The sequence below is a fragment of the Copadichromis virginalis genome, linkage group LG5, assembly GCF_057382275.1.
Source record: "Copadichromis virginalis isolate Kocher_CV1m ecotype Utaka linkage group LG5, C_Virginalis_male_GT1.1, whole genome shotgun sequence".
Taxonomy (NCBI): Eukaryota; Metazoa; Chordata; class Actinopteri; order Cichliformes; family Cichlidae; genus Copadichromis; species Copadichromis virginalis.
Window position 1 is genome coordinate 27,629,380 of NC_140622.1, and position 260,410 is coordinate 27,889,789.

A 260,410-nucleotide genomic window follows, 5' to 3' on the forward strand; every position below is an offset into this window, starting at 1 on the left:
TCACCAAGTGTTTGCTCATACAGCCTCATTTGATTGTCAGGATCCTCTCACTAATGTCTTTAGCTTATAACAAAACGCACTTTGAGATGACCATTCCTGTGAAACAGCTCTACATAAATAAAACTCAACTGACCCGGACATGTAACATTAATAAGGAGTGGTTCGCTTGCTCCAACTCCTTCTGCCTCATCTCAGCATCCTTGGCACTCTGCTGATCCTTCTGCAGTTTCCTGATGTAGTCTACAGAAGCCTTGAGAATGGTGCCTTTATTCCAGCGCATCTCTCTGTCATTGTTGCGATGTCAGTAAAGATAAGAAGGACAACAGAGGCAGAGGACAAGATCATGATTTATACGCCTAATGCGTGGCCCCCTGGCATTTAAAATTCAAACAGTGTAACTTTATGTGAGCAGTGGAAAATGAAAGCGCCAGTACGACCTACAGGTCTGATGACTCGGGTATCAAAGTGCCCAACTCCTTTATGCGGTCACTGATGTTGAACCAATGCCTCCACTCAACTGCTACCAACAAAGCAAAGGCACACAAGGTTACCTCCAGCAATCAGCTGGTATTAAGCAGAAGTGCACAAACAACTAAATAGGATGTTGTGATTCTGAATCTGAAATGTTAGCGTTCATGTTACGAAAAACTAAACTGTTTATTAAAAACTAAATAAATAAATGAAACAAGACACATGTTTATAAAAGAAGAAGTATAACAAGTACACTTATTGTAATGTGATTTTATTCAAAATCACTTTGTTCACTTTGTAACTGTGTGCTTTAAAAACTGCTACACAAATAAACTTCTTCTTTTTCTTATGTTGATTGTGTTTTCTTGTATCTCTTGTATATATTTTCTCAGTCCTGTTTTGTCCTTTGGGTTGGGGTCGTGTTGTTGTTGCAGCTCTTTGTTTCCTCGCTCTGTGCGTCCTGTATTTGTATCCCTTGTGATTTCTGGTGTTTGGACTCTGATATTATTCCTGTGTTTTGGGCATTTTGGACTTTGTTTGGTTCCTGGACTATCAGCAAACACACCTCAACCTGTCTGCAAGTTCAACACAGAGGTCATGACTGCTGTGCGGTATGAATACAGTCCATAAAGGCTGATTCCAGTCTATTTAGACTAAAGTAACACTAAAAGATTGAGTAGCTCTGCTCACCACAACAGCTTTTCCACATCATTTAACAAGAGGTAAAGCTGACACAAGAACCAATACTATATGGAAATTCTTAAGTTACTTTAGCTTTTATTAAATCTGTATGTGAGCTTTTACTTCCTCTACTCAAACCAGTGCTGAACTTTATCTCATATTAACAGCTTGCTGTGTCTGTAAATTTCATCTTTCACTTCCTTAAACTTGTCGCCCAAACTTTCATGCAGAGCTCCAGAAATAATTAAAGCTAGGCACACTAGAGTAAGGGAGTGACAGTCAACTTTACTGGAAGCAAAGAAATAGTTATACTGCAAGCAAATTAAGTACTGCAAGTAATTTTAAGTAATGTGTAAATCATTTTTGATAATAATTTTTTCACAATTTACAATATAATTTTCATTTTCTTACACAGTGAAAACAGCATTTTTTAAAAATTCATAGATAGATAGATATTTAAGTCATAAAGTAAATTATTTCTTCATTTCCTTTACAGGGTAAGCCCAGTAAGTCTTGCTGACAGGTTTCTCTGACTACAGCAGAATTCCTTTATAAATTTGAGCTGCATTGTTGTTTTTTCTTATGGTGTTTCATATTTTAAAAGTAAAACTTCCAAGTAAAATAAGAGATTAAATATTCACAGTCGGGACTTTTGCCAGTGCATTAAATTTTAATTTTTCATATGGCAACTCCCGTAGCTTCAAAAAGACTGTCCTTTAGAAATCAAAGGGAAAATTAACCTCAGCCTTCACCTCTGTGAAAACTTCCGCCGACATTTCAGATTTCAAGTGATTATGATCGAAAAAACAAACAAAAACAAAAAAGGCTGATGAAACAAAAGATAAAAGATAATGGATTACACTGTACAGCTGCATGAAGTGAACTCTGATATATACATTAATACAAAAGAAGAAGGGGAAGAAGGGGACCACCCTCCAGTTTTTAGCCACTGGGAAAAGAGACATCTCAGCTTCACAGGACAGTTTCATCTTCTGTCATTAAAGCAGCAGCTTGTTTTCCTCCACACTGAAGAATCTCATCTTCTTTTCCTTCCGTCTACTCTCTTGCTCAACTTTTGCTCGCATGTCAAAGTTGTCCTCCAAGACTGCCCTTCCTCTGTTATCGTATCTGATGTAGGACCAGGAGATGACAGAGCCGCTGTAAGACCTAAAACCACAACAAAACACACGCTTTTAACAAGCTTTTAAAACAAAGCTTAAACATTAAAAAGCAAATTTAAGACAAGGCCTGTTTTAAATGAATTTTTTACTTTATTTATATCTTTATATCTTGTCATTTATACTGTGGTTATGATTAAACGGTCGGTGTGTGAGTTCAGCATAGAGATCTTACCCGTAATAACTTCTGCTCATGTAGTAGAAGATGTCTTTATATCGCAGAGGATAGTCCCACACCTGGACGTCTGTCAGCTGACCATCAAAACCTGGGAAACTAATCACAGGCTCGCCTGACCACACATACTGAACACACAGAAAAAAGAGAAGATCAAAATTAAAGATGATTAAGTGATTTTGAGAATAATATTGTCTACTTTTTAAAGCCTTTCAGAAATCTGGATTACAATGAAGGAGTCATTTGAGTGTTTTCTTCACTTAGATATAAACAAAACAAAACAAAAATAGATTCTATGTTGTCATTATTATGTCTTCTGTTGAAGTCTCAGGCACAAAAAGGGTGGAAAGGAGTTACTGTTCCAGCTGGTGGAGTCCAGCTATCTCAGGGTCTTGTTTCTTGAGAGACAGACTGTAATGTGACTAAGAGATGGCTGAATATTAAGGTAAAGCTCTAAGTTTACCAGTGGATCTATTTTTCCCTGTGACCACGAGCTGTGAGAAAATCATGGATACAAGTGAGGAAAATGAACTTCCTCTGAAAGGTGTCTGGGTTCCGCTCATTGGAGAGACATTTCAATTAAAAATACTCAAATAAATAAATACCTGAGGTGGTTCATTAATCTGACCAGAATGCTTCCTGCACACCTGGACTCGCACACTACTTTGCTCTGTTTAGTGAATTTGTCTTTCTGTCTGTGCATCCACACAGTTTTTAACATGCTGATTCTAACTTTGTCGACATTCTCACCTGATAAGGCATCACCTTCCTGGGGCTCATATACCCGCCACTGAACATCTGGACCACACTCTTACTGGTGTCCACAGTGAGGCAGACACTGGTCCAGATGTCCTGCTTAATGTCTGGCCATAAGTGCACAATGGGCTGCAGGTCCACACTGAAGGAATCATAATAGGACAGCATGAACGTGTCAAAGCTACGCTGCAGACTCAGAGAGGATGTGTCTGGACTGAGAGTGAAGAGTGGGAAGGTTGGCTGCACAGCGTCAGTCATGTAACGCAGACACACTGACACACCTGCAAGAGATGTAACAAAAACAGGTTGGACAACACATTTCCTTAAAATGATTGCATCGGGCTTTGACGAATGTTTTCTTTCCTTTAGTTGGTTTGCAAGATATTTTACCTGCTCAGGATCAATGTGAATATAAACTGTACCAATTTCAGCGGATCAATTTCATTGATCTGCAGTGCACACAGTCATTCAGCTGCACAGGCTGGACTTCTGGATAATAAGGTAATGCTACACTACTGTTTGTTTGTGTTTTTTATTTTTATTTTATTAGTTTAATGGAATTACAGTCTATAAGATTATACACTTACAGAGTCAGCACTTTTGCCAATTTTGTTGTCTGGCTTCAAACAGACTAAACCAAGGGGTGTCAAGCATAAGGCCCGGGTGCTGGAATTGGCCTGCAAAAGACTACAATCTGGCAGTCTGTACAGTGTAGAGGAGGACGTAAATTTCATGCTTTTCACTGTGTTTCCATGAGTTTTACAGCTTTTCCTACTGATAAAGACCTCCTCTATGGCCATTTACACTTCACCAACATAAATAAGCAAAAGAAAAACTATTAACAGAAAGTTCCTGTTTTTTCACCATCTATTATGAAAATATGAATGAAAATATTATATGAAAATATTATATTTTAACTATATTATTAGAGACTTAGACTTAGAGACTTAGAGCTTTTTATTGTCATTGTGCAGTTTCTTGCACAGCGAAATTGGGTAGCTGAACCACAAAGGTGCTAAAGTAAGAAGAAGAGAAACCAATATACAACGAAGGCGGAAAATAAATAAATAATTAAATAAATAGAATAAAAATAAAATAAAAAACAGTGTATATGTATACATATGTGAGTGGAACTATATACATGGTGTATGTGTAGGAAACATTGAAACAGACTGGGACCAAAATAATTGCACATGAGCCAAAAATATTGCACAGAACATGGAAAGATTACAGTGGGTTTGCATTAAAAATATTCTGTCAATTAACAAAATTTTTCATGTTATAATTAGCTCGCCGAGCTAACAGAAATATTTCATGTAATTTTTCAAATTTATTTCTCGCAATTCAAGCCCCAAGCAGCAATTTTTTTATCATGCCGAAAACCTGAGATGAATTCTTGAAACTTTTTTTTCATGGTCTAAGGAGCTTGGAAAGAAAAGCGTCTGGATGTTTCCCCTCTCATCTGAGAAGCTTCTTTAGTTCTAGGGTCAAATGGTGGAGAGTCCCAGATTTAAGCCCTGTGGGAGTGTCACCCCAAGAGGGACAAAAGGACCCTGAAGAAGCTTCTCGGATGAGAGGTGAAACGTCTTCAAGCACCTTAAAGAAGTCCAGACGCTTTTCTTTCAAAGCTCCTTAGACTACAATGACCTGGATGACTGAGAACCTTCACAGACACTTCTTTTTCATATATTCAAATATCTCTGGGATTAACCGTGTAGTTAAACGGGCAAAAAAGAGGACTTTTCCAGTCCTGCTTCAGATCAAAGTAGCTGTTTAATCCTTCTCTGTACAACCAGTAAATCTAATGCCAGTAGAATAAACCGCTGACTGCGTCCACACCACCTCTTTGAATGTACATACTCACTTCTGGTTGGACTCTGTGTGGTTGTAGCTTTGGTGGTGGTGGTCTTTGGAGATTTGGTGGTGGTGGTGGTGGTGTTTGGAGATTTGGTGGTGGTGGTGGTGGTGGTGGTGGTGTTTGGATGTTTGGTGGTGTTTGGAGCTCCGACTTTGTAGCTTCTGGTTGGGTAGGGAGTTTGGAAATGATAATTGGGGTGATAGAAGATTACTCCTCCATAATTACGAGACAAAGTGAACATCCTCCCGTCTAGATTTATTTCAGAACTTCCTGCAGACAAAAAGACAACAAAAAAGCCGTTATAACGTTTTCCTTCCTTCCTTCTTCCTTCATTATATGTGTTTTTATGTTGACTTCCGGGGTTTTGCTCCCAAAAGCAGGTTTAGTAAAAACTAAACAGCACACACCCCAATCCTCTGCAAAAGTTTACACCTTTAAAAACACTAAAATCCAGCTCCTTTATTTCCTTTCTGGTGACAGAAGAATATCTGTAATGTTTCATCCTCACATTGGAATCAAATTAGTTCTTTGTTCTTTTTATAACTCTTTGCGTCTGTAGAATGCAATTAAATTTCTAAATGGGATGGCTGCAGGATGGCTACCACAGCATCCTGCAGTGACATGCCATCCCACCAGTTTTAGTTAGGCCATCATTTATTTATCAACAGGATAATTACCCCAAACACACCTGCAGGCTGTCTAAGGGCCATCTGACCAAGAACGTGAGTGATGGAGTGCTGTGCCAGATGGCCTGGCCTCCACAGTCACCTTACCATAAACCCAAATGAGATGGTTTGGGATGAGATGGATCGCAAAGTGAAGGCAAAAGGGCCAACAAGTGTTCAGCATTTCTGGGAACTCCTTATAAACTGTTGGAAAACCATTTCAGGTGACGACCTCATCAGGCTAATCGAGAGAATGCCAAGAGTGCGCAAAGCAGTAATCAAAGCATCTAAGGATACGTTCACACTGCAGGTCTTGATGCTCAATTCTGATTTTTTGATCAAATCCGATTTTTTTGCCTGCTTGTTCACACTGCAAATAAAATACGACAGCAAACACGCTCTAGTGTGAATGCTTAAAGCGGCCCGCATGCGCAAAAGAAGACGTCACACACAACGCGCTCAGTTTAGACCCAGAGTAAACAGTATTGTTTGACTGATGGCCCTTAATATAAAGACTTCGGACTTTACGTTTCCCAATTTTTGCTTTAAGTTATTTTGTTATTTACATAATAATGTAGATAAACTAATAATTATCCTTATTGCTGTTTTAGAGGAGCGGTGCTTCAAAGGATAGCTGCAGATTTCTGTCACAATCTGCAGATTATACAGTACAAATAAAATGTTCACGTTTCTCCAGCATTGTCTTCCCAACAGTTTCACTGACATCTACACTGGATGGCCAGGAAGCGTTCGCGATGTCTTCTCGGGTGCTTCTCCGGCGCTGATAATTGGCGTCTGTCTCGACATGACCGTTCAAACAGCAGTCGCTTTTTTTTTTTTATTATTATATTTTTATTGAAGAAAAAAAAGGGATTTGTTACAATAAAGTGCATTGACATTATTTAGTCAAAAAAAGAAAAAAAAATCTTTTTCTTAGTCCTTTTGTTTTACATTCTGATAGCAAAAAAAAATAAAATTAACTCGTTTGCTTGACAGTGTGTTACATAATGCAGCATGTTTAACTTATTTACAAAGACTACATTAGGTACATATTATGAAGTTGATGGTCAACCTGACATTGTACGATACATGGGAGATACACCAATTCAGGGCTGGTCTTACCTAAATTCAGGGTGGATGGGGGACACAAAGCTAATCCATTTATTCCATATTTTGTAGAATTTGTCTTTTCGAATTTTAAAAAAGAATGTCAATTTTTCCATTTTAAATATTTCGAAAACCACATTAAACCAATCCTCAAGTGTTGGCGGAGTTGGATTTAACCACTTTCTGGTTATTGATTTTTTGCTGGCCGCTAATAGCGCTTGTAAGAGTTTTGTGTCCCCTCCCCGGACCGAGCCAGCAACCGAGCCCAAGTACAAATTTACAAAATTGATGTCAAATTTTATCTTAAAAACCTCACACAAAGTTGTATGAATTCCCAGCCAGTAATTTTTTAAGTTAGGGCAGTCCCAAAAGATATGATAATGATGTGCCTCTTCTGATCCACATCTTCTCCAGCATTCTGCTGTCCCATTTTTATATTTAGTTTGATGAGGGGTTTTGAAAAATCTAATAATGTTCTTCCAACAGTGGTCTCTCCAAGATAAAGAACTTGTTGAGTACCAATGAAAATTACAAATCCTCTCCCAGTTCTCGTTTGTTATACCCATCCCCGATTCCAATTCCCATTTAATCTTAACATTTTGAGTAGTATCCTTCCTTGCTTGAAGGAGCACATCATATAGTTTGGAGATTGCCTTTCTCAGAGAACTATCATATGCTAATTTAACTATCTTAAAAATTTCTAACTCAACCATATTTGGGTTTGGGATATTGTAGTGTTTGTTAAAGTAATCCCTCATTTGAAGAAACCTGAAGAAATCTACTTGTCTTAAGCCATTTCTTATTTGTAAAGACTGGAAACTCTGTAGTGTCCCTTTATGTGTGAAGGAATGGAATGTTGTTAGTCCACTCTCTATCCAGGACTGAAATCTATTATCACTTTCATTTGGTTTAAAATCTGTGTCATAAGCACACCATCTAAATACTTTTAGTATTCGTTCACTACCACATATTTTAGTCACTTTATTCCATATTTTTAAAGTGTGGCTTATCCATGGTCCTTTATCTTCTAAACGGTCTGCCAATTTTTTATCCGCAATTGAAGCTTGTAGTTGAAATTTTGGGGTTGTATTGAATTCTATGGATTTCCACTTAGCTTTCAAATTCGGGTTACACCATTGCAGCAGGGGGATGACCTGAGATGCATAATAAGTAGTCGCTTACTAAAACATCGGATATGTATTGGATTCAGTACCACATACGAAAGTGACCCAGATCGGATTTGAAAATATCGGATTTGTCCCGTTCACACTGTCATACCATGATCGGATATGGGTCGCATAGGGTAAAAAAAAATCGGATTTGATGCGCTTTCGCCTGCAGTGTGAACGTAGCCTAAAATATGTTGAGTAATTTCACACTTTTTTGTCATGTATTTGCAATTACTAGAAATGCCTTTAAGATTCTTTTGTACGTTTACCTGTTGTTCTTGGCCACGTGGGTCGCTCTTCAGTAGGAGCTGGTTCAACCATCGTTGGCATGAAAACCATCAGACTGAGAACAAAAAGTAGCTTCATCTTCATCTATAAAACAAACCCTGCAGTTAACTCGATGTGTTTATCTCTCTGCTGTCTCCCTGATTCCGAGCAGGCTGCACTTCAGCTTGTTTGCTTTCAGTTTTCTCATTCAAGCGTCAACTTCCTGCATGTTCCACCTTCCCGTTTTGTTCCCACTAGTCTTTCTACATAGCAACAAGCTACAATTACTATGTAAATACTGAGGAACTAGACTTTAAAAAAAAACCCACAAACTTTTTAAAAATAATTTTTAATACTTTGTTCAGAATCTTTTTAAGGGAAGGATTGCCCAATCCTCAAACTCAAGGATATCAACAAACCTTGGGCAAGACACTTTACCCTACCGCCTACTGGTGTTGGCCAGAGGGGCCAATGGCGCAATATGGCAGCCTCGCTTCTGTCAGTCTGCCCCAGGGCAGCTGTGGCTACAACTGTAGCTTGCCTCCACCAGTGTGTGAATGTGAGAGTGAATGAATAATGGAATTGTAAAGCGCTTTGGGTTCCTTGAAAAGCGCTATATAAATCCAATCCATTATTATTATTATTATAAGCTGTTGATCAAGTAATTTCTTTGTGTGTGACAGAACAAATTCATTTTTAAATAACTCATGACCAAAAATTTGGCATACACAATGAAGTCATTTACTAGACCAGTGGTTCCCAAACTTTTTTTGCTGGGCCCCCCTTTGTTTTACATGAAAAATGCCCCCCGCGTGCACGCACTAACACATCCTCCAACCACATGTAACAGGGTCATAAATCACATTGTTATAATTACACAAAATGTGTTCTAAACCCCCAAACTGCTCCTTTTATACCTGACTTTCAGGACCTCCAAGCCTGTAGTTGTGTTCATTATCAGTTAGAGCCCCTCCTCATTCTTTTCTTCTTCTTCTTTGGTGCAATACTATAAATACAGTGTACCCCTTTTGCCTCTCCCCTTTTTCTACAATTCCCCTGTGGGAGAGGTGGGTGTCATTTCTTCCAACACCTTAAAACACACATAATTCATATTTAGCCACCCTGATGTTTATGATTGCGATGTTAGTTCAGTTATTGTCATTATTGAGCCTGTTTTTTGTAAGATGTTATAAGTGTGTAGTATGTGTGTATCATAAATGTGTTTTAGGCGCCATAAATGAATATATACTCCTTGCTAGCTTGGGAGCTGTGATGGGTTGAGCTAACCCTCTTCCCCACTGTTTGTATTTGGTCTAGGAGCTGGAGTGGGCAAATTATTTACTTGGAGGTCTTTCTTTCTTTTACCTTTTTTATCAGGTATGTCGGATTTCATGTTGTTGTTTTTGTTTTATCTTATGTCAAATATGTTACGTGTAAATGCATATTTTATGTTTAATGTAAAAAATAAATGCCAGCCCCTTTTTCTACAATTCCCCTGTGGGAGAGGAGCTGGAGTGGGCAAATTATTTACTTGGAGGTCTTTCTTTCTTTTACCTTTTTTATCAGACACAACGCAGAATCACACCGGTTACACACACACACCCATATTTTGCTCCATTGCGGTTTATTTCACACCTCAAACAGTTAGTAAACAATTAAGCAAATACAAGTAATCTGCAATAAATTACAGGTAGTATTAAAATAAACTACTAACTCTTTTATGCTACGTCCACACCTACACGGTATTTTTGAAAACGTAGCTGTTTCGTCCACACGTAAAAGGCGTTTCGAATCACTGAAAACAGAGATTTTTTAAAACCCTTTTTTTGCCTTTATATGTGGACGAGGAATACAGAGTTCGTCACACAACGTCAAAGGTATGTGCCTTTTTTCACGTCACGCTGTGCGCCACGTTATTGTTTACCTGAGATGAATTGCCGAATGGCAGATAGAGACGAAATACTGTTACTGTTAATCTGACTATCCTCAGGTTTTACATGCAGTTACAGTCCCTCCATTTAGAAAGGCAGAGGCCTCACAGTGTAATTATTTTACTGTAGTTGTTTTTTTCCCTGTGTAATAATATTCAACATTGCTATCAATACATTTTTCAAAAAATGCCTCTCTGTGCAAAATGGGTTAAAAAACATAAACAGCTGTAGGATACTGTTTGTCTGTGATCTGAACCGGGGAACAAATCGGGGTGGAGATGACAGAAAGTGGCTGTAGCAGGGCCCTGTCAGACTTGCGGGCTGGAGAAGTTTTCTGACAGGTAGGGCATGTATGGCAATATTTTTTTATGTCTGTGTACATTGACGGCCAAAAGAAATGTGAGCTAACTTGGATATAGGTTTTTTGGCAACCCAGATGACCTGCGCAAGGGAAGGGTATGTGCTAGGTGCATAATGAGGGGTCTACAACTAGACGGTATCAGAAGCCATTGTTGGTCAAGTGCATACAACACATATTTTGGTCACAAAGACCATTAAATGTTGGACAAGGCTCTGAAAACGAGGTCACAGTTACTTCCCAAGCAAAAACCTCTGCTTGTGTGCACAGAACCTGAATTGCAACAAATAAGAAAATAATAAGACAAATATATATAATAATAAGACTTGGTACTAGAGCTGGGCCATATTATACCATTCACGGTAATACTGGTACAATGTTACGCAACGATAAGAAAATAAAATATCGCGATAAAATATGGGTCAAACGCGCATGCACAGTGCCTTTGCTTTCATACGCACATGGCTGAAAAAGCATGGTGGCAATGGAAAATGAGAAGGGGGGGGGGAAGTGAATTGTTGAGTGAAACAGATGAACCAGAATTGGTTTGTAAAAATGGTGCAACTTCAGTGATGTAGAACTGGTTTGGTGTTTGTCGGTCAGATACCCACCAAAGCACAGTTTTTTTGTAGAACATGCAAGTGGGCTGTCGTTATTATCAGTGACGGGAATAACAGCGTTACAAGCAACGGCGATACTAACGGTGTTACTTTTTTTCAGTAACGAGTAATCTAACTAATTACTATTCCTATTGTTACAACGCCGTTACAGTTACTAACAAGGAAACGCGGTCCGTTACTATTTTTCAACAAACAAATGCTTACCGCATTTCAACAAATGCGGTAAGCAGTTGCACGGAAGTAGCTGACTACGTAAGTAATCTGGACGCTACAGCTTTAAGCAGCTGCGCACTCCCGCAGACGATAATCACGATCACTGTCTAGCACAACACCTGGAGCTAAGGGGGCAAAACAATCACATGAGTGCTGCTGTTTGACTGAGGAAGAATAAAGTATTCTTGGTAAGCCAATCACATGACCACTTAAAGACAGTTTTTAAATTGTGTTGATAGGCCACGTAAAACCAGAGTCATGATAAACAATATATACGCGGCGTTTTTTCCTCAATTGTTTCATCACGTAAGCACAGCGCTAGCAAGCACTCTGTGCTGGGGGAAGCAAGAAGAATGAGTTGAATAAAGTTTGACTTATCTGACTGCATTGTTTTGCTTAATGTGCCTTATAATCCCGTGTACCTTATGCACCGGTGACACGAGCTGGTGTTCTGAGAAACCATCATACCCTACTCTGACAAAACGTCCTACCCGTTAGAGCAGGGCGATATGGCCAAAAATATTTATCACGATATATATTTGAAAATTTGCGATAACGATATAACTGACGATATAATTGATGCGAGACAAAATACAACTCCACAACATTACTAGCGCAAAAAGACAACCTTCCATTTATTTTCACTTAAACAAGAAGCTGGTTTTTATGTACATTAAAGCTTTATAAAACTGTAACAGTGCAAATGCAAATTCCTTGCTGAAAGTTTAACCAAAAGGCATTTCCAGTAGAAATGGGCTGACATATCCTGAGCATAACCATGTATAATATCCACTGAAGTTAAAAAGAGGTGCTTTGCAACATTAAACTGCAGTGTGCAGTATGTATTTTTCGGACCATAAGGTGCACGGGATTATAAGGCACATTAAGCGAAACAAAGCAGTCAGATAAATCAAACTTTATTAAACTCATTCTTCTTGCTTCCTCCACTTCTGTACCATTGATTCATTAATGTTGAATTCTCTGGCAGCTGCTCTATTCCCATGTTGTTGCAGTATATTAATGACTAACCTCGTATTGTGGATGGATTATCTCAGTTGTTCTTCTGACTGAAGTTTGGTCCGTTTACAGCATCCTGCCATGCGATTGCATTTGTCTCTAACTATCAGAAACCTTAACGTTAACTTTTTTAAGTGGAAAAGTGTTAGTGTTCGTCCTCCAGCTTCACTGTTTATATTATGCTAACATAGCTGTGTCGCTAGCGATCACGTAGGCAAGGCAAGGCAAGGCAAGGCAAATTAATTTGTATAGCACAATTCAACAACAACAAGGTGATTCAAAGTTTGCATAGCGTAGCACATCATTGTTAAATACCAGCTAGCCCAACTTCAGTAACCCTATAAACGTCACTGCTGTTTAGTTTCCTGTCTTCATTTATGTTGGAAGTGATAGCAGAGCTGTACGTTTGATTTTTTTCAGAAATCTCTCAGTCAGAACTAGGGTTGCCAACCGTCCCTTAAAATACGGAATCGTCCCGTATTTCGAAACAAAAGTACACGTCCCGTATTGAGCTAATAAGGGACGCACTTTGTCCCGTAATACAGTGAGAATCAAAAGTAGTCTATAACTTTTAATGGAATTAACGCTTTGTTTGAAAACATAATTCCCAGCCCCTCTCCTGCTTTGTGACCAATGAGCTGACAGCACACTTACGAGTATGACAATTCAGATTACCACTCATCTCATTGGTCGAGGAAAGGTCGCTTACGGAGAAAATACCGGAAGACAACAAATGACCACAACAAGAAGCATGGCCAACAGGGAAACAAACGCAGACACTGCGGTGCAAGTCTCGGACGACAGTAAACCTAAAGCTGGGCAGACACTGTGCAATTTTTTTCAGTCACGTTATTCAGCTCCTGCTCAAACTGCACGATTGACTCGCAGTTGGTAGGTCACGATGCAGGTCTCACACTATACCGCCCGATGCTCTGATGCGACCTGAGTGCTCACACTGTGCCTCCATAAAATGAAGGTTATAACAGAAAATCTGTCGCGCTCTCTCTCTCCGTCTTACACTCACACAGACACACACACCACCACCATCAACTTTGCTAAATTGCTAATGTGGCAGGATGAATGTTATCCTTCGGTCCAACCCACTTTCAGCCTGGCCCATTAGGGGGCGCTGGTATAAATAGTGGCCATTTGAGTGTCTCTGCATCGCTTGCCTGTGATCTCCTTTTTGGTCACCTGACTTCCTCGGTGTGGTAGAGATCGTTTGTGGGTTACTCCTCTAAAGTCTCCATCGCGGCTGGTCGTAGCTATAGAAGCCTCCTCTGAGCTATTCTTCTTACGTTCTGTGACCCGGCTTACTTGGTACGTAATCAACTTTTGTTACGCTCTCTGCCTTCTATTGTTCTTTTATAGTAATTATTTATTATGTTTCGCAGGAAGTGTGGACCTTAGTTTTGCGCCAAGCTACGCGAACTGAAGTGCTGCTGTTTTGCCTTGCTGTGCTTTTACCGTCTGTTCCCGTTGTGAGAATTCTTTCCCTGCTGTTGTCAGCTTTTACAGTGGACGTCGGCGTGGACAACGGCCATATGCATGCCGGTTATCGGAGTCAGCTGGCGTGCATATTGATTGACTGTTAACTTATCGTCGTGTGGACGGCAAGTTGGAGCAGTACGGCGATTCCGTTTGCTCCAGATTTTAGAGTTTTATTCAGATTGTATGTTGTTTTATTGCTTTTTGATTTGTAGTTTGGATTCTCTGTTACACCACTGGTGGGAGGCCCTTTTTCTAGCTGTGGATCACCAGTGTGGTCCTGCAGTTGGGTTGTCCCCCGGTGCTACACATTAGTTTGTTGTAATATATTAACATTTTCTTTGTTTCTTTTATTCAGATGCGGAGTGCCGACGTGGAGGAGACTAGGGTGCCTTGGTGGTGGGATCCCTTGAGTGTACACACCTGCCTTGTCTAGTTTATTAGTGTGAGTGTGTGATAGTGTGTTGCACTTGTGTTTTGGTGTGTTTTCTTTCTTTAGTTGTGTGTGGCATCCCTGCCCCTCCACTGGTAAGCCTCAGCTCTGAATACCTTTTTAAGCATATTTGTATTTGAATATTTATGATTATTTTTTTTATTCGGTGTTTTAAATAATTACCAATAAATTGTCAATTTGTTTATTATTGAACCTCGTCTCTGGATTGAGTATAGCGAACCTAAGTGCCTTTTTGGTGATTTAGTGTCATTTCCAGTATTCTCTGGGTGAAATTCCCAGGGTGGCGTTGTCGTTCTTTAAAACTGAAGAGTATTTACTTTATATCCCAACCTCGTCTCGCCACAAACTTGGCGTTGTCGACAGGATATACTCTTTAAAACAGAGACGTGTGTTCTTCTTTTTTTGTTTGGTGTAACGTAAATTGGTTTTTTTTATATTATTTTGTACAGAATAAAGGCAAAGCAGCAGCTACTTTGGTGTGGGATTTCACAGCTGTGTTACAGAGATGGAGGAAGAGTTACAGGAACTCAGGGACTTGATCGCGCAGCTGAAAGCAGACAACGAGAGGCTGCGTCAGGAGAGGGCTGTTGGGTCAGGTACTAGTGCTACACCTTCTACTTCAACTGCATAATCTGTGAACCCCCCAACGGCTGGTGTCTCTGTAGCAGAGAGACTAGTTTTTGTGCCCCGTGACAGAAAATGCCCTATGTTTAGAGGAAAATCAGGTATAGGGTTGAATGAATGGTTGGAGGAATTAGAAGGTTGTGCTAGAGCACGTCATTTGTCTTTGGCTGATAAAGCATTTTTCCTGTTTGACCACCACGTGAGGAGATTAAATATCGCTCTAGTGCAGAGAGGACTGATCCTGCTAAGATAATTACTATATTGCAAGAACTTTATGGCTGTTCAGAATCCTATGTAGCATTGCAGGAAGCTTTCTTCTCTAGAAAACAGCAGGAAAGTGAGACACTGCAAGAGTTTTCCCTCGCTCTCTTGGGTCTTATGGAAAAAGTTAAATCGAGTGCCCCCAATGGCATGCCCAATGCTGACGTTTTATTAAGAGATCAATTTGTTGAACAGGTCTTAGTACCTTGCGGCGGGAGTTAAAGCAGCTAGTAAGGAGGCAGCCAACACTGACATTGCTGGAGATTAGAGGGGAAGCTATTAGGTGGGAACGTGAAGGGTTGCCTAGTGGCGTTAGGCATAGAAGCAGTTCTGTCCCTTCTGTTTATGGCATTCAGTATGGGGTCCATAGCGGTCCCTCAGGAATAGCTCAGTCTACCCATTTGTCTGAGATGAGCGAGATGAAGGAATTGTTAAAGCGCCAGCAGGAGCAACTTAATCAGCTCACTCAGAGCATTGCTCGATTGCAGGGCCCCCATCGAATGCCTCGCTCAGGACGGGGCGACTCCATTATATGCCGTCGTTGTCAGCAACCTGGACATTTTGCTCGGGAGTGTGATGGGGAACGCGTTCCTCGTTCCCGGCCTCCTTCGCAGGCCCCTCTGCACAATCGCAGGCACTCTCCTTTAAATACGGCTTCGGAAAACTAGCACCCTCCGTATTGCCGAGCCACAGTTCGGGTGGGGTGTCTATTGGCTCAAGGGTTGTTTCTAATGGTCCAGAGGCAGTCTCGAAATTAATTTCATCCTGTCCTCATATCAGAATCAGAATACTTTATTGATCCCTGGGGGAAATTATTTTTTGTTACAGTGCTCCATTTTAAACCAACATTAAGACAAGACAGACAATACGCTAACTAAGAATAGTACAATACATACATACATACATACATACATAAGTCACTTATAAATAAATAAATATTTGGAAAAAAAACATGTGTAGTTGTAGCAGCAAACAGTGTGTTAAGTGGATGCGTTGTACAGGGAGATGGCCACAGGCAGGAATGATTTCCTGTGTCGTTCAGTGGTGCTTTTCGGTAATCTCAGTCTCTCACTGAACGAGCTCCTGTGACTGACCAACATGTCATGGAGTGGGTGGGAGGTGTTATCCAACATTGTCTTTATCTTGGACAGCATCCGCCTCTCTGACACCACCTTGAGGGAGTCCAGCTCCATCCCCACAACATTGCTGGCCTTACGGATCAGTTTATTAAGTCTGTTGGCATCTGCGACCCTCAGCCTGCTCCCCCAGCATGCAACAGCATAGAGGATCGCACTGGCCACCACAGACTCATAGAAAATCCTCAGCATTTTCTGGCAGATGTTGAAGGACCTCAGTCGCCTCAAAAAATAGAGACGACTCTGGCCCTTCCTGTAAAGTGCTGTGGTGTTTTTAGCCCAGTCCAGTTTATTGTCAATGTGTACTCCAAGGTATTTATAGTCCTCCACAATGTCAACACTGACCCCCTGGATTGAAACAGGGGTCAAGTGTTTCCTGGTCTTCCTGAAGTCCACGATCAGTTCCTTGGTCTTTGCCACGTTGAGCTGCAGATGATTCTGCTCACACCACGTGACAAAGGAGTCGACCACAGCCCGGTACTCTGTCTCATCATCCCTGCTGATGCATCCAACCACCGCAGAGTCATCAGAAAACTTCTGAAGATGGCAGGTCTCTGTGCAGTGGCTGAAGTCTGTGGTGTAGAGGGTGAAGAGGAAGGGGGAGAGGACAGTCCCCTGTGGTGCCCCTGTGTTGCTAATCACCTTGTCAGACACACACTGTGGGAGACGTACATATTGTGGTCTTCCTGTCAGGTAATCAACAATCCAGGACACCAGAGAAGCATCCACCTGCATCGCTGCTAACTTATCACCCAGGAGGGTCGGCCTGATGGTGTTGAAAGCACTGGAAAAGTCAAAAAACATGACCCTCACAGTGCTCGCCGGCTGGTCCAGATGGGTGTAGACACGATTGAGCAGGTAGATGATGGTGTCCTCTGTTCCGAGACGAGGCTGATAAGCGAACTGAAGGGGATCCAGATGTGGTCTTACTATGGGTCACAGCTGGTCCAGGATGAGCCTTTCCAGGGTCTTCGTGATGTGGGAGGTCAGTGCCACGGGCCTGTAATCCTGGGGGCCACTGGGACGAGGCGTCTTTGGTACAGGGACGAGGCATGATGTCTTCCACATCACCGGGACCCTCTGCAGACTCAGACTCAGCATAAACAGTTTATGAAAGACTCCACACAGCTGGGGGGCACAGGCCTTGAGGACAAGGGGACTCACTCCGTCTGGTCCAGCAGACTTGCCTGAGTGAAGTCTCCTCATTTGCATCTCAACCTGGTATTGAGTGAAGGTGATGGGTGGGGGAGGGGTGTCAGGAATCTCACAGGAGGCAACATGTGAAGAGAGAGGCTGGCACAGTGGTGTGGCTCTGGATTCCAGGCTGACTGCAGGTGAGGTTGTGGGGGTGGGAGCAGACACTGTGGTGTCGAATCTATTGAAAAACAGATTCAACTCGTCGGCTCTATTCTCACCTCCCTCAGCTCCCCTGCTGTTGGTTGGCCTGAATCCAGTGATGGTCTTCATGCCCCTCCACACCTCTCTCATGCTGTTCTGCTGGAGTTTCCACTCCAGCTTCCTCCTGTAATTGTCCTTAGCCTCTCTGATCTTGTCCTTTAGTAACACCTGGACCTTCCTCACCTCCTCTTTGTTGCCCCCTCTGAAAGCCCTCTTCTTGTTGTTGAGGAGGGCTTTGATGTCCTTAGTCACCCACGGCTTGTTATTTGGGTAACAATGAACAGTCTGAGCTGGAACAATGGAGTCGGTGCAGAAAGTTATGTAGTCTGTGATACACTCAGTAAGCCCATTGATGTCCTCGGCGTGAGGCTCACAGAGTGTTTCCCAGTCGGTCACCTCGAAACAGCCCTGTAGTTCCGCTATTGCCTCCTCTGACCACCTCCTAACAGTCCTGGTGGTCACAGGTTCCCTCCTCACAATTGGCACATAGCGGGGGGTGAGGTGAATCAGGTTATGATCTGACCTACCAAGTGGGGGGAGGGAGGAGGAGCTGTATGCATCCTTGACGTTAGCATACAGTAAGTCTAAAGTTTTCTCTCCCCTGGTGGGACAGTCCACATATTGTTTGAATGTTGGTAGTGTATTGTCCAGTGATACATGGTTGAAGTCACCCGAGATCACAATAAAGGCACTCGGGTGCTGAGTCTGTAGCCGAGCTATGGCAGAGTGGATAGTGTCACATGCAGCTGTGGGGTTAGCAGAGGGGGGAACATAAACAGCCACCAAGATGACGTGAGAGAATTCCCTGGGTAAATAATACGGCCTGAGTCCAACAGCACACAGTTCAGTGTCCGGGCAACAAATCCTTTCTTTGATTGTTATGTTGGCAGGGTTACACCACCGGTTGTTAACTAAAACAGCAAGCCCACCTCCTTTACGCTTACCGCTAGCGATGCTGTCCCTGTCCGCCCGAACAGTGTGGAAGCCTTCCACGGAAGCATTCTCATCGGGAATGACCTGGTGCAGCCATGATTCGGTGAAACACATCAGGCTACACTCTCGGTATTCCCTCTGACTCCGTACCAGTGCTGAGAGCTCGTCGATTTTACTTGCCAACGATCGCACATTTCCCATCACGATAGACGGCAGACACGGTTTAAACCTCCTCCTCGCTTCGAGCCTCCGCTGTCTCACCGTCACCTTTTTTCTTCTCTTCTGTCCTTGACCTCTGCATCCCCGATGTGTTTTCCTCCAAATTTCAGCTGGTACTTCTGCGGGCCTGGCCAGCGAGCCGGCCGGCATCAGGGCAATCAGCTGATCTCTGGAGTAAACAGTCCGTGCGTGTAGGAGATGTGCCGCGGTCCCGTTCCATGATAAAAGTAACAGTTCCACGGCCACCAGAAGAACAAAAACTCTCTCAATCCACATGATTGAGTAAGAGATAGAAAACGGAGGAAAATACAAGTCAGAAAAAAAAAGAATACGTAAGAAAAAAGAGCTAAACTAAGAGAAAAGCAGGAGCGACTGTAACAGGCTGCACGCTGGTTGGCGCATGCGCACTTAACAAACAATACTGTTTGTTCTTGGTCTAAACAGAGCGCGTTGTGTGTGTGACATCTTCTTTTGCGCATGCGGGCCGCTTTGAGCGTTCACACTAGAGCGCGTTTGCTGTCGCATTTTATTTGTAGTGTGGACGAGGAGACAAAAAAATCGGATTTGATCAAAAAATCGGAATTGAGCATTAAGACCTGCAGTGTGAACGTAGCCTAAATGACCTGGAAGCTGTTGCACTGTCTGCACCTGTAAACTCCAGGACACGTTTACAAACAATTTTCGTTGTTATTTGCGCTGCAGCTGCAGGTTAGGGTGGAGTTACTGTGTGTGTGTGTGTGTGTGTGTGTGTGTGTGTGTGTGTGTGTGTGTGTGTGTGTGTGTGTGTGTGTGTGTGTGTGTACAAGTAGTTTTAAACCTTGTGATCCACAAAACAGCATAACAGTAAAAGAAGAATTGACTGCGTTACAGTCAGTGCGGGAGCGGCGGCTTTGCTCGTGCGCGATTCATTTGCAGTTTGGACGCACATGAACATCTCCTGCCCTGATACACAGCAAAATCGCCAGTGTTAAATTGACACTGTGAGTGTTAAATTTAACACTAGAAAAGTGTCTATATGTGTCCACTCTTTTGAGTGTTAAATTAACACTTTTCAAAGTGTTATATTTTTAACAACGAGCTAGTGTTATTTTAACACTGCACAGAGTTAAAAATTAACACTGAGTAACACTGACCAGTGTCAAAAATATTCTACACTGGTGTTAAGTGTTAAAAATTAACACCGAATAGTGTTGGTGGTACTTTACACTAGCCCTGGTGTTAAAAAATTCAACTCTGAATAGTGTTAATTTTCTAACACTAACACTAGTGTCAGTCAAATCATTAATACCACCAGATTACAATAAACTCCCATTAATCTCTGATATCTCTACTGCTACAATTAACCCCCAACATCCACCCATTACAAAGAAATACAAGACATTAACGTTCCAAAATACTTTGTATTCAGATACACCACAAGTAAACAAGTCATACAAAATTACAGTATGGGACAATGTACATTTTGTCATCAGTGCCATTTGAAAATTGCCTATCATAAGGTCTATAGTACACCAGATCATCTACAGAGATCAGTGCAAAGACATCTAATCCATCCTCAATAACAAATGCATTTAAGTGATCATTGAAATATACTGTTGAGACCTTACAAGTTAGAAGATAAGTATTGAAATCGCTAACAATTATACTGACAATCTTACTGAACAAAGGCATCTCATTTTCAACACCAGAACAAACATACATCCCAACTTGATATTCTGTACCATAACTTTTGACCCAGGAAGTTGTAGAAACAATAGAAGAAACATCAAACATTTTATTCAGTGCTTCACTGCCTTTTAAGCTGCTGGCCAAGACTTCATTAATGGGGCCGAACTGTAATCTTTTAAAATAAAAAATTTTCAAAATGAAAGGCTAATTGATTCTGATGTTTGTTTTACTAGTGTTTTTGTGATATTTTTAAAGTTCTTTACAGATCTTTTGAAGAACTTGTGCTTTGCTTCAAATCTCATGCACCACATATGTATGAGTGGCCCAATTTTTCTAATGCAGCGTGGGTAATGGATCATTAGGTGGTGCTTTGGAATCAAATTCCGTTCTGGAAAGAGAGATTTGAAAGCCTTGTGATGATCGGCAATCAGATGTTTCAAATAGCAAGTCATGCCATGAGTTATAATGGGTGAAAAAACAATGTTCACAATTTGAACTAACAAAAGTAGCAAGTTCCAATGTCCATCATTTCTGCAAACGATATCTCCAAAAATCAATGGGCTATTCCGCAAAAGACACCATGACTGCACAGCATTAAGCCCAAGATCTTTCCTGTTGTCATCCAGTTTTAGCCCACCTGGCCTGTTCCTTCTCTGTGCATATCCGTAGTTAAAGCTTATAATTCTCTGTGACAATGAATTCAAGGATATCAAAGAGGTCTTAATCAAGTACTGAAACACAAGCTTTAACTCATACTGCACCACTCCCTCTAGTAGATCATGCATTATGTCTACAGCATAGTTGTCTGAAATATGGAACAGCCGAAGTGAATTGAGTAAACAATTTCTTTTTACACCAAATGTTGAGGCCAAAGCAGGATTTTGTTGAATGGCACCACAGTGTTTGTAATGAAGTTCTTTGGAACGCAGTGTTAAGCCTACATGATCTTCACTAAAAACTGACTGCAACTCTGTCTTATCAGTTAAACAAAATCTACAACAATAGTTTGCACTAAATGATTCAACAAAACCAAAAATGCTATGTAAAGCCAAGTTGTCACCTGTAATCTGAAAAAGCGAACCTCTCACAGGTGTGGCTGAAAAGGGCACTTGCATTCCTTCAGTCTCTAAAATCTTTAGATCATCAACAAGTGGCTTTAGGATAGGATCAAACCCATATTTTTTTTAAGTCTTCTGAATGAAAAAGGGCTACAAGATGAATGTTCATCACCACAGAATTTAACTCTGGTGGCAAATTTCTCAAAACAAAATAAATACAACCAAGTTTGTGCACCCCCTTTTTTGAGCCTAAAGGATTAGCAGTTTCAAAATCGTCATAGTAGAGCTGGATCTGGAGAGCATGTTCTTGTTGTGAGAATAAACTGTGATTTTTGAAGTAGGAGCCGTCATTTAAATCTCTGTACAATCCCTCCATGTTTAGTTTTTTTTTCTGGAAACTGCTACAAAGTTCACTGTTTCGAAACTTAGATGAAAGGGATCCCATGATAGGAACGTACATGAATTTATCATTGACAGGAACTTGCCTGTATGTCCCTGTTGTTCTATCTTTGCGTACATCAAAACGCACACCAAGAACATGCTCTATGGGTTCAACTATTTTCCATTTTTGCTCAAAATATCTTATCCTTTTAGATTCTGTGTTAAGACATGAAAATGGATTTTCAAGCTGATCAAAGCAATCCTCAACTTTTTCTAAGGTTTCTCTTGATGTATCAGTTGACAAACAGTCGACAACAGATTGTTTTGCATGTGCATGGATGTCATTAACCAGTTCCTCCAATGAACCAACTAAACACTGTACAGTACTTTCAGGAACTCCTGATGATTGTACTTGAGCAATAACAGAGCTGCACATGTTCAGTATTTGCCTTTTTTCAACTGGAACCGGTGTAGTTATTGTCATGGGATGAGCCACATTTACAGGCTGTGAAACAGAGGTTCCATCGTTAGGTACAGGCTCAAAATTGTTGATGACCTCAGAGTGAACGCAGTCTCCATGTGCTCGGAATAAGTGCTGCTTGTAACCAGAGTACGTGTGAAAGATAAATGAACATCCAGGCTCTCCACAGGTCAAACGTAAAAACTTTCCTGGGTACAAACCATGCTGGAACTTCAAATGTCTAAATAACACTGAGCAACTTGTGTGGTGTATCTTGCAAATGTAACAGATGAACATTTCCAGTCAAAGTGCTGAATAGTGGATATCTTTAAACCGTACAGTGAAGACTTCCTCTTGTTTCATTGACCCGAGGACTGTCCTTCACGCTGCCAACATCAATGCCATACACTTGATGGTCTGGATGAATGTGTAGAAGTTGTCCAATGCCTTATCAAAGGACACGGCAAATTAAAAAATGTGCCTTGAAAAGTTTTGCCTTGTCAAAACCTGCATCTCCCATCTGTGTCACACAGGGAATGACCTTTTGATCTAGGACAATGTAGAAACTTTGGGTAGAAACTTTGGATGATGTTCTTTCTTTCTCCAACCCACAGGACGAATGGCTGAGTGGGGCCAGCCTTAAGAAAAGCCTCTGTGCTACCTCCCACCTGAGGGAGAGAAAGAAACCAAGTGATTCACATTAAACAAAATTGATAATCTGATGTTGAGGCATTGCTGTTTGAAATTATGACAATATTAAAATGTTTCACTCCGCGCGCACAATTATTTTTGTTTCAATGTGTACATTTAGTTTTAATAGAAACAATGACATGTCAGTCCTGCAACACCAAGCTTGTCTGGGATAGATACATCTGCTGCAGGTTGGATCACCTTGCCATCTTAAAATATCAGCCGTTGATAATTTGCATCTGTTCTCATCAAAAGAGAAATATACAATTCTAAAAAGCATACCTTGATGAATTTCATTAGGTGGTGAGCAGCATCTGATGTGCTAATCTTTGAAGACGTCCTTCCCTTAGATGATGGAGTGAAGTGAAGCAGCAAAAGAGGGCAGCCGCCTCGCAGTCCCAAACTACAGAATAGAAATTAAGATCATCACAATTACTGTCATTTAAAGGACCACAGCAGTCATTTTTCCACGTTATGTAATAGCATGATGACATTTTAGACACCTGATAATTTTTCTAATAAGGCAGTTTTCCAGCGCCTTGGTATAAAAATTCATTTCTAGAGACTTAAAATCTTCTGGCCACCAAGTGAAGTAGATATCGAGTCATAACAATAGTAAGATTATGTAACTTTTTTTGTGTTCAAACTACATTAAATGTCATTTCAGGTTTAACATGTTTGTAAGCTTGTTTTCATACCATACAGAAATGAGTGATATATTGTGTTGTGGGAATTAAGCAAATGCTGTAAAGGCATACAAAATCTACCATTTCCAACTTACACTTACCAGCCTCGTTAGAGTAACGCTGTGCAGAAATGAGCAGCTCATCCAATTCTGTACTCTGGGACAGATTTTTGCAATCTTTGATGATCCTTGGCTTGAAGAATGTTGGCCACTTTGCAAGGAACTTACCAGACACTTCCTCCCCAAAAAACAGCATTGTGAAGTCTTGGTCAATCTTAAACACAAAGTGTAACAACAGAAACAACACATTAACAAGAAAACAAACAAAGGAACCACAAAGCAGTCATTAAATTATTTTATGCCTTACCAAGCCAGGTGTATCCAGAAATCTTGGGAAAAGGTCCAGGACAGTAGAAGCTATGGCAGGTTCTTGAACCACTTTTTGCCTATGTTGAAATGTCACCTTCATGTTGTCTTTGACATGTTTCATGTCAGTTGAGTGCCTCTTCCTTGCATTTATCACCTGACAACGGCCTCACATTTGAACACAAGTTGCGAAGAGTCTTGGGGCTGTCTTGAAAAGCTGACTTTGATTAGTTCATCTCTTCTCGGGAACCAGCATATCACCACCTGCCAAGAGTAAAATAAGGTCCAGCATATAACACCATTTCTTTGCAAAATATCTAGCATGTCTAGTCCCTTTAGACTGAGTTAAAATTAATTTTGTTAAGAAAAACATCCTTGATCCATTTTTTAAGTAGTACAAGCTGTGTAACATGACTGCAATACAGTATTCTCTCAACTATCACAGGGGTTAGTAGGAACCATATTTCTATTTTATTATTTTTTATATATTTTAAGCGATAAAAACCCTCCCCACAAATATTCCTGACAATGTAGCGTTTGGTTTGTTCGTTTTTAAATTTCAAATATTGTATAACAAGACAAAACTGCAAATATGAACGCATCCCCCCCTCTCCCTCTTAACTAACCGATGCCTTTAATTGAACTACCAAATTAACACAATGGTCCTCTCTTTCTGGTCAGACACTTTGCAGCACTTCTGCTGTAATTTTATTCATATTTAACAAAATAAAAATGCAGAAATAAGTGTACACATTAGTTTTTGACTCTCACTGAACTAACAAAGCCAATCCCTCCACATGTTTGTACTCTCTTGTTACCTCGGCCAGGTCCGCGGCTCTGAACCGTGGTAATGACACCTCTGGCCAATACGCTGGGTTGTCGGGCTTGTAGCTTTACTGTCAGCGAACACAGTGTACAGTCGAATCTTAACAGCTTTCTTACAACCAGGCACTCATTTTGGCGGCAGTGGTTATTATTATAATTACATGCGCTCTTCTTCCATTTCTCATCGGTAACAGCTCTTACTTTCTCCCTCTCTCGCGCTCAAACACACAACGGGAGGGGCAGTTCCACACGTTCTCCCCGCAGCACGGACTACACTACCCATGAGGGCCGGTAACACTCTGCCCTCATTGCCTTTATATTAAATCATTTTTGGCTAATGACAAAAAAAAGTCACTTTAAGGGCCAAATTGCATTATACTTCTTCACCTCACCTGACGTGGGCCGCAAGTGGCCTCTGGGCCGCGAGTTTGAGACCACTGACCCTAAGGCTTTGGCAGTTTAATTCGAAAATAAATAAAAAGCATTTAATAAAAACTGTGAAATATATTAACATGTAATATTCATTACAGTCTGCCAATAGCCAGATTATGCTAAATGAATATTAGGAAAGAAACTGGTACTTTGCAGAGTTCTAGCTAGCAGTAGCCCAGCTTAACAAAAACAGTTAAAATTCAAATATGACACTTAAAGATGATGTATTTTGATATAAATACTATTTCTTTTACTAGTTATCATGTTACTTGTTCTAACATCAATCTAAAACTTAATATTTAACCGAATAAAACTTACCGCATCAGCAAGAAAAAATGGCGACCGAAGATTCTGGATTGCGAAGCTCCACAGGAAATGAAGGTGTGGTCTAATTTAACACCCACAGTGTTAAAATGCAGTAACGACTAAAATCTACACTTACACTTTTCAGGAATCAACTCCCGATGTGTTATTTTAACTCGATTAAGTGTTGAACTAACTCGGAACTCTGTTGAAATCTACTAACACTGAAAAATCAACACTGGCATTTTTGCTGTGTAGCGGCTGGAGGAGGACTATCCTCCGCCTGTGAGCGCTTTGGCACGAGCGATGTGCCCACGGCAGCACCCGCTGCTTGTTGATAGTAAGAGCAACAAGCGCTTTCACGTCAAAAGTCGTCATAAATAAGCCTCCAATAACACCAGAAAAAGTCGCCAGATTTGTCGCTAGTCGCTTTTTAGAAAAAAAAAAAAAACGACGCTAAGGGGGGTTTGAAAACTCTCTAAATATAGCGACAAAATCGCTAAGTTGGCAACACTGTTTTCGGGGTATTTAAAAAAATTCAAAACAAAACAAAACCGTGCATCTCAATGTGTATTCTCTGAGCATGCGCAGAATTACGCACAGCTGTCATGTGATCCTGTGATCGAACAAAGGATCAAAGGCTCAAAGAGCGCTGACGTCAAATTCGCAGCCACGAAAGTCTATAAATAGGGATCAGAAGCAGCAATTTTAAAATCAGTTTGTTCACAGCCTTCAAACGTTCGACCAGAGATACATTTGGAAATATTTCTAAGCCTTTTCAGAGTCACTGTGCACAGGCTCCAACATGCCTCCACAAAAACGCAAACAAACACAAAAAGATTATGCTGCCTGTCCTTTGTGTTCTGGCCGGCCAATCTCTCCAGGAGAAATGACCACGGATGGTGTCTTATCAGTCCAAAGAGCATTACATGAAAGTCAGAAGGAAAAATCTGACCTACATTACAAAATTAAACAAATTGAAGAAGAGAAGCTTCAACTAGAGGAAAAGTGCAGACAACTGGAAGCACGAAATAAAGACCTGGAAGAAAAACAGCAACGCCAGCCTGATATAAAAATGATCAATGAGGGCTCGGGAGTGAAGTTTGATGAAGGACGAGAGAAGATCTTTTCTCCTTTTCTTTCATCAGGAACACAGAGTGCTGAATTAAAAGAAACATCTGCCCAGCTTCAACGAAAGAAAGCTAATATTGAGGAGATACAGTGGGATCTCCAAAACATTGAGAAACAGAATCAGGTGCTTCGAGGAAAGCTCAATGAAGCGGAGAAAACAATTGAAAAAATCCACCAACAGAAGACTGAACAGGAAATACAAATGCAGGACGAACTCAAAGCCATGCAGAACTTGTACAACGATCTGATAGTCAGGTTTGGTGAAACAAAGTGCAAAAATGAAGAGCTTCTTGAAGAAAAAAAGCAACAGGAAGAAGAAAAACGTATTATCCAGGACTTTGAGAGAAGGCATCTAGAATTGCAAGAATTTTATAATAAAGAACATGACGAAACACTTAAACTGCAAAGAGAAAAGGAAATACAAATGCAGGACAAACTCAAAGCCACACAGAAATTGTACAAAGATCTGATAGTGTGGTCTGTTAAAACAAAGCTCAAAAATAAAAAGCTTCTTGAAGAAAAAAAGCAACAGGAAGAAGAAAAAAAGCAACAGGAAGAAGAAGAACGTATTCTCCGGGACTTTGAGAGAAGGAATCTAGAATTTTGTAATGAACTGCAAAGAGAAAAGGAAATACTGGAAAAACGATGTTCAAAGATGCAGCGTAGGATTGATGGAATGAAGAGGAAACACTCAGCGGTCATTAAGGAGATGTTGTTGAAGTCCAGTGACTTGAAGAGCCAAATAATTGAAATGCAGGCACAAAAGCAACAACAAGAGAAAATACATGAAGACCTGCAGCGTACGAGTCAAGAAATCCAGAGAAAAAATGAGCTGTTAGAAAATCTAATGGAGGAGGCAGCATACAAAGACCTGACAGAAAAGCTTAGAAAAAAACAAGAAACCTTAAAAGAAATGGAGCAAAGATGCCAGCAACTCGAGCAGCAGAATGCAGAAACAAATGATCAATTGAGAACCCTTATCCTGGAGAACGAGCTCATGGAAAAATACCTGAAAAAGAAGAAAAAAGGCTGGTTCTGCCGCTTATTCAGATGATTTAGCCTCGTCCTCCTCCACCTGTGATCCATCTTACTTTTCACCTCTCCTGTCCCCCCTAACACATATTCTCCACCTTCTTCATCTTTTTTCTTTTTTCACCCTCCCCCCCCAACCAGTCCCAGCAGTTGACTGTCCCCTCCTGAGCCTGGTTCTGCTGGAGGTTTCTGCCCGTCAAAAGGCAGTTTTTCCTCCCCACTGTCGCCTCGTGCTTGCTCAGAGGGGGTTGTTGGGGTTTTCTCCCCTCCTTCTTTCCCCCCTTCATTTACTTATTTGCTTGTTTAACTTTTCTTTTGTTGTTTCTGTAGTTACTTGTTTTCCTTTTTCCAACTTATGTAACAAAATAATAAACCAATTGAATTTATCCTTTGAGTATTTTTCATCTAATCTTTACAGAATTAAGCTCTGTCTTTTATTTGCTTGTTAAAACCCCATCAATGGTGAAGTAAAAACCCTGGGATATGGTTTAAAACGTTGAAATAGAATAACCAGCTAGTCTAAAACTAAGAAACACTTAAATATTACGTTAAATTGAAAACAGTTCAAAAGAAATATCCCCATTCGAAAATGTCATGCGATAATCTCATTGGCTTATGGAGTGATGATCATCACTCCAGCACTTCAATAAGGCTGATAGAAGGGTACAAAGAAAGGGGCAAGGCAAACTGATGCAAAACTAAACTAACTTAAACTGGGTGAACTAAAACGCAACATGAAGAACCCTGACATGAACATGAACAAACCTGGACATGAATACATGAGACCGGAGTGAGAGTAACAGTAACATTAAGTGTCTTGTAGGTAACAGAAATGTAATTTTAGTCTGCAGTAGTAGACATCTACCTCGTGTGGAACTAACAGTGTCAAAAGGTGAAATGAACTATTTCCTGAAACATTGTACAGCTTAAGCTGCTGCACATACTGATCTCACGCATGGAGGTAAAGCACAAGCAACTAGGGCTAATCTTTTAGGATAGTAAGTTACTGGCTTCATTTGTGGAAGAAGTGCTGTTAGTTATTTCACAGTCACCTGGCATTTGTGCTGTTCACAGAACCACAAGTCCATCGCTGGACCCCCGGTACACAGCTGTAATAACCCCCGCTGACTTCTTTTACTGAGGTTATATTTATCAGTGTTTTATTTCCTGATGTTCTTATGTGTCCTACGTGTTTCAGTCGCCAATTCTGAATTATAACTAACATTAAAAACATGTTTAAGGAGGAGAGAGAGCAAATAAATCTGTTTAACATCTGATCTTTGGGTTTTTGTTCAGTAATCAGCGTGACCTGTGTATAAACGCATAAAAGAGATAACGTTGGTGTTTCCGTCATGTAGTAACTGCTGGCTTTAACTGTACAAAGGTTGTTCGACACTATGAAACACATACAGACTTCATGATGTTCGGCTAATATTTTTATTGTGAATATTAATCATGAGGGTAAACGGCCCTGTACACCACGGAGCGAGGTCAGCATATCCACGATATCCTCAGCTCCATGAGTTAACACAGAGTTTCCCAGCTGACTATCTAACTGCCAACTATTCCAGAGACGTGAAAATATATAGCATAAAGAAAAGTGTAAGAGACTCAGCAGCAGATTAGAATAACAGTTATACATTTAATAAATCACCAAATGAATCCAAGAAACGAGCAAACCTGTTCCGACAATTTGAGTTTGTAACTTTAACCTCAGCCAAACCGATTTGCTCAGTTGTAAATAAAACAGCGAAGTAAACGTGACCCAACAGACAGAACCTGAGTGAATGAAGTCATGCGTTTAACCACTGAGAGCTAAAACTAAGGTGAGGTTTCAAAGCTGTGTGCCGGTGATTGGACATCAGCCGCTGATGAAGCTGCTTCGCCTATAAAGTGCTCTGTAAGGAAACAAGCTCCAGCAGCTCTGGGAAAACACTATATTTACTTATCTTGTGCAGAAAAATGCGCTGACATTGCTTTATATCGAGCACCGGCTGCCCAGTTACTATCACTAGGTAACGTAGGCGTGTTTCTTGAATTAGCAGCAGGTGTTAAACAGCTGACTGATGAGGAGGAGGATGCATGCAGGTAAACTGAGGGTCTGTTGAGCTGATCGCTGGTTTCATGAGAAAAATGTCAGCTCGTTCTTTATGCTCCTGAACCTGAGGAGCTTGTTTCTCCAGTCTCAGAACCATCTACTGATGTGGTCCCGACACAGGAGAATCTTGGTCCTCAACCTGAAGAGCTTGATTCTCCTGTCTCAGAACCGCTAGTACTCATCATCAGCGGTGATGCAGTCAGCCTCTCTGACCAGATCATATAGACCAGGGGTAGGCAACTCCAGGCCTCGAGTGCTGGGCCCGTATCCCTAAAGATTCTCTAGCAGATCATTACATGAAGGAACCTTTTAAAAAAAACAAGCGCGTCCATGCACACAGGTGTACACACGGGTGATCGCACCCACAAACTACACCCTTTTTGGCTCCTACCTCAAGGCACACTGTGTTCTGTTGATCTTATGTGCTGCACAATAATGTTTAACATTTAGTATTTACTGTCATATTCCCATATATCATTGTGATGCTGTTTATTCTATTACTCTTGTTCTCTTCTGCTTGTTTTCTTTTTTCTTTCTCAGCAGGTGATCCAGGTGATTGATATATGCATTTTTTTTTCTCTGCCCGTTCTGTTGGTTTTTGTCTTTTGCCCTTCTCCCCCGTCCCTCTTCTCAGCTGTTTCTCTTTCCCTCTTTCTTTCTCCCCTTCTTTCCCCCAGTCAAGTCTGTCCCGTATTCAGTAAGTGAAAATAAAATAAACAATAAAAGGTGAATCAAATGGACCATTACGGCAAGGCTGGGATGGTCAATTTGGTAAAGTAAATCCGTTGGGCATCTTTCTTTGCCTTTAGACAACAATTCTGATGGCAAAAGAGCCAAACGGGACAGGCCAAAAAAAAAAGAAAAGAAAAAAAAAGAAGAAAGTTTATTCATGTAGTGAATCCTATGTATGTAAGCTGAAAATTTAAATAGTTGCTGTTTGTATTATATAATTTAGTTATTAGATTTTATGTGGAGTGAATAAATAAAAGTATATTTATGGTGGCCCCTAGAGACAAAGCACATACAAACTCTGAAGCACGTACAAACTCCAAAACACGTACTTTATATATTATTGTGTTGTGGTTTGCAGTGTTTTGTGTTGTTTCACTTTACATTTGTTTAAAACAAAAAAGGTGAAAATTTAAATAGTTAAAAGTTCAAATGTAAATAGTTGGTTTATGTATTTTATAATTTATTTATTAGATTTTATGTGGAGTGAATAAATAAAAGTATACTTACTGTGGCCCCTAGAGACAAAAAACGTACTTTATATATTACGGTGTTGTGGTTTGCAGTGTTTTGTGTTGTTTCACTTTAAATTTGTTTAAAACAAAAAACTGTATATGTAAATAGTTAAAAGTTCAAATGTAAATAGTTGGTTTATGTATTTTATAATCTATTTATTAGATTTTATGTGGAGTGAATAAATAAAAGTATACTAGATACAAAGCACGTACAAACTCCAAAGCACGTGAAACCTGCAAAACACAACGGAAGTGCTCTAGGATCCTAGTGGCTACACAAGCCAGGAAGTACCAAGGACCAGATTTGGTGTGTGGCAGTAACAGGTAAATGAACTTTTTTTTTTTTTAATTATTTGAATATATATGAGTGTTTGTGTATAAATACACAAACCATACACATATGCTTTCAATTGTGTAATTTAAGTGATCTAGGTAGCTCTGTTTTGGAAGTTCAGTTAATGCTAGCAATGTGTTTTGGAATTTGTACGTGCTTTTTTCTCTAGGGGCCGCCGTAAACATACTTTTATTTATTCACACTACATAAAATGTAATAAATAAATTATAAAATACAAAAACCAACTATTTACAATTCAACTTTTAACTATTTAAATTTTCAACTTTTTCCTTTTAAAGAAATTTAAAGTGAAACAACACAAAACACTGCAAACCACAATACAATAAAATATAAATTGAAATGTGCAAAACAAAAAGAATATGCACATTCTCTGTCATATAGGCCAGGGATGATTTTGGGGTAGAGTGTTTTCTTGCTTGGAATTGCATACATAGGATGGACTGCATGAATAAACTTTCTGAATCCTTTATCATCTGGAACTGAAAATAATTGTGGATGATTACTATGCCTTTCTAATGTGATGATGTTGTCTCTTATTGTTGTCCTTGGCTCTCTTTCACTCTCTGCTTTGTCTCTAGGGGCCACTGTATATGTTTATATATAAAAATATACAAATAAAACCACATTTTTTTACATTAGTAATTCTATAATTTTATATTGTTGGTGATAATAAATTAACTGAAGGCAAGGCAAGTTTATTTATATAGCACAATTCAACAACAAGGTGATTCAAAGGGCTTTACAGAGACATTAGAAACAAAAACAAATAAAAAGCATGATTTAAAATTAAGCAAGAAAACAACCTAAAAAGCCGGTTGGGAGCCAAAAGAGCTGGTTCGGCTCGGCTCACTAAAAAGAGCTGGAATTCCCATCACTAGAACAAAATGCTCAGTTTTGCTGGGAGAATGATTAGAACTTTCATCTCCAAGATGAATTCTTTCAACATGAGCACTGATACCCGTTGCTTCACTGATTCAGAGGAGGACACTAAAACTTTAGATAGTCAAAGTGTCCAAAAGATCAACTGGATCAAGGACATGAAAGACCCATGATAGGCTCCCAGGATAGCTTAAATACTGCAAATTTGAAAACTGTGGAATTTGCCATCAAAAAGGCTGTTGAAGAGTTTTTACCAATTTTGGATCAACCTAAGGATCCTCAGTATAACAAGGTGCAATCAGAAACAACTGAAGAAAGTGAGCTCTTGCAAAGCAGCTCACTCATTCAGTTGAGGCAGAGATTGAAAATGCTGCAGAGAGTGGCAAAGTTATCACTCCTACATCATTTCAAGAGAAATTTTAAGCAGTCGTTAGAAAACAACTCGGGTAAGATCAAAATATTCTTTGTGAAGCAATTTGGAAAAGCAACAATTCTTCGCATTGCCAAAAACACCAGGGCTAAATTTCTGAGAAAGGGTAAAGTTGAAAGCAGTGAATTGCTCGAGCAGCTTGTTAATGATACCCAGGTGCTCACAGACATGCTCAACAAATATGCTTCTCAGGGCATGGCATCTGAAACTCTACCTGATCTTTTCAGAAGAACATACATAAAAAGAAAGACCAAAGTTTTCTTGGCACTCATGAGATGGTGGTTATAAACCCAGGCTGAGAGACATGGTCTGAGCGTAATGCTTGCAATACTTGGCACACAGACAACAACAGAACCACAGACAACAGCATCCCAGTTGCATCTTCCCATTCAAAGCCGGACCCTTTTGCACTAGAAGATCCGGTACGTAAAGCTTACATTCAAATAACCATTCACAAATTATTTAGCCGCATAGCTAAGAAATTAAACATGAAGTGCATTTGTGTATGCTCACAGAACATCCAAAATTGGCTTCTGAAAGAAGTATGAGGCGAACTCCAGGCTAAAAAAAACTTACAGCCCCAAAACCCATAAATAGGACAGGAACTGTGTTTGAAATAGCAAACTTGGAACTTACATTTTTCACGCTTTCAACGTGAAAGTCCATTTAAGACACGTTCAACTCAAAACCTAACAAATAATCATTTAACCCAGCCTAATATACAAATATTATAAATTGAAAAAGAATTCCTAAATACAGAGAACATTAAGGAACTGACAGCAGCTCGTGTTTGTCCTGTCATCAAATCTTTTTTTGAAAACATGACAGCCGAACAGTGGCGTTCCATTAAATCAGGAAACCCCGACATAGCCACTAAGACTCTTCTGCCAGAGGCCATTATAGAGATCATTGAAACTGCGTCGAAACACTTTCAAATGATCGCCCAGAATGCCAACATTGACGTGTCGGAGGAGACTGTTTTGGACAACATGGGTACCATACTTCCAGAGCCTTTGGCAGAAACTTTGAAAACAGATGATCAGGGCCACAAGGATAGCACTGAAAACTCAGAGCAGCTGTTTACTGAGGTTGTGCTGAGTGTTCAATCTGCACAGTCTGCTGACACCAAAACAAGCTTCACTTCAGGAAGTGAGCACATCATTCCTCCAAAACATCTAAACAAAATTATCAGTTTTGGTGGGAGAATAATTAAAGCTTTCATCTCCATGATGAAGTCTGTCGGCATGAGCAGTGACACTGTTGGCTTCACTGATTCACTAATTTACTTTATGACTTAAATAAACAGAAATTATCAGTAAATTAAACAAAATGCCATTTTTACTGTGTAAGAAAATGAAAATGATATTGTAAATTGTGGAAAATATAAACTTTTCGGTTATCAACAGCTTCATGGTAACTTTACAGAAAAACAAACATTTTCCTTTATTTTTCAGGGCATGGGCTGCAGTCTGAAGTGGATTAATCCTGCCTTTTTACATCTCTATTTAATATTCAGTATGTTGATGTGCATGTTGGATATTCTGTTATTGAACTGTGCTTTTATATTGCTATGTAAATGTGATTAGCACTGTTGTCCCTTACCAACTTACAAGAAAAAATCAATATAATCAACGTTTGCAGGCTTATGTGGCCTTATAATGATAGAGCCAAGTCCAACTTAATTGTTTATGTATTTTAAAATTTCACAATCACCGTACAAATATGAGTGTACAGGAAAGCAGTAAAATATCTGGAATTTAGGTGTCACGTCCGGTGTGGCAGACATGTGGAGTTGTAGAAAGGACCCAAAAGGTGGCAGCTCTGGTGCAGGTGAGTATTTATTTACAGGAGTGGGTACAAACAGCAATGGTGGGTGAACATAAAACCGGAAACCTAAACTGGGTAAAACTAACAAAACAAACCAGAAATGAAGATGCAGGGAGGTCCGGGGAAATACATACGGAGAGACGCAGGGAGACCGAGGGGAAACAACACAGACGAACCAGCAACGACTAAGAAGACAAGACTTAAAAACACTCAGAGAGCACAGGGAGATCACACACAGGTGGGGGACACAGCTGGGAGTGGTTAACTAGGGAGGCAAACTGAAAACACTCACATAAGATGCAGACCTTCAAAATAAAACAGGAAACACATACACGCAATGACACAACACAAAAACTTCACGCAGACTGGGGAACACATAGGAACATGAAAACAAAACCCAGAATAATAATAACTACTAAAACATAAACACGGAGTCACAAACTCCGGATCATGACATTAGGCAAGGTTAAACCATTGAAAAGCTCAGTATACTCCTACTATACACAGTTTATGTAAGATGGTGAAATATTGTTTTTTTCCCCAAAATTACCAAGAAATACCTAAATTTACTTACAATGTAATAATTTCTTCATTCGCATATAAAACATGAATTTATGCATAACTTAAAATCACTTACACAGTACTTCACATGACTTCCAGAATAGTCTCTCCTTACCTGTAAAACATCTGAAGTCATGTACTTACTAAAATTACTTATTCACTACCGAAGATGACTTACACATTACATACTTGAGTGCATACTAAGTTAAGTACTTGTGCAGTACATAATTTGCTTACAGTATAACTATTTCTAGTGTGCCTAGCTTTAATTATTTGTAGGTATTTAATTGTAACTGTAAATAACATACATGGAAATTACATTTAATTATGTTCTTAGTCACGTGTATTATAATGTATTACTAAAAAGTGCTTATTTTAAGCAAATTTCCCACTTGTGGGACTAATAAAGGTTTATCTTATAAACTTAGCCACAAACTGTCTTGTGTTCCAGCCTAACCTCAGCCGACCTGTCTCACTGTTGGATTTCTCTTTCTAACATAGCCATGTTATTTATTTTCCAAGTAAGTAAATAAGTAAAACTTTATTTATAAAGCACCTTTCAAGATATAAAATTACAGAGTGCTTAATAAGTACGTCGTAGGAGCCAACAATGCATAAAAAAACAAAATAAGAGAAATTAATAAAAAGCTGATTTTAAAAGATGTTTTTAACTGGCTTTTAATAAGACCTTACCAGAGGCAGGTGAACCAATGCACTGTAAGACACTTTCGAACAAAGGTGTAGTTAAAATGTCCAGAGAGCAAGAAAAGGCTGTCATTGTACCAAAAAGCTTCGTTACTGTTGCAAAACTGCCTAAGATAACAGGCCGAGCTGATGTGACAACCGTCTGCACAGATGCTGAGGAAGAGATATTATTTCTTACATTTCTGACCTTAAAACAAAAAATGAAAGAAAATATATATACAACATGAAGAGTCTTTAGATAACGTGCAGATAACATCAGTCTACCCAGTGTCATAAAAACATTTTCACAGTTCTGCCCTTTTACTTTATTAGTTTATTCTGTGGCCATAAGGTTTGAAAACAGCCTCTGGAATCTTATATCCTCTTTCCAAAATGCTCCAGTATCAGAGGAAACAAAACAAAAGCTCAAGAACAAAAATGTGGAACTAAAAATTTATTTTGGTTACCGCTCGATCTGTTTTCATGTTTCATGTTAGGTGGGACTTGTGGTCCTCCTACAAAAACTGTGTGTGTCAGAAACAATCAGTTTACCGATCTGTTTGCTGCATTACTGATTTCACAGATGTAAATATACGCACTGAAATATAATGAAATGAGGCTCTCTAGCATTCTGTACTGAGAATCATTATCGTCGCAGCATCAACATACGCGCACACATGCAGGATAAAACTTCACGTTTCCACACATTCAAACCTTCCTGCTCCTGTTTGAAATATGTTGCTTACTTGCGATGATTTTACATCTCAACATTTGTTTTTGAGTGACACAAATAAGAAGATGAGGCAACATTTCCTTAAGTTTATTCAGAGATCTAGCATCAACGCTTGTAAACTTTAAAAAAACTGCAGCAAATAGAAATCTGCCTCTCTCCACTTTGTTTTACCAGATCTCCTACACCTGAATGCCAAACCCAAATGGTGTTAATGTCATGGTCCTGGGCCATGTTGGCCCAGTATTCTTAGTTTTCATGTATTTATGTATTTTGTTCCTTATTAAGGCCATGTTTCCTGAGTTGCCCTGGTGTGTTGTTCCCTAAGTGTTTTCCCTTCGTGACTCTTACCCCCTGTGTGCCCCTCTGTGTAGTCATGAGCCCTCGTCTCTCTTTGTGTTTATTCTATGTTTTCCCCAGCCCGTTATGTCTGTGTTTTCCCCGTACTCTCTCCTCCTGTCTGAACCTCTGTACTTCCTGTTTTACTTTGCCCGTCTCCCGCCAGTGTGTTGTTCACTCCTGCCGTGTCTTGTTATGATTATCAGTGTCACCTGTGTTCCCCGTGTGCTCCCACTTCCCTCGTTAACCCTCTGTGTATTTATGTCTGCGTCTCCCTCAGTTCTGTGTCGCGTTCTCCCTCATGCTGCGTGGATTTCCCTGTATCTCTCTGCGAGTGTTAGTTTACTTTTCCCAGTTTAGTTTTGTATTTCCTACATCCTGCCGTTCCAGCATTAAAGCTGTGATTTTTTGAGTTCATCCCCGTGTCTGTGAGTTTTGCATTTTGGGTCCTCCTCCTGCCTGCCACACAGCGATCCATGACAGTTAACCTATGGAGTGAAAATGCAGATCCTCATGCATCAACCCAGCACCTCAGCCTACCGAGCAGAATGTGATAGCCAACAGTATCAAAAGCTGAGGCAAGGGCCAACATGAGCAGCACAGAACAGTAACACTTATCACTCTGCATCAAAATGTTTCTTGATACTCTCAGACTTCTTTCTTAAATAAATGTGTCTTGACTAATGTACTCATAGTAAACTGGTATATTCACTCAGAAACGTTTCTGGAGCTCTGTGTGAAAGTTTGGGCGACGAGTTTAAGGAAGTGAAAGATGAAATTTACAGACACAGCAAGCTGTTAATATGAGATAAAGTTCAGCACTGGTTTGAGTAGAGGAAGTAAAAGCTCACATACAGATTTAATGAAAGCTAAAGTAACTTAAGAATTTCCATATAGTATTGGTTCTTGTGTCAGTTTTACCTCTTGTTAAATGATGTGGAAAAGCTGTTGTGGTGAGCAGAGCTACTCAATCTTTTAGTGTTACTTTAGTCTAAATAGACTGGAATCAGCCGTTATGGACTGTATTCATACCGCACAGCAGTCATGACCTCTGTGTTGAACTTGCAGCCATGGTTGAGGTGTGTTTGCGGTTCAGGACAGCACAATGAGACATCACACGCTCCTCTTCATGATAGATTCCTCCATGTAGACAATTACGGCACAGTGAACTGAACCGGATTACTGACACATTATCAATTACTCAAATATTCTAAAAACAGGTCCATTGCCTTTGTATTGGTGTTTTTTTTAAGTATTTGAGCAGTGAGTTTCTGTCACACTGTGCTGTGTGGATTGTTGATTAACTTTAGCAGAGCCAAATATAGGATGCAGGAGAGGCACGAAACTCAAAGGAAGCTTTCAAAGCTGATAGTCTAGGAAGCAAACAAAGTCCAAAATGCCCAAAACACACAGGAATAATATCAGAGTCCAAATACCAGAAGTCGCAAGGGATGCAAATACAGGACGCACAGAGCGAGGAAACTCACAGCTGCAAAAATATCACGACAAAGGAAGACTGAGAAAATATATACAAGAAAAAGACAGTTAATATAAGAAGAAGAAGAAGAAGAAGAAGTTTATTTGTGTAGCAGTTTTGAAAACACACAGTTATAAAATGCTTCACAGTTTGGACAAAAAAACACATTACAATAAGTATTACATATTATACATGCAAACTCAGAGACGTAGGCAGTGTCTAAACTATAGGAACAGCTGCAGATGACTAATTAAATATTAACTAGAGCAAAGATAAACAATAAACCCAACCCACAGATAATTTATCTTTTGTGTGTGTGTGGGGGGGGGGGGGGGTGAATAAGCCTCTGTCATAACCAGGTTCAGGGAGGGGTGAAAATGAAATGTCCCTAAATGCCAGAAACTGCGTTTTTTGTCCCTGGTCAACCCCATTAGATTAAAATGTCCAAATTCACAGCATTAAAAAGCGTGTTTGCAGCCTGCTGTTCACAGTTTTAGACTCCATATATGGTTTTCCACTTCATTACAACTGTACCGATTTTTTTTCAACTCCCTTTGTCCTGGACACACAGAAAATGTGACCTCCCTGTGACTTCACATTTGCTGCTATCTGTCTAATCTTGCAACACTGAAAGGAGGGGAAAGGAGGGGACAGGGACACTCGGGAGAGTTTCTGTTTACAGAAATGAAACTTAAAGCAGCTGCTGACGTCTGAACCAGTAAACTGAAAGTTACAGAGCTGAAGTGGAGCCTGCTCAGACTCAGAGAGGAAGCAGAGAGATAAACACATCCACACAGCGAGGACGCTCACACGCTTCACTGCAGGGACGCTCAGTGTCAGGCATAAAGATGAAGCTGCTTCTTGTTCCCTTTCTGATGGTTATTATGGAGGTGATTGGTGGACCAACTCCATCTGAACAACCAGATTCATGGCCAAGAACAACAGGTACACACACAGAAAAGAATGTGGTTAAATGCAAATATTATTACCAAAATTGCAGCAGTGAAAATATTTCTTAATTAAAATCATGCGCATGCAGTAAAGACAAAGGACTATAACAATGGTCTTTATTAACAATATTTAAAGAGGCCCATGTGATATGCAGTCAGATTTGCTGTTGCTTTTATTTTGTGTAGATTGCAGCTGAAGGGTCTGACTCCTACGCTGCTTTTCCAAACTCTGCAAACCACAAGTATGGCTGCAGCCGGAGAGCCAAGTGCTCTGGTGGAATAATGCTCTGAGCTGTATGTTGGGGCCCAATCATTCAGGACATACAGTAATGTGAAAAAGTGTTGGCTCCCTTCCTGAAAAAGCTGCTCGATATTAAGGATGTTTAAGGATATATCTCTGCAGTTAAAGTGAATTCGTCTTGTCACAGTAGTGAAAATCTGATATCTTTGTGTCACTGAGTTCTCATCAGCGAGGACTGGAGCTCCACACGTACCTCTTTATTTATGCAGCTTCTAAAAACAGAAGATAACCTTTGCTCCACTGTAAAGCCCAGCTGCAGAGCACTGACTGTTTGCTTTGCAGCACAGCTACCTGTTGTGCTCACACACTCTGTCCCCTCCTGCCCTGCACCTCAGGTGAGAGAGGTTAATTAGCAGATGCACACCAGGTGCTCTGCGCCACCTTTCCATCTTACAGTTGCATCTAAAACCGCACATCCGTCCAGTCTCAAACAGGCTGGAGTCACATTCCTGGCTTTAATTATTGCTCTAGTCCACCTTCATCCTGGATGATGGACTGTTCATAAAAGCACTTATATTAATGAGTAAAAAGAAATTTTCATATCATGTTGACCACTTGTTTGTGTTTCTGTCTCCAGGAAGTTCTGCACTAGATCTAAGAGGGAAGATGTTCACTTTGTCTCGTAATTATGGAGGTGTAACCTTCTACCCGCCCTATTATGATTCTGTCTCGCCTTCTACCACTGATTACCCAACCAGAAGACACAAAACCCGTTCCTGGATCCCCACCACACCTCCCACCACCAGTCCCTGGGGCTCCACTCGTTACTCCCCCCTTTCTACTCCTTCCTGGACCACCAACCGTCGCTGGACCTATCCCTGGACAACAGAGAGTCCAACTAGAGGTGAGTACAGTCCAACATAGGTACAAAAATGTGGTAAATCAAGTGTATGTTGTATTTATTACAAATTTGTTATAAATTTGTATGCATGTGTTCAGATGAGATTCAACTATAGAAGCTGTTAAGTTTTTGCTCTTCTTTGGTAAATTTGTGATCCTGCTCTCCTCCTGTAGGTGTGTCCGTGTGTCTGCGTTACATGGCTGACAATTTACAGTCCGGCTTCCCGCTTTTCACCCTCAGTCCAAACAGATCCCCTCTGAGTTTGGTGGCAAACCCTAACTCATATGGCCTGACATTTAGCGGTTACTACAACTATGTGTACCTGCGGCCCCTCATCAAGTTCTGGCCAAACATCGGATTGGACTTCTGGACCAGTGTGTGCCTCACTGTGGACACCAGGAAGGGTGTGGTACAGATGTTCAGCGGCTCAAACATGAGCATCAGGAAGGTGCTGCCGTCTCAGGTGAGAACAGGGTTGAAATCGGCTTATAGGCAGATATAGCAGACTACACTTATGGATTGTTTCCATCCACTTTCTTAAACATTTTGAATGTTTAAGTTATTGCTTCATGTGTTTCTGTTTTATGTGTTTTTCCCTCCTTCTGTAAGAAAAACTGTACATCTGTAAACCGCTTGAGTAGATGTACTGAGTTATGTTTTGTTACTGGGTCTGTTGGAGGTGCTCATTTTAATTTCTGTAGCTTCACACTGTTGCAAATCACCTCAGTGCAAACTGGGAATCATCAAAGATGACAACAGATAGAAAAGAAGAACCAAAGAAAGAACAAATGCAAACAAACAAATTGTTAAAATGATGAGACGATGAATCCTTCATTGCAGATATAAATGCTTAGACTCTAAAAGAATACAGGCACCTTACTTATTTTTATGTAATCATCTTTAATTTCTCTCATTGTCTCTATTATGTCTGTCTCCTGTGTGTGTGTTCAGTATGTGTGGTCAGGTGAGCCTGTGATTGATTTCCCAGGTTTTGATGGTCAGCTGACAGACATCCAGATGTGGGACTATCCACTCCGCTATAAAGAAATCTTCTACTACATGAACAGAGGTTATTATGGGTAAGATCCTGTGTGTGTGTGTGTGTGTGTGCACGCACATCGACTTACGCTGAACTCAGAGAGTACTCTAACAGGGAATCCATTTATAAACATATTCAAACTTAGGGCGTAATGACACTCGATTACCTGTACCTTGCCCAAGCAAGTTTGGTGTCCAAAGTCCAGTTCATTGGTCCAGCATGATTGTTGTGTACCTTTCCCAGGTGTATTGTGTCCCTGGAGAGGTGGGCACAGTGCATTTGTGATAGATAACAAACTGCAAATGGTTTAACAGTAATAAGTCTTTATCAAATCAGCCAATGCTGCAGTGGCTCTTCGTGGTGTGGATTTATACTTGTCTGCTGATGTGTCTTTGAGTGAAACTCGAGCACCATTTATGTTGGACTTCCTTTTATGCTTGTGTAATAACAATAACTAATAATGCTCCTGTGTTTTTTAGGTCTTACAGCGGCTCCGTCCTCTCCTGGTCCTACATCAGATACTCTCTCAGAGGAAGAGTAGTCATGGAGGACTCCTATGGTATGCAGGCCAAAGAGCCAATCAGGAAAGTGGGGCGAAAGCACGGACCAAAGAAAGACAAGCTGAAGTTTTTCAGCGTGGAGAAGGATGGAATGAGTGAGGACCAAAAGACCCAGGTGTTATAAGACGTAACAGGGGCATCAGCACAAAAAGAAAAGCAAAAAGAGTGATTCTTTCCTTCTTTAACACTGATCATATGAAATTAAAAGTATGAGGCTTTTGCTCCATGTCTTTCTGTTCATTCTCCAAAAGCTAAACTTCCTCTAAAGTAACCAACAGCAAAGAGTCCAGCTCAGCGACTTAAATTAGTGGAAGTGAGGCCTCACTCAGCGCACTGAGTTAGCACTGCAGTGTCCACGTGCCACGAGCTACAGGTATTATGAAGGAGTCGTCTATCCATAAAGACCAAATGGTATTCATACAAGACTGTAAACACGTGTTCATCATACTGACTGGAAATTGGCAACCACCAGGGATGAGAAGTATGCAGCTGGTTTGGGTACACTGTCCAAGGAGTTGAACTGCATGTACTCAATACTGTATACAAGCACTCCATTTGAGACACAGATTTAATTAATGCCATCTCAAAGCTAATTCTTTTCATTTGTATCCACTGTGGGGTTTGTTTGTTTTTTACATCTGTGTTTTGTTAAAGAAAATAATTAAAGAGGTGGTAGACAGAATCTGATTTATTGTGAAATTTATCCATTGAGACACTTGGTATTGTGAAGCTTAAGTCTACAAGAAAATACAAAGAAGGAAATTAATTTTAACAAACTTCAAAAAAAGTTTTACTTTGTTTGAGATTATTAGTTGTATTAACATTTTTAGTGGAAAAACAAATTTGGGGCTGAAACCCATCCCAGTGAGTGATGGGAAACTAGCACTTATTAAGTTTAATATGCATGCCTTTGACGTTTGGGTGGAAGTATTCAGAGTATTTAGAGAGTACAAAGTCTTCCGAGAAAGACCCGAGCCAGCAGGGGGGTTTACACCCAGGGTCCAGTTGTTCAGAAGGTGCAATCTAAAAAAAATGATCCAGTTTTGGTAGTCCTTTTTGGCCTTCTACTGATCACGTAATCCAGATCGTAATCAAGAGATGGCAGGAAGACAGTTTTAATATGAAGCAGGGTTTTTTGTTGCAGTTTGATTAGGACAAGCTAACAAAGGTACTTAAATGGGTTTAGTGAAAAAAGACTAAAATAAACTCTTCAGCAACAATTAACCCTTTAGTACAAGGCAGATCTTACTCATCTGCATCTGTGTTGGGCCCCTACAGATCATTAAAGACCAAAACGTGACTCTAAAGAAATCCTTGCCCTCGTACAGCACTGGAGAATCTTTGATAGGAGCTCCTCAGAAAACAAGCAAGAGATCCTTTACATTTTAAGAAGTCAGTTTAATGACACAAAACAAAACACACCAGTTAACGTCAGTGACCCCACTGAACGAGACATGTAGCATGAAAAATCCTCTGACCTCATCCAAACAGCAGCCTTTTCAAACATTTAATCAAACAGCGACATGCTGCATGAGTTTTAGCAGCAGCCGTAGGTCATCTGCATCAACCTTTACAAACATTCAAAAACAGCTGCTGGATGAATTTTGTTTCACTGTAATACTGTTTCAGAAGCAAAAACAATGTTGTGAAAAATGCACCGCAGGAAGGCCACTCAAACAAGTTCAATAATCATTTGCTTATATTAAAAAAGTAGGTCAGCATGACTTTCATCATAACGAGTCTCATCACCACAGCTGCAGTGCTTCAGGCTGTTAGAGCGGTTGAGCGTAGTGGTTATGGCTTCAATTTAAAAAACATAAAATAAAAAGTCAATGGAGCAAAAATGCATATTTAAAAACAATGGCTTTGAGACATTTTGAATTTGTAGTGTCATTTTTCTCTACACTTTATATTAATTTGAGGGGAAAATGCCTCTGAAGGAGACTTTTAAATCTAATTTCTACATGTGTCCCACAGCTGCATAAGACAGTATTTAAAACATAAGCTTAAGTCTAACCTTAACCAGGTGTTTGAGACATCCATCCTCCATCAAACCAGAATTATTTGCCATAAACAGATTTTTATTTTAACCATCTGTCTGTCAGGAACTTGCATTTACCTCATACAGAGAGAAGCAGCAGATTTAGACCTGCTGTAAAAAAGCAGATTATATCTAGGAGTATCTTAAGAATAGGGTGACCAGGTCATTTAAATTTCATCTCCCTTCTTCCACATTTTGAGACACTCTCCACATAGTTTGTTAAAGTTTACTAAAGTAAGCACGTGTTTCAGAGGAAACGTGTCTAAAAACCTTTCTGCTTATCAGACAGAACAGCAGTTTTAACACAAGAAAAAGGAAACACGACACAAGATCACAGAAATAAACATCAGCTTCAATTTATGCTTCTCAAAATCAGGGGAAATGCATTCAAATGACATGTCACATGATCGAAGTCAAACATGTGACCCAAAACTAAACATTTTTATCTTAACGTAGTTTACTGGGATCTGGCCACCCTACACGACACTTAAGTACTGACGATAAACACAATGTTTAAAAATTAAATATCATGTTAATAATGCTAAATGATAATATTGTAAATAATGGTGTAACTGTTTGTAGTTCAGCGTCTCACTGCACTATTTTGATTTTAATCAACTTCTTTCTTATAATTTTTGCAAATTTACAGAATAACTTAAAACTTCATTATTGCTACTTTTTCATATAAATACTCTTAGATTTCATCTCTTTATTTGTACATAATTTGGGTTTTTTGATGGCATGATGTTCCAGTCTCTTATCACACCTCTGTTGGTAAGAGACTTGTATCTTTTGGAGAAAAATCTACAAATTCAAGATGTCCCTGTGCCTCCAGGGCAGTGTAAATATTCTCGTAAAAGCTATTCATCGCTGCAGTGGTGTCACTATAGTTAATAATTAGCAAAGACATCTGTTTGAATAGCAAAATAATTCTCATACATCCTCATATGTGGGCGAACATTTTACTTTACAGCTTTATGTACAAAAAATACTCCTCAGCTGCTACACTGTGGAATAAGAATAGCCCTCCATTAAAACATTGAAAGTTGTAAAATATTACTTTTTTTTAATACAAATATAAATTTTGCATGGTTGCCCAACAACCAGATGTCACAGGTTTATCCAACCAGTACATTTTTTTTGTCTTTACAGTTGTCTGCTCAATAAAAAAGGCAAAATTCAAAGCATTTATAAAACAGCTGTTACATGATGGCAGGAAAACAAATCCACAAGCTTGCAAGTCCATTCAATGTTCCGATGATGTACAACGCAAACATAAAACAACTGTATGTGCCGACGTATGTAATCTCTTTCAGAAAAATTAGAGCGAGGCATATCAATTTGTTTTCTGAAAAATCAAACTGCCAAGTTGTTAAACCATTATTGCTTCTACTTTTTAGAAAATGTACAGAAATCTTTGAAATATCACAGATCATAGTGATGCAATCATAAAATTCAACATTTAGCAGGCTTTCTTCATTTCCATGTTTAATCATCGTGTGCTATGAAGGAGCTCTTGTTGCAGCTTGACTTTTAATATAAATTTTTAGCTTTATATCGATTTCTGCACAAAGCTTTTCATTTTGTAAATATGGGCTCTAAATAATCTGCCAGGTTAACTAAAGGTTACACTGACTCACTGCACCATCTTGTGATACAAAGTGGTATTACATAAAGGGCAGCCAGTTGAGATCTCTTTAGTCAAAGTGTTTTTTGTTCGCAATGTGTTCGATAGCTTTAACTCATTTTGAAAGGTCTGAGGCAAAACAAGCAAACAAACAAAAAGTCTCACAATAATTTAAACCTCCTAAAATTAAATATAATGTGAAGAATCAGCATCTGTGTATTATCCTGGGCAACCGTGTCCACTATTATACATAGAAAGTTCATTGTTTGTTAGTCATTAGAATGAACACATTTTAAAGCACAGCAGTGCCATTTTTGAAAGCTCCACCCCCTCCCCAGCCATCTATCCATTTTCTGCCTCTTTTTTGGAACCAGCTCACAGGGCCAGCAGCCTCAGCAGAGTAATCTAAAACTCCCTGTCACCACCACTTCTGGGGAGACACAAGTGTTCACAAGCCAGCTGAGAGACAATCTCTCCAGCGTGTCCTAGTTTGCACTGAGACCTCCTTCCAGTAGGACATGCCAAAGACGCCTCATCTAGGAGGTGCTCTGGAGGCATCTTACACCGATGAACCACCACAACTGCCTCCTTTCTATGTAGAGAAGAGCTGCTCTACTCTGACCAAGCTTCGCACCCTATAGCAAACTTCAGAGGAAGCTCACAGCTTGTATCTGCAGCCATCACTCAGTACTCACAACAGTGAGGGTAGAAATGTAGATAAGCAGCTTCAGTTTAACACCCAGTACCACAGCTGACTCCACACAAATCTGTTTGCCCAGCTCTGCTTCCACTCCACCCTCACTCCTGAACAAGAACACACAAAAACCCTCCAATTCAGGTAGCAACTTATTCCCAACCCACATGGGGCACTCCACCCTTACTGAGTCTCAGACTTCGTGTCATCCAAACTGCTCTACAATCAAGAATTTTTTTGTCAGGTGAATAAAACAGAACAGCTTCTATTTATCTTTATACAAGTTGATGATAATTTTCAGGAAAAAACTAAACTAAATATAGAAAATAAACCTTTTTAAAATCAAAACAACTGACAGTTTATTTCAGTTCATAGCAAGGACTTGAAAGTGCATTAAAATAATTGCTTAAAAGAGTTGTTTTGGCTTTTAAAAAGTTTATTTTTCTATGAACGATCTCGAGCGGAAACGGATACGGTTTGATCCTGCGATGAGAAACAAACGTTTAAGAATTGCGCTGAATTGAAAGAGTAAACAGCTTTAAAAATGCCAAATCAAACATGTGGCGCCAACTGCTGCGGTGATCCCCCACTTTTATGACCCAGAGCCTTCCTTTCTTTCCAGAAAGAAAGGAAGGCTCAAGCTTCAGTATTTCACAATAAAAGTCCATTCCACCATTTTAAATTTTTTTAAAAATATAAGAAATTAGAATATACTTCAAGTAAAAGTGTTAAAATGGCCAAATAACTTCTAAGAACAATTTGTAAACCCTTTAAAATTGAAGTCAATAAGATACAGGAATTACCTGATTGTGACAGTGACACTAATCAGGAGAAAAGAAGAAAGTTCACAAACAACACGCAGAAAGTCAATCTCTCATTATTACCGATTATCATAAAACAATAATTATCTCTAGAAATCAAACTTTGGGGTCTAGCTCATATTTTTTGGTGTCCTCTCATTCATTCAAATGAAAAACTTTTTTTCCTTTTCATTAAAAAAAAAAAAAAAAAAAAAAAAAAAAAAAACCCCGAACAGATATCTTATAAATTTGCATTTCTGCAAGTATTTTTCAAATGATCTATTTTTCTTTCTTGGTGGATACGGGCCTGTCGGAGGAGATTCTACATGATTTTACACAAGAGTGACACAAAACTTCAGATGTTAAAAGAACAAAGCAAAGCAAACAACAACAGAAAAACAAACAAATATAAAGACCATTCTGAATTTCATTTTGATAGGTCATGTAACGATCATGTGACATGGATAAAAAAAGATGACTGGCTCCTGCAGAGAGTTATTGCAGGGGTCGCTGGTGGTTAGTGCTGTGTGTGTGTGTTTTAGTAACATCACATTATAAAGCACTGCTTGGCTCAGCTTGTTTGCATAAAGGTGTGAGAAGGGCACACTGGTCCAATTATGGATGAAGTGCACTTCTTCGGGAAACTTTTTACATTTCCAGATTTTGTTCAGTTAGACTGCAGCGACCCACCATCAATGTTTAAAAACAAACAAACAAAAAAAAATGTTAAGGAGGTAAAAACGTCCAGGGTCAAAGGTCAGTAAAAGTCATCTTCTTGTTGCTTGCGCACGCAGCCTCAGACTGTTCAGAAAATGCTATCAGGATCGAGCCCTCCAGGCTTTCTTCATGTAGTAATGTAGCAGTGATTAAAAAAAAAAAAAAAAGTAGCACTTTCTAAACACTTCCTGGTCGATCCTGGTTTGACTGGTCATCTTAAAATAAAAAAAAAAATACCCACATGATCACTGACATGCTGTTTAGTCTGACTCATTGAGAGCTGGCACCCAAGTATGTGCTTTCCATCTTAGACCAGAGCAGATTGAAACTGGCACCCAGTCTGAGTGAAAGGGTCCACATCACCCTCACCTTGGAAACCGACTGGGAGGAGAGCCACCAAGCCCCCCCACCCAAAACTTTAAAACAAGCTTTAACTGGGGGTTAGTGTTGCAGCCTGCAGGGTTAGAGGTCAGAGCGTGGTGGGCTTGTGAAGGATGCCCTGCAGGTCCTCTGGTAAGGTCAGGATGACACCCTCGATATGGGCTCTCAGCTTCTCCAAGGTCCCGGGATGCACTGGTAACTTCTCCCTCTCTGCCTGAGTCTGCAGCAAAGAGCACAGTGAGACAAAAATGCTTCATTCAACAGGCTGAAGATGCAGCAGATGCAAGATACCAGGTGCATCAGCAGGGATTACTAACAAGCACAGCCATGTATGCTGTGTCAGTAAAAGTAAAGTAAAAGAAGGAGGAATTCAAGGCAGGGAGAAATTTTTTATTTTTTTTTATTTTTATTTTTTTTTTTAATTTGATGGACCTTGAGTTGAAGGTCATCTGCCCGAGAAAGAAGATGACCTTTAACCTGTCATCCTCCTGGGCGTGTTCAGGCAGCTTCCAGTGCCTGCATCCTGTTCTGACCATTTGCACTGTGTGTTTTGCAATTTCAGACACAGCTCAAACTTTACAGAGAATAAAGATCAATTTCTGCTTCAAGTGAACCTGAATGTCATGTTTTAAATCAGTTTTAAACTGCACAGCTCCCAGACCTGAAAGAAGCTGGGTTCCCACAGCTTAAGCCCGGTTAGATTTAAGACTTTGGCACTCCTCCTAAATTTATTTTAGTTTTTTTAAAAAGGCTTGTAATCATGAATGATGTCAGTTCTTCATTTCTTATGATACATCCATCGACCCATCCATGCAACACATAAAAAAAAGTTCTATGCTACGCACTCACTTCACTGCCTTATAAAACACTAGCACACACTTTAATCCAACAGATAAACCGGTCATGTTGCCTATGGTTCAGATTCAGTGCAGTTTTACAGTAGCTGAAGTTTCTCCCAGATATTCACATGCTTATTTAGCTTACTTAGCACCATGTTAGCATCACTTAACTCCTCCCAATAAATGACACCCCAGCCAGAAGACCTGTAGCCAGTGCAGTAATTATGGTGGATGTGCAGCATGTTGACACTGCACTGAATATCTAATGTAAAACAAAAAACCTAGTTTGGGGTGTATGTCATGTGTGTGCTGACTGAGAATGAACAGATAATGCAGGCACATTTTGGTTTTGATTTTTATTGGTCCGTGCCCAAAACCTTTTGACCTCAACATCTATTAACTTTGCAAGAAAAGAGTAAAGCTACAGGACTATTAGCTGTTGTGCTAGTAGCAGAGCCGTAGTTTAGCAGTAAAAGTACAGGAGGTTTTAGTAGAGGCAGTAATATTAAAGTTATAGACCATGAATCATCTTTACAGACCAGTTTGTCTTTCAGCTTCAGGACCAGATCGACTGTCTCCACCTCTGTGTGCTTCTGGATTCTCTTCTGGAGATCCTGCAGAAGAACAAATGACATGGAGATCGATAAAGGTGTCTGGGACTCAATTCAAGGGTACTCATTACATTTTATGACTCAATTCAACACTGATATTGTTGAATTGAGTCGATGTTGACTGATGGCCATTAACATATACAGAGCTTTAGCCAATGGCATCACTTAACTAACATCCCATCTATGTAAAAACAGAAAATAATAATAATTATGCTCAACTTTATGTTCAGAGAGCCAAAGCCTCAGACCACTCTAAACACAGTTAGTTTAATCTTGAATTTGTATGATGCTTTGGATATTGCCTTTTCATGGTCCCTCAAGTTCCACCCACCTGCTGTTCAAACCTTGAGGAGCCAATCAGAAGTTAACTTAAAAGCATAAAACACTAAAATAATGTTTCAGACAGACTCAGCCCGATCTTTATACACTCCAAGCCTTTCTCCTCCTCACCTCCTCACACAGCGCTTCGAGGTGCAGGGCTTCCAGTTTCTGCGTCATCTCTTTCCTCCTGTTGCGGAACCAGCCGTCAAAGTTGGGAGACTTGAGGAAATGCCTTTAAATTTAAGAAGAGAAAAAAAAAAAAAAGAGAGAGTTCATATGACACTCGGGATAGTCTGCATTCCGACAACATGTCAGTGATTCACTACTGACATCCTTTCAGTCTGTGTTACAATCAAACCATTCATACTTAACCCAGTAAAAACCTCTATGGCTTATGAACTTAAAAATACAGATTTCCATGTGATAAATTAACTTCTGCAGATAGATTTTTTTTAATAAAGGCTTATGCCTGCACCTGTAGAGTCCTATCCAGTCTCCTTTCAGTCTGGACGTAAGCTGAGGTCCAGCTTTCTCCAGTGTCTTCATGAAGTCCTGCTGTATGAACGGTCGTAGCTGAGGAGGACTCTTCCAGGGACTGATGGACTTTTGGAGAGGCATCAGACTGGCCACGTACCGCTCCTGCACCACACGAACAAATCATTTTAGTTGAAGCCTAAAATGCTTATTGTCATTTGTAAAATTAAAATCACATATTTACAGCTTCATAGCCCGATGTATCAGAGTTAAATCCACTTCTGTGAAATCTTTCAAACTCAGATTCAACTCTAAAAAACACAGCATTCATTATAGAGTTCTTGGATCTGATTGGAGGATACCACATACATAAAGTAATTGGTTGTTACCAGTGGAATGATGAAGCTTTGTGTCAGTTCTAAGAAGTAGCGCCGAAGAATTGCATTCTGGGCTGCAGAGGGTCTCTTCTGTTGAACACCCTGCAAAACAAGAAAATACATAAAAATATTTCATATTTTCAATAATGAATAAGGGGATGCTTAAAAATGGGAAATATCTCACCTTCTGAAGCTGTTTGATGATTTCTTCATCTTTGTTGAGATACGGTTTATATGCAGTGTACACACCTACAGAACACACACACACACACACACTTATCAGACTGGTTTTTTAGTTATTGCGGGACCTCTTGCACAATTTGTCGGTGTGTGTGTGTGTGTGTGTGTGTGTGTGTGTGTGTGTGTGTGTGAGTGAGTGAGTGAGAGAGAGAGTGAGAGATTTCATGTAATATTAAAAAAAAGTAAAAAATCTTTATAATACAGGAAAATAAATAGAATAAAAGGGGGATGTGAAATATCTACCGGGTTTAGAGTCCAGAGTTTTGAGGTTTTTCAGTTTCTTGACTTTCATCTGCTTGGCCATCTCTCCTGTGAGTGCCAGGTGGTGAAAAGAGTGATCAGACAGGTTGATATTTCTCCTCCATTTCAATACATCATTACCTACTTCATTAACACACTTTTTGCACAGAGACATCTTTTTGAACAGGTTTGAGACCCTGTATGTCTCAGTTTGCTGAAGCTGTAACGTTTACCTGCTTGTTTCATGTCTCCGATGCGGATGATGTGCGGCCAGTGCTGCAGCGTTTTTGCAAAAAAAGGATTGGTCACTCCTAGAATGACTGACGGCCTGCGGAAACACAGATTAATAACTTTTAACACCAATAAGCAGAAAACAATTTTCAACACTCAACAAATTTCTAACAAAGTAACTTCTGTTCATTGGCTCCCTTTTAAATTAGAATTTCAAACATCCTGAATGACCACGCCCTATCATCACTTTTTTCCAGCTGCTGTATGGAGTGGCAGCCTGTTCCAGCAGCTCCTGTTGCTATATTTAAAATTAATTTAGGGACTTTATTGCATGATTAAATTGATTTATTTTCCTTGCTCATTTTGATTTATTTGAAGGTGAAATAGATACTTTTTGTTTTACAAATCTACTCGTGGCAACAGACTCTTCACCAGCTGATCGCTCCACTGTCCACAAATTTATCCCAGCTACTAATCCCAATGACACAACAGCATGGCGTCATTTTATTTTTACTTACGGAGCCTGCGTCCTGGTGGTGTACTCCTTAAACTCACTGTCATGAATGGTGAAGTACGGCCGGAAATCACTGCAGTAACGCAGAGGAGCAATGCAGCTGCAGAGGGGGAAAAAAAACATTAAAACATTTTCTAACATTTTTAAACTAGAGTGTTTACTGAACCTTCTGACAAATTTAAAAAAAAAAAAAAAAAAAAGAAAGAAGAAGAAAGTAAATGTCAGTCTTAATATTTGAATTTTAATTTTTATAAGTTTTGGTACATCTGGCATTTTTGTGACTTTTTTCAACATAAAACACGTGAAGGCGACAGGATTAAGTTGGGGGGGGGGGTTTATTAATAAAATCACACTTATTTTGTAGACATCTCAAGTATTCACATTTTAAATATAATGCGCTTGGCCTAAACAAATCAGCATTTTACCGACGCATATGACAGTGTGCGTTGGATGAAAAACACCTGTCTGATCACTGTACAAACAGAAACATATGTAGACCGACTCATTTGCTGGACTATAAATTACACTTTATAACACATTTATAACAGGAAGACATGTCTAGGTGTCATACATCAAATTTTCCTGAACATGAAGACACAAAATTATATAAAAATTAGCTTTGGGTTTGTTGTTAAGTACTGGTCTATATATTATCCTGGCACAATAATCGCTGCTAACTTACCTGACCAAAGCTAGCACAGTATCAGATGACTCGGCTGGTGATGGCGCCATGACAACAAGTGCCTCCCCCAGCAACACCAACTCCCAAAGCATCTGGAGATGGAAGAAGACTGGATAGAAACACCTGGGGGGGGGGGACAATGAGTGGAGTAAGTCTCTTTCCCACTGTTTGCAAACCAATTTCAAACAAAGTCAATTTTGGCAACGTCAAAGACACATGGCTGTGTTACATTCTCAGGTTGAACCTTGTTGAACTGCTAGATTTCAATTTTATTAATTTACCTCAGAACCTGAAGGTCTTAAAAGGTTTCAGCAGATTTGGTCAGGAGCACAACCACCAAGCTGGGTGATTAATATTCTTTTTTTACCTGAATACAGAATATGCTGATTTACACAGCAGAGCACCCAAAACAGTAACTCTGACCTTTTAATAATGGGCATGACTATTCATTTTGTCTGCACCTCCCCCACAGAGACACAAGGTAGAAGCAAGTTTTCAGAGACGCCAACTAAACACTGAAATCAACCCTCCTTGCGAAAGGCCTGTCTTCACTTTCTCTCAGTGTTTTTGTTTTTTTTGATAAGCAGTTCTCCTCAGCTGAAGCATTAAGTGATATTGTTCTTGATTCAGTGACAGTACCATGATTAAGCAGCAGGTGGGGACAAAACATGTCCGAAGCAAGAAGAACACTGTGACAGAGGACTTAAATTTCTGTGTTAAGGCTACCCTGTAGGTACACGTTACACCTTAACCTGACGTGTACGTCCCTGGAAATTCACACCGATGCAGTTTGCAGCCGACTGGCTCGTTCAGTGCCACGCACCAGGTTTCAAACAGATCAGTGAGAGCATAACAATTATTACCTCGATGTAAGTTCAGCAATATAATGACACACATTTGTAACAAATGGATGGAGATCGCCTTTCTCGACTTATAAAATAGGGGCCCAAACATCAGATAACATACACCAAATACAATCCCAACATACATTATCATACCAAAGCAAGTCACTAAAAAAAATATCCAAAAATTACCTAAACAATCCTAACATATAAATAACGCTAATCCAATCTAGACATTGTCACACAACAATAATGGTAAAATACATAAAATATGCTGGCAGCACGGTGCAGAAAGAAGGTCCCGAGTTCGACTCCACCATCTGGGAGTACGGTGGAATTTCTGCGTGAAGTTCCTCCCACAGTGCAAAGAGATGCAATTATTGAGGTTAGGTTAACTGATGATTCTATAGGTGTGAATGACAGCTGGGATACACTCTAGCACCCTGATAAGCAGAAGAGAATGGATGGATGCCGGCGACCAAGACTTGCACGAAAAGACAGACTGGGACATGACAACAAGCAACTTAACACCAATCACAAGCTTCAATGTTGCAATGAGACTATTACGTAACATAGGTTGCATCTTAGGCTCTATAAAGATTTAGTCTAAATCAGCCTTGACCTGCAGGACTCACCTGAAGAGGTCCACTTCATGAATTGTTGGGAGCACAATGGACACCATGCTATCACTCTAAAACACAAAAACACACTTTCAGCTTTAATATTCACATAATGCTCAGTGTGTCATCAGACATCATACAAACAGACACTGAGTGTTTGTGCGCACACGAGTGTAAGATCACCTGGGCGGATTGGACCAGCTGTGACGTTCCTGGTTTATCATAAGAGGTTGGGATGCGAACCTGCAGCACATAGCACAGATTTTCATCAGAGAAACAATGATAGACAACGACATTTGTAATTAGTGACGGCCTTTTCTAATTCTGTTTAGGTCCTTCTTACTAGTATTATCCACAGGCATATGGAAGAGTTTGTCCTGAAAAGAGGATCATGCAACTCTTAAATGGCTGAAGTCATGAAAGAGTGCATCTTTAGCAGCAGTTGGGAACATCATCTCAAAGATAGGAGCAAACCTCACTCCACATTATGTTTAGTGCAATCGTAAATTCATGAACTGAATCATCTGTAAACTTTGGAAACTTCTCTTTTTGGACTGGAAAAAATCTTTTTGCTTTGAAGTTTGTTTGAACTTTTACACAGAAACTATTTTTAGTTTCTTGTTTGCAGTTATTTTTTTGTTTAAATACTACTAGCACTTTAATTTGTATTACTTAAATAATATTATTTATTTCATTTTTACTCTGTCATATTGAGAAATGTTAGAAATACATTTGATTATTTTCAAATTCATATGCTTCCTGGGTTTTTATTTTAATTTGCTGTGGGACGAGACAACAGGGTGATGGAGCATAGAACAGAAGGTCTGCCCACAGGAAGCGGAGATAAGAGTTACTGAAATAGTCGTTGTCTAATCGAGTAATTGAAGAAAATAATCTTTAGTTACAACCCTACCCTAGACTTACAACATTCATCCTTACAATAATCAAACTCGTTTCATAGTTTTTCGAGCATGTCTGGAGTCATTGTAGCCACTGCTGTTGTTATGCTCCCTACCAGCAACCACGTAAAATTCAAAGACCCACTCTAATAACACGTTTTGATCATTAACAGTGAACGACTGCTGAATTAAAGCACTTTGAAATCAGATTTTTATTTTTTTTTATTTTTTTTTAAATACAAATGTATTAAAACACTCATTAAAGTGATAAACTTAACTAAACCAAACCTTCAGTCCCAGAACTGTACCAATTTGTACTCTTTAAAACAAAATAAAAGACATGAAGGACACAGAAGTAGTGAACCAACTTCATAACATTGAAAACATTGAAGTTACCTCACTAAGCCCCTAAATGCTGCTTTAAAGTACAGGTTACTGCTGACTGCGAAGCATTCTTGTTCTACCTGAACAAGACTGCCTGATTAAACAAATATTTGCCTATCGTGGGAAATTGAATCGAGCCATCTTTAAAGTTATTAATTAGACCTGTTCTTTACCTGTCACGACATGTCAAAACTAAACATCTGCTGGTTTCAACTTAGTGCGTGAGTGTACCTTGAGGACTACACCCATGATAGGCAGCGTCAGGATTCGTCCAGGATGAGGCGTTGGCCAGCGATCGATGTCATTACAAGCTATCAAACACAACAACAATTTTGAATTAAAAAGGATCTTCTCTGAAAACAGAAAAAGGATTTATTTAAGTATACAGAAATAATTGGCTGCCTCTCTGATATTCTTCATCTTCTGTGGCAAGACAAGTTCACAATCATGGAGACTGGTCAGCAGCTACAGTCACTGCTTTCTGACTTGGCAAACCACTTGTGATTTACAATTCCTTAGTCAATGTGCAATCAAACTTTCAAAATAAGGGGATCATCCCTTACCAAATTAAAGATGGCATCATTGCCTTATACTGGTCGGTATTAATCTATAATCAACTAGAATCTACAATCCCTATAAATAGTTTCCAATTAGACATGGGTAAAACAGTGGGTTGGCCGACCCTCCATGGCTGCACCTGAGAGGTGGGAGTGCCCAACAGGACAACCCCTCTTTTAGTCCACACTGTCTCCACTTATAGTTCATATACTCTGGTCCGAATCAGCTGATGAGTTTGTAAACTTAGTTTAGAACTTTTTTCACATTGTTTGGTTTGGTGTGTTTTTTTCACATAAGGAACTCCAAGCAAGCCAAAATGCATCACTACAAACCATGTGAGTCTATGGGCTCAAATTGTGGTCATAAATATTTTGTACTTGTAAATCAGGATTTGTATGTGTAAAAAGAATTTGTGTGAGTGTAAAACAGATTTGTGTGTGGACTTAAAATAGGTGTGAAACTGCACTCAAGTTTCAAGTTACAAGTACGAATTTTGACCCTGTTTTCCTTTCATCTGATTGTGATTGACACGACATTGGCCAAATTTAACTATCCAAACAGAGAACAGATGGGTTTGGCTGTCGGAGGAGCGCTTTTTTGAACTGCAGGTCCTTGAAGGGTAATACAGTTTGAAGCTGGAGGATCTCTATGTAAATATCCGATAGAAGCTAGGTCCCCTAACTTTCAGTAGCTGTTGAAAGGATAAAGTTGTGGTATATCAGTGGTTAGAAATACCATTATTACTTTAGGATTAGTTTAACACAAAGTCAGGGCTTGCCTGGGACCATGGCTGTGAGTCACAGTGTGCAGCATAAAGGTACTTTCACATCAGACGCAGCATGTGCTGCTAATGCTAACTAAAAGCCAAGGATCCAGAATTTGTTGCACTGGCTGCTGGGCTCTGTGGGTTTTTGCAGCAGCTCTACCTGTACTAGATGCACCTGCTCATTGTCGTTTCTATCTCTGACTTTATGTCCTCTTCAAGAGTTTCTGGTTTTTTTGCTGGTTCTTCAAATATTCAATAAAAACATGTATGCTCATTAATAACGAAGAAAGCTTTGTAACTATCCCCACTAGTGAAGACTGTCATTTCCACAATACTGCCCCCCCCCGGTCCGCAGCGCTGTTGGAAAGGCCCTGGAGGTCCCTGTATTAAGCACATAAACCTGTGACACAAAAATCACCAAACTGAGACCACCACAGACTGTTTTCCTTCGTGTTGATGAAGGAAAACACTGGGCTGGCATGTAAAAAGGCATTTATTCCCTTCAAGGACCTGAAGCTCCATAAAGAACCCCTCCAATAGCCAAACACACGTATTTTTTGGCTAAGTCCACACACAAATCTGTTTTTTTTTTTTTGTTTGTTTTTTTACACACACACACACACACACACACACACACACACACACACACACACACACACACACACACACACACACACACAAATTCTTTTTACACATACAAATCCTGATTTACAAGTACAAAATATTTATGAACACAATTTGAGCCCATATGAATCCACTCACTGGCCAGGAGCAATGAGCGGAGCAACAAAAGTAAATACAGGAAGAAGGTGCTGTATTCTGGACCACTGGAGAACATGGAGAATTTACATTCATTTCACATCTAGCTGCTAGCCCCTACAGACCTTTGCACATCTGCAGTACCTTCCCACATTGAGAATACAAAGCATACGTGGTTATGGGATATTTTTTTAATCTCAAAATTGTAACATACACCTTGCATTTCGTTCGGATGATGGTCACATCACACCATAAACAAACAACTCTGGGGTTTATTCCTTCAAAGGGTCACAGTGCAGCTGTTTTGGTCTATACATAAGTCCAATTACTGTGAACTAAATGGACTAAACACCACAGGTGTGAAAACACACTTATCCACAATCCTCTCTTGGTTTTCTTGGTTATTTTGTTTTTGCAGCCATATCCAACTTTAGATACTTTTTCAATGAGACACCTTAGGTAGTACCGTTTACCATACTCTCACATCTCACTGCACCAATTATTGATTAGGTAATTTGACTGACTAATTAAACCCTATTGTGCGTGGGCTCTCCTTGTTTGTTACTAGCCTGGATGAAATTACTGAAAAGCAGTACTTCCAACACATATTAGATATTAAATACTAGAGACACTGACTTTAGAGGGAAAAACTTGCTCTAAGAGGACATTTCTATTTTGTGGTTTTTGGTTAATGAAAGTAAAGAAAAACAAACAAAAGCCGTTTTAGTCATTTTAAAATTATATTTATCTTTTTTTTACTATTTCTCTGAATTAGACAGTGACAGTTTGGTTTGGCTGTCAACATCTTAAATTGTTCCTTAGTTCTAAGTAAAACATCTTTTTCAAGTCTGACCATATCAATGAAATCTCATTTTGCTGTATTCTTGAAGTCCTCAAAAGCTAAACAGACGAGAGGAAACTCATTCCTGAGAACAGATATAAAATACATGTCTTGTGATTAAATGTGCAACAAACTGGTTTCTCTAAACTTTGTAAGAGGCCAACCAAGCTTACGATGACATCTGATAAACTGAGAAGTCTCAGTACAGCGGACCTGCTGCCAAGCTGATACGTTGTGCCATAAAAATAAAAATGCTGAAACTAGATGTAACTAGGATGTGAAAGCACTGTAAAAGTGTGAACTAAGGACTGTGTAGTTAACTCTTCTGGACCACACGGAGCTGAGACAGGATTACACAAATGATTGCATACAGACAGGTAATCAAACTGACCAGCCTCCAGGCAGGGCTCCTGTTTCTCAAAGTATTCAGGAGCCATAATCTTCAGCAGCGAGTGGAAGAAGGTCACATAGGGCAGCTGACTGATCAAGACGAGAGACTGGAAAGAGACAGGCACAGCAAGAAAGAAAGAAAAAAAAAAAAAAAAAAAAAAGAGGGAATTGTATTTTCAGACATTTCATCAGTATGTAATTTTTTTTAGTGGTTTGATTTTGATTTTGTCTGAAAGATGTCAGAATATAGTGAGCCGACAATCCCTCATTTTGTCTAGTAATAGATTAAACCCCAAAGAGCAAATAAAAACTGCAAATAAAAACTGAGAATCAAACCCAAAGCTTGAACTAGTATATGCTCGACATGGGCCTTTGTTTCTTATTTTAACCCTCTGTATACCTGCGGTCATGATAAAGTATAATGTTACATTTGCACCACATTAAAAAAGCCTTTTGAAATAGCGTCGGGTAAAAATAAATCATTTTAGATAATTATATATATCAAATTTAACATGCATGCAGTTTTTCTATCAAGGAGAGCACTAATACAGTTAATCACAATGTAACCTTGCCTGAAGTGGGAGTACTACTATTGTAAGCCTAAAATCATAACCAAAAGGTGTTGCTGAAACCATTTAATCTCTGAAATATGGAGAGAAAAAAAATCGCTTAAAACCATTATAAGTCCTATTGTGGTAACAGGAAGCATAATCTCTCTCAAATTTTTTAACACAGTGCATTGTGTGCTGGATCCTTGTTCATGCTTAAGTTTTCTATCACCGGCTGTATTTAGTCCTCCTGCAGTTTGACACTGACCTTCTGGAAGTATCCTCTCTTCAAAGATTTGTCTCGCACCTGACGGAAGTACACATAACCATAGTAATGGCCCTGCTCCCTCTGTCACTCACACACACACACACACACACACACACACACACACACACAGCAAATTATCAGTTCACAGATTCTTATTTTACTCTCAGCACACAAAACTCTACACTGTGCAGTTTATGTGCCTACAGAGCTGTGTGTGTGTTAATGAGCGGTGCCTAACCTTCAGACAAGGTGGCGCATCTCTGTCAGTGGTTTCCAAGAAGCAGCCAAGTGACGTCTTCCTGTTGGAACCCTGCCGGAACCGGAAGCAGAACTGTGTGTCACCAAGGCAACCTGGAAAAAGAGGGCAGAGCAATGACCAACACTATGCAGATAAACATGGTGAATACATATAAATATGGATGTATATTCCAGTATTTTCTAAGATCAGACTAGCATATAGAACCAAAATATACATAAGCTGGGGAAAAAATAAAAATCACTTCATAAAGACACATTAGCAAAGGACTGCTACAAAACTTTAGGAACATTCAAAAACTTGTACTAAATTATTCTTTAAACCCAAGTCTCTTGTGTATGAAAATCAAAAAATATACAACTTAATTTGTTCTGAAGAAGAAAAACTGCACTGTCCTCAGCTAACTTTAAACTAAGATTATAAGTGTGATCATAAATAGATTAAAAAAAAAAAATCACCTTTGAGAAACAACAAAAACACTGCAGAATCCACCACAACCTATTTCTGTACACATCTGCATTGTGCACACCTGTAAAAATAAAGAATTAAAAAATGTACGCTGCAGAAAAATGTGACATCGATGAGCACTGGTCAGCTCTTCTAGCCTGCATCCTCTGGTCTTTTAGGCAAACAGGAAGAGGAAAACGAAAGAAAAAAGGAAACAGGAAGTCCTGCATAAGCCATGAACCAGAAGTTAACCTCAGCAGGAGGTCAACACATCTTTAGACAGAGAAAATGAGCTTTAGGACATTCAAAGAAAGACAAACACTTCAGCTCAGGCTGGTAGACTTAAAAGCATTCCACTTCATAAGTCACGCATACATAAGCACACACTACCAGGAGCACCAGAAAAGGACAGCCAAGACTCCATGACATCATTCAGTCGGGTTGCATTCAAGACCACACAGCATGAAAACAGGCCACTGCTGCCGGACCACAGCTCTGAATTAATTTTGAGTTTCTAGTCACTCAAACACAGTCCGAATACTTCTGTGTACTTAAAGAAAGACTTTAAAGCTCTTTGCTTTATTTTCCACAAATCACATCAGTCCCCTTTTAACAACAAGTTGACCAATGCCACATAGAGTTCACAGGACAGGCAGCATCAGAATTAAATACGTTTTTACAAATGACTTGACTTTTTACCCCCCTCCCCCAGTACAGATGAAGAAGAGGCAGGTCTGAGCATCTCCACTTAAATTGCTGCTTGCTCGGCCTGGAAGGAAACGGATGGAGGTAGTCGCACAAATGTAGAGCAACCTTACATCTGATCCGATTACTGGCCTATTCATTTATGCACAATAACTTGTTTTATAAAGCTCTATTGGGTATGAGACGCATGAAGAGTCAGCAGTTTCCAAATAAAGAGCACAAAAAAAATATTCATCTGTCACCATTTATTCTGAATTCCCAAAGTGGATTAATGACAAATTATGCCAAATCTGTTCAGGATGTAAGGCTAAATTATGGACGACACACACACACAGAAAGAGAGCTGCAGTTCCTCAGTTTAATGTCTCTCTCCCCCTTTCTCTCTGACAAACACCTACAGTGAGAGATATATATAGCAGCCCTGTAAGCAGTCTGTCCTAATCCTGTCTTCAAACTGAGGGCAGCAGGCTCCTTTAGCTTCACCCCCCTCTGACTCAGTAAACTAAAACACACACCTGCGGGCAAACACACAAAGCCACAGTGGTGTTTGTACATGGGTGTGTGGTGAGTGCGCTAACCACTATACCGTAATCTATCTTACATTTAATATTTTAGTAATTTAAAAAAAATCTAAGAGTATCAGTGAAAAAGATACTGAAGTTACCAAAAAAAAAAAAAAAGAAGAAGTAAAAAATTTTATGACTTAATGCTGTTCAGCTGATATCCATCCACCTACAGTTACTTCTCCAAATATTTATGGACCTATGCAGTGGATTTCAAACAATCAAGATGTGACTGAAGTGTAGACTCTCAGCTTTAATCCAAAGTGTTTAGAAGGAGTATTGCATTAACTACAGGAATGACTGTTTAGGAATTACAACCATTTTTATACACATCCCACACAGAGTTGGAAAGAGCTGCACCTAGCATTACAGCCAACACCTTGTATAAACTAGGTCTTTTCAAGCAGCACCCAACCAGATGTTAGCAAATTTTTCCATCACTGATGAAAAATCTGAAAGCTGTTAAAACAAAAACAAAAAAAACAATAATGTAACGTGTCTCTCTCATGACTACAGAGGTGCAGAAAGAGTGCCTATTTTGTATAGTATCTAGTTTGCAAATCAAAAAACGTGCAGTGCGTGAGCTCTTCTGATGAGGATGTGCGTGTATTTGTCCGTTTTAGATGACCTAGTTCAGGCCACAGATTTTATCCGCCATGCTTTGGTTCAATAACATGTGACAGTAACGGTACTTAATTATGTCATCAAGCCTGTCAAACTGTAGAATGGTTCTGAAAAAGCAACGAGGCAAAACTGGATCTTGATTTGCATTAGAACCAGCTCCAGCCCCAGTTTGGTGGATGCGAGATAAGAGAAAAAGGCTGAAACACAAACTCACCTGAGTTGGAGTCAGGGAATGAAAGGTAGCAGATGCTTGTTTTCTGAAAGAACAGCAAATATTTAGTTTATGTCCTTACCTCTTTTATTACATCAGCTCAGGTTTACATACCCATACTAGGCTTTGCCTGCCTCAGAATGGGCCTTTGTGAATCAATCCATCAACATGTGATGCTTTTTAACATGTCGATAAATGTTCCAAAAACAAACCTTTCTTTAAAAAAATAAAGAATAAATTCAGTGTAACTCACCTCTTTCTCCGACAGTTTGGAATGATGAGGGTAAATGACCTGAAAGAGAAAAAACAAACAACACTTTACCCAAAGAAGAATCTCACAAACGCACAACTGAAAACTTTGGTCAGCCTCTATTATGTGCTGTGCTTATGTTGTTAAACTGTAAAAAGAACTGGAAAACTGTAATACAATGCAAGGATGTTATAAACTGATTTTAATGTGACTGAGAGACAAAGATAAAAACTAAAACAGAGGTGGGAATCACCAGACACCCCTCAATACAATATTAACAAAATATTTCTCTCAAAATATGATACTGTTGCTATTTTTAACATTTTGTGATGTGCTGCATTTTCACAACATATATTGCGAATTATCACTTTTTTTAAAAACAGCAAATTATCTCCTTAAGTTAAACTTTGTCAATATTTATATTTTATCTAATAAGATAACGTTATCTTCAACTACACCAAAATGGTCATTAGAACCACTCACAAATGTTGCTGTAAGTCAGAGTAAGCCTGCTATCAGTCTGTGATTGAATGAGGTCAAGTTGGCAATTACATGCAATCTGTTTCTGATAATGCACAATTAACTGTTATACACCATCAAAAATCACGTCTGTTAATGTCTACCTAGACAGAAATTAATATTCAACTATTATAATTGCTCTTAACCAGCTAGCAGCTAGTTGAGTTGAGTCCCTTCCAGTTGTGCTCGTTGACAAAGACTCATTCAGAGCAACAGCAGCATCTTCAGAATCAGAATCAGAATACTTTATTCATCCCGAGGGAAATTAGGGGTTACAGCAGGCAGCACGCTAATGGCGCATGCGCACTCACAAAGGAACCTTCTGACCAACTTTACACAAACATTGGCAATCATTCTGCATTTATAAATTAGACAGCAATTATTTACATACCTTCGACAGTCTCTCTGACAGCGATTTTCAGTCAGTCCAAGTCAGACTGCAACTGTCTGCAGAAAGGATGCCTCCTGAACTGCTTAGCTTTGTCAAGCTAAGTGTGTCCAGTGGTTTTGGTTGAACCAGTTTAATGTTAAGTTTGTTCAGCTAATGTTACCTCAGCACGGTGAAGCATGAAATGAGCCATCTTGTTCATAGTACTCCCAGAGTATTTTAAATATTTAATTTAAAAATCAGTATCTGGTATTCCTATATCATTACAGTATCGTGATACTATGCTGTATTGATTTCCCCCCACTACTAATTCAAATCAAGTAAAATTTTGATATACCCATTAAAAAACAAACAAACAAATATGCTGATCCATGTGCTGCACTGCTGATAGTACTGCTGATGAATTTACCGTACTAAGTACTATATCCAATTAGTAAATCAAAATGATGAAATGCTCTGTAGTCTTAGTGTAGCTCAGTCCCCTGGAGAAAGTGAAACAGAAAGACCTGAAGAAGTCTGAATCTGCATAGTTGTTTTTCATTTAAACATTGTTATCAGGTAACTGATTAATGTGTGTTTCTATAACTCCTGTGAGGTCAACAGGTGTTGGGGAATTTTTTAGCCTTTGTGACTTCAGTAGGATTCAAAACATTTGGGTACCGTTTTAAGTTGAATTTTTTTTTTTTTTTTTTTTTTTAAATATGCAACTTTCTGCAAAATACGTCCATTTGAAGTTATAGCCTGAGTGATGCAGTGGCTGCTGGGACGGACTAACTTCAGCTAAGGACACCAAACACGCTTCCCCGTAAGCTCGGCATTGTCATAAAGTGATCCTACAGTAAAATGTTCTGCTAGTTTTGTGAAGCGCGTGTGTACTCGTGTAATCATTGTTAAATCAAAGAGTGGCAAAATGAAAGCAGCTAATGAAAGTGATTTGTTCACTCCCCTCCAAGAATTAGCCCAAGCCTAAAAAACTGCTAACTTAGACATTTGTAGCCTCACTGAGTTTAACATGACCCCGCTGTCCCCGGCGGATACTTTTGTCTCACCTCCACCGCCTGTCCGAGCTCCAGGTCGAAGCCGACCACACAAATGCAGTGCAGCCAGGCGGAGAAACGGTCCCAGGGCAGCAGAAGAGCCTCCTCCGTCTCCTCGTCGCCTCCAGGCCCGGGGGGTAGCGTTATTTCCTCCGCCGGGGAGATGCTGCTAGCGTCCTGGTCGTCCAGATCCTCCGACTCTTCGACCGGCTCCCCCAGCTCCTCCGGGCCTTGCAGAGCCATAGCTACGGCCCGACACCGGACACAGAGATGCTCTGAAGAATGTTAACCGTTTCCTAAATATGTTTAATGGTATTTCAGGCCAACTTGTCCGCAGGTAACAACAGGAGACAAGGAGGGTGCAGAAAGTAGCCACTTAGCTTCCAATTAGCATTTCAGCAGCAACGTATTACGTTCTTTGTGCAACGTCATCACGCACAAACGTCCCTGAGCTGACTTCTACATGCCGTATTAAATAATCCATATAAAATCAATAAACAAATAATTACGTAGTTGTTTTTAATATTTGGTCTAATTTTTTCCAAATGGTTTGCACACAGACATAAAAAGAAATTTTTAAAAAGACATAAAACAGGATAGAAGAGATTTTTCTTTTCAAATCAAAGCTTTTAAAATCAAAATTATGAGATCCAAAGTCAAACATTAGACCTGCTAAGTCACAGCATAACCTAGTTAAGGCAAAAAATTCAAAGCTAGTAAACCTAAATATAAACCTAAACTATATGTAGAAATTAAGAGATGTTTATGAGATTTTAAAAAATTATTTATTTATGTAGCAGTTTTCAAAAATAGAAGTCACAAAGTGCTTTATACAGATAATAATCTAAGTAAGAGGTGTCAAACATGGCCCAGTGGCCAAACCCAGACACAGGCTGACAACAGGTGTAGTTCAACACACTGTAAAGTGCAAGCGATGAAGTCAGTGGTTATCACAGTGTTTCAGTAGCAGAAATTCAATGCTCCTCATTTTGATACCAGATTGGTTTCATCTTTCTTAAGATCTTGGTAGTGGCTCAGCTGGGTGTTTTCAGATTGTACTTGAACTGGCTCAGAAACACTCCTGGTCTAAGATAAGAGATACAGCTGCAAAATTTAAAATACTACGAATACACGAAAGACCTATGACAGTATATGCAATTGATTAAGGGGAACATCTGCACCATATATTAAAATGCAATAATAAAAAAAAAGCTAAACGTCTTTGTTTGTTTGGTGTATTTTTTTTCTAAATAAGCTGTAAGATGTACATTGGCAGGAACCTTGGGTAAAATCCAAAAAGTTCTTTTGTTTGATTGTTGTTTTTGTGCAAATTAACTTTGTATGTTTTGCACATATTGGGCTGAAATAAACAATTTTAGCAAGAGGCAGATGACTGAAGAAAATAAGTGAGAGAGGAGGACAGATAGAGAGAAAGATAATCAGGAAGTGCATAGGACCGGTAAGGAGGAAATGAAGGGAGCGATGAAGAAAATTAAGAGTGAAAAGGCAGTTGGTCCAGTGACATACCTGTAAAGGAATGGTGATGTCTAGGAGAGAGAACAGGGGACTTTTTAACCAGACTGGTTAACACATTCTTGGAGAGTGAGAGGATGCCTGAGGAATAAAGGAAAAACTTTATTTCTTTTCCATTTGACATTAGAATTGACGAGATTAAAGGAACACCTCAGGCTGAGATGGTTTGAGCATGAGCGGAGGGCAGATGTTGGATATACTATGCAAAGGATTTTGAAGAAGGAGCTTCCAGGCAGGAGGAAAAGAGGAACAGCACAGAGAAGGTTCATGGGAGTAGGCACATGCAGGGGTTGGTGTGACAGAGAAGGACACTGCAAACAGGAAGAGATGGAGGCAGTGAAGTGGTAAATTGGGGTTATATATTTATACTCCTTACACTGAGACAAAACATACAAAGCAGGTCCTCTATACCATGGCTCTGAAGAAGTGTTTTTTGTCTGCTATGAATGTAAAGGAATTGTTTTTGGTGAATGACATAATTGCAGAAATTAGCAGTAATAAAAACACTGAAAAATGTCTTGATGCATGCTTAGTCATCCAGGTAAGTAAATCCCAAAAGGTTGATTCTGTTCATCTGCGCGTAGCGTTTTCAGTGGAGAAATGTTTCATCACTCATCCAAGTGACTTCTTCAGTCTCAGCTGACTGCAGGTTTCCCCAACCTAAACAGTACATTTGGACAATGACTGAAACTAGCTCATTCAATGAACAATGGACTGTGAGGCCAGTTCCTTGAGCATTAATATGCAAGTTTCTATGACCATTGATCAACAACCACTGATCAAAGCCCATTGATGAATTGAGTAGGTGGTCAAATGATTCAGTTGTACCACTACAGACCACCTGTAGATAGACATGTTGATGATTAAGATCATTTTCATATTACTATATACGATAATATATTCCTTAGTGACACCTGCTGCTGGCAGCGCTGGCTACAGTTCATTCTTTGTGATCTGAACTCCCCCACTCCACCACCTCCCCCCCACACACATCCACATTGCTAAGTATAACTCCCATCACTGAATGAATCACGTCTTCAATTACAGCCTGACTCTGAAGGCAGTAAATCAGCTTTATCTAAATCCTTTAATAGCTCTATCACTGAGCAAGCAGATGGATGAACCAAACTGCAAACAGAGGGCACAAACACACACACACACACACACACACACACACACACACACGTAGGAAAATATTTAGTATACACATCCAGAAATGCATACACTATTATATATTGTACATATATTTATTAGTTTCAGGTTGGCCATTCTTGTATTTTGCTCGTTTGTGTTGTTGTGTTTGCACATCTCTGTTGCTTGTGGGGCTCGCACACAAGAATTTCACTCGCATGTGCTGTGCCAGTGTGCCTGCACATGTGATGTGACAATAAAAAGTGATTTGATTTGAAATGCAATGAATGAGGTCTGGGAGCACACAAACCCCAACATTTATCAGATCACTAAAGAGTGTTGTAATTAAACTAAGATGTAATGGAGTTCAGCTTCTAAGGCTTTGTATCCCACAAACAGCCTCTGTTAAATGGACATAGTGATGTCAAACTGGGCTAAGAAGCTAAACACAGTAAGATGCTGTTAAATCTCATATAATAGTCAGACTGTTAGCACAGTGACAGCTGGTGCTCTGCTCTCTCTGCAGGAGGGCTAGGCAACGCAGGGACCACGATGGGGTCTATCCCACAAAAAAAAACCTGCACCAGGAACACTTTACAGGAAAACTCCAAAACTTCAAAATGAAAACCTATAACAAGGGTATCAAATATAAGGCAGAGAAGCCAGAATTGGGCCGCTACAGTTTCTGGCCCAATGGACGGCTTTGGAAAATGTTAAGTAAGGCATACATTTTGGACTGCGCTGTATTTTAATAAATTTAACTGTTCCTCTTGCTGATAAACTTCTCCCATGGCCATTCGTATTGCACCAAAGTATTTGCTGTATTTGTGCAAAATCTATTAGTTTATAGTATATGTATAGTATTTGTTACTTAATTATAATCCAAATCCAATTTGGGATCTGGACTTAATTATACTTCAAATTATATTTCAAAACTTACATTTTAACTACTGATTTTATCTACTGTTCCTTTCTTTTTTTCCATTTTAAATCATGCTTTTTTATTTGTTTTTGTTTTTTAATGTCTCTGTAAAGCACTTTGAATTACCTTGCTGTTGAATTGTGCTATATAAATAAACTTGCCATACTATCTGTAATTAAGTAACAGACAAAATTAAATAACAGAAAAGGTCCTGTTTTTTTTTACTATCAGCTATAGAAATTATGATCTTTCCGTAAAGAACAGAACCTTTCTGTTTTACAGCACAGTCTGGGAAATGATCTACCAGAACCTTTTCTGTAATTTTACACATTTATTTCTTACAGTTTAAGCCCAAACAGTCATAGTGACACATTTATTTGATCTATGACTGCAGCTTTTCTTTATCATACAGAAAAACTAAGAAATACTGTTTCACTGGTCCAGCTCACTTCACATCAAAATGGGCTGTATGTTTGTGGCCCACAGTTTAAAATGACTTTAATATCACTGTCCTATAAGGTCTGATGTTTACATCGCAGGAGTCTGTCAGTCACTCAGTTCTTATCTCGTCCTTCACTCTGGTATATTTGGAACAGCCTAATGATCAGTCTGATCCCAAAGTGAATCCTGTTTCAATCCTCTGCCCTCTTAGACCTACTGAGATCTCAAGCAACAGTACAAGGTCTTATGCCCTTTTCTTGTGATGAAGAAATTGACTGGCTTACATAGCTCAACATACTTTTTTCTTGCTGGGATTTTGTTGTGAAGATTGATTTTTAGTAATATGAGGGAAAACTAAGCTAAACAGCCATGCAAGAATTTAAATATTCTGATCTTATCAAACCTACCCAGTCTTGGACATTTAGAGGAAAAGAGGAATTACTTACAGATAACAAAACATTTTTACCACAAAAAAGAAACAAACAAAAAACAAGCAAATATTTATATATTCAGTCTGTGTGAATGGATGGGTGTAGGTTTTATTTGATCACTGGAGAAGGGATGCATTAACTGGAGTGTTATACAGTGTTATTCCTGACACTAAAAGCCACAGGCTGCAATGCTTTACATCTTCAACCTCTTTAGCCCCTTGTTCTTCTCCATACACTTTGGAAGTAGGTGAAACTGGAAAAAATGTGGAATGCACTGAATATTTCTCACTTTCAGAGTGTAAGGAGTTGATAACTCTGTCTGACATCAGGCTGCTTTTTGGGTTTCTTGTTTTGAGGAAGTCATTTGCTTTAATGTGCACGAGGCACTTTTAATGGTTCAGATATGTTTCTGATCATGTTGGAAAGTCTCTGCATGTTTCGTAACAGCTCTGCTGTATTATTGAGGCTGATTGAAAACAAGAAGGACTAGCAACAATGGCTTCAGATTAGTTAGGAAACTGGCAACAACTCAATAAACTCTGAGAAAAAGTTTCAATACAGAAAAAAAGTTCCTTCATTTTAAGGAATATAAAAAAAATGCCTGCGACCTCTTGACTAACTTAATATGAATGAGAACAGCACCAAACCTGTCTGTCTCTTTCAAGAAAAGTGTTTTTCCCCAAAAGCTGATGAAACAACAACATCCCCATTCTTAAAAGTTAGTGTTCAAACTGTTCAACTAAACTTTTAGCCCTTCTTTTCTCAGTGAAGTGTGTAGACTGAAGCCTGGTCACAGTTCAGCTGCTAGAAGCAACAATTATATAATTTTTATATTTCCTTACAGCCAATAAAAAAATTGATGCAGAAAATTCCAAACACTTATGGAGAGTAATTATGAATACTTTAGTCACATGTCCTATAAATTATGGCTGAATCTAAGAAAAAACAGCAAAGCTTTGCTTTATTTTTTTATCTGCTTTACAGTCTCATCCACCATCGATTTGTTCTCAGCTGTCTGTTCACCAGAGCACCACAGGGACATTTCTGGGGCCAGAAGCAGAATATGATCTCCTCTAAAACCACCCCCAACCTGCTGTCCTTTCCCTAAGCTGCATTGCTGGGATGATGTCCGTCTGATGCAAACTCAAATATACTGCTCTGATTAATAAACTGCAGGTGATGAGAATCAAAAAGGTACTTGAAAAGAAACCAGGTGATTTTTTTAAGTAAAGTAGATACAAATCTGTTCTGTTTTTTCTTTCTAGATTATACCATTTATTAGGACTTCCATATTTCTTAAGCAATTAATATATTCAGGCCTGTGTAATGGACAATGAAAAAAACAAAAAACAAGAAGAAAGGTTCTGAAAAAAAGACTGAACAATAATCCATTTTTCATATTTAACACAAATGAGTCCATGTTCTTGAAAGAAAAAAACCCACTCCAGTAAAACAGGGAAACCTGTTTCAATTCCTTTAATTTTAAATATGTTTATATTGTCTATCCTGTAAAATAGTCAGATGTCTATTCATATTAATGTACAGAATTCACCTGCTTGCTGCTACTACTGCACATTCACCCAATGTATATACTACACACACACACACACACACACACACACACACACACACACATATATATATATATATATATATATATATATATATATATATATATATACAGCAATGACATTGGAATGTCGTTCGGACTGGAGAAGTGTAGTCGGATGGTAACAAAGAGAGGGAAGGTAGTCAGAACTGAGGGGATTGAACTACCAGAAGGCAACATTGCAGACATAGAGGACAGTTACAAGTACCTGGGGATCCCGCAGGCAAATGGGAACCATGAAGAGGCCGCAAGAAAAGCTGCAACCACCAAGTACCTGCAGAGGGTCAGGCAAGTCCTGAGGAGTCAGCTGAATGGTAAGAACAAGATCCGGGCCATCAACACGTACGCCCTGCCCGTGATCAGGTACCCTGCTGGGGTAATAGGCTGGCCAAAGGAGGAGATAGAAGCCACTGACATAAAGACAAGAAAGCTCCTTACCATGCATGGAGGGTTTCACCCCAAATCCAGCACCCTGAGGCTGTACGCTAAGCGGAAGGAAGGGGGCCGGGGACTGGTGAGTGTCAGCACCACAGTCCAGGATGAGACAACGAACATCCAAGAATACATTGGGAAGATGGCCCCAACTGACCGAGTGCTCAGTGAATACCTCAGGCAGCAGAAACCCAAGAAAGAGGAGGGAGACGAGGAACCATCATGGAAGGACAGGCCCCTGCACGGTATATATATATATATATATATATATATATATATATATATATATATATATATATATATATATATATATATAATGTTTTTCTCAGGCTACATTTCACTGTGTGTTATACTTGTATAACTATGCATGTGACAAATAAAGAACCTTAACCTTAACCTTTAAACCATAGCAAAGGATAAAAACAAAACAACATAACAGAGAAATTGTGTGGTTTACAAAAAAGCATCTTTTCTCATAGATCCATATTCTAAACAAAATTCAGCCCTTTTGACTTTCATGATACCGTTTCATGGAAGATTTGACATCATTTGTTTTATCTTGTGTTTAACGTTTGGTTTATGAGGGTTTTATTTCACCAAAACAGTGCTTCTAGCTTTTATGTTAGCTTATATATTTGTGTTCTTCTGTATATAAACTAAGTAGAAATAGATTTGGGTCTATAGTAGAATTTCCTCACACGTCCCTTTGAGCTCTGAGGGAGTTAGCCATATTTGTATTTGTGCGTTAATCTGAGGTATTTTCACTGTCTGGGTGGTTTCTAGTCCTGCAATCTTTGTGCAATACGTTTAGATTATTATGTGAACTCTTGCAAAGAGGATGTAAACAGATTATAGGATTTTGGTATAAAGTAATTTTCTTTGTCATTATTATTTGAAGAGGTGTTTGTATGTGAAATATGTTGTGCTTTAATACCAACTTTGTAACACGTTACTCGTATCTACTTTTTTTTACATTTAAAAAAGTGCTTACATTTTTATCGTCAGTGTTAATCACGTTATATATTTTTAATAATTCATAATTCTGTTTGTATCTATGTATTTATCTTTTAAGCTCATTACTTTTTCCGAGTCTGACTTAGCTCAGCGGTGGGTGGTGCTCATGTCAGCTGGTCAGTGAACGCATCCCTCCGGCTGTCTATCGTTCAGTGAACGCACCACCGCTGTCTGCTCTCTAGTTACAGTATGGCGGCTGGGACTTGCGGAGGAGGACAACTTCTTCTAGATTCCTTCCACAAAACTGTTGGAAGGCGACGGCATTAATATAAAACTTATAGCGGCAACCACGAGGTACACTGCAACAGACGACAGCGGCATAACTTGTGTTTCTTACTGGGGCTTTCCCCAGAAAATAATCGGACTGGTGTGTGATGCGTGAGGACCCGCAGTCAAGAAACTCCCCGGATTTTTCCGCGTCGGTTTCTGCTTTGACTGTCAGTTAGCCGGCTAGCTGCTAGGTAGCTCCCTTCAATGCTAACGCTCGCCTGCAGAGCTCTATATTAGCAAAAAGAAGCGCTAGCGTGTTGCTTTTATTTACTCCAGGTGACAGGGATGGTATACCGTATCCATTCGGTAAGCGGACTGGTTGAAAAAGATGGGGAGAAAAAATTTGTGGACCTGGAAGATAACTTTGTCAGTACTCATTAGCCTAGCCTAGCTTAACCTAGCTTTCTAGTACAACGCCAAAAGAGAGTTAGCGCTTCGCCTGTCCACCAGCGAGTTAGCCAATTAGCATTTTAGTTGCACAAGACGACCAGATAATCCTCCCCTGTTCATCCCGGTGGATGGTTTTGAAACGTCTCCGCTGACTAATTCAGACGAAGAGTGGGCATTGAGCTGCTTTAGTTTTATAACTCAGGGGTGTTTTGGCGTTCGGGCTCGCTAGGTGTTCTCTGGTGGAGGGAGTGGTGAAGGTAGGGAGATAGGAAGGTAGCTAAGGTTCCCTGCATCAGGGCAACAAGGTCACTCAGATTATGAAGACCCATACATGTCAACTACACTTATAGATGACACTTTAGTAAATGACAGACGCGTGTGTGTTGTGTGTATGTGTGTATAGGGTGATGAACGCTGGGGTGTGTGCCTGCTGTTAGCTTGCTGCAAGAGAAGACAACACAGCTCAGAAGCGCGCAATAATTGGACCTACTGCTCTTGATATACGTTAAACAGACAGTTTAGTCAGCACAGAAGGAGTTTGATGGACGTGAGGGGCTGTCAGTGCTATACTCACTCATGTATGTCTTGACACATGGCAGCTTGGTCTGTACATAGTGCCTGCTGTCACATATAAGCGTCGTTATGTAGCTTCGGTGGGCAGTCAGTGAGGGGAATGTCCTGTCTTTTTTTATACCTGTTGGTTTGTTTTTTATTTCTCACACACAAGAGAGGACCATGTTTACTAGTTAGTGCCTAGAAGATTAGAGGACTAACATTTCAGCCTACAGATAGGCCGCAGATATCGTAGATTATTCCTATTTTTTTTTGGAGGAGGGACTCCACCAGAAAAACCTGCCACTCTGGATCAAGAAAACTTGCCCCTCGTCACTGGTTGGAGTAATACTCTCAAGCCAAAATCAATGCCTTCAGCGCTGGCAATATTCGCCTGCCGACCCAACTCGCACCCATTCCAGGAGCGGCATGTGTACCTGGATGAGCCCGTCAAGATCGGCAGGTCGGTGGCTCGGTGCCGGCCAGCCCAGAACAACGCCACCTTCGACTGCAAGGTGCTGTCCAGGAATCACGCTCTGGTGTGGTTTGACCACAAGACTGGCAAGGTAAGCGGCAACAGCACTGAAAATTACTTTACTTAAATTGCTTTACTTTGGTTTTTATGTGGGCCTGAAACTACAGTAGATAGTTACTTTACTCCATGTGTCTGTGAAGGTTCTCAGTCATCCAGGTCATCGTAGTCAAAGGAGCTTGCAAAGAAAAGCGTCTGGACTAACTTAAATTTACTCCATGTCTTCTTATGGGTTGGCCAAATAAAGAGAACCACCAGTGAGAAATATCACCTCATTGGTTTGCATCTTTAAATAGACAGGAATAAAAGCCCTATAAAGAGGAATTTTGCAATGTTAGCTGCTCATCTTGTTTACTTATATTTTCCATGAATGAGCCCAATTAGCTCACAACCTTTCTTTTACTGTGTAAATAAGGTTATTACCTAAGAGCTTAAAATGTTGCAGGAGATCCAACTTATTCCAAACTGAATCATGGTAACCCTTACATCAACTTGGGATAATTTAATATGCCTTATAATTCTGACTTGAATATTTATAAATCATTTTTACCTTCATGAATCCAGGTAGCAGATTTTAATACAGCTGTATTAATAATGATAGTGTTGCTGTGGATTTAACAGGCTGCTGTTCAAAGTTTGAAATATATGAGCAGGTTGTGGGATGAAATGAAAAAGCAATGTTAACAACAGTATAATCTGTGACAATAATCTGTGTCACTATCTGTGTCAGTTATGCTGATGGATTAGTTTGTGTCACTATGAATTGTGGGGAGGCATTGTCTCTTTAGTTATAAAGGAAGTGCTGTAGCACATGTTTTTAGTGTTTAGAGCAGGGGTGGGAAATTGATTTTTTCCAAGGTGGCCACATGAGAAACTGACCCTTGTGGAGGGCCACACCAATAAACTGAACTCAGATATGCTCAGTTTTCTCTTCTTTTTCTCACGTGAGCCCTTGGGAAAATGTATTTCTGCCCACAGTTTAGAGAGTTCAACCAGCTCTTCTTATTGCTTCCTCGTCACTTCTGTTAGGAACCTCCATAAGAACAGCTGATGCTGTGACTAGTCGGGGCTTTTTCTGGTTCATAATAAACTTTTAAGCGATTGGGGCACTAAGCAGGATTAGTGAGTGTGTAGTTGAGGTAGGGTAGCTTACTTAACAAATGTGTGCATTTTGCTGATATTGCCCAGCTTTTAATTTTTAAAAAAGGAAGTTTTCAGCAAATTAAATACGGCTTTAAAACCACTTAATTGATAACTCTTTGTTCTGTGGACTGATGTGACTGAACGACTTTGGAGAAAATCTTCACACATATGTTTTTAAATTTAAAGTAGTTGACTTAACCTGCTATCTAAAATTACATAATTGAAAAGGATCAGGATTTAAAGATGCACCAGTTGGAATTTTCTTCAATTTTAACTGATAGCATATACCCACTCTGCTTCAATGCAACGTTTTACTTTCATAATAAAATAAATTGTTAAATTTAAGAATTTTCCCCCAAACTGCAGTACATTACAAGATCTTCTCTCATTGGAAAATTGAAAATAAAGTTTGCCGTCACTGGAAAGAGTTACAAATAATTGAATGAAAATGAGGTGCTGTACACCTACCTTTACCTGTCATATTTTATGTAGGCAAACAATGTCAAGTTCAGCAGATTTATATAACAAACCAAATGTCAGGTACTTGCATCATTTCCTAGTATTTTTATAACTTCACCAGATAACAGGGCATTGACCCTTCTCTCTTTTCCCACTCATCTCCGTAATTTGTCTCGTAATTGCTTTGATCTTTTGCTCACGCTGAGGCTGCTGGCTTGTGTCTGGCTCTAAGATCTGGATAGTTGTAGCTTTAACCACTTTTCCTTTGTTAGGTTCTTTGTCTCAGTGGGATTGTTGTTATGAGCTTTTTCACTCTTGTGTTTTACTTTGGCGAACTGTGTCTTCACTTGCAGTGAGGAGGTTAGATGGTTTTGACATAGTGTGTGGTTGTGCATGTGCATATGATGATTTGTCTGCATTGCTGTGTGCATGTGTTGTGCATACATGAACTAGCCTTTTCTCAGTCAGGGCAGAAAACGCTGGCCAAGTTCCTGATTGGGGAGTTGATCGGTGCATCTCTACTGAGTTGGGACCTTTTTGTAGTTACAAATCCAAATTTTGCAGCAACATATTAATGACTAACCTGGCATTATGGATGCATCAACTCAGACTTGTCTTTCTATCAAATGATGGCATTTATCTCTGCCCATCAGGGACCCTAAAAAGCAAGATTTTCACCAAGAACGATTTACTAAATCTGTAGCCAGGCAGTACATTATTAAATGTCAACTGGCCCAACTTAGGAGCCCTCCAAATGTTGCTGCTATTTAGATGTTAGTTTTCATTTATATCTGCACTTATAAAACAGCTGTACATTTTATTTTTTTTCTTTCGTTCTGTTTTTTTAAATAAATACTTCTGACTAACTTCCAGTGGATTCCTAACTCGGCTAAACTTTGTGAATTCTCTCTTTCATGGATGACTTGGTGTTAAAGTTTATTGTAACAGCCACACTAATCATTTTATTGGAGCTGAAAGAGTTTGGACTGTTTAACTGTCAGTATGGTCCCCGTGTTCGATTTTTGGGAACTGAAGGAGACTTTGGACCTGGACATGTATAACTGCCAATAACTGAAACAGAGGTTGAAATCACAATACAAACTTCTCCCATCTCATAGTGTGGGACCATCATTTCATACCATAATACTCATGTGGAAGTGATAATTTATTCTCACTTATTTTAAGTTTGATCAGGCAATACATGGACTGAAAATCTAAATTGTTGCACTCTTAGCCATTAAGAGTGCTCTTGGTTCTAAACCAAAAAGATAAAATGAAAATTTAGTGTATCTGCCAGGTTTTCTTATAAATGGGATGTATTTATTTATTTATTTATTTAAATAAATAATGTGTCTTTCTTCTGAATTATTTAAGTAATTTCTGTCATTAGAAAGTGGACAGTAAAGCCAAGAATCTGTTAAATGCAGAGAATGAGATAAAAATAGTTGTAGGACTCATTTTTCAGACCAGGGGCTAAACTTAGTCCAGGGCTAACCAAAATTCAAAGCAGATATTCATTGAATGCAGCCCACATTCCAGTCTACGATTAGACTTAATCCCTTTCAGGGGAGCCAAACTGTTGTTTTGTTAAAAGGCACAGGTCTGAATGTAAATTGGGCATATAAAATCTGTGCGTTGTTGCATCTGTAGTTTCTCTGCTGAACAGGTTAAACAGGCTGAGACAGCCACGGGATTACCCAGCACTGTGGTATGCAGGGACTTTGAAATACCCTCTGTATGTCTGTGTGTGTGTGTGTGTGTAAAGGCAGCACAGGCTATTTATAACGACACTGGCAGCGTCATCCTTTCCTCTGTTCAGGAATAAACGCACATGCAGACTCACACTGATCTGTAGGATCTTACCATGCACACATGCTGCTGAATGTATTGAAACAGGGGAGTAATGATTTGAGATTATTGGTTTATCACTTGAGTTTTTATTATTACCAGGGAAGTTTTTTTTTCTTATGGCTCATGAAAAGGTTGTATTTGCTCTCTATATGTGTGATTAATACAGTCAGTTGAATTTTAATGTAATAAATGTAGGACCTAGATAATTCTTTTCCTGTAGAATGAGGTTTTGTTTGTGGCGGTGTCGGGGCAAAGGGCATGTGTCCACACACAAGCATGTCCGTGTCAGGTAATGTTTCGCAGTTTTTCATTAGGTTCTTTATTTTTAACTTTTCACAGTGCTTCACACTGGTTTTACTTGTGAAGCAAACAGGTATACATGCACGCACGCTAATAAGAGTTTTTTTCCCTTACAGTCAGTATTTTCACATCAAAAGACCAATAAATCCTTCATTAAATTGCCTGCATGGAGAGTTTCAATGTGAAGGAAAGTGATGTTTTTTTCTGCTTCCATCCACTGATATAAAAAAATATATATCTGTAGATACTAATTATTCTCGCATATTTGGATTATAAATATAAAAGTTCATATCTCCAAAAAAACAGTATTACTATAGATTAAGCTTCCCAGTAGTATATGAAGTCGAATGACCACTACCTTGCGTTCTAGTATTATTACCTGTTTTGCAATTAACTCGCATAGATTGCATGGGACTAAGGCAGCAGAAATATGTATTAGGATAATGCTACACACACACACACTCACTCACTCACTCACTCTAAAAGTGGCTTGCCTAACCTGTACCTCATAACCGTAGTTTCCTCTTGCAGAAACAATGTTTGTGTGTCACATGACTCTGCAGTTTTAGTTCTTGTAAAAATCAGTCTAATGTGAAAGGGTTTGAGGAGTGATTGCTGTTTGGTTATTCACTATACATATATATATCTCCCAGCCATATATACGTGTGTATACATGTATATGTATATACGTGTGTATACATGTATATGTATATACGTGTGTATACATGTATATGTATATACGTGTGTATACATGTATATGTATATACGTGTGTATACATGTATATGTATATACGTGTGTATACATGTATATGTATATACGTGTGTATACATGTATATGTATATACGTGTGTATACATGTATATGTATATACGTGTGTATACATGTATATGTATATACGTGTGTATACATGTATATGTATATACGTGTGTACACGTGTGTACACAGGCTATCAACACCTACACCCTGCCCGTGATCAGGTACCCAGCTGGTATAATAAGTTGGCCAAAGGAGGAGATAGAAGCCACTGACATCAAGACAAGGAAGCTCCTTGTTTCACCCCAAGTCCAGCACCCTGAGGCTGTACGCTAAGCGGATGGAAGGAGGCCGGGGACTGGTGAGTGTCAGCACCACAGTCCAGGATGAGACGACGAACATCCACGAATACATCACGAAGATGGCCCCAACTGACAGCGTGCTCAGTGAATACCTCAGGCAGCAGAAACCCAAGAAAGAGAAGGATGGCGAGGAACCATCATGGAAGGACAGGCCCCTGCACAGTATGTACCACCGGCAGATAGAGGAGGTGGCTGATATCCAGAAATCCTACCAGTGGCTGGACAAAGCTGGACTGAAAGACAGCACAGAGACACTAATCATGGCAGCACAGGAACAAGCTCTGAGCACAAGACCCACAGAGGCTGGGGTCTATCACACCAGGCAAGACCCCAGGTGCAGGCTGTGTAAAGATGCCCCTGAGACAATCCAGCACATAACAGCATGGTGCAAGATGCTAGCAGGCAAGGCATACATGGAACGCCATAACAAAGTGGGCGGCATAGTGTATAGCAGGGGTGTCAAACTCAAATACACAGTGGGCCAAAATTCAAAACTGGAACAAAGTCGCGGGCTAACATTAATATTTATTTTAAAAAAAACTTCCTCCAGATATAAAAATGAATCTTTTCTTATGGACTCAAACAAGTTTAGCTGGAAAACTGAATTTGGAACAAGCATAGCTTAATACTAAACAATATATATATATTAGCTGTATAATACCAGTAGGCCAGCTCTAATAGTAATTTGGTATGGCTTCGCGGGCCAAATGTAATTAGGCTGCGGGCCAAATTTGGCCCGCGGGCCAGAGTTTGACACCTATGGTGTATAGGAACATCTGTGCCGAGTATAACCTGGAAGTTCCGAGGTCAAAACGGGAGATGCCCCCAAGGGTGGTGGAGAATGACTGAGCTGAGATCCTGTGGGACTTCCAGATGCAGACAGACAAAATGGTGGTGGCAAACTAACCGGACATAGTGGTGGTAGACAAACGGCCATAGTGATAGATATAGCGGTTCTGTATGACAGCAACATCAGGAAGATGGAACACGAGAAGCTGGAGAAGTACCAAAGGCTCAGAGAAGAGCTCGAGAAGATGTGGAGGATGAAGGTAACAGTGGTCCCAGTGGTAATCGGAGCACTAGGTGCAGTGACTCCTGAGAGAGATGGGGGTATTTATGCACTTCAAAACTGGAACTACTAGTGACCTTAACTACTGGTTGTTATATTGTTCTTACCTCAGGTTTTTTGTTTTGTTCTCTTTCAGCTATAACATTTCTGTCAATTCTGCTCTCTTTGTTTGTGTTTTATTGCTTTTCTTTTCTCTTTTTTCCATATGGTAAATGGCCTGTATTTGTACAGCGCTTTACTAGTCCCTAAGGACCCCAAAGCGCTTCACACATCCAGTCATCCACCCATTCACGCACACATTCACACACTGGTGATGGCAAGCTACATTGTAGCCACAGCCACCCTGGGGCGCACTGACAGATGCGAGGCTGCCAGACACTGGCGCCACCGGGCCCTCTGACCACCACCAGTAGGCAACGGGTGAAGTGTCTTGCCCAAGGATACAACAACCGAGACTGTCCAAGCCGGGGCTCGAACCGGCAACCTTCCGATTACAAGGCGAACTCCCAACTCTTGAGCCACGATCATTTCCATATTCTATTCTTTCCCACCTCAGACTTGTCTTTGGGCTGTTTCTTCACATTAATGAAGGTAATCTTAACTGCTTGAAGAAGCTCTTTCTTTTTTTTCTTTTTCCTTTTTTTTTTGGCCTGTCCCGTTTGGCTCTTTTGCCATCAGAATTGTTGTCTAAAGGCAAAGAAAGATGCCCAACGGATTTACTTTACCAAACTGACCATCCCAGCCTTGCCGTAATGGTCCATTTGATTCACCTTTTATTGTTTATTTTATTTTCACTTACTGAATACGGGACAGACTTGACTGGGGGAAAGAAGGGGAGAAAGAAAGAGGGAAAGAGAAACAGCTGAGAAGAGGGACAGGGGAGAAGGGCAAAAGACAAAAACCAACAGAACGGGCAGAGAAAAAAAAATGCATATATCAATCACCTGGATCACCTGCTGAGAAAGAAAAAAGAAAACAAGCAGAAGAGAACAAGAGTAATAGAATAAACAACATCACAATGATATATGGGAATATGACAGTAAATACTAAATGTTAAACATTATTGTGCAGCACATAAGATCAACAGAACACAGTGTGCTTTGAGGTAGGAGCCAAAAAGGGTGTAGTTTGTGGGTGTGATCACCCGTGTGTACACCTGTGAGCATGGACACGCTTGTTTTTTGTTTTTTAAAAGGTTCCTTCATGTAATAATCTGCTAGAGGGTGTGGTGGGGGGGGGGCACAGCCCCGTCCTCCAGGGCATGAAGCAGGTGTGGAGGAGATCAAAACTCCAGACATCCAGAGGCCCCCAGAACACAAGAGACCAAGGAAGACCAACAGAGGGGCAGCTAGAAGAAGAAGTTCTTTCTGAGGTGGTTTCTAATCACTTCATGTGTATTTATACACTTTGAACTTGCAGCCCATGTTTAATTACCTCTAACGTCTCTGAAACTTGACTGTGAGAAGCTCATAGTCTGGCAGAAAGAGCACACCAGGTCAGACATAGTCCTGAACATTATTAGTGTGGATTTGCACCTGTTAAACAATTTTTTTTTTTTAAATCTATAATAGCAGTTGCCTATTGACTCAAAGATGTTTCAACATCTCCCATAGTAGTCAGGACGGCAATGCCTTTATCACTTTCTGTCTGAGATCTGTGAGTGTGAGGGACATATTTCATATGTAACAAAAAGAGGCAATGATTGCCCACTATGTCAGAATAAACTGACATAAACATGTCTAACCATATTCTGCACATGTATATGGATCTAGCCTGCAAGAAATGAGGGTTGCTGATTTTAGCTCTGCTAGCCACAATCACCAAAGCTCTCAAGTACACATGCAGTATTTTTATGGCCAATGTTTAACGTCATCTACCTGACTGTGGTCAGTTTACTAATGTTTGTGAGTGTTTGCTGGTTTTTCTACTTAGTTGATTCGTCTGACACCCTAGACTTCAAGCAGACAGGGAGCACTGACCTTTTACATTTGGTCAGGTTATAGTGTCTCAGTCAGACTGAGAGACTAACTCTATGCTTGCACGCTATGCCGTGGACTCCTGGTGCCGCTAACTACTGCAGAGGAAGGATGAGCTAATTGACATGAACGCAGCTGGTGAGATGAATATCTGAAGGGCTCTGAGAGAAAATAATGAAGTGTTTATTTAGGTAGTAGCCATCATGGGAAGGTCAGACTCGACCCAGCTGCTTCTCTCTTAACCCTGGAGGTCCTGGGACTTCAGTTTAGGAACGGTATGGCTTCAAGAGCTCCAGACAGTCAGACAGATTGATTTGTAGCAAGAGGATATGTCAGTCAGTCATGTTTTCTACTTTCCTCAAAGCGCTTTAAAAATTCCTGATAAATGTGACTAATTGATAACACTCTGTCTGTGCACATATCCCATTAAATTTCCCGCTGTTTGTCATTACTCACTACTCTTACACCTGATCTTTGTTTACATGTCATAAAAAATGTGGGTAGTGCACCAAAATGTTATAAATGAATGAATAGGGTTATTATAATGTTATAAGTTAATCTAGAAACGACAAATGTAAATAATTTTCCTTCAAAGTGGCCCCAGAGAACCACATGTCCTACCTAATTAGAAATGGTTCTTAGCAGACTTGTCTTGGATCAGAATGGCTGCTTATAGGGCGGTGTAAAGAGCTGTGACTGAATATTAAAAATCTGATTTATATATAATTGAATATTAACAGTTTTCCTTGTTTCATGGATGGATGTTAAAGGAGTGAATATATACATAAGCAGACTTGGTTCTTGCACAGTTTTGTCTGAACCAATTTTTGCCAGTTTGAAAACCATAAATGTAATTTTAGCTTTAATAAATGAAAAATAAAATTATTTTCCATTTTCCCCATTGGCAGGACTGTATGACTGTCATAATATTTCAAACCTACCCAGCCTTTTTAAGTAGATGGTAGTCAAAAAAATAGGGTGGACTTTATATAATATAATATAAATAAAGGAAGCTTTACGTCAGATTATATCAGGTTTACGTCCCACCTCACTGACATGAATCATAGGAACAGTTTTCCCAGTTGGGTTGGGCAGTGTGTTTAAAATTTTCCGCCAGACAATTGCTGATATATTGGTAAAAGTAAAAGCCTAACCTCACCCATTACCACCGACACCACCACATGAAGAGTTGGTCATAATAGTGAAGAGAGCCAATATATTTGTCCATTTTCCTAACTCTTTTTACAGGTCAGTGTCTGTAGCCACTGACCAGTTTGTCAGTCGGATGGACTCGCAGGCAGATACTTGTCAGATTAAATCCGATTTAGACTTAGTGAGGTGATCCCTCTAATACAGCTGTATTACTCACTAGTTATCCCACCAGTCATTCATTCATCCAGTGTGTTTGTATGCTGAGAACCCTAACACGTGCCAGTAGACCAGATCAGACCAGACTTAGCATCCTGCAGGACATAGACATGACTGCACAAGCCAACTCGTCTTGTTTTCTTTCTTTTCTTTTTTCTGTCAACATCTGCTTGTTGTAGGTTTTAAAAAAAAAAAAAGTAAATCATTCTATTTTTATTTATACTGAACATAGAGCTGGGCGATAGAACGATAACGATATGTATCGCGATATAACTTTTACTCGATAGAGAAATTAAGCTATCGCGATAGACCTCGCTGAATCACGTGAAAGAGTATGCAGAGAGTTTACAGATGAGAAGCAAAAAAGAGCCGTCAGGTGCTAAATAAATAAACCTTTGACTCAAACTTTTGAAAGAAAATGGTAGCTGTTACAACTTATGTCTAAAAATGTATAGTTTCATGCATCGGTTAAAACACTCGACTCCAGGTAAAGGATGCCCAGCTGGAAAAACGTCACGCAAGTCGAGTTGCCCGAGATTCACAGAATTGACAGAAAATGTTACATTTTTGTGATTTATATCGTTATCGGACGATATCAGGATATGAGATTTTGGTCATATCACACAGCCCTACGTCGGTATGTCACGCGTTGGGAATGAGAATGCTCTGTATATGAATCATGTTAAATACTTTTTTACCATTTTCATAAAACAAAATTTTCATAAAACTAAAGTCAATGATGAGGAAGGTAGCCAATGTGGATTTTAACACAGCATCATTGGTAGTTAGATCATGATTAAAGGCAGCCAAAGAGCTGGTCAGTCATCCAGGCAGCTGGTGGAAAGCAGTGCTGACAGCAGAGCAGAGTTGTTGTCTGGTGTCAATAATCCACGGCATGGTAATAACCTCAGCATGAATGCCAACAAGGCACAAGAACGTTGCTATACAGAGTGGATTCAGATCTGTAGTACACTTAATATCTGAGCACGTGTGTGGAGGAATAAGACTCTTTTGGCAAGAAGAGCAGCCTGGCAGCCTCAGCTTTGGCATCGTTCATGTGTTTAGTGATAGAGTGCTGCTTCCAGATATTGGAGCAGGATACCACAATGGATCTTTAGAAGTGCAGTTTCTGACCGTTATGAAACTAGGACAGGTGTCTTATTTACATCCTTTTTAAAAACAGCTTTTCAATAACCCAAAACATCCAGTAGCCTTTAGGTGAAATGTATTTTTCCTGTTCCTTAATGCATACCATACCATACCATACCATACCAGCTTTATTTATAAAGCACTTTAACATAAAACCAGGGTTCACAAAGTGCTGTACATATACAAATAGCATAAGCAAAGTAAAATAAAATAACTAAACAAATTGTATGAGCTGACATCCTGAATCAGCGACATATTTAAATGACCAATGAGATTTTCTTTATTGGCTTTAAGTGATGACTGAATTTGAACCAGGTTACAGTAAATGTGAATATTTTTTTTCCCTCACTGGGAGAAAAACATGGCAGATGAAGTTTGGTTTCATCTTTAACATCTCCTTTGCCTTGGCTCTTTAAACAGCTGCTGGTAAAAAGCTGGGATAGTCTATTGAGATGGATAAATTCCAAAATGTATCTTTAAGTGTTGGGGCTCTGATATCACCACTGTCAATGGGAACAGCAGATATTCTGATGTCCTGTATGTCATTCTATCTCTTCTCTGTCTGAATTTTGACTGATCCTGACATGTTGCTGCAGATTTTAGTACATTTTAATTAGTATTTAAACATGTTAGGCTAGAGGCAGTCTTCATAACTTGTTTAGACACGATGCAAGCTGTTGGGAGCTTTTTATTTTTAGACTGTAGGGGTGTTAAAGCCCATTTACTATTTGTATGTGTGTTACATTATCCTATTCTACACCAACTCTATTCATGTCTTTTTGTGTGCTAAGTCAGTGAGGGTTATACCAGGAACCCAGTGTACCAAGATCAACATACAAACTCCAGCTGAACAGGAACCAGCTTTGTGGGAAGATTATTGTGGAAGAGCTGAATGAGTAAACGTCTTGTTCACTCAAGTTAACAGGTGAACCAGTTGATTGGTCAGAGATGATGCAACCCATCTTCAGCTTTTTAGTACTTCCTCAAATAGGAATGATGATGCTGTTAACAGTTAATCCTCATGAGCTTGTTAGAAGTCAACCTGGTTTGGTTTATATGTTAGCAACTTTTAGGTAAGACTATTGTCAGGATTTTCTTCTGGCATAGAAAGTTACTCACCTATTTGTATTCTTTTGAGATTTGAATTTAGGGGAGTCACTGTCTGATTATGAGGTATAAATACATGGACAGCCATAAGCTACCTGTTCTGCTAACTTAAGGTACTGAATTGGACCTGTCCACCATATCTGTGTCTTCAGAAATATTTTAAATCACATCGTCTGGCAAACAATATGGCTTGTTGTTTGATAATGACGATCCAAGAAGTTTATGTTCCAGTTTTGATGAGTTAAATTCTAGATTTTTTATTAGTGTGTTACTTAGCACCTGTATGGTTTATGGATGCAGTTTAATAACGGCATTTTGTTAGCAACAGAGTATGGTTGACTCTACTCTGCCACTACTGTATGACTCTTTTGATTTTGATGAATCAAAATGTTGAGTTAGAAAGAGTGCCACTGTGGCTGTGTGTATTTTTAATTTGTTTTTTTTTCTTTTTTAAGAAAAAAATAAATTCTCCTTTTTTAAATACAGCCTGTACCCTTGTGTTTCTTTCCAAGCAGTCCTACAGTGGCGGGGCGGTCGTGGCTCAAGAGTTGGGAGGTCGCCTTGTAATCGGAAGGTTGCCGGTTCGAGCCCCGGCATGGACAGTCTCGGTCGTTGTGTCCTTGGGCAAGACACTTCACCCGTTGCCTACTGGTGGTGGTCAGAGGGCCCGGTGGCGCCAGTGTCCGGCAGCCTCGCCTCTGTCAGTGCGCCCCAGGGTGGCTGTGGCTACAATGTAGCTTGCCATCACCAGTGTATGAATGTGTGCGTGAATGGGTGGATGACTGGATATGTAAAGCGCTTTGGGGTCCTTAGGGACTAGTAAAGCGCTATATAAATACAGGCCATTTACCATTTTACAGTGACCACTAGGGCTGGGTATTGTCACTGATTTCTACAACTTATTCAGTTCTGATTCACAAGGTCCCTGATTGTACTTGATTCAACTCAATTTTGACTGTGTCAGAAATATTACAATTATTATAATTTATCTTGGATATGTACTGTCAAAAGAGCCATCTCAACCTTGTAAATTAAAAATATTGTATTCCAAATTATTTGATTATTTGTCTGCAGTTACAAACTCAGTGTAAACCATCTAGTTATAAAAACAAAACTGACACTTGTGAGACTTCATCAGAGATGCAAGCATCACAGCAGATGCCATAATGTCAAACTATGAAAAATAACAGAAACAATATGAATGAGATTTTCCCAGCCTGGTCTCTTGAACAGGAGAAATTAAGCTTTCTTGTCAGGGGTCATTTTTGGATTTGCCTCTGCTACTATCTCAACTGCTACCTCAAAGGTGTAATAACAAAGTTAATACCTTCTTCTTTATATGGGCTTGTATGTAAATAAAACAGTCTGCATGGTTACAAATAGAGCTGGGCGATATGAGATTTTTTCATATCACGATATGTTTTTTTCATTTCAGGCGATAACGATATCTATCACGATATAAGCCAAATAACTATATTTGTAAGATTTAAATGTGCCGTTGCTCACAAGTAAAATGTGAAATAATCAGCAGCTTGTTTTTATTTAAATATTTATTTCCCATAATAAGTTCAACAGGGTAGATGTACTTAAGGAACATGAGACTTTTTCAGATAGATAAAGGCAAATATTGCAAACTACACAAAAGGCAGCCGCTAAAGCGTTTAAGTTTCAAACTAGAACAAACGAAACAGACTAAATTGTCAATTCCACTTAGAAACAAAATATTAATTCTAAAAATAAATCTTAGTTTGTTTTACAGAAGAACAGACAAAACTGACTAACTTTTGTCAATATCAAATAAACTGAGAACTAAAAGGAAATTCTCAATCTCTCCTTGTTGTATAGCTTAGCTTTTCAAACAGTTTTAACAGTTACTTTAGTCTGACAAAAGCCGAATGACGAATTAGCGCTTCCAGTCAGAGACTGAGGCTACGTCCACACGTACACGGGTATTTTTGAAAACGGAGATTTTCCGTTTTCGTTTTAAAAATAATCCCGTCCACACATAAAGGGAGAAATGAAAGAAAACGCTGCTATGAACATGCCAAAGCAGCAGGTGGCGCTAGATTCCTAACCGTGCAGAAATGTTGGCCAATCAGAAGTCTAGAAGCCTCGGTGGGAAAAAGTAAACAAAGCTGGGGCATAGAAGCAGAACAGAGTCGTATGTGTGGACGGACAGTAACTGTGTGTATATGTAAGCATTTAAACACTGCAGACAGTAGAATTAACAGTAACAGTATTGTAGAAATTCATTTCACCGAAACAATAACGTGGCGCACAGTGTGACGCATGCACCAGTTTATTGTATTTCCAGACTTGCTTTCGGCACAATTTACAGTGCACGCTACTCTGTTTTTTGTCAGACTTGAAATAGCCGAAATACCTTCACACTACGGAACTTCTTTGGCTCTTCCGTTCGACAATCTCTCCGGCATTGGAACCATCATCTGTTTTCTCTTCGGTCACGCTCGGTTGATTTTTCTAGTCGGCACACTCACTTCCTCCATTACGCGCTGGCTCCATTACCCGCTGGCTGCTTCCCAAACAAACACACGTGCGGCTTGGCACTTGTTCTGTACGTAACAAGTCACGCGACGTGACGCTGCGGCTGTGATTGGTTCGGCTCTGCGCTACTTAATTTGGATTGGCTGACCTTTTTTTTTTTTTTTTTTTTAAGAGGACAAGAGCGGCGAGGTCTATCGCGATAGCTTAATTTCTCTATCGAGTAAAAGTTATATCGCGATACATATCGTTATCGTTCTATCGCCCAGCTCTAGTTACAAATGATTCCCACCAGCTTCCTTGAAGGAGATCTTCTTTTTGAAGAATACTATCTTAATATATTAAGTCAAAAATGGAAAGGTTTCCTAAGTGTAACAAACAAAAAACAAATAAGCAAAAATGGGATGCCACTATAGCTCACTTGGTTGAGCTGGAGATCCATATCACAAAAGGCTGCAGGAATCCTGGGCTTGATTCCTACATGTTGTTCCTCTTTGCTCTTTTCTTAGTTTCCTGTCTGCTCTGTACTGTCCCAGTCCAATAAAGTCTAAAAAAATGCCCCAAAAAGAAAAAAGTCAAATCCTCACACTTTAAGGAGAGGAAACTAGAAAGCCTCTGGCACTTTTTTTTGTTTCTTTATTGTCTTAAATTTATATTCAGTATGGAAAAATGTGTAACTTAATTAAGGAGGTAATGTTAACTGTTAAAGACAGTGAAGTCTATAGCAAAACATTTGTGCACTAAGATTCACCTTTGAAGGTAAGGCAGACACTATTGCAGAAATGAGCACGCCGATAAAACACTCTTTTTGTTTGCCAGCAGCAGCAGCAAACGGCCTCTTATGGAAATGGTGGCAGGAGTCCAGTCTCCAGTCAGCTGGCTCTCCTGCTTTCTCTCTCTCTCCATCTGCAGCCTTTCTTTGAAACATGCTCTATAACCTGTGAATGTTGGGTTTACATGTCAGCTCCATGCTGAGGGAGAAAAAAGTATTTGACTTTGGGTACAAATCGCTCATTAAACGCCAAAGAAGCGATGGCAGAACATGCTACTGCCATCTGTGTACTAAATGTGTATAAAACTTGAATGGCTGGCTTTGCTCATGTGGAAGTTGGCAAATATCATGTGAAAGTTACTTAAAATAGTTTTTTAGAGTTTGAACAAGTTATGTCCTGAGCAGATCCAAAGAACAGCTATTGGCAGATCTAGGTTTGTGTTCAGGGGTTCTTATTGGCGAAAGATGAATTTAGTCTTCATAGTCCTCTGCTAAATTCCTGTCGAAGTCATACTTGGGTGCGCTGCCATCACAAGTGAAACTGAGTTGATGGAGTTGGGCTTGGAGCTAAGAAATCTTGAACATAAGAGAGAGAAAACTTCACAGGGTTCAACAGAACCATTTTTTTAAGTTTAAAAAAAAAGAAAAAAAAGAAGAAGAAGTGTGGCATCGAATTGACTGCCCAGCTGCCAGCCTTTTTGGGCCATCGATGGCATTTCCACTGGTTGATTCTCAGATGAAGCAAATTGGCTACTTGGCCAATTTTTGTTGTATTTTTTTTTCCATACAGTACTAATAAATGTATTAATAAAAAATCCTGTGCAAAGTAAAATTATTTCTAAATTATATAACAGCATCCGGCGGTGTAAAAACGACAGCACTCTGTATATTAAAGCGAAGTGGGAAAAGGAGGGTAATTTGACAATTACAGAGAAGTGTTGCGCTCACGCATGCAAGATACAGTGGGCTACCACTGGGTCTAACGTTTGGCGTGAATTTTGCTGGAAAAGCATTATGAGATTTTTCATTACCCCTGCTCAACAAAGATATCGAGGAATTGGTGATAAATGTTGGAGATGTGGGGGAGACGGCGCTAACGGCGCTAACGCTGTAAAGTTATTCGCCAGTATTGGTCTCTAATCCATGATCATTTACAAAATGTTTTTTCATTTGTTTTTCCTTCAACTTTTGAGACCATATTTTTGTGCAATGCACCAGTGGATAAACTGAATTCCAATGACAGAAGACTCCTGTATATCCTTCTGGCCGCAAGTAAAAAGCCTCTTACGAGAAGATGGCTTAAGCCTGAACCACCAACGATAGAAGACTGGATACATTCTGTACAAGAGATCTGTACCATGGGGAAAAAGTGTCATTTTCTCTTAAACTTCAGAGGGATACCTTCTACGGAATATGGTCTAAATGGACAGACTATGTTAAGCATATGAGGTGTGATTTTGTGTATGATGTTACAACCCTGAGTACTACGTAAACCTACCTGCCCTGCTGCCTCCTAAACCTAGTTTTTTCTTTCTTTCTTCTTCTTTTCTTTTCTCTTCTTTTTCTGTCTTCTTTATTTTTCAATTATAAGTTAAAATGTGACAGCAAAGAAAGTGTAAAAAGGCAAACTACTGTTATGTTCAACAGCTGTCCCAATAAAAGAGATAATTATAAAAAATAAAAAAATAAAAAATCCTGGATCAGACTGTTGGAAAAGGCTACAATAAAAACTTTGCTGCAATAACCTCGAGAAGTTGTCGTTGTCGTTGTTAAGTGAAACGAGCTCCATAGTTCAGCCACGGTTTGTTTCAGGATTGGACCTAAAGTCTTTTTAAAGTAGACTTACAAATGTGACTGATAACCAATTATTCAGATGACGCCAATGAATGCTTGTCTGGTCTGCCATGGGTCTAGCCAACTAGTATTACTGAGGTACACCTCAGTGTGGCGTTGATGCTGCTGTAGTACACAAACACGGTGACATATCTTCTCTCCATTTGATTGCATCACATCAGTTTTAAGACTTGTATCCTGCCAGCTAATCTATAACTCATATCTTATCAATAATTTAAGATTATCAAACACTTTTTTTTCAACAAGGACTTTTTAAAAATATTTAAATATAATCAGGTGTTTCAGATTACAGCTTACAATGTCAGATACATAGTGCTGTTTAAAAAGCGTTTAAGTAAATCTTGGCTCTGACTCTATATCAAGAATGTCAGAGTACTATGACTTCAGATCAGTGCCAAAAAAACGTATCACTGTCAACGTGGAACTTGTAGAGAACAAAGATGTGTGTGTTTAAAACAAATAAATAAAACGATGGTTACTTCATTCATTCATTCATTCATTCATTTGTAGGCGGGGCTTCTGTGCTCATAGACAGTTAAAGCCCAGACTACACACTCACATGCAGAGTATGCACTTCCTTGCCTTTCTCAAACATAATTAATTTGCACGGTAGCACAGTTGTGTATGTGCCTTAAAAATGTACACTTTAATCTAAATAATCTAAATAATGCTGTTACAGATGTCTGAATTAAAGCACAGATCTCTCAATATCCTAAACCAGGACCAACAAGAAGTAGTCAGCCTATAGGAAACTGTTGAATGTAAACAACAGTCGTGCCCCCTTTCCCTCCATATGAAGGAAGGTGCAGCAAGCCTCTATCTGAGCCTGGTTTTGTAGTGCAAGCACTGCTGCACCACTATCACTCATCTCAAAGCTGCAGTCCTCCTCTGAACTTGGGCTAGCAGTATTAGGGTAGATGGGTGGGGAAAAGTGACAGAGAGAGAGAGGCATTGCTGGCTGGTCAGCTACATGTACAGTGGGGCAAAAAAGTATTTAGTCAGCCACTGACTGTGCAAGTTCCCCCACCTAAAATGATGACAGAGGTCAGTAATTTGCACCAGAGGTACACTTCAACTGTGAGAGACAGAATGTGAAAAAACAATCCATGAATCCACATGATAGGATTTGTAAAGAATTTATTCGTAAATCAGGGTGGAAAATAAGTATTTGGTCAATAACAAAAATACAACTCAATACTTTGTAACATAACCTTTGTTGGCAATAACAGAGGTCAAACGTTTACTATAGGTCTTTACCAGGTTTGCACACACAGTAGCTGGTATTTTGGCCCATTCCTCCATGCAGATCTTCTCAAGAGCAGTGATGTTTTGGGGCTGTCGCCGAGCAACACGGACTTTCAACTCCTGCCACAGATTTTCTATGGGGTTGAGGTCTGGAGACTGGCTAGGCCACTCCAGGACTTTTAAATGCTTCTTACGGAGCCACTCCTTTGTTGCCCGGGCGGTGTGTTTTGGATCATTGTCATGTTGGAAGACCCAGCCTCGTTTCATCTTCAAAGTTCTCACTGATGGAAGGAGGTTTTGGCTCAAAATCTCACGATACATGGCCCCATTCATTCTGTCCTTAACACGGATCAGTCGTCCTGTCCCCTTGGCAGAAAAACAGCCCCATAGCATGATGTTTCCACCCCCATGCTTCACAGTAGGTATGGTGTTCTTGGGATGGAACTCAGTATTCTTCTTCCTCCAAACACGACGAGTTGAGTTTATACCAAAAAGTTCTACTTTGGTTTCATCTGACCACATGACATTCTCCCAATCCTCTGCTGTATCATCCATGTGCTCTCTGGCAAACTTCAGACGGGCCTGGACATGCACTGGCTTCAGCAGCGGAACACGTCTGGCACTGCGGGATTTGATTCCCTGCCGTTGTAGTGTGTTACTGATGGTGACCTTTGTTACTTTGGTCCCAGCTCTCTGCAGGTCATTCACCAGGTCCCCCCGTGTGGTTCTGGGATCTTTGCTCACCGTTCTCATGATAATTTTGACCCCACGGGATGAGATCTTGCGTGGAGCCCCAGATCGAGGGAGATTATCAGTGGTCTTGTATGTCTTCCATTTTCTGATGATTGCTCCCACAGTTGATTTTTTCACACCAAGCTGCTTGCCTATTGTAGATTCACTCTTCCCAGTCTGGTGCAGGTCTACAATACTTTTCCTGGTGTCCTTCGAAAGCTCTTTGGTCTTGGCCATGGCGGAGTTTGGAGTCTGACTTTTTGAGGCTGTGGACAGGTGTCTTTTATGCAGATGATGAGTTCAAACAGGTGCCATTCATACAGGTAACGAGTGGGGGACAGAAAAGCTTCTTACAGAAGACGTTACAGGTCTGTGAGAGCCAGAGATTTTCCTTGTTTGAGGTGACCAAATACTTATTTTCCACCCTAATTTACGAATAAATTCTTTACAAATCCTATCATGTGGATTCATGGATTTATTTTTCACATTCTGTCTCTCACAGTTGAAGTGTACCTCTGGTGCAAATTACTGACCTCTGTCATCATTTTAAGTGGGGGAACTTGCACAATCGGTGGCTGACTAAATACTTTTTTGCCCCACTGTAACTCATCAGTGCTTTCTGTGTTGAGCATCAGATTGATAGCTAACATCTAACCTTATAGCACAGCTCTCTAATATGTGATTTCATCTCCTAATTCACTTTTGTTTTTTATTTTACTACATTTTTAAAATATCTTTGCGCCAATATTTTTCAAAACAATGTTTGACACCTTTGGCTGTGCAATAATACCTCTGTTTGACAGCCATCCTACCAGCTATGTAAATTAAATTTTTGCTACTGGAACATAAAACAATTGTATGCAATTGATAACATTACTAGTCAAGTCTGATTTTAATAAAAGCTTAAAATTTTAACTTTTCACCTGGAACTTTTACTACCATCTTTGCTGATGTAGAGTTGTCCACTGATTGCTCTCATTGTGTCTCTGGCTTAGATAAATTTAAAGTAACTGATGGCTCACAGGGAATACTTGTAAATACCCTGACTTTATTATTTGATACTTTGGCCATGTTTAATTTGAGCATTTGAGAAATAACATAGCATAACAGGCCCACTTTAAACCCTGTATGAGTTTTTTTGCATGTGGTAGAGTCACCTTGCTTCTGTTTTATGACTGGCACTGACATTTCAAGAACTTGTTTATCAAGCCTCCAAGAGAGTGAAATGTGTCTTGACTGGCCCAAGACTCCTGCAGTGATGGATGTTTGGTGCTGCTTTTTGTAAAAGTACTTTGTCATATTTTGCTAATGAAGGAATAATCCGCTTTATCTGTTTGTATGGGAGCTGCAGTGCTAGTGATGAAACAAATATGTGCATGTTCTAGTTGATTTGGAAACTGAAGAATTTACACTGGAATTTCTCTTGAATACTATTATTTGGTGTCTGGGTTTATCTTTGCTATTTTTTCTTAAGGTATTGACTAGATTAGGTCATCTAATTATTTGTTAGTATACATATTTTCATAGACCTTGGATCTTGTTTGCATTAAATCCCAATATTGGATGTCCTGCTCTAAGGTGGAATTATTTTTAGTTGTTCCAGGAGTCAGGGTGACTCCTGCGAGTGATTCTGGGAGGGTTTATCCATCAGGTGACTGCTACTTTCTTTAAATCTGTCTGTAGTGTTGATACAAACTGGTGTCATGCGTTGACCTGCTGACTGGTTAAGTGGTTGTTGTGCCTGCAGGGCTAGCTGCCAGCTGATGGTGTGTACTGTTTTTGGAAGCTAAGAGCAAAGTAAAATCCAAACGGAGTAGCATGATGTTTGTTTAGCTGGCACTACTAATGGATGAAAAGGGACATGGAGAGAGAACAGACATAGAAGGATAAAGGGATGCAGTGTTTTCCTGAGAAGTGCTCTGATGGTGGGTGGAGGTATTGCAGGAATGCTGGTGGTCCAGCTTCTGGTTTAAAAAGTGCTTCATTCATATGATGATGATGTGCAGATTTGGGGGGGGGGAAGAAACTGTTCTAGTAATCAATCTTTTTAAATGTTCATTATTACTTTTTTATTACTTTTTTTTATTACTTTTTTTGGTGATTGTGGACCAGCACTGTCAAAATTTAAACAAACAACAAAACGCAACACATAGCTATTTTTTCCAAGAAATCCCAACAAAGCAGGTGGACAACTCTATACAACACAAACATATATACCTGCATGTTATTAAACAAATATTATATTTGACAAACATTATTTTCATTTTCTACTTGAGTTTCTTGACCCTTTAGAAGAGATTGCAGAACTGTAGTTGAAAAGACAGTAGCTCATCCTGCTCTGTGGTATTTGAGTTTGCAGACTGATTAAACTGGGAAAGAATTCCTTCTCTCATACTGGTATGCATGGAAGAAATCTCAGCTCATATCCACAGTGCGTCACTCTGGAATCTTCTTTGTTGTGTCTTCATTTCAGAATGTTAAATCAGATAAAATGTCCAATCAACAAACTTAAATTCAGCCTTAAAACAGCCAGCTGGTCTGTTTTCTCCTCTCAGTGACCTGGTAATAAACTAATGGCTCATTCACTCACGCATTTGTTAATAGTTAGCCACTTATTAGTCATTATGGAAAGTTTTCAGGACAGTGAAATGGATGATGGCCAGTGTGGCTGATGCCTCACAGACTGCTTTGATTACTTCTGGGTAGATGCATGACGATATCAGAAATTTGATCCCAGTACTTCCTAAATTTGAATACCAAATTTAATCAAAGAAAGACTCAAAGTAGACACTACTTAGGAGTGTGCAAGTGAATACATAGTATTACAACATTCAGCCCAAGTAACCTCTTGTGTTATTTTCAAGAAAAAGACTGAAGGAGTAAAAATGGCGCTGTGACAGTATAATGTGAAGCTGGAGCTGGTTGACACACAAATGGTGAATGATTCATTTTAGGATTGTTTAAAAACAACAACAACAACAACAAAAACAACCTTTAATAGATCAGCAACACGGTGCACATCTGAGCATCCTGGTTCGTGACCAGATGACCCCCATAGATACATGGATGTAAAGGGGGGACAAAGGTTTACTAAGATTTATTTCAAAGATTTAGTGACATAATTATTTTGCAGATTTAGATTTTTAACATAGTGGCATTAGTATAGTGGCTCTATGGTGTAGTGTTTAACACATTTGCCTTGTACACAAAAGGTTCCTGGTTTGAGAACAAGACACAAACAACTGATAGTGTTATCTTCTGAGGGCCAAAGAGTGTAAAAAATCAGTCTACGCAAGTGCAGATCGAAGTGCAACCCCTTGTGAATAAAGGAGGAGCCAAAAGCAGTTCTACGTTCCTCACTTTACCCGCCACTTCCCACATGTGGGATTGTGGCATTTTATATTGATATAAAACTTTTTTTGGCATATTTTTTTTCTTCATGAAACTCTTGCTGCGATTTTCTTTTTATCCCTGCTGTGCTCTGTGTATATGACTTTGGCACCGTTTTACTCACCATGTCTGCTGCTTCTGTGCTCTGCTTTATTGTTACTTCCTGGTTGTGTGACATGTCGTAATATATGTTGTGAAACAAGTCCACGTCTCAGGTGCTCTATGAGAAATCAGGCGTCACAGTCAGCAGACTGAACTCGCTGTCTGCAGCTCACAGGTGGATGATGTCATGGTTTCTCTGTGTATGTGCGTGAGAATGTAAGTCTGCGAGAGCCATATGTGACGCATAGTGTGTGTGTGTGTGTGTGTGTGTGTGTGTGTGGTGTTGCTGGGTGAAAAGCTCTATAGTTAGGTCCCTCCCTCCCCATCTCCAGGTTACCATGGGGACAGGAGGTAACTCTGTGTGTGTGTGTGTGTGTGTGTGTGTGTGTGTGTGTGTGTGTGTTAGTGTATAGCTATCATGAGGTGTGAATTGCTAGCTTTTCGTTGCACACTGCAGTGGGATAAACAGCGAAGTGAGCCAGTCAGCCTCAGCCTCTCTCTCTCTCCGTGGCTTGTTTTTTGCTGTTTCCTCCTTCAGTCCCTCCTTCCTCTCTCTCTGGTAGGACAGAGCGTTTCAAGTCATGACGGAGAGCTGAAAGCTGATGAATGAAACTCCTGGAACAACAGGCAAAAAGGCCCCGGGCATCCAGATCAGATCGTTATCTGTGTGTGTGTGTGTGTGTGTGTGTGTGTGTAATTTTTGCTGTGTCTGTGTTACCTTTATCTGTGTGTGCTCGTTTGTGTTTCAATTTTAGCTGTTAATATCTGTGTTTGCTCTAATTTGTGTTTTGTTTTGACTGGTTGTTTCCTGTCTGATATCAATCAAGATATTCTGCATGGGTTTCCTGAATCATATGAACGAACATGATTTTGGCTTCTTGTTTATGGTTTACCATCATGGGTGTTCTCTGTGTATATAGACTGTATATAAAAGATGGATAACAGGGAGAAGCCTGAATTTTCTCAAAACATCGACCTCTGCTTGTCACAAACCCTCGCTTGTGACATCTGATTATAAAATGCCAAAATGGTGATGATGAAAACAGTCATCTTAAAGCTTTGAAACAGGACTGCGGGAGTCCCTGGGTGATTTCAGAGTAGCTATGTCTGTCTGTTTGTGGGCCTGGTGGGTGTCAACCTGCACGATTTATAAGGCGTGTGGTCTAAAGTATGACATTTTTGTAATGGTTAGCAGAGGATGACATCTCTGATTTGTGAAAGACATGAGATATGAGCCTCCAAACTTTTTTGCCCTTCAGGATATAGGGCTGTGCGATATGACAAAAATCTCATATCCCGATATAAGACATTTACTGACAACGATATAAATCACAAAAATGTAATATTTTCTGTAAATTCTGTGAATCTCGGGCAACTCGATTTGCGTGAAGTTTTTCTTCTCATCCGTAAACTCTCTGCATACTCTTTCCCGTGATTCAGTTTATTTTAAAAAGCCTCAGCAGGATCTTGAGCTTTATTGTGAAAGGTTTACGTGGAAAACAAACAAGCGGACTTGTTACCTTGTTTTACACTCATTGTTGCTAACGACAACACGTAAAAACAGGCGCTTGTCCGTCCGTAGTGTGGTTATATTAAATATAAGAGAAAGAGAGAACTTTAAGAAATTAATAAAGCCACTACAGTGACCATCAAAACGATGAAAAAATATTGCTGTAAAGAGTTTATTTTACGACGCCACAAAACAAACGATATACGTTATTATATCGTCATCCAATATATATCGTTATATCGAACATCCCTCCTTCAGGGGCAAAAAAATCTGTAATCAATGTGCATGGATGCAAATCGGTTGATATTAGAGATGGCACGATACCACTTTTTTATGTCTGATACTGATATCATAAATTTGGATATCTACCGATACCGATATGAATCCGATATAGTGTATTTTTTTAATCAATAAAACAGTTTTTTAAATATTTTGCTGCATTTTGTATAAGTTCATACTCAAGTTTTAAAAAACAAAACAATAAAGCTATTCTGTTATATCTGTATGCAAAAAATACACTGCACCCAAAATATTTCATAGTTCAGCAATATTGATCAATCTAATAAACTTAAGCCTACACCATCCTTCCTATTCTGGTATTTTAAAGAGTACTTAGCGGAAATATTAAACAACCTAACTAATAGGTTAAAAAATAAATACATACATAAATAAATGAATAGGGAACCCCCCCCCCCCCCCCCGCCTTGTGATGCTTAATCGACGTAATCTACTTTAATTTAATGCACGTGTAAAATAAAAAATAAATGTTAAAAAAAAATTGCACAGAAATCAATTATTTTTCTACAATAATTAAATAGATTCAACATCTTTCTTCAACAGAATTGCAGACTGCACAGATGGTACCTTCCCAAAGGTAAAAGTACTATAGCTTACTAGGGTATATATTAGACTTAATAGTTACTATATTTAGTAATAGACTTCTATACATTTTACATCAGATTAAAACTTTGGGTGTAAGATTCAGATAATTATTTATCAAAAGCTAGACATTTTAAATGAGAATAAGAAAGAAAAGTATTTCTTTCCCCCTTTCCCTGTTAACGCCCTACCTGCCCCCCTGGCAAAACCTTGCTAGACCTGCCCCTGCACAGTTACCAGCCGTCAGCTACGTAGAAAAGGATCCTGGTGTAGAAAGTAATATTAAATAAATTCTAACAACAGCTTATCAAGCATAAACATGCAAAGTGGGCCAAAAACAGACAAGAGAGACGGGACTCGCGACTGAAAAGCCGATCAGCTGATCATTGATTAGTTTCATGATTGAAGTAGCAGCAGGAGAGGGAGGGGGAGAGAATGAGAGGCAGTCATAAGCTTAACGTGGGAATGCTTTATGAACATTCAGAGATGAACTTACACACTTGCTTTACTTCTCTCTGGGATAACGTTCTCAGAGATGAAATTCCGGTTTGGTAGCGAGGCTCCAAATGCTCAACCAGACCGCCGAGAGGTCTCACACGCCACAGCCGCTGTACCACGTGACGCATACTGCTCCGATGTGCTAAAGTTATAAGCTGAGTTCTGCCATGTCGCAAGTTTTGTGAAGTGCTTTTGTGATATTTAATGGATCGGATTACAGTTTTTATTTCTCTCCGATAGCCGATCCAGTAATTTAGGTCAGTATTGGACCGATACCGATACGTAATGTCGGATCGGTCTATCTCTAGTTGATATGACATCTGGTCTGATGAAAATTGTGTCCTGACTATTTCACAAAGTACCGTGAGACTTACTAAACACAACATGCTATTGGCTGTGGTTCCCATTACCCTCTACTTTGTGATTGACATACAAGAATCCAGTGTCCCTCACTCTTCACCTCTGGTTTAAAACAAAAAGATGTTGATGGCAAATAATGCTCATTGTGAGGTTTTACAGTGGGAATTTACAAACCAAGATGAGTTCCTCTTTCTCCCCTGAAAAATAAAACCTTGTGCCTATGCCTCACCAGGGTCATCTCTGGGTAGCTGCTGTGCTTGTACCATATTTTTCAGACTATAAGGTGCACTTATAATCCTTTAATTTTCTCAAAAATCAACAGTGCGCCTTTTAATCCGGTGCACCTTATGTATGAATCCTGGTTGTGCTTATTGACCTCGAACCAATTTTATGTGGTACACGGCGCTCGCTATTTTCCACCTAAACATGATTTCTGAAAAAATTAAAACGTACAGCACTGCTACCACTTCCAACATAAATGAAGACAGAAAACTAAACAGGAGTGTATTTTGTAGGGTTACTGAAGTTGGGCTAGCTGGCATGTAATGATGTGCTTCGTGATCGCTAGCGACACATCTATGTTAGCATAACATAAACACAGTGAAGCTGCAGGATGAACGCTAACTTCTTTCTAGTCAATAAAAGTTAACGCGAAGGTTCCCAATGGTAAGAGACAAATGCAATCGCATTGCAGGATGCTGTAAACGGACCAAACTTCAGTCAGGAGAACAACTGAGATAATCCATCCACATTATGAGGTTAGTCATTAATATACTGCAACAACATAGAATAGAGCAGCTGTGAGAGAATTCAACATTAATGAATCAATGGTACGGAAGTGGAGGAAGCAAGAAGAATGGGTTGAGTAAATTTTGACTTATCTGACTGTTTTGTTTCGCTTAATGTGCCCTATAATCCGGTGCGCCTTATAGTCCAAAAAATACGGTAATACAACATTGTAAAATCTGTGTATTACAAGGAGGTAGACTGCAGCCATCGATGGTGACAGGTGGCTCTGTAACTGTGAGGCTATGTTGTGGTTGGGTGACATGAATAATTAGGTAAACAAAGCAGAATATCTTTTTTGGTGCCGTCTAACCCCACGTTGCTCCAGGGGAGTTCATGTCAAGAGTTTCAGTTTTATGTTCTGGTGAAATTCATTGGACGGGGGTCAGATCATTTTGTGTGTGTTTTTGCTTTCTTTTTGTTTTTTGGATACACCAAGTATTTAGCTTTGTATTGTACATGTTTTTATCAGTTTGAGGCCTGGTCATTTGTAGTGCATTTTTATTTTATATTGGTTGTTTTTGTTGGTGAATAGCAAACAGTGTCCAGGTCCCAGAGGGTGTAGTTGGTAACATGTTAAATCCTACCACTGGTGAAAACAAGGAAATAGTTTATGCAGACATTTCTTTTCCAAAAATATACTATTTAATTGGCTTTGATTACTGATAAATACTTAATATTTGTTTGACAATATGAAAATCATACTACCAAAAGGTTGTGAAATATAATTTCTGCCATTATGAGCCGTAGCTTCATATTTCCTGTCATAATTTATTTCTCTCTTTTAATCTGGGGATCTATTTTAACTCGACTCTTCTTCAATTTAGAGTTTTCTGTTCATGTTTGTTTATAAGTGTCAGTTTTCTTCACATGGTTGTGACCTGTTGTTTTGCATGTTTCAGTTCTACCTGCAAGACACTAAAAGCAGCAATGGGACATTCATCAACAGCCAGAGGTTGAGTCGTGGCTCGGAGGAGAGTCCGCCCTGTGAGGTCCTCTCCGGCGACATCATCCAGTTTGGCGTCGACGTCACTGAGAACACACGCAAAGGTACAAAGATCACATGTGGAATATGATGACATACAGTGATGTATTATGGGGCAAAGCACATATTTTATGCTTCTCAGTCAGCATACATAATGGACAGAGGATTTTTCCTTACTCTTATAGTTAATAATGCACACATGTCAAGTAATCACACTTGACTAACCTTCAAGGATGGCTCTGGGCTCATTTAGCTTTGGTCATATGAGCTAATGCATACATACACACCAGAGAGCGCATATTAAGGTCAGATTTTCAGCTCTACTTAAGCCATTTTCATACTGGAGTTCCAACAGGCATTAAACTTCTGTCAGAGGTTATGAAAAAAAAGACTGATCTATGCCTTTTTACAGATTTTAGAAGATTATATCAAGTTAAATTATATAATAAAAAATATACAGTTTGTTTTACCAGAAGAGACTCATAACTACTTTAATTTATCAGCAATATGAAAATAAGTCACTAGGGTCTAGAAACACGTTTTTGTTTTCACATCCTGGATTTGCGCCAGTGCATGCATGACAAGCCCGATAGCTTTAGAGAAGTGTGTTCTGGGAACTGTTGTTATGCATTAAAAAAATAAGCAAAACGACAAAAAGCTGTGTCTAAACAAATTTAGTCTCTGTATACTGGAAATAGGATATGTATTTATTCTATTAACACTACCCCTTCACAACAATAGTTGTCTTAAGTTGCTTTGTACTATAAGAACCCCATCAATTATGAGAAAGAGAACACCAACAATCAAATGATCCCCTACAAGAGCGAGGAGGAAGAAATCTCTTTTAACAGGAAGAGACCTCAAACAGAACCAGACTTGGGGAGGGGCAGGATCTTCTGTGGCCAGTTGTGGGGTGAGAGGAGGGAAAAGAGAAAACGGACAAGAATAGAGATGATAGTGGCATGTTATCGTACAGTTAGTGAAAAGACGGGAGTAAAGAAGAAATGCTCAGTGCATCATGGGAAGTCCCCCAGCCACCTGAGTCTGTCGCATAACTAAGGCATGGTTCAGGATGACCTGATCTAAAAATCCCAGTCCCTCCATGTGACTCCCTCTTTTCTGTCCATCTGTGTGCCTCTGCACACAGTCAGCTCACATGCTGATCCAGGCACTACAGCACGTGTGCTTTTATTTAGCTCAGAACAAACCACTTCTTTGTTGTGACACACAGGACACAAGCTTGACTTGGTAGCAGTTACTGTTTATGGCAATATTTTATTTTTTTCACCGTTTTGATGGTCACTGTAGTGGCTATATTAATTTCTTAAAGTTCTCTCTTTCTCTTATATTTAATATAACCACACTATGGACGGACAAGCGCCTGTTTTTGTAAATATGTAAGAAAAATTGTGTCTGTTTCTGTTCTGTGTCCTGTGTACTGTTTGTTGTATGTGTGTCTTTCTGGCTGCTGTTACAACCAAATTTCCCCTTGTGGGACAATTAAAGGATTATTCTATTCTATTCTATTCTATTCTACACGTTGTCGTTAACAACAGCGACGGCAAAACCATCGCGTGTCTGCTTGTTTATTTTCCACATAAACCTTTCAGAATAAAGCTCAAGATCCTGTTGAGACTTTTTAAAATAAACTGAATCACGTGAAAGAGTATGCATAGTGTTTACGGATGAGAAGCAAAAAAGAGCCGTCAGGTGCTAAAAAATAAACCTTAGATTCAAACGTTAGAACAGGCTTTTCCCCGCAGCACGCCGTGTAATAAATACTCACAAAGAAAATGGCGGCCATTACAACTTATGTCTAAAAATGTATAGTTTCATGCATTGGTTAAAACATTCGACTCCATGTACACGACGCCCAGCTGAAAACACTTCACGCAAGTCAAGCTGCCCGAGATTCACAGAATTTTCAGAAAGTGTAACATTTTTGTGATTTATATCGTTATCGGGATGATAGAGGTCTTATATCGGGATATGAGATTTTGGTCATATCGCACAGCCCCAGAAAGAAGCAACATACGCTCAAACACTCAGGCACTGACTCACCATGTGTTTGACAATCTGTGGAATAATCTTCAACAGGGCTGAAGGTAGTGGTAATACAACAGCTCTGCAGCTACTGGTGAAAAAATTGCCTTTTACTCGTGAGCTACTGGTGATTACTCTGAACCATACCTAATTATATCAGAAAACCTTCAATAATATGAAATTTGATACCTCATAGGATTTGTTAATATGGGCCAGAAAGGCAGAAATCTTTTCCTTAAAAATTAGGAACTTTGACACATAGTCAGCCCGGGATGCATGTTTGACATGGATTCTCTAGAGTCTCTATATTCGCTGATGATCCAGGACTTTGTATATGTAAACATTCTGCTCTGTTTTATTTCGTTTTCTTCATATGAACAATATTGAAGTGTCTTTTCTCTTTTTGTCTGCAGTCACCCATGGCTGCATCGTGTCAACAATCAAACTCTTCCTACCTGATGGGATGGAGGCACGCCGACGAAGCGAGTAAGCACCACTCACATTGATCCATGAAGATTTGTTTATGTAGTAATAACAGACTATATTTTTTAACAAAGCTTTCTACAGTTTCTACACTACACATTCTTCTGAAAAATTGGGATTTATTGCTGCTCATTAAAGCAAAAGTATACTGATACAGATTTAACCAGATGTTGTTGCCGATTTAATGGTTGTCTGGTTAAGGTTAAATGCTTACACACACACACACACACACAATTTCTGCTTGTGTAGTGATGTGATTATTATCAGTCTAGTTGAGGATGAGGGCAGTTAATGAGCTGAGGATAAGGGTCTGCGAGTGTGTGTTAATAATTCTGGCCTGTGTAATAACCTTTTGAATCAACTGTTCATTTGAGTTTTAGGGTCCCCCCCCCCATTTTTCTTATATTGACTCATGCTGAGTGTTTACATGTATCTTTGCCTTTCTTTGTGTGTGTTTGTGTTAAATGGGCTGTAGCTGACCAGCCGCTGACCCAGCATGGAACTTCCTACTGTACTCAGAGTCCCACTTGCGTGTCTGTGTGTTTGTAATTGGCTGGACGTGTGTATTAGTGTTACTGGGGCTCAGTGCTGTGTTGGGCAGTGCCATATGCTGCCATGCTGCTCAGCTTCCAGTCTGGTAAACCCATCAGCCACGCTGACCGGAGTCTTGGGTCTGGTTTGTTCATGCTGTCTGTGCTAGAAAACAAAAAGCTGGGTTGCAAAACTAAAGGACACCAAGAATTAGTTGTTAACAGTATGAAAACATTCACAAATAATTCAAACAAGCCCAATCTAATGATCGACTATTGTTCCTAAAAATGTGTGTGTTTGAGATCTATTTGTAGGGCTGAACGATATATCGCATTTGCGATAATATCGCGACATGATCAAGTGCAATTTTCTAACCGCAAAGGCTGCGATTATACTGCGATTATATTATACAATTCATGGGCTGCATCCTCCTGAGGCCGCATTTGTAGACCGATTACGTCACAGCGACGCGCCGAAGGCTGTCCAAATTACAACCATATCTCAGCCAAACTCCAGTTTCCAGCAATGGCGGCCGCTACTAAGTTTTAAAATTACTCATACTAATCTTTCTGGGTCACAAAATAAACTTTTAACATATTTTCAGGCGAGAAAGTAGTTGTGTAAACATCAAATATCTGCTCGGTTTATCAAGATATCCCATATTTGCAAAAGTGCTTCGACGTTTTCAGAGGCGTCTGCTACCCACCAGCTCGACAGCTAGCCGGGAGCTCGAGGGTTACTGATGCGGCCGAGAACGGCACAACTCCCGGCACATCATTTTCAGATCACCGCGGAGTTTCGCTGCTCGGGTTAAACGTAATATATAAGTCACTTAGACAACCTAAAAATGTTATTGTTGGGCTTTTTTCAGTGTTTTGTTTGTTCGTGAGTAAATCGGTTTGGCTGAGATTAAAGTTATTAGATTAGATAAAATAAAACTTTATTAATCCCCCGGGTGGGTTCCTCCTTGGTTTTCACACAGCTGACTAAACGTCAAACAGAAAACTTATTAAACAGAAGTATGAGACAGTCGAGAATTTACGCCAGTGTCTGGTTATATTTTAGATAGCAAGAAGCAGACGGCCGAGTTTATTAAACTCCACCGAGACAGCGGTGACGCTAATCAGAACTAGACCGTCCAATTTCACGCCTTTAAACTTTAAAGGCGTGTTTGTGTGTGTGTTTATACAATTGCTATTATGTTTGCACTTTATGTGTAATGTTACTGACTGCAGAGATCAGTAAGATGTGTGTATTTTTTATTTATTAGTTTTATTTATTTAATATTATTTTTTAATTGAATGACTGTCTAGTAGTTCACAGATGTCGAAAAACTGAGTGTGGTAAAGCCACTGATTTTTTTTATGTATATTTCTGCAATCTGCACATTGTACTGACTTTCATTTTAATGTTTACACCAGGGTTCCTTGTCAGCACTTTATGCTCAGATGTTTGTAAGCTAAAAATAAACTATTGTGTATGTTCAAATATACTGTTGTGATTGAAGAAGTTAAATAAAAATGTCAGTCATCAATTCATGCATCACCTCATGTCATCATAACAGAGGTCTGTCTTCCAGGAAAGAACAGTTTAAAATTGATGTAATATAGTATTGGCCATACTATATGATGTATTGCTTGTCTTTGTTTAATAATACAGAAGACAAATACCTTAAAAAATAATCGCATATCGCATCGCAATCGCAATATTGGGGCAAAAAATCGCAATTAGATTATTTTCCATAATCGTTCAGCCCTATCTATTTGTAACTGTTAATCACGTTCTTCAGGAATCAAACTGTATTTTACATGTTGCTAAAATGTGCGGCACTTTCATGTTGTCACACGTGCAGGACTTTAAGATTAGTTTGCCAAGTCTAGCTAATGTTAGCAGTGCTAGCACTTCCTTCCACACAGAGGACCGGAAAACACTGCTGTGGTCAAGTGGTTTTATTTCAGTTTGCTTTGACACTGAACTTCTTGTCACTGAAAGAGAGGGGCTCCTACCTTGTGCCATGTGGCTGCATAACATGTCACCTCTGGTAGTTAACTGGTTTTCTACTTAGTATAATATGAATATTTTGTTTAAGTAACCACGTAGCATTACTACTGACAACTACTGAAATCAAATGTTTAAATCTCTAGATGACAGGCCACACACTTGTCTAATGAATAAAGCTGAGGTCTTGGGATGCATTTAGAGCTTACTTTGACTGTTTATCCAAATTTGGACATTGTGTGATACATTTTTCCCAACCTGGAAAGACGGCTTTTCATTTACAACTGCTTTTTGTCACAAACAAAGCTTCACGAAGTGAAGATTCTGATGCACAACTAGGAAGTGAAATCAATAAGAATTGGAATATAAAAATAACCTGGATGGAATAATCCATTTAGACATTTGTGAGACATCAGATATTAGTTACCAGGATTCTGATTTGAAATTATGAGTAATTTTGCTTTTTGAACAAGTGATCATCAGTCACTTTCTGGTTTCTAGTATGCCTTTGCACAGGAACAAAATCATTTCAGTCTCTGTAATTTTTTCCCTTGTCTCTCTGTCACTGCAGATGTGTGGTATTTTAGTGGTGAGTTGTGATGAATTGTTACGACCCCCTCTGCTAGGCGGCAGGAGGGGAGTAACATACACAAGCCCCCACACGAAAACTGAGTAAAATAAAAAGGCCGTAACAGAATTGTCCTGGTTTATTTTCAGATGTGCAGGTTTGGATTGTAGTTCAGCACAGGTTTAAGAAGTCCATCAATTAACACCAACGGTAGTATTTTATCCACATGGTCAATAATGCATGAAAGTGAATGGTGCTTACCTGAGATCTAAAGAAGCGTCCAACATGTTCTGTGGGGAAACGACTGTAGTCTCTAGTTTGACCTTTGACCTTCAGCATCTGATATTATATTCCCAATATATTGGAATATTACGGGAACAATTACAGCATTTTTTGTCTGTTTGTTGTGTTGGTTTTTGTTTTTTGCCCTTTATCATAGTTCCTCTCCCCCGCTGTTTTTCTTTCCCTACCTCTCTTTCTCTCTCCCTTTTCTTTCCCCCAGTCATGTCTGTCCCATGTGTAGCAAGTGAAAATAAAATAAACAATAAAAGCAAAGGTGAATCAAATAGACCAATACGGCAAGGCCGGGATTGTCCATTTGGCAAAGTAAATCCGTTGGGCATCTTTCTTTGCCTTTAGACAATAATTCTGATGGCAAAAGAACCAAACGGGACAGGCAGGAAAGAAAACAAAAACAAAACAAACAATTACGGCATCATAGACTTACAGAGCAATGATGCTACCTTCTGTCTCAGGACCACATTTGACATTTTTTTTACCTCCAACAGGTCAAATTTCACTTTTTTTTTTTTTTTTTTTTTTTTTTTTTTTAACCATTTCCTTTAATCAAACAGCTCTTCTTATTTAACTAACAGTTGGACTCTGTCTCTAGAGTGCTGCTGAAGGGGAGGGATGTCAGAAGATTTATTAATAGCTGAAGAATGTCTCAGCTCCCTGGTATTAGAATTAGCTTTCTGGAGATCTGCCTACAGCTTTATAAAGATGGTTACTGTGTTTGCAATTTTACATTAAACCAAAGCTGGGTCTTTGAAAACTTTGATAGTGACAAATGTCCACAAGAAAGAAATTAATCAAATAGAAAGAAGGCAAATTACACTTTTTATATAGCAGCACGTTTAGAACTAAATTTCATTTAAAAAACCCAAAGACCAAAGAAAATGCACAGAAGACGAAAAACGACAGTTTCATAACCATAACTATGCTTCAATTTTATTTTATGAACATCTTTATCTATATAATGAACTCCACTCTCCTTATAACCCTTTAAAGATACTCCCCAAACTGAACCATTTTCAGATTTACATCTTTATTTAATATCCCCTTTCTCCACATTGATACTGCATTTCTAATTTCAAACAACCACTAAATAAACATTAATAAAAATTTTTTAGTAATGTGAAAACTTTGTTTACATAATCTGTGCTAGACTTTGCCCACAGTGATGTAAATTAGTGTTGTTGACAAATAAAGTAGTTTTGATAACTGACAATGTCATTATTATATAATATAAAACATATGAGGCACAGGACTGGACTTTGTGCTTCCCCATAAGTATTTTTCAGCAGTATCCATTTCCACATACTGATAACTATTTAGCCGTCATCTCTTACTCTAAACATTTTCTCTATAATATTAAATACTTTTTATAGATCAATGAAAATGTATTGAGTTTTATTGCTGTTTGATGCTCAGAAGTCTCCATAAAGTCCTCTGAACAGCACAGCTCCCTGGAGCCGCTTCAATTATAGTTCATTTAAAATAGGAGGTAACAACGTGGGAGTGTTTCCTTATTATTCGGTCTTCCATCTAATCTAAAACACCTGTTGTGACCTCACTGGATGACTTGTGGCCAGAAATGTTTGTAAGTGAGGATCAGCAGTTTTCTGCCTTTGTGAAGTCATTTTTTCCCACAATATTGTTTATGTGGTGAGACACAGAAAAACACATACAGATCCAAAGAATAAATTCGAGCAAGTTGTGTGTTAGTGTTCCTGCATTGCTCTGTTGAACTACTTCTTTAAAATAATGAAAGTTAATTTTATAAGGTAAACATTGAGCTATGAATTATTAAAGTCTGGCCTGTGCATGCGTCTCGTGTCATTGTTTTGATCACAACAATAGTACTTCTTTGTTTCCCCTATCAGTCTGTTACTGCTGTCCGTATTTCCGTAAAACACTCACGCATACTTGTGGTCATGTGGTTAATGGGGGTGTTTCATTTTCAGATTCACTGCTCTTCCAGCCAGGTGAGCAGGACAATAAAATGTCAGCTCAAAAATAGGTTGGGATTAAAGATGATAAATCAGTTGCCAAGTGATTTATCCAGGCTACCTTTGACCTCCCACAAGATGATAAAGGTAGTGAAGAGTCATAGTTGCAGCAGAGAGGAGTGTTTCCTCACAGTGAGTGCCAGGAGGGGTGGAGCTACAGTACCTTGCACAAGTTAAAGGAAGAAACTCAGCTGTTTGTTCAGAGGGGAGGAGCGGAGAGACGAAGAAAGCAAGTTAGTCTTAGACTTCATGCGCTCCGTGGAAAAGTAGAGAAGAATCAGCTGCTTCCTCTGAAACCAGAAGAGAAATGAAGTAAAAGTTAGAAGCTGTGGAGGGGGGCAGGCATTTCTCAGAATAGTCAGGGTGAGGTATTAGCTGAAAGGTGAACTTTGGCCTGTGACAAATCACTACCTGACGTACGAGGAGAATACCTCCCAGGTAAGGTCTTTGAGGTCCAGAATTTCAGGCAGGTTTCTGGGCAACACTGGTCGGACTGTTTTCATGCTTTTGATATTTACAGAGCTTTAAAGTCAAATAGTACCATGACCTAAAGTTTGTGTCTAAACAACAGTGTGTCGCTGCAGCTGCTGATTGTATCTGTTCAGTGTTTCTCATTGAATTTCTGTATGTGGTGGTGACAGGGGAAGTGGCTCTCTGTGTGACCGTTCGACCAACCTGTGCTTTCTTTTATAAATTAATGAATAATAGTTTATATTGTTTGTGACAGTTATTAATTAGATGCATCTTTGATTTCTCAGCTCGTAGACAGACTTCAGATCCACCATCTTGGTCTGCGGGTAGCATTGTTTTGTGTTGTTTTGTTAATGACCTCAGCGCACATGAGCCAGTTCTCCACTTGATGCTGGTTGTGGTTGGGATAGGCAGCAAGGACAACTAATACAGTTACCAGCTGCAGTTTAAGGTGATGAAGATGGAGCCCTTCCGAATACATATTATACCTGGGAACCACAGGCATTTAAAGTCTGTGTGTGTAAAAAGTAATTGGTGGAAACTAAAACTAGCTTTGCAAAATATTAAAATTCAGTGAAGTCATTGCTGTTCCTGGTGTGTGGATGCCAGCATTGTTACAGAGTACTGGAACTGAAGTATTTTCTAGATGTTGTTAGTTTTAGTTCCATATTAACTCGCATAGGAATGTTTGCTCTATAAATTTTAACACATGTGCAGCAAGACTTGTTGATTAAACTCTGGTCATTTTTTTTAAAAGCCCGCTCAGGCTGTGGTTAAATGGATACTGAATGTTTGTGTGCAGTATTTTTATTTGTTTTACCACTCGAGATGAAATTGGACTATATGTTGCCAACAAAACTAAAATGAACTAAAGCTGGAAATCTAAAAAGGGACCTGATTGGTTGTTTGTACAGGTCACTGTTGGGTTTCTTAAAGCTGATGTGGCAGCTGTGTAGAGAGCTTCTTTATACTTTTTTTATTCTTGGCATTTTACATTATCGCTTCAGAAACAACCTGCTCATTATCAAAAGTGTAATCTCTAAGGTTAATCTCCTGATGCTGTCCTCCTGATCTGGAATCCTTTTAAGCCCGTTGGAGGCCCAGAGTTTAAATTTATTGCCTGCACTTCCTGCGGTGAAATGCTGGTTAGGGGGACTGTATTGAGGCCAGGGGTTTAGTATTTTTAAATACTTTCCTGACGTTTTTTATGGTTAACAAAAAAAAAATGGGATTACCACTCCAATGGTTTTTTTCTTTTTCTTCACTGACAGTGGAAATACATGGGTCTTGGAAGCTTTACACCAGTGAGACATATCAAAAGGCCAGTGCAACAGAGATGAAGAGCAATATCAAACCTATTAGAGGTGGAAGAGAAATGTGCTGTGTAGAGCAGGGCGATATGGCCAAAAATATTTATCACGATATATATTTGAAAATTTGCGATAACGATATAACCGACGATATAATTGATGCGAGACAAAATACAACTCCACAACATTACTAGCGCAAAAAGACAACCTTCCATTTATTTTCACTTAAACAAGAAGCTGGTTTTTATGTACATTAAAGCTTTATAAAAATGTAACAGTGCAAATGCAAATTCCTTGCTGAAAGTTTAACCAAAAGGCATTTCCAGTAGAAATGGGCTGACATATCCTGAGCATAACCATGTATAATATCCACTGAAGTCAAAAAGAGGTGCTTTGCAACATTAAACTGCAGTGTGCAGTACGCATTTTTCGGACCATAAGGTGCACGGGATTATAAGGCACATTAAGCGAAACAAAGCAGTCAGATAAATCAAACTTTATTAAACTCATTCTTCTTGCTTCCTCCACTTCTGTACCATTGATTCATTAATGTTGAATTCTCTGGCAGCTGCTCTATTCCCATGTTGTTGCAGTATATTAATGAGTAACCTCGTATTGTGGATGGATTATCTCAGTTGTTCTCCTGACTGAAGTTTGGTCCGTTTACAGCATCCTGCCATGCGATTGCATTTGTCTCTAACCATGAAGAACCTTCACGTTAACTTTTATAAGTGGAAAAGTGTTAGTGTTCGTCCTCCAGCTTCACTGTTTATGTTATGCTAACATAGCTGTGTCGCTAGCGATCACGTAGCACATCATTATATACCAGCTAGCCAAACTTCAGTAACCCTACAAACGTCACTGCTGTTTAGTTTCCTGTCTTCATTTATGTTGGAAGTGATAGCAGAGCTGTACGTTTGAATTTTTTCAGAAATCTCTCAGTCAGAACATGCAATATCATGCTTAGGTAACTAGCGAAACTAGCGAGCTAACTTCCGCTAGCTTCCTGCTAACTTCTAACTCCGTTAAATGTAATAACTTTTGTTTTCATGGATGCCTGGAAGTTAAACTTTATAGTTACACCTGGTAAAGCAGCAATGCTGATCGTTTTATTAAAGATGAAAGAATTTAGACAGTTTTTAACTCTAAGTGATGCTGCAGTGTTGTTTGACCTGAAGGATACGGAGTTTAGGACCCAGATTACTCCCAGATTTAAGAGCATCTTAGAACGGCCGCTTGCATGTTCTGCAAAAAAATGTGCTTTGTTGTGTATCTGACGGACAAACACCAAACCAGTTCCACATCACTGAAGTTGCACCATTTTTACAAACCAATTCTGGTTCATCTGTTTCACTCAACAATCGGCCATGTGCGTATGAAAACAAAGGCACTGCGCATGCGCGTTTTACTCCCATTCTATCGCGATATTTCATTTTCCTATCGTTGCCTAACATTATACCGGTATTACCGTGAACGGTATAATATGGCCCAGCCCTAGTGCTGTGTGTACAATACATTTTTTTCTATCACTAGGGATGGGTATCGAAAACCGGTTCTTGCTGAGAACCGGTTCCCACTGTTTCAATTCCAAGGAATTGTTTGCCATTTTTGCAAACGATTCCCTTAACGATTCCAGTCGCCCCAAATTACGTCATCACGTTGCGGAGCGTCATTTACCTGGCAGGAAACACGGCGGCTCAAACGCTCAAAAGTTTGATTATACTTTACGAGAACGGATGACAACAGGGCAACTTGCAAGTAGACATTTCATTTAAGGGAGGAAACACTACGAATATGCAAAAGCATTTGCTCACAAAACACGCGATGACCTTAAATGAATGTCGTGTTTTTAATTCCGCTCCGGACTCGTGAATCTCAAACCAGCAGTAGCGGTAACGTTTGCACATCCTCCCCCGTTAATGCGGCAGGTAAATAATCAACTAACAGTGCATATTATGTTAGCGCAATCTGCCTTATTACAAAACCTGCCATTACTGTGCATTTAGGTGACCATGATGAGAGAGACAGACAGAGTCTGGCTGGCTCAGATGCTGGCAGTTCTCGCTGCAGTCTGGTAGCGTCTCCTTTCAGGCCAGGATAGATGAATGTCACCGAGCAGTGACTAAGTTTGTGGTCAAAGGCTTGAACCCATTTGCCACAGCAGATGCCCCGATTTTCGGTAAGTGAATGTGTTTAATTGTAGGCAGGGACATTACTGGATATTCTGTAATTGCTACAGAATAATTTATGTTATACTTTGTTATTGCTACAGGAGAATATTTATTTTATTATTTTACATTTACAATTTTTTTTCTTGGGGACCCTGTGACACCCCATTGAAGAGCCATAGGCTGGATCTCTTAAGATCTCACTGTTGGGTTTGTAAGGCCATGTTACTCCTAAATTTCTATCTTGTTCAAAGAGAAGATATAAAACAAAGTTCTAAGCTAATCGACCTTAGTGTTCTCCTTTAAAAAAAAAAAAAAAAAAAGAATCAATAAGAGAATCGATAAAGAATCGAATCGTTAAACAGAATCAAAAATGGAATCGGAATCGTGAAAATCTTATCAATACCCATCCCTATCTATCACTGAACCAAAGAAATCCACCTATCAACTATTTTGTCTTGTAACATTTTATGTGAATTGTTCCATCACATCTATGATAAGACTTGAGATAATCGTGGACGGATCCATCCCACTGATTGGCCCAAGTGAGCAGAGGATGGTTTTGAGTTTTTGGTCAAGATAAAATGTCAGTTTTGTTATCCTGCAGCTGACTTCTTTATCTAGATAACATTTCGTAATGTTCAGTTCAAACTCTTGTGTCACACCTCTCTATGCTATTTACTCCCACTTTGAGAATGTTATTAACTGGTGTTATTAACTGTTTTTAAACGTACAATTGTGTTGCTGCCGAATGTCTAATCAATGGATCTATCTCTAGTTTCACCTTAAATAAATTCAAATAAATCTACAAACAAATCTACAAAATCCCCTTTAAAAGAAAAAAGGTGAACAAAAGATTGAGTTTTCAATAAAAGACTATGCTTTAAATTGCGAGGACTGTTTTTATAGTATAATAAAATAGCACAATATTGACGAGAACATAAAGAAACAACAGAAAAGAAGGAATCAATGAATCAGGCTTTTACGCTTCCTTGTTTACTTTGTAGAAAAAAAAATGTCCCACTAATAAATTAATTGTTAAAACTTTGATGTAAAAGCAGTCTTTTGATCCAGAATTTCCCTCAACCACGTTTGGGTTTTTTTTGTGTGTTTTTTTTTTTTAATAGTCTGTGCTGCAGACATATTTTAGTAAGTAATAGATGACCATGTAGAGCTATGTTTGTGACAGAATGAAATGTTCTCCCGCACTGTTTTAAAAACGTGAGTATGCTGCAGATGGAAACTACTGGCAGCCTTTTGCTGGACTGCATGCAAAACACTCAGCCTTTTTGTTTTCCTGTTGCTCTGCTCTGCACTTTGTGTGTCCGTGTAGGCAGACTTGATGTTCTTGTGAGCCACAGTTGAAGAGCTGTGAAATTAGATCATGTGATGGCGTAGGTATTGTTCCATCTTTTTAAAAATGTGTTGCTTTGGAGCCATGCTGGTCTGGTCTGTGCAGGCAGTATTTGATGACTGGAAATGAGTAATTTTCTTGATGCAGTCAGAATCTGCTGTAAATAACTGCTGCAGAGCCTCTTGAATCCCCTGAACCGGCCTCTGATCCTTCCTTATCTTTGTACAATAAATTTTTGTCCTGCATGTTTACTGTACTTTTTTTTTATTTGCTTATTAAGAGAAGGCATAATTGCTTAATCAGATTGTGATTAAGAGATTTATCTAAATACTGTATTTTTACTGTTCAGTCATGCTCTTTTTTTTATAATTGTTTTTACGTTATTGATAATATTTAGTTTAATGAGCTATTCGACTTTCAGTTGTGTTGTTTTTGTTATGAGTTATTTGCTTTAGCTGCTGTGACATAATAATTTCCTAACTTTCTTGGATAAATAAAGTAAATTACATGAAATACAATTAAAAGAAAAAAACAATACCAATGAAAGAAGAAAAGTTTAAAGTAATTGTTTTTCCTGGCATTGAGTGGATAGCAATCTTTTCTTGTTCTTTCTGGTAACTTGATAAATAAAATGCCTTCAAGCTGAAGTAAATGTACCCCAATTATCCAAATTAATGGAATCCGTTAAATAGATGTGTTTTTATTAGTTGGAGAGACACATTGTAACTGCAAACTTAACTGTGATGATGTTAACTCCTTCCCCTATGAAGATGACATTTACTCTTAATGATGAGTTTTGACCTCTCAGTATATATCAATAAAGACATGGTTTGACGACCATTAGAAAAGTTTCTCCATTTTTCCAAGGGTAGCTGCACAGCCAGAGACCACCCTTTATTAACTTCTGATGTAGTCATTTTGTTTTGTAAGCAGGCCTGAAATATGACAAACTCCTCAGTTTAACTTTACTTGAGTTTAACTTGCCTTTATTGTAGGAACTTGAATAGAAAAATGTTAAATCACACCTGAGAAAACAGGTGTCTGCTCACCTTTAAAGGCTTAATCTGCTAGCATGATGTAGCTGAATGACAACAAACAGCCTATTAGCAAATGATTCAAGGTCTATTTATGTTGCCATAAACAGACTTGTATAACAGGAATTCCCATATTTATTTTTTATATTTAAATTTCTTGCAAAACATGCCCAAAATATCCCCTGATACATAAAATATTCTTCTCTGTAAAACAAGCAGGGGAACAAGTAAAAACTGTAGTAAAGTTTGGTATGTGAACTCTCATTAAAAAAGGCTTTTTGGTCATGAATTGGCAAAAGAGAAAACGTACAAAAAATGTAAGTGCCAAAACTGCAAGCAGTGCAGTTTAATGACCTGAAGGTGTAGTTTCTTTAAAGGACAGTTATCTTGGCTTATTTACGTGTTTGTTTGTTTTTTGTTTTGTTTTTTTTAAACATTTTTGGTGCCTGGATCAGGGTTTCAAATGGTCAAAATGAAGAAGATGGATTATAATGTTCTGTTGTATCTAAGAAACCTCATTGTCTTCACTGTACACAAGCCATTAATCCAAACCTACAAACTATCACAAAAACCCATATTTCTGTTATGTATGGGTAAAGAGAGAGGCAAAAGGCTAATAATAATAATGGATTGGATTTATATAGCGCTTTTCAAGGAACCCAAAGCGCTTTACAATACCACTATTCATTCACTCTCACATTCATACACTGGTGGAGGAAAGCTACAGTTGTAGCCACTGCTGCCCTGGGGGAAGACTGACAGAAGCCAGGCTGCCATATCGCGCCATCGGCCCCTCTGGCCAACACCAGTAGGCAAGTAGGGTAAAGTGTCTTGCCCAAGGACACAACGACCAGGACAGAGAGCCCGGGGATCGAACCGGCGACCTTCCGGTTACAGATGCGATTCCCAACCCCGTGAGCCACGGTCGCCCCAATCATTAGCATGCGCAGTGCTGATGTGAAGATGGTATCTGAATACTAGAACTGCTGCCAGCTGTTATGCACAGAAATGTGACAGCACTGTGACTGAATGAATGCAGCAGGAACAAATTGTTGGAACAACACAGTGAAGAAGAATCATCATCCCTTCAGGACAAGAGTCCTCTGGAAGTGCCAGTGCCCAGCGTACAAGTGTTACAATGCTTATTTGCTGGTATCCAGTTTAAAAATATGACTAGGAGATTTTAACAAGATAAGAGGAAACATGGAATACTGTATGAAAGACTAAAATATCTAATGTTATGACATATTTAGGAGGATTGCAGTTTTTCCATTTCTTCTTGCTGGGTGTCATGTGATCAGCAGGCAGTGGAGCTCTGATATGAAAACGCCCAACTCAACATAAAGTACTGGGTGTTTACTGTGATTGACGATGTGGCTCTGTGGAAGCTGTTTGCTCTAATCTCTGCAGAGAACCTGCTCTGCTGGTCCTAAATGTACAAAAATCCTTTTAAATCACTGCCTTAACCTTTTAAAGTGCTTGTAATTATTTTTCTGACCTGCAGTTTTGGCCTTATGTACAAACTGAGGTTAATGAAAGTGCTTTTCTCAACCCATCTATTTATTCACTGCAGATTTCTGGTCGTGTATTGTCATCTCATTAGTTTGTGAGGTACTGCCATCCAGAAGAAAGTTGCCTAAAAATAGTGAAGATAAAACTGTTGGCTTTTATTTTTGTTGTAAGACAGCAGTGGTCTGTGGCTAAACCATTCCCTTGTTCATGGTTGTTTTGTGGCTTCTTCAGTGCACCTGTTGTTACTTTGAGTTGCCCCTAACTGATAAAATCGATGTACAATAGTTTCTGCATCTTCATTCTTCTGAGCAGAATTTTACATGCAGCTCAGTAACCAAGCAAATTTGAGTTGGAGTTATAAGTATGTTCAGCTGAAGTGTGTGCTGCAATCCTTTTTATAAGAGGAAATGTATTGAAGTCCAGCTTGTTCTTGTCTCCTATAGAAAAACAACCAATTATTGATTTGTAAAATGTGTTTTTGTCATGAGAATTCATGCGACCCGTGAGTTTTTTGTTAAAGGAGCTGCTGCGTTCTACATTTCTGCAGGGAGTAGTGACACATTAACAGTGTTGAGTTATTTTTTTGCCCAGAGTTGAATTTACATTCCTGAACTGTGACTGTTTCTACGTAATCTCCACACTGTCTCTCAAACAAACCTGCATGACCTTGCTGTGCTGTAAGATTACAGTACTTTGGGTAAACACTGCACAAAATGACAGAGGCCCTGTTTCTGCAGGGCAGCAACTGAAGGTTTCACACTGTGGTTTTGGTTTAGATTTATTCTTCATTCAGCTCCTGTCAAAACTACTGTGTTTTTTAATTAATGCAACACAGAGAGCAGTGGAAGCGACTCACAGTGACTGTACTATATTATTATGCATGGTTTGACCTAAGGAAATGGAAAAATGTGATCCTGTGGAGCAGTGCAGTGTTAAAACAAGTGACCTACAAATTTATTGCACTGGTTTGTGATTTTTTTAAAATGAATGCATTCATCTTCTGACTGCTATGTCCTGCTGTGTCCTACATATCTTTACAATATGAATCCCACAGTTTACTGAAAAATTCAGTTATAATAACGAAGTTAAATCCATGTTATTACAAGAAAAGTGATGCTGTTAAAGAATAATTTAAATGGAAAGCTATAGAAGATGGTGGCCACTGTCTCTAAAAAGCCAACCAATAGCCAAAACAGGAAACAGATGAGCCAATCATTTGTTGCGCTTATGCATATGCAACAGAAGATGGTCATGACAGTTTCCACTGTATGGCTGGTATGTCTACATGCTATTGTGGCTAATATGGTAATTGGTTAGTACAAGTGAATGGTTTTTATATCCTAGTGACCATTAAAAGTGCAGATACATATTTGACTTTGGGTACCTACCTAAGCAGACACAATACAATGATTGTTGCTTGAGGAGACTGTATCAGGATATTCATGAGCCTGAGCTTTTGGTTCACAGGGATCATGTGTGTTCAAAATTCTTGAGCCATCCTTTATTTCTTTATAGAAAGGCTTAAGGGGAGAAAAGGTTGAAGTATGCCAAATTGCATAAGAACTGGACTGAAAATTAGTGGCAGCAGTCTTATGGGCCTGTTGCAATACCATCTTAAAAGCTTCTGATTGGTAACAGCTTCATTTTTCAGCATGGCAGTGATCCCAAACACTGCCAATGCAGTAAAAGCATCACCTGAGTGGAAAAATGCACAGCTGAACACCATCAGTCATGGATTGACCTCCCCAGAGAACTGGACCTCAGCATTATTGAAGCATTGTGGGATCATCCTGACAGAACAGAACAAATGGCAGGCATCTGTTTTTCCTTTATTTTTGCACTTGATCATTTACTTCAAATGTGCCCATTTCCCATTTTCTAGCAAAATGTAAAGAAATGATTGGCTTAAGACTGGTGCACAGTACTGTAGATGACTTTATTTGAAACGTTGGCCATGTTTGATATGAACATCTACCACTGCAACTATACATGACAGGAAATAAGGAAATGGATAGTAGATGCACTCTAAACTGTTATTATGTTTGCCTACTCTAATTTCTGTTTATTTCTTAAAGAAAATTAGATTTTCTGAATTCATTGAAGTTTATCTCATTGAAAGTACACAAATTTTAGCTTAAATTTTTACCTGTAGCTAATGTTACAACTGATAGCAGTATAACCTTAACAAAACTGTATAGTCAACTACATGGTTGATTTACAGGGTCTGACTGAAAATGTTTAATTTCCAGGCCTACTTGAAGACTTTGTTTGTTTGGTTTGTTTGTTTGTTTGTTTTCATCAGACAGTGATCTTTTTTTGGAACCTTGCAAACTGTAGTAAAGTAATTGTATCCTGTGCTTACACATCTCACTTGATTTGAGTGAAACGTTTCAATGCACTGTTTGGTGTTTTATTGGTCCATATATGTGAGTTTGAGATGTTATTAAAGTCAGACTTTATGTAACAGGATATTTTTGAGACTGGCCTCAAGGTGTTGTCTGCAAGAAAACAGTCGCATCAATCTCTGACTTTTCCTGTACTTTAAGGGAAATCCTCTCAGGCTTAAGCTTGACTTGACTGTGTTTGATGTAATTGCAGCAACCACACCACACTGATCCAACATACACAGCAGCCACTGCAGTGTGATTCAGTGCAAGTTCACTAAAAGTTAAAAACACATATGTGTCTGAGTGTTTTTCAGGCTGCAAGTGAAACTGATAATGAGTATGTGAATTAAATTAGTCAACTAATAATGTTATAAAAAAAAAAAAGGAAACCAGTTATCTGCCATTTTGAAGTAACACATGGCAATATTTATTTGACTCTTAGGTTTCAGTTTTGTTCCAGTATAGCAGGGTACTTAGGAATTTAGACAGTGTGATTTCATGTCTTTCCAAAAGCAAACACACAAACAAAAGATATCCACTCATCTTCCTATAAAAGTATCACTGAGATACTGAGTATTGTTATTAGTGTATGTCACATAAAACCCACCTGAGTGCAGTCTCTGATGGAGCATTTAGCTGAGCTCAGTGAGCTGTGAAACGTGTGAAAACAGGTTAACTATTAAAAATGGTAATAAAAAAATACTAATACTACAATAATTATTCCTACTGCTACTACCGCTATTACTGCTACCACCACTACTAATAACTGACTGGGATTTTTTTCATACACTTGGTCATAACCAGGTTATTATCTTTTCTTGTTAGTTTCACCCTTTTATGGACTTTCCTGTCAACAAAGGTTTTGTTGCAGGCTGTAAACATGATTATTTATGTTGCAAAGTTAGACATTTTAACATGTGAGTCTGTGCCAACTAACTCACTTTAAAAGCCTGCCTTAAGTGGCCATTAGAGGGACTGCAGTTATTTTCTTCATGAATTGACTTCATTTTTCAGACCTGGAGGTTTTTGCTTGATTAAATTACATACATAAATATGTAATATATAAATGCTCACTTTTTATTTTTCCCCAGTTGCATAAATAACCTATGAACATAACCAAAGTTTTAGTCTGAAAAGTTAGGTTTTTTTTTCTCCTTTGTCTTTTCCTCTGCTCTTCCCATCTAAAAATTGTTGCAAGGCTCAGTTGCTGAGTGGATATTTTTTACATCAAGTGATTTATACCTGGTGAAATGTCAGAAAGGTGTGGGAAATGGACTCCTTGTTGCCAGTGACTTGGTCGTAATAGAATGAATGTTTTATTAAAATGAGCTGAAAAACCGATGTCACAAGACTTTTCCAGGAACATTTTTTTTATTTCGGTCTCCGTGGTTACTCCACGTGTCTTTGCTCTTTGGTGTTTCTATGGTGACGAACTTTTTTCTCTCCTCTCTTCCTCTTTCAGTGTCATCCAGCCTCCATTACCACTACCTATAGACAAGGTAAGAACAGAAGTATGTATGTGTGTGCGTGTTTTTGTTAGTGTTGTCCTGTCCCATGTCAAAGTGTCTCTCACTCACTCACATGTAGGGCTACACCTCAGAGAAGCATCTAAGAGTGTGTGTTTGTATTTCTAACACACATAAGTGGTCTTTAAACACACAGAGTGGACTTAGTCAGCTGACAAAGGAATGCAGAGATCCCTGCCAGTTGGTGCTGCAGCATTACAGAAATCCTTCATGTGCATCAAGAAGCAGGATTTCTTTTTTCTGCCACTGTACAGGCTGTGGTTTCACATACATTTAGATGTTTGTCCACTCAAGTTTAAAAAGAAATTTGTTATGTTCTCAGAGCTAGGATGTGACCTCTCTAAACTGAAGTCCCAATGCTTTTGGAGATCAACTATTTGTTTAGATTCATAATTAGGGGTGGGATTTATCAATTAAAATCGATTCTGGCTTGGATAACGTGATATCGATTCATTAAACTCCTGAATCGATTTTTAAATATAAATTTATTTTGCCTGAAATACCAGAATCTCAGGTTAAACCTCACAAAATTTCTACAACCACCAAACAGCTAAAACAGTAAATGACAGCAGGTACACTGATTCTGCACAAAGACGTAAACATAAAACGCAGACCCAACGGATCCGAATCAGTGAGCTGTCGTCTTTCTCACCTGACGCACGTACGCCGACACGCCGTCGGGGCTGAAAGCCAACAGCTCACTGATTTTGAAGCGTTGGCGGGCACTTTGTGTTTACGTCCTTTTTGCGCTAGATTCTGAAGCTGCAGATTTTATCTCTCTCCAAACAATACTGACTGAACCAGCAGCCAAAGACGATCCAAACTACGCTTCACATAAACATCGTCACGAATTTCCTCTTACTTTTGCTGTTTTGCTTCCACCACGATAAAATCACACTTCATGTAGAGCTCTCTCTCTCTTTCTCTCTCTCAGGAATAGTTTCCCATCTAAAAATCTGTTTTTTGCATTATTCGCTTACTTATTACCCACCAGTCTACAGTCTGCTGGTTCTTTTTGGGTTTTTTTTGTTAACTTACTTCCGACAACAAAGCCTCATTTCTGCTGTTCAATACTGAACAAATGTAAACTTAAACTTAAAATTACGCAAAATTTCAAAATGTTTAGCTGTGTCTCTAATCAAACCTCTGTAACTTTGCTCTGCTTCACTTTGTTTTTGACTGCACAATATGTTTAAGGTCATCTGCTATAAAAACCCAGACCAGGAAAACCGCCTTCATGTTTTTCTGTGTTTTATCCTCAGTTACTTTGACACAAAGGAATCTGCTGTGATGCTCACACCTTTGATAAAGTCTCACAAGTGTCAGCTTTCTTTTTATAGATATAAAAAATATAGATATGTACTGATAAGTGATCAGAATTGTAATATTTCTGACTGCCTGAGGCAAAATTTCCCCGATTCGAATCAAATCGTGGATCGAATCGATGCGGGACCTTGTGAATTGGAATTGAATCAATTCTAGATGAAAAGTTATCTGTAACCTGTTACGAGTTCAAAAATTGGGGATGGAGACAAGAGAAAAAAACCACAATAACAACACTGGTCCGGCCGGGTTAAGTCAAACGATGATTTTAATGAACACACGCGTGGGAGATGGACACCGTATGCAGACAGCCTCAGATCTCAAAATGGTGGAGGATTACTCAAACTCTTATAGCCTCTGGTGCCCCCACCTTATCATAAAAGCCTAAACATTCACATGCTTTTCTCTCAGACTTGCTGTTAGAGTTTAGCTGATAAATTGACTAGTACCAATGTATTGTATGTACACTACAAGATAATTTCTGCATATAAAAATATTGGAATTTATCAAGAGACTTTGAGCTTCCCACAAAGTAAAATCTTTAGATATATGAAAATATTGATTTTAATCAGTGGTTTTTGTTTTTGTTTTAATAGTGGGATTTCCTTAGAATAAAGTTTTGTCTTTTTTTAATTTTGTTTTGGTTTTTTGCAAATAGTCATAAAATATTAGGAAAGTGCACAGATTTATGCTCAGTAAGGCAACACGGACCGTTTTGAGAATGTAAAAACCTGTACTGGTATCAAGAAGTTCCAGTAATAAGGTATCAACCATTTGAAAAAGAAATAAAAAAATGAAATCAGTAGAAATTACGAGCTTTAGTTGCTCTGGTTTGTTTTACAGCTACTTTGCAATTAGTTGAATTAGTCCGCATGCAACAGCTGGCTCCCAGTGCTGTGTTCACACAAGGGATAATTTATCATGTAATTTGAATGAACGAGTAAATCTTTGTCATATCATAACGAACACCTTTCTATAGTTTCCTGTACCACACCACATGTGATCATGTAGACACATGGTACTTTAACAAATTTATTTAAACACATTATATAGATGTAATGTAATGTAACTCTATGTGTCATACAGTGCAGTACGAGACTAATTGTTTACCCATAGTGTGTTGTACCAGGCTTCCTCTGTTGCCTCGCCCTGCTCTGATTCTTCCTCAGAGCAGCAAAGACTCAGTATAACCTGTCTGAGGAATGTAGGCTTGTGTGTGAGCACGCCTGAGAGGAGCTATGATTACATTTGAGCCATTCTTAAACATAGTTAAGTGTTCTAAAGCAGGATCCTCACATCTCCCAGGTCTCAACACACATAGTCGTGTGTGTGTGTGTGTGTGTGTGTGTGTGTGTGTGTGTGTGTATAAATGTATTAAACCTTATGTAGGTTAGCGCCACAAGTGTAAAAGGTGTTTTCCTCATTATGTTTTCATACTGGTAACAAACATAAAACATCGATAGCAAAGGGCATGCTGATTTGATTTGTACACATATATACAAGGATAAAAGAAAACCAGCTCACAGATCTATTATAAAAACCAACCAGCAGGAATAGCTGTGGACATACAAAGGTGACCATGCGGCTTTGATATTTCATGGTTAATCTGTTGTCTGACAACAGGAACATATTTATTATTTGCCTGTATTAAAATACTGTGTAAGTGTAAAGTCTGTGAGAAGCAAGCAGATGGAAATGGCTAACAGAAATCCAGCTGAGCGTAACACTAATGGACACTATCAGTACTCGTTATCAGTCACTCCTTAAAGTTTAATTTTCCACAGAGCTTTTCAGAATCGTGTTTATTGGCCAAATATATGTGCAGACACATACAGGGAATTTGGTTCCGGTAGATGGTGGCTCTCAAGCACAGCAATGTAAAACAAACACACACACACACACACACACACACACACACGTGTCTATATACACACATTACACATACATACATACACAAAGCTGTGTAAACCAACTATAAATAACGAATCTAAACTTATATACATAAAATACAGAAATGAATGAGGTGTACATGAAATCTTTCTTCAGATGACTGGAGAACCTGAACATGTCAGTGTGGTTATTTGTAGGCTGTATTGAGTGTTTTCATCACTTTGCTTGCTATCACGCAGACCTATTTGAAATTTGACTAGATTTGTTTCGTTAAGGATTCTTTTGTTAAATTCAACAGCCTCCAACAACAAAAAGAAAAGCAGTACTAACTTTAACACTTTTTTGTGCTAAATATGTTTTGCTACTGGCAGTCAGTAGCAGATAGTTAGCATCCATTCTATGATACACAACTTAGCACTGACCCAGGCTTAAAGTGTGGAAAAGCATGGGGCTGTGAAGGTACTGCATGTAGGCCACCAGAAGTAAATTACAATAAATATGTTGTAAATTATACAACTTAAAAAAAACAAACAGAACTAAGAAGAATACACTACATTATTCATTTTCTGACCCGTTTTTAATACTGAAGTAATTTGTCATTATCAGAGGGAAAGCGGTAAAAATTAAGTTGTGGCTACAACAGTAACAGTTGCATAGATGCATAGATAAACATTACTGACTGACAAACAGATATTGAAATGAAAGTTATTAACGGAGAGTCGTTCAGAGAATTCTGAAGCTCAAAGTGAGTCAATGAAAGCAGAGAATTATATATTTCATGTCATGTTTTAATGATCAGAGATGTAGTCAGACAGAAGTGGACACTGTTCCTGTGCTCTGTCTTCATGTATGTTTGTTGTTGTATGTTAAGGTCAGCTTACTCTTTAACCTTTGGTTTTTCAGCTGTTTATTGACTCCTTGCATTCAAACAAAAGGCTGAATGAGTCTCAGACAACTGTCAGCATGTTTCCATGGTTTGTGTTTGTGTTCGTTTTTTAGGTTGCAGCCAACACTCCCAGTATGTATTCTCAGGAACTGTTCCAGCTCTCCCAGTATCTACAGGTAACACACTGACACCTACTGGACATATTTGAGAACTACACTAACAATAATGAGTCTGAAATGTGATTGTGCTTCTCCTTATTTTCTTATTTATATAAATATGTACAAACACAGTTAAACTGGTGCTTGCTCACATACAAATAATCATGGTGAGCCATAAGTTCAGGCTTCGGACTGCTCTAAACAGCTGGTTTATGGCTGTTTTTGCACCATCTATATGATGCCATGCAGAGGGATATCCTTCATATAGTTATCAGGCTTGAAGGCTCCACCCACCTGCTGGTCAACCCTTGTGTTTACCAACAGGAGCCAATCAGAAGAATGCAGGCTTACTCTGTTACACCCCAAAGGACTAAAGTTATGAAGCTGGGAAATGAACAGAATAGGTCTGCTTTAACAAGACAACATTGGTAATGTGAAGACTTGACAGGAGTATTTCTCTGATGTGAAATTGATGTGAATTTTTATCTGATAAAAAAATAGATTACATAATGAAAAGCATACATCAGAGGTCATTACTAAAAACCAACTTTCTATAAAGCACAAAGAACTGAAATGAAGAATACATGTTTAAATTATTTCTAAAGGAAGAGTGAAAAAATCTGATTACTGGTTTTGTTTTTATTTTTAATTTTTATATTATCCGTTTTTAGCTACAATCACTTAAGATTGTAGCTAAAAACGGAACCATGTATAATATTATCATAAATGTTGATGCACTGTACCAGAGTTGGCTTAGAACTAATTTGCATCCTCATTCCCTCGGAAGGTTCCAAGCAAAGATTACAATAAACCGCAAAGAAAAAGCAGCTAACTGAAGTTAACTTGTGCACTAATATTAGTGGATAAAAATCAGACATTGTCATAAATAACTGTGTAAGCTTTTGTTTGTGCTGAGTTATTTTTCATCGACGACCTCCCTCTCACTCTCTAGGAGGCCTTACACAGAGAGCAGATGTTGGAGCAGAAGTTAGCCACTCTGCAGCGTCTGTTAGCCACCACTCAGGAGGCCTCAGAGAGCAGCTGGCAGGTAGGAAATACCACGTTTCATTCTTCATTCTTCACAAGTTGAGGAACAAGTGCAGCTGTGATCATGCTTTCTGGCAGCTCAGCATTTAGTCTTTTTAGTAACATATAAGTATAGTGTTTCCCACAAATCACAAATATGAGCACAACAAAATGAGGCACAGCACTTTCATTGGTTATTTAATAATAGAGCCTATATAGAGTTGTGAACTTGGATTCACCTCGAGTTTGCAACATCATATCTAACTGCTCATATTTAATCAGGGTCATTTAGTACACTACGCTGCGATTAGTTAAACTAATTTGTGTTGTTTTCATCTATAGATGGTATCTAATGTGATAAGGACTGCTGTAAACTAAGTGTGTGTCTCCTACAGGCTTTGATTGATGAGGACCGTCTTCTCTCCAGGCTGGAGGTGATGGGCAGTCAGTTACAAGCTTACTCTAAGGTATACATACACATAAAAAAATGGCTGCATACTTCTACAATGAATCAAAGCAAAGTTAAAATGATCATCGCATTTTAAAATTCTCTTTCAGTCCCAGACAGAGGAAGGGATCCGTAAGGAACTCTTGGCTCTTCAGGAGGACAAACACAACTACGAGACAACGGCAAAGGAGTCTCTGAGGAGAGTTCTGCAGGAGAAGATTGAGGTGGTCAGGAAGCTGTCAGAGGTGGAGGTACAATACACATGTGTATATGGTATGCACAGAATGAAACTAATTAAAATTTCTAAGCTTAACATTTGGTGCCATCTCTGCTGTTGTGCAGCGCACGCTCAGTAACACCGAGGACGAGTGCACCCACCTGAAGGAGATGTCTGAAAGGAGTCAGGAGGAGCTGAGGGAGCTCGCCAACAAGTACAACGCGGCCGTTAATGAGATCAAAGAGCTCACTGACAAAATTAAGGTAACCGTCAAGGAAAAATTATTTATTTTCCTGCAGCATTACTTTATTTTAGAACAAGTTTTATTTAAATGTGTTTTTGGGAGATATATTTAGAATAAAATTATCTACAAATTCAGTAGAGGGAATCTGTGCTCATTTTAAGCTCATTTTGTGTTTTATCCTTAGACTCTGCTAGAGCAGCTTTGCATTATTTATAGTTCAGAATAATCCTTATTTATCAAAAATGGGAGCTGTGTTTTATGTAGCATATAATCTTTTTTTCTATTTGCTTTCTCCCCATTTCCCTCCTTATTCCACTTTTTTTTACCCTTGTCTTTGTCCTCTTCTGTTCCTTCCTTTGGCTAACCTCTCCTACGTCCTTTTCTCCTCCTCCAGGCTGCAGAGGGAAGACAAGAGGAGCTCACTCAGCGGGGCGCGACAGAGAAGAGGGAGTTGGAACTACGGATTGAGGAAATGGAGGAGAAGGAGCAGGTTCTCCAGGCTCGCATCGAGGCTCTGCAGGCAGACAATGACTTCACCAATGAGAGGCTCGCTGCCCTGCAGGGTACAAACACACGCGCGCGCACACTTCAATTCATGTGGCATTACACAGACTTGGACGCTTAATCCAATCATATGGTTGCGTAAATCAAAGCTTGATCCCAAAATGTAATAAAAGCAACTGGACAGCAACTTCTCATTCAGGAGGAGCTCAGAGTTGATCTGCTACTTGCAATTAGACATCTGAGTGTATTTAGGCATCCGATTAGGATGTTGGATCTGTTTTGCAATAGTTAATGGAGAAAATGACAAAAAGTGTATTTTGACTAAATTGTGAGGAGGTCATATTACTGTAGTATGAGACAGGTGGCTGGTCAAAACAATTTATAACAAATGAAAGGTCTCCTTTTTACCTGTGCTTTAATAACATGCTCATCCTCTAGTCATAATCCTTTTCGCAGCTTAAAAAATGCCAGCCCTCTCGTGTACTTTGTGGTCCAGTAACTTAGAATATTTATAAACATCATAGCCAATTTCAGTTTTGTACTGAATGACCTGGTTAAACTCATGATAGGTTGGATACATTAAATGATGGTTTTTCAGTCACCTGGTGATCAATCTGCATCATCTGCATCTTTACAACTATACACAGAGCAAACACACTGTCCTATTTAACCCGCTGGCATAGTGATCCCTTTACGCCAGTCACTTTAATAACATAGCGCCTCTTGTGCAGGTCAGATCATGTCTTCGACCTGTGCTCGGACTTCCTGTCAGTCAACACTTCTCTCTGCTTTTGTTGTTGTTGTTGTTGTTTACAGTGCGGTTAGAACAGCTACAAGAGAAAAGCATTAAAGAGAACAACAGTCTGGGTGAGTCCACATGTCCTGGGTTTGCGTCATCTGCATCACCGTCTGTTTGTGTATCTCTATCACTTCCTCAGCCTCCACTAATGATGCATGACAGCTTCCTGCATGATTTCCATGTAATTTCCTGTTGCTTGCTGCTCTTATCACTGAACTTCTATCTGTCTGTCACGGGAATCTGGGTGTCTTCTGTTTTCGTCTTGTTTATGGTAGCATGACATCCAGCCTTCGGGTTTCCATTTCCTCCGGTAGTTTATATCTTGGTGCAGGAACTGAAGCGTTCAAATAAGTCCTGAGAGTATTCAGAAAGTGTCATCTTTTTCCACGTTTATAATCAGAAACATAAACACTGAGATAAAATGACCTAAATTTAAGTTTTCAAATATTAGGAAGGTTTATAATAATTAGTTTTAGGTGATGTTACTTATAGAAATACGATGTTACACAGCAATATTACTGGGGGGTTAACAGGAAGTTAAAATAATTTATCAGGAATATATCCAGTTTTGAAAATCAGTGGAGAATATATTGGGCATGGTTGTCAGGCTCAGTTGCAGCCCTCTCCTCTTATACAGACCTATTATATGAAAAGTGGCTGCACATGAGCGCACCCTGCAGCATTATTGACTAACTCATAAGTCACCAGAAATGGGAGCTGTAGGACCAGCATCATTTATGCTTATTACAGTATGAAATATAGCAAATATTTCCAACTTTGTAAAGGTTGTTCTTATTATTCCAGTTATGACTTATTTGAATAAGTAAACAAATAGTAAAGCTTTACACTGCATGTTAAAACAAATTAGGGGATTAAGGCACCGCACACTAGCTGCATCCATCATACAGTATGTGGGTTCTTGTGCAAAAAAACGTTGTGGTCATTTTCCAGAGATTTTTACGGTTCGCTCACCAATAAAGCAGCTCAGTTTTATAGTGTAACTACATATATCTCTACAATGATTCCAGCTGATGTAAGATGTTGCACTAGGCAACGAGAATAGAGGGAATAGAGGCGAGTTCAGAATTGATTGAGCAACTTGAGCAAAAAACTTTCTTTGTTTGTTTCTCAACTCTTCAGCTGTGATTCTTCTGATGCCATTAAGAAATGGAGGGGAAGCTTGATGACGCCCTTAAATGGCAGCTTGAGCTGTTTGGTTTAACTTTGCTGTGAGATAGTGAGAGGAAGAAAAATGTCGTTTGGAGAAAAGTGAGCGAGATAGGGTTATTATTATTATTTTTGGTACATTCTGAAACTGGAGTTGAAATGTGAAAGTGGGTCTCTGACGAACAGGTAAAAAAATATGACGTGAAACTAAGGCGAGTAAATATTTTACCTAAAACAACCAAAGGTTTGCTGATGCTGTGGCTCTGGTGATCTGAACTTTAATTTATGTTAAATTAGTAGTTTTTACCCCTCAGCCGTAAAAGGCTGATGAGGTATTGTTGTCACACCGCCTAAAGCGTTTTCTTTTTAATGATTGTTCAGGGGTACATCTTTTCCTTAGGGATTAATAAAGTATTCTGATTCTGATTCTAAAGTCTTTTGAAGCCAAAGTGTTTCATGTGACCTTCAGTTTCAGCTCTGTGTGAAGCCCGTAGGATTTGTACAAGGCTTCATGTCCTTTAAATAGCTCGATGATCGGTATATCCACTGGTGATAGTGATGGAAGTTTTTTTTCTGGGGCTTTTTGGATAATCTGGGCTGTTTCTCTGGTTTCCAAACTGTCCACTGCTTTGTTTTTCTTCCTGTGGGGGGAAAAGTAGCCTTGGTCACTGATTGACTTCTGGTCATTGAATGCCTGACACTCTGAACATGAATGCTGCGGGTGACTGCCTCACTGCACACCTTGCCACAGTAATCACCTTATGACGGAACCCGCCATCATTTAGACTCTGTGCTCAACATTTCTGGTGACATTTCGACAAAATCGTCTATATCTGATCTGGTCACATGACAGATGTCGTCACTGTCCCCCACGGACCAGTAGAGGAGCTTGTCGAGGACAGAGATTCCACACAGCAGATACGCGAGAGCCAGGAGGAAGACGATGATGAGGAGGATACAGACACCGATGATGGTGCAGTTGGGGAAGATGGAGATGGTGCAGTTGGGGAAGATGAAGATGCTGATGGTAGTTTAATTATCATAATAATAAACTATTTAATTTATATCTAGGCTTGTTTTTTAAAAAGGTTTTCCTTCACAGAATTAACAAAACAAAATGCTATTGTAATACAAATAATTAGAAAAGCATTTAGGGAATAATTTGCTCTTGATATTATTTGGGGGGGGGGGGGGGGTTCCCCAGGTTTTTAGATTTTTATTTTTTTTATTTTTTTATTTATTCATTTATTTTTTTTAACATTGATCTTTATTTTAGGATACAGACAAACACTTTCTAATTTAAAAATGCATTTTATTTTTTTAATCACTCCTTTAAACCCTCTTAGTGAGGAACTAGTTTTACCTAGTAATTTATGAGTGCAGAGTGACCTTAATCCCGTTCAAATCTGCCATCTCTAATTACTCCAACCAGGAGATCATGTGCTTGGTTTGGTTTCTGTCCTCTGGCAGGATTCAGGATTCAACTGAACACTGCCTTCTGGGCCAGTCGATCAATGCTTTTTCTGTTCATGGGTTTGCATACTGTGTAATGACACAATATCTCCTAAATTGGTGCCCACAGTGGTCCAAAATGTGTTGGATTTTTTCCCCTTTCCGTTTCTTTTTTTAATGAAGTGGGTTAAGATCACAGACACTATCCAAGTTTTTTTTTTTTTTTTTTTTTTAAACAACAGCCAGTTAAACATTCCTGCCACATCATATTACGCATGACTATCCTCCAGTTTTCTTGAAATAACCTATTTCAGACGGTGATACTTTACTTAAAATGAGCCTCATATTTTGCACATTTAAATGATAACTTGTTTGATCCGAGCCTTGAATTCAGTTTTTGTGATTTGTTAGAATTTTGGGAGTTAAACTGTATCATCTTTTTGATTTCACTTTGTTTTGGTAAAGTCTCTACTTAGATGCAAAAATGAGGTGGAATTATTATTATCATTATTATTATTTCTTCAAAGTTCGAGCGGACTTGTGAAAACTGTTGGGCTGGTTAACTCGTTATTTCTTGTGCGTGATGTTGAAATGAAAACTTGCTGGGAGGCTTTGTTTCCTGTCTGCTGTTTGCTTGTCCACATCTTGTCTGATGTGGTATCTGTCCAGAACCTTTGTGTTATAACTTTCTGTCTGAAGAGACCAATTTTGGCTTTAATTTCAGCTCCATCCTTTTATTGTGCATCTATCTGTCCTCATAGTTCTCTGTAAATCGTTCTTTCATGCATTCTACCTGCTTCTACCTGTTTGTCCGTCATGATTTCTGTCTTTGGTTCTACCTGTCTGGTCTAAAACCGGGTTGGGTCTGGAGAGCCAATTCTCCACTGGATCCTGTTCCAGATTTGTCGATCCTTAAGGACAATGTTTTGTGATTCTGCTTATCTAATCCAGAACATTAAGTTTTATGGTCTGCTCTTCAGTGTGCTTATATTGGCTACACGGGCACAAGCACGTAGGATGCAGTAAACCCACTTGTCTTGCAGTTCAATATAATATTGCAATAAAACCAGTTTAGAATCAGGACAAATTTTTAAAAAAAAAATCAAAATCCAGAAATTCAAAAAAATTGTATCGATCTGCGTTAAATCCATGGTTCAATTTACCCTGGCATTGATAAGCAGAATCAATAAAATCGAAAAGAAATACCGGGCTCTGCTCTGATAGTCTTAATAGTAATGTCAGTTCTCTGTGTTTCTATCAGACAACTGTCATGTTAACAACAGCGGAGGAGACTCGACTAGAAACCAACAATTAATTGACTGTCCGCGTGAGTACAAGCATCCATTTCTGCTGTACACCGAAACACTTTTTCCTCATTATTTCCTTTACTTTCTTCCCACGGAGGCCAAACAATGCCAGGAGAAGCCAAATGAAACTGTCAGAGCGCTTAAGTCATAAAATGAAAAGCACAACATTTAAGTTATACTTAGGCAATTTTTATTTTGTTTTCCTCAGAATTATAAGATCTGGACACTAACATTTAATAACTAAAAATTTCTTCCACTAAATTCCAATAATACCATAATATCCCACTTTGTAATGATTTTAAAAATTCTAAATTTCGAGATGTGATGTAATGAAATCTACATTTTTCTTACTCATTCTTCACATGCCTTAACACATCATCGCATCCTTGGATTTTCCTGGTTTAAAGTTGTTTCTGTTCTTGCTCATTCTTCTTTACTTAACTAGTGAACTGTGATTAAATCTTTTGGATGAAGATTGTTTTTCTTTAATTGGATGTTTCTTCAGAGCAGTTTTATTTTGTGTGAAACAGGCTGGTAAAGAGTATTCTGAGAAAACTGCAAGTGTTCTTTTCATAAAGATGGGCTAAGCAGCATAAACTTTTTAAGGTTGAGTAGTATTAAGTGTAGTATTTAAACCTTAAGCAGCCAAACTATTTTATGCAGATATAATTGTTTAATGGCTATGTTTGTGTTTTCATGGTTTCAATCAAATGTTCTTTGCTGCTGTGGGTCTTTTAGTTTGTTCACTGCAAAATATCATGTAGTACAAAGTAAAGAATAAAAATAAAGTATGATTTTAAAACAACACAAGAAACAAAACAACATCGATTTCTAGCACAATTTTCTATTATCCTTGCCACACCAAAGGATGATCTCTTAAAGAAAAGTTGTAGATAAGGTTGGGCGATATGTAAAATTTTTCCAGTCCAATAACCGATGATAGGCGATATATTCATGCAGGTGACTTTTTTTTATTGGCGGAGCAATGTGATTATGCACAGACTGATTTGCGTGTTTAGAATTTATACGTTTTGTTTGGAGGGAATATTCTACCTTCTTTTCACTGCGGCCACAGTGATGCGGACGCTGCACCGGTCCATCGTGGTGAAGAGAGTGTAAAAGCGAAGCTCTCAATTTACTGGTCGATCTACGTCCCTATCCTCACCTATGGCCACGAGCTGTGGGTAGTGACCGAAAGAACGAGAGCGCGGATACAAGCGGCGGAAATGAGCTTCCTCCGAAGGGTGGCTGGTCTCTCCCTTAGAGATAGGGTGAGAAGTTCAGCCATCCGGGAGGGGCTCAGAGTAGAGCCGCTGCTCCTCCACATTGAAAGGAGCCAGCTGAGGTGGTTCGGGCATCTAACAAGAATACCTTCTGGGTGAGGTGTTCCGGGCATGTCCCACTGGGAGGAGGCCCCGGGGCAGACCCAGGACACGCTGGAGAGATTATATCTCTCGGCTGGCCTGGGAACGCCTTGGTGTTCCCCCGGATAGGCTAGAGGAGGTGGCTGGGGAGAGGGAAGTCTGGGCTTCTCTGCTTAGGCTACTGCCCCCACGACCCGGCCCTGGATAAAGAAGAAGATGGATGGTTTTTTTCTGATGAAAAAAAAAACAGTCTATACTACTCTGCAAGAGCGACATCTTGTTTTTCTGTCAGCAGCAGCACATGAAATTTACCTCACTGCAGCTGGTACAGACATGAATGAGCTCTCTTTGTGATTATTCCTAAAATCACAGCACAGCTGTTGTTTTTGACTGTTGTGAATGAAGAGAGCAAATATGTGTTATTGGGAAGATTAAGTTAAAGTGTTAATACCATTTGTCAGATCATTTGAGCAGGCTTTAGCTGAAAAATTGTGAAACTAGAGGTTCATCATGAGGAACCAGGACCCACCTAAGCCTTAATTTCAGTTTTATTTTTCATGGTTCTGTGAGAATAATTAGATTACATTTGGAGCCTGGTGATGTTTCACTGACCAAATGTTCCTGCATATTGAACTCTTTCTTCCTCTTTTTTAAAAAAAAGCCCACACATATATATTGTTTGCTTTGATTTCCTTATGGCATCTTTTATTCTTCTTCTCCTGGAGCAGTGTTTTTTCCTGCATGCTGCTTTTATGACTTTTCACTAACGTGAAACAGATTTTTTTTTTGCTCCCTTCTATTTTTTTTTCCCCCCTCGTCTTCCTTCTCTTCTAGTTTCTTCAATTCACATAACTTTGGAAATTTTACCTTTTTACACATTGACCATGTCTTCACTCATACCAGAAACAGATTGAGTAGCAAGTGTGTGAAAACATTTGAGGAAACATCATCCACTGTGGAATTTTTATTGCTGCTGTACCTTGTCGGTTGATTACATTTACTGTCAGCTGTCAGCCACATTCTGGTGTGGTTTATAATGCACAGATGGAGATTAAGACTTTAGATCAGTGGTTCTTAACCTGGGTTCGATCGAACCCTAGGGGTTCGGTGAGTTGGTCTCAGGGGTTCGGCAGAGCCTCCACCGTGACATGCACCGCTCATTTTGTGCACCAATAAAAAACATATCTATGTCTTGAATTTGAAAAAAATCATATTTTATTTTTCACTAAAGAGGGGTTCAGTGAATGCGCATATGAAACTGGTGGGGTTCGGTACCGCCAACAAGGTTAAGAACCACTGCTTTAGATGAAGCTTTAGTTTTAAGGTCATTTGGAATTGATTGAAGTGAGCTGTGTTAATTTTGTAGTTTAATTTCACATTTATTGTGTGAACAGCTAATAACAGCTGGTAAGCGTAGTTTGGCTTTTTCAAGGGTCTCGATTGCATTAAGTATTTATTTTTTATTAACTTTATTTCCACATTTGAATTCAGTTAGTTTTTGCTGTACAAAAATGTCATTGGATTTATCATACTGAATGTAAGGATACATAAGTGAGATGTCACTGCAGTAGTGATTAATTACTTCAAGCTGTCAGCTGGTTCAGTGTTTTACACGTTTTTTCCTGTCGTCTGATAATTGTGTTAAAATGATTCATATCTGATTCAGCTGTTCAGTTTGAGAAGTTTGAAATAAAACATTACTTTTTCTGAATTTGTATACTAACACTTTTACTAACCAACTGCTAATCCAGCTGATAATGGTGGCAGTCAGATTTTATTTTCTGACTTTTTTAAACTGATTCCTTCTGGTTTTCTGTTTTTTTTTCTCTCTGCAGCTGTCATAGAGCTAAAGAAGACCGTCAGTGATTCACTCCACAAACTGGCCAACTTTGATGGTAAGTTAATAACTCAGTTTCTTTTGGATTTCTTTTGTTTTTTGAGTCCTGATATAGATTCATCCATGAACAAAAGCAAGCTAAATGGATTGCTGTTTTTTAAAACCTGAACTGAAATTTTCACCCTGATGTTTCTGTTGAAGTGATGGACGCCCACTTACAGAACAACCAGACGGCGGGAGATGACATCCTGACCAGCCCTGATCGACTCAAAGGTAGAGAACACACCAGAGTTAGAAATTAGGTTTTATGATATTGTTTTATTTTTTTTAAATGTTCAGTTTTAATGATCCCAAAATTACATTTGATTTAAGTAGAAGTATAAATCTACCTGAACACTGTGCATGTGTTCCAGCTGATTAAAGTAATTTATTGGTTTTGAATTTGATGGCACGAGTAAATGTTGACTGTCAAGTGATTACACTGTAGTTTTTTAGTTAGTCCTGGCTGATGTGCATGTTTGTTTTCGTGTGTACGTCCACAGGGAATCAGATGGATGCCAAAGAGTCAGACATGTCCGACACTCTGAGTCCCAGCAAAGACCGCAGCAGTGACGACACGTCAGGTCAGTGAAAACACCCATACATTCTTGCTCATCGGTTTAAGTCTAATTTTGGCAATTCCAAAATTTGTCTTGTGTTTTCTCAGTTTTACTGGAAAGGTTTTTCTTTTCCACCTAATTTCGAATAGCGTTGACATCTGTTTAAAGTTTAGCTGTTCTGTCTCACACTGTCTGCTCTTCAATCTTTAATTAATCATAGAGTAGCTTTACAAATTACTGAGAATGTTTAGATTTTTTCCTGAGGGTCATAAATGAGTTGCCTGAAAGAGATTTGTGTTATGTATCTTTTAAAATCGCTTGTTCTCTCTAGCAGTTTATTATGTCAGTATCTGATTCGCCTTGAAACTGCTGGAGTATAGATCCTAAAGCAGCCACAGGAGTTTTACGCATTTTTGTGTGTTTCAGATGGAAACATGAACGACCAAGAGCTGAATGAACCCCAGAACAGAGTAGCTCTGCTCAAAGGTAACTGTGGCCGTGCACCTGTGATCATAAACCCCAAAACACCGGGCCGCCCAGTTTGATTATTGTATTTAACTGACCATTAGGAAGATGTTCAGCTGTGCTGGTCCCTGAAGGGCCTGGTGTTTTTTCCATTTTAGAGTTTGTGTCTACAGACTGTATAAAAGGCGGATGAAGCGAAGCCTGAAGTGCCTTAAACTCTCACCCCTGCTAATGGCCAGCAGGGGGTGCCTTTGGGTGCAATAAGAAGTCTAGGTGTATTAAATATGAGTGGGGGAAAAAGGCCTCATTGCCATGACCTGTGACCTCAGTAAACTATTTCCTGCAGTTTGTGGTCTCAGGCGATATTTTAAATAAGCGCATTTTTTAAAGCTGGGATTGCATTTACTTATGTCTAATATACACATGTAAATCTGAATAACTGAACCAGGACGTCATAGCAACTTCATCCGTCTTTTCAATAAAATATCTACTAGCTACTATCTAGTCAGCTGGACACCCCCCACCGCCCCCACCCACTACACTCCTGACTGACTGAATAAAATAGTCCAGTCAGTTATGTTCAGTAAGTTGATATCCACACTGCCACCGTGTGCTCAGTCATTTATTCATATATGTATTTATTGAACAGTGAAGAAGTTAAGTCTGGAAAGTTCCTGTTTTTTGAATAAAAATACAGATAATTTGTAGACCCTGACTTTGTCATTGAATAATAATAATAATAATAATAAATAATGTACTTAACATTTTGTATGTGTCTGTGGTTAGATGAGCTACATCGGGCCGGTCTAGAGCCTGGAGACACGGAGCAGGTCATCCACCATCTCCACAGAGAGCTTCTGGAGGCCCAAGAATTAGCCAACACCGGCAAGCAGAAATGTCTAGAGCTACAAGGTAACAGTGTTCTCACAATGCTGTGGATTATATTTTATAATTAGAATTTTAATTATAATTAATAGCTCGCAAACTTTGTTTGAATTAAAGTTTACATTTTTACTACAGTATTGTTGAGTTTGTGAGATTACAGTTCTTGCCCTGCATCGCTTCAATTATACGTTGCATGAAAATATAAAAGAACAGTGGTATAAACATAATGACTGTGTGACTCTTGGTGTGCAGCTCTGTTGGAGGAGGAGAGGAGGAGTAACTCTCAGCTGACTGAGGAGTCGACCAAACAGATCCAGTTCTTGCAGAGTGAGTGAATACAGAGAAAAATATGTACTATAGATTTGTATCAATAAGTATTTAGCTGCCACATCTCACTTCCTATGTGCTTGTGTGTTTTTAGCTCAGCTTGGGAAGCTTCAGGCTGACATGGAGGCACTGAGGGAGCAGAGGGAGAGCACCATCTGTAGCACCAGAGAGGAGCTTTACTCTGCCCAGGAGGAGGTACCTCTTCACCTACTGTTGCTTCCAGTTCTTCATCATAACTCTTCCTTACTTCTCTTCCATTCTGTCTTGAAACCTCTCTTGGCTAATGTGTAACATGTCAGACTCTTCATGGACTCCAGGGTTTGAGTGGGTCATTAATAACCCTTTAAAAGTTGAAATTGCTAATAACAGCTTTAAAAAAAACTAACTAAAAAAACTGAACTAAAACTAATAAAAGGGAAAATTTTAATTAACTGAAATAAGACAACAAACTGAAACAACATTGTGTGCAATTAAAAATATTCAGGGAATGTCTTTGGGTTTACTCAGTCTGGTTACATTTTTTTAACACACAAGTCCTCAGGAGGTTTTAGTGCATCTTACTAGGGGTGCAACGATACACAAAATTCACTGTTCAGTTCAATACTTTGGTGTCACACTCCGATACAAATTTTTTTTTAATTTGTCATTTATTGAAATTATAAATATATATTTTAACTCAAAAGTACAGTTTTTAAATTTAATGCTGAAACAACAAAATAATTAAAAAAAATCTATCTGATTGAGGAATCACTCATCTTTGGAAAAGAGAGTTTATTACAGAGAAATGGCTCTTTCCAAAATAAAAGCTATACTATACTCTTCTTCCGGGGTATATTCTCAGCAGCATATTAAACATATCAGGTCCCCATAAGGTGCTAACGGCTGTCTAAATGACTCGGGTAAAGTTTGTAGCATGCGTGCTTGTTGTTTTTGTCTGCTTCCAATTTGCACTAGGATGATGTCGGTGTAAATGTGCAGTCATATTCGTTGTGTTCCCACTAGTGCTGTCAGTGTTAATCTCGTTAAAATGACATTAACGCCATAACGCAGCAAATCTCCGTTAACAAGTTACCGCAGATCGCCCCGTGCATGGGGCTGGACGGCGTCAACACGTTAACAAGCTAACTGCGCTAACGCACTAGTTCCCACCAATGTAATTGAGCATTGCGTGGCACATCCAACATACTGTTTTACTTTTGTCCATGACTCGCTTACCATCAGGGTCATGCTTCACATGAAGACCAAAATAGTTCCAAACGCCAAATCTGAATGAGGGTGGGGGAGGTTCAATTTGCCATGTTGCAACGAGCTTAATTTTTGTCTTGCTAGCTTGTGCTGCGCTCAGTGGATCTGCGCTCGACAGTGCAGCCTAGGCAGAGTAGTCGAACGCAGATCCACTGAGCGCTCAACACAGACAGCATCGTCAGAAGAAAAGTTGATAAAAGAAATAAAAAATTTGTATTGTTCAATATCGATACAAGTATCGTTGCACCCCTACATCTTACATCTTGCCTGTGGAAATATTTTTAAAAATATTTTCTTTTGAAATCATTGTAATAATAACAAACATTGAAACTAATAAAAATGAAATTGTAACTAGACATTCTTGTTTTAAAAATGACAAATAGTAAACAATGTGACATTGTTCGCTCATAGTCCTTTCTAAGTTTATAAAAAACATTATAAGGATTTGTTTGTTTGTTTAAATGAGTCAGGAACCCTGGAGTCTCTGTCACTCATTCTTCGTTATGCAAAAAGCCTCCCTGTTTGTCAGTTTGCACCAAATTGTAGTCTCATGAGAAAGTGACCGAACCACCGATTGTGTTTTTGCTCTCAGATTCTTGTCCTGCGACACGCTATGGAGGCGGCCACGGCGGAGCGGGAGCGTGAGATCACTGTCCTGCAGGCAGACCTGGTCAGTGTGCGCTCCGAGCTAGAGCACTGGAGGAACACAGCCGCCAAATACGAGGAGGAGATCGCCCGGCTGCAGGAGGCCTTCACGCAGCAGGAACAGCAGCAGACTGCTGCCAGCGAGCTGCAGGGTGAGCACTGCCTGCATGTTTGTCTGAGGCTGTCTGTTCATGTCTTTGAATCACTACTAATCATAACTGTGCATCCTCTGTCTCGCTGCCACAGTGGAGTGCACTGCATTGCACCAGCGGTGTACGTGTTTGCAGCAGGACTGTGATGGCCTGAGAGCTGAGAGGAAAACACTCACAGAAAAACTGCACCGCCTGGAGGCTGAGCTGAGCAGGTACACACACATTGCTTTAAATTTTTTTATCTGAATCCACTGTTTTATTTTATTTTATTTATTTTACTATACTGCAGTGCTGTCAGAATTATACAAGATCACATTTAATTATTTGTCAAAAAAAGATCCACACAGCTATAAACCATTTTGAATATAGCGTTACTAAATAAACACCACTTTGAAACTTATATTCTCTTAACTGGATCTCAAGCTGAGAGTCTCGAAACCTGGAACATATCAAACTTTGTTAGGTGGACGTTAAAGTCTTTTGACAGGCGTGATCGAGTTGATGAATTCTGGCCCAGGACGGCTCTCGGGAGCAGTGCCAAGTCGACAGATCAGGTTCAGAGTTTGGATTCAGCATTAAAGGGCAGGCTGAGGGCGAGACTGACAGAAGGAAACATGGTGTCCAGCTGATTCAGGCAGAGAAAGACGAGGAGATGACAGCTGACTGACAGCTCACTGAGACTATCTGCCAGATTTGTTCTCCACTGAGAGAAAACACTGCTGCATGTTCTCACCACAACCACGTCCTCAGCAGGATTTTATCTGTGCTTCAGCTACAATTTTTTTTTTTTACTAGTTTACAATAAACTGTACACATCTTTTGACTTTCTACAAAGAGATGAATGCACTTTGGACATGGACGATTCTTATCCGGCATATTGACAGCTGAGGTAAACAGTGAACTGACAGCCTACCCAGATAGCAAAAACCTCCAAGCTGGATCCAGTTCGGAGTCACTTTGCTGTCTGAGTACACTCACTACAGATGAAAGGTGGTCAGAGCTTTTGAGGTAATTCAAAGGATAAAAAAATAGGATACTGCAAGATAGTTACACACCCATCTGTTTTGTATTTCCTGGTTTATTACTGTTGTTGATATTATTCAAAAAAGTTCAGGTCGAATGTACAAAAAACGTTTTCTTGTAAACAAACAGTAAACATCCATTATGGGCTAATCTAATATAAATGTTTTTTGATCTTTTGACTGAATGAATCACATTATTCCTACAACAGCCACCTCAGCAGGAATGATCCGGTTGATTTGGGAGGAGTAAGCAAACAATTTGAACTGACTGAAATCTATGGACAACTAGCTTTGAAATCTTACACACTGTAACTTTAAAGTTTAAAAAGGAATTTATTTAGATTTATTTAGTTGTTATGGAAGATAAATGACCTGTAGAGTCAGAACCATGTTTTGTACCAGCCTGTAAACAGGTTTATTTCTGCTCTAAAGTTGGAAATCCCTTTTGGAACCAGCCTCAAGTGGCTGTTAGAGGAACTGCAGTATTTGGGACTACTTTGTTGGCTTACTTTTTTATTAAGGTCTAGTGTAGTTATGTTTGTAATTGCAAGCTCGACATATATTTTAACTACAGTTGCACTCAGAAGTAATCAAGCATTTTTTTTCTCCTGTGTTTTAAAGTTATCAAATCCCAGGAGAAGACTGAAAACCACTTTAAAGAGATCTCACTAATGAGAGTTGTCAGCATTTCCAAAGTTTGATTTTGCTGTTTGTGGATCAATTTCTGCATTTGAACTCTTTCTGATGACATTTAGGGAAACAAGTCGGAGTGTTTTTTAATGTTGTGACATTTTGTTGCAGCATTTACATAAACAAGCTAAATACAGAAATCACTGTTTACAGTACCAGTCGAAGGATTTGATCCACATGTTGGACAGAAGGTTTTCAAAACTATAAACACATGTATAAACTCCATGTTCCAGTTTATGTTGCATGTAGCTCTATAAGCAGAAAATTATATTGGAGAGCTACGTCAAAAGGAATTTACCAGTATAAATTCCAGTAAAATGTTCTATCAGATCAAAATCTTCGCTGTCAATAAAAGAATTCCCGTCAGCACATAATTTTCCATATCATAATGCATTTGTAAGATGGATGAGGTCAGTCAGTGCCGAGACACACTGAGGACTTGGCCAAAAACATACCCCTAGTCTATTTTTGATGGATGGTGCACCAAGCTGCATAGTGCAGATAAGCAGGACAGGAAGCCAGACACAGAGAAAGCATACAGTTTGATCATTTGTATGAACCAGGCACTCATCTGTTTACCAGCAGTGATGGTGAACACATGACTATTGAGAAGACACGACTATTTGTTAACATTAAGTCTCACTCTTCATAATAAAAAAGGGAAATGCAATGTTTGTGCCTTTTTTTGCTAAAATTATTTTTAAAAATGTTGTACATCATGTGTAAGGTATCCCAGTTACACACAATGATTTATATATTTTTTGTTTTATAATGGCGTCTGGACAGAGTACAAAGTAATCTCTCTCAGTATTCCTACAGAGGTGCACTTTTTTACTACCATTGGATCTACATGATACTAATAAAATCACAGCTTTAATTGTGACCACAGAAGCCCCGCAAAGGGTGTTTAAATCATTTGTCTATAAGACTCAGCCAATTATGGGGGGAAAAAAGCTGGTCTAAATAGAGAGAAGCTAAAACAGCTTGTTTCAGACCGGATAAATTGAGGGCCTGCGCCAAGGCAAGTATAAATGACTCCAGAGTACAGTAAAAAAAAAAAAACCGAGCCTGAAATGAGTCTCATAAGTCTTCAATAAGGTCACAGCATCGCAAATCCTTCGAGAGTTTCTAACATTGTTGAGAAACGTAGTGGAGTGATTACTGAGTCGAGGTGTGATTTGGTGTGTTTGCAGCACCAGGGAGAAGAGTCTGGTCCTCAGCAGCAGTCTGGAGTCTCTGGAGAAGAGGGAGGAGGTTTTGCAGGACAAACTGGGTTCTCTGGAGAATCAGCACCTGCAGGACGCGAGCAGGCTAAAGAGCCAGCTGGACCAGGCCCAGGCCCACACACACACACTGCAGAAAGAGGTACGCACACAGAATGGGATTTAAGAAAAATAAAAATAAAACACAGAAAACGCCAGGTGAGAAACAACAGAACAAATGGAAGAGATGAAAAATAAAAGTTGGAAATGGATCAATGAGTCTTTTGATAAATCCAGAGAGACTTAAGTCAGCATGAGTGAAGGTGGTTGAGCAGATGCCTAAGGCAGATGTGAATAAAGAGAGGAAACCACACTGGGGTTCTCAGAGAAATAAAATAAAATGTACCAAAATCTCCACAGTGGGGGAAATGCATACAAGCAGCAGCCTGAATGAATTTTTGAGCTCTTTTATTTAAACCCCCCAAAAAGGTTTCAGCTAAAAAGAACTTTAAGATAGACAAACAGCTACACAAGCAAGCTGCAGTCAGTATCTGTTCAGTGGAGCACATCAAGTGACATTAATTGACAAGTTGGTGATTTATTGATTATATGTTTGCTTTGGGTAATTGAAAGTTGTAAAAAATGAAGGAAAAACATCAATCTCGGCATTACCAAAATGCATTAGCAAAATGATAATAACTCAGCAGGTCAATAGTGTTTGTCAGATAGTTGTATAAAAAGTCCAGTGTTTGTCGACTGAGTTATTGGTAACAGCAGCTAGTGAGCTTTTGTAAATGTGGCACTTGGTGGATTCTCCATCAGTTTTAAAGGGGCCTGTTATTCTTTTCTGGCAGTTTTTTTCTATTCTTGGATCTGTATGATGTCACAAGGAGAAAGGGATATCCCAAAGAGGTTAACTTTACCTGGAAGTGAACCCTTTATGCAAATGGACATAGAAATGACAGTGGTCATAGAAATAACAGTGGTCTGTGTGTGTGTGTGTGTGTGTCTGTCTGTCTGTCTGTCTGTCTGTCTCTGCAGTATGAAGACACACAGTCCCAGCTATCTGATCTCCGTCAGCGTTATGAGAGAACAGAGCAGGAGAAGCTGAACATCCACCAGGAGCTGGAGCAGTGCAGGAGCAGCCTCAAGCTGCTGCAGGACAAGTCCAGCTCTGTGAGTGCCCACACCAACACTCTTTGTTCCTTTATGATAAAAAACACAGACTTGTGCTTGGACTGTTTTTTTGTAATCTATGTTTGCTCAGCTTTAAGTTTTACCATAATTTATTTTTGCTTTAAGGTTGCTTTTTATGCAGGTGAAGCTGCATTTTTATCCTGACCTGTGAGAAATGTCACACAGCGTTAGTGTTGTCTAATGGCCAATAACATCTTTGTTGAAAGTAGAAATGCTCATAATGCCAAATAATAACTGGTGAGGTAACAAAATAACATTTAAATTGTGATTTTTAACTGAATTCATGCAGCTCTGTGAACACATTCAAAGCAGTTGTGTTTTTTTGTTTTGTTTTTTTAAACTGACTCCTCTAGCCAAGGTGACATGTGACCTCACCGTCTCTCCTGGTTTATATCCTGTTCTGATAAATAAGCTGATGGATAAAAACTCTTGGAAACATTAATCAGAAAATCAGTGAGGCGGAGCAGCCTACTCTGTACCCCCACCCCCCTTCTTTTCTTCCTTTCCTCCTCCCTCAGCTCTTAAAACACGATATATCTAAAGGCCAATTTCTCTTCATTACAACCTTGTAATTTTGCCTCTTTAGTTTTTTTGGTAATAATAATGTTGCAATATCTGAGATCTGGGAACACGAAGGCCACACTAGAAAGTCTCATTGTTTCTGTTTTTTTATTTTATGTATTTTTTGATACAAAGTCTACAATTGATATCTATTATAAAAAAATAAATAAATCCACCATTGCTGTATGTTAAGTGAACTGATTCTCTCCTGTCCCACTTTTCTTTCATGGTCTTCTCCAATTCTCATTATCCTCACAGTGCATCGTCTTTGGGTGTTGCATGGACTAAACTGCTAGTGGTCTGTAGCTGATACAGTGTGGATAATGGAATGTGACGATTGGTTTGGAAGGTCTTCCACTACTTTTTGCTGGACCTTGCCATCCTAAATTAGGTTAACTATTGATCTAATGATGCTTATAAACTGGGTTGTAACATAATTGGGGGCTTGTCCAAGACCAGTTTAATTCTTTTGTGGAGACTAAAATGCAGGATGAGTGAAGTTTCATTTGAGATATCTCCAGATAGAAATCATTTTTTATTCAACTAGGCAGATTAAAACAAAACTCCAGATTTGATTGATTTATTTGGAAGGAAAGATGAATGGCACTGATGTGAGCTAAAAGTGTTTTTGGAAATGTCCATCAGGGTTACAAAAGATTTTCTAGACAAAAGTATTTGTATCTCATTTCACTGTGTTCCCAGATCTCATTAACCACTGTTTGCATTAATTAGCACTGATAGCAATGGAGCAAATAAGAACCTGATTATAAAAAAACTAGAGTTACCCTCTCTTCACTCAGTGCATTTCTGTTAGGCTTCTTTGTATGAACCGGTGTCCGTCGTGCTGTAAAGATCAGATTGAAACCAGCTGACAGACGGCAGCTGGAGGAGATCTGTTCCTGCTGCAGAAAAGTGTTGCTGTTTTAAAAGAGCCTGGTGACGGATGGCTGCTCCTCCGTGGTGATTGTGAATGTGGCTGCTGAATGTGTAGAAATGTTGGTGCTGCTTTGTAGAAAACGGCTGATTGGATACAAACCCAAACCCCCTCTCTCCCTTTCTTCCCTCCCCCCTCGCTGTAGCTGCTCCATCCTCCATGTTGGTTTTGGTTGATTTGCTGGCTGATTTCTTCTTATCCACTCTCCCCCTCCAACCCCTCTCCCTTTTAGCCATCCATATTGCAGCCTGTCCAAGCCATATTCATGGGCCTTGTCCTGGCTCTGCTCTACTGGTGTTTCGGCCAGTTGTGGTAGAAAGGTACACACCGACATGACATCAGTCTATCTCTCTGCCGTCCTGTCTGTCTGTCTGTCTCTGATGCGTCTATCTGTTTGTCATCACTGGAAGGTGTCAGAGGCGAAAGGGTCGTTCTGATCTGTGATGAATTCAGGGTCATGAGTTTCAGCTGGAAAACTGACGTGCTGAAATTGAAAAGAAATCTCCCTCTGAGCTCAACACAGGTTTCCGCCGTGAGAGCTGATTATTTTTGAAAATAAGAACTACAGGCATTGCTGTTGAAAGTGAAAGCTCCTGTAAACGTGTCCAACACATAAATATATTATTACAATTCTTTAAGTCTAATAGAGAAGCATTGCATGACTCATGATTTTCTTATACTGGGCCTTAATGCAGAACCTAAGTGTGAATCCTGCTGTTTTAGCTCCGCCCACTTTAATTCAATTGTTTTTTGTTTGGCAGCCCCTCATAAACAAAAAGTTGGAACACTTTCTGTACCTGATATGAGGCAAATTTGTAGGTCAGTCTCTCCTTCCAAACAAGCTACCAGAAGTGCATTCCCTTTTTTTCCCCATATGTCCACACTTTTTTTTTTAATGGTCATAAATTCAGTCACAAATTAACCTAAATAAGGAGGGAATGTAAGTGTAAGGAGCAGGTTATTACTGGCAAGCATCCAAATATTCCTAAACGACATCTTTCACCATTTGAATGCTAACAGCTCAGGATGATGATGTGTTGCGGTGCAGGGTGATGATACATAAAGGTAACCCAGCTGTTGAACTCTGAATTCTGATCACCAGATCGCTCTCTTCACCTCCTAAACTTCCATTTAAGACTAAGGATCATCTTAGCCATCATCATCATCATCACGGCGTCTGGTCCCTCGTCTTCTGATATGAGAACCACTAACTGCATGGCTGTCAGTCTGCCTGTTCGTCTGCCAGTCAGTCTCACTTCTGCTTCTGTTCTGCTGCAGTATTTAGTATTTATTTATTTAGTATTTATTTATTTATTGTCATTGTCAAGAACAATGAAATTGCGTTTGGGGCTTCCATACAACCCAAAAAAAGGAAGAAAATAATAAATACCCCTTAAAACCCAAGTGTACATATTTAACCCAGTGTGACTCCAATGCAATAAGACAATCCTTAGCAATAATGTTCGTAGAAATTCAGACAAAGACCTGAGAAACATGACAAAATACAACAATGCAACCCATTCAATATTATTGTACTGTGAGATATGATATCAGATATGATAGTTATCTATTTAAGAAAGAGGGGGGGGGGGGCAGGAGGGGGAAGAGAATAAAGATATGATGCACCAATGCAGACCAGTTCATTGCTATTAAGAAGTTGGATATGGTTATTGTCCGTGAGAGGGGGGCAGAGAGTTCAGGAGCCTCACAGCCTGTGGATACAGGCTGTTGGCCAGTCTGGATGTTCTGGCCTGTATAGACCTGTACCTTCTCCCTGAGGGCAGCAGATGGAAAAGGTGGCGCGCAGGGTGATGTTGGTCCCGCAGGATACTGTGCACCCTCCTCAGACAGCGAGTGGGGAAGATATTACTGATCTCTGGCAGACTTGTTCCAATAATTCTGCCAGCTTCTTTCACCACCCGCTGGAGTGCTTGCTGATCGGCCTTGGTGCAGCTGGGGAACCACACTAGAAATCCATACGTCAGAACGCTGCTGATGGCACAGTTGTAGAAGTTCAACATCAGAGATCTGGGAATGTGTGCGCTCCGCAGTCTCCTCAGGTAGTAGAGGCGCTGTTGGGCCTTCCGTACAACTGAGGTGATATGGTTGCCCCAGGACAGGTCCTCGGTCACAGTTACCCCCAAGAATTTAAAACTGCTCACCCTCTCCACCGCCTCACTGCCAATGAAGAGAGGCAGATGGTTGTTATGACCCCTCTTCCGGAAATCTACAATGATCTCCTTGGTCTTTTTGGTGTTTAAGACCAAGTTATTGTCGTGGCACCATGACTCGAGTTGTTGCACCTCTGTCCTATAGTTTGTCTCATCATTGTTGGATATAAGTCCGAGCACTGTGGTGTCATCTGCAAACTTAACAATGAGATTGGACGCGCAGGAGGAAATACAGTCATGGGTGAAGAGAGTGTATAGCAGAGGGCTCAGAACACACCCCTGAGGGGCACCGGTGTTGACCACAAGGGTGGAAGAGGTGTTCTTACCCACTCTGACACTCTGTCTACGGTTAGTGAGGAAGTCCACAATCCAGTTGCACAGAGAAGAGTTAAGTCCCAGTTGGTGGAGTTTGGGACGGAGTTTGTATGGCCGGATGGTATTAAAAGCCGAGCTGTAGTCTACAAAGAGGAGCCGTGCATAGGTGTTCCTGTGTTCCAAGTGCTTCAGTAATGTGTGCAGCACTGCAGCTAACATTAACACGCTCTTGGGGCTCCCTCCACCCACAGACCCTCCATTTAAAGGGAGCCTTGTACATATGCTTCATGCTCTTCACAGCAGCGGTGTTTGACCTATCGTAGCAGGGAAAAAAACGGGTAGACAAGGCTTCTTATTGTAGACTTGACATAAAAGAGGCACCTAGCTTCCAGGTCTTTAAATACAGTATGGAAGTGCAATAAACCTGTACTCTTTCTAATGACCAGCAGGGGGAGACTCCTTTGGCTGTAAAGGGATGCCCGGGTGTCTAGAAGAAATCACCCTTCAGCTCACTTGATCTACCTCAGTAAACACATTATTAAATGGAACACCATGTTTATTTTATAAATGATGGTACAATTGGAGTCAAAAGGGTGTTATAAAACAGGGCGTGTCTACTCTGTAACTGACATGTGAGCTTGCAGTGCCCCTCAGTTTTTCCATCACACCAACCCTCGCTCGACGCGTGTAGGTTCGACACAAGGTGACTCCTTAAATCTGTTCATCTGGACGTTGTGTTTTCAGAGTGAGAAATATTTTTTCACTAAATCGGAGGATTTCTTCACTCTCTGTTAACTGTAGCTTTACCCAACCTTATAAACAGTACATTTGGATAATGACCAAAACTAGCACCACTGACTAACAACCAGCTGCGAGTTCAGTTAATTGATCAATGGCCATGAGTGCCATTCTGAATGGTACTCCAGCTGTGGTTGGAGTGGCTGCAATCACTTTTTTTAGATCACCAAAAAATGTCCTCTTTTCCCACCACTCAAACCTCAGCGTTCCTCCCTGTCCCGGATGTGCACATCCTCATTGAAAGAGTGGCCATTGGACTGTAGGTATAAATAGACTGTAGAGTCCTGGCCTGATGAAGTAGCTCTTCTGTGTTGTCCCATCTGCTTAGCCAGAGGTTGTTTGGTTTTCCTGATGTATAAAATCACGACAGTCTATAGATGGTATATAGCACTTTTCCACTCTGAGCACTCAAAGTGCTTCGCACAACTTGCCTCATTCATGCAAGCACCTTTTTTTTTTTATATATGTTTTTCTATGTAAGTGCTCTCTATTTAACATTCACACACATTCATACTCTTAGCAACTTGAGGTAGTATGTTGCCCAAGGTTATTTGGAATGCAGACTATAAAAGCTAGGGATCAAACCACAACCTTCCGATTAGCAGATGACTTAAAGCTACAGCCACCGTCTGTGTACACTATATTACTGTGTTTGTGGCGGGGGAAACACATCCTTGTGGTTGACTGATCTTTAGTGTAGTGTGTTTTGAGGTTTGAAAGCCACAGAAACGCTGCGTTTTAATGAAATGCTTCTTAGCGGTTTTGATACGGCTGACATATAAGGAGTCATTAAAGGTTTTTACTGAAGCAATGATACTAGATTCAGTCATTATGGAAATTTACTGTTACTGGTTAGTTTAAGGTTGGGAAAATCAGCTGAGACTGAAAGTCACTTGGATGAGTGACAAAATGGTTCTCCCAATGAAAATGCAACGTCCAGATAAGCTGATTCAACTTTACTGTAATTTTCTTACAATGATGATTGAGCATGGATTGAAACAAAGCAAAGAACTGCAGAAAAAATAGACTTTAAAAAAACAAACAAAAACAAAACATAGGTGGCATCCATCTTTTAGATACAGTCTGTGATGGCACTGAGATCTTTAATTAAGCTGCTGCAACATCAGGACTCACCAAGTTGGACACAGCCATTTATTTATTTATTTTATTTTGTTATTTACATGCTCAAAGTGATCTCAGAAAGGTATGTCATGTAAGATCAAAACAAATGATTTCTGAGAGAATTGAAACAAGGTATGTGGCTGTAGTGACTTTATTTTTCTGGAAAAAATGCTTAAATAAATCAATCTGCCGATAATCCACCCGTCTCCAAATCCACTGACTAGATGAGAGGAATGTAAACAGCCTGGCTGAAATCGAAGGCACCGTAGGCCTCCAGGGTGTTTAGATGTGTATGATGGATGCAAATTTTGTGTCACCGCTGTACATCTATGCACACTGTACTACTTCAAAGCTTTGCCTACTTTGATAGTTTAATGATCAGGCAAGAAACCATGACCATCCTGGTAATGTCAGTCAGCAACCTAAATTGAAAATCCCAAAAAACACAGTGGAGAAAAAAAAAAAAGAATCCCAAATTATTATTTTATTTATGTATTTTTTGCATTTAAAAACAAAACAAAAAGAAATCTTTCATTTTGGTGGGAAAATGTATACAGTACAGTGGGACCGGTGATCTCTGCTCTAGTCTTTAGACTCCATTGCGTGCTAACAGCTGCACCAGGAAGCGTGCGCTTACCTGATTTTCACACAAAAAGGAGTGACGTATTATTGGCTGTGCTGCAGGAGTATGGCTCGTCACAATATTACACAGATCGGTTTTTAACCTAAGCAAAGTTCAGTTGTCAAACTTATTAAAATGAATGAATTACTGTGAGGAGCAGTAACTAGAGCCACGACTAGAGGAACAATAAGTTTCTGTGTTTACCAATCCAGCTGCTGTACACAGCACTGGTGTGAAACACCCGTCACATGCACCTGCGGCTGTTTTCTTAAGCACGATCTGATATCCTCGTGTCGGTGTTGTTCCCACATCATCATAATAAATGTTGTCCCAGGTTCAACATTGCAAGTGACCAATCACATTGTTGTGACATCATACTTTTGCGACTTTGGGAAAAACCGCCTTAAAAAAAAATCGACTTGACTAGCAAGACACCGCCTGATCCAGCAATTTGAATTCTTTGCATTTCAGGATACGGTTCTTTGATAAACGGTAAGCATTATACATGTTGTCCTTGCAACACTGGAATTCCATAAATGAATGAATGGCTTGGCTTGCAAAAGTATGACGTCACAACAATGTGACTGGTCACTTGCAATGTTGAACCTGGAACAATATTTATTATGATGATGTGGGAACAACACCGACACGAGGATATCAGATCATCCGTTTTCTTACTGCAGCTTTACTTCATCATATATGAAAACGTGGCTGTCCCACACTGAAAGCAGCACCTGAACGCCTCCTGTGTAAACAGACTGCTGAACCGCTCACTCCTGACCGTTCACAGTCAGCAGTGTGTTAAAATTTTAAGTTAAGAAGAAGCGAAATGACAGAAATGAAGGGAAAAAAGTTAATCACGGCGTTTTAATGTTTATGTTCAGCCCAGTAATCTTAAATAAATTACAGTGATCCTCCTTTTGATTTGTCACTTTATCTCTCCCCGACCCGAAGAATTCAACAACATTTCAGTTTTATTTTAATTCAAAGAAAAGTCTGTGAGAAATGTAGATGAGCTTAATTCATCTGTGGAAGTTTTCTAAAGGTCGCCCTTCTGTTTATTTGCACTCTGTTCCCCTTTAAAGAGGCGTGCTCTGACCATCGCATCTTAAAGGCTAACCCTCTCCTTCCACCTGCCTCATTCAGTCACTCTCCTCTTCCTCTCCGTTAGGTTTTCGGTGCTTTATTTTAGCTTTCTTTAATTACATGTTGCTGTTCTCTCATGTTTCTTTTTGCAGGGTTTGTTTTTAATTTCATTTATTAATCTTTTTTCTTCTTCTGTGTTCTTGCATCCAGCTGCTGCTTAACTTCAGTTATTTTCATCTGTTACTGGTTTGTTTTTTTTTATTGTCTCTTTTTCTGCAGCCATTCTTACTTTCTTTATTTCTGAAGCATCCATCATCACGTCCATCGTGTTTGTGTTGTGATTGCTGCTTGTTTGTTTATTCGGGAACGTCTGACCAGTATGCCCAGTTGTTGTTTGCTTTGAGGGGAAAATGTTCTGTAACTTTTCTGTTGTTCTGCTCAGGTAACCTAATTTATTTTGCTGCTTTTTGTTTTTGTTTTTTTTAAATTTATGTTTTTTATTTAATTATTTTTTTTACTTGTTTTCTCCACCTGTCCTGAAGTCCCAAAAGATGATATTGATTAAATTTGTTTCCTTTTATCGTTCATACACAAACCAGCAGAGAACTCGAGTAAAACTCGATTGTCCTTGGCAGGGATTTAAAAACTGTTTTGAATTTGAAGCAACACACACTTGGGCCTTAATTACATATTTGGTGCATAAAAGGGAAGTTGCGTTAAGCCCCTATTGGACGTAATCAATGAGGAAATTGTACTTGGCATGTTGACTTGCTTGAGTTAAAACCTTTGTTGTTTCTCACCAAAAATAAAGGATGAATCCTGAAATACCTGAAGGTTATTTGGCTACTGTAAAAATTATTCGTTTTTCTAGATACCTAATAACCTGATTGTAGTTGAAAAGGCCTTTTTTCCCCTTAGAGCTTTTCTTTGACCACAAGTTCAAAGAGCAGCATTTATAAGGACCTTGCAGTGCTGAACTGGCAGCTTTAGTCCCAACGGGCATCCCGTCTTCACATTGAGCTGCTGTCTCAAACTAGTGATGCTTCCTTTAAAAAATCTGCTGCTGTCAGAGGTCACTGTTTTAATTCAAATCTACAAAATTAGACTCAAGGCTTCTCCCTTAAACTAGCAATGTTTTATAGTGAATAGGACTTTTATTGTTTCAGATTGATTAGACAAAAGGTTCCTTTCATTTTTCACCTCTTATTTTGAAACAAACTTTACTATAAAAAGATATTTTTAACTGGTTTTAGTTGTCTTGGAACTACATGAATAAATGAGTGTACATGTTTACACTAGTTTTGATTCCACAAACTGCAAATAAAAGATGGACGCACCCATTGTGATGTCACCCATTGTTCTGTGGGCAATCCATTGATAAAATACTGAATTTGATTAGCCATATTATTCAGATCATGACATTACAAATATTCTGAAGGGGAAGAAGTTTAGCTGACCCTTTTGAGCAGCCTGGGTTTGAAGGCCGTCTGCTCTCTTCCCACTTGTGTGTCAAAAATCTTCCCTGTCCAATCAAATAAAGGCCAAAAAAAGGCCAAAAAATAATGTTAAAAGCTAAGAAACGGCATAAATGTATTTGAGAGGTCCAGTTCAGCCACCTGTTTCTGCGCTGTTGGTCAAAGCAGCCACAGCCTTGAAAATCTCAGCCTCAGTTATTTGAAAAATCCTGTGTAGTTGTCAGAAGCAGCAAACTATCAGAGGTCAAACCTATGTTTTTGCAGCGGGCGCTATAAAAGTTACATTTTTACATTTTAATTGGAGCCAGCCTCAGGTGGACATTTTTGTCACTTACATGCAGTTTGACTGATTCATTTACATTGTTCTCGTTAAATAACCTTTTTTTTCCTCAATCAGATGAATTTTTGCACGAGAAAAAGAAATGAAATATCATCTTTTGGACTGAAGTGGCTTCTCTTCTTTTGTCTTTGCCTCTGTCCACTTTTACTCGTAATGTTCAAACTAACTTTATTTATTCACGCGTTTCTTCGTCTGTTTTTGTCTCGTGTGTGTTTTTTTCGTTCATCTCTCTCCAACAGAGCGGCTGGAGCCCCTGGATGCCGGTCGTCGCAGTGATGGTCGCCGTGACGGCCGCCGTCCTCTACCCCAACCTCTCCAAGAGCAGCTCCACCTAGGACACAAAACACAAGCGAACACACACACGGAGCGCCGTGAGGAGAGCGTCACTGCTTTACTTGTATAAAGTCTAATTGTACATAATTGTAGAGGGATATAAAGGTTGTGGTTTCTACAGAGGACTCAGAAGCTTCTTGGATTATTTTGTTTTGGGTTTTTGTTGTTGTTGTTTTTCCTGCGGCGGGGAGTTTTGTTGTTTTTATTCTCCGCTCTCTCAGCTCTGGTGGGGGGCTCCTTTTTTTTTTTTTTCTTTTTTTTTTCTTTCCCCCCCCTTTCCCCATTTTTTTTTGTCTCTCTGCTGATTTCCAGGTAACAAAACGTTCTCCAGCAGGTGGAGCTTCCACATACACACAAAAACCTGCTTAATGCTAACCCGGCGCTTTCCAGCAGCTTCGAACGTCACTGACAGGTAAATCTGTCTGTTTCACCTTTACCTCTGAGGACAGAGTTTCTGAAGAAGAGATGGCTTTTCTTTTACACAGCTCCACATTCAGCTTAAATTTACTTGCTAAATTCTTCAAACCAGCTCGTTGTGTTAGAGCAGATCTAGAGGAGGAGCCACTTTTTCTTGATCCCAGTTTACAGACGTCAGCTGTAATTCACCCAGGGGATGTACCCATCTTCGATTTATACTAATAAATACTTTTTGAATCTCCTTCAGGACACAAAATAACCACACATTTCATTTTAGTTTTCCCTGATAAAATGCCCAAAACAGATGAAACAAGAATTTAAGGCACTTCCTTGATAGCAGCTGTTTCCAAACAGTAACTAAAGGTTAGAAGTGTAGTTAAACCACAGCGGAGGTTTATTTTAGGGCAAGGTTGTAGTACTTGAATGGGCACACCAGTAAAGTGGCCCACGGTGCTGCGACATCCCTCAGCTCCACCGATTGCTACAGTTACTACAATTAAAATGATAAAAACAGAAACGTTCTCTGGTTTCCTGCTAACATCTCAGTTTCACTAGAGTTAGAGTAATTCGAATGCTTTGGGCTTTAAGATCTGTTTTTGGTCAGATAGACGTTCGTTCAGTGACTTCAGGTGTTCTGCCTTAAATGTGAGTTCATGTGACCGTGCATCACATCGGGCTTGAGCAGGTCTGAGTTTATAGACTCGGGGTGATCCTGGCTCTAAGAGCACAAACGAAGCACAAATGATGACGAAGTGCACCATGTCATCGTGATTAACCCGAGGCTGCTGGGAAGCTCTCGCGCTGAAGCAATTTCAGGAAGCTCTGCCCTGTTCTGCTTTCAGTCGGCCATGTTGGATGTCTAACTTGGCGTTTTCTCTGGGGTTATTTTCATTTGTTTCTGTTTGGGGAAATTCTGGGGTCTGAGTTGAAACTTGAAGCCAAATTATTGAAATAAAATCTGATTTATTTTGTGTTGGGTTTACTTTTTTCTTTCTCCATGTTGGGGGCACAGAGAAAAGGGGTCAAAGTGCCTCTGATGTAACTAACACCACACTTTGTGTATGTGTGCAGACACACACACACACACCTCCCCTGATATATACACACACACACTTGGTTTGACAGTCAGAGGTTGCTTTTTCCAGGGCTTTCAGCTTAATCACAGCTCTTTAAATGTCTGAGAATTTCCCAGAATTCAGATTAACCGACTATACAACACCCGAAGAGCAAAGTTTAAAAGGAGGAACAAGAAAATTTGTAAAAAATGTTTAACGGGCCAAATATCAAAATCTATTCATTTTTTTAATGACACACAAGACGTCAGACCTCTGATGAAATATTTTGAGAGACATTGAATCATTTCAAAGTGTGTGTGTGCTGGTAGACAGGGATGTGTGTGTGTGGGTTCACAGTCTGGACTCTTGAGCAGCGTTCGTCATCGTTCGTGTACTCCGTTTCGTCTCCGTGTTTAAAAAGAACTAAAATAAGACAATGAACAAATACTCCTGATGTGTAAAGAGAAAAAACACTACAGAACAGAGAGAGAATTGTAAGATAAAATGTTATCGACTGATGTGCTACTAGACTTATTTTGTTAAAACTGTTTAGAGATATGAGAGGGAGCTATGTAGAGAATATGATGAGGATGTATTGAATATGCAGAGCGATGTTTGGATTAAAGTTGTAGCAAGCTGACCCACCAAACCTGCTTCCTGTGTCTTTATTCACAAACACTCAGAGATGAACTCATTTTGGGTCAATATAAATACTTCAGAAGGTTGAAACTATCCTGTTTTTTCCCCATCTGGCTTCTGCATGCTGTTATTTTGAAATGGCAACAGCAGGAAGGACATTAAAGGGATTTTGACTGTAACTGCTCACAAGATTTAAAACTCTGCATCGTGTAGAGATGGTGTGCACTTTGTGGTTCTGAATTAAATGCAAATAAGACACTTTAAATATTAATGTTTCCAGATTCTTGAAGACTGTTGTGTTAAAGAAAACATAATTCTCTTTAATCCATTTTTACTAGATTAAAACACTGCAAGAAGAAAGGTAAAGATCAGTATGAATGCCTTCATATCTGAAAAATCTCTAGATTGGAGCATTATATTAAACTGATTTGTGAATTTGAATGATTTTGTAGTGCACAAACAACTCCCAAGTACAAGAAAATGTTTATAAAATATGTAGTTTGATCGATACAGGATTAATGAAGTGGCTTTTTTTAAGGGAAACTAATGTTAGAGTAAAGTTTTCAAGACAAAATTATCTCAAAGTTGTTAAAGTTGCTTTATCCTTAAGAAAAATCTTGAAATATCAGCACCTAAAATCCAAACGTGTGCTGCTACAAACCCTTAATTTATTATTTTTACTTTTGTTTCATTAAAGTTACAGAATTGCAGTCAAGTATCTCTGGTTGAATCTTCAGAGAAAAAGAATAAACATCTCATAGTCATGTTTTCTTTTTGTGTGTTTATGTGTGTTATTATATACAGCTTTTCTATGACGACAACCAAGAAAGATGCCTAAAAATAAATTATTGGTTGATGTATATATGTTTTCACGTGCTATATGTTCATGTTCCTCTGTGTATGGTTGTTTATCAGGGTGATGAAAACTCAGAGCAAAAACCTAAAATAACAATATTTTGTCCTCTTGAAAGTGAACACATCACATAATTCCCATGTTCAGACCCCCCCCCCCCTTTTTTTTTTGTTTTTAGGTATTAAGATGTTTGAAATGAAAATTAAAGTTCTGCGATCAGATGTAATTTTTTTTCACTCTTGTTTGGGTTTCCATAAAATCCTAAAACCCTATAATGAGGTGTGATAGGAGGACCAGGATGCATGAGACAACAGCTGGCCGCAAAAGAAATGATAAACTTTATTGGTGGAAACAGAAGTCCAAAAGGGCACAATGGGCCAAAGCCAGCACTGCAAGCAGATAACACATGGAAAATAACCATTGGTACAACAAAAGGACCTGAAAAAGCAAGAGATGATGCAGTTTATACTGTACACAGAAGACCAACTGACCCAAGAGGACAGAATCAGAGAGGAGCAGCCAATCACAGAGGAGGAAAAGGGGCAGGAAGTAAAAACAGGAGGAGACACTAACCTTCAAAGTAAACCAGGACATTACTGAAAGATAACACTAGGGAAACTAGAATAATACAGAAATCAAGACAAGAACTGAAACCTATCAGTAGAACAACTGTAAAGTCAAAACAGGAACAAAAAGAACCAAAAAACAAAACACTTGAAAACCCTGGAACTATGGCACGCCAACTCCTTATAAGAAAAATAAATCACTTTATTTTTGCTCTGCAGAAGAAATCATCCATCTGATAAAATCCAAACATCATGTTCTGAGCTGTAAGCCTTCCTCCGTGGGTGGAACCTGCTCACACCAACGTTTATGGACACTTTTCTAAGAAGTCTCTTGATTTTGTGTTTTGCTACTTGGAGCACCTCAAACCGAGTGCAGTTTACTTCTCTCCCAGGTTTCTCCATATCAAGAGAAGCCTGAGATCTTTCCAGAACAATCTTCATCTAAAAAACACTGCAGGTCAAGTGAGTTTGAGGTGAACTGTCCCTTTAAGGCAGAGTGAGCTGTAGGTGATGTAATGCAGACATGAAATAATGAAGAGAAGCAAAGGTTGCACAATTAGACAACACAGGTCTGGACTTGCATATGAGTGTGTGTGTTTGATATAAGCTGAATGTCGTCACACAACAAACACGCATCAATCATCTATCCGGAGCATGATGTCACCTTTTATGAGATGGTTTCAACATGCAGACAGAATAAAAAGTACTCATATTTCTGTCTGTCTGATTCTGAGTCAGAAGAAAAGAAAAGTAAGACACGATTTGATTCAGGTAAAACTTAAAATACTGGGACATGGGCAGAGGGAGTGTTTCATGACAATAAGCTTCTTATAAAGTGGGGGAGGCCAAACGGTCACTGGACACATGTGGTCACATCTGGTGCTAATAAAGTGGATCATCAATCAGCATCACATGGGATAATCACTGCAGTATTTACAGAGCACAGACAAGGGCGTGTAGATGTGCTGCAAAGCAGAGATAAGTCATAAAGAAATAAATGTGGAAAAAACAGCTGGGAAATTCTCAGAGTCTAAAGGAGCTTAAACCAACTGAAATCAGTGTTTTTATAAACTTACCCCAAAGTCATAAACTTAGATAAATCTTAGTCTTAGCTTTATGGACACAGACTGTAAATAAAAGATGGACGTAGCAGCAGTGACATCACTTATCTGTTAGTGAAGTCCTGCTATGAAGCCTCTGTCCGAGGGTTTTCATCATAAATAGCTTAGCCTTTTGAAATGAAGACTTGACGAACGAGGATTGGTACTAACTATTAAACCAGTGAACGCTGCATCCTTATTGGCTGATCAGAGTACTCTCCATCCTCCTGTTTCACTCTCATAAAGAATGATATACACAAAGTATTGTGTAGTACTCAGTAATAGTAGCGCCTGAGCTACTATAAAAAAAATGAAGGGCAGTTTCCACATAGTGTTATACACAAAAGGAAATAACCAGTGGAATCGCCCTCTGCTGGACAGAGTTCAGGTGTAAGGCACTTACACTCACTGGAAATAAACTGAAGGAAGTAAGCAGGACCAAACCCTCTGCTCTCCACTCCAAAAAATATTTAATGTGCTGGAAATCTTCTTTGCTACAATTTCTCCACAATGAACAAATAAATGGGAAATGCTTTGAGTGTTATGAAGGTCCATCCTCTCACATGTAACCTTGCCAGACCACAGTAATAAAAAGGTAAGAGGGCTTAAAAATGCTGGAAAAAATAAAGCCTCGAATTTCAACCCACCCAAATGGATGTGTGAGGGCCTGAAACTCAAATGAATGAAGGTTTATGCAAAATAAATAACTAAATTTACAGAATGTGAGGTGAAACTCATTGACACAAAGGTTATTAACTAGAAGAAATATGAAATTATGTTTTTACATGTATTTATATTCAAACCGAATCTATAACTACTCTGTGTGTAGTGTCTGCATCTGTGTCCAAGGTGCGGAAAATAAATAGACTTTAATGGACTTCAATGCCGTTGGGAGGCGGTAAAACGTCGCTGACGGTGACTAGCGACTCAGACAAACGCGAAGAAGAAGAAGAAGAAGCTGATTAATCCGAGCAGCACCTGAACGCAGCGGCATTAGTGCGGAGAAAGTTCAGACCGAGCTGCAGCAGCTCCGAGGAAACAACGCGGCAACACAGCAGGCTTACCGGTTAACTTTCTGTAATTTCTTACCCATCTCCGTGCCAGAAGACTTACACACAGTCAGCGAGGAAACTTATCAAAGATGCCGGCCACAGAGAAGGACCTGGCGGAGGACGCTCCGTGGAAGAAGATCCAGCAGAACACCTTTACCCGCTGGATCAACGAGCACCTGAAGTGCGTCAACAAGCGGATCGTGGATCTGCAGCTGGACCTGGGCGACGGCCTGAGGCTCATCGCCCTGCTGGAGGTCCTCAGTCACAAGAAGATGTACAGAAAGTACCACCCGAGGCCCACCTTCAGGCAGATGAAGCTGGAAAACGTGTCGGTGGCTCTTGAGTTCCTGGAAAAGGAGAACATAAAGCTTGTGTCCATAGGTGAGTACCGGGTCCATTCATTCATCTGGAAGCTTCCTCCTCAGCTGTGCGCCTCCGACAAAACTTTGTAACATAATAAAAGAGTCCGCACACGACAGGGATACTGGAATATCCAATATTTCTTCTCAGAGTAAAGTTTTCATCCAGTTTTCACTCACTATTCCAGGTTTAAAGCCTCATCGCCCCGTCTTCTGTCCTGGAATGCACGGGCTACCATTTAAAATTCAGGCATTTTATATCTTTGGCTTTTCTATGCGAGAACAAACGTCGCACCTGACTGCAAATGCAGATTTTTGATAATTTTGGACACACTCTTCAATTCGGCAGAGATTTTTAACCCAGATAGCACAAATATTCTCTGTAAAATATCAGATTTGTAAGTTTCACGGCGCCGCTATTGCCCGCTTGGTAGCGTTTGGTTAGCAAGGTGAGGCATTGGGGAACTTGAGTCTCTTAAAAGCTGATAAAGTTCACCATTATGCACTCAAAGTAAGCCTGTAGCGAAAGGTAGAAGAAACGTTATTGCTTAAATTATCCGTAATTTAATAAATTCACATTCCCGGTGGCTTCTGTACGTGTAGAGCAGTGTACGACAAGAACTCCTTGCAAAACGTCGTCGATAAATGATCTTTTTAATAATGTCGCGCGTTTATCTGCGATATTAAAGTAATGTTGAATCGATTTAATAAAACCTTTAGAACTAGCGGATGTCCTTCTTTAATTCGGCGTAAACTCATCAAAAATACTTGGACTGCTTTTTAAATTTAGGTTATTTTTATTTATTTTAACGTTTAAATCTGGGTCGTGTGAGAGTCGTAGAAACGTGGGTGTAAACTTGGCCTTGGCATTCAGGGTAATTTCTGATTAAGTGAATGGTTTTGTTTTGTTTTTCTGTCAACAGCAGCGTTAAGTGACAGATTTCTGAATTGAGATTGGCGTGTTGTGGGTGCAGAGTGTGTTTTTAATGAGCAGTCTCCCACAGAGGTGAGGACACACCTGTGTTAATGAGGCCGACCTCGTGGAGAACTCAAGTCTCCTCAAATATTTCACCCTCGGACTCAAAGAAATCAAAGTCAGAGCTGAATGATGTTCAAGAGCTCTTTCCCCCCCTTCCCAGTTTTTTTTTTTTTTGATCTGCTTTGCAGTCATTCTGCTTCGTGTTCTTTACAAGCTGCTCTTTGCTGGGTGACTAACCACACCTGAATTTAATTTCCATTGTTTGTAGTTTACGTCCCTTTTGTAAATAGTAGATTTTTGTTCCCTTAAGGTAATGTTTTAGAGGGTTAATCATCACTCATGAAATTGATGAGTCAGTGGGGAGGAAATGGATATAGATAGATATAGAGGAGAAAATAAATTTAATTTTTTTGAATTCCCTCTGCTTCCCTTTTAGCTTGTTTTGCACATCTCATCTCAGTGCTTGGCGATTCACTGCAAATCTAAATGTTCTAAATAATTAGATTAATCAGCATAAACTTGATGAAGCAAGAGTACCTGTCCCTGAAAGTTTGGAAAAACAAAAGCTTGTTACTCCCAGGACACCTTTTTGTTCTTGTACCTGAGTTTTCATTTATGAAATGAATGAAAATGAGTTAAACTCATGGTCTCTGGATCCTCTGTGCATATGGATGGTTATTTCTGCTCTCTGAGACATTTTAAGGTGTTTGGTGTCAGGTAGAGAGCTGCTTAATTGGCTCTCTGCTCATGTTTTTTGAGGGTGCTGAGCTGTTTTGCTGTTCATACTGGTGTAAATGGTGGACAAAATAACAGAAGAATCTCTCCAATCTTTCATAGAGGTGTATTTTCTTTATATATTTTTTCCCCATGAGTTTTAGCTCCCTCAGTTTGGCTTTCACACATTCATAACAGAAAACCTACATTTAAAACAAACTGGAGGCATCATGTATGAAAGTTGGACCTTCTACCAGCTGTTATGGGAATTGTAGTCAAACTGGTCAAAGATTTTTCTCTTTTACTCCTGTGTTTAAAAAAAAAAAAAAAAAAAAAAAAAAATCTCAACATTTAAAATGTGAGATTTTAATCCCAAACAAAATGAAAGAAGAATTTAGTCATCTGCACCAACACTGGTATTTTCAAATTTCCATCCCAGCAGTGCCGAGTAAAGCGGCGGCTGCCGTTTGATTTTCACTAAATGCGTTTGCACTTTGTGCACTGGCTTCACTCCTGTCCTCCGAGGTTGGTGCCCATCCTTGGTCTGTGTCAACGAGCTGATTCACAGCCTGAGTCAGTGTCATCTCTGAGGCAAAATGATCTCATCTCCTCCCTGTGGTTACCTGTTGGCAGGACCAGGTGTGTGTGCTTTGTGATGTGACGAGTAGTCTGGGTTCTTGTTTCCCAGACGGTGAGTTTTGGTCTTTTCATTGGAGCTGCGTTCAGTCCAGCACGACATCCTGTTCAAGAATCGTTCAGTTAAACAAAACACAAAACGTGACACCAAGTCGAGTCAGTGCCAGTATTTCATTGTACTTGTACAATGACAGTAGAGGGCTATTCTAGCCTTTTCTATTTTTATAAGTGTCATACTTTAAAGGCTGAAAAGGGCATAACAGACAAAAGTCACTAATATTTAAACTAATAATAATAATAACAAAAACACAGAAAAATAAGAGTCCTTGACAAACTGACGAAATGTTTATCTGCTGTTTTCACCTGAAGGTCACCTGCATGAAATGGATTCAGAGCATGAGTTAATAGCTGTACCTCATTTATTTTAATGTTTTGACAGAGTCCTGAACAAGCTGCTGGTTATCTTTTTGTAAGAGGGGGGGGGGGATCACCTTGATCCAGCTAGAGATGAATGCACTCTGTTTTTAATAACAATAGTGAGTCAGGCTTTGGTGATATTTCTGAGATGTAAGAAAGCAGTTTTCGTAATAAAATCAAAGTGCAGTTTGAGTCTAAAATAACTCAATGACCTGCCGCTGCTGAGATTAAACGAGTGGTTAACTTTAGACTAACAGATTGTGTCCAGAACGTCTCTCAGAAGCCTGAATGTGTCGCGTTTCCACAGCTGAGCTGCGTACAGCCTGCTTTCGAGTTCATTTGAGACCAGAGCAGCTTTTATACCTAATCAGACGTCTCCATCTGAACTCTGGTTGAAGAGGGAGGGAGACACCTAAAAAACTAACCACGCCGAGTGAGCTGAGGTCGGAGTGCGTTCAGCTACGTAACGCTGTGGTGGACAGTTGGTTTTTCCACACTTGAAAGGAAATGACTGCCTGACTGGGTGGGACGTGCACACAGTTGGGCAGAGCTGGTCCTGTTTCAGCTTTCAGACATGAAGCAGAAGACTGTGATTACCTCCTTTTATGAAGAAGGCAAATATTCAGTGCCTGCTGACAGTGACTTTATGTAACCTATAGTGTGTTCATTATAACAAACTCTTGTTTAAGTAGTAGTTGATTATTGGTGAGAGAGAGAGCTGAAGGAAGATCAGCTCTCTTCTATCAAAGATCTTGAGTGATGGGAACCATCGGCCTGCCTTACGGGTTTAGGTTTGAGGAAGTGTTTTGAATACAAAAGGGTTAGCTGATGGCTAAATTTGGTCGAAAAATTTGTTCCAAAACAGAAGTTGTTGAACTCTGTGTGTTCAGGAATATCTCTGTTGTAACAGAGAAAGGGTTCAAACTGCTGATCTCTCATTCTGACATCCATCTCTTATCCTGATGTGATGTCATGAGTTCATGTGATCATGTTGCTTTAATGGCCCTCGTAAACCTGCAGATACAGAGTAGGACATCAGAGGCCTGCACGATGAAGCAGGATTTGAGGGCTCAGCGAGTGAACTTCAGGTTTAATCCTGAATTTTCAGGTTTAAAAATGTGGTTCATTCATATTGGGGGGGGGAAATTTGTGCTGCAGACTTCACCTGCTCCACCGCACGTTATGTTCAGAATAGGAAGAGAGATCAGCAGGTACGGCTGCCTACTGGGCAGTCACATGGTTTCCTCTTTCAGGTGAACGTGCTCATAACTACATTGATAAACCCTGAGCTGGCTTATCGGTTATTCCAATTAACCTGATCGATGTTGGAATAAGTGAAGCCAGATAAGGAGAAGGGAATGATGTACTTTCAGCACATCTCTGGGTCAAACCTGTTTTCATTTTTCTTCATGGGGTAAAAGGAGCCTGTTAGCTGTGGAGAGTTCATAATCACCAGGTGGATTTAACATTAGATTAGCTTTTTAAATGAACGCTTAAACGGCACGTTGACTCTGGTTTTGTGGAAGTGAAGCATGTCCAGATCTCAGACAGGCCATTTGGAGCTGATCCAAAACCACCTTCTTGCACGTCTGGTTGTTCATTTATGCGCAGCGCTCCAGCTGCTTTCACTTTTTATTGTTCAGCTGCAGTCTGAAGGGCGTGCCATCTGTGGCACAGGTAGTACTGGCTCGTTTTAAAAGTCGTGTTTCGCAACACATGTAACATCTCACAAATGTTTGCATGTCAGTGCAATACTCGGTAGTCTGAGTTCACTGTGACGCATTTTACAGAAAGTCCACACGACATCAGTGTGAAAATGTGCTCAGGTCCCACCTGGACGTCTAAGAGGCTCCGGTGTGTTTTCACAGGTGCCGACAGCTTGTCAGATACCTCACCACCATGACAGGTGGAGCATATGAGCCAAGTAGGAAGGGGTGAGGGAGGGCAGGCGTGTGGAAGCTCGGTTAGGCCATGTTCACACTCATACGCTTTCGTTTGAAAATTCATCTTTTTCTCTCAGATTTGGCCTTCCGTCCACACTGAGACGGCGTTTTTGGTCAAGGAAAACTGAGCTTTTTGAAAACGCTCTCCAAAGCAGATACATTTGAAAACATTGTTTTCACGTCAGTGTGGACCACGAACCTGGAGCCTTTTCGAAAACGATGACTTATTTTAGTCATGTGTTGCAGTCGTGACCAATAAAACTAAGATTACGCAGAGCGTTTTTAGACAAACGCCATTTTCAAATTTATCCGGATTAGTGTAGACATAGCCTTAAACTCATCACCCTCTCACCTGCACACTTTCACTCCATTTACGTGTTTGCGTTAAGGGTCTGCACCTGAGACCACGCCACAAAAGTGCAGCGCATGTTTTGCGTCTCGTGTGGAGGAAACTCTTAAATAAAACAAAAATGGAGCACAAAGTTTCACTAAACCTATCTGTTAAGATTAAAAATGTCTTATTGAAAGATTAGGGAAGAGTTTACTGGTCCTAAACTATAAATGTCAAAAAGGAAAGCTGAAAAGTCACCACAAAGTGACTTGTCACCCATCATTAAGGCAACCTCCCCTTTAGCCTTAATGATGGGTTTTCACAGTTCAGTATATATCAGTAGTTTTTTGTGTTTTTCAAAGGGAAGCTACACTGCAGCAATGACTCTTTTAACTTCTGATGCGCAGACAGTTATTTTGTTACATGAGCAGGCTGAAATATGCCAGAAACCACTGGATTTTTGAAAAGGTTGCTCCCACTCTGCTTTCAAAGGGTTAAAACTCAGTCGGTGAGCAGCTGGTTAGGGTTTGGTTGAAGGAGAAACTACAGATTCAGTGCAAGCTTCAGGGACAAGCTAATTTCCCACCACAAAAAATAAGTGGTGAGCTGAATAAAACTGAATTTCCTCCAATGCCGATGTGACTTACTGCATACTGGAAGCTCATTTCCGTCACAGAGGCGAGGCCATCTCAAAGCTCGTAGCTCATATCACGACCCAGCCCCATAGTTAGGAAACCCTTCAGCAACCAGAAGTGACTCCACACGGAGTTGCTCATCAGACTGGGAGGGTGGAGAAGACAGACTGGCATGTGGCCCAAGTGATGTAACTCCACATCCTTTTCAGCTCTGTTAATGTATTGCTGTGGTGTGGGGACCCCTGAAGAAGGCCCCTGGCTTTTGTCTCTAATGCACACTGAATATTTTCAGTGCGTGCGACCTCTTCAGAGCTTGAATGCACTTTGTTTAATTTTAAGTTTTGGTTCAGGGACAGCTGCCGCTGTGCTTTCAGGCTCTCTTCTGCCTCTCCTCGAGCTCCAGGCAGATCAATAGTTCCTCAGTTGACTGCTTTCAGTGACTGCCGGGGTTCAGGGCATCTGTGTCATGTTTAAACACCAAATGTCAGTGGTAGCAATAAAGCACATCGATTACACCACAGCTGCTCGGTTTTGTATGCTTAGATTCTCACCGCAATCTTAAATTTTCTGTCTTTTATTTAATTTGCCAAAGAAATTTCCTTTATCATAAAATCAGAATTGGAGTGACTTGAATCTTATTTACGACCTTGGTAAACACTTTCCTGATTAGTTTATTGTCTGAATAGCTGGTTTCAAGTCTCACTGACAGCATGGTGATGTTGATTCAATAAATATTGCCTCCTCATTAGTGCTCGAAGAGGATAAAGCAGGGTATGATTTTTAGAACAGGCCTATCAGTTTTCAAGCAGTGTCACAGAGAAGGTGTTTGTAAGCAGGAGGATGGAGTCACACAAGTTACCTGGACTTTGAACTGAGAGATCACGAGCTTAGCCGTCTAGACGTTAAAGTCATTTGATTGTGGCGTAGTTTGTTTTTTCTTAACCTCTGGCGATTGGAAACTCGTACACTGGCGTCAGCTTGAAGATGTAGTTATTTCCTACAGAGCTAATGTCACACCAACAATGCTAAATTTGGGTTGGCTGACCAAAAAAGACGAAGGGAAAAAAAGCACTACTTTGTACAGCAGCGGGTTTCCTCCTCAGCTGGCAGCAGAGCAGCAAACACAGGAACACCCACCGGTTTCCTGGCGTATTTTGTCTTTGTGCCTCTGCCCCCATCCTCTGCATCTCAGCTTCCACTTAATTCAGCTATGCATCGTGGCCTTTAGATATGCCGGACAATCAAAGTGAAATCACTCATATTTAACTCCTAATAGTTTACGGAATAACTATTAAGCTTCGTTAGGCAGTGCAACCGCAGTGAAACCCTACAATCCTACCAGATCCGGGCTTAAAAGCAGAGGCAATGGAGCTTTTTCAGTGGTAGCTCCTAATCTTAGGAGCAACTCACCTTTTCACATATAAGCTGCCCAGGCCCTCAACACTCTTAAAAACTTATGTGGATAATAAAAGCCAGTATATGCTGCTCAGTAAGTCCCAAAAACAAGCAAGAACAGTCTCTTATTTATTTGGTTTGTTTGGTTTTTAAGTGTATATTGTGTTTAGTGGTTATTTTATAGTGTACATTCTCTTTAACTGGTAGACATTTGGTCAACTGAGGTTGTTTAAAATGTGCTTTAAAAATAAACTTTGACTGGACTTGAAAGTTGAACTTCTGTGTATGTGTGAATGAATACATTTAATGCAGCCGGCTAAATGTCTGGTCCAGATGACTAATTTGTTTCTGCAGCATGGTTCAGGTGAAAACTGTTCATGAAGCTGGAGCTTGCGAAGTTGCCGTGTTGTAACGCTTTTTCTGCAGGTTCCCGAATCTCTGCAGAGGCCGTGTTTATCCTCTGACAGGAGTTTGTTTTAAGAAGCAAATCTTTACTGCCTTAGAGAGAAATCTATCCCTGAATGAACCTTGTGTGTCTGTTTGGAGCTGGAATCATCATTCTGAGATTGCGACACCTTATATGCACACTTTCTTTGCCTACCTCTTTTTGGACATTGGCCAGTGAGTTGAGAGGTGTGTTGTGTACAAAAGGCGTTGGCCCATCCACTTGTGCAGACCGGTGTGCTGCATCATGATTGGGAAAGCTGATGGATTTATGGAGTAGCTGTGACGTGATCAGTTTAAGTTGGAGAAAAACATCTGGATTATTTTGCTCATCTGTTAATCCTATGTTGGCTAAAACAGTTTGAGTCACTGGGGCTTCTTAGCTGTTCTTTGCCTTATACACATTGTGACACAGTAAATGGTAAATGGCCTGTATTTGTATAGCGCTTTTATTAGTCCCCCGTGTGTGCAGACAGCGCATGCTCATTAAAACATGCTTGTTTGTACAAGTAGTTCTTCTCTGCTTCAAACTGCTATAAAGATGGGCCATGTCTGACCATGAGGGGCATCCAAACAGTAGAAAGATGGCCGAAAGGCAATAGTTTCAGGCAGTTGAACCCAGGGGATGTGTTGTGGCCCTGAATGAAACAAATGGCATTAGTGTGAACTGGGAATCATGCAAAGCTTATAGACTAACAATATGGAGTTGGAAAAAATCACGATGGGTGTAATGGAGGTGTTGCGTTGTTATTAGCAGTTTGTGTACATCTAGTTTATCAGGTTTCTGCTGAGGCTGAAACGAGGAATAACTGCATGGAAAAACAAATTTAGGATTTGGAAACACTGGATGGAAATCTGTGCAAAACCAGCGTGAATGCATGACAGAAGTGCTAAACGCCACCAATTAAACAAACCACCTGGGACAAATTGTAAGGCGAGCAGAGGTAAGTATTTAGCCTTGAGCCAAATACTTTTTTTTTTATCTTTTTTTTTTATTTTTTATACATGTCCAACATTAAAGCTGCATAAATGACTTGCAGTGCATATAATTACCTTGAGTGGCTTTCCTGCTACTGGTGTGACTCAAGTGTGAAAACTAAACACACATCTGAACAAAAGAACAACTGTTTGGATAAATTCACACGCTCTGCATAACATTTTATGTTTAAAGTAAAATGCAGACGAGACGGGTACCTCGATGGTTGCATGCTGTGAAAGATAAATAGCTACATTGCTACCAGGATAACCTTGCACCAGAGCACATAAGATAGTGGTGCTTCTTTCTCTAGGTGTAGCTTTAAATATTCACAGCCTTGCCTTCAGAGTGACAGTTCTGTCACTTGAGCAAAATTTAAGTTCTAAATAACGTTTTGCTTTTATGGAAGCCTGAAATGTCTCTGCTTCCTGTTTCTAGTGCAGCTTTTGTGTAATTGCACAAAATCATATAATGGAAGCTTGTGTTTTGGAATGGAGAAGTAGCTGTAGTCTGTTTTATGTCCCTGTCTGATCATTACTAACACTCTACACGCTAGCATTGCTTGCATGCTCTTCTTAGCCTGTGCTTGCCCCGATTAGTGTTTCTTCATTTATTGTGTCAGGAATATGACGTCACCTGTGCTGGTAAATTTAGTTGAATAATCCTGCCTTCAACTGGTTTCTGTCCCCGTTTGCAGTGCTGTTCTACATCTGCCTCAGTGTGAGAGGAACCAGGTGAGAACAGGCCTGACGGGATCTGTAGCTTTCAGGTGTGACCTTAATCAGGCGGCGTGACCTCTTCTACATGCAGAGTTAACCTGTGGTGCCTCCAGGCCCTGTTTTTCCAAGAACAACCCCAGCTTTCAGTGGGAGAATTTTTCCACTTCTGTTTGCATTTTCAGAATGTCAAACTTTCCTGGTTGTTCAATCGGCAGCAGACAATCAGTCCTGCTTTTTGTTTTGGGTTTTTTTTGTGCTCTTTCGAGTCTTTGTTTCTCATGTCTCACAACAGATGTGAGATGGTGTGAAATCTTTATACTTTGATCTACTGTTAATCAAAATGCCCCACACTCACAGTGAAGGGACTGAAACGGTTTATTAAAACAAAGAACTAATTGTTTCCTCCTCTTGTCCTGCTCGATGCCACGCCTAATTGACAGTATACCTCAAAGATTAAAACTGTTCTGCAAAAGATGCACTGCTGTGTCCTCTGTTGGCTCCTGTCATCCAGCTACATTTTAGGAAATTATTGTACTCGAGCATGGCGTACTGAGGTTGACTGTTAGGTCATGGGCGGGATGGAGACACAAATGAGGGGAAAAATGAAAAAATCCTGCTTTTATCCTTTGCTTCACCTAGCGTGACCCCCTGAATGTGACTGATCAGACATGGAACTCAATAGAGTTCAGTAAACTCATAGAAGACCTCAACACACTTGTTGTATGACGTTTAGTGAATTCAGAGCTGCCACACTTGTATAAAAAGAATTGCCTGTATTGAAAGTGTTAGTCTTTCTGGACCTTGACACAAAGTTGGATCTGCAAGATTAGATTTCTTCTTGTCCTGCTGTTTTTACTGCTACCTGCGTGGAAGGACGACTGACTGGAATGCCTTAGGACTCTGGGAACTGTCACAGGAAAATGTTGACTAATGTTTTGAAAGTTGGGGAAAAAACTCATCTAATGCCACCTGGAATAGCTAGCTTTTTACACCGAAACTGAGTCCTTCTGACCCAAATATACAATATTGTATATGTGTAGTCTGTACCCTTCAGTATCTTAGACAAATGTTCACTTTTTCTTTTGAGTGCGCAGCAATTACGTTTACATCCAGTCAGGCTTCTGCTTTTCTAAAAATGTTCCAATGAAAGAATTTAAAACTTGACACTTCCTGGAAAAACGGGAGTCGAGACTTATTGATTCTGAGTCTTGACTTTGTACTAAATGGATTTGACACTCCTGTAACATGACTAATCATTGACAGATAAATCCATAATGAAGATGCGCATCGTCTTCATATCTGCTGACGAGCGTCGGGCCGCTCGGCGCATTTAGTGCTGCCTCCCTCGGTGAGATATTAGCTAATCTGCTGGCTGGCTGCTCCTGTCTGGGAGCAGAAACCTCACCGTGCACGCACTCTCACACTCTTGAGTTCACCCTTTCTCTTTTGGCCATTTGTTGCCATGGTGATGTGTATCAACAACAGTCCACGTCCAGCTCGCCTCATTGAACTCTGATAGATGTTTGGTTTCTGTCTGCCAGGTCTCGGTTTAAAGTTCAGGCTTTGACACAGATTTCTGGATGTGTTTCTGACGTGTTTTCTGTTTTCATTTTTGTGTGTTAGTTTACCACTCTAAACTTTTTATCAGAGCTCAAAACACAGATAAGAGAAACTGCTGTCAGTCGAAGAGTCACTGAAGCACAAACTCTGAAACTGTTCATGCACGTCATGTTACTTGCGGTTTTTATAATCTTCCGCCGGCCTGGACCTGATCATAATCTTGATGCCAGCAAAACTGGCGAGTACATTAATGGGAGAAACGCAGCTGTGTGAGAAGATCATCTCGACAAACTCAGCTGTACGTCTAAAGGACAAAGGCCACTCTTTCGTGGATGCCAGAATTCACACTTTGGACTGAGGAGACGGTTGGTTTGAAAGACGAGCGAAACGGGCCGTCTCTGTCCCCTGAATAACACAAACTCACAGCCACCTACAAATGCAGACTTGAGATCCCTTCTCAAGCATCTCAACCCCAACTCGCAACTTGTGTCAGGTGACCTCAATAGTTTATGTGATTTGGTGGGATATCTACTCGTTTAACCCGAAACCTCTGGTGGTAATGACGCCCACCTTTTTCCACGCTGTCTGATGTGATAACACAGATGATCAGTAATGGGTCAATGACCTTCTGTAGGGTTCATACCTTAGGGTAAATACATGGGACTCGCCACCTTTTTTGGTTTTAGAACTTAAGTGACTGGACTTAAGTATTTTCCTTTTAAGCTCGTAAGATCACCATGACCTGAATAACTGAGAATCAGCCACACCTTATGCTTAATGCAAAGGGTGGACATGACCACTGTGGTGTCGGCATTGGAGTTTTGGCTGCTGTAAAATTTTTATTTATTTTTAAAGTCAGAAGTGACCATACCTGTACAAGAGGGTCAAGTTATCAGCTAACACTAGCAACTACTACTGACAGGTTCACTAAGATGGCATGTACTGATGCCACTGGCCGATATTTCTGCTGCTTATTAGCTTTGCCATCTAAATGTTGAAAGATGGCATGAGGCACTGAGACTTTATAGAAAGTCTCTGACCGAGATTTCTTAGTTTTCCTGGAATAATGGGGAAAACATGACTGCAAAAAACCAAACCGAAACAGTGCAGCAGCATTGGTACCCAACCATCCTGACTCTGATTAGTTCACAGTAATTCAAACTGTAATATCCTCATTTATGTTCGGTTTCAGCCACAGACTCTCTCTGTGATTTTTGGCTCACTGACAGACTTTCTTAAGGTTAGTTATTCAGTGGCTCCAGAATGAACACTTTCATAGAAACCAGAAATGGCTGAAACTGAATTGGTGACATTGTTGTTGAGTCTCATCACTGTGAAGAACAGTCGGTATCGAGGCAAAGATGGAGGTGTGGGGGCTGAACGCGCACACACACAGAGGAGTGATTGATAACACTGGCAGAAAGGCCTCAAGGTCGGGCCAGTGAGACGCATTCTTCCTACTTGTCATGGCAACCTCAGTAAACAGAGCTGCTGATTGGCCGAAGTAACCTGAGGGTGGCGGATGAGTATGGGTGTTAATAAACAGGAAGTGTCACGTAACTTGGAGCATTAGGAGCATGCCTCATGATGTGTTCAGGTACCATGAGAAAGGTCAGAGATTGTTCTGTGAGGAAATGCAGGTGACGTTGCAGCACACGGGAATCACAACCTTACAGAACATTTAGTCACTCTTTTTGTAGCATCCAATTAAAGAAGTATAAAAAATTTATCTGAATAAATGTGCACCTCTTCTTGTCATTTCTGATCATTTAATGAACTGTATGTGATACTTGTATAAATCAGAAAACTGGTGTAAAATTATTACAGTATTTGATGGGAGCAGAAGACTTTCTTCAGGGTGTTCAGGAAAGAACTCTTGTGAGATGTGATGGTAGAAGTTCTGTGACAGAAACCAGGTAATGCTTTTCACTTTGTCTTTGGCTGATCCTCTCCTTCAGCGTTATCCCCATATACACTTGGGGACCACTTTCAGTATTGAATGTTTTGGATTAGATGCGTTCAATCTGTTGTGGATGAAATGGAGACCTGCCAGTTTTCTCTAAATGCATTCATATACAGTATCGAGCTATCCTACTGTCATTCAAATGTAAGTGGGTGGATATCAGTGAGTTCTTGATGTGCTCTGAGGGACAAAGACCTTGCATCAGGCCCGTTGTCTCGGATACCCAATCACTCAATGGGTGATCCAAACATCTGTTCAGTGCATCCTTGCCTGAAGGATCTAGTGATGAGCTGGTCTACCTTTTGAGCCACAGCTGCCCATCGATCTTTGGTGTTCATTACATTTAATAATAAATAAATATTAAAAAGTTACAAATGATAAATTAAACCCAACTTTTCAGTTATTAGACTATATCAGCCTAATGACTAAAGGTCTGTGCTGGTTTTAAGTTTCCACATCAGTCGTGTAAGCTGCTGATTGGATGAGGATTGCTTTCAAACATCTTCTTAGGTGACCTCACAGAAACTTGGTTTGGGCTGACTAACCAGCGTCAGTCTCCAGAACCAAGTTTCTAAAATTAAATGTTCTTTTTAAGAGAATCAGTTTCACACTCGTACTAAATTTAACAGCAGTGGATTTTTAGTTGAGCACAGCACTTAAAACATAATAATTAAGTGCAGAGTTCATGATTTGTTTTCATTTCCTTTGGAAACTGGAGCTTTTAGGATTCTCGGAGGGTTCCTGTGTCTGAGTCATTGGACGGAGGAGTGTTTAAGTTGGCCGTGTTTGCGCTCACTGAAACCTCATCGCTCCACTCTTACCGAAACCTGTTTGCTCCTTCATCTGTTTCACTTCCTTGGTTTCCATCCTCCAGGAGGAGAACAAGCCATCATGGCGGTGTCATATTTATGGCTCCGGCCTTCGCTCCTCTTCGCTGCAGATGTTGCTACTGTGGCTTGACTGAACTGTGTCAGCATGTAGAGGAGCAGAAACATGGGCCATCCAGATGAGGTTGTTTTCAAGTCCGCAGTCTCATCCTCAGCTCCCTGTTTACAGCCTCTGTAGAGTTGTGTGTCATCACTGAGAATAACTGCAACCAGATCAGTAATTGCAACCAGATCACAGCATGTGTCACATACAATAAGTCCAAAACTAGAAGCATAACTAGATAAATCTGGATAACATCTGCAGTGTTTTATCTTTGGTTCTTCAACCTTGAAGGATGGCATTAGAGAAATTAAGGAAGCATGACCCAAGGTGTTGGAACATAAAGCACTTTTTTTTTTCTCTTTTTGTAGGGAAAGACAAAACTGCTTTCATGTTTTCGCTGTCAGAGCAAGCTCGCGCTAACACACTATAAAAACCACCAGTGCGAAAAACACCAGCACATTCCCCAAGTTCTCCTCGTCATTCGGTGGGTTTAATTATACATTTCTTCCTCAGAGCCTGTGAACTGAGGTTATTGTGGAGACCGGGTAACTCTGGACCATGTAAACTCTTTGCAGTGTTATTGGTCTAGTCTAAAATTGTGAGGTTATGGTATAAGTGGCAAACTGGAAGAAGTAACTTTCTGTGAAACGCTCAAAGATTCTCAGAGTAAGAGCTTTATTTTTTCTATTCCTGACTTAACTGGAGGAGCTCTTCACGATTTTGCTCAAATCCTTGTGTTGGGAAAGTGGCACAACTTTGGGAAACTGTCATGATTTTATTGCATTACAGCATTTGTCTGATACTAAAATTACTGGGAAAAGTCGTTCGGCTTTAGGCCAGCTGAAACTGTTGATCCAAAGGGGTCCAGCTTCAACTCCACCTTACGCATCTCCTCGCTGAGAAGCAATAATGTCTAAGTATAGACGGTCGGTTTACTCACTGGTGTAATCCTGGTTTGTCTGAAGAGGTAAAGGTAGTTTTTGTTAAGTCTAGAAGGTTTAAATCATTGTGAATTATCTAAAGCTGTTAAAGAAATTTGAAGAAGTTAAAAACTGCTCTTTATATCAGAATGAATCAACCAGGCGAGTCATAAGAACATTTCTGTAATGAGGATTTCCCCCAGTACGTAGTTCTCTGCCCCCCTTTTTTTTTTTTTTAATTTTTAAAACTGCTCAATGTCCATCTATTCATTTATTAGTATTGTTTTATTTATTTTTGTTACTATTGGCATGGGTTCACCAGAGTCCCGGGAGTTTGTACAGCTGCCTGTATGAAGCAATCATGTTATTAAAATTACTCATTCTTTGGGATACTGACCCAAGAAAAGGCAAAGCCTCTTGTTAAAATGTTGGTAGGGCTAAACAAAAATAACGAAAGTAAAATATCAGCAGCACATACCCTGACAACAAAACTGTGCTAGTAAAATACTGTCCTGGTGGTGAAAATTTGAGTTAAAAATGTCGTATTAACTCAAAGTATCTAAAGGTCTGACTGGATGCTTCTTGGTCAACTGCACTATAGGAGTTGCACTTAAGGCTCTTGTCTAAAAATGTCAGTGTTCTCACAGGATGTCGTTTTTTTTTTGTTTTTTTTTTTCCTCCCTGTCTTTGCACAAAGTAGGTTAAATAACAAGTGTAACAATGCAACACACATAAAGTGCTGACATTTCTAAAATCCAGTGTAGCCTCACAACAACACACAAAGCTAAAATGTGCTGTCCGTGTGCCAAATGTCTCATTCAGATGTGACTGAAATCTCCTCAAACTGAGGATTTGAGAGAGGAGGAAAAAAAAACTGGCCCCAGGGCGAGTTTCTGCGCCTGAGAACATGTGAGGCAGCGCGCTCTGATTGGACGATCCCCCGGTGCGGTTGTAGCATTTGATGTAGACCTTGAAGATGTTTAATGTATACACATAAATAAAGGGTTTGTGGTGTTTATAGTTTCGTTCCCTCCCATGCTAATGTGTGTGAGACCCGGGCCTCAGTGTGGCTGCAGAAAAGGTAACACGAGAGCGGCCGGGATATCGACTTACACGCATGCTCGCCCCTTCTCTGCACACAGAAAAGTACCTTTGTTTGTTTCGGCTGTAAATGCAACAAAAAAGTTTTTGCACTGAGAAGCTTTAAAGAAGCACATGTCAGCTGAAATCCACCAAACATTTAGAGGTTTTACTACAGTTTCACCTGTTTTTGATTGGAGTTGTCACAGTTGAGACTTGTTACTTATGCTCCTCTAATTGGGTTCTTTTAATTTTATTTAGCACTGAAGGAAATTTGTCAGCATGGAACAGAATGACAAACACAATCGCTCTAAAATCAGCCGTTTTAAGGATATTTGCTTTTTATTTCCCCCTAATAAGGCTATTGTGGCTCTATGGGTGGTAAGTTCACACACTTCCTCACCTGTCGAGTCCGATTCCAACAAAGACTGGTGCCTTTGTGAGGAAAATAAAATGAAGCCATTGTGGGAAGCACTATAAGCTGCAGGTCCTCTACTGGCCTCTTGGTCTGGCTGCTTTCAGGAATCTTCCAATGGTGACATAAAAGGTGGACGGAGCTTCTGATGATCTGAACGATGGCTGGGTACCCAGACAGAAAACGAACTCCAGGTTTTTGGGACTCCTGTGAGCCTCTGGGGCTGATCACCAACACTTTGTTCACTTATAGTAAAGAAAGATTTATAACAATACCCCAAACTCCCTTTAGCTCTGGTTAAAACCTCTTTGAGAAGGTGCCCAATGTGTTTCTCTGACTGAAACCTCTTGCATGTGCATGTGGAAATCTTTTGGTTTGGTTTGAATAGACATGATTAGAAAAAGGGATTTCAGTTTACAGGAAACTGTGCAGATTGTTTTTCATTTTGGGGTATTGTAGTGATGCGGCTACAGTAGATTAAGTGGCGCTATGTTGGAAAAACAAAAACATGGCACAGTATCCTGAACCCAATAAAGGTTTGATCGTCGTGTCCAACTATCCTATCAGCTGACTGTTTGGGTGTTTTCAGATATCTAACGATGAAACTTGTGAACAGGAACAATGGAGACCGATTTAAATTATGTTGCGGTATCATCAGAGGTGAAAAATGGCCCACACTCACACAGACGCTGGACTGTCTCACAGCTGATCATGCATTTATGAAGGGGAGCTATTGTCATGTCGTCTGTCATTGTGAATTGGTGCTGAGCTGTTTTTGATGCAGGAAGTGTGATCTTTTGTCTGGGTGTAGTGGCAGCAGACATGACGCAGAGTTTAGCGCAGCCACTGTGTGCCAAATATTTAGTTAATGATGACTATCAGAATGACAGGAAGACGATACACTGCTGGGTCTGAAAACACAGATGCACATGCAGGCAGACTGAGTTCAGTGCGTGTTTTAGATTTAGTTGTAGGTTTAATTTGAGAGGTGTGGGGGGGGGGGGGGGGGGGGTTGTGATGGTTTACTGAGGATTGTTCACTGATAATCACTGCGGTGAACCTCCTGCAGCCTGGCTCAGCTGCAAATATCCCAAATGCTTCTCGTCTTACTCACTCCATTTCTTCATCTTTTAATCTTTTGCCCCTCTTCTTCTTCCTCCTGTTTTTCTATATATTAAAAAAAATAAATAAATAAATGATCCAGTCACTAAACAAGTCTGGTTTTAGTTATTTTCCTATCTGAGTTTTAAAGGATTTGGCTGTTTTTAGGCTGCCTTAACTTCAGAAACTGTGAATAAGTTGATCATTTCTGTAGAGTAATGTTGGGCTGGGGTGGATTTTTTTTTTTTTTTTTTTTTTTTTTTTTTTTTTTTTTAAATTTTAAGACAAATGGTCTCAAGTTATTTAATACATATGAGGTAATGACAGGTTTGTCCAGTGGACTTTGTGTTGGTGTGCTCAGTAGTTTAACTGACTCATTTCTATTACTGACTTTATTTTAATTGATGTTCATCACCAGTTCTGTCACACAAGCTGTAATCCATCGAAGTGGAAAATGAAGCACAGCTGCACAAAAGTGCGTTCTTATATTTGGACTTGTTACATAGTCTGAACCTCCCCCTCCACAACCATCACCTGAGGGTTTTGTCAAACCCTTCAAGGAGCTTTTGAACCTTCAGCTGCTTTCGTCTTTGTGTGCGAGCTTGTGGCTGCATGTCCACTTTAACTCTTTTCCAGTTTTCTCCCCTTTTCCCTTTTTTCTCTTCTCTTCTCGATCAACCTCTTCTTCCTCACCACATGGCAGGTCTGGTTGTGATGACATCATTGCCTGGGAACCAGCAGGGTGAGGTCATGCAGGGCTAAACGCTGCAGTGTGTTTGTCAGTGTGCGTCTTGTTTATGCATGCAGACGTCATGCCAGATGTTTGTGTGTTAATGACAAGGCAGCTCTGCGCTGGTTAGTGAGCTCTCTTGTGGCTCCTCTGACCTTCAGATTTCTTCTGCTCTTTGTCCATATCATACTTGTTGTTTGCTGTGTTGCACATCATGCTTGCGGTGTCCCACAAAGCTCAGTTTTAGGCCTGTTATTGTTTGTGGTGCACAAGCTCTTGCATTTCTGCTGCTTGGTAAACTGCCTGCAGACGCTGGACGCTATCCAGTTTTCATCATTTGGTTCATTCACTCGGAATCCCTGTGAACGACTCTCTAGAACATGGGAGCAAACTTAGTCTTTGATCTGTGTCTGTGCAGCTGTTTGTGCCCAACCAAAACCAGATTAAAGACGGAGAGAGAGACAGAATGACACAGACTCTGTATCCTGCTCACCGCTCATTACCCAAATCAAAGACATTAAAAGCCTCTTGCTTTCTTCTCTCTGCCTGTAATCTGGATTTTGTTGCTGGGATCACCCCTTCTGAGCTGCTGGTGCATGATTCATGTGACTCCTATTAGGCGCCACTCTTATTACACCAATGCATCATGCGGTGATGTCATCAATGGGTGCCCCAGTTTGGGAGCGCCGACCTGATGTCTAGCAGTGGAAGTTGAAAACTGATTTCTAGTCATTTTAAAGCTCACTAAACCCCCACTGGAGACCTAAAAACAAATTTTTATAAACATCTGCTAAAGGTTTTACTCATCTCTGCTACTTCGTAGATATGTCTGCGGAGAAAAAGGCTTATTTTTAATGCATTTTTTTTTTTTTTTTGAAAAAGTGGTTCCAACTATTTTATTCTGCAAACAACGCTTGATTACAATAAAACAATCAAAATCTTTTATATTTTAAACGTTCATCTGTGGGATCGTCATTGATGTGGCTCCAGGATCGTGACTGCAGCTGACCACCACGATGTGGTGATTGGAGTTTGTTTGGGTTTAACTTTAGCCCCTAAAACGACTTTGTTTCTACAAAAATGAAGACTTTAAGACTATTTTATGTACATTTGCACACATTTTTGCTCAGGAATTATTATTGCAACCCTGATTTCAACCACATCCACCCCCAAACCAAACCCTGTGAATGACGGTCGTTATCGCTGAACGTGTCGTCAGTTTCTCAGCACAGAGGAATGTCATGCATCTTTGTCTTTGTTTGCGTGCGTCATGTTTCCCGGCAGTGTGTTGTGTGAATTATGTGTTAATAATCGATCTGACAGCAGCAGAGGCTTCCTGCTGAGTGTGTGTTTATAGTTATTTTAAACTGAAGCTCAGATGTATACTGTGTGTGTGTGGCTTTTTGTTCCTCTACCACCATCCATTGGTCCTCAGCAGGGTGGAGGGTGATTTACAGGCTTAGTAGATGGATGGGTGGGGGGTGGGCGATGGAGTTGATGATCTCACCACTCAGGAATCTGTGCAGCAGAGGTCAAACCACACACGCGGTAGCTCCACATCCTGTTTACCACTGCAGGTATCCTTTGTCCAGTTCCACCCAAACTTTTACTTTTGCCACCAAATTTCAAATTTATTTTTCCACCTAAATTTACTTTTTTGTCTTTTTGCTGATGTTGCAACCTGCCATAAAAATGGTTCCTTTTAAAATCTGTGTTAAAACATATTCGTTCACTTCGCTTTCAACATGGGTCCTTGCAGTGTCTGGTTGGCACAGCTCATGCCCCTTGTAATAACCTCAGTCACTCCCTGACAGGCTGGGGCAGGTTTAATTCAACTAATGCTGAAAGATATTTGGAGACTTTCGACTCTTTGGAAATACTGATTTCAAGAAGTCTATAGAGGAACCCCAAACACTATATTAACAAATGTATGATTGAGTATTTGGGTAATAAAGTACTCTTAACAATTTCTTCTTGGGTGTTGGCAGACATTTGCCACAATAGCACCCCTCTGTCTTACTGAAGCACAAAGTAAAACCCAACGTAATATTTAACAGCAGGCATGTGGCCTCTAACCACAGCAAGAAAAGTGGAAATGATAAAATTGGTTAACAAGTTTTGTCGTATTGTTTACTGTGGTGAATCTCAAAGCACAAGTTTGAAATGGTTTGAAGCTGGAGTTTATAATTCTGAGGCCAGTGTGTTGGTGAAAAGGAAATTGAACACATCCACTGGTCTTCAGGCTATTTCTCTTGATTTTCTGCCGTTATCTCACCGCATGACATCGTTAAAATCGTTGCTGCTTCCGTGCGTCTTCGTGCATGTTGGCACCAACTGAAGAGATTTTAGACTTCCACCAAAGGAAGAATCAGGACTGTTGTGAGACTGTGGGCTAGTAGCGTTTAATTGACTCAAACTGAAAATTTAACTTGTCTTGAATGATCAAAAACATCAGGAAACTGCTCAGACATCCTGTAGGTCACCCTGTAAGAGCCCCAGGTTTAAAAGATTTGGTTTAAATTATATTTACAGGAATTTGCAGTTTCAGTGTTCAGTCCTTACGGTGTTGGACATCCAGGTGAATGTTTTAGGCGGGGTGTGGTTGGCTGAGATCAGTGTGATGATCTGCTTTAGGCATAGACTGTTCTCTACTGTTGAGCGGTAAATTATTGGGTAGGAAGCTGAACATGTGTGTCTGCAAGTCATCGTGCAAAGGAACAGCTGTAAGCGGTGCAGCAGCCGTGCCTCTGAGGGCGAGATGCTTAGAAAGAAAGTGAACTGCAGTGACCTCTGCTTATGACAAATTTTATTTATTTTAACAACCGCAGCGCATTTGAGTTATACAAAGCTGGAAGAGCCTGGTATCACAACGTAGGTTTATGGTGACTTTTCATATGAAAGGACTTGTTTTGAGCGGTCAGCTGTCCGACGTGATATGACCCTTAAGTTTGTATTGTAGTGATTTTCTTAAGTGAATTATCAGAAAACAGATGCTCTGCTTCCTTTGTAGACCTAAAACTGATGGTTTTATTGAAACTATCATGTCTCCCTACCTCTTTGAAGCTGTGTGAATATTTCCTAAATTGAAGTCATTAAAAGAAGTTGGCTCAAAATGCTGGGGGTGGAGGTTTAATGTTTAGTTTAAGTACAACATGCAAGAACACTAAGATGTACAAGCTATCCACATTTTAATATCTGTTAGACGGTTAAACTTTTTGATCGGACTGTTGATTGGTTGCCATGGTGCAACGGTCTTTGTTTGACATGGTGTGTCTGATTTTTGTCTAATCGTAGGACATTTCCTCATTTTTCAGCCACCTCTCAGATGTCTGTCTCAGATTTCCAGGACTGTAGCAGTCGTACTTGTTCGTAGTGGAGATGCTCTGTGCTTGTGATCTTTGACATTCCTTAATTCACCACAGCAGATGGGCAAAGGGGAGACTCTATTAAAAGGCTTGGTGAAAATTGAATCAGTGCCCCAGACAAGCTGATCTGTTACACTGGAAGAACTGTTGGGACCATTCTTTGCCCCACTGACGCCTCCACACAGAGCAGTAAAATACAGTTGAATCTATTACGGAGTCTAATGGGAGAAAAGTGAAATCTCTGGATTTGAACTGTATCGGCGTTTAGGTTTTCCACTCCATCAGTGAACGCAGTGCCCAGTTCTTCCTGTCTATCGAAAGACTTTAATCCTGGACTGTCCATTATTGAAGTTGGGACACAGCTCCTCTTCAGTAAATGAATTGATGTTGCTGAGGCTATCCAAAGCAGCATGATGGAGCTTCTACTCGTATTGAGACATGAGTCGTGTTTCACTAGAAGTCAGACATTTTATTATGCAAAATGTGAGGATGAAAGCTTAAATACCTGCTGCAATCCTAGAAGGGAGACAACTTGGTCATGAGTATAGAGTCATTTAAATAGATCAGAACTTTTGTGGCGACAAAATGTAACCAAATTGACTTGGTAGTAATGGTTTTTGTTTTTTTTCTCCATACCTGCATTTAATTACCTGTTGTACCTGGCACTGAGCTTTATAGGTAGAGGTGGGATAGCTTTGGTCATCACATTACTTTGTTAGGAAACCTGAATCAGTTATGGAGAGATCTCAGGGTTTGATTGTGGCTCTTATGTGTAAACGTTTTGTTTACTTCTCCATCCTGTCTGTAACTTGGGTGTGAGATGAGGATTTTCTGGAGTTCTAGGTCAGCAAGTAGGTTGATTAGTTCAGCTTAAGCGCTCAGGGCTCATTATACAACTTTCTGTAAGAGTCCAGGTTTGACTCACAGATAAGAAAGGCATTTAGTTTCGTTCAGTTCACCTTTATGCTATCACAGTCCTTCTCTTGCTTTCTATTTCTCTTCATGAAAAGGAAAAAATTCCACGTTTCTTTGTCTGTCCTTATGCAAACTCAAACTATCCCAGTACTTGCTTCTCCAGTCCTGTCCTTGTTGTGTTGATATTGTTTTGTCTCCATAGCAGCTGGTCAAATCAGCAGGTATGGGCAGGAAGAGCATCTTGCCGAGAGGCTAAAACATTGTTTATGTGATGCAGATCCGGGCTGTATTAAATGTGAGCCACTTTGTGAATGGAGCTGTGGATGGATGAATCTCAGAATAAAAGAGGTGGCGACTGCAGTGGTCTCTTATCGCTGGGGGCGCAGGAGTTGAGGCAGACCTCTCGTGTCAACCTTTAATGGTTACGGCATGTTAGCTGTGAATACTGAGTGCACTCACCTGCTCTACACATGGTGTAAGGGACGGGTACAAGAAGGGAGATGGGTTCAATTTACTATTTAAAATATTGTTTAAGGGGTTTAAAAAAAAAAAAAAGTATTTTAAACTGTAGATAATCACAGAAGTGGATTTGACTGAAGAGAAAATATTTCCCATGACTTAATGCAGTCATGCAGTTTCAGTCTTGATTGTAGATAATGTGACACCAAAGTTGGGACCTGTGCATGGGAGAGAAGGCAGTCGTTCTAGAAGAGTCTCAAATATCAGCAGCTTATATTGAAGAACTATCTGAATGAACTTGCTGGTCACTGGGACATAAACCGCATGCACAGAATTACCGGTCACATCTATTTAAAAAACAAAGTCTTAAGTTTGACTTTGGTCCAAAATAATGCTGCTGTAGATTTAAATTTAGTTTCTTTTGAGTGCAGCTTTTGTTTTCTGTCTTGGCCAGTTTCAAGCCTAAAAATGTCAGCTCTTTTAATAGTTTGTTTTTTTTGTTTTGTTTTGACGGCAGATTCTGTATGTAGGTGTGACGAGGACGAGGTTTGCATCGGGACTTTATGTAGTTCACAAACATTTGTTGTCGAGTAGGGTAAAGTAGTGTCGAGCAAAACAGAGGATTGGGTTTGGAGTGTGATTGGTACAGATAATAAAAAGGCCAAATGGGCTCTGATATACAGGTTTGTAGGTCGGGTCATGCAGAACTGTTTTGATCCTGCTATAATCTCTTTATCCATTGTATGAAAACCACTGCAAAATGACTCATATTTCTTGGTTTGTGGGCTGGATGGAGTCAAATCATTGCCACAGTTAACAACTTCAGTCATTTCTTGAAATGAAGAACTGGTGAGAAAATTTGGCTTTACCTGCCCAGGTGTGCGTTTCAGTTGGCAAGCTGCTGCTGCTGGAGTATTTATGGCTTTGTTCTTTGGACCAAACCCAGAACGTTACATCAGGGTTTATAATGAGTTTCTCTTGCTGTTTTGAAATATTAGCTGAAGACTTGTAGCTGGCTGCTGGAGTAATGTCTTCTCCTCAGCACTACCTTGGAGTCTGTCACGAGGGAGGGAAAGGAGGGCTCAGACTTTAACCGGCAGGGAACAATGCAGCAGATTATTAGAGCGGTTAAAGCCGTCTGTAACCTGCTCTCTGTGGCACTCACACGAGCTGAACTCTGGAGATGCCACAAACGGTCCTCGGGTTTGTCTCTGCTCCTTCCGTCATCGTTTTAACTGGCTGCTTTTTAAAACCCCCCCCCCCCCCCCCCCCAAGCCCTCCAGTCTTTCTGCTACTCTCGACCTTTATATGAACAATGGGGGTACCATGGTGATAGCCTCGTTACCCACAAAACTGTCGACAACGGCGCACACACGGTGTTTAGTTCCCAGCCTGATGTGAAGTGTTGGAGCAGAGGTTCAGCCAACCTACATCCTAAAAATGAGTGTAGAGTTTAGCACTACAGCTAGTCCTCCAGTTTGAAATGAGGTATGAAGATTATTACGAACTGTTTATTCGGTATGGTCCAAAATAAGTAGTGAGCCCATAAATTGAGCAGGAAAATTACTACAGAGGTGTAGAAGCTGGTTTTCAGTGCCCTTCTTTAGGAAAAGAAGTGTTTTTGGAACTACAGCTATTGCTATCTGTTGGCCTTGAGATGGATTCAAGGTTCCTCATTGGCTTTTCTTTGAACTGGTTCTGACAAAAGATAAGCTGTTCCACTTCGCCAGACTCATTGACAAAAGTGGTAGTTTTTACCTCACAGTACACAAGAAACTCGAAACACTCAACGCTCAGTCTCGAGGGAAAAACAGTTTTCGTCTGGTAGCTTTGTCTCATTTGCACAAATCGAACTCTATCATCTGTTGTCTCACAATTTTAACGTGAAGTTTAATGTTTATGTTCAGTGGATCGTTGCATTACACATGGTCACGATTCCATATAAACACAGGAAACATGCACAATTTTAAAAAGTCCCTCTGATCCAGACAGTTTGATTTCTAGTCTTTGCTCTGAATCTGATCATAAAGTAGGGATGTCATTATATGGTCATGTACACACCTCTGTACAAACCTTCTAATTGTCAGAGACAGCCAATCAGACAAAAGCTGCCTTAAATGGCAACTTTCATGAGCTGAGGGGCTGTGCAAAAGCTCGCTGTGGGAGAGAAAAGGATGGTCTTGATCTGTGAATCGTGCATTTCTCATGCATTGATGTAACACTTTGTTACTCACAAATTCTTAATGCAGAAAGTCACAGCTGGTGTGATTAAACCGTTAGTAAGCTGGGTGGATATGTGAGTTGGGGGTAAAGTTCACTGGCAAAGTGTTTGCAGTTCGTAGTGACACACATACTTAAAGGTGTGGCATTACAGTCTGAGTGGGAAAGAAGGGAAGAAAGGGAGAAACCATAGATAAGAAGCTGTATGTTAATAATTCATGCAGGTGGGGAGAGTGAGATGGATGGAGGAAAAGCAAATTTAGTTTTAACAATGAGAAACAGGAAAAGAGGGCTAAAGGACACAAAAGGGAGATAATAATTTTTTTAAAAAATGTAGAAAGCAGGATGTCGCAATGCACACAGTCAAATGTTGTCACTGGGCGAGGCGGCAGCTCTGCAAAGCTCCACCTAAACCTGAGCTGTCGCAACATGTTGGGACTACAGCTGTCCTGCTGGCGGTGGAGCGGAGCTGAAGTTTCACGGGGTGGATCACAGGATTTCCCACACTCTGTGGTGGCGTGTTTAGCGGATATAAGCTGTGTCGCGACTGTGTCAACAGCTCGCATTAAAACGCCAACACAGGCCATTTATAAGGCGTGGATAAAATGAAACAAGTCGTTTCGCAGAGGTAGACTGCGGCCTCGTGCAGCTCTGCTTCAAAAGAGCCTGATATCAGATGTTTTAATGGGATTATAAGCAGTTACTCATTAGAACAAGTTTTTCTGATTATCTCTGCTAGTGGCTTTGTATGAGTCAAAATGATCTTTATCAATATCGGTTCATCTTCAGTCTGAAACCAAATGTTGTTGTTTTTTCCTCCTCTCCATCTAAGCCAATGTCACCTCTCAAACAGAGTTGAGCAGCAGCTGGATTAGATGAGCATATTAGGAATGGGGACTCTCAGTGACATCACACAGATCCAGTACTCAAAGACAAAGTCTGAAACTGTTTCTAGAGCAGTCTAAGCCTGAGCTTTACCATAATATGGCTTTCTTTGAGAGGCTGGAAAGTATGATGGGCAAAAGGTTTGACCTCAAACTATAAAACACTCTTTAAAGATGTTTAGTCCAATACTTTTTAAAATATTAATTACATTTGCTTTAACTATAAATGTATACACCATTATAAACATGTCTTCTCCAACATGTTCCTTTTACTTAAATATAACCTTCATTTAAATATCACACGCTTGCTTTAACAACTTGCTGCTGTTATGAGAGACTCTGAATAAAATGATTTTATCTGCTGTGGTCTGAACTCTGTGTGCAGCAGCTGAAGATGAACTCATGTTGCTGTGTGGTACCAGCTGGTACAGTAAGGTCTGGTTGATGTGAAATGTTACCCAGCAGCGCTTTGTTCAGACTGAGCTAAAAAGGTTTACAGCCACAAAGTCAGGAGCAGGTTTGTTGCTGGCTTGCACTTCAGATCTGCAGCTAAGCTCAGTGTTGCACAGTTCTGTGAAATGAATTCTGCAGCGTGAAATATCCAGTCCTGTGTGGCAGCAGAGGAAAGTGGGACACGTTGTAAATATGAATGTTGGTAGTTGGAGGTTAACGACAGTAGGATCTGGATCTGGACCCAGATGTGATATTTGTGTGAAGATGGGATTAAATGTGTCCTGGCTTACGGTGTTAAATTATCCTTACAGAAATTCCTGGATCATGATTTGTTTCCTCTCCAGTTAATTTTAAGTCCATCCAAGCCTCACTGTGGTAACTTCTTCTCGTAATTGCATCCATAACTTTGTAATCCTGCTAACAAACTGTACCAATCACGAAACCTCACTAAAGGGGGGGGAAAATGAGCCAATAAACATTTAATAAAAGGACAAACGGAGGGATGTGACGGACGGAGATGAACCTTTTTATGGGATTGTGGTGCTTGGTGACATCTTAAAGGAGGGGGGCAAATAACTGATCTGAATCTGACCTGAGGTCTGCCTGTTTCTTTCAGACTCTAAAGCCATTGTAGATGGGAACCTGAAACTGATCCTGGGTCTGGTCTGGACTCTGATCCTACACTACTCCATCTCCATGCCAGTCTGGGAAGGCGAGGATGAAGAGGTAACGTCCAGCTCGTGGTTTGGTTTTTAAAAATCACTTGTTTTTGTGGCTGTAAATGGAAAGCTATCTTCTTCAGGAGCTTTCTAACTGCAATGTGCTTTTGTATTCAGGCAGAGTCAAAGACACCCAAGCAGCGTCTGCTGGGCTGGATCCAACACAAAGTCCCCGATCTACCAATCACCAACTTCAGCCAGGACTGGAGGGACGGCAAAGTACTGGGAGCACTGGTGGACAGCTGTGCACCAGGTACGCCTTGTTGTTCCAGGCTGTGCAGGAAGTTTACCGTAACAAACTTCATTAGCAAAAATTAATTACACTGTATCGTCAGATGGCATTTTTGGGTGAAGCTGGAACTATTTGGCATGCAGCAAGCCTGTAAGAGCGGCTTTCTCACAGCATGGGTGTGTTTCCTTTGGAGTTTAACCACACTGGTATTTTTAATTACCCTGTGTGTGAAATCGAAGTGAAAGCCAGGCTCCATGTTTATGTATGAGATTCCTAAAAATGCCAAACTGAAAACATCAGAATTATAAACAGTCTTTTAGATTACTTTTTAAACAAAGAATAATGAGTTTTATCTTATTGTGTACAACATGTAAGTGTTGCTAATACAAGCCCAACTCTTTGTAAACTAATTGTTTTGTTTCTGTTGTTTGCAGGCCTGTGTCCAGACTGGGAGACCTGGGATCCAGTCAGACCAGTGGAGAATGCCACCGAAGCCATGCAGCTGGCTGATGACTGGCTGGGCATCCCGCAGGTTGGTTTTCCCTCCATTGTTTGCCGTCACTGCTCTGACCTTTAAATTAACCTTTAAAGCATTCAGGTGACGTCATTTAGTGCCAGAACTTTTGTCTCCACCTCAGACACTCACTGTTACTTTGTTTTCTAGCTTTAGTTGGCTTTTCAAGTCAAACGCTTTGCTTGCTTTAGCATCCAAGTGTGAGGAATGCAAGAGAGGCTTTTAGTGTAAACAAGCAGATCACAATGGCTGCAGTTCTTACAACGCCATGCATTTTGTGTCACGCAGCCCAATTAAGGCAGAATCTGCTGTTCTGTGAGCTGCTGCCAGAGGTCAGAGGTCAAGAACATGATCAGATTATTATTTTCCTGATTTTTGCTGCAACACAGGAAGCTTTTTCATTTTTCAACACAAGCTTGTCTGAGGTTGAGGCAATGCAAGCCTAGAGTTTAACAGCTGTAACATTTCTGTAATGAAGAAACTTCACAGGAAGTGATTAGGAAAGTGTCTTCATCTTTTTGGAAGTGGGTACTTGGTGCTTTAGATGTTTGTTTGAGGATAACAAAATACTTTTCTCTCTGCAGCCTCATTTTTAATCTTAAGGAAAGAAAATGGTTGATGCTTGATGTGTTTCCTGTTTCACCTCCAGTCAGCTGACACTCAAACAGAAGTCTTCTTTAGAGAGTAAACGAAAACCCAAAGACTCACGGCGTCAGAGTTCATTCACATCCACATTTCCACCTGAAGTCATCACTAATGCTTCTGTGTCTGAAGCGACTGAGCCAGAATATCAGACCAAAGTAGTCTGTTTGCATTTCGATAGATGAAGTAATCGCATATTTAATGTGAGCAAACCCCATTAGACCAGCGTTTCAAATTATGATGTAAGGGGTGTAAAAGTAACCCCTGTGAACCAAAAGTTCAGGCTTCATACTTTAAACATTGGGACATTTTCCCCATAAACAAGTCCGAATTGTTTTCCATGAACTTGACTCCTCACTAAAACTGCTGAGTTTTCCTTAATCTGTTTTAAAGCTACTAGAATAGCTTTGAATCATTCTGTCCAAAATAATCTTTACGTGTCCTATGTTGGTGCTCTTCTTCTGATTGGCTGCAGGTGTCTGCCTCTTCCTCATGACATCTTACAGATCCAAGAGTAGAAAAAAAACAGCATGAAACTTGAGGTTTTGACAGAGGTTACTTCTACACACTGATGTCATTACTTGAAACATTGCCCATGTTTAATTTATGCATCCACCATTGGTTGTGTGTGTGTGTGTGTGTGTGTGTGTGTGTGTGTGTGTGTTTATTCAGCATACACTGTGTGTACACCCTGTTTACACACACGCTCCAAACAATGAGCTCCATTTTCCAGGATAGTGACTCTTGGTTCCAATGAAAGGAAATATTAATGCTTCATTATATTTTTAACAGCATGCATCAAACCTTGGTGCAGTAAAGCCCCCCCCCACTTCCTGTTTCCACATGACAATGCCCTCATGAACAAGGCCTGGCGCAGAAGGAAATGGCTTTCCCAGTTTGGTGTGAATGAACTGAACTCATCTGTAGAGATGCCTGAAATGAAGCCAGCTCAATAAATTTGGGCTAAAAAAAAGTGACATCTCCTCATGCAGCGCCAGCATTGGATCTCATTACTGCTCTGGTGCATAAATGGTTCGTAATTGGAAGGAAATGTGAAACTAACAACAGATTATCGCCTTGTCAAAATCTCGTTCGACTATCACATGTTCGTCTATTAGCTTTTTCCTTTGTATCTAGTTTGACTGCCTGTGTGGTTGCTGCGCAGTTTCAGATTCTGACTGATTACTTGGTAAAAGATCGTATCCTGAAGCTACCATATCATGTAGAGATGACTGCAGATTAACGTGGAAATGGCAATCTGTCAGAGTTATGTGTATCAGTTTATCTTGCGATAGGAAATATCAAATGTAATTCATTTTGTTTATTTCAGTTAAATTGCCATAATTATGAAGATGGCGCAGAGTTTCTCAGCTTTTAATGGCAGTCTTGTGTCTGAGCAGGGAAAAAACAAACAAATCCTGTTGGTCATCATCAGATAACCACATGTGAATGACATCCTCAAGAACTAAACAGAACAGGAGATGTTAATGTGAGATGTGTGGTGGTAGAAATAAACACACACTCTCAGACTCTGCTTTCCTGTTTACCAAACCAGAGTGCTCAGGGAAAGCTGCCTTCACACTGAGAGCCAAGTTCTGACTTCTAGGGACAGTCGGGTTTATTTATTTTGGACCAGCTGTAAACGGTTTGTGCGATTGCAGGTGATCGCTCCAGAGGAAATCATCGACCCCAGTGCGGACGAACAGTCGGTGATGACCTACCTGTCCCAGTTCCCCAAAGCCAAACTGAAGCCCGGAGCTCCACTCAAACCCAAACTCAACCCCAAGAAGGCCCGCGCATACGGACCGGGTACGCGCACAAACTTGCAACACAAAATAAAGATTTTAACACTTCTGAAAACACTCGAGTTCATCTGGTTACCGATTCAGTAATTTGTTTTTCTCACTGTGTTTGAGCACTTGACACGCTGCGAGGAAACAAGCAGCTATAATCTAAACAATGGGCTGCACTCACATCTGATCCACACAAACACAAGGTGGTGAGGTCAACATTTGTTCTTTAACTTGGACTGTAAGTGAGGAGGAAATACCAGGAAATTAATAACAAGGCAACACAGACACCAACACGTCCACAGCAGCTACAGACTGACGGCTTGTGCTAGAAAAACAAAAGGACAAAAGATTTAAATATTTATAAAATAATAAAATGAATAATTATGTCAGGAGCAGTCTGTGTGCTGCAGCAGCTGCTCCCTCACAGGATTCTTGTCTAGAATTTGAAAATTGCAGTATTTGAATGCTTTCAGCTGAGCTTTTAATCTGTGGTCAGAGATGAACTAGCGAGAGCATGTTAATAAGGACAATTTGAAAGGGAAAAGTACGGAGACCCGTTTGTGACAATGTGAAATTCAATTAAAACACAGTACGTCCAGATTAGTAAATGTACACCCACTCATTATGGAATCTGATGCTGGACTCTGTAAATCAAACGGTGTACATAGAAGAACCCTTAATCACTCATGTCACTGTAAATCCATCCTGTGTGTTTGTGGTTCAAATATGTGTGCAGAAGGTTTTGATTGGGATTAAATGTGCCGCTTGTTGATCTCTAAAGTTCCTGAATTGACCGTCGTCCTCTGCAGGTATCGAGCCCACAGGGAACAGAGTGCTGCGACCTGCTGTCTTCACAGTGGACACATTCAGCGCGGGTCAGGGGCAGGTCACAGTCTACCTGGATCATCCAGACGGCACAAGAGAGGAGGTAAAATCCACCTCCGCATTATAGAGTAGCATCTAATGACAGGCATAAACATATTTTGCTTTATGGATATGCATTTTTGTTCTTGGACTGTGCTGGGCAACCCAGAGAGCCAAAGTTTAAGGAAAAAAAAAATAGTGAAATTGTGTTTATAGCTGTTTAACTTCACAAACGCTAAACTCATGGACCTGTGTGTATACTTTTACTTTTTAATTGGTCCCCCTTTTAACTACCTTAAACTTGCATGACATCCACTTGCATTTGTGTCGATCAGCTGAATGCGGAGCTTAACGAGGGCAAGAAGACGTACAGTGTCACCTACATTCCTCAGGTCATGGGAGCCCACCAGGTAGGCTTTGTTTTGACTGTGAACACGTTATTATAATTGAATCAGGACAGAAGAAACCCACTTTCTGTGTATCGTGGGGCAAGTATTTATTTAAAAAAACAAAACCTAAAGGTTATTGTTCCTCTCAGCAGATGTTTAATTAGGAATTATAACTTGTGTAATACGCTAATTTGCTTATGTTTCAACAACAGAAAAACAACCAGCAGATAAAAGCAGTGTATTAGTCAAACCTTTGGAATTAGAAAACACTGTCACCTACCTAGAAAGTGTTAATTTTCACCACGTCAAGTTTTTCTATTCTACGACTCTGAGTGAAGAAGTCCAGAAATACATGGACTTTTTTTACTGTAGTGAAGATTTGTGGTTCGATGTATTTCTTATTAAGAAATTAACCTTTAAAGAAAATTTATACATATTTATACAGTTGTATTCAATTTAATTGGAAAATGCAGTACCAGTAAAAATAGTTTTTTAATTTGGATTTATTGGAAAAATTAATGCCAGGTTTTTTTCTCATTGCTGTGTAATGAAAAGTTTTAAAATTACACGAGTTGTTTTTATGATATTGTTATTTGTTGTTGTTGTTATTATTATTATTATTATTATTATTATTATTATTATTATGAATATATTTTTTTAAAGCAGAATCTAGATATTTACTTTTAAATTGTTCTAGGTCACTGTGTTGTTTGCGGGCCAAGAGATTCCCAAAAGTCCCTTTGAGGTGAATGTGGATAAAGCGCTTGGAGATGCTTCCAAAGTCACAGTGAAAGGCCCGGGAGTCGAACCTGTGGGCAACATCGCCAACAAACCAACTTACTTTGACATCTACACTGCAGGTAAGAGCAGTCGGACACAAGAAGAAAAATCACTCTTTAAAATGTTTCTACATACAGAGGTGGTGTTTTTATGGAGAATCAACATTGATATTAAAAAATCGTCACTGTAGGTGCCGGTACAGGAGACGTGACAGCCATGATCAAAGATCCTCAGGGTCGGCAGAACACTGTGGAGGTGATGATGGAGGATAAAGGCGACAGCGTGTACCGCTGCACTTACCGACCCACGCAGGGTGGCCCGCACACAATCACAATCACCTTCGGAGGCGTTGGAATCCCCAAGAGCCCCTTCAGTGTGGACGTGGGCCCCGGTGAGTACATTGTTTTTCCCATTTATCTATTGCACAGCTTAAATCCTTTAAATGAAAGAGTCATCACCTGTTTACTTGTGCTGTCTCCTTCACTGGCAGCCTGCATGCCGGGAGCGTGCAGGGCGACAGGTCGAGGTCTCCAGCCGTCAGGTTTGAGGGTCAAACAGGTCGGTGATATCAAGGTGGACACCAGGAACGCTGGCAGTGGAGAACTGAAAGTGACAGTCAAAGGACCGAGTGAGTGCGGTTAATATCTTAGAAGCTTTTAAGAGAAGTGAAATAAGCTCAGACCTAATAACAAAGAGCCACCTTCAGAATCTCATTGGCCCAGTTTCATACAGACACTGCAGTTTTTGTCCATTTTCTGTTTAGTGACTTCACACCATGAAGCCCCCTGGTGTGGTCAGGACTTTCATGCTTTCTCTGTTGGCGGATGAACCGAGTGCTGGTAGTCTGGTCTTAATCACACATAAGAACCAGATGAGATGACGTGTTGTAATTTACTGTCAAATCAAGATTGGAATGATAGAAAACAGTATAATGTTTGAATCAGGCCTCAGTTTGTAGAGTACTGCAGTCCTCATTACACCACATAGATCTACTTTTTTTCTCTTTTTTTTTTTTTTTTTTTGTCTGTGACTTTAGAGACAAATAACTTCCAGGCTTCATGTTGTATCCACCGGCTCAGTTTCTATTGTATGTTTCTGGATGTTTGTTTTCCAAAATGTCACATTGCTATTTCAACTGTGATTTAAAAGCTTGTTACTCACTCGGTTTTATTTATATAGCCTCATATTACAGCACACAAGTTTGTCCCGTTCCACGATGTGCAGACATATCACATTATCTGTGTGTGGTTTCAGAGGGCGTCGAGGAGCCAGTGAAGCAGCTCTCCAGTCAGGATGGGGTGTTCTCCTACGAGTATCACCCCAGCAGTCCTGGGAAATACATCGTCTCCATCACCTGGGGAGGTCAGCACATCCCAAAGAGGTGAGCTTGTATGCTGCGTGTTTCACGGCATTACCTCAGCACATTACCTCATCTGATCTGAATGACTGGGTCTCCTGGGGCCTCAGGAGACCTCATGTTCAAGACCTCGTTTTCTTTTTGTCACCTTTCTGTGAAGCAGATTGCTTTTCTTTCTTTTTTCTTCCCTCTTTCCTTGTGTGAATATTAGTAATGGTGTAGGGTTTCTGAGAAGCAAAGAACATATATCAGAAGATGTACATGAATCTGAGGGATAAAACTGAACTGTGTGTAGTTCAGTCTTAAAATCTAGACCTCTTCACAGGTCACAACAGGTCAGAAATTTCCCTCAGCCTTCACATCTTTGGGGCAGGGGAGTTGAGAACCCCTTTAACAGGTTTCTGTTTTGTTTCATCCGGCACTCACCATTAGCTCGCTAAGCTCAGAGGAAGAAACTCCTTTATATAAGGAATATAAACTATAGCTGATCTTGAATCTCACCAGTGTCTGTAAGTCCAGATGTGGAGAAGATGGATGAGCCGAGAGGCAAAACTCCCAGGCATAGGTAGTCCGGTGACCTCAGCCTTCACGTAATGCCTCTGTACTGCAGTGCTTTTATTCATTATTTCAGTTTAAGACTTCCAAATTTTGGAATTTTCTACTGAAGTGATGTCTGCCTGCCCTTTAAGATTGATGCTCAAAAGTATGTAGAGGTACATTGTTTTTTTGTTTTTTTTTGTTTTTTTGTAGTGACCTCTTTGGCCCAGTAAGCATAGTCATGGTTTGTGCCATTGGTGGGCATAAGTTTCAAAAGGCTAAGACAAAACTGGGAAAGTGGAACATTTAAAGGGGAAAAACTGTAAATCCGCACAGGCAGTTTTATTTGGAGAGCAACAGACATGAACAGCAGACTCTGTGCACACACACTGTAACTGCAGTGTCGGGTTTCAGTCCTGTGGGGCACTGTGGTTGGCTTGTTTGTTGACAGTCTTTTGGGTGATTTCAAACTGTGTAGCGGTATTTAGACGCACGCACACACACATACCATGCTGTTTTTATGCATATGTTGTGACATTACCAAAACAGCAGCAGACTGTGTGATCTGATTTTTATTTTTTCCCCCTCTCCAGTCCATTTGAAGTAACAGTTGGTCAGGAGGCGGGGCCTCAGCAGATCAGGGCCTGGGGTCCAGGTTTGGAAGGAGGCATTGTGGGTAAACCTGCCACCTTTGTAGTGGAGTCCATTGGCACCGATGTGGGAGTGTTGGGTGAGTGATCACACCTGGTTCAGGTTCACCTGTATTTATCAAGCTGCTGCTGAACCAGCAGAAGACATCAAATCTTTTCACCAATCATAATTTCCTTCACTACATCCATAAACCTTCTCCCGAAGGGGGATTGGGCTTTGAAAACAAGTGAAGGGGTTAAAAATCATACGCTACATATAAAAGATGGATGTTGCCACTTCAGTACTGGTTGCAATTTTGAGCCTGAAATGTTACCACTGAATGTATCCAACCTGCAGTTCTTTACACCCTCACTAACTTAATCTAACCTGCTGTGTCTTCAGGTTTTGCCATCGAGGGACCTTCACAGGCCAAAATCGAGTGCGAGGACCAAAATGATGGGTCATGTGACGTTTGTTACTGGCCAACAGAACCTGGCGAGTATGCCGTCCATGTGACCTGTGATGAAGAGGACATCGAACACAGCCCCTTCATGGCCTTGATCATCCCTGATAACAACACTAGCTTCCCAGATAAGGTCAATGAGACTCTGAACAAACACGAGCACATGTTCAGGTGTTTTTAATTGAACAATGAACACTTAAGTTGGGGAATGACTTTTGTTTTGCGTTTGCAGGTCCAGGCTTACGGGCCGGGGCTTGAGAAGAGCGGCTGTGTCGTCAATCAGCCTGCCGAGTTCACTGTGAACGCTGAGCATGCTGGGAAAGGACCTCTGAACATCACAGCTCAGGTCAGAAGCAGAAATCCTGCCCCAAACTTTTAAGGATATATTATTTTTTATTTTTTTATTTTTTGCAATAATGCCTACCATTATAAACAAAGATTAGCTTAATATTTGTTCACCTTTAAGTTATATTTTTTAATTACTGTAACAAAGTTTCCAAACATGACTGTGGGAATAAACGTGTGGAATTCGTTTTTGCATCCAGTTCCTCATAGTTTGATCATATGGTGAAGTTCATGTTGGTTTATGAGCTACATGTAGATGAACTAAATCAAAGTTCACAGGTTGCATGCAAAGTGTGTGAGTGCAGTTAAATGTTAAGACATTTTTGACCATTTGCCACTCAAACTGCTTAGCCATGGGGTGACCCAGTTTTTGAAGCTGTTAATTCAATGTGGTGGTGTTTTAAGTGTGAAACCCTGAGATCAGACCCAGGGAAGACTTGCTGCTTTGGGTCTGCTTCAGTGTCACCCTGAAGATGGTGGTGGGAGTCTGCTTAGCCCTGCTGAATAGACTGCCAGGAAATGAATGAACAAATGGATGAAATGTGCTTTTGCTTGATGTGGTTGTCAAGTTTGTCTGCCTGCTTAGTTCCTGGTGCTGTTGTCTGTCATGTGATTGAACTATGTTCATGTTACCTATGGTTTCATAACAAATCCTTCAATTAAAGAAACTTTAATCAGATTTCCCATTATAACAAGAGAAAACGATACCATTTAATTCATTCAAATATATTTTTTGTACCCATCTTTGTCCTATTGATTAACTGACTTCCTGTTTGTTTGTCAGGACGCAGAGGGGCTTCCTGTGGAGGTCAAGATGAGGAGCAAAGGTGATGGACTGTATAGCTGCTCCTACACACCCACCTCCTCTCTCAAGCACACCGTGGCTGTGTCCTGGGCGGGAGTCAGCATCCCCAAAAGCCCCTTCAGGGTAAGCAGCCAATCACAGAACCCCGTTACTACAGGAAATGATAATTCCCTGCCCAAATCTGAGCATCTTGCCATGGCAGAAAGCATCAAGGTTGTTCAGTCAGAGCATTTAATTAAGACAGAGAGAGTAGAAGTTGTTCAGTCAGAGCTGAAGGTAAAAAGTACAGATGAGAGCTGCAAAACTAAGAGGCCTCTGATTATCATAACTACATCTATCGAGGAGAGGTACACCTCTTAGTTTAGGTGCACAGAGGTTCATCGTACAACAAAAAATTTAAGAAAAACTTTAAATATTATGAGAATTAAACACTTCACATGAAGAAATGGTAAACTGAGATGCATGGATAAGCCTGTAACTCAGTAGATTGCTCATTACATTTACATTCAAGTATCTGGTATTCAATATACCTTCATAAATGTGTTCAGTTGGACGTGGGAGGATATCTGTAGTTTGGGTTAGTGAGTTTGTTTTCTTCGTCAAGGAAGCAAACCTTTCTCTCAGCGTGTATCTGTAAAGCGTCACAATCATCAACAGATGGTTGTTAGAGGAAGGAATCAATATCTCGTGTCTGATCAAAAATTTAGAAGCTGAAATGTTTTTGATTTTTCAAATGTTTTAGTTTACACTGTTCTAATGAACTCCGTCATAGTAATGTTGTCACTGTAACAGCTGTTTGTCCTTCACATTATCACTTAAAACCCCTAATCTTAAAACTTGTTATGTAGACTCTTGATGTAACCAGTCTTCTGCACTGTCCATGCATTTTTATTTTTTTTGTGTAACACTTTTTGGGTTTGAGTCCCACCTGAAAATCACTCACCTGAACCTTTCTGATCCCAGCTACAAACCAGCTTTGACGTATCAGCAGTCATCTCCAAAATGTCAGTACTCACCATATAAACCAGCTAGATTCATGGGTCATAACCCTTAAGAATCCTAAACTGAATTTGCTCAAACTTTTTAGGCAGTGCTCACTAAATAGTCTACAATGTAATGACCCCTGTGGTGCTATATACCAATAACTATCAGTTTTGTGAGCCAAACTTTATTCTTCGGGTTACAGATAAAGCTCCAGTTTTGATTTAAAGAAAAAACAAACTCTTTACTGTAAGTATTAATGATGTCACAGAAACGAGGGCTGCTTTTTGGCATCTCAGATTTTGATTTTGGGCATGAAGTGAGCAGCAGCCTCATGATGACATCGCTTTCAGGACTACATTCAGCCTTTTTAAGTACATGCACTTAAGATTTAACTACATTTCTAATGTTTGGTTATCATTTAAAAGTAGACTTCTTCAAGGGGGTGGATCCTTTTTTAAAACCCTTAATGGGATTGGATTAGCAAAATACTAATGTCTTAGTCACAAAAGTGGTTTCCTGTCAGAAAATTGAAAGAAAAATGTTTTCTTTTCATTTTTGACAAACTAAAAATGTAGGAGAGATCATGCAAAAGCAACTCCCATCATTGGTATAAACGTGTCAAAGCCTTCCGGTGTAGCTGGTTTAAAAGATTTTGGATTTAGCCTCAGTTTACCAGAAATTATAAGACTCAAAATAATGAACTCTAAAGAATGACAGCATTCTTTAAGTTCACATTTATACTCTGCAAAGCCAGAGAGGTTCAGATAAGTGAATTTTTAACAGCATGTTTGTTGTTTTTCCCCTCCTGTTAAATGTGTTCATGTTCAGGGAAAACCTTTTCATTCCATGTGTGTATTTAATGAGATCAACACACACTTTCAGTGTAAAGTTGCTGACGTGTGAAAGTCATCCACATCAAACATACATTCTGAACACAGATACAATTGACCCATGATTTTGAGTATCAGGGCAAAACTGAGAGTGAAAAGGTTTTCTTTTTCCATTCATGTTTACTAACCAGTCTGTAAACCTTTTTATTTTACTTTTTGAAATCATTGTTTGAGTTGCTGCTGTTTGTTTTGAAGCAGTTTATCGGCTCTTTCTCTTTGATACAAGTTTAGTTCCACATACATTACACACAAGTCCCATGAGAAACTGCCGTAGAGTCTGAGATTCATGAAGATCCCAGCAAGCATGAAGAGCAGGCAAAGACATTCAGCTTGTTGCACGTCTGTTATCCTTTCAAAGTGTTTAGGGCTAGACTAGACTTTCAGAAGCTTTTGCAACAACCTGACTGATTTCTGTAGTGTTCACGGTGGTCCATAAATCACTTCAGCCGATGGACACCTTGTGATGTCTTAGTCACTGATTGTTCAGCAGGCTTGTTCTGAGCTGCAGCGACTTGCGTGCAGGCTTCCTCGTTCTGACTGCGCCTTTCTCGAATTTCAGTGAAGATACTTTGGGTGGATAAAATGCAAACAGACGCACCCAGCTCTCAGCACTGCTGGGAGCCTACAGCAGTGACACCTTTTTAATCAAATGTGTAGGAAAAGAATCCAGCATGGGAAAGAGGTTCATGGTTCAAATCTGGCTCAGTGTAAACTGTCCACTGCTGTGCTGGTGAGCTACAGATGAGGGAGTAAAGAATCTGTTTAAAAGCCAGAAACTGAAGCAGAAAGTTGATTCTTTTGTGTCAAAATGAGCTCACTTAGGCAGCTTCCATACACACATTGTATCTAAGGTGCAAAGTCCATCTCTGAATCCCTCTGGGAACTTATTTGGGCAGTTATTTTTAGAAGTTCTCTCGGATGACTAAAGCAGTTTGATTCCAGTGTTTACTGCGACATAAAGTCCACACCATGTTAGCAGCTCTTTTTATGCTGTCTAATTTACCCACTAGTGAGTGGACATGGTGTCTGTCGCTCCCTAAGCCGAACGGTTTACCGCCGCCTGCTGTGTGTCAGAGCGCGTATCGTTTATCTCCCGGCTTCTTTTGTGACTAATCCTCTGGAGTAGTTGCAGAATAAATCAACCTCTACACCCTTTGACAGTCTGCTTGGGTTGGGCTTTAAAAACAAGTCTGAAAAGAGCACTCATCAGCTTAAACACAAGTTGCAGAAACTGTTTGCACTCATTGCACTGATTTCTACTTTTATTATATAGAATGAGTAGATTTCCTTTTTTAAACATCTGTAGTGACTTAAAATCCTTTAAATCAGCTTTTAGAAGTTTGCAGAATTGTTTTTTTTCCCCTCCGTTGGCGCCTCATTTGAGATTTCTGTGCTTGCATTTTTGTTTTAAAATATTCCCAGTAAATCTGTAACTAACGTGTTTACTGAAACCAACTTTAATTTCAGTCTGTACTAAAACAACAAAGCACTTAAACACTTTAATTGCCACAAGTGGAAGTTGATTTCAAAATAAATGAACATTTTATTTAAATGTTGTTCTGTGTTTGGTTCATTTCTTTTTCTTAGGCTTTGCTCATTCAGTTTCTTTCTTTCACTCGTTCACTGATTTCTTGTTTAAAGCAAAACAAAGTACAACAAAATCTAAACGCTACATGCAAATGCAGGGAAAGGGGGAAGTGACCAAAGACCAGGCAAAACAAAGTCAGAATCCTGAATCGGACCCAGTAACTGTAGCTGTGATGTGGAATAATTATTGTACAGTCTTGCACTGGAGATGTTATCTAAATGGCACAAAGGACATTTAAGACTTTGTTTCTTAAAAAACAAAAGTTTTTATGATGGTGGTAAAATTTTAATATCACATCAAGACACTAGAGTTTCATATGGGATCAATTTGATGATCATGAAGTAAATTTATGGCATTTATTAGTTGGACTTTTCCCCCTTTTTAAATGCCAGAAATTCATATTGAAGTCCCAGCAGTTAGTTTTCTGCACCTGTGAAGTTGTTAACCTGCACTTAGGCAATTTACTGTGTTTCACTTTTCATTCAGTGTCTTTTTATTATCAGTTTTTAGTTTTATTAGAAATGCTCTTTACTGTTAGAGTAAAATTGCACAACTGTGTACATTGTAGATGTGATCTGCCTGTAGAGAATTCACTGTTTAATGCCACCACCCTGGTTTATTGCTACACCTTTCAGATGCTTTTTGGAAACATTGAATCCTCCTCACCTGCTTTCCTCTTAAGTTATAGCTGTGTGAAGCCAGCATTAATAAACGTGATGTTGAAATGTGTTGCAGTAAATATGCTAAGAATAAATTTAAAAAATGAAAAGCTGTGCATCTAGTTTGGAGCCTTGTGGTTCTCTGTATTATAGCATTCATTGTCGTCTTAATTTTATTTTATTTCTACAAAATTTGACTGCCTCACATCCTTAAGGAGATTGAAATAAGTGATGTCACTTCCTGTTGGTGCCCGTAGGTAAATGTGGGTAAAGGCAGCCACCCCAACATGGTGAAGGTGTTTGGTCCCGGAGTGGAGAGGAGTGGACTGAAGGCCAACGAGCCCACACACTTCACTGTGGACTGTTCAGGAGCTGGAGATGGTAACTCGAACACACTAAGAATCATTTAGACAGGAAATCCTGACTGTTTTATCACACTTCAAAAGAACTTGCTTAAAGGGGATGTGCTTTTCTTTGGCTGGGACATTAACACGTATAACCTTAAACAGTGGTGGATCCACTTGTACTTCTGTGGTGTCACAGAGTAGATATGCCTGATTAACCAAGATAATAGCTTCTAATTTAGACCCAGAGTTGGGGGGGGGGGGGGGAGAGAGAGAATTGTAATTTTGTGCTTTGTATTTGGTCAAGTTGTTTCACAAACTTTGGGGTTTGAGTGTTAGGAGTAAGCAAGGTGTGTTCTGTTTCAGTGTCAGTCCAAGCAGCAGTTTATTAAAAGCTAACAAAGTATCACAACCGTAAAACAACCGGTTTTGATACCAATATGCCGGTTCAACACCAGACTTCAGATTTGGATATTCTAAAATGAATCAACTGGAAAAGATTTGAAGCAGAAAAACTACTTCCATGAACAAGTTACGCTGACTGTTCTGTGACGTTCGAGAGAGTAGCCTTCTCCTTTTTTTCCCCTCTGATTTCATCATCAGAGGGTACCCACTCCTACATTCATTTCCATTCTGCTGCATCTTATGAACTCTTATCTAAACTTGCACTTCAAACAAGTCTGAGGACGACTAGTATTTGTCACTGCATTAATGAATAGAGACAAAGCACACGTTCAGGTTTGAGTGTGCATATATTCTTTTAATGTGGTGGGGAGCATGTTTAGGCCGGTGCATGCGGGTGATGAAGCATGATCCTGTGTTACTACTCAGGAAGGGTCAGATGGATGAATTTCCTGTTGGGATGTTTCTGCCTTGAGATCATTGCCATGACATACCAGAGGAAAGAGAGGGGGGGTCGGGGTGTAGGGTATATTACTGTAGTATCATTCAAAGGCTACATTCATTTTAAAGTGAATGCACATGTTACAAACAATGTGTTTGTTTTTTTTTGTTTTTACTCTGCTCTGTGCCAAAAGAGCTGTTGAAATTCAATTCAGCCTGGGGGCAAAAAAGTAAACTGCTCTAAAAGGCTAAAAGAATTATTTGCAAATGCTACTAGAATTTATTTATTTTCAAATTATAGTATCAGTATGTTCAAACTGGAGAAAGTAACACTTATGTAGATTTATTTATTTTTCTTCTTCCATGTCATTTTCATGACAGGAAACGCTTCTTTTATGAATCCCCCCCCCCCCACACCAAAAACACACAAAACTTTGCCACAGTGGTGATGCTCATATTAAAGTGTGTGTGTGTGTGTGTGCACATAAAAACTGCATTTGTTTTAATCTTCTAGAATTAAATTCTTAAACATTACAGTATGTGCAGTGGGGTAATTTGAGCTTTTTCTTTGGGACAAGAGAGAATTGTGAAGGTCATCTGCTAACACTCTGTATAGAAAGAAAAAGGGTTTCTGAGGAGTTTCTCAGGAGTGGTTTCAGGTTATCAGTGGTTTCCCTTCAGGGGTGGGCAGTTTCTGTTGTCTGACATGGTTTCTTGTCCTTTTCTTATCTCTCATACTCTGAATTCCTCCGTTGTGATTGATAGCTCGGGTCTTGTGCTGCAGGGAGTGCCGATTGTGTTGCACAGGTGGCTTATTGTTTTTGGCAATGCACCATCCCGGAGGTGTGAAGTGTTTCTGAGAAGAGACGATTGACTGAGGAGCAGAAACTGAAGCAGGCAGCGCCACCTTGTGGCAGCCGGTGTATACACTGAAACGATCATCGGCCAAGAAATGAGATTATTTGGAGTCTGAGTCATAACTGTATGTTCACGATATGGTTATGGTCAACTGTTTGTTCAGGTGATGTCGGCGTTGGGATTAAGTGTGACGCCAACATGATCAGCGACAAAGAGGCTGACGTGGATTTTGATATCATTCCCAACGCCAACGACACGTTCACAGTCAAATACATCCCTCCTGCTGCTGGAAGGCTCACCATTAAAGTCCTGTTCACTGACAAGGTACAAACACACTCCTGAAAGGATCGCCCTCTGGTCTGAGTGCTCGCTGTCCACAGTCTGGAGTCAGAAGTGATCACATTTAGATGAGTGTGGAATGCAGAGCATGATTTACTCCATAAACTGCCTGCAAAGTATAGATAATTTCTATCAATTGATAAAATACTAATTTTTCCCCTAGTGTTTTAAGTCGGCTTGAAGTCAGATTTGATGAATTAATGAGTGCCAAAAAGACATCTTTCTATTTTAATGTTTTCATCATTTCTAAGTTGCTAAACCTGCTCTGATTCCTACTTGTATACCACTAGTGAAATAGCTCACTTTTTTTCTACGGGACAAGTCTAATGTTGGTGAAACACAACATAGAAAAGAGCGAGTGTCTCTTAAAATCTGTTTGACCTCATGATTTAAGGCTTGTATGAAGAAATGCATCGATTTTTCTGCGTTAAATATGACGTGCCAATAAATGTGTTTACCTTTTGGGCTTTTCTCTTTTCGCTGCATAAGCTATGCTATAGAATGTCCACTTTTAAGAAAAAAAGGTCTTACTGTGATTTTTATTCTGGTTACTTCACACAGGAAGTTCCTCAGAGCCCCTTCAGTGTCAAAGTCGATCCTTCACATGATGCATCAAAGGTCAAAGCAGAAGGTCCTGGACTGGCTCGCACTGGTGAGAGAGTGGATTTAATGGGACATTAAATTTATTAGAATAGGTCTTAAACAAAAATCTGTCATTGAGCCCAGTCTTTTAAATCAAAGGTTAGTCCTTGATATGATCTGCTATTTGTAGGCGAGACTGTGACAGTATACAGAGAGCATTATTACAAGTAACCCCTTCTCTTATTCTGTCCAGGTGTGGAGAGCGGAAAACCGACTCATTTCACCGTGTTGACTAAAGGAGCAGGTAAAGCACCGCTGGACGTTACCTTCTCCTCTCCCGTGAAAGACTTTGACATCATCGATAACTACGACTACTCTCAGACTGTCAAGTACACACCTGCACAACAGGTACATCAGATTATTTCTAGTGCTTTTTATATTTTGGCACTTAACACTTAAAGTTCGTCAAGTCAGAGTGTCACAGATCTTGCAAACTGTCCAGAGTCATGATGGTAAATGAACATAGTGCTTTTAGTGTTTGTTCCAGAGTAAATGATCAGTTTCTTTGCAGGGGGAGATGACAATCGTGGTGAAGTTTGGAGGCGACCCCATTGCCAAGAGCCCCTTCACAGTTGGAGTCGCTGCACCACTGGACCTCAGCAAAGTCACTGTGGATAACATGGATGGAAGTAAGCTGACTTCCTCTTCTGTTAACTTCCTCAACGGTTTAGAAAAGTTCTCTGGCAAAGAAAGAACACAAGTTATATCTTAAAAATAAATAAAAGATTTTGTTTTTCTGACATGAGCAGTAAAGCATAACAAATGACTGCTTATGCTTCTGCAAAAAAAGAATATCTGCAGATTTGCTGTTGGTTCTTTTATAACATGCAAGGAACTTCAGGATGGTTCCTTCCCATTTCTGGTACATGAGTCGTTTGGTTTTGTGTTTTGTTTTTCTTTTGTTTTTGCTTCCAGGGTCTAATGAGAATTGATGAGTACTTTTCATCGGAGATGAAATCAAAGTTAAGCATTGTACAAATGTTTGACTGTAATTAAAGTTACAGTGACAGTCAACAGAAATTGTACAAGAGTGATCTGGATGTTGAGCTCCCGTTCTATCAGTCATCAGTTTTAGTGTTTGTTTTTTTGTTTTTTGGCCGTTTGGCTCTTTTGCCATCAGAATTATTGTCTAAAGGCAAAGAAAGATGCCCAAAGGATTTACTTTACCAAATGGACCATCCCAGCCTTGCCGTAATGGTCTATTTGATTCACCTTTTATAGTTTATTTTATTTTCACTTGCTAAATACGGGACAGACTTGACTGGGGAAAGAAAGAGGGGAAGAAAAACAGCGGAGAAGAGGGACGGGGATGAAGGGCAAAAAACAAAAACCAACAAAATAAGCAGACAAAAAATACATATATCGATCACCTGTTGAGAATGAAAAAAGAAAACGAGCAGAAGAAAAAAGAAGAGCAATACAATAAACAACATCGCAATGATGTATGGGAATATAACGGTAAATATTAAACATTATTGTGCAGCACGTAAGATCGACAGCGCACATTGTGCTTTGAGCTGGGAGCCAAAAAGGGTGTCGTTTGTGTGTGTGAGCACCCGTGTGTACACCTGTGAGCATGAGCGCGCTTGTATTTAAAAGGTTCCTTCATGTAATGATCTGCTAGAGGGTGTGGGGGGGCCACAGCCCCGTCCTCCAGGGCATGAAGCAGGTATGGAGGAGAGCAAGACTCCAGACATCCAGAGGCCCCCAGAACACAAGAGACCAAGGAAGCCCAACAGAGGGGCAGCCGTGCCACTGTCCCAGAAAGAGCTGAGGAGAGTCCCAGATGAGGGCTCACTCAGCAGCCGCGGAGCAGAAGCCAGGGGGAGTTGCAGTGATGTGCCCGTGAGCTCCGCCGGCAGCCAGCTGTGCCAGAGTGACCGAGCCCCGGGCCGAGAGGCCGAGGGCACCCCACCCCCCGAAGTGGCCCGAGCGAGCCCCAGGCTCCAGGCCATAAGCAGCCACCAAGGAGTGAGCCGGTGTGTACCCGGGCGCCCACCCCCGGACACAAAGAACCACCAATGCACTGATGTCTGAGGGCGTCTGTCAGGGGAAGTGGTGGGGGGAGATAGGCCTCCATACCTTAGAGGGCCTGAAACCAGTTTTTGTGTTAACAGAAAGTTTCTAGGTACTTCAGGAGCAGCCACTTATAAGTGACTAATGTCTTTCAGGAGTGGAGGTTAACCAGGAACAGCAGTTCATGGTGGACACAAAGGGTGCTGGAGGTCAAGGTCACCTGGTGGTAGAACTGGTGAGTGTCAGAGAAACCTCATATTGACCTGTGTGGGGAAAAATATAACTGTTAGTAAGAGTCAGTCTTTTTATTAAGGTTGGATAAGGAAAATACTTTTTCCAAAAATTTTAAATTCTGGAAAATCTGTTTTCTTTCTGCATATGTGGTGTTAGCTGAGTCCCAGTCAGCAGGCAGTACCTTGTAAAGTTGAGCCTCAGCCCGGTAAAGCAGATGTCAGTTTGGTCCGTTACACCCCCACAAAGGAGGGAGTGTATGCTGTTAACGTGTCTTATGATGGACACCCCATCCCAGGAAGCCCCTTTCCTGTGGAGGCCCACCTGCCTCCAGACCCCAGCAAGGTAATATCAGTTTGTTCTGTAAGCTGACAATTTTACTTGGTCTGTTTTAACATGTTAGACACCTCTATGATTAATAATGCGTTACATCTTGTTTTAGGTGAAAGCCTTCGGTCCTGGTCTGAAGGGAGGCTTAGTGGGGAACCTGGCTGAGTTCACAATCGACACCAAAGGTGCCGGCACTGGAGGTCTGGGGCTGACGGTGGAGGGGCCGACCGAGGCCAAGATCGAATGTTCAGATAATGGCGATGGGACCTGCTCAGTCTCCTACCTGCCCACAGAGCCTGGAGACTACCTGGTTAACATCCTGTTTGAGAATGTCCACATCCCCGGATCGCCATTCAGAGCTGACATCCAGATGCCCTTTGACCCCTCCAAGGTGGTTGCCTCAGGATCGGGCCTGAAGAGAGCCAAGGTGAGTCTGCAGGGGGGAGTGAAATCTGGATGAGTGCAACAAATATGCTGCTACAACACTGCTTCTGAATTTCTCTGCAGCTCAGAATTTTGGCTCGTTAATCTTAAATTTGTAAAGTTAGCTGCTCTTTTATGTGGTGATCTCTGGGTTTCAGTAGGAATGCAGAACCACCTCCTCCTCCCCACTTCACCCAGTAATATGTTCCAGTCTTTGTTGTAGCAGCATTTTCCAGTCTTAGTGGGAGTTTCCGTCATATTGCGCAAAAATCTTCATAGCTTTTGACTGTATGGTGTAATTTCCTCCACTGGGTGTGTTACAAGCAGCGAGAAATGTGACAAATTGACCTGCACTTGATCCATGATGGCAGCCTTTCCTGCTTTTCTTACAGCCAGTGGATTCATTCCTCTGTTTAGGGAAGGTGTGTGTGAAGTGGTGACTTCTGAAAAGTAGTGCCAGTCAAAATGTGTGACTAACTAGGGAATGAAAAAGGGTGTCCCACATGAACTGAGACACCCGGTCAGCCAATATGTATGTAAATGGTAAATGGCCTGTATTTATATAGCGCTTTTCTAGTCCCTAAGGACCCCAAAGCGCTTTACATATCCAGTCATCCACCCATTCACCCACACGCACCCATGTGGTGGACTCTGCTGAAATGCAGCCAGGAAGAAATTTTCAAGTTCCTCAGAATTTATTCATGCAATAGGCACAAGTTCAGTTTTTCATTGTTCGAAAGTTGTGCTGCTTTTTAAGTTCCTTAATCTCATCTCATCCTGTCCTGTGTCTGCTTTAGAGTCTGACTCATCCTTTAAAATACTCTCCTGTCCTGAAAGTCATAAAGTCTGATCCATGTTACTGTCTCTTCAGGTTGGGGAAACCAGTGTTGTAAATGTGGACTGCTCTCAAGCTGGACCGGGTGAACTCAGCCTGGAGGCTGCGCTAGATTCACCCCCAAGCAGCCCTACTGGTTCAGGCCTGGGCTCAGGTAACTATTTAATTCAGTCATATAAAAGTTATACATGTTCAAAAGCACATTTAAAAAGCTGTATTCAAATAAAGGCAGAGCCAGCCATTATTCACTGTTTATGAAAATTGGGATTTAGAGACTTAAAAGAATACTTGATGATCAGTTATTTCAAGTGAAGAAAGTTTCCATTTCGTCCCCTTTGCTTCTTTAACATGCCTCACCAGGGGGTAAGTGTAGAGCTTATTTAATATCATGAAATATGGCTGGAAAGCTGTCGTTTGGCTTTGTCAACAGACATGTTCATTGGTGAGATTTTGTATGTTTAAACTCCAGGTTTTCTGTTTTAAAGCAAAAAATTTTGGTGGTTCTCCATGTAGCACAAATTCTAATTTCATATTCCAGGTGCAAAAGCGAAGACTGAGATTGTGGATAACAAAGACGGGACCTACACGGTGACCTACATCCCTCTGACTTCTGGCATGTACACCCTGCTGCTGAAGTATGGAGGAAAGACGGTCCCTGGTTTCCCTGCTAAGGTGATGGCGGACCCTGCTGTGGACACCTCCAAAGTCAAAGTGTTTGGACCTGGAGTGGAGGGACAAGGTACAGTATATATTTAGTTTGATACAAATCCAGTTTAGGAAGAATAATTAAATGAGTGGTGTTCAAGTTGAGCAGTACTGTTTATTTTTTCCTGTTTGGTTTCTTTTGCTTTGCATTATCCTGCACAGTTGAATATTATACAAGTTAGAAGTCATAGAAAGTGAATTATACAACTTAATAGCATTCGCTACAGTGGTTAATGAACCTAATATGATCATCCCAAGCACACGGCTGAGAGTACATAAGCTCCACCCACCTGCTTATGTTTAATTGAGGGGCAGCCAATCACAAAACAGTTTTTTAAATAGGGTGGCCTTACAGGGGGAGGAGATAAAATGGCTTATGTCAGACTGGGTTTAATTGAGAGACTCCACTATTGTGCTGAACTTTGAAGTGTTAATATTCAATGCTTCTCTTCATTTTTTGTGAATTGAAGAATTTTGCGTTGAGGGACTGTGTGTATTTTATGTAGTATAGTTTTTAAATCCCTTTGTGATATCGGGGTAATTTCCAACTTGATAAAACTCCTTCATAAGTCAACAGGTAGAGATGACTTGACAGCCTGAGTAAGTTTGGTGATGATCAAAAAACCTCTTGTGCCCAGTCAGAGTTCTGCTTAAAACACGCCTTCCTCTGTTTCCCTCCCTCCAGCTGTTTTCAGAGAAGCCACCACAGAGTTCACAGTGGATGCTCGTTCTCTGACCCGGCGGGGTGGCGACCACATAAAGGCGGCGGTCAAGAACCCGTCTGGAGCTCTGACAGACTGTGTGGTTACAGACAAGGCCGATGGCACCTACTGTGTCAAGTACACTCCTTTTGAAAATGGTAACGCATCCAGTCAGAACTGAACTGCTCAACATAAAACCTTTTTGTTGTGAAGTCCGTTTCATTTGTGTCAATCTTTATTTTAGGCGTCCACAGCGTCCAGGTTCTGTATGATGACACTCCAGTTCCCAATAGCCCATTCAGGGTTTCTGTGTCAGAGGGATGTGACCCGAGCAGGGTGGTGGCTACTGGCCCCGGGCTGGAACAAGGCCTGACTGACCAGCCCAACAACTTCAACATCTTCACCAGGTACTGCTGGGCAATAAAGTATGCACATATATCCTTATAAATAAGGAGCAATAAAGTAGATAACTGTATGAGTCAGTAAAGATTATAGTTAACTGACAGAAAACTGAAACTACACTTTTACAGGGAATATTTAATTTAAGACTCTTTGGTTATATTTTTAAATGCACCATGTGTGACGAGGCATTATGCCTTTTTGTTTCAGTCTTTTTTCCTTTTCTTTTTTTTTTCTTTTTTTTTAAGCCAATACAAACAAAAGGTAAACATTCTGTCATTTGCGCACAACATTTGTGCGCAAATGACAAAATTGGCAATCAAATCATGTAAATCATCCTGTATCATCTGCAAACATTTGAACATTTTGGTAGATAATTAAAGTACAAATAATTTGGATGTGGTGTTCCTTCAGAGGGGCAGGTATTGGTGGCCTTGGCATCACTGTGGAGGGTCCATCAGAGTCTAAGATGTCTTGCACAGACAACAAAGATGGCAGCTGCAGTGTGGAGTACATTCCCTTCACACCAGGAAACTACGACGTCAACATCACCTATGGAGGAGAACACATCCCTGGTGAGATGATCTTTTTTTTATTTTTATTAATTTGGTTCCCTTACTAGCATAATAAGCTGTAGCACAGGGGATGGTTAAACCTGTAAAGCGTGCAGGAAAAACCCTACCTTTTAAAAATGGAAAGACAAGCATTCAGAAACAGTTCAGAGTAAACCAGGTGAGGTGTTTCAGGCATGTCCACGCTGGACACAGAACACGCTGGAAAGATTATTTCTCTGAGCTAGTTTAGGGAACACCTCAGCATCCTGAAGAGTTTGAGTTTAACAACCCTTGTAGTTTATAAAACAACTTTCTTTGAGTGTATTTCATCTTAAGACCTTTAGCTTAGACTGCTGCCCTTGCAACTCAAAGTTGGATAAGGAGTGAATGGAGAAGGCATTTCATTTGTTTGAGACAATTTTCAACTGCAAGTTAATCACATTTGAGTCTTTTGTGTGTGAGTTGGTTAAAATAGGGTGGAAAGATCAGTATTTCTGGACCACAGTGGAGCTCTGTGGCATAGATAAACAGGAACTGGATCCAGATGGTTTGGGTCAGTTTTCTGAGATTTGTTGACAACAGAAAGAGAGAAGAATTTAATCAGACTTAATTCTGGTAATGTGAGAAGGCTCATGAATGGAGGAGGAATGGTTCTCATCAACATGAAAAACAGGAATAAACTAATTTAGCACAGCTTCACTAAGCTGTTTCACATGCGTTCATCTCTTAAAGATCTTTAATGTCACTTTAATAACACTTTGTTGCCTTTTCTCTCATTTGTACCTATAAACAGATGCTAATGATAAAAGGTGCAGTTAATGTTTAGTTGACATTACAAAAATGCTGTTATTGGTTGTTTGAAGACATGTTGAGGGTTTTGGCTTAATGTTTTAAAGATGTCAGTTTTAAATTTCTTCGACTGTGGTCTGAAAAGTTCTCATGTTTCTTTGTTTGACAACTTTTATGCGATGACTTTGTTTCTGCAGAGTCATTCAGCAGATACTGCAGCACTGTTATCTCTGTAACTTTGCATTTGTGGAGTGATTCAGACATGTTGTCAGACAGTTATCCAGTATCTAGGAGTGCATTTTATTAGCATTTATTAAGAGGTGGCTTCACTCTGCACATCTGTCTACATGTCTGTGATGTCTCTGCTGCATGTGCTACAAACATTAAAGTGTCAAACAGCACGCTCTGCTACGAGTCTTGCTAGTTGTGTTTACACCTAATTTATTTTTCTGTACTTAGGGAGTCCATTTAAGGTCCCAGTTAAGGATGTGGTGGACTCTAGTAAGGTCAAAGTTTCTGGTCCTGGAGTGGCGTCAGGAGTCAGGGCCAATATCCCGCAATCCTTCACAGTGGACTGCAGGAAGGCCGGCGTGGCGCCCCTGGCTGTGGCAGTCGCTGCTCCCAAAGGCATTGCAGAGCCTGCGGAAGTGACTGATAATGGAGACGGGACTCACACAGTGTCCTACACGCCGTCTGTGGAGGGACCGTACTCGGTGGCTGTAAAATATGCTGAGGAGGACGTCCCACACAGGTACACAGCTGTAGCAGTACAGCAGCAGAAGGAGTTGGGCAACTTTGTGAAAATGTATACATTTGATTTGTTCTGGTTTGTTTTAATTGAACTGCTGACACCTCAAATGATGGACTTAAGCTAAATTTAAGATTATATGAAACTACAGTGACTGATTATCCAGAAAAAAATGCATGCAAAGCAGACCTTTTGAGTCGATTCACTCTAACAGCCAGAGGTGAACACTGTATTACTCTATCGCTGGTAATTTTTGTCCCTTTGATATCTGCTTGCTGTTGTGGTTCATACGGTTGATCAGTCTTTACTGTCTCTGATCTTTCAGTCCCTTCAAGTTTCGGGTTCTGCCCACTCACGATGCCAGCAAAGTACGAGCCAGCGGCCCCGGGCTGACCAGCGGCGTCCCCGCCAGCTTCCCCGTTGAGTTCAATATCGACGCTAAAGATGCTGGCCAAGGCCAACTGAGCGTGCTCATCACGGTCAGTATCACACACATAAGCATACACACACTAAAGTCGACCCCACACAGATTGTTATTCACTTCCTTCCTCTTCAGGACCAGGATGGCAAACCTAAGCAGCCCAGGATCCATGACAACGGTGATGGTACATACCGGGTATCATACATCCCTGACCGTGCTGGCCGGTACACCATCGTTATAAAATATGGTGGCGATGACATCCCAGCATCACCTTACAGAGTCCGTGCCACAGCAACTGGTGATGCCAGCAAGTGCACCGTGACCGGTATGTGATCGGAGTCTGACAGAAGGAATCTCATTTATTTTTAGGAGTCTGATTAATTCACAACGTGTACTTCTCCCAGGTTCGGGCGTGGGTCCCACTGTGGCCATTGGTGAGGAGCTGAGTCTGGTGGTGAATGCAAAGGGTGCTGGTAAAGGGAAAGTGAGCTGTGTGGTGGTTCAGCCCGATGGCACAGAGGTGGAGGCCGAGGTGCTGGAGAATGAAGATGGCACCTTTGACATCTTCTACACTGCGCCAGCTCCTGGCAACTACGTCATCTACGTCCGCTTTGGAGGGGAAAACATCCCACGCAGTCCCTTCAAAGTCACGGTGAGAAGAGAACGCATATTAGACAAACACTTTGAAAGCAGATGTCGCGGTCATCCAGAGTATCAAACATGTCCTTGTACACTGATTAACCTCATCTTAGTTTGACTGTTTGTTTTGTTTCTTTGATTTTCCTGCTCGTTGTATTGGGCCTTTCATCGTCTTTCCTTGTTTGTGTGGGAGGGATCATTTTCTCCACAAAGTCATGTCACAGTGGAAGAAATTTTATTTGAACTGATGCGTATTTCAGTCTTAACAAAGCAGCTGTCTTTAGGCTGCACAGACAGATAAATGGTATTTCTTGAACTCTGATGTGATCAGATGTGAAGACTACATTTTAAGTGGATTAAAAAAAATGGGTTGGCTTTTGTGCTTACAGCCAGAGCCTGCCCAGACCATATCAGGGATATCTGACATCATATCAGATGGTGTTTAGAGCAGTCTGATGCCTAAATTTTTGGCTGGACAATAAAGGCCGAATGCACAATGGTTCTGCTTTAGAGAAACTTGCATAACTAATTAGAAATAAATATCCTGAAAAGGTCCTCAAAAATGGAGGGCAAAAAAAATATAGGAAATTGATGCTATTCTTCTCTTATATTCCTAAAAAGTTTATTCCAGCCTGATAAGTGGGTGGAAATATGAGAACTTGATGTAATTTCTTAATGTTAAGGACAGAACACGTAAGATGTTTCTAGCCATTAATGGAAACTGCTGGTGGTGATCGCAGGTGTTTGCTTTCCACTCCAAACATAACTATGGACTTTGTGTAAAGAGACTCCCACATGTGTGTGAGATGTGTTAATCCTTACTGTCATGTCACCAGGCTACTGATGAGGTACCCATGATGAAAGGGCAGACATCTCTACAGCAACGGGCCGCTCCCCCTGGGGCTGGCTTCAAGCCATGGGTACCCCATTACACACACTTACACATGTTTTTAAGCCCTTCAGCAGATCGTTAGTGTCCTTTGGAGACATCTGATTCCAACTTTATTCTGCAGCAGAACAATTGGCCTTAAACTGGGGTTAGAAACATTAATTGGTTCATGATTTGAATAATAATGGTAATGGGGAGGGTTACATCTTACCAGTTTGGGCATAATCACTGACTCTAGTCTTTATTCGAGTGAGCTGCAAAAGAAATCAGATGTTTTAGAAGCTCTTTGGAGGTGCAGGTCTGTCAGTAAGCTTATAGACACAGATATTGCAATGTTCTTCAGCTCACCTGAGCGCTGTACTAAGTTATTCAAGCAGGGATCTTTCTATTATCTGGATTCCTTTAGCCTCATATTGGATCAGCGGTCACATGAAACTGGATATCCACTCACTCAGTTAACCCACACGTCATGACTTTTTCTACTAAAAATGATCACCATGTTCCTTTTATGATGCAAGATAATATACAATTGTAATTATAGTTGATACTGATAAATCTGTTGACAGCTGAGAGCTTTCATCCTTTGGAATAGGCTTTATTCTTAAGACCTGTCCATTTTCATGTGACCGCTTAGTCTGATCACTCTGTCAGGATGGCTTGAACCAGATAAAAGAAATCCTGGGAATGTTGAACCTGCCTTGTAGTACAGGCCCCAGGGTTGGTTAAGGCTGTGCTGCAGTGTGTGGTTTAGGTCGTCTTTTTCACTGTTTGGAGGACAGTATTTATAGAACACACTTTATATTCCCACACACCCTCTCTGTTGCGGGTGAATGGCTGCTGGTTGAACACTTAACTTCTCTCTCACTGCACTCCTTAGTGTATTCACTCAAACACTTTCTTTCCTCCATGCCATCGTTCACAAACCACCATCTGTGTGCGAGATGCATTGCACAAAGGTGTTGTGGTGGTAACCTTTGCTCCTCTTCTTTCTTGGTGCACTCTTCATCACTGTGGCTGCATCAGTCACCCCATCATCACAGTCATCCACCTCTTCCTTCCTCATCCTTCCTTCATTGCACAACTCCTTTTCAGGATGCCCTTGTGTGGGCGGGGCTTGGAGGCAGCATGCTTGCATTTCAGGTTGCTGAGAACATTTTATTTTATTTTTTTCCCCCCTCACTGACATGCTAAAGTCTGTCTTTGTGCCTGTCTTGTATTCAGGTGAAGTCTGAAAGCTACCAGCTAGATGGTACGAGCGTTAACGGCAGTGGCTTCAGACCTTTCGACATGGTGATTCCTTTCGCACTCAGGAAGGGAGAAATCACCGGTAAGGAAGAAAGGGATGGATGGTCTCAGTGAATTTGTGCTTATTTGAGGTGTTGAGAGACACAAGGTTTTATCATAACAAAAAAAAGCACCAGCAATTCTAGAAAAATTTTCATAAGTTATTTAAAACTTCACTGCACACGGTAAGTGATTAAACACAAGAAATGCAATTTATTCAGATCAGCAGAGGCTGAGGACACATTTTCAGCTTTCTGGGTTTCTCTGCGGTACAAAACCTGCATACTCTGCCACCTGCAGCAGTATATTATTTTTTTTTTTGTGTGAATCGACAGATGTGAGTAACCAGTAAATTGAAATGTGGATGAGACATTCATGGGTTAATATAATCAGTTTAGTTATTAGAAATGACACAGTCTGTACAAACTAATATGTTAAAGGGGATCAGAGTTTAAGACACTGACCAATAAATGGACAGTCTGACTCTTCCATTATAAAAATGGCTAATCAAGAAACTTCTCTTACAGGTGAGGTGTTGATGCCTTCAGGTAAATCCGCTCAGCCTCTAATCACAGACAACCTGGATGGGACGGTCACAGTGCAGTACTCTCCTACTGAGGCCGGTCTGCACGAGATGCACATCAAATACAACGGCACACACATCCCAGGTAAACACATACACTCATGTGACATTAGCACCATGATTAGAACCCTTATAGTGATAACTACTGAGCTTGCTCCTCACAGGGGCCTCGGTTTGTCAGGATAAATCTTGGTGGGGTGTATGAATTGAGTTCTGAAGTGGCTGGTTGGGTTTACTGAGGGCTCATGAATTTCACAGTATTATTACTACTACTACTGCAAACTTAGTTTGCTGTAATTAGGTTCACTCTGTGTTGCAGAGTCTCCCCTTCAGTTCTATGTGAATCACACCAGCAGTCCCAACGTCACAGCTTACGGTCCTGGTCTGAGTTATGGTGTCGCCAACAAGTTGGCTACCTTCACAGTCTTCACAGAGGACGCCTCTGAAGGTACGGGTTATACATTTTATTTTTCATTATTTAACAGTCTGTTTTGACTCAGTTCAGTCTCGCTGACCAAGCCCGTCTCTCTCTCCAGGAGGTCTGGACCTGGCTATCGAGGGTCCGTCCAAAGCAGAGATCAGCTGTGTGGACAACAAAGACGGGACCTGCACTGTCAGCTACCTGCCCACGCTGCCAGGAGACTACAACATCCTGGTCAAATACAATGACGAGCACATTGCTGGCAGCCCGTTCACTGCCAGGATTACCGGTCAGGCACCAATGCACAATATTAGTACTGTAAATTGTCTACCAGTGTAGCTTGTTAGCTCACTTGTTTAAAAAAAGTTGAGCTTGTTTAAACAAGTGACTATTTTGCTACTGATGTAGACATGAAATCAGATTTTTTTTTTTAAACATTAAAGAAATGGGTTTTTACAGTTCTCGTCTCAATAATTTAGCCACTGTAGTCTACACTGGGTTTGCTATATTTTGTCATCTAACACTTTACCTTCTTACTTCTGTTCGTCTTTCAGAGGACAACCAGCGGCGCTCTCAGGTCAAACTGGGCTCGGCTGCAGATTTCTCTCTGGACATCAATGAGACGGACCTCAGCCTGCTCAGCGCCAGCATCAGGTCGCCCTCTGGACGTGACGAGCCCTGCTTGCTGAAGAGGATGGCCAACAACCACATCGGTAAGATCCACAAAGGCACATTTGAAACAAATGAGTACAACATTTACCGAAATTGCTCCTCTCACCTTCAACTCTTTTCTCCTCCTCACAGGTATCTCCTTCATCCCCCGGGAAGTGGGCGAGCACCAGGTCAGCATCCTGAAGAATGGTCGTCATGTCGCCAACAGTCCCATCACCATCATGGTCGTCCAGTCTGAGATTGGCGACGCCAGTCGAGTCAAAGCTCACGGTGACGGCCTCGTCCAGGGAACCACCTTCAGCAACTCGAGCTTTATAGTCGACACGCGGGAGGCAGGTCAGTGTCAGCCTGTTCTAAACAATGCATTTATTTTCTAATATAAACTCAAAATTCTTCCTTTGAAGCACTAATAATAATGACATCAATGCCAATGATGGCGATCTGTTTCCAGGTTATGGCGGTCTGGCTCTGTCCATTGAAGGTCCCAGTAAAGTAGACATCCAAACAGGGGACATGGAGGACGGGACCTGTAGAGTCACTTACTGTCCGACCGAACCTGGAAACTACATCGTCTCAATCCGCTTCGCTGAGGAGCACGTGCCAGGTAGAGAGGAGCAAAAGTAGCTGAAAAACAGTTTGTTCAGTGTTCTAATGAAGCGTGCAACTTAACGAACGTGTGGCGTCAACAGGAAGTCCGTTCACAGTGAGGGTGACGGGTGAGGGTCGTATTCGGGAGAGCATCACCAGACGACAGAAGGCGGCGTCTGTCGCCAGTGTCGGGAGTGTGTGCGACCTCAGCCTAAAGATACCAGGTACACAGACGTTTGGTGACTATGTTCATGATGTTGCGTGTGTGTAACACAAACTTCAGGAAAAATAGAACCAAATGGATTTTTTTTGTTTTGGGCCGTCTCTCTAAGTAGATCAGAGCTGCTCTCTGTCTGAAACTCCAGCTTTTCCCAGTTTTCCTCGCTGCTGCTCTGTAGTCTGTAGTCTCTTTGACATTTAACTTTTCTTATTTCCCTGTTCTATCATTCCCTTTCTATGAGAACTTTTCACTCATCTTATTTCCTGTCTGCCTTTTATCTTTCATCGATCTTTTACTTTTTTTCTTCTCTCTTGTCAATCATGTCTCTCCTTCTCCTCAGCTTCTCCTCGTTTCCTCCTCTACTGCCTTGTTCCCTTCTCCTGCCCCTCAATCCTTTCCCTTCCTCTGTATGCTCTCTTCCTCATCTTTTTCCTCCAGTGAGCTGGTTCCTCCTCGTCCTGTCTCGGCAGCTCCTTTCTCACACCACCTACCGCTCCTACTGCTCTCTCTGGTGGTCTGGAAGATCCAGCGTTCCCATGACTCAATCCTCTGCTGCTACCCGGAATCAGAACCTGTCTCCTGGCTGTGTCCGGCTAGTCTCTGGCCTCTCCGGTCTGGTGCTGGCAGGGGGAGCCAGAGCAGTGAGGGGTGTTTGGGTTGTTGATGCCCCCTATTTGGGACGCAGTGCTAGGGTGGAGGGTGCGTTGTAAAACTAGCTTTAACTGCTTTATTTTTTTTAAGTGGGCATGAAAGATTCCACTTCATCTTTTATCAGTTTGTTTTGATACAGAGTAATTTTTCTGCATCACACACGCAACAAGGGAGTGCTTGGCTGCTCCTACCTACAGCAGCACCAATATAAGATTAGGGGAACTTTAGTTTAGTTTTTATTTTTGTGTTATGATATTGATAAAGACAACTGGTTAAAGATGTATAAAAGCAACCCTTGTGACCCTCAAGGTAGGTGTTCTTGGGTAACTTGCACGGTTGCATTTGATCAGTAAGTTGTGAACTGGATGGTAAAGTTTGCACTGTGCAAGCAACCTCGCAGTTGTTCACTGTATGAAGGACCTTGTGTTACTTTCTGATTATGTCTCTTGGAGGTCGTAGCACAGTTTAATTTGAGTTAAATTTCCTTAAACCTCCCTTTTCCTTTTCTCATTTGCCATGCCTGTCCTTACGGTCACAGCAACCGGTTCTGGTATGTTTCAGCTTTAATTTGATCTGAATAACAAATAAAATGACGAACTCATGAATGATCATGTGGTGAATCAGTCAACAAATGTAAATGTATAAATGTCTCCTTCCTCTCTTCTCAGCGATCGACATGCAGGACGTCACTGCTGAGGTCACCTCCCCCTCTGGAGCCAGTCAGCCAGCAGAGCTCGTGGCCACGGGTAACGACGCCTACTGTGTGCGCTTCGTGCCCACTGAGATGGGCGTGCACAGCGTGAGCGTCAAGTACAGGGGCGTGCACGTGCCAGGCAGCCCCTTCCAGTTCACTGTGGGGCCGCTGGGTGAGGGCGGGGCTGGCAAGGTGAGGGCCGGAGGTCCAGGACTGGAGGGAGCACTGGCAGGAGAGCCAGGTACGCACAGAACACCGGATCCAAAAGTCTGTCCATTAAATGTCAAAATTAAAGAAACTCATCCTGTTCCTCTGTGCCACAGGCAACACTGTTGTCAAAAAAAGGTTCACACAGTGCTACATTGGTTTTTACACAAGTACTTTTAAAATGTGGACTGATGGAGAAGGATCTGTGCCTTGTGAATTTTCAGTTTTCTTGTATCTTTTCACCAGCTGAATTCACGATCTGGACGAGAGAGGCAGGAGCTGGTGGTCTGTCGGTTGCCGTGGAGGGACCCAGCAGGGCTGAGATCTCCTTCGATGACCGCAAGGATGGATCCTGCGGCATTTCTTATGTCGCTCAGGAGCCTGGTAGATGATTCACACACGCTCACGCTTTACCTGCTGGCTGTTTGCTGATGTGTTAGACTGAGTTTCCTTCTTCCCGCCTCCTTTTCCAGGTGATTATGAGGTTTCGGTGAAGTTTAACGACCAGCACATACCCGACAGCCCCTACCTGGTTCCTGTTGTCGCTCCAGTGAACGACGCCCGTCGCCTCTCTGTTGCAGGTCTTCAGGTGAGGCACGAGGAGACACCTCCACACCCAGCCTGCCCTGCTTGATTAAAGGGTGCTGATGAGGCAGTTGCATAAAAATGTGACTTCATTACCAAAGCAAGGACTCGAATGGTTTGGGCTGTTAATCATTGATTTTAAATTGGATTCAAAGCGACATCTTAAACAGCCCGAGTCAGTCGATCCTCAACAGCTGCACAGATACTCAAGTTAAACTAAAGTTCTTTATGCAACTGCTCTCATGGATATGACCGCAGCCAGGCAAACGCATACAGTTTCCACTTTGACTAAAAAAAGGGTTCAGTCCGCTTTAGGTTCACTTGGTGTCTTGAGTGGGTTTACTCGTTTTAGTTTAGCTCTTATTAATTGTTTGAAAGTGTTCAGTTTTTAGTATTTAATGTAATTATAATACAGGTGTGGGTTTGTCAGGTGTGGACTTTTAGATACTACAGTATAAACATGGTAATTGGGGTTTGAATGGCAGACATCCCAGCAAAGCTTCCAGATGCTTGTTGGGTTGAAGGACTTTATCATGTAGACAATGAAGAAATTTCTTTTATAAATTGAGTTTTATGTGCATTTTATCTTAAGGGTGGCCACTGTTTCACAGGTTTGTACTAGATTTATTATGTAATGTAAAGTAAAAAGCTCTTTCGAGTGGCTGAGTTTGGGTACCTGTGGTCAGGAAGTCGTCCGTGCAGTTTTGCCTGGCTCTGGTCATCCCTCGCTTTGTCTGGTGTGGAACTGTTGGTGTTTCTCTTGTGTTTCATTTAAAGGCTTTTAACAGTACAATCATCCGTTTCATCAGCTCCTGGGTGTCCCAGCTGCAGCAGACAGACTTCCTTGTGTCTTCTTAGAGACTGTAGTTTGTTTTTGTCTATCGCTTGAGACATTCTTCTGCTCTGAGTCTGCATTATTTATGTTTGTTCATTTCGGCTCTTGCAGTTCAGACAGAAGATAAAGATCTCGGTTCTTAATGAGAATAATGAATCACTGCTGTAAGACCAAGGAGATGGAAACACTTTAAACCAAAAAGTAGATCAGCTTTATGACATTTTTTCCTCATAATAAGACTAATCTACTGACAGTCTAACCCTTCTGAGTCTGTCTGCTGGAGTTGCACTAAGTGGAGCTCAGGTAAGAGTAGAGCAGAGGATATGCACTGAAGTTATTTGTCTTTAGCACTCTGATCTTCAAAAACCAGAGTGTGTGTGTTTAAGATGTTTTTCCTGTTCGTCAAATGTCCGTCCTGTACACTGACTTTGTGCGAAACCGACAGGAGTCTGGTCTGAAGGTGAATCACCCAGCATCCTTTGCGGTGCGTCTAAATGGAGCCAAAGGCAAGATGGATGCCAAAGTCCACAGTCCCTCTGGAGCTCTGGAGAAGTGTGTCGTCACAGAGCTGGAAAGAGGTGTGTGTGTGTGTGTGTGTGTGTGTGTGTGTGCGTGCCTGTTTTTGTTGGTTTTTTGTTTGTTTTTTGTTGTTTATTTTTTTTAATTGTAAAGGTGATTTCCAGAGGATTTATGGAAACTTCAATAAGAACAAAGGCACATACTATGGAATCGCTGCAGCTAACAGACCCTTCTGTACTGTCTTCTAGACAAGTACGCTATCCGGTTCATCCCCAGGGAGAATGGCGTCCACACCATTGATGTCAAATTCAATGGCTCTCACATCCCGGGAAGTCCTTTCCAGGTCCGAGTCGGGGAACCAGGACAGACTGGAGAGCCTGGTTTGGTTTCAGCATACGGATCAGGACTGGAGAGAGGAACAACAGGTGAGTAACTGTTTTACCTGCTGCAGCCTTAAATTTTTCACTTCATAACTGCTGTGAGCCTGTTTAGAGCATAAAGTTGAGCAAAGTTCAGTGTGATTTATCCACTGCTCGGTTTTACCAGCTTGGAGTTGTTCAACAAAACATCACTTCTTAAATCTTGCAGGTACCCAGTCAGAGTTCATCATTAACAACACTAAGGCAGGCCCCGGGTCCTTGGCTGTGACCATCGAGGGCCCGTCAAAAGTAAAGATGGACTGTCAGGAGGTTCCCGAAGGCTACAAGGTGCAGTACACTCCCATGGCACCTGGAAACTACCTGATCAGCATTAAATACGGAGGCCCAAACCACATCACTGGGAGTCCCTTCAAGGCCAAAGTCACAGGTAAAATGCTGCTCTTAGTTAAAGCTGGTTACAAATGTTCCGTGATTCAGATTTGGATCACTTTTCAAGTTCATCCAAGCCCAAATTCTGGTTTTAAAGCAATATAAACTGCTGGATCGAAAACTGCAGACTTCACATAACCTCTCTGGCAGTGGTTCATAACAAGAAATGGCTGTTGAATCTGCCTGCACCACATGGTAAAGTTAAACTTTTTTCCTGCCTTTCAGGTCCTCGCCTTGTGAATGTAACAAACGCCAGCGAGACATCAACCCTGACACTGGATCCGGCAATTCGGGCATCCAGCAGCTTCACGCAGAGCGCCATGCCCAGGCTGGGTGACTCCGATGCCAGCAAGGTGGTGAGCCGAGGAGCTGGCCTGAGCAAGGGCTTTGTGGGCCAGAGGAGCAACTTCACTGTCGACTGCAGCAAAGCAGGTACGGAGGAACTGCGTGTAGAAGCCATCTTTTAAGAGAATAACTTAAGTATTTCCTTTCAGTGCACAGGTTAAAACTCACAAAGATGAAAAGTCACATATTTAAAGATTAATTTGCTATCATACATGTTCTTCTACCTCCTCCCAGGTAAGAACATGCTTTTGGTGGGTGTGCACGGCCCACAGGTCCCCTGTGATGAGGTGCTGGTCAAACACATGGGCAACCTGCAGTACAACGTCAGCTACGTGCTGAAGGAACGGGGCAACTACATCCTGGTGGTCAAGTGGGGTGAGGACCACATCCCGGGCTCCCCCTTCCACGTCGCCGTCCCCTGATGAGCCAAGAAACTTTCCGTCTCTCCTCCGGCACCATTTTGCATCCCCATTTGAGTTAAGACACATTAGCTGCACTACAAATAACTGTCCAGTGAACAAGCTGCTGAGCAACGTTTTCTCTGCTAACTTTTTCAGCTCAAATCAGATGATTTTTGAGGATTTTCTGAAGCAACTCATTTACATTTTGAAATGTTTCTCCTTGATATAGAACAATGTCAGAATTTAAAAAAAAAAAAACATTAGAGAAAATAAATGCACCACTGAGTAGAGACTTTGAACTCTTAGACACTTTTCTGGTAGTGAATCATTGAAGGGGAATGGTAGATGTACTCTAGTTTACTAGATTGAACTGACTGAAGGTTAAAAGATCTAAAATCTGTCGATTTTAAAACTGCCCTGCAATTTTCAATTGGCTCATTTTGCACTTGAATTTTTATCCTAGATTCGTGAATTAACGTTTGCTGGTTTTACACAGGTAGTTAATGCACCTGCACATCAGCTGGTATTGAACTGAATATGTTAAGTTTGAAGTGAAACGAGTAGATCCGAAGCTTTTAAATACCTATGTGCAAAAAGATATATGCATAACTGGAATTTCACCTTGACATGAGGTTTCCTATAGTTTAAATGCACGATGAAGAGAATATGCTACTGGTTTAGCTGGGAACCGGGCGGTTATCACCACGTCTGTGCAGAACCTTTCCTCAACAAAATTACTGAACCACTGTGATGGAAAAAAGAAAAGTGATCATCTCAAAAAAGGAGAACTGGATTTGTCTTTGAGTTGTTTTTTTTTGTGTTCGTGTCATTAATTTACTCCAAGACAAACTAAACTGTCAAACTGTACGCCAACTACTGATGTTTAATGTTTCTTGCGCCTAAACTAGCTGCCAGAGTCTCACGTGTACTAAAGGTTGCCATAACGAGTCAATGATTGTTTAAGATGCCTTCACACTACTGTTTCCTGCACTGTTCAACAGACTACTTAATTATGTGCTGGAGTTTAGATGTCCTCCTGTCTTCTCGCTTGTTTCTTCTTGTATTTTCATACGAGCAGATCTGACTCAGTTTTGATTGAAAACAGATCTAAGATGGAAAATTAAAGGCCAGAACTTTAGTTTTTGTGTAAATCTGAAAATCTACATGAATTTAATGTTGCCTTATCACTGCTACTTTTGATACTTAAGAGATGAAAGTTGTGGGGTTCTTTTGTTTTTTGTTTGTGGGGTTTAAGGGGAAACTTCTCATTTTGTATTGGGGAATTGGTGTTTTAATGTGAAACTAAACCCTGAGATATGATGTACATTTGATAATTAAAATAAAGAACAGTTAGAATGTCAGAGTTAAGTGTTTCATTTCATTGATGTCATGTCTCCAGCTGTCTTCCAGTTTTATTGGATTGGCACACAATGCAAGTGGAAAGCTGCCTTTTATTTGGCAGGCAGGAGTTTTTACAACTGTCTTTAGTGCCAAATGTTGGTGTGCCTCATTTTGTATAGCAGGATTATGGTGCCATGATTTGTGCTGGAGTGACCAGAGTGGGCAGGATTAGAAATGAATAGAGGAGCAAGAGAAAAATCTATTATTTACATTGGGTTTTAAGTTTAAATTTTATCGACGCACCTATTAATTCCTCATTGTAGCATAAATTCTCTGATTGTACTCTGTCAATATCCCATAATCCACTAATTTTTCATAAACGGGATCCTCTTTCCTCAATATGTCACATGCTGTCACAAAAAATAGCTGAAAAATATATTTTAGTATTTTTGGACCAATCACAAATTAAGTACGTACTTTAAAATATCCTTTCCACCCAGAGCTAAAGAAATCCCTGCATAATGACCTTCATCTATCCAGTGCCATTTAAAGGTAAAGACTTAGTTTACAAGAAGCACATTATTGTACTTTAAAGGTAAGAGCAGAAAATCTCATTGTTTCGGGTATTATGGAAATTGCTTGGTGAGTGGTGTTTTTATTTCCCTCTTCTATTAAAAACCCATCTGTGCCTGTTGGAGCTAATGTTTGATGTGATAGTGGGGGGGCCTTAATATAAAAAATAAAGACCCACCCACCTTCACTTGATGGCAAAGGTAATTAACTATACACATTTCAGAAATCTTGGTTCTTTATTAGGAAATAATTGAAGCATGTTTCTGCCTTTATATTGTTTGACAATTTGTGTAACACATCTTATGCAGTGATTGTTGTTACTTACATGGCAACCACAGTTCTATTGTGCCTAAGGATCGTCTCAAACTGCTAAAGCAATATTTGTGGAAAAAAAATAACAGCTGTGTTAAAGGCATCATGAACAAGTTTGAAGCAAACGCACTGCCAGGAATGTCAAGTTTTAGTTTTCTAACTTTCTCCCACATTGGATGTACTATTAACGAGCTCTGATCTACTGACAGTACCTCGCAATCACTGTTAAACATTAAATAAGTGACACATCTACCATCTAAATATTTTTCGCAGTTGTTGGTTAACAAAACGCACCTTTGTTCTCATTAAACTGCAATCTGTAGCTGGTTATCCAAACCAGAAATTTCTTCTTCCTCTGAGAAAAGCACAAGCAGTGCGAGAGAGAAGCTTCAGCTTAAAGACCGAAGACCGACACAGAGACGACGACAAGGAAAACCTGTGTTTTCAGCTTCTCTCTGAGAAAAGATGTCTTTCCAGTCCGAGGAGGATCTTTCCTGCCCCGTCTGCCATGATATCTTTAGGGATCCCATTTTCCTGTCATGCAGCCACAGCTTCTGCAAGATGTGTCTGAAGGACTGGTGGGCACAGAAGCTGGAACAGCAGTGCCCAGTCTGTAAGAATATATCTGAACAGAGTGACCCACCCTGTAACTTGGTCCTAAAGAACCACGCTGAGGCCTACTTGCAGGAGAGAGATCAGAGTGCTTCAGTGGAGTCTGAGGTTTTGTGCAGTCTGCACTTTGAGAAACTCAAACTCTTTTGTCTGGACCATCAGGAGCCAGCCTGTGTCATCTGTCGTGATTCGAGAGCACACGTCGACCACAAGTTCAAACCCATTGATGAGGCTGTGCAGGATCACAAGAAAGCGCTTCAGAAATCTCTGGAACCATTACAGGACAAACTGAAGGTCTTACAAAAAGTGCAAGAAAACTTTGATATAACACAGCAACGCATAAAATTCCAAGATCAACACACAGAGAAACAAATCAAGGAGCAGTTTAAGAAGTTTCACCAGTTTCTACACGAGGAAGAGAAGGTCAGGCTCACCGCTTTGAAGAAGGAAGAGCAAGAGAAGAGTCAGAAGATGAAGGAGAAGACTGCGGCTTTGAGCAGAGAGATGCCATCTCTTTTACAAACAATAGGAGCTGCAGAGGAAGTGCTGAGAGCTGAAGATGTCTCATTCCTGCAGAACTACAGCGCTACACTGAAAAGTGTCAAGCAGTATTCCTTAACGGATGATCCACCGCTGGTCTCAGAAGCTCTTATAGATATGGCTAAGCACCTGGGAAACCTGACTTACAACATCTGGAACAAGATGAAGGGGGTGGTTTTTTACGCTCCTGGGACTCCAAACGCTGGTCATCCAGAACGCTCCGTCTCCGAAGATCTGACCAGTGAGAGGCACCAGTCTCCTGACAAGCCAGAAAGGTATCCAATTTTTCTGTCTACAGGAATTCCCACTAAAGGGTGTGGTGGACTCCAGTAAGGTCAATATTCCTGAGAATACTAACAAAAAATCTACTGGGTTTGGGATTTAGGAGAAAAATACAAATGACTGATAGTGTTAGGATACTATTATTACCTGCTTTGATGACTTAATTCTCACTGGGTTTAATCTGATGTGGGCCATCTGATGATCTACGTTTTGGGCCTTTTTTAGTATTGGATGAAGTACATAGTCCTGTCTTTTCTTCTTTGTACATTTTATTTTGAGGTGGGTTAAAATTCACTTTCTTTTTTTTATTCAGCACCTTTCAAAATTAGACACAGTAAAAAGTTCAGCATCAGAATCTTTTTGTGTGTGATAATGAATAACTAATTTAGAGGTTGTGCTTCTGATTTGTTTATTCAACGATCAAATGAAGGCGACAGTGCAAAGGTAAAACCCTCTTAACAGGAAGAACCTTCCTGCAGAACCAGGCTCAGGGAGGGGCAGCCATCTGGTGTGACTGGGTATGGGTAAGGGGAGGAAGACGGGACAAAAGACATGCTGTGGGAGAGAGCCAGAGATTAATAATAACTAATGATTAGATGTAGAGCGGGGTATAAACACAAGGTGAGTGAAGAAGAAACACGTAGACCTATTGGAGCGTAACTAAGGGAGGATTCAGGGTCACCTGATCACACCCTAACCATAAGCTTTGCCAAAAACAAAGTTTTATGCCCAATCTTAAAAGTAGAGAGGGTTTCTGTTTACCCAGTCCAATCTGAGAGCTGGCTCCACAGAGGTGGTGCCTGAAAGCTGAAGGGTCTGCCTCCAACTCTACTTATATTATTCTGGGAACAACAAGTAAGCCTGCGATGTGAGAGTAAAGTACTCTAATGGGGTGATATGGTACTATCAGGTCTTTAAGGTAAGATGAACACTGATTATTTGGGACCGTGTATGTGAGGAGATGGATTTTAAATAATATTCTGGATTTAAACGGACACCAGTAAAGAAATATCTCTTGCCAGTTGGCATAAACTGGTCAGATGGTTGTAGCTAAAATATCTGGGCATTTTCATATCTGGTTGCTGCTGTGGTTCATACTGTTGTGCCCTGAGAATCAGAGTCTGTGCTGATTGTCTCTGATCTTTCGGTCTCTTCAGGTTTTGGATTCTGTCCACTTACGATGCCAGCAAAGTACGAGCCAGCGGCCCTGGGCTGACTAGCAGTGTCTCTGCCACATTTCCCGCTGAGTTTAACATTGACGCTAAAGATGCTGGCCAGGGTGAACTGAGCGTGCTCGTCGTGGTCTGTATCAGACACACTTATATACATACGGTAAAACAGATATCACTTTAACTTCCATTCCTTCCTCTTCAGGACCAGGGTGGTAAAGATAAGCAGGCCAGCATCCATGACAACGGGGACGGTACATACCGGGTATCATACGTCCCCAACCGTGACGGCTGGTACACCATCATTATAAAATATGGAGGTGATGACATCCCAGCATCACCCTACAGAGTCCATGCCACATCAGCTGGTGCTGCCAGCATGTCCGCATTGAGTGGTATGTGACACAGTCTGACATCAAGCATCTCATCTTTTTACCAATTTGATTTATTTATAATGTGTCCTCCCCCAGGTCCTGACATGCATCCCACTTTGGCTTTTGGTGAGGAGATGTTTTTGTATCCCATTTCAGTGGCAGCACCGTTGGAAGAACACAGCCCTCATTTGTCGCACATTGTTGGGTTATATGGACTGCAGCAAGATCTGCAAAGTCCGCAATGGCCATGAAGCCCGCTAAAGCCAGAAGTGATTAACTGCTAAAGGGAATAGTCTGACTTTTACTTTAGAAAGACTTAAATTATTCCCATTAGTAACACAATTAAATCAATTAGCTAATGTAGTTATGAGACTAATCATTAAAGATTATATTGCTATATGAATGTTATTAAAAATGGGAAATGGTTGAATTTTTAAAAAATGATAATAACTTTATAAGGCATCTTTCTAAAGAAAGTTACAAGAGACAAAAGTAAAAGGAGATACAAATGAGTAATAAAGAGAATGAAAAATCAGCCAATTAAAGCTAATATAAAAAATAAATTACATTTAAAATGATCACTGAGACAAGATAATTTAAATAATTATGAAAGACAACAAATGCTCAAAGTGGAGGTGTGGAGGCACAGGAAAAGCCTGAAAGAGATACTGTTCCAAAGACAGGATTGTGGGATAGCAGAGCCTCGGCTGAGGACCTCAGGTTACGACCTGCTCGTACGATGTGAGGACATTTGAAATATACAGTGGCATGAGCCCAGATTGGACAGCAACATCAAATAAAATCTATTTTAGAAATTGATAGGTAGCCATTAATAAGTGTTGCTGTGAGTGTGTTGGACGCATCAGAACCAGTCATGATTATTCTGTCTTTTGCCCATTTAGCTGCAGGAAGTTCTATGGCATCCAGCGTTTAATTTATGGATACAGTACATTGAGTTTGGAAATGGTTCTAAAATTATCCAACAGAGTCTAGAGAGGGTATTTTCAAAAGAGGTTTTATGAGGTTTTTTTAAGTATTTAGCTACAATCTGTTAATTCTGTTGTTGTACATTTTATCCTACTTGTGCTCAAGCCTCTGTAATACAAACATGTCACGCTTGCCAAATGTTTTCTTGCATCTTGTTCTTTAAATATCGAATCCCAAATAAAGAAAATCTCTAAAGAAATCTCCTACAAAATGATCTTCATCCATCCAGTGCATTTTAGAGTTTAACATTTGATTTAGAGCAATGAATGTGTTTCCTGTGCGGTTTATGGAAAGATCATCACACTGCTTCACACTCACACACTGGTACTCTGGAAACAAGTGTCTATGGGTGATGTTTGACAGATATTCATTAGTCTATCTCCTCCCGACTTCCTCTGACATACTGAACTCTGTGCCACGTTTTCCCAGCATGCAGATCTTTTGGGACAAATTTTCCTGGTTGAAGTGTGGGGTGGGGGGACAGAGGTAAACTTTTTGAGGTAATATGGCTCTAGGCCTCTGAAATCATCTGAAATCATGGAGGCAAGGTGGTAAGTGTATGGGTTTTTAAAAAAATAAAATAAATGACATAACATTAATTACCTATAAAACTGTGTTTTATAGCAATCAGTAGATCTGCAGACATATATGAGATCAAGGAACAAACATTCAGACAGACTGAATATTTCACTGAGTTTACCATCTGGTACAGTACATTGTTTACCCCAACAAAATTTGTCCCTTGACAAATGACTCAATATTTGTAAGTCCTCTTTGAAGGCATCGTTTTGTGCTAGTTTAATAAGCACAAGGTCAGTTGTCAGTGTTCCTGTCATGGACATTTATGGGTTTTGCTGTTTTGTCTTTTTTGGCTAGTTGCTGAATTCCCTGGATTTGCTGCTGTATGCCATTGTGGAAATGTTTACGTTTGTCAGAATTTTTTTTCTCTTTCATTACTTTTGTTTGTGGTCCTTGTTTCATGGCCTGGGGTCAGTTTACCCACTGTTTTTTGAGTTTGTTTGGACCAAAATTAATACTGTAACCATAAAAAAAAATTAAACTATAAATATTTTCAAATAATATAACTAAGCAGATCCACTCAGAAAACAAACCAAAAATCAAACTGAATTAAATTTTTTTTGGATGGAATTCAAATAAAAGCCAATTAGAAAATACAAAACTGTAATAACTCTGCTGAGAACAAAGTTCTTCAAATATCCACTTCCACCCAAAACAAGGATACAACAAAATCATGAATGTTTTCCATCCTTCACGTGCATTTTGAAGATTAAGATTTGGGTTTGAGAACAGTGAAGTGATACTAAAAAAGGAGAACATCTCTTGTTTCATGCTGTCATACCTAGCTTTTGTGGAAATGGTTCACTAAGTGGTTAACCCGTGGAAGTGTCTTTGCTGATGAATGATTGCAATCCGACCGAGCGTGGCATGATCGGCGACATGGCCGTCTCCTGTGATTTATAAAAGACTTAGAATAGCAGGTTTAAGTTTCCCATGCCTGGTGACAGGCACCAGAATGACTCCATCAATCATTCCAGTATTTTTAACTATGTTTCACATGTTAGCGAGAACATGGGGCGATCGTGGCTCAAGAGTTGGGAGGTCGCCTTGTAATCGGAAGGTTGTCGGTTCGAGCCCCGGCTTGGACAGTCTCGGTCGTTGTGTCCTTGGGCGAGACACTTCACCCGTTGCCTACTGGTGGTGGTCAGAGGGCCCGGTGGCACCGGTGTCCGGCAGCCTCGCCTCTGTCAGTGCGCCCCAGGGTGGCTGTGGCTACAATGTAGCTTGCCATCATCAATGTGTGTGTGATTGGGTAGATGACTGGTTGTGTAAAGCGCTTTGGGGTCCTTAGGGACTAGTAAAGCGCTATACAAATACAGGCCATTTACCATTTATCATAGGGAAAATTAACATTAAATTACCAACCAATCAGCACATTAAAGATAACAGTGATAACACAAACCTCTGGTCCTGTAGTCACGGAGATGTGATTTGATGTTACTGGATGGAACAGAATAACTAACTTGAAGAAAACTAAATAAAATATCCAGCTAATTTTTTCAGGTTTAGTCCCACTTAATCCAGTTTGTCAACAAAACCAACCGAGCAGGTATTGGTGCAAATGTTTATTGAGAATAGGATGTCTACATGATAACTTGTGTTATAAAACCTATTACATCATCAGTTTTCCCCTGATAAATCATCCATATTACAGTGCAGGAAACCAAAACAAATACAAGCTGCACTCAAATGACAACACCTGGAACTAACAGGAACTGAAATAGAAAGAAACATTCAGAAGGAAATGAAAACGAAATGCATTGTTGGGAAAACATTTCAACATAAGAGAAATAAAGAGCTGACTCGCTATAGTGTAAAGTATTTTAGTAGCCACATATTGGATAACTGAATTCAAACATAAAAACAGACAGACCTCATACATTTAGTAGATAACATATCTGTTGACCTCCTAAAATGAAAACTGTTTAACGGGAGCAATCCACATAAATGCCAGATAATCTGTTACTTACACAAACACATCATTTTATACATTCAAGCATTAAAGCTGAGATTATCACTTCTCTTTTGTATGATTACCAAAGTGTCTCATAAACAACACAAAAGAAGGATTCATCATATTGGACTGAAATTCAATTTCAGTTGAGACTCGTTACAATCAGTCGCCCCAAGGTTTTTTAGGTTGTAACAGTTGGTATCACAGAATTTAAAAGCCACCTTACATATGGTTATAAAGCTATAAAACACCGTCCTCTGAAAAGGATTTGTACCCCAAATCTATATAAACAAACTGCCCCATTAGACTAAGCTGAATCATTTCTCTACAGTTAAATAGTATTAATATGAGATAAATGTGTCATAACTGTGAAGTGTATTTATTTATTTTAAACAAGGATAGTTTTATCATGTGAGCTCTCTAACTAGTTGTCATGCAATTTGTGTGTTTATTTCCACCACTTCTGGCTTCATGGCTATAAACTACCACTCTACTTCACTGATGCGGGCAACATCTTCAGTGGGATTTTACTCAGATTACTTACGTATGGAAACATCTTCTCAGTGAAAGTGTGTGTGAAGGTGTGTATTTGTGTTTTGGTGTCAGGATCAGAGAATGACACCTTCCCCCTGTTCCAGTCCAGCTGAACTCTGACCTTCTTGACCGCCTTTAAAAAAAGAACGATGGAAGACTCTGGCAGGGAGCGCACGGTGTATTCACCTTTATAAAACCCTAGCCTCCATAATCCAGATTGCGGCTCTCCCTTCCTTTTGACAGACTCTGCTAACACACCGACTTTCCAGTCTGTGCTGTTTCCAACTTCAACATCCCAGCTGTGAGTGCCTGAATAAAAGCCCTCGGAGGCCATAGCAATCGGGTAGAAGTCAAACCTCTCTGGATTGTGGGGAAGCTGCCGTTTCTCACTGACGCTCACACTGGTCAGATCTTCAGAGATGAGGAGATTTGGCTGGGCAGAGTTTGGGTCCAGAATCACAGGAGAGTAGGAGACCATCTTCTTCATCTTGTTCCAGATGTTGTAACCCAGGTTGCCCAGGTGTTTGGCCACATCTATCAGAGCTTCTGAGACCAGCTGTGGGTCATCCAGCTGGGGGTACAGCTGGACCATGTTCATTGTACCCTTGTAGTCCTGCAGAAAAGCGACGTTTTCAGCTTTCAGCTCCTCCTCTGCAGCTCTGATTGTGGCCGAAAGAGCTGCCATCTCTCTGCTCAGAGCAGCAATCTTCTCCTTCATCTGCTGACTCTTCTCTTGCTCTTCTATATTCAGAACAGCCAGCCTTGTCTTCTCTTCCTCATCTAGAAACATGCGAAACTTCTTAAACTGCTCCTTGATCTGCTTCTCTGTTTGTTGAGCCTGGGTCTTAATGTGTTGCTCTGTTATATCAAAGTTTCCCTTCGCTTTTTGTAAGACCTTCAGTTTGTCCTGTAATGGTTTTAGGGATTTCTGAAGCTCTTCCTTGTGATCCTGCGCGGCCTCATCGATGGGCCAGAACTTGTGGTCGACGTGTGCTCTCGAATCACGACAGATGACACAGGCTGGCTCCTGATGGTCCAGACAAAAGAGTTTGAGTTTCTCAAAGTGCAGACAGCACAGAACCTCAGACCCTGCCGAAGCGCTCTGATTTTTCTTTTTTAAGTAGGCCTCAGCGAGGTTCTTTAGGACCAAGTTACAGGGTGGGTCACTCTGCTCTGACATTTTCTTACAGACTGGGCACTGCTGTTCCAGCTTCTGTGCCCAGCAGTTCTTCAAACAAGTCTTGCAGAAGCTGTGGCTGCATGACAGGAAAACAGGATCCCTAAAGATGTTATGGCAGACGGGACAGGAAAGATCCTCCTCGGACTGGAAAGACATCTTTTCTCAGAGAGAAGCTGAAAATGCACCGAACAGAATTGTATAACAGGAAGGCGGCCAGGTTTACTTTCACTTTTGGTTTGTGTTATAAACATAATATTTCGTCTCCTTAGAAGGGAACAAATGAACTCTTACCTTAACTATACTAGTTTCGCCTTGTTTTCCTTTCTCTGTTTTGATTTTAACCTTGAGATAAATTTCTCACCCAGACAACGCTTTTGTTTTTCTCAGAGGAAGAACGCCCAGGCTTCCTTTTTTGTTTTGTTTTTTTACCCATAGCTGAAAGAGCGTAGTCAGGTGGGCGGAGACAAAGGTGTGACCTGTTTTAAAGTGCTCCTAAACTATTCCCATTTTAAAGCTTTTTCAGCAGTACAGTAGTTCAGACATGGAAACAGACAAAAAATAAACTCAACAATAACAACAGCTGTCTTATTAAATTAAAGATTGTGGAGGTATGTAAAGACTACAGGAGAGGCCTCAATATGTCTCACTCCAACTTTATTAACGGCTTCACTAGAACTCCGTATACAAAAAGCGCCAAACCTCCACCCCATCACTTCCCTTAACCTTGGGTGTGAGTGGAGCCACCTGGTGGTCCGACCCCCCACCCCAAACACACGTGAACGAGGCTGGTGTAGGCGGGCAGGACAGGCAGTCGGTTGGAGGGTGCTCCTGGGGGAAAACCAGAGTCCATTCACCCCGTGGCAGGAGGGCGGCCAGAAGAAGAAAAGGATGAGGAGGGGCTCTAACTGATAATGAACATAACTACAGGCTTGGAGGTCCTAAAAGTCAGGTATAAAAGGAACGGTTTGGGGGTTTAGAACACATTTTGTGTAATTATAACAATGTGATTTATGACCCTGTTACACAGACATTCAGTGTAATACAATCAATTCACTGATCTTAATGTTCTCAGGTAGGATGGCTCAAAATACTTGTAACAATCAGAGTAACAAAATGAGTATTAAAACAAGAAAAAAGAAGAAAAACCAACAAAAATGTTTTAATTATTCAGCTGTGAGGTCATTTTTTAATAAAAGAGATTTGTTGCATATTTAGTCTTTTAGGGACTCATCATGTGAACATGATTCATACTTTCAGCTTTTTGAATAAAAGGCAGTTTTATTTTCTATTGCAGCCCCAAATGTAATATTATCAGACAAGATTACTTTGTACTTTGAAAGTCTGTATGGATTTATTTACACATTTCAACTAAATGTTGAATTTGGGGGTTTTACCTTAAGAGCTAAAAAAGATCATTTTTTGACATTTGAAACATTTACATCTTCAAAAACTCTGAGGCCAAATGTACAACACTGAATTGTTTACACCGAGTCAAACCTGCTTCATCAAAGGGGTTCAGTGTTCCTTTGGGTCAAAGGGTCCACTGATTTATCCGTGTTCACCTCTTTAAGTTCACTTTGTGTTTGTCTCTATCTAGTGGTCGATGAGAATTACTGCAAATCAGTTCAATCATTTACCTTCTACCAGACAAAAGCTCTTCTCAATACTCAGTTAAAATGCAACAGAGTAACCAGAGAAAAAATGAATTCAAAATGAAATATATTTACCGTTTAGAAGATAACAAACAGCTGCAAATATTGTTAGTTTGATAAAAAATAGTCTACTTCATGTGTTGCAGCCAGTGTTTTTGACAGTCACAACCTCATAATACAACCTTTTGTTTGTACTTATAGTGTCTAAGTGATCTGTCTCTGTATGACACTAAGGTGTTATACAAGTTTGTGTATGCACCATAAAATAGGGCTGTGTAATCCTGTGTTCCTTTTTATTCTGTTGTACTTACCTTTCTTTATCGCTGTGGCCACTTTCACTGACAGCTGCAGCCAATCCCTCTGTGCTTGACTAATTGAACTGGACCTAACTACTCTGTGCTCTTAGTGCCTTTTTAGCATTTTAATAGAATTAGCTATCAGATCATTTTCAGTGCAGAACAAAATATCATTTGTTTTATGGATTTTATGGTCCAATTTTGTTGAGCTAGTATTTCTTTTTAGTTTGTTGTTTATCAGCTTTAATTAGCAGGAAAGAACTGCTTTGCGCAGTTTTTGCAGTTTGCAACCAACCTAGTATTTTATAGGTTTTAGGGTTTTTTTTACACTTGAAGGGAAAACATTGGTATGTGGCTATAGTGTCAGTCATCATCATCATCATCATCAACATCATGAATAACATCATCGTCGTCATCAAGAATGCCATTAACTGTTTCACCACCTTGATCGTGATCTCCTTCACTATCAGAGTCTGCACTGTCATGAGACACTCGTGGTAATATCTTCAATGGCAGTTCGTTCTTGGTGTAAACAAATGGAAAAAGTTTCTGAGTGAAAGTGTGTGTGAAGGTGTAAATGTTGATGTCAGGATCAGAGAATGACAGCTTCCCGCTTTTCCAGTCCAGGCAAACTCGGATCCTCTGGAGCTTTTTCTTTGGATGAAAGGAGGACGAATCTAGTGGGGAACGTATGAAATAACTACCCTTACTGAACCACACAGCCCACAATCGACACTTAAAGTCTGTTTGTCCCTTTCTTTTAGTTGATTCTTCAGCCACACCAACTAGCCAGTTTGGACTGTCTCCAACTTCAACATCCCAGCTGTGAGTCCCTGAGTCGAAACACTCTGAGCCCAGGACGATCGGATAGCCATCAAACCTCTCTGGATTGTCAGGAAGCTGCTGCCTCTCTCCAAGGCTCACACTGGTCAGATCTTCAGATATGGAGAGGTGTGATTCAGCTGTGTTTGGATCCAGGATCACAGGGGAGTAGGAGACCATTTTCTTCATCTTGTTCCAGACGTTGTAGGTCAGGTTGCCCAGGTGTTTGGCCACATCTATCAGAGCTCCTGACACCAGCTGTGGATCATCCAGCTGGGGGCACTGCTGGACTCTGCTCACTGCAGCCTTGTAGTTCTGCAGGAAAGCAATGTCTCGTGCTCTCAGCTCCTCCTCTGTGGCTCTGATTGTTTCTGAGAGACTTGCTATCTCTCTGCTCAGAGCTGCAATCATTTCACTCATACTCGCACTCTTCTCCTCCTCTTCCTCTCTCAGAGCAGTGATCCTGGCCTCCTCTTCCTCTTGCAGAAACTGGTGAAGCTTCTTAAACTGCTCCTTGATCTGCCTCTTTGCGTGAAAGGCCTGAACCTTAATGTGTTCTGCTGTTTGAACAAAGTTTCCTTTAACTCGTTCAAAGGCCTTCAGTTTGTCCTGTAAGGGTTTCAGTGAGATCTGGAGCTCCTTTCTGTGATCCTGTGCAGCCTCATCGATGGGTCTGAATCTGTGGTTGCTGTGAGTTTTTGAGTCTCTGCAGATGAGACACGCTGGCTCCTGATGGTCCAGACAGAAGAGTTTGAGTTTCTCCGAGTGCAGACCGCAGAGCGACTCGGACTCTGCTGAAGCACTCTGATTTGTCTCCAGCAAGAAGTTCTCACACAGGTTCTTTAACACCAAGTTACAGGGTGGGTTTTTCTTTTTAGATGCACTCTTACAAACAGGACACTGGCGTATTTCTTTCTTTCTCCACCATCTTTTCAGGCAGTTTCTACAAAAGCTGTGGCTGCACGACAGAACAACAGGGTCTCTGAATATGTCTCGACAAACGGGGCAGGACAGCTCTTCTTGGATTCCAGACGACATTTTATCTGTGACTGACGCTGTTAACAAACCACACAAACAGGAAGTTAGAAACTTACTAATCTATAGAAGGTACTTCCACATTTTTAGGGCTCTAAAAACTCACGTAAACGAGGTGAAGTAATCCCAAATCTCTTCTCCTTCTGTGGGTTTTGTCTTCTGGTGAATAATATTGAATTTTTTTTTACAGAGTTTGAAGTTTCCCCTCAGTTGAAAAAGATCTGCTTCCTCTTTTTAGTAACGTAAGTCAGGAAACACGTGGAGCGCGCTCATACGTCAGAGGTGCTACATCACTTTAAATTTGTTTATAGTATTGAAGATATCAGTTAAAGAGACAGCATCATCTTCCGTGGATTATTTTAGCCTCTATCCACCAAGATGAGTTCATATAATGTATCATGATTTTTTTTTTTTGCCTCTGTGCACCACGAAATTTTTTTTTTCAATCAGTATGTGATTGAAGTCCAGATTTTCAAATTTAACTCAATGAAGTTAATGAAAAAAAGTCTTTGTGTAGGAATTACATAGATTTTTATACAAAGACCCCCATTTCACAAGCTCAAAATATAATTAGACAAACCAACGCCTTGAACATGGGCTGCTTTTGAAACAGCTCTTGTTGTCAGTGACTGTCAGAAGTCTATAACTGCTTTTCTGCAACTGCGCAATCTCTTTTACATTTCCGGCCTTCTTCTTCTTGAGTGTAACCAGTGGTTTGCGCCTTGATGTAAACCCTCCTCTACATTCATGAAGGTATTTATAGATTGTGAAGTTTGTTTTTCTTAACCATGGAAAAAATTATGTGATCATCTTCTGCAGTTGTCCTCAGGCCTTTTCATGTTGCTGTGCTTGCCAGTGCAATCATATTGAGAGTTTGAGCAAACAGCTAACAACGCACTTTCAAGACTCTTTAATTTTGTAGCATCTTCAACTTAAAAAAAAAACTAACTTGAGACTTGAGTCAGTGTGAAGTGGCATCATATGTCTCTAAAAGTAGAATTTTTAGGTATCTGTACTTTATCTTAGTTTTTATTTTTCTGACAACTTTTTAATTTTATCAGTGACACATGATAAACTGTAGATTTAAATTTTACATGTAATGTCATAATTTTAATTACTTATTGGATTTTATATGTGTTATGATAAATTATGTATTTTCATTTTGTGAAATCTCCAGCAAAATAAACAAAGCTATACAAACTTAGTTTATTCAAATACTGGGTAGTTTTGTCCAAAATAAACAGGTTAGTTTGCAGTACTGTGGCGAATTCACAGTAAAGCACTGTGTTGGACTGATGCAAGGTGGTTGTGGTGCTCATGGTTTCATTTAGATTTAGGTTACATCAAGTGTAGCAAATTGCATTTAGGTTGACGATGCTTGGACTAATTAGCTAAATTTCATCTCTATACCAACTGTATACTGTCTAGCATAAAGATAGTGTAAACAGTGTAGGGGATGGACGTCAGTCAAGACAGCAGGTCAGCTGATCGCTGCATGTACACTAAGAAAATCTACCGAAGCTCACAGTAGAAAATTACTGTGAGTTGTGATTGTTTTCCGTGTGCTGAGCAACTAAACTGTTTCGATCATTACCTGCTAAATCCCACTGTAACTCCCGATTGTACTAATTTTCCTGTTTAGGTGTGGAGGTGAATTCACCATCTACAATGTAAGGAACAGAAAATTGTTATTTTTTAAAACTCTCTTTCACTTCATGTGTCCTACATAACAGATTCAAGCTTTCATGAGAATTAGAATTTAGACTGGAGTAGCATTTGCGTCCTCATGTACTAATATTGTTTTATATTATATTAATATAGTGCATGGTTCAGTTATCTTTTACAAGAATGGTTAGCAGAATTGTCCTTCAAAGAAGTACTTTTTTCTTTCCTGCGAGTACATTTCAGAGCCTGTATTTCACTTTTACTTGAGAAAAACAGCTGCTACAGTATTTCAGCTGTTACTAGAGTATTTGTAAACACAGGTACTTGTACTAAAGTAAAGGAAGTCTGTACTTTTGCCATCTGTGATAAAATGTAAGATGTAATGAACTACTGTTGCAGTGAAATGACAATAATTTGTATGCATAATCATAAAGATCTGATGCAAAATTATTTGCAGATATGTATTTTTTCCAAGTTTAAAAAGACAAAAAAGCAAGGAAGGTCCAAAGAGCGGGACAAACACATTTTCATAAAATCTGCTGTTTAATAAAAACCATGGCACAAATACAATGTGGAAAAAAATTGAAGTTTTACACAGATGAAAGTTATCGATCTATAAATCACACAATTTTGTGATTTAAAAATAACATCTAAAGACAACCATGTGATTTTACTGCATTAGAAAAGAGACATTCAGATGTTTTTACTCTGCTATGAAACAAAATACTAAGCCATGAATAATGAGTCTTAAGGCACTGCTGGCTCATATAGATCACAGTTCAGTATACAAGTCAAAAATACCTAATTGATGGTGACAACACCAACTCTGTCTGTAGAAATATTTAGCCAATAAATACATTAGTAAACTGACCAAATACACAACACCAAATTAAGTTTTTGCATTAAAAAAAAATCAAACTTATCATCTCTTCGCAACTTTTCAGAAGCAGTCGTAAACGCACAGATGTATAGATGTTACGTTGTGCTCTGTAAACTTATGAACTTAAATATATATATAGTAATTTAATTTATTGATAAAAGATGTTATCTGGATCCAGAAATCTTTGTACCATTTAAACTACAATATTGCACCACTAACTCTGGTTTTGTCATTTCTTGTTTAAATTTTAAGCGCTTAGCAAAGAAACTCTAGTTTTTTTTTTTTTTTTTTTAAAGAAATGTTAGTACATATACTAATAAGAAGCTCAATCTAAATGCAAAAGACTACAGCGATGGTATAACAGGCGTTATTTTATAACCCATGAAAACAAAATCAGTGCCAGTCAGTTTGCAGCTAAACATAGTCACCTAAAGAAGAAACACGATTTCCTCTTTACTACTTTCAATCTGAAGTTGAATTGCATATTTTTTTACATGTTAAGTGACAAGTTTAAATCAGACTGTCTGTACAGTGCATCAAACTAAAAAAAAAAATCCGAGCTCTTTAAGTCGATGGTAAATGTTTTATTCTTTCTTTAGTATTTTAGCTTCTCTGCAGGTGGACTCCTCAGTGTTTGCAGACAGCTGTTTAGCCTCGACATGCATCTGTCTGAGGGAGTAAGGTTAGCGCACAGCCAATAGGAAAATATACGCAGCCTGTGCAGGGCCAATGGTTATGTGGATCTTGACACGCTAAGAACACTCCTGTAAAATATATTCTGAATTTCAAAAGCTTTCTTTCCTGGATAACCCCGTGAGGTCTAACCCACCCACCACTTTACAGACATTAATTAATCCTGATCCTAAACAAATGGAACAATTCCAAGAATAATTCCTCTGTAAAGTTTTTTCTTTGAGACCAGACTTTATCCTTGTCTGGGAAACAGAGCCTGTATGCTTTTTAGAATGTGTGTTGGTTTGGAGCCTCGCTTGGTACCAAGCTAATCACAATGTGCAAAACCAAAATTTACATTCAGATAGCAAGGCCTGAAAACAGTGTTTCAGGTACTTGTGATTGCCAAAGATGAACTCGGAGGGTTAAATAAATTTAAGAAATTTACAGCTTCAACAAATATTAGTATAAAAATCCAAAACAAAAAAAACCAAAACATCTTTACTGCATATAGTTAGCTTTTTGATGCATGGAAAATTTCTTTTGAACAGTCAATGTGAGGAAGACATGGAAACTACCGGCCATCTATATATACATAAACTACAATCTCATTACATTAAACCTTATTTGCAGTGGAAGTAATACTGAAAAGAAAAAAAAATGTCTTTAGAAAAAAAAAAAATGTATTAACAAAAATGCACAGGTGAGCTGTTGCATCCTGATTAAGCAAATCAGACTTTGTGTGGTGAAAACATTTTAAAGTGCACTGAAGAAATCCACATGTTGGTAGATTAATGTGTAAATGACATTCACTGTTGTACTACTTCAATACAAATAGGGCTTAAAATAGTTCTCACTCACAGTGAAGCCAAAATCGAATGTTGTCAAAGCTTCAGATTAAATGTCATCACCGACAGAAATTACAAAAATATTCTGAGTTGTTCTGTTTTTGTATAAAGTAGAAAATATTTTTATACTTTAGGATGTAAAAAGATACACAGATGGGTACAGTTACAGCTTTACATAGAAAAACGAGAGGTTGGCGGGTTCAGAAAACAGCAAAACTCAATATACAAACAATATTGTTAGTGTTACAAAATTAAATAGGACAGTGGCAATAACAGAATAAATTATTAGCTATGGAAACATGTTCATTATCCTCACTGTAGAAAAGGCTGAGGATGAGACGACACGTGTCGGTTTGGTCACATATGGTGCTGCTGGCTGATTAAAGTTTAATCAGGTGGTTACTGTAGTGAATAAGGCTCTCAGAGTGTCCAGAAACTCGAGCTGTCAGGACCACGTCACTCAAGTTTGTCCCCAGTCAGTCTTTAATAAACTCTCTGCCTCGCTCAAGTCTGCCTTTCTGCTTCTTCACGTCAGTTTGTGTCCTCGCAGACATGCAAAGGTAATGACTGGTTATTCTGCCGCAGGGTACATTGGTGCTTATACTGAATTACAATTACTAAAACAAAATAATCAAGGTAAGGTGTAAACCTGAATATGGAATTATGCTCCTAGTATCTGGCCGGCAGGTGTCCTGAAACGGGCATTTCATGTAATAAGAGCATATACAAATAAATCCAAAAATGACTATTGAGATGAAATTAATAGAATGGGTCTAATTTAAAGGAGCAATTGGAGATCATTTGCATGATTTGACCACTAGGTGGTGATAGGAAAACATTTGACTGGTTCCTCTTTTTTAACTAAATGTAAAATTTTTTTTTATTTATAAATAAAATTTATGTTGACGTAGTGATATCTACCTATACAATTTGATGGGGACAACACAAACAGACCCCTTGTCTGTCCTCCACTGCATCCTTTGACTCATCTCTCCATCTCGCCTACTTACAAATGCCATCTGACTCTGGTGGAAACAGTGCAGCTGTTCTAACTGCCTCACATCTGGAGGCTTTTCTTTACCTAAGAAAATCAGAAGTCTTCAAACCAGTGCGAGTGCAGTCAGAGCTCACTTGCTGCCCGTTTCATAGGCAACTAATGGGCGACAATGACCTGACCTATGGCGTTTGAGTGTGGATTCCTCTGTGACATCACAGATTTGTGGTGATTGGTTGGTTTTCTTCAGTTTAAAAAAATAAATAAAAATCTGCTACACATCCACAAGGCAAACCTCTGGATCTGCCCGAGTCTGTCTGTCCACACATCTGTCCATTAGTCTGTCTATGCTTAGCTCGCCTTCTCCTTTTTCTGCCTCTTCCTTCTGTCTCTTGGTGAGGTCACTCGCGATAGCCAGCGCTCCTCCTTTTAGGAATCTGACAAAGTTCTCTCCTACAAGCGGCCCCATGGCGTACATGCCTGGCCCGTTCGCAGCAATCACCCTGTTTGTAAACGGGTCCACCTCAATTGGGTTCCTCCGGCATGAGATGGGCTCCTCAGGGTTCATGCCAAGCGAGCGCCCGTTATTGTCTAGAAAGGAAAGATTGGGGTGGGCGCCAATCAGAACCAGAGCCTTAGAGACCTGAACCACCGTCCGCTCGCCAGCGTCTGACTCTAGAACGCACTTTCGGTCAGGTCTGAACTCGACAACCCTGTGGCGCGGGAAGCTCAGGTAACCCGGGTACCGGGGGAGAGAGGAGGAAGAAGAAGAAGGGTTGGAACGATGAAGATTCTGCGTATGGTCCTGTTGTGAATTATTGCGTTGATGCTGTTGAGTCATCATCTGGTGAACCTGGAGGACAAAGTACAGAACAGAGGTTAGGCGATTAAAATCCTAGACGACCCGGTTCAGCTGCCATGACGATCAGTCAGGAAATTGAGTGGCTCTGCTCTCCTCACCTTGTGGTACTCTGGGTAGAGCAGTTTAGGCAGCTGGTTGAAGATGAGCTCTGGGTCGTTGACTGAGCGTCTGAAGGCGTGGTAGACAGGGGTGTTGAGATGGTGGGTGGCAAGTACTGCGTCGGCTGCCGTAAGTCCTGCCCCCACCACCAGAACTGGGTCTGACGACTGGTCGAGCTCACCGCGAGCGATGGCTGCCTCTAGATCCCAGAATGAGTGGCACACGAAGGGCAGGGACTCGCCCTGTGCACCGAGTCTGGCCGGGATGTCATGCGTGCCCGTCGCCAACACCACATTGCGTGCTAACACGGAGAAAGGTACCTCCTCTGAAAGCGTGGAACCATCTAAAAGTAGGAGAGAAGAATCAATAGGTGAAAATCGACTTTACTGAGAGGCTGCATGAAGTCCATATTAATATGATTTTGAGCAGTGAATCAAGCAAAACTACTTTAGTGCGGTCCTAGAATCCTAATATTCAGCTGGCAATGTGCTTTAACACTTTATAACACAACAAATCTTAACAGTGATCAAGAGAGTTTCATTCACTGTACCTCCAAGCTCTTCCCCCTCTCTCCGCTGCAGTCCTGTCACTCTCCAGCAGGGCGGCGACCCCTCCTGGCTGATAGGCTGCCTGGTCACAGAGGTGGCTAAAGTCCCACAGGCAAAGTTCTGCTCCAGGGACATCTGGGAAACGTAGTGCTGGTAGTAGGAGGCGATCTCTGCTGGTGTAGCACGGTCATTTCGCACATTTCTGTTGTGAAAGAAACACGAAAATACATTTGGATACAGGTTAAACACGTATTTGTTTACAGACACAGGACATGAAGACGAGTATTAGGGATCAGAAAGAAGATATTTACTAACGAAGTTTTGATTAAAAAAAAAAAATCTGTAAATGAAAGAGTTGTTGGGGCGATATTGAAACACAAGTCTGAGTGTGGCGCACAGAAATTAAAGACCACTGTTCTGCTGCTATGGTCACAAATTGCTATTTTATGTAAATCAAGTGGGTCCAGCTGGGCTGAGTCATTTGAAAAACAAATTAAAGAGTGTGACGCATGAAGATCAATGGCTTTGTTCTTTTATTTCTCTGCTCAGCTTACTCAGAAGAGTACTGTAACTGTATTTTCTTTGTGGTAAAAAACTTATTAATTTAGGCCTCCAAGTCTTAATTTCATCAATTTTCATTACATTATCAATTTATTTTCATTTATATGACCAATACATCTCCTAAAAGTCATTCTTGTTCTTAGCAGCCTCACTGCAATGACAGCTTGAGTCTAGTCTTAATAATCAGGGCTGTGGGGATTAAATCCAAGTATAAGCTAACTACAAGAGCAGCTCCATCATTGAAACTCAAACCCCATTTAGCTTTAGGTTCTCAGCTCGTAAACATAAGCCCGGGTGGTCAAGATTTGTTATTAATAAAGGTAATCAGATAGTATTTGTCCACTGTGGAGACATCTTTTTGTACACAAGCCTCTCTGCCAGGAGCTTTATTACGGTTGAAAACTTCATGAACCCTGTTGAGTGTTTAAACAACACGTCGTACACGCTCTGTACACAAAGTGGCGGTTTTATTATGAGCAGACCTGCGTTTGTCTCTCATCCAGTCCTTCAGCTTCAGCCCGGGAAGCTCCATCCAGTTAGCCAGGCTCAGCGTCAGCATGGAGCCCTCCATTGCCTGCACACAGCACACACATTGTTAACACTTTTGTTATTCAAATCCTGTTTGCCTTCTATCGCGTGCACATCAACTTCTGTGTGTAAATAAGCAGCTGGCAAAACATTTTTTTTATGTGTTTGCTAAACATATCTACTTTACGATCGAATTCAGGCCATCTTATAAAATAACATTTTATGATGATAAGGACTAAACAGACGACCCATTCTGCTTACACAAAACAGAATGGGTTAGCCTTTAAAACCTATTCTGTAACTTACATGCCAGGCTCCTCCAGGTGGTCCCTTCCCCAGCACCAGGTGGGGAATGGCACGCTCTGGCTCGTATCGCCATTCCAGCGGAGAGGTGTGGTCGAATCCGAAGTCGCTGTCTGGCAGCAACAATGAATCAAAGAGCACCGCTACGGGGTTGGACGACCGCCCTTCCAGCCCCTCGCACAGGTACTCCAAGTCCTACAAAGGGAGCATCTGTGAGGCTCTGTTCACACTGCACTAATGCAACTTCACAACTTCACCGAGAAAAGAAAGACGTTTACCTGCTCCAGCAGCGACAGGTGAGGCTGCTCTGCCAGCTTGCTGTGCAGCAGGGGATTTGGATGTGATGCCTCAGGTGACAGGTAAGGGGTGTAACCTGATAACAGGTAGGACAGGCAGATGCCTGAGGGGCCATTACCTGAAAATAAATGAGAGGTAAGGTGGTGATTGGTTATACATTCAGAAAAAATGCAGTTTGGTTATTACCAATTTTACCGCACAGCTGAACACAGATCAGAAAAAAAAAGAAAAAGAAAATTTGAATAACTCAATTTAACTTCCAACAGAAACATTGCAAAAAACAAAAACAAAACCTGTCAATGAAAGGGGGACATTAAAGTCAGTGTGCTGCATGATTCAGGGGGTTTGGATACAGCACATACAAGAGGCCAATGATTCAGCAAAACCACGTACAACAGTTGCACAGTCAGGTCATCCCACTTTCAGCTCTCTAAGTAATCCAACTGAACCTTTTTTTTTTTAACACAACAGCCTTTGCTGATGCGAGGATTCACTCTGATTTTTTTTCTGTGAATCATTAATCTGGATTCATCACTGATTCATGGACAGTAAAGCTCTTCTTTTCCATTAGTGAGCTGTAATGCTGCAGGAGTGTTCACCTGAACCAACAGTAGAAAAAAAACCCATAAGAAAGCCAGCGTTTGCATTTATAACTGAAAATGAGGAAAACCACAGTGGGTTTCTTTTAAAGTATTGCATTGTTTGCCTCACTTTTGTGCAACATCTGCTTCCCGCTGTTGGCGAGTTCATCTCTTAAAATCTAAGCCATATTTAGCCTATAACCAATTAATACCTTGGCTAACTATTAGGCTATAAAGTGGAATCCCAGAGTCATGCAAAAGACCATAGAAATGCAGACAAAGCAAAACTGGCACAACTCACTTTCAGAAGTATATTTCTTCTCATGCAGTTCCCTCTGAGCTCCATCACAATGATCCAATTTAATGTTTGTCAGGTTTATTTCAAAGCTACTGGCTAATGTTTAGGGTGTGAACTTCATTAGTAACTGCTGTAATAACTTAATCGAGCACACACCTAAACAAAGCTAATGACTGCTCCTTTGAGGTTTGTAACCGAACAATTAAAACTGCAGTTCTTCATGTGCGTTTTCTTACCAATGATCACCACAGGCAAGATGTCTCCAGGGAGAATTTCTTTGTCATGAAGGTCCATTTCAACTGCAAAGAGGAGAAAAGACATTTTTATACAAGACTGAGAAAGTAGTTCAACACAGTTAATAATTGTTGAGTCCAGTCAGCATTAACAATGGTGAGTCGAGTTCATTTTCGTGTGACCTGTGGCACACACATGCACACACTTCCCCTGCAGAGCCTCAGTTTGACATCGTAGCTCGAGATGGCGTAGATAGAGATATGACGCTGCCACATACACCATAAACCACACAGGAAGACAGTCTCTAGAGAGACTTCATGTGAAGACGCTAATTTCTTCCTTGTTTACTCTCTGATTTAATTTTTTTCAAACCTGCAAGTTTGAAGCTGTACTTTACTATTCCTGAGTTTACAAACAAGTCAAGACATTGAGGTCAACTCAGTACATCAAGGTCGGCTGTAGAGGAACTAGATCTGTTACACACAGCAGTAGGTCAAGTGCGAGAATCAGTTTTACAACTAAAACACATCCACTGTAAGTTTAGACATTAACCCAGGGTGAAAAGGCAATAAATCAAATGTAATAACTCACTCAGATCACAAGATGCTTAAAAGCCTGAGGGCACACGACCTGTACTCACATCATATTTTACCCCCACAACATGCAGCGCGCCTCTTTTCCCCTGTTAAGTTTAACTGTTGTGGATTAGATCAACAAATTTGGCCTTGGAGAGTCTTTTATTTGCTTGGAATTTTCTAAACACAAAGCTAATCTTTAAGCACGTTCACTCATTTTAATGTGCATCAATGTGTTTGCTTTGTTTCTAACTTTATTTATTAAAAGGAACCAAAGGCCTCAAATGCTAAAATAAAAATCTGTTTGAAATGAAGAAACAATTCACACTTTCAACTTTTTCTTTTTTTTCTGAAAGGAGACCTTGCTGAGGATTTTTTGCACAGTTTATGTACTAAAGGACCACAAGCCAAGCGCCATTTAGTCTGATTGTATTCATGACGAGTGAGGCAAACTCTGGAGCTCACACGATTAAAAAGGGAAAATGTGAGTTTGGCGATTACAAGTTGTTTCATTAAAGCTCTGACTGGCTGTTTCAGGTGATACAAACAAACGAATGATATAATTTATTTTGAGGACTTCCAGGAAAGACTATCAGCATGAGACGATGTTGATTATTTTGGCCTTGCAGGTCTGACACTGAGAAAGGCTCAAACTGAGTGTTTTGTGATCAGCCTGACACAAAAATGTGACCATGAAAAAACAAAAAAAAGGAAATATTTGGAGGTAAAAAAACAAAAATATTTGGAGTTCCATTAAATGAGAAAATCTTGTGTCCTTCAGCTGTTATCATGACCACGACAAGGAGGACGAAGCGTAGAAATGAACGACCGAGGAACTGATATTCAGGGAGGAACGTCTTACTTCGTATCGCCCCTGTGTTTACTGGGTACATGCCTCTCAGTGTGGTTTAAAATAAACATCAAGTCTGCTGGAATCTCAGTGTTTAGAAAAATTATTCCACAAGAAAAAGTGACAAATTTAACTCCCTTTTCCACCGGTCACAAAATATAGGCCTATATAGTCTAAAATTAAACAAAATTAGCAGAATGAATGAAAAAAAAAAAAAAAAAAAAAAGATGGTGGTAAAAGAAATGGTCTCCAATACATCCTCATTAGAAGGAGCTCACTGCTCATCAAGTAGCTCTAATAAAGGTCTCACTCAAAGGGTCCCTGTTTTCTATCTTTAAGAAATATTTCAAATCTTTAATGCACTGGTGACAGGATGGAGGCTTTTTCCATTAAAATAAACAAAAAACAACAACAAAAAAGCACCAAACACCTTGCATGAACTGCAGTTTCAGCAGCCACAGAGGAGTGCCGCTGGTGTAACGGTGCCTTTATTTGTACCAAAACAGTGTGCAGTTACTTTTTCCCACCCCTGTGATGCAATGACCAGGAAATCTTTGCAAATATAGTTATTCATCACGGAAATGGGAGCAAGTCATTTTCCACATAGAAACTCTGTTTGTCTCTAACCCAACTCATTAAAACTTAACTGAATGCCCAATAAGTAAATTATGAAGCGTGGTGCAAGAGTGTAATGCATTTACCCCTTTGCAGACACTCTAGACAGATAGACAGACAACTGTAATATAGCTCATGATGTCAGCTAAGGTATGACGTTACTCATTTGCACAGACCTGCCCCTTTACATAATCTGCTAAGTCATGCTTACACGGGGGAAAAGAAAGTTACTGCAGGACATGGAGGGAAAAAGAGGATGACTCAAAACAAAAAACACAAGGTCAAGATAAGCAAAGCACTGAAAAGGGGCAAAGAAAAAAAAGAGGATTGACTGAACCAGAATCAGCGTGAAAAAGAAAAGTAGCTGCGAGAAAGATAGAGGGTTACATAATCCAGCCCAAACGGTGGCAGAGAGCCCAGTGAAGGCGGGCTGCACACACATACAGTCCATGAATAAATGAAGCCTAGTAGCTGTGTTTCCCCCTGGGATTGACCTGCGGGGATAATTATGCTTCCTTAATTTCTTTGGCACAAAATGCCAAAAGTGTTTTCCAGGGAAATGTGACTAATGTGCAGCACAGACGTCATTAAACACTTTATTTTCAGTGTTTATGCTTACAAAAAAGAGGACTTTAGCTACAGCATTAAATGTACCAAATAGGGCTGGGCCATATTATACCGTTCACGGTAATACCGGTATAATGTTAGGCAACGATAGGAAAATGAAATATCGCGATAGAATATGAGTAAAACGCGCATGCGCAGTGCCTTTGTTTTCATACGCACATGGCCGATTGTTGAGTGAAACAGATGAACCAGAATTGGTTTGTAAAAATGGTGCAACTTCAGTGATGTGGAACTGGTTTGGTGTTTGTCCGTCAGATACACAACAAAGCACATTTTTTTGCAGAACATGCAAGCGGCCGTCGTTAATGTTGTATTTGTCGGACTAAGATGCTCTTAAATCTGGGAGTAATCTGGGTCCTAAACTCAGTACACTTCAGGTCAAACAAACACTGCAGCATCACTGAGAGTTAACTGTCTAAATTCTTTCATCTTTAATAAAACGATCAGCATTGCTGCTTTACCAGGTGTAACAATTCAGTTTAACTTCCAGGCATCCATGAAAACAAAAGTTATTACATTTAACGGAGTTAGAAGTTAGCAGGAAGCTAGCGGAAGTTAGCTCGCTAGTTTCGCTAGTTACCTAAGCATGATATAGCATGTTCTGACTGAGAGATTTCTGAAAAAAATCAAACGTACAGCTCTGCTATCACTTCCAACATAAATGAAGGCAGGAAACTAAACAGCAGTGACGTTTGTAGGGTTACTGAAGTTGGGCTAGCTGGTATATAATGATGTGCTACGTGATCGCTAGCGACACAGCTATGTTAGCATAACATAAACAGTGAAGCTGGAGGACGAACACTAAGGTTCCTCATGGTTAGAGACAAATGCAATCGCATGGCAGGATGCTGTAAACGGACCAAACGTCAGTCAGGAGAACAACTGAGATAATCCATCCACAATACGAGGTTAGTCATTAATATACTGCAACAACATGGGAATAGAGCAGCTGCCAGAGAATTCAACATCAATGAATCAATGGTACAGAAGTGGAGGAAGCAAGAAGAATGAGTTTAATAAAGTTTGATTTATCTGACTGCTTTGTTTAGCTCAATGTGCCTTATGGTCCAAAAAATGCGTACTGCACACTACAGTTTAATGTTGCAAAGCACCTCTTTTTAACTTCAGTGGATATTATACATGGTTATGCTCAGGATATGTCAGCCCATTTCTACTGGAAATGCCTTTTGGTTAAACTTTCAGCAAGGAATTTGCATTTGCACTGTTACATTTTTATAAAGCTTTAATGTACATAAAAACCAGCTTCTTGTTTAAGTGAAAATTAATGGAAGGTTGTCTTTTTGCGCTAGTAATGTTGTGGAGTTGTATTTTGTCTCGCATCAATTATATCGTCGGTTATATCGTTATCGCAAATTTTCAAATGTATATCGTGATAAATATTTTTGGCCATATCGCCCTGCTCTAGTACCAAATATAACAGTTATGCCAAGTTGTTATCTCAAAAAAAAAAAAAAAAAGCAAACTTAATGAGATGTACCAACTTCTGTGTATGGTACTTCCAAATTACTATAGTTTATCAGAGTAAAGAGTTACTCTTATTTTCAAATTAAACACTCATTTAAATTGTAATCTAAATATAAAAAGAAAACTAATGAGTCTGCCATGAGGTACTGTGCATGTTTGCTTAACTTCAGCACACCTGCAGTGATCTCTGGGTCATATCACAGTTATAAAAGTCATAAACTCTAACTGCGTCAACTGGATAAAACACAACTGACCAGTCATAGCAGTCATCATTCATGACCCGTGATACCTGACAGTATAGTCTTTTTTTTTTTCCATTAGTCATTGTGCCAAACACCCATTTTTATATTGGATGTTTCAGACTTACATGTTATACAAGTTCATTTCGGTATTCCCATTCCAGGTGTAATAAGAGGTCGTTTGGTATCAAAGCACTGGCCAAAGCAATATTGGCCAGTGAGACATAAAGGTCCTAAGTTAGACTACAAATACTGCTTTAAGAAGCTGGAGACGTGGTGGTGTTACAAGTAAGAAGTGCTTTTAACCTAAAACAGGACCTCGGTTTTACACCTTGATTTAATTATTATATTTTCCCCCAAAAGGAGGTTTCCATTCACCTTTACTGTCATCGAAATCCTTAATAAAATTAAATGTTGAACCTGTTTTGATGTTTTACTTTCAGTCCTTCTCTGAGAAGAGGCATACTTAAAAAAGTAATGAAGCAACTACACTTCCAGGTTGTGTATTTCCTTTACGGTAAGACTTATGTTTTGTGTAAGTCAGCTGATACCGACAAATATTCAAATACTGTAAACCAGATATGTTTTATCACTACCTCTATCTCCCTATGTCTACCTGCCAAACAGGCTTTTCAACACAGAGCGTAAGCTTATGTTAAAGCATTTTTTGTTACACTTGCAGTAAGACTCATTTACTGCAAAGGAAAGTTTGTCCCGCCACAGGTGGCGTATATAATTAACTCAGTAACCACACAGCTATAACAATGACACAGCAGTTGTGTCTCGACTTATGTCAACTGCAGGTATGTGTGTGCAGTGTGCAGAGCCACAACAATATGGAGCCATGAAAGCCCTCATATTATTTCGAAACTACAGGGTGCAACTTCCTGTTAAGACTTGTCCTAAATCAGCTGCTCACCATTACATAATCAAATGTTTTGCTCATGCAAAAGACTCAAATCAGCAAATCGAAACATTAACTTAAAAAGCAGAAAACCTCCCACTTATTTAAAGACATATTTTAAATAACTGATGGCCCTTCGGGGGTGAAACTGAGGCACCATTTCTGATTTTAAACAACGGTCAGGCAAAGTCGTCTTTGCTTTACGTTTCTGATGAATGGTGCAAGCAAAGCAGTTACAAAAACAGGGGGGGAAAAACAAAGCGTTGGTGAGTTTCTCCTCTTTTGTGCCCCTGTGAAGCTTGAATCTCTATGACACTGGATCAGATTCTCTACTCATCAGGCTGCAAATATAGCAAAGGCTTATCTAAACTCTTATCCAACTGCTGCTGCTATTTTAATACAGGCTCTCAATCTGAGCCCCTTGATTTTATGCAACGCCCTACATGAATCTGTTTCTACCTGTGGAAAATACTTGAGAAATGCTCAATATGGCACCTGTGCATACGTCTACCTTAAAGCTTCCAGCATCTGGCCAGCTAATCCGCCATATGCACCTGCCAGACGGCTAATGAGATTTCAGTTATGTCTGCCTAGACGCCTGCTGCAGTCTGCAAAGTGTAGGGAGAACCAAATCGGTTCCTGTGCAGTATTGGAAACTAAAACACTAAACACATAAGTATTCACACTTCTTGATCCTTTTCAGCCAGCTGTCTTCTGACTAGCTCCCCCTCATGAACAAAAGGCTAAAACAATGGGTGGGTGGGATTTCTGTGTGCTGACAGCCAGTGCTGTGTGCCTGATACAATCTATTTGGTGTCATTATCATAAAATATCCAAGAGTGGGGTTCAAATGTCTGCAGTCAGAATTTACTGTACATACACTGACCTGTTTGTCAAATTTAACCAGGTGCAATATGAGAACATCACAGTAGCAGTACCTTTATGACAGAGCATAAATTAAAGCCCTCTTTAATTTTGTCACCTGTCTGTATAAACTAAACTCTTTTCCCTGTGTTACTCAGTTTCCTTCTAGGGATTTTGGCACTGGGTGTCCCGACAGCCCTCTGACCTTCCTGTCAGTTTCCTGTGAACTCTCAGCCATCACTGTTTTAGCAAAACCACCACCCACCGACTCCACCTCAAGATAAACATGCAACTGAATTCTAAAGCTGTTTCTATTGTTTCAGCACAGTGAAGCAGTTATTGACATTAACAACTATAAAACTATGTGCAAAACCCAAAGTACCAAAACAAATCATTCACCAGCTATTGTGTTACAAAATGTAAACTTATAAAAATATACTTTTCCTATAAAAATACTGTTTAGCTATGGTGTGATAATCTTTAGTATCCCTAAAATAATTTATATATTAAACTTAATGAAATATTTTCTACTTTTAATTGTACTAATATATATGTATTTATATATAGCTGTGTATAGGAAGCAAATGTGCTTTTAAAAAATTAATCTATAAACGTATCATTCTGTATTTATCTAAAGTTAACCACGCATGCTGTACCACGTGAATGTATATGATTCAGCATTGAGAGTACTTTTGGATGATGAAACTTTTCCAGGATTATGACGGACACTCAGATAAAGGGAACAAATACTTTTTTCCAGTAAAAATCCATTTTTTGTGCAGCACGTCTGCATGAGCGCTACAGATGTTATCTGCTCTGCATTCTTAAGGAAAACCCTAGAAACGTCTCTCCCCACGTTGCACTTGCACCCGCTCGGTCCGGTCGTGACCACCCACGCCCCTCCCCTGCCGGTCAGCTACGTGACTCACAGCTCCCAGCTCCGGCTGACAGGAGCCTGCCCTCACCATCTAACCGCTCCACGAACTCAGGACAATGACTCACGCCACAATGGATGCTCACCTAAATGAATGGATAAAGAAGAAAGATGGTGGCCTCGGGCTACTCACTGATTCGCGCCGGAGGTGAGGCTCTGTGTCCCCCGCGTGCTGTTTGAGCCTTTCAGGAGACACGAGGGTTTCACGTCTGTCTTCTGTTTCTGCTGCTTCTTCTCTTCTCTCAGTCTGTCATGTCGCGGCTCTGCCCCCTTCTTTTATAGCCGCCTTCTCTTTTTCCCCCCGCACGTGTTCAACGCGAGCCTCAAACTCCTGCGTCGTGCAGCACGTTCACTCGTTTAATGTAACAGTGCAGATGGCCCCTCCCCCGTCGACCAATAAGAATCACGCCTCTTTCCTAGACGCTGCCCCGGCTTTACCCCCTGAACGCCGCCATCTTTACGCTGCTACGTCGTCAGCGTAAAGCGAAGCAAAAATCGTCTATATTGCGAGATGGAGAGAGACGACGACAGGATGGACTGGATTTTCTTTCGTTATTGTTAAAACAAACGCCAGTCCTCGTGTCTGTATAACTAAGAAATAAATGCACAAGAAAACAGAAAAGAAATAAAGAAAAGACACATTTCTTATTTTATTATTACAGCATAACATAGTCATTGTCTCTGTATAAATAAAAAAGAGAGAAAAAAGGCCAAATTTAGATCTGCTTCTGGATTATTATAAATTTTGACTTTTAAAAAAATCTTACAGTATTTATAGTCGTTTTGCAGTGTGGATCTGCTTGTTTAAGTTTATTATTTAGAGAATCTCAGTTTAACTCCAGTTTTCACTTTTTCCGAGTTATTGGTAGCTTCTTCTATAACCTTATATAATTTTCTTAAACTAAAGCTAAAGATGTTTCCTTGAAATTTTTTATTTCAGTTTCGTAAGTGTACATGATTGTTTCAGTAAGTTAATTAGTTTTTATTTTCATTTTTGTTAGTTAAATATAATATACTTTGATCTCTGTCCTGTCAGAAGCATCCTTATAATTCTTTAAACAATGGTATCATGAAAAACTAGCATTTAAATGTCGCATACTGATGAGAAAACCTTTGTTCCCATGTTTAGCTGTTTGCAGGATCCACATTTGATGTGTTCCCGTTTCACAAGACCTAACGACTGTTTTACCTAAAATTTGAACTTCCCTGATGCTTGTGAAGAAGCTGATGACTGCAAAACCAACATGCTGAACATCACTACAAAGCACTGGAACAGTTATATAATCCCTGAGCATTCAGATTTATTTAAATCATCAGAATCAGCTAAACTTTAATTACATAAAGATAAAGCAAATCCATGTACACATATAGAGTAAATAAAAGTAGTAAGAGACACACCTCTCACACACTTCTGTCTAAAAAGACTATAAGCTTTCATGGCTGACTCACACTGGAGTTCCTCCAATATGGCTGCCATACGTTACACCACACTTCATTCACAGCTGGTAAAGTTTAGTCGTGGTTGTGTATTTTTGTTGTTTACCCTGCTGTTAAAGCGACGTCGCGTTAACTTTTCTGCTAAGACTGTTTTATTCCGAAAAAACAGATTTCATCATGTGGCGTTTGAGTTTCCTGCAATGCAAACAGAGTGGCCACTCCTCTGTTTCTTCCCCCTCTAAGAGCACCAGGTGCCCTTGAAACAGAGCACTGCATAATGACAGTTTAATAACCTGAAAGGTCTCATGTCTAGCTGATGTTTCTGAGATATTTTTATTATTAGGGAGTCACATTTCCTCTATTTCTATTTATTTGATATACATTTGTAAAAAAAAAAAAAAAAAAAAAAAAAAAAAAATCGTTCTGAGATTGTACATTTGTGGGCCACTTTTCCTTCTACATTCATATATAATATTGGTTGGAAATTAACGTTTGAGAACCCAAAGCACGATTTTATATGTTTTGTAACACATTAGAGCTAAAATTGAAGCGAATTCAGATGTGCGTGTGGCTATTTCCCTTCCACGTTCTGCAGTGATTGGTATGGAATAACAGCTATACATCCCAAAACACGTTAGATGACTTTGTGTCATGCAAGATTGTTGTTTTTTTAGTCAGACTGTTATGCAAGCTTTAACAGATCCTCGTGCAAATTAACAGTAGCACACCTGCAGTAGGGTTGTCCTTGTGTAACTTTCAATTTTTGACAGAATCTGTTTTTTTAATCACCACAAAAAAATCCACTTTTTCCTTATAATCGTTATCATAACAACCAATGTGATGAGAGCGGACAGAAAATCTACCTATTTTTAAATCTTAATATTGATTTTTCTTGTTTGGCTTTTACTTTCCCCACAAAGTCTTACTCAGAAGAGTGACTGTGATGGTCATCATGTTCAATGGGGTTTTAACACAAGCAGGCAAAACACAGGACTTCAGAATCAGTTAAACAAAGTCTTTAAAAGTCAATATGAGATGAAAGCTTCGACAGAGAAGCATCTCCAAAACACCCAGACCTCATAATCAGACAACAAGCTATAGGTTTGAAGCCAGGCACAGCCATGCAAATAAGTTATTTTGCCTTCTTGGGTTTCTATTTTAAACACGAACAGGACTGTTAGTGACATGAAACCATTTATTGTGAACCCTTCCTAACAGAACAGATCACCAAGTGCTCCAAATGTTTGAGTTCAGCTATTTCATAAAAACAAAGATGGCAAACTAAGAAGAAAAAGTGTCACCAGAACAATCAGAGCAGGTCTGTGCACTTCACTTCACTTGACATAACATGTTAATACCAAATCCCGTACAGGTGATGGTAAAGGTCGTAGGACACGATTAACTTAATTTTCTTCCTCATTCAGCGCACATGCTCCACGGAGAGGGGAATCCTGAAACACATCATTCCCATGAGGATAAAAATGTGTCGTCAGGACAAAGCTGATCAGCTAGAACAACTTTGTATTCATTTATATGCAACCAACAACATAAAATAAGCTGGTTTATGTTTTTCCTTCAGTATTTAATTTAATTTATTTATTTAGGACAGTGTACGTTAATGAACATAAATGTAAAAAAAATTACATGAATGTAAACATACCAGATTATAGCCAAGGGCTAATTTCCATCTGTTGTCCTAAAACATAAAAAATAGACATAATAATTCATAAAAATTCATCATTCATTCATAATAAAGACTCCATCACCAAACTTACACATACACACCATTCTGTTCCTAAATAAAACATTAAAACTATACAACTTATACATGATCACACACTTTCAATGTCACTCATAGATGTACTAATCATTCCAGGAATTTCACCAACATTATCCTGAGATAAATAATTAAAGGAAAAACCTTTTCAAAATTACTTCTAAGTTGAGCCTTTTTCATTGTTATTTTTACACCACAGTGCAGGTAAAAGTCCTTTAAATAAAATTGTGTGAGAAGACAAATTTACAATGGAACAAATTTACTGAAAAAACACATTTTAGTTAGTCTGCTTGCCTATTTGTTCCACTTGCACTTGAGTTACAATCAGCTGATTTCAGCTGATATGCTGGAGAAGGAAAACAGTGGAGCAGTCTGCCGAGTGGATATGGGCATTTTATTTATATTTTATTGCACAAAAGGATGAGAGTGCAATGGCAAAGTGGAAACTTCATCCAGGACAGAAACAACTATATCATACTGTTAACACAACTTCAGCTCTTTGCAAACACTTGCTCGGACAGCATGCTAACGCTGGGTTAGCCAAGAACCCAGAGTGATGTTAAAGCTGAATGCCGACCCCAACTCAGCAGCCAGACCCTGAACTTCAACTGTGAACAAACTCATGAGCAGTCAGACTCCAGCCTCCGTTTCTACCAGTTCATCACCATGACGACCGTTTTGAAGTCGCTTTGCTTTGTGTTTCATCTTTGCTTTGTGTTTTCGGCTTTGTGTTCAAAGGTTAATACAAAGAAAGAGATCATATGTTAGGATAGGGATTTCTGTCAGTGTGTAGCCTCAGGTTTATATTGTTAATTGGTAATTATGAGACGGTGGTTTTCAGGTCATTTTACAGCAAAAGTAAAGTAACAAGTGGTTTAACAAAATACTTTCTACTGGGAGTAATTAAATAATGCACTGCATTACTTATTATTAAAGTGTTCTGTGTAATATGTATAATACATTAGTTTTTTGAGTAAGACTCAAATACAGATCACAACAAAGTGGGGAAATACCTACAACGTGCAAACATTAGACAACACAGCATCCAATTCATTTGCTGTACTTTTCCTGTACTTTTGTAAAGCACTCAAATAAGTGCTTTACAAAAGTACAGTAATTTAGAATAGAATAGAATAGAATAGAATTCAACTTTATTGTCATTGCACATGCACAGGTACAGGGCAACGAAATGCAGTTTGCATCCATCCAGAAGTGCTTTAGTGATATAGATATATTACAATATATATTAGCAATAGTATAGATATGTAAGTATACTACAGAAATGGGTCTATTATGGGTCTATTTACATTCCTTCTGTATTAATTTACAATTGTCCTCATCATGCTCTCACTTAATTGTTTTGAGCATTGTAAGATTAACAGTAGCGTGGTCTAATGCAGCGGTCCCCAACCCCCGGGCCTTGGCCCGGTACCGGTCCGTGAGTCGTTTGGTACCGGGCTGCGAGAGTTGAGGCTCAGGTGTGAAATGTATGGTTTTCAGGGTTTTTATCAGTTTTTAGCGTTATTTTCTTATCGTTTTTATCGTCAACTCGGTTTTTCTGGGTCTTTTCACGTGTGTTATGAATAAATCTTCTTTTTTCAGTACCGGTACTAGTTTTATTTTGTTGTATTTATCCGCGACACCTTAAAGGCCGGTCTGTGAAAATATTGTCGGGCATAAACTGGTCCGTGGCGCAAAAAAGGTTGGGGACCGCTGGTCTAATGGCATTGAAGAGGGATGGGAGAGAACTATTTCAAATGAGGATGGTGCCACCTAATGCACCCCTCTAGACACGCCCCTGGGCTTAAGGTTGGGGACATTAACCATGAAACCTCAGAAGGTTATAGTAGACTTCACCACATTATCCAAATAAAAAAACCTTGCCCTCAGATCAGACTTCAAACTTTGATATTTGACAAAGCTTTGGTCTAGTTAGAGCTGGATCATATGATGCTGAATCCTCCCTTAGTTAGTTTCAGGCTATAGGGGGACTTCCCAAGATGCAGCAAGCACTTCTCCTTCAGTCCTCTATTTTCATGTGTTGCGTGTCATTAACTTTTGTCTTCTCTCTCCTTTAGTTTGTCTTTTGTCCTGTTTATTGTTTGTAGTCTCTCTCTCTCCCCCCAACCAGCTTCTGCAGGTGCCTGCCTCTTCTGTTCAAAGAGTGCGTTTCCAGCTAAAAAGATGTTCTTCGTCTCCGCTTTTACCTCCTCGTAGGGAATCATCAGACTACTGTTCTTGTGAAATGATCACTTAGAAAAGCCACAAATTACACAATGGCAAATGCAGATGTGGTTTTACATCATGTTTAGATAAAAAGATTTGGAACCACAGCATAACAGAGCTAATCACCGTAGAAGTGAATGGTTCAGGTTTTCCTTTCATTTGCCAGCTTTAGATAAAGGAAAATGTTAAAAAGAAAAAAGTTGAGTAATTCCAATAACTGCTTTATTTTTTGATCTCACTGGTCTATTTCATGCCACACAATAATATATTTGCTGGTAAAAAATATACCCCTCCTTGAATTGCTACCTTATCGTGGTGGAGGGGTTTGTGTGTCACAGGGATCCCAGGGGCTATGTTGTCTGGGGGCTTTTGCCCCCTGGTAGGGTCTCCCATGGCAAATTGGCCCTGGGTGAGGGACCAGACAATGAGCGATTCATAAGACCCTTATGAAAAGGACACCGAGGGAACAGTTTACCCTGCCCGGGATAGGGTTACCGGGGCCCCGCCCTGGAGCCAGGCCCGGGGAGGGTGCCCGAGGGCGAGCGTCTGGTGGCCGGGCCTTAGTCCATGGGGCCCGGCCGGGCACAGCCCGAAGAGGAGACATGGGCCCATCCTCCCGCAGGCCCACCACCCGCAGGAGGCGCCATAAGGGTCGGGTGCATTGTGTGTCGGGTGGCGGCCAGGAGCGGAGGCCCTGGCGGACTGACCCCCGGCTGCCAAGACTGGCAATAGGGACATGGAATGTCACCTCTCTGGTGGGGAAGGAGCCTGAGTTAGTGCGTGAGGTTGAGAGGTACCGGCTAGATATAGTCGGGCTCACCTCTACACATGGCTTGGGCTCTGGAACCAGTCTCCTGGAGAGGGGCTGGACTCTGTCTCAGTCTGGAGCTGCCCCTGGTGAGAGGCGGCGGGCTGGGGTGGGTATCCTAATATCCCCTCGGCTTGCTGCCGGTACGTTGGGGTTTTTCCCGGTGGACGAGAGGGTTTGTTCCCTGCGCCTTAGGGTCGGGGAACGGGTCCTGACTGTCATCTGCGCTTATGCGCCGAGTGGCAGTTCAGAGTACCCAGCCTTCTTAGAGTCCCTGGGGGGGGGGGGGGGGGGGTGCTGAAGGGTGCTCCACCTGGAGACTCTGTTGTCCTGCTGGGAGACTTCAATGCTCACGTGGGTAACGACAGCGAGACCTGGAGGGGCGTGATTGGGAGGAACGGCCTCCCTGATCTGAACCCGAGCGGTGCTCTGTTATTGGACTTCTGTGCTAATCACAGTTTGGCCATAACGAACACCCTGTTCGAACATAAGAGTGTCCATAAGTGCACGTGGCACCAGGACGCTCTAGGCCGTAGGTCGATGATCGATTTTGTAATCGTATCAGCAGACCTGCGACCATATGTTCTGGACACTCGGGTAAAGAGAGGGGCTGAGCTGTCAACTGATCACCACCTGGTGGTGAGTTGGATCAGGTGGCGGGGGAGGACGCTGGACAGACCTGGTGCACCTAAACGCGTAGTGAGGGTGTGCTGGGAACGTCTAGCAGAGGCCCCAGTCCGCGAGATCTTCAACGCACACCTCCGACAGAGCTTCAACAGCATTCCGAGGGAGACTGGGGACATTGAGTCTTGGTTAGCCTGTGGGACTCCGGAGGCAGCCGACAGGTATCGACAGGCCAAGCGGAATGCGGCTCGGGCAGTGGCTGAAGCAAAAACTCGGGTGTGGGAGGAGTTCGGAGAGGCCATGGAAAAAGACTTTCGGACTGCCTCGAAGAGATTCTGGCAAACCGTCAGACGTCTCAGGAGGGGAAAGCGGTGCTCTACCTGCACTGTGTATAGTGCTGGCGGAGCGCTGCTGACGTCGACTGAGAAAATTGTCAGGCGGTGGAAGGAATACTTCGAGGACCTCCTTAATCCCACTGACACGTCTTCCGAGGAGGAAGCAGAGTCTGGGGATGAGGGGAATAACCCGCCAATTTCCGGGGGCGAGGTCACTGAGGCAGTTAAACAACTCCTTGGTGGCAGAGCCCCTGGTGTTGATGAGGTCCGCCCCGAGTTCCTGAAGGCTCTGGACGTTGTAGGGCTGTCCTGGTTGACACGCCTCTGCAATGTTGCGTGGAGATCAGGGGCAGTACCTGTGGACTGGCAGACCGGGGTGGTGGTCCCCATCTTTAAGAAAGGGGACCGGAGGGTGTGTTCCAACTACAGGGGGATCACACTCCTCAGCCTCCCTGGGAAAGTCTATGCCAGGGTGCTGGAAAGGAGAGTTCGTCCGTTAGTCGAACCTCGGATACAGGAGGAACAATGCGATTTTCGTCCTGGTCGCGGAACACTGGACCAGCTCTTTATCCTCTCCAGGATACTTGAGGGTGCATGGGAGTTTGCCCAACCAGTCTACATGTGTTTTGTGGACTTGGAGAAGGCATTCGACCGTGTCCCTCGGGGTGTCCTGTGGGAGG

At 40.2% G+C, this 260,410-nt stretch overlaps 10 protein-coding genes and 1 long non-coding RNA gene across 21 annotated transcripts; 5 read left to right on the forward strand and 6 right to left on the reverse strand.

Moving 5' to 3' along the window:
• Nucleotides 1-1,417: 1,417 nt before the first annotated feature.
• On the reverse strand, nt 1,418-8,533 carry LOC146709947 (uncharacterized). The gene is made up of 5 exons (XM_085457185.1): nt 8,330-8,533; nt 5,126-5,389; nt 3,256-3,542; nt 2,506-2,633; nt 1,418-2,319 (listed from the first exon to the last, which is right to left on the reverse strand). The coding sequence occupies exons 1-5, from the start codon at nt 8,430-8,432 to the stop codon at nt 2,151-2,153; spliced, it is 951 nt and encodes a 316-aa protein (XP_085313311.1). The 5' UTR covers nt 8,433-8,533; the 3' UTR covers nt 1,418-2,150.
• Nucleotides 8,534-20,359: 11,826 nt separating this feature from the next.
• LOC146709948 (uncharacterized) lies at nt 20,360-26,257 on the reverse strand. The gene is made up of 5 exons (XR_014920505.1): nt 25,863-26,257; nt 24,289-24,551; nt 24,024-24,195; nt 23,519-23,639; nt 20,360-23,214 (listed from the first exon to the last, which is right to left on the reverse strand). It is a non-coding gene; the product is annotated as an uncharacterized LOC146709948 (long non-coding RNA).
• Nucleotides 26,258-26,411: 154 nt separating this feature from the next.
• Nucleotides 26,412-28,397, forward strand: LOC146709949 (uncharacterized). Its single transcript, XM_085457187.1, has 2 exons — nt 26,412-27,771; nt 27,850-28,397. Exons 1-2 carry the CDS (start codon nt 26,653-26,655, stop codon nt 28,030-28,032), a joined length of 1,302 nt encoding a protein of 433 aa, XP_085313313.1. The 5' UTR covers nt 26,412-26,652; the 3' UTR covers nt 28,033-28,397.
• A 10,972-nt stretch (nt 28,398-39,369) lies between these two features.
• LOC146709950 (uncharacterized) lies at nt 39,370-43,007 on the forward strand. The gene is made up of 5 exons (XM_085457190.1): nt 39,370-39,579; nt 40,463-40,729; nt 40,900-41,189; nt 41,678-41,805; nt 42,245-43,007. Exons 1-5 carry the CDS (start codon nt 39,483-39,485, stop codon nt 42,447-42,449), a joined length of 987 nt encoding a protein of 328 aa, XP_085313316.1. The 5' UTR covers nt 39,370-39,482; the 3' UTR covers nt 42,450-43,007.
• A 695-nt stretch (nt 43,008-43,702) lies between these two features.
• dennd6a (DENN/MADD domain containing 6A) lies at nt 43,703-65,411 on the reverse strand. Of its 2 annotated transcripts, XM_085457189.1 has the most exons (19): nt 65,002-65,411; nt 63,049-63,087; nt 62,799-62,841; nt 60,228-60,340; nt 59,990-60,070; nt 59,175-59,280; nt 56,091-56,170; nt 54,760-54,819; nt 54,592-54,647; nt 53,115-53,237; nt 52,437-52,532; nt 51,921-52,015; nt 51,691-51,756; nt 51,392-51,456; nt 51,220-51,309; nt 50,832-50,995; nt 50,486-50,588; nt 49,964-50,038; nt 43,703-48,805 (listed from the first exon to the last, which is right to left on the reverse strand). In XM_085457189.1, the coding sequence occupies exons 1-19, from the start codon at nt 65,230-65,232 to the stop codon at nt 48,674-48,676; spliced, it is 1,818 nt and encodes a 605-aa protein (XP_085313315.1). In that variant the 5' UTR covers nt 65,233-65,411; the 3' UTR covers nt 43,703-48,673. The 2 variants fall into 2 exon arrangements, with proteins under 2 accessions (XP_085313315.1, XP_085313314.1); XM_085457188.1 differs by lacking the exon at nt 43,703-48,805 and having other exon boundaries at nt 48,847-50,038.
• Nucleotides 65,412-72,667: 7,256 nt separating this feature from the next.
• slmapa (sarcolemma associated protein a) lies at nt 72,668-155,994 on the forward strand. 9 transcript variants are annotated; one of them, XM_085457192.1, is made up of 27 exons: nt 72,668-72,796; nt 73,994-74,280; nt 101,316-101,463; nt 103,855-103,927; nt 121,011-121,047; nt 125,287-125,349; nt 126,284-126,379; nt 126,753-126,824; nt 126,916-127,056; nt 127,148-127,285; nt 127,661-127,829; nt 128,587-128,637; nt 130,590-130,763; nt 132,450-132,515; nt 135,695-135,754; nt 135,898-135,969; nt 136,239-136,319; nt 136,722-136,781; nt 137,547-137,672; nt 137,898-137,972; nt 138,067-138,167; nt 139,810-140,014; nt 140,109-140,226; nt 142,920-143,091; nt 143,970-144,104; nt 145,853-145,940; nt 153,789-153,852. In XM_085457192.1, the coding sequence occupies exons 2-26, from the start codon at nt 74,083-74,085 to the stop codon at nt 145,934-145,936; spliced, it is 2,715 nt and encodes a 904-aa protein (XP_085313318.1). In that variant the 5' UTR covers nt 72,668-72,796; nt 73,994-74,082; the 3' UTR covers nt 145,937-145,940; nt 153,789-153,852. The 9 variants fall into 9 exon arrangements, with proteins under 9 accessions (XP_085313318.1, XP_085313317.1, XP_085313321.1 ...); XM_085457191.1 differs by lacking the exon at nt 145,853-145,940 and having other exon boundaries at nt 153,789-155,994; XM_085457195.1 differs by lacking the exons at nt 132,450-132,515; nt 145,853-145,940 and having other exon boundaries at nt 153,789-155,994.
• A 3,521-nt stretch (nt 155,995-159,515) lies between these two features.
• On the forward strand, nt 159,516-223,179 carry flnba (filamin B a). Of its 2 annotated transcripts, none has more exons than XM_085457201.1 (49): nt 159,516-159,945; nt 186,724-186,833; nt 186,944-187,079; nt 187,493-187,590; nt 189,876-190,023; nt 190,817-190,935; nt 191,207-191,281; nt 191,958-192,120; nt 192,231-192,668; nt 193,295-193,421; nt 194,528-194,664; nt 194,967-195,160; nt 195,260-195,373; nt 196,157-196,300; nt 200,556-200,679; nt 202,507-202,667; nt 203,244-203,334; nt 203,518-203,672; nt 203,836-203,953; nt 205,496-205,575; nt 205,731-205,916; nt 206,014-206,328; nt 207,196-207,313; nt 207,698-207,898; nt 208,550-208,723; nt 208,810-208,972; nt 209,379-209,539; nt 210,767-211,058; nt 211,381-211,534; nt 211,612-211,801; nt 211,881-212,128; nt 212,952-213,035; nt 214,226-214,331; nt 214,816-214,956; nt 215,191-215,319; nt 215,408-215,581; nt 215,847-216,005; nt 216,097-216,300; nt 216,416-216,568; nt 216,654-216,776; nt 217,962-217,973; nt 218,092-218,358; nt 218,571-218,708; nt 218,798-218,913; nt 220,190-220,322; nt 220,512-220,688; nt 220,852-221,070; nt 221,298-221,504; nt 221,652-223,179. In XM_085457201.1, the coding sequence occupies exons 1-49, from the start codon at nt 159,654-159,656 to the stop codon at nt 221,837-221,839; spliced, it is 7,956 nt and encodes a 2,651-aa protein (XP_085313327.1). In that variant the 5' UTR covers nt 159,516-159,653; the 3' UTR covers nt 221,840-223,179. The 2 variants fall into 2 exon arrangements, with proteins under 2 accessions (XP_085313327.1, XP_085313328.1); XM_085457202.1 differs by lacking the exon at nt 217,962-217,973 and having other exon boundaries at nt 192,231-192,431; nt 192,531-192,668.
• Nucleotides 223,180-224,509: 1,330 nt separating this feature from the next.
• On the forward strand, nt 224,510-227,294 carry LOC146709954 (E3 ubiquitin-protein ligase TRIM35-like). Its single transcript, XM_085458075.1, has 4 exons — nt 224,510-225,471; nt 226,636-226,780; nt 226,853-227,042; nt 227,118-227,294. The coding sequence occupies exons 1-4, from the start codon at nt 224,510-224,512 to the stop codon at nt 227,270-227,272; spliced, it is 1,452 nt and encodes a 483-aa protein (XP_085314201.1). The 3' UTR covers nt 227,273-227,294.
• Nucleotides 227,295-230,137: 2,843 nt separating this feature from the next.
• On the reverse strand, nt 230,138-232,709 carry LOC146709955 (E3 ubiquitin-protein ligase TRIM39-like). The gene is made up of 2 exons (XM_085457203.1): nt 232,547-232,709; nt 230,138-232,428 (listed from the first exon to the last, which is right to left on the reverse strand). Exon 2 carries the CDS (start codon nt 232,409-232,411, stop codon nt 231,032-231,034), a length of 1,380 nt encoding a protein of 459 aa, XP_085313329.1. The 5' UTR covers nt 232,412-232,428; nt 232,547-232,709; the 3' UTR covers nt 230,138-231,031.
• Nucleotides 232,710-233,410: 701 nt separating this feature from the next.
• Nucleotides 233,411-236,296, reverse strand: LOC146709956 (zinc-binding protein A33-like). The gene is made up of 2 exons (XM_085457204.1): nt 236,167-236,296; nt 233,411-236,080 (listed from the first exon to the last, which is right to left on the reverse strand). Exon 2 carries the CDS (start codon nt 236,061-236,063, stop codon nt 234,567-234,569), a length of 1,497 nt encoding a protein of 498 aa, XP_085313330.1. The 5' UTR covers nt 236,064-236,080; nt 236,167-236,296; the 3' UTR covers nt 233,411-234,566.
• A 2,878-nt stretch (nt 236,297-239,174) lies between these two features.
• On the reverse strand, nt 239,175-252,873 carry osgn1 (oxidative stress induced growth inhibitor 1). The gene is made up of 8 exons (XM_085457205.1): nt 252,657-252,873; nt 245,433-245,495; nt 244,299-244,435; nt 244,024-244,215; nt 243,672-243,763; nt 242,631-242,830; nt 242,080-242,423; nt 239,175-241,972 (listed from the first exon to the last, which is right to left on the reverse strand). The coding sequence occupies exons 2-8, from the start codon at nt 245,488-245,490 to the stop codon at nt 241,394-241,396; spliced, it is 1,602 nt and encodes a 533-aa protein (XP_085313331.1). The 5' UTR covers nt 245,491-245,495; nt 252,657-252,873; the 3' UTR covers nt 239,175-241,393.
• Between the last annotated feature and the right edge of the window lie 7,537 nt (nt 252,874-260,410).

Bases quoted from the DNA above. Each gene is read 5' to 3' on its own strand.
- LOC146709947 (XM_085457185.1), bottom strand. From the start codon at position 8,432: ATGAAGATGAAGCTACTTTTTGTTCTCAGTCTGATGGTTTTCATGCCA. The intron at 5,390-8,329 runs GTAAACGTACAA...TTTTGTCTGCAG, and splicing joins CACGTGGCCAAGAACAACAG to GAAGTTCTGAAATAAATCTA. The intron at 2,320-2,505 runs GTAAGATCTCTA...TTGTGGTTTTAG, and splicing joins ATGAGCAGAAGTTATTACGG to GTCTTACAGCGGCTCTGTCA.
- LOC146709949 (XM_085457187.1), top strand. From the start codon at position 26,653: ATGCCTCCACAAAAACGCAAACAAACACAAAAAGATTATGCTGCCTGT. The intron at 27,772-27,849 runs CTGCAGCGTACG...GCATACAAAGAC, and splicing joins AAGAGAAAATACATGAAGAC to CTGACAGAAAAGCTTAGAAA.
- LOC146709950 (XM_085457190.1), top strand. From the start codon at position 39,483: ATGAAGCTGCTTCTTGTTCCCTTTCTGATGGTTATTATGGAGGTGATT. The intron at 39,580-40,462 runs GTACACACACAG...TTCTGTCTCCAG, and splicing joins TTCATGGCCAAGAACAACAG to GAAGTTCTGCACTAGATCTA. The intron at 41,806-42,244 runs GTAAGATCCTGT...TGTGTTTTTTAG, and splicing joins ATGAACAGAGGTTATTATGG to GTCTTACAGCGGCTCCGTCC.
- dennd6a (XM_085457188.1), bottom strand. From the start codon at position 65,232: ATGGCTCTGCAAGGCCCGGAGGAGCTGGGGGAGCCGGTCGAAGAGTCG. The intron at 53,238-54,591 runs GTGAGTCCTGCA...CCCCCCCCCCAG, and splicing joins CATGAAGTGGACCTCTTCAG to GTGTTTCTATCCAGTCTTCT. The intron at 52,533-53,114 runs GTAAGTTAGCAG...CCCCCTCTGCAG, and splicing joins ACTGTGCTAGCTTTGGTCAG to CTGCATTGCTCCTCTGCGTT.
- slmapa (XM_085457191.1), top strand. From the start codon at position 74,083: ATGCCTTCAGCGCTGGCAATATTCGCCTGCCGACCCAACTCGCACCCA. The intron at 121,048-125,286 runs GTAAGAACAGAA...TTCGTTTTTTAG, and splicing joins TACCACTACCTATAGACAAG to GTTGCAGCCAACACTCCCAG. The intron at 125,350-126,283 runs GTAACACACTGA...CTCACTCTCTAG, and splicing joins AGCTCTCCCAGTATCTACAG to GAGGCCTTACACAGAGAGCA.
- flnba (XM_085457201.1), top strand. From the start codon at position 159,654: ATGCCGGCCACAGAGAAGGACCTGGCGGAGGACGCTCCGTGGAAGAAG. The intron at 203,954-205,495 runs GTAAGCTGACTT...AATGTCTTTCAG, and splicing joins TGTGGATAACATGGATGGAA to GAGTGGAGGTTAACCAGGAA. The intron at 211,059-211,380 runs GTACACAGCTGT...CTGATCTTTCAG, and splicing joins GAGGAGGACGTCCCACACAG to TCCCTTCAAGTTTCGGGTTC.
- LOC146709954 (XM_085458075.1), top strand. From the start codon at position 224,510: ATGTCTTTCCAGTCCGAGGAGGATCTTTCCTGCCCCGTCTGCCATGAT. The intron at 225,472-226,635 runs GTATCCAATTTT...CGGTCTCTTCAG, and splicing joins TCTCCTGACAAGCCAGAAAG to GTTTTGGATTCTGTCCACTT. The intron at 226,781-226,852 runs GTCTGTATCAGA...CTTCCTCTTCAG, and splicing joins AACTGAGCGTGCTCGTCGTG to GACCAGGGTGGTAAAGATAA.
- LOC146709955 (XM_085457203.1), bottom strand. From the start codon at position 232,411: ATGTCTTTCCAGTCCGAGGAGGATCTTTCCTGTCCCGTCTGCCATAAC.
- LOC146709956 (XM_085457204.1), bottom strand. From the start codon at position 236,063: ATGTCGTCTGGAATCCAAGAAGAGCTGTCCTGCCCCGTTTGTCGAGAC.
- osgn1 (XM_085457205.1), bottom strand. From the start codon at position 245,490: ATGGACCTTCATGACAAAGAAATTCTCCCTGGAGACATCTTGCCTGTG. The intron at 243,764-244,023 runs GTAAGTTACAGA...TGCTGTGTGCAG, and splicing joins CACCTGGAGGAGCCTGGCAT to GCAATGGAGGGCTCCATGCT. The intron at 242,831-243,671 runs GTCTGCTCATAA...CTTTCACAACAG, and splicing joins TGGATGAGAGACAAACGCAG to AAATGTGCGAAATGACCGTG.